At 42.2% G+C, this 244,306-nt stretch overlaps 9 protein-coding genes and 59 non-coding genes across 75 annotated transcripts; 65 read left to right on the top strand and 3 right to left on the bottom strand.

The window, feature by feature from the left end:
- Window positions 1-13,566: 13,566 nt before the first annotated feature.
- trnaf-gaa (transfer RNA phenylalanine (anticodon GAA)) lies at window positions 13,567-13,639 on the top strand. The gene has a single exon. It is a non-coding gene; the product is annotated as a tRNA-Phe (tRNA).
- A 12,053-nt stretch (window positions 13,640-25,692) lies between these two features.
- On the top strand, window positions 25,693-25,765 carry trnaf-gaa (transfer RNA phenylalanine (anticodon GAA)). Its single transcript has one exon. It is a non-coding gene; the product is annotated as a tRNA-Phe (tRNA).
- Window positions 25,766-26,787: 1,022 nt separating this feature from the next.
- Window positions 26,788-26,860, top strand: trnaf-gaa (transfer RNA phenylalanine (anticodon GAA)). Its single transcript has one exon. It is a non-coding gene; the product is annotated as a tRNA-Phe (tRNA).
- A 1,022-nt stretch (window positions 26,861-27,882) lies between these two features.
- Window positions 27,883-27,955, top strand: trnaf-gaa (transfer RNA phenylalanine (anticodon GAA)). The gene has a single exon. It is a non-coding gene; the product is annotated as a tRNA-Phe (tRNA).
- Window positions 27,956-30,072: 2,117 nt separating this feature from the next.
- Window positions 30,073-30,145, top strand: trnaf-gaa (transfer RNA phenylalanine (anticodon GAA)). Its single transcript has one exon. It is a non-coding gene; the product is annotated as a tRNA-Phe (tRNA).
- Window positions 30,146-31,167: 1,022 nt separating this feature from the next.
- trnaf-gaa (transfer RNA phenylalanine (anticodon GAA)) lies at window positions 31,168-31,240 on the top strand. The gene has a single exon. It is a non-coding gene; the product is annotated as a tRNA-Phe (tRNA).
- Window positions 31,241-32,262: 1,022 nt separating this feature from the next.
- trnaf-gaa (transfer RNA phenylalanine (anticodon GAA)) lies at window positions 32,263-32,335 on the top strand. Its single transcript has one exon. It is a non-coding gene; the product is annotated as a tRNA-Phe (tRNA).
- A 1,022-nt stretch (window positions 32,336-33,357) lies between these two features.
- trnaf-gaa (transfer RNA phenylalanine (anticodon GAA)) lies at window positions 33,358-33,430 on the top strand. The gene has a single exon. It is a non-coding gene; the product is annotated as a tRNA-Phe (tRNA).
- Window positions 33,431-34,452: 1,022 nt separating this feature from the next.
- Window positions 34,453-34,525, top strand: trnaf-gaa (transfer RNA phenylalanine (anticodon GAA)). The gene has a single exon. It is a non-coding gene; the product is annotated as a tRNA-Phe (tRNA).
- A 1,022-nt stretch (window positions 34,526-35,547) lies between these two features.
- trnaf-gaa (transfer RNA phenylalanine (anticodon GAA)) lies at window positions 35,548-35,620 on the top strand. Its single transcript has one exon. It is a non-coding gene; the product is annotated as a tRNA-Phe (tRNA).
- A 1,022-nt stretch (window positions 35,621-36,642) lies between these two features.
- trnaf-gaa (transfer RNA phenylalanine (anticodon GAA)) lies at window positions 36,643-36,715 on the top strand. The gene has a single exon. It is a non-coding gene; the product is annotated as a tRNA-Phe (tRNA).
- Window positions 36,716-37,737: 1,022 nt separating this feature from the next.
- trnaf-gaa (transfer RNA phenylalanine (anticodon GAA)) lies at window positions 37,738-37,810 on the top strand. Its single transcript has one exon. It is a non-coding gene; the product is annotated as a tRNA-Phe (tRNA).
- Window positions 37,811-38,832: 1,022 nt separating this feature from the next.
- On the top strand, window positions 38,833-38,905 carry trnaf-gaa (transfer RNA phenylalanine (anticodon GAA)). Its single transcript has one exon. It is a non-coding gene; the product is annotated as a tRNA-Phe (tRNA).
- A 1,022-nt stretch (window positions 38,906-39,927) lies between these two features.
- Window positions 39,928-40,000, top strand: trnaf-gaa (transfer RNA phenylalanine (anticodon GAA)). The gene has a single exon. It is a non-coding gene; the product is annotated as a tRNA-Phe (tRNA).
- Window positions 40,001-42,117: 2,117 nt separating this feature from the next.
- On the top strand, window positions 42,118-42,190 carry trnaf-gaa (transfer RNA phenylalanine (anticodon GAA)). The gene has a single exon. It is a non-coding gene; the product is annotated as a tRNA-Phe (tRNA).
- A 1,022-nt stretch (window positions 42,191-43,212) lies between these two features.
- trnaf-gaa (transfer RNA phenylalanine (anticodon GAA)) lies at window positions 43,213-43,285 on the top strand. Its single transcript has one exon. It is a non-coding gene; the product is annotated as a tRNA-Phe (tRNA).
- A 1,022-nt stretch (window positions 43,286-44,307) lies between these two features.
- Window positions 44,308-44,380, top strand: trnaf-gaa (transfer RNA phenylalanine (anticodon GAA)). The gene has a single exon. It is a non-coding gene; the product is annotated as a tRNA-Phe (tRNA).
- A 1,022-nt stretch (window positions 44,381-45,402) lies between these two features.
- trnaf-gaa (transfer RNA phenylalanine (anticodon GAA)) lies at window positions 45,403-45,475 on the top strand. The gene has a single exon. It is a non-coding gene; the product is annotated as a tRNA-Phe (tRNA).
- A 427-nt stretch (window positions 45,476-45,902) lies between these two features.
- Window positions 45,903-45,975, top strand: trnak-uuu (transfer RNA lysine (anticodon UUU)). Its single transcript has one exon. It is a non-coding gene; the product is annotated as a tRNA-Lys (tRNA).
- Window positions 45,976-46,497: 522 nt separating this feature from the next.
- On the top strand, window positions 46,498-46,570 carry trnaf-gaa (transfer RNA phenylalanine (anticodon GAA)). The gene has a single exon. It is a non-coding gene; the product is annotated as a tRNA-Phe (tRNA).
- A 427-nt stretch (window positions 46,571-46,997) lies between these two features.
- trnak-uuu (transfer RNA lysine (anticodon UUU)) lies at window positions 46,998-47,070 on the top strand. Its single transcript has one exon. It is a non-coding gene; the product is annotated as a tRNA-Lys (tRNA).
- Window positions 47,071-47,592: 522 nt separating this feature from the next.
- Window positions 47,593-47,665, top strand: trnaf-gaa (transfer RNA phenylalanine (anticodon GAA)). The gene has a single exon. It is a non-coding gene; the product is annotated as a tRNA-Phe (tRNA).
- Window positions 47,666-48,092: 427 nt separating this feature from the next.
- On the top strand, window positions 48,093-48,165 carry trnak-uuu (transfer RNA lysine (anticodon UUU)). Its single transcript has one exon. It is a non-coding gene; the product is annotated as a tRNA-Lys (tRNA).
- A 522-nt stretch (window positions 48,166-48,687) lies between these two features.
- trnaf-gaa (transfer RNA phenylalanine (anticodon GAA)) lies at window positions 48,688-48,760 on the top strand. Its single transcript has one exon. It is a non-coding gene; the product is annotated as a tRNA-Phe (tRNA).
- A 427-nt stretch (window positions 48,761-49,187) lies between these two features.
- trnak-uuu (transfer RNA lysine (anticodon UUU)) lies at window positions 49,188-49,260 on the top strand. Its single transcript has one exon. It is a non-coding gene; the product is annotated as a tRNA-Lys (tRNA).
- A 1,022-nt stretch (window positions 49,261-50,282) lies between these two features.
- Window positions 50,283-50,355, top strand: trnak-uuu (transfer RNA lysine (anticodon UUU)). The gene has a single exon. It is a non-coding gene; the product is annotated as a tRNA-Lys (tRNA).
- A 522-nt stretch (window positions 50,356-50,877) lies between these two features.
- Window positions 50,878-50,950, top strand: trnaf-gaa (transfer RNA phenylalanine (anticodon GAA)). Its single transcript has one exon. It is a non-coding gene; the product is annotated as a tRNA-Phe (tRNA).
- A 427-nt stretch (window positions 50,951-51,377) lies between these two features.
- Window positions 51,378-51,450, top strand: trnak-uuu (transfer RNA lysine (anticodon UUU)). The gene has a single exon. It is a non-coding gene; the product is annotated as a tRNA-Lys (tRNA).
- Window positions 51,451-51,972: 522 nt separating this feature from the next.
- trnaf-gaa (transfer RNA phenylalanine (anticodon GAA)) lies at window positions 51,973-52,045 on the top strand. The gene has a single exon. It is a non-coding gene; the product is annotated as a tRNA-Phe (tRNA).
- Window positions 52,046-52,472: 427 nt separating this feature from the next.
- trnak-uuu (transfer RNA lysine (anticodon UUU)) lies at window positions 52,473-52,545 on the top strand. The gene has a single exon. It is a non-coding gene; the product is annotated as a tRNA-Lys (tRNA).
- A 522-nt stretch (window positions 52,546-53,067) lies between these two features.
- trnaf-gaa (transfer RNA phenylalanine (anticodon GAA)) lies at window positions 53,068-53,140 on the top strand. The gene has a single exon. It is a non-coding gene; the product is annotated as a tRNA-Phe (tRNA).
- A 427-nt stretch (window positions 53,141-53,567) lies between these two features.
- trnak-uuu (transfer RNA lysine (anticodon UUU)) lies at window positions 53,568-53,640 on the top strand. Its single transcript has one exon. It is a non-coding gene; the product is annotated as a tRNA-Lys (tRNA).
- A 522-nt stretch (window positions 53,641-54,162) lies between these two features.
- On the top strand, window positions 54,163-54,235 carry trnaf-gaa (transfer RNA phenylalanine (anticodon GAA)). The gene has a single exon. It is a non-coding gene; the product is annotated as a tRNA-Phe (tRNA).
- Window positions 54,236-54,662: 427 nt separating this feature from the next.
- On the top strand, window positions 54,663-54,735 carry trnak-uuu (transfer RNA lysine (anticodon UUU)). Its single transcript has one exon. It is a non-coding gene; the product is annotated as a tRNA-Lys (tRNA).
- Window positions 54,736-55,757: 1,022 nt separating this feature from the next.
- Window positions 55,758-55,830, top strand: trnak-uuu (transfer RNA lysine (anticodon UUU)). Its single transcript has one exon. It is a non-coding gene; the product is annotated as a tRNA-Lys (tRNA).
- A 522-nt stretch (window positions 55,831-56,352) lies between these two features.
- Window positions 56,353-56,425, top strand: trnaf-gaa (transfer RNA phenylalanine (anticodon GAA)). The gene has a single exon. It is a non-coding gene; the product is annotated as a tRNA-Phe (tRNA).
- Window positions 56,426-56,852: 427 nt separating this feature from the next.
- On the top strand, window positions 56,853-56,925 carry trnak-uuu (transfer RNA lysine (anticodon UUU)). The gene has a single exon. It is a non-coding gene; the product is annotated as a tRNA-Lys (tRNA).
- A 522-nt stretch (window positions 56,926-57,447) lies between these two features.
- On the top strand, window positions 57,448-57,520 carry trnaf-gaa (transfer RNA phenylalanine (anticodon GAA)). Its single transcript has one exon. It is a non-coding gene; the product is annotated as a tRNA-Phe (tRNA).
- A 427-nt stretch (window positions 57,521-57,947) lies between these two features.
- On the top strand, window positions 57,948-58,020 carry trnak-uuu (transfer RNA lysine (anticodon UUU)). The gene has a single exon. It is a non-coding gene; the product is annotated as a tRNA-Lys (tRNA).
- Window positions 58,021-58,542: 522 nt separating this feature from the next.
- trnaf-gaa (transfer RNA phenylalanine (anticodon GAA)) lies at window positions 58,543-58,615 on the top strand. Its single transcript has one exon. It is a non-coding gene; the product is annotated as a tRNA-Phe (tRNA).
- Window positions 58,616-59,042: 427 nt separating this feature from the next.
- Window positions 59,043-59,115, top strand: trnak-uuu (transfer RNA lysine (anticodon UUU)). Its single transcript has one exon. It is a non-coding gene; the product is annotated as a tRNA-Lys (tRNA).
- A 522-nt stretch (window positions 59,116-59,637) lies between these two features.
- trnaf-gaa (transfer RNA phenylalanine (anticodon GAA)) lies at window positions 59,638-59,710 on the top strand. The gene has a single exon. It is a non-coding gene; the product is annotated as a tRNA-Phe (tRNA).
- A 427-nt stretch (window positions 59,711-60,137) lies between these two features.
- On the top strand, window positions 60,138-60,210 carry trnak-uuu (transfer RNA lysine (anticodon UUU)). Its single transcript has one exon. It is a non-coding gene; the product is annotated as a tRNA-Lys (tRNA).
- Window positions 60,211-61,232: 1,022 nt separating this feature from the next.
- trnak-uuu (transfer RNA lysine (anticodon UUU)) lies at window positions 61,233-61,305 on the top strand. Its single transcript has one exon. It is a non-coding gene; the product is annotated as a tRNA-Lys (tRNA).
- A 1,022-nt stretch (window positions 61,306-62,327) lies between these two features.
- On the top strand, window positions 62,328-62,400 carry trnak-uuu (transfer RNA lysine (anticodon UUU)). Its single transcript has one exon. It is a non-coding gene; the product is annotated as a tRNA-Lys (tRNA).
- A 522-nt stretch (window positions 62,401-62,922) lies between these two features.
- Window positions 62,923-62,995, top strand: trnaf-gaa (transfer RNA phenylalanine (anticodon GAA)). Its single transcript has one exon. It is a non-coding gene; the product is annotated as a tRNA-Phe (tRNA).
- A 427-nt stretch (window positions 62,996-63,422) lies between these two features.
- trnak-uuu (transfer RNA lysine (anticodon UUU)) lies at window positions 63,423-63,495 on the top strand. The gene has a single exon. It is a non-coding gene; the product is annotated as a tRNA-Lys (tRNA).
- A 1,022-nt stretch (window positions 63,496-64,517) lies between these two features.
- Window positions 64,518-64,590, top strand: trnak-uuu (transfer RNA lysine (anticodon UUU)). The gene has a single exon. It is a non-coding gene; the product is annotated as a tRNA-Lys (tRNA).
- Window positions 64,591-65,112: 522 nt separating this feature from the next.
- trnaf-gaa (transfer RNA phenylalanine (anticodon GAA)) lies at window positions 65,113-65,185 on the top strand. The gene has a single exon. It is a non-coding gene; the product is annotated as a tRNA-Phe (tRNA).
- Window positions 65,186-65,612: 427 nt separating this feature from the next.
- trnak-uuu (transfer RNA lysine (anticodon UUU)) lies at window positions 65,613-65,685 on the top strand. Its single transcript has one exon. It is a non-coding gene; the product is annotated as a tRNA-Lys (tRNA).
- Window positions 65,686-66,207: 522 nt separating this feature from the next.
- Window positions 66,208-66,280, top strand: trnaf-gaa (transfer RNA phenylalanine (anticodon GAA)). The gene has a single exon. It is a non-coding gene; the product is annotated as a tRNA-Phe (tRNA).
- A 427-nt stretch (window positions 66,281-66,707) lies between these two features.
- On the top strand, window positions 66,708-66,780 carry trnak-uuu (transfer RNA lysine (anticodon UUU)). Its single transcript has one exon. It is a non-coding gene; the product is annotated as a tRNA-Lys (tRNA).
- A 1,022-nt stretch (window positions 66,781-67,802) lies between these two features.
- trnak-uuu (transfer RNA lysine (anticodon UUU)) lies at window positions 67,803-67,875 on the top strand. Its single transcript has one exon. It is a non-coding gene; the product is annotated as a tRNA-Lys (tRNA).
- A 522-nt stretch (window positions 67,876-68,397) lies between these two features.
- Window positions 68,398-68,470, top strand: trnaf-gaa (transfer RNA phenylalanine (anticodon GAA)). Its single transcript has one exon. It is a non-coding gene; the product is annotated as a tRNA-Phe (tRNA).
- A 427-nt stretch (window positions 68,471-68,897) lies between these two features.
- On the top strand, window positions 68,898-68,970 carry trnak-uuu (transfer RNA lysine (anticodon UUU)). Its single transcript has one exon. It is a non-coding gene; the product is annotated as a tRNA-Lys (tRNA).
- Window positions 68,971-69,492: 522 nt separating this feature from the next.
- trnaf-gaa (transfer RNA phenylalanine (anticodon GAA)) lies at window positions 69,493-69,565 on the top strand. The gene has a single exon. It is a non-coding gene; the product is annotated as a tRNA-Phe (tRNA).
- Window positions 69,566-71,815: 2,250 nt separating this feature from the next.
- On the top strand, window positions 71,816-71,888 carry trnak-uuu (transfer RNA lysine (anticodon UUU)). The gene has a single exon. It is a non-coding gene; the product is annotated as a tRNA-Lys (tRNA).
- A 523-nt stretch (window positions 71,889-72,411) lies between these two features.
- trnaf-gaa (transfer RNA phenylalanine (anticodon GAA)) lies at window positions 72,412-72,484 on the top strand. Its single transcript has one exon. It is a non-coding gene; the product is annotated as a tRNA-Phe (tRNA).
- A 5,385-nt stretch (window positions 72,485-77,869) lies between these two features.
- On the top strand, window positions 77,870-86,948 carry vamp3 (vesicle-associated membrane protein 3 (cellubrevin)). Its single transcript, XM_063474390.1, has 5 exons — window positions 77,870-77,961; window positions 83,321-83,399; window positions 84,694-84,852; window positions 85,109-85,160; window positions 85,665-86,948. Coding segments are annotated over exons 1-5 (309 nt in total). The 5' UTR covers window positions 77,870-77,959; the 3' UTR covers window positions 85,682-86,948.
- Window positions 86,949-88,654: 1,706 nt separating this feature from the next.
- On the top strand, window positions 88,655-109,343 carry per3 (period circadian clock 3). 3 transcript variants are annotated; one of them, XM_063474387.1, is made up of 22 exons: window positions 88,655-88,813; window positions 96,866-97,293; window positions 97,724-97,884; window positions 97,988-98,106; window positions 98,402-98,600; window positions 98,778-98,829; window positions 99,561-99,709; window positions 99,883-99,961; window positions 100,049-100,155; window positions 101,730-101,886; window positions 102,059-102,167; window positions 102,557-102,685; window positions 102,815-102,923; window positions 103,018-103,129; window positions 103,240-103,379; window positions 103,502-103,663; window positions 103,831-104,082; window positions 104,200-105,062; window positions 105,164-105,350; window positions 105,605-105,791; window positions 107,275-107,425; window positions 107,509-109,343. In XM_063474387.1, exons 2-22 carry the CDS (start codon window positions 97,007-97,009, stop codon window positions 107,629-107,631), a joined length of 3,834 nt encoding a protein of 1,277 aa, XP_063330457.1. In that variant the 5' UTR covers window positions 88,655-88,813; window positions 96,866-97,006; the 3' UTR covers window positions 107,632-109,343. The 3 variants fall into 3 exon arrangements, with proteins under 3 accessions (XP_063330457.1, XP_063330455.1, XP_063330456.1); XM_063474385.1 differs by having other exon boundaries at window positions 103,499-103,663; XM_063474386.1 differs by having other exon boundaries at window positions 96,837-97,293; window positions 103,499-103,663.
- Window positions 109,344-109,639: 296 nt separating this feature from the next.
- On the bottom strand, window positions 109,640-121,962 carry LOC134627911 (matrix remodeling-associated protein 8-like). The gene is made up of 12 exons (XM_063474388.1): window positions 121,717-121,962; window positions 121,123-121,149; window positions 120,733-121,038; window positions 119,865-119,966; window positions 119,640-119,773; window positions 117,894-118,073; window positions 115,052-115,193; window positions 112,644-112,802; window positions 112,524-112,548; window positions 112,346-112,431; window positions 112,187-112,258; window positions 109,640-112,105 (listed from the first exon to the last, which is right to left on the bottom strand). Exons 1-12 carry the CDS (start codon window positions 121,766-121,768, stop codon window positions 112,083-112,085), a joined length of 1,308 nt encoding a protein of 435 aa, XP_063330458.1. The 5' UTR covers window positions 121,769-121,962; the 3' UTR covers window positions 109,640-112,082.
- Window positions 121,963-122,544: 582 nt separating this feature from the next.
- Window positions 122,545-122,616, bottom strand: trnae-uuc (transfer RNA glutamic acid (anticodon UUC)). The gene has a single exon. It is a non-coding gene; the product is annotated as a tRNA-Glu (tRNA).
- A 421-nt stretch (window positions 122,617-123,037) lies between these two features.
- On the top strand, window positions 123,038-127,405 carry psma5 (proteasome 20S subunit alpha 5). Its single transcript, XM_063474389.1, has 10 exons — window positions 123,038-123,116; window positions 123,430-123,480; window positions 123,874-123,940; window positions 124,044-124,170; window positions 125,276-125,343; window positions 125,429-125,536; window positions 125,639-125,697; window positions 125,795-125,897; window positions 126,828-126,914; window positions 127,066-127,405. Exons 2-10 carry the CDS (start codon window positions 123,452-123,454, stop codon window positions 127,141-127,143), a joined length of 726 nt encoding a protein of 241 aa, XP_063330459.1. The 5' UTR covers window positions 123,038-123,116; window positions 123,430-123,451; the 3' UTR covers window positions 127,144-127,405.
- Window positions 127,406-129,076: 1,671 nt separating this feature from the next.
- On the top strand, window positions 129,077-149,460 carry LOC134627909 (sortilin-like). Its single transcript, XM_063474384.1, has 20 exons — window positions 129,077-129,385; window positions 137,277-137,339; window positions 137,419-137,492; window positions 137,593-137,695; window positions 137,956-138,117; window positions 138,265-138,338; window positions 139,292-139,341; window positions 139,832-139,959; window positions 140,972-141,116; window positions 141,206-141,361; window positions 141,437-141,549; window positions 141,706-141,808; window positions 141,893-142,061; window positions 142,161-142,345; window positions 142,434-142,623; window positions 143,740-143,856; window positions 145,156-145,264; window positions 146,268-146,380; window positions 146,485-146,611; window positions 146,702-149,460. Exons 1-20 carry the CDS (start codon window positions 129,149-129,151, stop codon window positions 146,714-146,716), a joined length of 2,433 nt encoding a protein of 810 aa, XP_063330454.1. The 5' UTR covers window positions 129,077-129,148; the 3' UTR covers window positions 146,717-149,460.
- Window positions 149,461-150,783: 1,323 nt separating this feature from the next.
- mdm4 (MDM4 regulator of p53) lies at window positions 150,784-156,527 on the top strand. 2 transcript variants are annotated; one of them, XM_063474383.1, is made up of 11 exons: window positions 150,784-150,954; window positions 151,467-151,554; window positions 151,638-151,712; window positions 151,827-151,960; window positions 152,082-152,131; window positions 152,581-152,645; window positions 154,188-154,284; window positions 154,358-154,518; window positions 154,691-154,873; window positions 154,995-155,063; window positions 155,151-156,527. In XM_063474383.1, exons 2-11 carry the CDS (start codon window positions 151,483-151,485, stop codon window positions 155,718-155,720), a joined length of 1,476 nt encoding a protein of 491 aa, XP_063330453.1. In that variant the 5' UTR covers window positions 150,784-150,954; window positions 151,467-151,482; the 3' UTR covers window positions 155,721-156,527. The 2 variants fall into 2 exon arrangements, with proteins under 2 accessions (XP_063330453.1, XP_063330452.1); XM_063474382.1 differs by having other exon boundaries at window positions 154,676-154,873.
- Window positions 156,528-165,559: 9,032 nt separating this feature from the next.
- myog (myogenin) lies at window positions 165,560-167,029 on the top strand. The gene is made up of 3 exons (XM_063474380.1): window positions 165,560-166,127; window positions 166,723-166,822; window positions 166,911-167,029. The coding sequence occupies exons 1-3, from the start codon at window positions 165,594-165,596 to the stop codon at window positions 167,027-167,029; spliced, it is 753 nt and encodes a 250-aa protein (XP_063330450.1). The 5' UTR covers window positions 165,560-165,593.
- Window positions 167,030-167,845: 816 nt separating this feature from the next.
- Window positions 167,846-232,017, bottom strand: ppfia4 (PTPRF interacting protein alpha 4). 4 transcript variants are annotated; one of them, XM_063474377.1, is made up of 31 exons: window positions 231,585-232,017; window positions 231,152-231,452; window positions 188,325-188,426; window positions 188,021-188,185; window positions 187,524-187,598; window positions 186,574-186,645; window positions 184,665-184,886; window positions 182,535-182,669; window positions 181,675-181,809; window positions 181,406-181,489; window positions 180,548-180,679; window positions 180,311-180,373; window positions 179,308-179,399; window positions 179,059-179,188; window positions 178,358-178,554; window positions 176,585-176,813; window positions 176,447-176,482; window positions 176,217-176,338; window positions 175,898-176,010; window positions 175,523-175,604; window positions 175,337-175,418; window positions 174,934-175,134; window positions 174,291-174,353; window positions 173,899-173,925; window positions 172,408-172,583; window positions 172,170-172,267; window positions 171,212-171,387; window positions 170,665-170,733; window positions 170,394-170,580; window positions 170,157-170,254; window positions 167,846-169,376 (listed from the first exon to the last, which is right to left on the bottom strand). In XM_063474377.1, exons 2-30 carry the CDS (start codon window positions 231,407-231,409, stop codon window positions 170,196-170,198), a joined length of 3,582 nt encoding a protein of 1,193 aa, XP_063330447.1. In that variant the 5' UTR covers window positions 231,410-231,452; window positions 231,585-232,017; the 3' UTR covers window positions 167,846-169,376; window positions 170,157-170,195. The 4 variants fall into 4 exon arrangements, with proteins under 4 accessions (XP_063330447.1, XP_063330446.1, XP_063330448.1 ...); XM_063474376.1 differs by having other exon boundaries at window positions 231,657-232,017; XM_063474378.1 differs by having other exon boundaries at window positions 178,358-178,533; window positions 231,657-232,017.
- Window positions 232,018-235,470: 3,453 nt separating this feature from the next.
- tmem183a (transmembrane protein 183A) lies at window positions 235,471-241,773 on the top strand. Of its 2 annotated transcripts, none has more exons than XM_063473108.1 (8): window positions 235,471-235,662; window positions 235,932-236,021; window positions 236,096-236,266; window positions 237,490-237,649; window positions 238,059-238,239; window positions 238,646-238,726; window positions 239,477-239,629; window positions 240,394-241,773. In XM_063473108.1, the coding sequence occupies exons 1-8, from the start codon at window positions 235,599-235,601 to the stop codon at window positions 240,577-240,579; spliced, it is 1,086 nt and encodes a 361-aa protein (XP_063329178.1). In that variant the 5' UTR covers window positions 235,471-235,598; the 3' UTR covers window positions 240,580-241,773. The 2 variants fall into 2 exon arrangements, with proteins under 2 accessions (XP_063329178.1, XP_063329177.1); XM_063473107.1 differs by having other exon boundaries at window positions 239,474-239,629.
- Window positions 241,774-244,306: the final 2,533 nt, after the last annotated feature.

Here is a 244,306-nt window from a genome sequence, read left to right as displayed (position 1 = left end):
TCTGCAAACAAAGCTACTACTTTTTTTTCCTTTGGATAACTTGAAGTGTTTGAGAATATTTTATAACTCTTAAACCTTTCCGAGTATAGCTCTGATGTGCTCCCTCGCACAGTTCTTCCTTCCCTGTCGCTCTGTGCAAATCCATCAAATTCTTGTTGTCCCTGTGGGATTACTGCAGGGGATGGTGGTGGGCGTGGGTATTTCTCAGGTAACAAACACAAAGTAGCAGCACCTGAAAGGGGGCACAGTATTCCAGCGTATGACAGAGGAGTTCAGTCTGCAAGAGGACATGGCGGTAAAGCTGCTGATTGTGATGCTCACGGTCAACTACATCTGTGACGGAGGTGAAATGTTTTTATGATAGGACAGAATATATACATCTAGAGGAAATTCGGTGTTAAATTAATGTATCTGCCTCACCTGTTTGTGTGGCAGCACTGTTGAGAAAATCAACAGCGTCTGACTTTTTGCAAAAAACAAGAGAGGAGGAACCATCAAGGTGTTTCCCTGGAGGCTGCAGCAGCACCGAGCTCAGTGAGGCTGAAGAGCTGATAGACGTGAACGCAGGAAATGTAAGTAAGGAGGAAAGTGCCACAGTTTTACGCCCACACTTGTAGCTTATGTTTACTTTGATTTTAACAACTGCTTCTCTGATAGTAGACAATACAGACTATTTTGGAACTCTTAGCACGAAACGAGTGAAACATCTTCACGTGCTAAAATGTTATTGTTAGAAAATGAGCTGAATAACCAGCACATTTGAGATAAGGGAGTTTAAGGGAGATAAGGGAATTTATGCGGACACATTCTGTACTAATTACTGATGCATTTCCTTTTCATTGTTTCGTTTTAAACTGCATGTAGAGTGTATGTCATCTACAGATCTTTCACGCCACAATCCTCTCTGCAGTCCTCAAAAAAAAAACCCAACCAAAAAACAAGTGTAAATGTCAGTAACTGCAGACACTGTGAAGAGAAATATTTTAGGTAAAAGTAGGCCATGTCCCCATTTGGCCAGAGGGACTTGAGATTCTATCCACACGAAAATAAACCTAAAGAACAAAGACAATGCCCAGAAACTGGACTCCTGAGTTGAGAAGCACTCCTCTGTTTAACCGGCATAATGTGTAACTTAGTCAAGCAAGGCACTGAGACATGTATCATTACCGTGTTCCTACATACCAGGCCTGGAATCTGAAGACACGGCGAAGCCCATTAACACTGACTTTGTTACTTAGTGCATTTGCTACACGTATCAGATAACCAGCGTGAAAGCCAGCAGAGAGGTGGAATGTGATTAAGTGGGCTGTCTGTCATGTTGTACACTTGGGTATTTGTTGTGTTGCTTTGCATAAATCTAACCCATACAGCATTATTATTATTATTAACAGAGACCTCTGCTAAAGAGAGCTCATGAATATAACAACTCATTTACAGGAGGAGAGTTCCAGCCTGCGGTATAATGGAGATGCTTCCCAGAAGGACATAAACTATGTAAGCTGTAATTACTTGAAGTTGAATCCTGCATTTATTATGCTATTAAAAAGAGCAAAAAACTTTTACAATTCACAAGAGGTTTGTGAGTAGAGCCTGGCTGAAATACTGTTGTCCTGTAGCAGAGCCCTGGGAAGGAAACTGTGGTGGATGAAGGATCTGGGATGTAGCGAAGAGAGAGCAGAGAGCACAAGATGACCGTGTTGTTATTGGACAAAAGGAAGCTTGGGTTTGATTGATGATGTTTGATTACACCAACAAAAAAATATACAAAAATGATTACAGCAGAATATTATCAGTAGTCTTTAATGAAATACAGCATAGAGGCATGACATATTTGACTAATTTTGCATGTTATACCAGATACAGATATGTGTGCACTATTGAAAGTCAAGTCTTCAAACCAATAATCATCTTTCACGCCACCTTTGTGTTGTGTTTCTCAGCTCACGTAATTTTTCAGTGTTGTTTTATTCCCTCATAAACTGAGATCTACAACTGTGGTCAGAAGTTTACATATACTCATCATGGGCTTAAATGTTATGGTAATTTGGTGCTTTTAATGTATTCTTTAAATTCTTTTATTCTTATTCTTTTGTTTTCAAAGTGTTTAATTGTAAAGGTGTAGCTGAAGAATGTGGAGGGAGCCCTCAGCCTGATTTGCAAAATCAAATAAAGCGTGCACATATTAAGCAGCAGCTTCAGTTTACCTCAGTTTTAAAAATAACACACTGACACACTGCAAAGTTTTAGGATTTGAAATAAAGAAGAGAGCTTCTTTCCACATTGAACAAAGGATCCACGAAAGAAGTTTCAGGGGTTTAAATGTACTTAATGAACTGATTCTGATGCCTGGCACTAGAAATGATTTATCCCAAGACTGAAAGTCAAACATCTGCTGTGTACCAACCAACCAACCACCCTCAGTGAGATGGCTGGGCTTAGGCTGGGCTGTTTGGCTCAGGAAGGAGTAAATCTGGAGTCCAATTAATGGAACAAGACCTCAGGTGTGGTATACAGACACTTTCTATTTAGAAAATCTGTCTATAAATGGGAGATGATTTACTACTGTGGCTACCTTTGACAAAACTGGGACCCAGTTAAGATGATTCAACTGCAACACAAGACATATTATTCTCTAAGGTTAAAAAAAGAAAGAAAAAGGAAGGGTTGGATAAGGGCTTGAAGTATCAGGAGAGCTGCTTTTACAAGAAATAGAGTAGATGTAGAGATACATACACCTGAGTACCGAATGGACTCAGGTGCAGACCAAGGTTTCCTTTCAAAATACAAGGCAGTAGTTTTTTTTTGTTGTTGTTGTTGTTTTTTTTACAGAAAACGTGTGATATATACAAAGAGCAGGGCTCCAGGGATCTGTGGGGGAAGAAAGGGAGAAGTCCACATACGAATGCTCCTTCTCTGTTTCTCCACACTCCTCGTCAGACACTCATACTTTTGGCTCCACACGCACTTCGCCACTCAGCCGCTCTCACACAATCCGAAACAGGAACAGTTCCAGGGTTACGCAATGATCCGGCGACGAGAAGCACAGAATCGCCATCTTAAATAGTGGCCAGGTAATCAGGCAGATCATCGGTAGGTGTGTAATCAGGCCAGGTGCGTGGGCCAGAGGCGGGAACTCCGCCCAGGCAGACAGAAGACAGAGGAGAGGGAGAGAGAGCACAACAATGACAAGAACATTTGGCCTGACATAGAGCCAGCTAGGGAGGCACGGGGACCATGACAGTAACAAACACATTTCCATATCATTTTGTGGTTCAAAATAGGTGTGCCCTCTGGTGGACAACCTGTGCAACAGCAAAAGTTTAAGACCATTTGAAAAATGGCAGAACTGTTGTCCATTTTGTAAACTTCTCTTGCCATCCATCCCCAAAGGTTATCAATTGGATCAGGGGAACACACAGGATCCAAAAGAGTGATGCTATTCTCCTGGAAAAAGTCCCTTGTCCTGTGGGCATTGTGTATTGTAGCGTTGTCCTGTTGAAAAACCCAGTCGTTACCACACAGACAAGGGCTCTCAGTCATGAGGGATGCTCTCTGCAACATCTGGACATGGCCAACGGCCGTTTGACGCTCCAGCACCTCCTGAGGCTCCGTTGTTCCACTGAAAGAAAAAGCACCCCAGACCATTATGGTGCCCCCTCCACTGTGGCGCGTAATAAATATCTCAGGTGGGATCTGCTGGTCATGCCAATAAACGTTGGAAAACATCAAGGTTACATTTTTTCTCATCAGAGATTAAAACTTTCTTCAACCTTTCAATGTCCCATGTTTGGTGCTCTCTTGCAAAATGCAAACGGTCAATTCTGTGGCATTCAGGGTTGGGAGATCAGATATCAAGACATTTCTCTCCCCCCCCCCCCCCAAATTCAAATAGGTTCTTAGCCTCAAGACATTATTTTGAATATATTTTAGAAGTGTTGCTGGGGGTTAAATATGATTAACATCACCTAATGTTGCCTATTCTTGTTTTCAGTAAACCTGCATTACAGAGTTGAAATATTGATCATTTCTAAATACATCAAATATTAACATATAAGTGAATGTGCAGAACACAAACATAATTTAATGATAATGAACACATCATTTATTGATAAAGGTAGACAGGAACCCACAGGCCTCATAGTATTACTGCACAGTAAATATGATATGAACTAATTATAGATGCAAAACAATACAGTTAAGTTTTTAGTTTGTCTCCTCCCAACACTCATGATTTATTGCAGTTGAGCACACAAGGCCTGTCGCACCAAACCCCTACAGTGATCATTGGGGTCAGTCTAGAAACAAATTCAAAAAAGTTGTCATGATGTGTAAAATTTAAATAATGATCTGCAAGGCTCATAAACCCGTGTTTGATTCAGAGTGGAAAATGGAAAACACATTAAATATTTAAACTGAGAAAGTGTGGCGTTTTAAAGTTAGGGTTCAGGCGACCTGATGACAGAATAATCAATCCTGGCTTTGCACACAGAGATTTGTCCAGATTCTTTGATACTACGTAGAGGAGATGATTAATTATTCAATTTATTTACTTTTTTTACACAACATTATTTTGAAATTGGTCTATAATTTAGTAGATGCGAATTAAGCCTAGCTGTTTCTTCTAGCAACACCTTATTTTCCTGCCTTTCCTGGAAATTCACTTGAGATGTAATGCTGCCATTAAATTGAAAATGAAGTCATATTTTTCATGAAACAGTAAAATTTCTTCTTCTAAATTCTAATATTGGTATTGTTTTCTGTGTTCTAATGTGAATAAAATATGGATGTATAGTGTTTGCAAATGTTTTTATAAACATTTTACAAAGAGTCACAAATGTTTTGATTTGGTGTGTGTGCGCATGTAATATAAATAATGAGTCAGAATCCGCTTTACAAATATTTTGTATGACAGAAGTAAGTTAAGTAAATTTATGGATTTTACATTTTACATTACACCCATACATCAATAGTACTTACACAATACATTACTGTAAACAAACCACGGCAGACCCGTCCACATTTTTATGCTCTTCAGCATATACTTCACGCTTCACCAACAAAAACTGACAAAGGCAGCACACAACTTTTTATGACCTTGACATTTGAAGCAAAGTCCAGCAGCTTGCAAACATCCACCTTGGGTTTCTCGACACGTCACACTTTAACTTTTTATCTATCGTACTTTGGGTGGGACAACATTTTAGACTGAAGATCTACAGGACCCTATTTCGATCCTGGGTTTCGGCTATTTTGGTCACCATCTAGGGCTTGGTAGGTTTGTTGGTAGGACTTCATTATACGTCCTACAACTACGTGGATCATTCCCATCAAATGAGAAAACAAACACAGATGGTCCAGGGTTCAAGTCCCTGTCCAGGTGTCTCCTTTGGATCCTTGCCCTTCCATGGCTTTACCTAACAAGCTCAGTTGTTCTTGATAGTTCTGTGACCTCATTGTCATCTGTAGCAAAGTCCATAGACTGCAGGCGGGATGACGATGTGGGATTTGTCGATCTCAGGGACAGAGGCCTCTTTCAGATAATCCCAGCGTACAAGCTCTGTAAAGAATCTTTCCCTGCCCCTCGGTCCAACTCACCGCCAGTTGGTTCTCAGCTCAGCTCCTTTGCGAAACCCGGTGTCCAAGACATGCCAATCTCACCAATTACCAAATCCGCCTTGGGTTTCTCGACACGTTACACTTTCACTTTTTTTCTATCTTACTTTGGGTGGGACAACATTTAAGAGAGCAAAGTTCATCACAGTTCACTTTTTAATCCAAAGCTTAAAAGTTCACTTCACATTGATTCACTGTCTCAGAAGGTCAGCTGTAGTGCAGTGTGGCCAGCTGTAGACCTGAATGGTCATTACAATGCAATTTTTGAGCACTTTCTGTTGCAAAATGTGCCGAAATAGCTCAGCTGGGAGAGCGTTAGACTGAAGATCTAAAGGACCCTAGTTCGATCCTGGGTTTCGGCAAAGCTATTTTGGTCACCATCTAGGGCTCGGTAGGTTTGTTGGTAGGACTTCATTATACCGCCTACAACTACGTGCATCATTCCCATCAAATGAGAAAACAAACACAGATGGTGCAGCTTGCAAACGTCCATCAAGTGGAGGTGGAATTTGAAGAAGGTCCTCCTCCAGAAGCTCCCAAGCCTCACCCATTATACCATTGACTTACCTAGGGCTTGGTAGGTTGGGTGATCACACGTCATAATACAGCCTAGCCATGTTTCCCCTAGAATGAAATCCTTCCCTTGGCTCTTGTCTGAAATGACGATTTAATAATATCTAACTGCAAATCCTCACCAGTACCTACAGTAAAATGAGAGTATAAGAGATCACGTTTTTACAGAAAAGAAAGACAATATGTGGCCCAGAGGACAAACACGTGACTCTTGTTACCTGGGTAGTTCAGATGGAAGAGCATCAGACTTTTAATCTGAGGGTCCAGGGTTCAAGTCCCTGTCCAGGTGTCTCCTTTGGATCCTTGCCCTTCCATGGCTTTACCTAACAAGCTCAGTTGTTCTTGATAGTTCTGTGACCTCATTGTCATCTGTAGCAAAGTCCATAGACTGCAGGCGGGATGACGATGTGGGATTTGTCGATCTCAGGGACAGAGGCCTCTTTCAGATAATCCCAGCGTACAAGCTCTGTAATGAATCTTTCCCTGCCCCTCGGTCCAACTCACCGCCAGTTGGTTCTCAGCTCAGCTCCTTTGCGAAACCCGGTGTCCAAGACATGCCAATCTCACCAATTACCAAATCCGCCTTGGGTTGCTCGACACGTTACACTTTCACTTTTTTTCTATCTTACTTTGGGTGGGACAACATTTAAGAGAGCAAAGTTCATCACAGTTCACTTTTTAATCCAAAGCTTAAAAGTTCACTTCACATTGATTCACTGTCTCAGAAGGTCAGCTGTAGTGCAGTGTGGCCAGCTGTAGACCTGACTGGTCATTACAATGCAATTTTTGAGCACTTTCCATTACAAAATGTGCCGAAATAACTCAGCTGGGAGAGCGTTAGACTGAAGATCTAAAGGACCCTAGTTCGATCCTGGGTTTCGGCAAAGCTATTTTGGTCACCATCTAGGGCTCGGTAGGTTTGTTGGTAGGACTTCATTATACGGCCTACAACTACGTGGATCATTCCCATCAAATGAGAAAACAAACACAGATGGTGCAGCTTGCAAACGTCCATCAAGTGGAGGTGGAATTTGAAGAAGGTCCTCCTCCAGAAGTTCCCAAGCCTCACCCATTATACCATTGACTTACCTAGGGCTTGGTAGGTTGGGTGATCACGCGTCATAATACAGCCTAGCCATGTTTCCCCTAGAATGAAATCCTTCCCTTGGCTCTTGTCTGAAATGACGATTTAAAAATATCTAACTGCAAATCCTCACCAGTACCTACAGTAAAATGAGAGGATAAGAGATCACGTTTTTACAGAAAAGAAAGACAATATGTGGCCCAGAGGACAAACATGTGACTCTTGTTGCCTGGGTAGCTCAGATGGAAGAGCATCAGACTTTTAATCTGAGGGTCCAGGGTTCAAGTCCCTGTCCAGGTGTCTCCTTTGGATCCTTGCCCTTCCATGGCTTTACCTAACAAGCTCAGTTCTTCTTGATAGTTCTGTGACCTCATTGTCATCTGTAGCAAAATCCATAGACTGCAGGCGGGATGACGATGTGGGATTTGTCGATCTCAGGGACAGAGGCCTCTTTCAGATAATCCCAGCGTACAAGCTCTGTAAAGAATCTTTCCCTGCCCCTCGGTCCAACTCACCGCCAGTTGGTTCTCAGCTCAGCTCCGTTGCGAAACCCGGTGTCCAAGACATGCCAATCTCACCAATTACCAAATCCGCCTTGGGTTACTCGACACGTTACACTTTCACTTTTTTTCTATCTTACTTTGGGTGGGACAACATTTAAGAGAGCAAAGTTCATCACAGTTCACTTTTAATCCAAAGCTTAAAAGTTCACTTCACATTGATCCACTGTCTCAGAAGGTCAGCTGTAGTGCAGTGTGGCCAGCTGTAGACCTGACTGGTCATTAGAATGCAATTTCTGGAGACTTTCCATTCCAAAATGTGCCGAAATAGCTCAGCTGGGAGAGCGTTAGACTGAAGATCTAAAGGACCCTAGTTCGATCCTGGGTTTCGGCAAAGCTATTTTGGTCACCATCTAGGGCTCGGTAGGTTTGTTGGTAGGACTTCATTATACGGCCTACAACTACGTGGATCATTCCCATCAAATGAGAAAACAAACACAGATGGTGCAGCTTGCAAACGTCCATCAAGTGGAGGTGGAATTTGAAGAAGGTCCTCCTCCAGAAGTTCCCAAGCCTCACCCATTATACCATTGACTTACCTAGGGCTTGGTAGGTTGGGTGATCACACGTCATAATACAGCCTAGCCATGTTTCCCCTAGAATGAAATCCTTCCCTTGGCTCTTGTCTGAAATGACGATTTAATAATATCTAACTGCAAATCCTCACCAGTACCTACAGTAAAATGAGAGGATAAGAGATCACGTTTTTACAGAAAAGAAAGACAATATGTGGCCCAGAGGACAAACACGTGACTCTTGTTGCCTGGGTAGCTCAGATGGAAGAGCATCAGACTTTTAATCTGAGGGTCCAGGGTTCAAGTCCCTGTCCAGGTGTCTCCTTTGGATCCTTGCCCTTCCATGGCTTTACCTAACAAGCTCAGTTGTTCTTCATAGTTCTGTGACCTCATTGTCATCTGTAGCAAAGTCCATAGACTGCAGGCGGGGTGACGATGTGGGATTTGTCGATCTCAGGGACAGAGGCCTCTTTCAGATAATCCCAGCATACAAGCTCTGTAAAGAATCTTTCCCTGCCCCTCGGTCCAACTCACCGCCAGTTGGTTCTCAGCTCAGCTCCTTTGCGAAACCCGGTGTCCAAGACATGCCAATCTCACCAATTACCAAATCCGCCTTGGGTTGCTCGACACGTTACACTTTCACTTTTTTTCTATCTTACTTTGGGTGGGACAACATTTAAGAGAGCAAAGTTCATCACAGTTCACTTTTTAATCCAAAGCTTAAAAGTTCACTTCACATTGATTCACTGTCTCAGAAGGTCAGCTGTAGTGCAGTGTGGCCAGCTGTAGACCTGAATGGTCATTACAATGCAAATTTTGAGCACTTTCTGTTGCAAAATGTGCCGAAATAGCTCAGCTGGGAGAGCGTTAGACTGAAGATCTAAAGGACCCTAGTTCGATCCTGGGTTTCGGCAAAGCTATTTTGGTCACCATCTAGGGCTCGGTAGGTTTGTTGGTAGGACTTCATTATACCGCCTACAACTACGTGCATCATTCCCATCAAATGAGAAAAGAAACACAGATGGTGCAGCTTGCAAACGTCCATCAAGTGGAGGTGGAATTTGAAGAAGGTCCTCCTCCAAAAGCTCCCAAGCCTCACCCATTATACCATTGACTTACCTAGGGCTTGGTAGGTTGGGTGATCACACGTCATAATACAGCCTAGCCATGTTTCCCCTAGAATGAAATCCTTCCCTTGGCTCTTGTCTGAAATGACGATTTAATAATATCTAACTGCAAATCCTCACCAGTACCTACAGTAAAATGAGAGTATAAGAGATCACGTTTTTACAGAAAAGAAAGACAATATGTGGCCCAGAGGACAAACACGTGACTCTTGTTACCTGGGTAGCTCAGATGGAAGAGCATCAGACTTTTAATCTGAGGGTCCAGGGTTCAAGTCCCTGTCCAGGTGTCTCCTTTGGATCCTTGCCCTTCCATGGCTTTACCTAACAAGCTCAGTTGTTCTTGATAGTTCTGTGACCTCATTGTCATCTGTAGCAAAGTCCATAGACTGCAGGCGGGATGACGATGTGGGATTTGTCGATCTCAGGGACAGAGGCCTCTTTCAGATAATCCCAGCGTACAAGCTCTGTAATGAATCTTTCCCTGCCCCTCGGTCCAACTCACCGCCAGTTGGTTCTCAGCTCAGCTCCTTTGCGAAACCCGGTGTCCAAGACATGCCAATCTCACCAATTACCAAATCCGCCTTGGGTTGCTCGACACGTTACACTTTCACTTTTTTTCTATCTTACTTTGGGTGGGACAACATTTAAGAGAGCAAAGTTCATCACAGTTCACTTTTTAATCCAAAGCTTAAAAGTTCACTTCACATTGATTCACTGTCTCAGAAGGTCAGCTGTAGTGCAGTGTGGCCAGCTGTAGACCTGACTGGTCATTACAATGCAATTTTTGAGCACTTTCCATTACAAAATGTGCCGAAATAACTCAGCTGGGAGAGCGTTAGACTGAAGATCTAAAGGACCCTAGTTCGATCCTGGGTTTCGGCAAAGCTATTTTGGTCACCATCTAGGGCTCGGTAGGTTTGTTGGTAGGACTTCATTATACGGCCTACAACTACGTGGATCATTCCCATCAAATGAGAAAACAAACACAGATGGTGCAGCTTGCAAACGTCCATCAAGTGGAGGTGGAATTTGAAGAAGGTCCTCCTCCAGAAGTTCCCAAGCCTCACCCATTATACCATTGACTTACCTAGGGCTTGGTAGGTTGGGTGATCACGCGTCATAATACAGCCTAGCCATGTTTCCCCTAGAATGAAATCCTTCCCTTGGCTCTTGTCTGAAATGACGATTTAATAATATCTAACTGCAAATCCTCACCAGTACCTACAGTAAAATGAGAGGATAAGAGATCACGTTTTTACAGAAAAGAAAGACAATATGTGGCCCAGAGGACAAACACGTGACTCTTGTTGCCTGGGTAGCTCAGATGGAAGAGCATCAGACTTTTAATCTGAGGGTCCAGGGTTCAAGTCCCTGTCCAGGTGTCTCCTTTGGATCCTTGCCCTTCCATGGCTTTACCTAACAAGCTCAGTTCTTCTTGATAGTTCTGTGACCTCATTGTCATCTGTAGCAAAATCCATAGACTGCAGGCGGGATGACTATGTGGGATTTGTCGATCTCAGGCACAGAGGCCTCTTTCAGATAATCCCAGCGTACAAGCTCTGTAAAGAATCTTTCCCTGCCCCTCGGTCCAACTCACCGCCAGTTGGTTCTCAGCTCAGCTCCTTTGCGAAACCCGGTGTCCAAGACATGCCAATCTCACCAATTACCAAATCCGCCTTGGGTTGCTCGACACGTTACACTTTCACTTTTTTTCTATCTTACTTTGGGTGGGACAACATTTAAGAGAGCAAAGTTCATCACAGTTCACTTTTTAATCCAAAGCTTAAAAGTTCACTTCACATTGATTCACTGTCTCAGAAGGTCAGCTGTAGTGCAGTGTGGCCAGCTGGAGACCTGAATGGTCATTACAATGCAAATTTTGAGCACTTTCCGTTGCAAAATGTGCCGAAATAGCTCAGCTGGGAGAGCGTTAGACTGAAGATCTAAAGGACCCTAGTTCGATCCTGGGTTTCGGCAAAGCTATTTTGGTCACCATCTAGGGCTCGGTAGGTTTGTTGGTAGGACTTCATTATACGGCCTACAACTACGTGGATCATTCCCATCAAATGAGAAAACAAACACAGATGGTGCAGCTTGCAAACGTCCATCAAGTGGAGGTGGAATTTGAAGAAGGTCCTCCTCCAGAAGCTCCCAGGCCTCACCCATTATACCATTGACTTACCTAGGGCTTGGTAGGTTGGGTGATCACACGTCATAATACAGCCTAGCCATGTTTCCCCTAGAATGAAATCCTTCCCTTGGCTCTTGTCTGAAATGACGATTTAATAATATCTAACTGCAAATCCTCACCAGTACCTACAGTAAAATGAGAGGATAAGAGATCACGTTTTTACAGAAAAGAAAGACAATATGTGGCCCAGAGGACAAACACGTGACTCTTGTTGCCTGGGTAGCTCAGATGGAAGAGCATCAGACTTTTAATCTGAGGGTCCAGGGTTCAAGTCCCTGTCCAGGTGTCTCCTTTGGATCCTTGCCCTTCCATGGCTTTACCTAACAAGCTCAGTTGTTCTTGATAGTTCTGTGACCTCATTGTCATCTGTAGCAAAATCCATAGACTGCAGGCGGGATGACGATGTGGGATTTGTCGATCTCAGGGACAGAGGCCTCTTTCAGATAATCCCAGCGTACAAGCTCTGTAAAGAATCTTTCCCTGCCCCTCGGTCCAACTCACCGCCAGTTGGTTCTCAGCTCAGCTCCTTTGCGAAACCCGGTGTCCAAGACATGCCAATCTCACCAATTACCAAATCCGCCTTGGGTTGCTCGACACGTTACACTTTCACTTTTTTTCTATCTTACTTTGGGTGGGACAACATTTAAGAGAGCAAAGTTCATCACAGTTCACTTTTTAATCCAAAGCTTAAAAGTTCACTTCACATTGATTCACTGTCTCAGAAGGTCAGCTGTAGTGCAGTGTGGCCAGCTGCAGACCTGGCTGGTCATTACAATGCAATTTTTGAGCACTTTCCGTTGCAAAATGTGCCGAAATAGCTCAGCTGGGAGAGCGTTAGACTGAAGATCTAAAGGACCCTAGTTCGATCCTGGGTTTCGGCAAAGCTATTTTGGTCACCATCTAGGGCTCGGTAGGTTTGTTGGTAGGACTTCATTATACGGCCTACAACTACGTGCATCATTCCCATCAAATGAGAAAAGAAACACAGATGGTGCAGCTTGCAAACGTCCATCAAGTGGAGGTGGAATTTGAAGAAGGTCCTCCTCCAGAAGCTCCCAGGCCTCACCCATTATACCATTGACTTACCTAGGGCTTGGTAGGTTGGGTGATCACACGTCATAATACAGCCTAGCCATGTTTCCCCTAGAATGAAATCCTTCCCTTGGCTCTTGTCTGAAATGACGATTTAATAATATCTAACTGCAAATCCTCACCAGTACCTACAGTAAAATGAGAGGATAAGAGATCACGTTTTTACAGAAAAGAAAGACAATATGTGGCCCAGAGGATAAACACGTGACTCTTGTTGCCTGGGTAGCTCAGATGGAAGAGCATCAGACTTTTAATCTGAGGGTCCAGGGTTCAAGTCCCTGTCCAGGTGTCTCCTTTGGATCCTTGCCCTTCCATGGCTTTACCTAACAAGCTCAGTTGTTCTTGATAGTTCTGTGACCTCATTGTCATCTGTAGCAAAGTCCATAGACTGCAGGCGGGGTGACGATGTGGGATTTGTCGATCTCAGGGACAGAGGCCTCTTTCAGATAATCCCAGCGTACAAGCTCTGTAAAGAATCTTTCCCTGCCCCTCGGTCCAACTCACCGCCAGTTGGTTCTCAGCTCAGCTCCTTTGCGAAACCCGGTGTCCAAGACATGCCAATCTCACCAATTACCAAATCCGCCTTGGGTTGCTCGACACGTTACACTTTCACTTTTTTTCTATCTTACTTTGGGTGGGACAACATTTAAGAGAGCAAAGTTCATCACAGTTCACTTTTTAATCCAAAGCTTAAAAGTTCCCTTCACATTGATTCACTGTCTCAGAAGGTCAGCTGTAGTGCAGTGTGGCCAGCTGCAGACCTGGCTGGTCATTACAATGCAATTTTTGAGCACTTTCCGTTGCAAAATGTGCCGAAATAGCTCAGCTGGGAGAGCGTTAGACTGAAGATCTAAAGGACCCTAGTTCGATTCTGGGTTTCGGCAAAGCTATTTTGGTCACCATCTAGGGCTCGGTAGGTTTGTTGGTAGGACTTCATTATACGGCCTACAACTACGTGGATCATTCCCATCAAATGAGAAAACAAACACAGATGGTGCAGCTTGCAAACGTCCATCAAGTGGAGGTGGAATTTGAAGAAGGTCCTCCTCCAGAAGCTCCCAGGCCTCACCCATTATGCCATTGACTTACCTAGGGCTTGGTAGGTTGGGTGATCACGCGTCATAATACAGCCTAGCCATGTTTCCCCTAGAATGAAATCCTTCCCTTGGCTCTTGTCTGAAATGACGATTTAATAATATCTAACTGCAAATCCTCACCAGTACCTACAGTAAAATGAGAGGATAAGAGATCACGTTTTTACAGAAAAGAAAGACAATATGTGGCCCAGAGGACAAACACGTGACTCTTGTTGCCTGGGTAGCTCAGATGGAAGAGCATCAGACTTTTAATCTGAGGGTCCAGGGTTCAAGTCCCTGTCCAGGTGTCTCCTTTGGATCCTTGCCCTTCCATGGCTTTACCTAACAAGCTCAGTTGTTCTTGATAGTTCTGTGACCTCATTGTCATCTGTAGCAAAGTCCATAGACTGCAGGCGGGATGACGATGTGGGATTTGTCGATCTCAGGGACAGAGGCCTCTTTCAGATAATCCCAGCGTACAAGCTCTGTAAAGAATCTTTCCCTGCCCCTCGGTCCAACTCACCGCCAGTTGGTTCTCAGCTCAGCTCCTTTGCGAAACCCGGTGTCCAAGACATGCCAATCTCACCAATTACCAAATCCGCCTTGGGTTGCTCGACACGTTACACTTTCACTTTTTTTCTATCTATCTATCTTGTAGTACCAAGATGGCGCCGAGTATGGCAGCCTCGTCGCGAGCTCCCCCAAGCAACAGCTGTTTTTTGTGTTTAATTTTACTTTTTCTTTATTTTTTCACGAGTAGCACATGTCTCCTTGTGTACGACCGACAAACCTTACTGGACATAAAAGATGGACTTTCTCATCACTTTCCGGAGTTCAAGTTTTGCAACACGGACCCTCCGTTTGCAGACCCCCCATTCATCTCACCTGAGACGCCTTTGTTCTGGGCCCGTGGAGGCCGCAAACGCCGACGCAGAGGGAGAAGATCTGGCGTTCTGGTTCGACTGAGACGGCGCACTAACAGACCACCGTTACCCAGTTTATTACTGGCTAATGTGCAGTCTCTGGAGAACAAGCTGTGCGAGCTTCGGGCACGGATCTCATTCCAGCGAGAGATGCGGGACTGCTGCGTGATCTGCCTCACAGAAACCTGGCTATCGGACAAGGTACCGGACTCCGCAATACAACTACCGGGGTTCTCTGTGCACCGCGCGGACAGGTCACAGGAGCTTACTGGGAAAAGCAGAGGCGGTGGTGTATGTTTCATGATCAACAACAGCTGGTGTGATTATGCGAACGTGCACCCGGTCAAATCTTTCTGCTCACCGGACCTGGAGTACCTGATGATTAAGTGCCGGCCATTCTGGCTACCGAGGGAATTCACAGCAGTGATTATTACGGCTGTTTACATTCCCCCACAAGCCGACACTGACCGAGCACTCAGGGAACTGTACAGCGCGATCAGCAGTGAGGAAACCGCACACCCAGAGGCGGCGTTTATCACGACCGGGGACTTTAATAAGGGTAACCTGAAGAAAGTCTCACAAAAACTCCACCAACACATCCATTTCAGCACTCGTGGAGACCGGCTTCTTGACCACTGCTACACCTCTTTCCGGGATGCATACAAAGCCCTCCCCCGCGCCCCATTCGGCCAATCAGATCACCGCTCCATCCTGCTCCTGCCCGCCTACAGGCAGAAGCTGAAACAGGAAGCTCCAACCCTGAGGGCGGTGCACCGGTGGTCGGACCAATCGGAGTCTACGCTGCGGGACTGTTTTGATCACGCGGACTGGGAAATGTTTCACGTGGCTGCTAAAGACATTGATGAGTACACAGACTCAGTCTGCGGATTCATCAGAAAATGCGTGGAAGATGTCGTCCCATCCAGAACAGTTAAATCCTTCCCAAATCAAAAACCCTGGATTAACAGAGATGTTCGCACAGCACTGGCGGCACGGAGCACCGCTTTTGCCTCCGCGAACACATCGGACTACAAACACGCACATCACCAACTCCGGAAGACGATCAAAGCAGCCAAACGTGAGTACAGGGACAAGGTGGAGCAACAGTTTGACAACCCTCGGAGTATGTGGCAGGGACTAAACACGATCACAGACTTTAGAGGGAAAACCAGCACACCGCAGACCACGGCCTCTCTGTGTGAGGATCTAAACGTATTCTACGCTAGATTCGACACAGCGAACACCACGAGACCGGACAGTGTGCGCACCGCGGATGACGTCAGTGCGCACACTGTGTCTGAGGAGGATGTGCGGAAGTGCTTCAGGAGGGTGAACGCACGCAAAGCTACTGGTCCGGACGGGATTCCCGGCCGCGTCCTCAAGTCATGCGCGGCTCAGCTGGCTGGAGTGTTTACACACATCTTCAACCTTTCCCTCTCTCTGTCTGTAGTCCCAGCCTGCTTCAAAATGGCCACCATCGTCCCTGTACCCAAATCCTCCACCATCTCCTCATTGAATGACTGGCGACCCGTAGCCCTGACCCCCATCGTGAGCAAATGCTTCGAGAAGCTGGTCAGGGACTTCGTTTGCTCTGCACTACCCGACTCACTGGACCCTCTACAGTTCGCATACCGCCACAACAGGTCCACTGATGATGCCATAGCCCTGACACTCCATGCTGCCCTGTCACACCTGGAGAAGAGAGACACGTATGTGAGAATGCTGTTTGTAGATTACAGCTCAGCATTCAACACCATCGTTCCCTCGAAGCTGGACAGGAAACTGCAGGATCTAGGACTGAGCAGCTCCCTCTGCAGCTGGATCCTTAACTTCCTGTCTGACAGACGCCAAGTGGTCAGACTGGGCAGCACCACCTCATCCCCCATCACACTGAACACTGGTGCTCCACAGGGGTGTGTACTGAGCCCTCTCCTGTACTCACTCTACACCTACGACTGCACGGCCACTAGAAACTCCAACATCATTGTGAAGTTTGCGGACGACACTACAGTGGTGGGTCTTATTACCAACGGTGATGAGACGGCCTACAGGGAGGAGGTCAGCGCCCTGACCCACTGGTGTCAAGACAACCATCTCACCCTCAACGTCGCAAAGACAAAGGAGTTGATAGTGGACTTCCGGAGGTGCAGAGGAGTACACACCCCCATCACCATCAACGGCGCTGCTGTGGAGAGAGTGAGCAGCTTCCGCTTCCTTGGTGTACATCTGGCTGAGGATCTTACGTGGTCAGTACACATAAACAAAACAGTGAAGAAGGCGCAGCAGCGCCTCTTCTTTCTCAGGAGACTGAAGAGATTCGGCATGAGCCCCCGCATCCTCAGGACCTTCTATCGCTGTGCCATTGAGAGCATCCTCACTGGATGCATCACCACCTGGTACGGCAACAGCACCGCTCACAACCGCAAAGCTCTCCAGAGAGTAGTGCGGTGCTCTGAACGGATAATTGGAGGTGAGCTTCCCTCCCTCCAAGACATCTACAGGAAGCGGTGCCTGAGGAAAGCGGAGAGGATCATCAAGGACTCCAGTCACCCCAGCCATAAACTGTTCAGACTACTTCCATCAGGAAGGAGGTTCTGCAGCATCCGGTCCCGTACCAGCAGACTGAGAGACAGCTTTTTCCATCAGGCCATCAGACTGCTGAACACGTCATAGACACCTCACCCTCACTACTGGAACTTCAACATTATGCACTCCATACTGTATATAAATACCACTGTTTTGCACATACCAACCTCTGTATATTTTATATATCTTATTTTATTGTTTACTTTATTTCATTTGTAAAACATGTATATACATACTATATACACACTCAAACACACACACGTAGAAAAACATATTTAGTACACACATTCAGTAATGTATATACCTTTACATATTGTACATATATTTATTACTTTTTAGATTAGCCATTTTTATATTTTGCTTGTTTTACGTTATTGTATTTTGCACAACTCTGTTGCTTGTGAAGCTCGCACACAAGAATTTCACTCACATGTACTGTACCAGTGTACCTGCACATGTGATGTGACAATAAAAGTGATTTGATTTGATTTTGATTTTATCTTACTTTGGGTGGGACAACATTTAAGAGAGCAAAGTTCATCACAGTTCACTTTTTAATCCAAAGCTTAAAAGTTCACTTCACATTGATTCACTGTCTCAGAAGGTCAGCTGTAGTGCAGTGTGGCCAGCTGTAGACCTGACTGGTCATTACAATGCAATTTTTGAGCACTTTCCATTACAAAATGTGCCGAAATAACTCAGCTGGGAGAGCGTTAGACTGAAGATCTAAAGGACCCTAGTTCGATCCTGGGTTTCGGCAAAGCTATTTTGGTCACCATCTAGGGCTCGGTAGGTTTGTTGGTAGGACTTCATTATACGGCCTACAACTACGTGGATCATTCCCATCAAATGAGAAAACAAACACAGATGGTGCAGCTTGCAAACGTCCATCAAGTGGAGGTGGAATTTGAAGAAGGTCCTCCTCCAGAAGTTCCCAAGCCTCACCCATTATACCATTGACTTACCTAGGGCTTGGTAGGTTGGGTGATCACGCGTCATAATACAGCCTAGCCATGTTTCCCCTAGAATGAAATCCTTCCCTTGGCTCTTGTCTGAAATGACGATTTAATAATATCTAACTGCAAATCCTCACCAGTACCTACAGTAAAATGAGAGGATAAGAGATCACGTTTTTACAGAAAAGAAAGACAATATGTGGCCCAGAGGACAAACACGTGACTCTTGTTGCCTGGGTAGCTCAGATGGAAGAGCATCAGACTTTTAATCTGAGGGTCCAGGGTTCAAGTCCCTGTCCAGGTGTCTCCTTTGGATCCTTGCCCTTCCATGGCTTTACCTAACAAGCTCAGTTGTTCTTGATAGTTCTGTGACCTCATTGTCATCTGTAGCAAAGTCCATAGACTGCAGGCGGGATGACGATGTGGGATTTGTCGATCTCAGGGACAGAGGCCTCTTTCAGATAATCCCAGCGTACAAGCTCTGTAAAGAATCTTTCCCTGCCCCTCGGTCCAACTCACCGCCAGTTGGTTCTCAGCTCAGCTCCTTTGCGAAACCCGGTGTCCAAGACATGCCAATCTCACCAATTACCAAATCCGCCTTGGGTTGCTCGACACGTTACACTTTCACTTTTTTTCTATCTTACTTTGGGTGGGACAACATTTAAGAGAGCAAAGTTCATCACAGTTCACTTTTTAATCCAAAGCTTAAAAGTTCACTTCACATTGATTCACTGTCTCAGAAGGTCAGCTGTAGTGCAGTGTGGCCAGCTGTAGACCTGACTGGTCATTAGAATGCAATTTTTGAGCACTTTCCATTGCAAAACGTGCCGAAATAGCTCAGCTGGGAGAGCGTTAGACTGAAGATCTAAAGGACCCTAGTTCGATCCTGGGTTTCGGCAAAGCTGTTTTGGTCACCATCTAGGGCTCGGTAGGTTTGTTGGTAGGACTTCATTATACGGCCTACAACTACGTGGATCATTCCCATCAAATGAGAAAACAAACACAGATGGTGCAGCTTGCAAACGTCCATCAAGTGGAGGTGGAATTTGAAGAAGGTCCTCCTCCAGAAGATCCCAGGCCTCACCCATTATGCCATTGACTTACCTAGGGCTTGGTAGGTTGGGTGATCACACGTCATAATACAGCCTAGCCATGTTTCCCCTAGAATGAAATCCTTCCCTTGGCTCTTGTCTGAAATGACGATTTAATAATATCTAACTGCAAATCCTCACCAGTACCTACAGTAAAATGAGAGGATAAGAGATCACGTTTTTACAGAAAAGAAAGACAATATGTGGCCCAGAGGACAAACACGTGACTCTTGTTGCCTGGGTAGCTCAGATGGAAGAGCATCAGACTTTTAATCTGAGGGTCCAGGGTTCAAGTCCCTGTCCAGGTGTCTCCTTTGGATCCTTGCCCTTCCATGGCTTTACCTAACAAGCTCAGTTCTTCTTGATAGTTCTGTGACCTCATTGTCATCTGTAGCAAAGTCCATAGACTGCAGGCGGGATGACGATGTGGGATTTGTCGATCTCAGGGACAGAGGCCTCTTTCAGATAATCCCAGCGTACAAGCTCTGTAAAGAATCTTTCCCTGCCCCTCGGTCCAACTCACCGCCAGTTGGTTCTCAGCTCAGCTCCTTTGCGAAACCCGGTGTCCAAGACATGCCAATCTCACCAATTACCAAATCCGCCTTGGGTTGCTCGACACGTTACACTTTCACTTTTTTTCTATCTTACTTTGGGTGGGACAACATTTAAGAGAGCAAAGTTCATCACAGTTCACTTTTTAATCCAAAGCTTAAAAGTTCACTTCACATTGATTCACTGTCTCAGAAGGTCAGCTGTAGTGCAGTGTGGCCAGCTGTAGACCTGACTGGTCATTACAATGCAATTTTTGAGCACTTTCCATTGCAAAACGTGCCGAAATAGCTCAGCTGGGAGAGCGTTAGACTGAAGATCTAAAGGACCCTAGTTCGATCCTGGGTTTCGGCAAAGCTATTTTGGTCACCATCTAGGGCTCGGTAGGTTTGTTGGTAGGACTTCATTATACGGCCTACAACTACGTGGATCATTCCCATCAAATGAGAAAACAAACACAGATGGTGCAGCTTGCAAACGTCCATCAAGTGGAGGTGGAATTTGAAGAAGGTCCTCCTCCAGAAGCTCCCAGGCCTCACCCATTATGCCATTGACTTACCTAGGGCTTGGTAGGTTGGGTGATCACACGTCATAATACAGCCTAGCCATGTTTCCCCTAGAATGAAATCCTTCCCTTGGCTCTTGTCTGAAATGACGATTTAATAATATCTAACTGCAAATCCTCACCAGTACCTACAGTAAAATGAGAGGATAAGAGATCACGTTTTTACAGAAAAGAAAGACAATATGTGGCCCAGAGGACAAACACGTGACTCTTGTTGCCTGGGTAGCTCAGATGGAAGAGCATCAGACTTTTAATCTGAGGGTCCAGGGTTCAAGTCCCTGTCCAGGTGTCTCCTTTGGATCCTTGCCCTTCCATGGCTTTACCTAACAAGCTCAGTTCTTCTTGATAGTTCTGTGACCTCATTGTCATCTGTAGCAAAGTCCATAGACTGCAGGCGGGATGACGATGTGGGATTTGTCGATCTCAGGGACAGAGGCCTCTTTCAGATAATCCCAGCGTACAAGCTCTGTAAAGAATCTTTCCCTGCCCCTCGGTCCAACTCACCGCCAGTTGGTTCTCAGCTCAGCTCCTTTGCGAAACCCGGTGTCCAAGACATGCCAATCTCACCAATTACCAAATCCGCCTTGGGTTCCTCGACACGTTACACTTTCACTTTTTTTCTATCTTACTTTGGGTGGGACAACATTTAAGAGAGCAAAGTTCATCACAGTTCACTTTTTAATCCAAAGCTTAAAAGTTCACTTCACATTGATTCACTGTCTCAGAAGGTCAGCTGTAGTGCAGTGTGGCCAGCTGTAGACCTGGCTGGTCATTACAATGCAATTTTTGAGCACTTTCCGTTGCAAAATGTGCCGAAATAGCTCAGCTGGGAGAGCGTTAGACTGAAGATCTAAAGGACCCTAGTTCGATCCTGGGTTTCGGCAAAGCTATTTTGGTCACCATCTAGGGCTCGGTAGGTTTGTTGGTAGGACTTCATTATACGGCTTACAACTACGTGGATCATTCCCATCAAATGAGAAAACAAACACAGATGGTGCAGCTTGCAAACGTCCATCAAGTGGAGGTGGAATTTGAAGAAGGTCCTCCTCCAGAAGCTCCCAGGCCTCACCCATTATGCCATTGACTTACCTAGGGCTTGGTAGGTTGGGTGATCACACGTCATAATACAGCCTAGCCATGTTTCCCCTAGAATGAAATCCTTCCCTTGGCTCTTGTCTGAAATGACGATTTAATAATATCTAACTGCAAATCCTCACCAGTACCTACAGTAAAATGAGAGGATAAGAGATCACGTTTTTACAGAAAAGAAAGACAATATGTGGCCCAGAGGACAAACAGGTGACTCTTGTTGCCTGGGTAGCTCAGATGGAAGAGCATCAGACTTTTAATCTGAGGGTCCAGGGTTCAAGTCCCTGTCCAGGTGTCTCCTTTAGATCCTTGCCCTTCCATGGCTTTACCTAACAAGCTCAGTTGTTCTTGATAGTTCTGTGACCTCATTGTCATCTGTAGCAAAGTCCATAGACTGCAGCCGGGGTGACGATGTGGGATTTGTCGATCTCAGGGACAGAGGCCTCTTTCAGATAATCCCAGCGTACAAGCTCTGTAAAGAATCTTTCCCTGCCCCTCGGTCCAACTCACCGCCAGTTGGTTCTCAGCTCAGCTCCTTTGCGAAACCCGGTGTCCAAGACATGCCAATCTCACCAATTACCAAATCCGCCTTGGGTTGCTCGACACGTTACACTTTCACTTTTTTTCTATCTTACTTTGGGTGGGACAACATTTAAGAGAGCAAAGTTCATCACAGTTCACTTTTTAATCCAAAGCTTAAAAGTTCACTTCACATTGATTCACTGTCTCAGAAGGTCAGCTGTAGTGCAGTGTGGCCAGCTGTAGACCTGACTGGTCATTAGAATGCAATTTTTGAGCACTTTCCATTGCAAAATGTGCCGAAATAGCTCAGCTGGGAGAGCGTTAGACTGAAGATCTAAAGGACCCTAGTTCGATCCTGGGTTTCGGCAAAGCTATTTTGGTCACCATCTAGGGCTCGGTAGGTTTGTTGGTAGGACTTCATTATACGGCCTACAACTACGTGGATCATTCCCATCAAATGAGAAAACAAACACAGATGGTGCAGCTTGCAAACGTCCATCAAGTGGAGGTGGAATTTGAAGAAGGTCCTCCTCCAGAAGCTCCCAGGCCTCACCCATTAGGCCATTGACTTACCTAGGGCTTGGTAGGTTGGGTGATCACACGTCATAATACAGCCTAGCCATGTTTCCCCTAGAATGAAATCCTTCCCTTGGCTCTTGTCTGAAATGACGATTTAATAATATCTAACTGCAAATCCTCACCAGTACCTACAGTAAAATGAGAGGATAAGAGATCACGTTTTTACAGAAAAGAAAGACAATATGTGGCCCAGAGGACAAACACGTGACTCTTGTTGCCTGGGTAGCTCAGATGGAAGAGCATCAGACTTTTAATCTGAGGGTCCAGGGTTCAAGTCCCTGTCCAGGTGTCTCCTTTGGATCCTTGCCCTTCCATGGCTTTACCTAACAAGCTCAGTTGTTCTTGATAGTTCTGTGACCTCATTGTCATCTGTAGCAAAGTCCATAGACTGCAGGCGGGATGACGATGTGGGATTTGTCGATCTCAGGGACAGAGGCCTCTTTCAGATAATCCCAGCGTACAAGCTCTGTAAAGAATCTTTCCCTGCCCCTCGGTCCAACTCACCGCCAGTTGGTTCTCAGCTCAGCTCCTTTGCGAAACCCGGTGTCCAAGACATGCCAATCTCACCAATTACCAAATCCGCCTTGGGTTGCTCGACACGTTACACTTTCACTTTTTTTCTATCTTACTTTGGGTGGGACAACATTTAAGAGAGCAAAGTTCATCACAGTTCACTTTTTAATCCAAAGCTTAAAAGTTCACTTCACATTGATTCACTGTCTCAGAAGGTCAGCTGTAGTGCAGTGTGGCCAGCTGTAGACCTGACTGGTCATTACAATGCAATTTTTGAGCACTTTCCATTGCAAAACGTGCCGAAATAGCTCAGCTGGGAGAGCGTTAGACTGAAGATCTAAAGGACCCTAGTTCGATCCTGGGTTTCGGCAAAGCTATTTTGGTCACCATCTAGGGCTCGGTAGGTTTGTTGGTAGGACTTCATTATACGGCCTACAACTACGTGGATCATTCCCATCAAATGAGAAAACAAACACAGATGGTGCAGCTTGCAAACGTCCATCAAGTGGAGGTGGAATTTGAAGAAGGTCCTCCTCCAGAAGCTCCCAGGCCTCACCCATTAGGCCATTGACTTACCTAGGGCTTGGTAGGTTGGGTGATCACACGTCATAATACAGCCTAGCCATGTTTCCCCTAGAATGAAATCCTTCCCTTGGCTCTTGTCTGAAATGACGATTTAATAATATCTAACTGCAAATCCTCACCAGTACCTACAGTAAAATGAGAGGATAAGAGATCACGTTTTTACAGAAAAGAAAGACAATATGTGGCCCAGAGGACAAACACGTGACTCTTGTTGCCTGGGTAGCTCAGATGGAAGAGCATCAGACTTTTAATCTGAGGGTCCAGGGTTCAAGTCCCTGTCCAGGTGTCTCCTTTGGATCCTTGCCCTTCCATGGCTTTACCTAACAAGCTCAGTTCTTCTTGATAGTTCTGTGACCTCATTGTCATCTGTAGCAAAGTCCATAGACTGCAGGCGGGATGACGATGTGGGATTTGTCGATCTCAGGGACAGAGGCCTCTTTCAGATAATCCCAGCGTACAAGCTCTGTAAAGAATCTTTCCCTGCCCCTCGGTCCAACTCACCGCCAGTTGGTTCTCAGCTCAGCTCCTTTGCGAAACCCGGTGTCCAAGACATGCCAATCTCACCAATTACCAAATCCGCCTTGGGTTCCTCGACACGTTACACTTTCACTTTTTTTCTATCTTACTTTGGGTGGGACAACATTTAAGAGAGCAAAGTTCATCACAGTTCACTTTTTAATCCAAAGCTTAAAAGTTCACTTCACATTGATTCACTGTCTCAGAAGGTCAGCTGTAGTGCAGTGTGGCCAGCTGTAGACCTGGCTGGTCATTACAATGCAATTTTTGAGCACTTTCCGTTGCAAAATGTGCCGAAATAGCTCAGCTGGGAGAGCGTTAGACTGAAGATCTAAAGGACCCTAGTTCGATCCTGGGTTTCGGCAAAGCTATTTTGGTCACCATCTAGGGCTCGGTAGGTTTGTTGGTAGGACTTCATTATACGGCCTACAACTACGTGGATCATTCCCATCAAATGAGAAAACAAACACAGATGGTGCAGCTTGCAAACGTCCATCAAGTGGAGGTGGAATTTGAAGAAGGTCCTCCTCCAGAAGCTCCCAGGCCTCACCCATTATGCCATTGACTTACCTAGGGCTTGGTAGGTTGGGTGATCACACGTCATAATACAGCCTAGCCATGTTTCCCCTAGAATGAAATCCTTCCCTTGGCTCTTGTCTGAAATGACGATTTAATAATATCTAACTGCAAATCCTCACCAGTACCTACAGTAAAATGAGAGGATAAGAGATCACGTTTTTACAGAAAAGAAAGACAATATGTGGCCCAGAGGACAAACAGGTGACTCTTGTTGCCTGGGTAGCTCAGATGGAAGAGCATCAGACTTTTAATCTGAGGGTCCAGGGTTCAAGTCCCTGTCCAGGTGTCTCCTTTAGATCCTTGCCCTTCCATGGCTTTACCTAACAAGCTCAGTTGTTCTTGATAGTTCTGTGACCTCATTGTCATCTGTAGCAAAGTCCATAGACTGCAGCCGGGGTGACGATGTGGGATTTGTCGATCTCAGGGACAGAGGCCTCTTTCAGATAATCCCAGCGTACAAGCTCTGTAAAGAATCTTTCCCTGCCCCTCGGTCCAACTCACCGCCAGTTGGTTCTCAGCTCAGCTCCTTTGCGAAACCCGGTGTCCAAGACATGCCAATCTCACCAATTACCAAATCCGCCTTGGGTTGCTCGACACGTTACACTTTCACTTTTTTTCTATCTTACTTTGGGTGGGACAACATTTAAGAGAGCAAAGTTCATCACAGTTCACTTTTTAATCCAAAGCTTAAAAGTTCACTTCACATTGATTCACTGTCTCAGAAGGTCAGCTGTAGTGCAGTGTGGCCAGCTGTAGACCTGACTGGTCATTACAATGCAATTTTTGAGCACTTTCCATTGCAAAATGTGCCGAAATAGCTCAGCTGGGAGAGCGTTAGACTGAAGATCTAAAGGACCCTAGTTCGATCCTGGGTTTCGGCAAAGCTATTTTGGTCACCATCTAGGGCTCGGTAGGTTTGTTGGTAGGACTTCATTATACGGCCTACAACTACGTGGATCATTCCCATCAAATGAGAAAACAAACACAGATGGTGCAGCTTGCAAACGTCCATCAAGTGGAGGTGGAATTTGAAGAAGGTCCTCCTCCAGAAGCTCCCAGGCCTCACCCATTAGGCCATTGACTTACCTAGGGCTTGGTAGGTTGGGTGATCACACGTCATAATACAGCCTAGCCATGTTTCCCCTAGAATGAAATCCTTCCCTTGGCTCTTGTCTGAAATGACGATTTAATAATATCTAACTGCAAATCCTCACCAGTACCTACAGTAAAATGAGAGGATAAGAGATCACGTTTTTACAGAAAAGAAAGACAATATGTGGCCCAGAGGACAAACACGTGACTCTTGTTGCCTGGGTAGCTCAGATGGAAGAGCATCAGACTTTTAATCTGAGGGTCCAGGGTTCAAGTCCCTGTCCAGGTGTCTCCTTTGGATCCTTGCCCTTCCATGGCTTTACCTAACAAGCTCAGTTCTTCTTGATAGTTCTGTGACCTCATTGTCATCTGTAGCAAAGTCCATAGACTGCAGGCGGGATGACGATGTGGGATTTGTCGATCTCAGGGACAGAGGCCTCTTTCAGATAATCCCAGCGTACAAGCTCTGTAAAGAATCTTTCCCTGCCCCTCGGTCCAACTCACCGCCAGTTGGTTCTCAGCTCAGCTCCTTTGCGAAACCCGGTGTCCAAGACATGCCAATCTCACCAATTACCAAATCCGCCTTGGGTTGCTCGACACGTTACACTTTCACTTTTTTTCTATCTTACTTTGGGTGGGACAACATTTAAGAGAGCAAAGTTCATCACAGTTCACTTTTTAATCCAAAGCTTAAAAGTTCACTTCACATTGATTCACTGTCTCAGAAGGTCAGCTGTAGTGCAGTGTGGCCAGCTGTAGACCTGACTGGTCATTACAATGCAATTTTTGAGCACTTTCCATTGCAAAACGTGCCGAAATAGCTCAGCTGGGAGAGCGTTAGACTGAAGATCTAAAGGACCCTAGTTCGATCCTGGGTTTCGGCAAAGCTATTTTGGTCACCATCTAGGGCTCGGTAGGTTTGTTGGTAGGACTTCATTATACGGCCTACAACTACGTGGATCATTCCCATCAAATGAGAAAACAAACACAGATGGTGCAGCTTGCAAACGTCCATCAAGTGGAGGTGGAATTTGAAGAAGGTCCTCCTCCAGAAGCTCCCAGGCCTCACCCATTAGGCCATTGACTTACCTAGGGCTTGGTAGGTTGGGTGATCACACGTCATAATACAGCCTAGCCATGTTTCCCCTAGAATGAAATCCTTCCCTTGGCTCTTGTCTGAAATGACGATTTAATAATATCTAACTGCAAATCCTCACCAGTACCTACAGTAAAATGAGAGGATAAGAGATCACGTTTTTACAGAAAAGAAAGACAATATGTGGCCCAGAGGACAAACACGTGACTCTTGTTGCCTGGGTAGCTCAGATGGAAGAGCATCAGACTTTTAATCTGAGGGTCCAGGGTTCAAGTCCCTGTCCAGGTGTCTCCTTTGGATCCTTGCCCTTCCATGGCTTTACCTAACAAGCTCAGTTCTTCTTGATAGTTCTGTGACCTCATTGTCATCTGTAGCAAAGTCCATAGACTGCAGGCGGGATGACGATGTGGGATTTGTCGATCTCAGGGACAGAGGCCTCTTTCAGATAATCCCAGCGTACAAGCTCTGTAAAGAATCTTTCCCTGCCCCTCGGTCCAACTCACCGCCAGTTGGTTCTCAGCTCAGCTCCTTTGCGAAACCCGGTGTCCAAGACATGCCAATCTCACCAATTACCAAATCCGCCTTGGGTTCCTCGACACGTTACACTTTCACTTTTTTTCTATCTTACTTTGGGTGGGACAACATTTAAGAGAGCAAAGTTCATCACAGTTCACTTTTTAATCCAAAGCTTAAAAGTTCACTTCACATTGATTCACTGTCTCAGAAGGTCAGCTGTAGTGCAGTGTGGCCAGCTGTAGACCTGGCTGGTCATTACAATGCAATTTTTGAGCACTTTCCGTTGCAAAATGTGCCGAAATAGCTCAGCTGGGAGAGCGTTAGACTGAAGATCTAAAGGACCCTAGTTCGATCCTGGGTTTCGGCAAAGCTATTTTGGTCACCATCTAGGGCTCGGTAGGTTTGTTGGTAGGACTTCATTATACGGCCTACAACTACGTGGATCATTCCCATCAAATGAGAAAACAAACACAGATGGTGCAGCTTGCAAACGTCCATCAAGTGGAGGTGGAATTTGAAGAAGGTCCTCCTCCAGAAGCTCCCAGGCCTCACCCATTATGCCATTGACTTACCTAGGGCTTGGTAGGTTGGGTGATCACACGTCATAATACAGCCTAGCCATGTTTCCCCTAGAATGAAATCCTTCCCTTGGCTCTTGTCTGAAATGACGATTTAATAATATCTAACTGCAAATCCTCACCAGTACCTACAGTAAAATGAGAGGATAAGAGATCACGTTTTTACAGAAAAGAAAGACAATATGTGGCCCAGAGGACAAACAGGTGACTCTTGTTGCCTGGGTAGCTCAGATGGAAGAGCATCAGACTTTTAATCTGAGGGTCCAGGGTTCAAGTCCCTGTCCAGGTGTCTCCTTTAGATCCTTGCCCTTCCATGGCTTTACCTAACAAGCTCAGTTGTTCTTGATAGTTCTGTGACCTCATTGTCATCTGTAGCAAAGTCCATAGACTGCAGCCGGGGTGACGATGTGGGATTTGTCGATCTCAGGGACAGAGGCCTCTTTCAGATAATCCCAGCGTACAAGCTCTGTAAAGAATCTTTCCCTGCCCCTCGGTCCAACTCACCGCCAGTTGGTTCTCAGCTCAGCTCCTTTGCGAAACCCGGTGTCCAAGACATGCCAATCTCACCAATTACCAAATCCGCCTTGGGTTGCTCGACACGTTACACTTTCACTTTTTTTCTATCTTACTTTGGGTGGGACAACATTTAAGAGAGCAAAGTTCATCACAGTTCACTTTTTAATCCAAAGCTTAAAAGTTCACTTCACATTGATTCACTGTCTCAGAAGGTCAGCTGTAGTGCAGTGTGGCCAGCTGTAGACCTGACTGGTCATTAGAATGCAATTTTTGAGCACTTTCCATTGCAAAATGTGCCGAAATAGCGCAGCTGGGAGAGCGTTAGACTGAAGATCTAAAGGACCCTAGTTCGATCCTGGGTTTCGGCAAAGCTATTTTGGTCACCATCTAGGGCTCGGTAGGTTTGTTGGTAGGACTTCATTATACGGCCTACAACTACGTGGATCATTCCCATCAAATGAGAAAACAAACACAGATGGTGCAGCTTGCAAACGTCCATCAAGTGGAGGTGGAATTTGAAGAAGGTCCTCCTCCAGAAGCTCCCAGGCCTCACCCATTATGCCATTGACTTACCTAGGGCTTGGTAGGTTGGGTGATCACACGTCATAATACAGCCTAGCCATGTTTCCCCTAGAATGAAATCCTTCCCTTGGCTCTTGTCTGAAATGACGATTTAATAATATCTAACTGCAAATCCTCACCAGTACCTACAGTAAAATGAGAGGATAAGAGATCACGTTTTTACAGAAAAGAAAGACAATATGTGGCCCAGAGGACAAACACGTGACTCTTGTTGCCTGGGTAGCTCAGATGGAAGAGCATCAGACTTTTAATCTGAGGGTCCAGGGTTCAAGTCCCTGTCCAGGTGTCTCCTTTGGATCCTTGCCCTTCCATGGCTTTACCTAACAAGCTCAGTTCTTCTTGATAGTTCTGTGACCTCATTGTCATCTGTAGCAAAGTCCATAGACTGCAGGCGGGATGACGATGTGGGATTTGTCGATCTCAGGGACAGAGGCCTCTTTCAGATAATCCCAGCGTACAAGCTCTGTAAAGAATCTTTCCCTGCCCCTCGGTCCAACTCACCGCCAGTTGGTTCTCAGCTCAGCTCCTTTGCGAAACCCGGTGTCCAAGACATGCCAATCTCACCAATTACCAAATCCGCCTTGGGTTCCTCGACACGTTACACTTTCACTTTTTTTCTATCTTACTTTGGGTGGGACAACATTTAAGAGAGCAAAGTTCATCACAGTTCACTTTTTAATCCAAAGCTTAAAAGTTCACTTCACATTGATTCACTGTCTCAGAAGGTCAGCTGTAGTGCAGTGTGGCCAGCTGTAGACCTGGCTGGTCATTACAATGCAATTTTTGAGCACTTTCCGTTGCAAAATGTGCCGAAATAGCTCAGCTGGGAGAGCGTTAGACTGAAGATCTAAAGGACCCTAGTTCGATCCTGGGTTTCGGCAAAGCTATTTTGGTCACCATCTAGGGCTCGGTAGGTTTGTTGGTAGGACTTCATTATACGGCCTACAACTACGTGGATCATTCCCATCAAATGAGAAAACAAACACAGATGGTGCAGCTTGCAAACGTCCATCAAGTGGAGGTGGAATTTGAAGAAGGTCCTCCTCCAGAAGCTCCCAGGCCTCACCCATTATGCCATTGACTTACCTAGGGCTTGGTAGGTTGGGTGATCACACGTCATAATACAGCCTAGCCATGTTTCCCCTAGAATGAAATCCTTCCCTTGGCTCTTGTCTGAAATGACGATTTAATAATATCTAACTGCAAATCCTCACCAGTACCTACAGTAAAATGAGAGGATAAGAGATCACGTTTTTACAGAAAAGAAAGACAATATGTGGCCCAGAGGACAAACAGGTGACTCTTGTTGCCTGGGTAGCTCAGATGGAAGAGCATCAGACTTTTAATCTGAGGGTCCAGGGTTCAAGTCCCTGTCCAGGTGTCTCCTTTAGATCCTTGCCCTTCCATGGCTTTACCTAACAAGCTCAGTTGTTCTTGATAGTTCTGTGACCTCATTGTCATCTGTAGCAAAGTCCATAGACTGCAGCCGGGGTGACGATGTGGGATTTGTCGATCTCAGGGACAGAGGCCTCTTTCAGATAATCCCAGCGTACAAGCTCTGTAAAGAATCTTTCCCTGCCCCTCGGTCCAACTCACCGCCAGTTGGTTCTCAGCTCAGCTCCTTTGCGAAACCCGGTGTCCAAGACATGCCAATCTCACCAATTACCAAATCCGCCTTGGGTTGCTCGACACGTTACACTTTCACTTTTTTTCTATCTTACTTTGGGTGGGACAACATTTAAGAGAGCAAAGTTCATCACAGTTCACTTTTTAATCCAAAGCTTAAAAGTTCACTTCACATTGATTCACTGTCTCAGAAGGTCAGCTGTAGTGCAGTGTGGCCAGCTGTAGACCTGACTGGTCATTACAATGCAATTTTTGAGCACTTTCCATTGCAAAATGTGCCGAAATAGCTCAGCTGGGAGAGCGTTAGACTGAAGATCTAAAGGACCCTAGTTCGATCCTGGGTTTCGGCAAAGCTATTTTGGTCACCATCTAGGGCTCGGTAGGTTTGTTGGTAGGACTTCATTATACGGCCTACAACTACGTGGATCATTCCCATCAAATGAGAAAACAAACACAGATGGTGCAGCTTGCAAACGTCCATCAAGTGGAGGTGGAATTTGAAGAAGGTCCTCCTCCAGAAGCTCCCAGGCCTCACCCATTAGGCCATTGACTTACCTAGGGCTTGGTAGGTTGGGTGATCACACGTCATAATACAGCCTAGCCATGTTTCCCCTAGAATGAAATCCTTCCCTTGGCTCTTGTCTGAAATGACGATTTAATAATATCTAACTGCAAATCCTCACCAGTACCTACAGTAAAATGAGAGGATAAGAGATCACGTTTTTACAGAAAAGAAAGACAATATGTGGCCCAGAGGACAAACACGTGACTCTTGTTGCCTGGGTAGCTCAGATGGAAGAGCATCAGACTTTTAATCTGAGGGTCCAGGGTTCAAGTCCCTGTCCAGGTGTCTCCTTTAGATCCTTGCCCTTCCATGGCTTTACCTAACAAGCTCAGTTGTTCTTGATAGTTCTGTGACCTCATTGTCATCTGTAGCAAAGTCCATAGACTGCAGCCGGGGTGACGATGTGGGATTTGTCGATCTCAGGGACAGAGGCCTCTTTCAGATAATCCCAGCGTACAAGCTCTGTAAAGAATCTTTCCCTGCCCCTCGGTCCAACTCACCGCCAGTTGGTTCTCAGCTCAGCTCCTTTGCGAAACCCGGTGTCCAAGACATGCCAATCTCACCAATTACCAAATCCGCCTTGGGTTGCTCGACACGTTACACTTTCACTTTTTTTCTATCTTACTTTGGGTGGGACAACATTTAAGAGAGCAAAGTTCATCACAGTTCACTTTTTAATCCAAAGCTTAAAAGTTCACTTCACATTGATTCACTGTCTCAGAAGGTCAGCTGTAGTGCAGTGTGGCCAGCTGTAGACCTGACTGGTCATTACAATGCAATTTTTGAGCACTTTCCATTGCAAAACGTGCCGAAATAGCTCAGCTGGGAGAGCGTTAGACTGAAGATCTAAAGGACCCTAGTTCGATCCTGGGTTTCGGCAAAGCTATTTTGGTCACCATCTAGGGCTCGGTAGGTTTGTTGGTAGGACTTCATTATACGGCCTACAACTACGTGGATCATTCCCATCAAATGAGAAAACAAACACAGATGGTGCAGCTTGCAAACGTCCATCAAGTGGAGGTGGAATTTGAAGAAGGTCCTCCTCCAGAAGCTCCCAGGCCTCACCCATTAGGCCATTGACTTACCTAGGGCTTGGTAGGTTGGGTGATCACACGTCATAATACAGCCTAGCCATGTTTCCCCTAGAATGAAATCCTTCCCTTGGCTCTTGTCTGAAATGACGATTTAATAATATCTAACTGCAAATCCTCACCAGTACCTACAGTAAAATGAGAGGATAAGAGATCACGTTTTTACAGAAAAGAAAGACAATATGTGGCCCAGAGGACAAACACGTGACTCTTGTTGCCTGGGTAGCTCAGATGGAAGAGCATCAGACTTTTAATCTGAGGGTCCAGGGTTCAAGTCCCTGTCCAGGTGTCTCCTTTGGATCCTTGCCCTTCCATGGCTTTACCTAACAAGCTCAGTTCTTCTTGATAGTTCTGTGACCTCATTGTCATCTGTAGCAAAGTCCATAGACTGCAGGCGGGATGACGATGTGGGATTTGTCGATCTCAGGGACAGAGGCCTCTTTCAGATAATCCCAGCGTACAAGCTCTGTAAAGAATCTTTCCCTGCCCCTCGGTCCAACTCACCGCCAGTTGGTTCTCAGCTCAGCTCCTTTGCGAAACCCGGTGTCCAAGACATGCCAATCTCACCAATTACCAAATCCGCCTTGGGTTCCTCGACACGTTACACTTTCACTTTTTTTCTATCTTACTTTGGGTGGGACAACATTTAAGAGAGCAAAGTTCATCACAGTTCACTTTTTAATCCAAAGCTTAAAAGTTCACTTCACATTGATTCACTGTCTCAGAAGGTCAGCTGTAGTGCAGTGTGGCCAGCTGTAGACCTGGCTGGTCATTACAATGCAATTTTTGAGCACTTTCCGTTGCAAAATGTGCCGAAATAGCTCAGCTGGGAGAGCGTTAGACTGAAGATCTAAAGGACCCTAGTTCGATCCTGGGTTTCGGCAAAGCTATTTTGGTCACCATCTAGGGCTCGGTAGGTTTGTTGGTAGGACTTCATTATACGGCCTACAACTACGTGGATCATTCCCATCAAATGAGAAAACAAACACAGATGGTGCAGCTTGCAAACGTCCATCAAGTGGAGGTGGAATTTGAAGAAGGTCCTCCTCCAGAAGCTCCCAGGCCTCACCCATTATGCCATTGACTTACCTAGGGCTTGGTAGGTTGGGAGATCACACGTCATAATACAGCCTAGCCATGTTTCCCCTAGAATGAAATCCTTCCCTTGGCTCTTGTCTGAAATGACGATTTAATAATATCTAACTGCAAATCCTCACCAGTACCTACAGTAAAATGAGAGGATAAGAGATCACGTTTTTACAGAAAAGAAAGACAATATGTGGCCCAGAGGACAAACAGGTGACTCTTGTTGCCTGGGTAGCTCAGATGGAAGAGCATCAGACTTTTAATCTGAGGGTCCAGGGTTCAAGTCCCTGTCCAGGTGTCTCCTTTAGATCCTTGCCCTTCCATGGCTTTACCTAACAAGCTCAGTTGTTCTTGATAGTTCTGTGACCTCATTGTCATCTGTAGCAAAGTCCATAGACTGCAGCCGGGGTGACGATGTGGGATTTGTCGATCTCAGGGACAGAGGCCTCTTTCAGATAATCCCAGCGTACAAGCTCTGTAAAGAATCTTTCCCTGCCCCTCGGTCCAACTCACCGCCAGTTGGTTCTCAGCTCAGCTCCTTTGCGAAACCCGGTGTCCAAGACATGCCAATCTCACCAATTACCAAATCCGCCTTGGGTTGCTCGACACGTTACACTTTCACTTTTTTTCTATCTTACTTTGGGTGGGACAACATTTAAGAGAGCAAAGTTCATCACAGTTCACTTTTTAATCCAAAGCTTAAAAGTTCACTTCACATTGATTCACTGTCTCAGAAGGTCAGCTGTAGTGCAGTGTGGCCAGCTGTAGACCTGACTGGTCATTAGAATGCAATTTTTGAGCACTTTCCATTGCAAAATGTGCCGAAATAGCTCAGCTGGGAGAGCGTTAGACTGAAGATCTAAAGGACCCTAGTTCGATCCTGGGTTTCGGCAAAGCTATTTTGGTCACCATCTAGGGCTCGGTAGGTTTGTTGGTAGGACTTCATTATACGGCCTACAACTACGTGGATCATTCCCATCAAATGAGAAAACAAACACAGATGGTGCAGCTTGCAAACGTCCATCAAGTGGAGGTGGAATTTGAAGAAGGTCCTCCTCCAGAAGCTCCCAGGCCTCACCCATTATGCCATTGACTTACCTAGGGCTTGGTAGGTTGGGTGATCACACGTCATAATACAGCCTAGCCATGTTTCCCCTAGAATGAAATCCTTCCCTTGGCTCTTGTCTGAAATGACGATTTAATAATATCTAACTGCAAATCCTCACCAGTACCTACAGTAAAATGAGAGGATAAGAGATCACGTTTTTACAGAAAAGAAAGACAATATGTGGCCCAGAGGACAAACACGTGACTCTTGTTGCCTGGGTAGCTCAGATGGAAGAGCATCAGACTTTTAATCTGAGGGTCCAGGGTTCAAGTCCCTGTCCAGGTGTCTCCTTTGGATCCTTGCCCTTCCATGGCTTTACCTAACAAGCTCAGTTGTTCTTGATAGTTCTGTGACCTCATTGTCATCTGTAGCAAAGTCCATAGACTGCAGGCGGGATGACGATGTGGGATTTGTCGATCTCAGGGACAGAGGCCTCTTTCAGATAATCCCAGCGTACAAGCTCTGTAAAGAATCTTTCCCTGCCCCTCGGTCCAACTCACCGCCAGTTGGTTCTCAGCTCAGCTCCTTTGCGAAACCCGGTGTCCAAGACATGCCAATCTCACCAATTACCAAATCCGCCTTGGGTTGCTCGACACGTTACACTTTCACTTTTTTTCTATCTTACTTTGGGTGGGACAACATTTAAGAGAGCAAAGTTCATCACAGTTCACTTTTTAATCCAAAGCTTAAAAGTTCACTTCACATTGATTCACTGTCTCAGAAGGTCAGCTGTAGTGCAGTGTGGCCAGCTGTAGACCTGGCTGGTCATTACAATGCAATTTTTGAGCACTTTCCATTGCAAAATGTGCCGAAATAGCTCAGCTGGGAGAGCGTTAGACTGAAGATCTAAAGGACCCTAGTTCGATCCTGGGTTTCGGCAAAGCTATTTTGGTCACCATCTAGGGCTCGGTAGGTTTGTTGGTAGGACTTCATTATACGGCCTACAACTACGTGGATCATTCCCATCAAATGAGAAAACAAACACAGATGGTGCAGCTTGCAAACGTCCATCAAGTGGAGGTGGAATTTGAAGAAGGTCCTCCTCCAGAAGCTCCCAGGCCTCACCCATTATGCCATTGACTTACCTAGGGCTTGGTAGGTTGGGTGATCACACGTCATAATACAGCCTAGCCATGTTTCCCCTAGAATGAAATCCTTCCCTTGGCTCTTGTCTGAAATGACGATTTAATAATATCTAACTGCAAATCCTCACCAGTACCTACAGTAAAATGAGAGGATAAGAGATCACGTTTTTACAGAAAAGAAAGACAATATGTGGCCCAGAGGACAAACAGGTGACTCTTGTTGCCTGGGTAGCTCAGATGGAAGAGCATCAGACTTTTAATCTGAGGGTCCAGGGTTCAAGTCCCTGTCCAGGTGTCTCCTTTAGATCCTTGCCCTTCCATGGCTTTACCTAACAAGCTCAGTTGTTCTTGATAGTTCTGTGACCTCATTGTCATCTGTAGCAAAGTCCATAGACTGCAGCCGGGGTGACGATGTGGGATTTGTCGATCTCAGGGACAGAGGCCTCTTTCAGATAATCCCAGCGTACAAGCTCTGTAAAGAATCTTTCCCTGCCCCTCGGTCCAACTCACCGCCAGTTGGTTCTCAGCTCAGCTCCTTTGCGAAACCCGGTGTCCAAGACATGCCAATCTCACCAATTACCAAATCCGCCTTGGGTTGCTCGACACGTTACACTTTCACTTTTTTTCTATCTTACTTTGGGTGGGACAACATTTAAGAGAGCAAAGTTCATCACAGTTCACTTTTTAATCCAAAGCTTAAAAGTTCACTTCACATTGATTCACTGTCTCAGAAGGTCAGCTGTAGTGCAGTGTGGCCAGCTGTAGACCTGACTGGTCATTAGAATGCAATTTTTGAGCACTTTCCATTGCAAAATGTGCCGAAATAGCTCAGCTGGGAGAGCGTTAGACTGAAGATCTAAAGGACCCTAGTTCGATCCTGGGTTTCGGCAAAGCTATTTTGGTCACCATCTAGGGCTCGGTAGGTTTGTTGGTAGGACTTCATTATACGGCCTACAACTACGTGGATCATTCCCATCAAATGAGAAAACAAACACAGATGGTGCAGCTTGCAAACGTCCATCAAGTGGAGGTGGAATTTGAAGAAGGTCCTCCTCCAGAAGCTCCCAGGCCTCACCCATTAGGCCATTGACTTACCTAGGGCTTGGTAGGTTGGGTGATCACACGTCATAATACAGCCTAGCCATGTTTCCCCTAGAATGAAATCCTTCCCTTGGCTCTTGTCTGAAATGACGATTTAATAATATCTAACTGCAAATCCTCACCAGTACCTACAGTAAAATGAGAGGATAAGAGATCACGTTTTTACAGAAAAGAAAGACAATATGTGGCCCAGAGGACAAACACGTGACTCTTGTTGCCTGGGTAGCTCAGATGGAAGAGCATCAGACTTTTAATCTGAGGGTCCAGGGTTCAAGTCCCTGTCCAGGTGTCTCCTTTGGATCCTTGCCCTTCCATGGCTTTACCTAACAAGCTCAGTTGTTCTTGATAGTTCTGTGACCTCATTGTCATCTGTAGCAAAGTCCATAGACTGCAGGCGGGATGACGATGTGGGATTTGTCGATCTCAGGGACAGAGGCCTCTTTCAGATAATCCCAGCGTACAAGCTCTGTAAAGAATCTTTCCCTGCCCCTCGGTCCAACTCACCGCCAGTTGGTTCTCAGCTCAGCTCCTTTGCGAAACCCGGTGTCCAAGACATGCCAATCTCACCAATTACCAAATCCGCCTTGGGTTGCTCGACACGTTACACTTTCACTTTTTTTCTATCTTACTTTGGGTGGGACAACATTTAAGAGAGCAAAGTTCATCACAGTTCACTTTTTAATCCAAAGCTTAAAAGTTCACTTCACATTGATTCACTGTCTCAGAAGGTCAGCTGTAGTGCAGTGTGGCCAGCTGTAGACCTGACTGGTCATTACAATGCAATTTTTGAGCACTTTCCATTGCAAAACGTGCCGAAATAGCTCAGCTGGGAGAGCGTTAGACTGAAGATCTAAAGGACCCTAGTTCGATCCTGGGTTTCGGCAAAGCTATTTTGGTCACCATCTAGGGCTCGGTAGGTTTGTTGGTAGGACTTCATTATACGGCCTACAACTACGTGGATCATTCCCATCAAATGAGAAAACAAACACAGATGGTGCAGCTTGCAAACGTCCATCAAGTGGAGGTGGAATTTGAAGAAGGTCCTCCTCCAGAAGCTCCCAGGCCTCACCCATTATGCCATTGACTTACCTAGGGCTTGGTAGGTTGGGTGATCACACGTCATAATACAGCCTAGCCATGTTTCCCCTAGAATGAAATCCTTCCCTTGGCTCTTGTCTGAAATGACGATTTAATAATATCTAACTGCAAATCCTCACCAGTACCTACAGTAAAATGAGAGGATAAGAGATCACGTTTTTACAGAAAAGAAAGACAATATGTGGCCCAGAGGACAAACACGTGACTCTTGTTGCCTGGGTAGCTCAGATGGAAGAGCATCAGACTTTTAATCTGAGGGTCCAGGGTTCAAGTCCCTGTCCAGGTGTCTCCTTTGGATCCTTGCCCTTCCATGGCTTTACCTAACAAGCTCAGTTGTTCTTGATAGTTCTGTGACCTCATTGTCATCTGTAGCAAAGTCCATAGACTGCAGGCGGGATGACGATGTGGGATTTGTCGATCTCAGGGACAGAGGCCTCTTTCAGATAATCCCAGCGTACAAGCTCTGTAAAGAATCTTTCCCTGCCCCTCGGTCCAACTCACCGCCAGTTGGTTCTCAGCTCAGCTCCTTTGCGAAACCCGGTGTCCAAGACATGCCAATCTCACCAATTACCAAATCCGCCTTGGGTTCCTCGACACGTTACACTTTCACTTTTTTTCTATCTTACTTTGGGTGGGACAACATTTAAGAGAGCAAAGTTCATCACAGTTCACTTTTTAATCCAAAGCTTAAAAGTTCACTTCACATTGATTCACTGTCTCAGAAGGTCAGCTGTAGTGCAGTGTGGCCAGCTGTAGACCTGGCTGGTCATTACAATGCAATTTTTGAGCACTTTCCGTTGCAAAATGTGCCGAAATAGCTCAGCTGGGAGAGCGTTAGACTGAAGATCTAAAGGACCCTAGTTCGATCCTGGGTTTCGGCAAAGCTATTTTGGTCACCATCTAGGGCTCGGTAGGTTTGTTGGTAGGACTTCATTATACCGCCTACAACTACGTGGATCATTCCCATCAAATGAGAAAACAAACACAGATGGTGCAGCTTGCAAACGTCCATCAAGTGGAGGTGGAATTTGAAGAAGGTCCTCCTCCAGAAGCTCCCAGGCCTCACCCATTATGCCATTGACTTACCTAGGGCTTGGTAGGTTGGGTGATCACACGTCATAATACAGCCTAGCCATGTTTCCCCTAGAATGAAATCCTTCCCTTGGCTCTTGTCTGAAATGACGATTTAATAATATCTAACTGCAAATCCTCACCAGTACCTACAGTAAAATGAGAGGATAAGAGATCACGTTTTTACAGAAAAGAAAGACAATATGTGGCCCAGAGGACAAACAGGTGACTCTTGTTGCCTGGGTAGCTCAGATGGAAGAGCATCAGACTTTTAATCTGAGGGTCCAGGGTTCAAGTCCCTGTCCAGGTGTCTCCTTTAGATCCTTGCCCTTCCATGGCTTTACCTAACAAGCTCAGTTCTTCTTGATAGTTCTGTGACCTCATTGTCATCTGTAGCAAAGTCCATAGACTGCAGGCGGGATGACGATGTGGGATTTGTCGATCTCAGGGACAGAGGCCTCTTTCAGATAATCCCAGCGTACAAGCTCTGTAAAGAATCTTTCCCTGCCCCTCGGTCCAACTCACCGCCAGTTGGTTCTCAGCTCAGCTCCTTTGCGAAACCCGGTGTCCAAGACATGCCAATCTCACCAATTACCAAATCCGCCTTGGGTTGCTCGACACGTTACACTTTCACTTTTTTTCTATCTTACTTTGGGTGGGACAACATTTAAGAGAGCAAAGTTCATCACAGTTCACTTTTTAATCCAAAGCTTAAAAGTTCACTTCACATTGATTCACTGTCTCAGAAGGTCAGCTGTAGTGCAGTGTGGCCAGCTGTAGACCTGACTGGTCATTAGAATGCAATTTTTGAGCACTTTCCATTGCAAAATGTGCCGAAATAGCTCAGCTGGGAGAGCGTTAGACTGAAGATCTAAAGGACCCTAGTTCGATCCTGGGTTTCGGCAAAGCTATTTTGGTCACCATCTAGGGCTCGGTAGGTTTGTTGGTAGGACTTCATTATACGGCCTACAACTACGTGGATCATTCCCATCAAATGAGAAAACAAACACAGATGGTGCAGCTTGCAAACGTCCATCAAGTGGAGGTGGAATTTGAAGAAGGTCCTCCTCCAGAAGCTCCCAGGCCTCACCCATTATGCCATTGACTTACCTAGGGCTTGGTAGGTTGGGTGATCACACGTCATAATACAGCCTAGCCATGTTTCCCCTAGAATGAAATCCTTCCCTTGGCTCTTGTCTGAAATGACGATTTAATAATATCTAACTGCAAATCCTCACCAGTACCTACAGTAAAATGAGAGGATAAGAGATCACGTTTTTACAGAAAAGAAAGACAATATGTGGCCCAGAGGACAAACAGGTGACTCTTGTTGCCTGGGTAGCTCAGATGGAAGAGCATCAGACTTTTAATCTGAGGGTCCAGGGTTCAAGTCCCTGTCCAGGTGTCTCCTTTAGATCCTTGCCCTTCCATGGCTTTACCTAACAAGCTCAGTTCTTCTTGATAGTTCTGTGACCTCATTGTCATCTGTAGCAAAGTCCATAGACTGCAGGCGGGGTGACGATGTGGGATTTGTCGATCTCAGGGACAGAGGCCTCTTTCAGATAATCCCAGCGTACAAGCTCTGTAAAGAATCTTTCCCTGCCCCTCGGTCCAACTCACCGCCAGTTGGTTCTCAGCTCAGCTCCTTTGCGAAACCCGGTGTCCAAGACATGCCAATCTCACCAATTACCAAATCCGCCTTGGGTTGCTCGACACGTTACACTTTCACTTTTTTTCTATCTTACTTTGGGTGGGACAACATTTAAGAGAGCAAAGTTCATCACAGTTCACTTTTTAATCCAAAGCTTAAAAGTTCACTTCACATTGATTCACTGTCTCAGAAGGTCAGCTGTAGTGCAGTGTGGCCAGCTGTAGACCTGACTGGTCATTAGAATGCAATTTTTGAGCACTTTCCATTGCAAAACGTGCCGAAATAACTCAGCTGGGAGAGCGTTAGACTGAAGATCTAAAGGACCCTAGTTCGATCCTGGGTTTCGGCAAAGCTGTTTTGGTCACCATCTAGGGCTCGGTAGGTTTGTTGGTAGGACTTCATTATACGGCCTACAACTACGTGGATCATTCCCATCAAATGAGAAAACAAACACAGATGGTGCAGCTTGCAAACGTCCATCAAGTGGAGGTGGAATTTGAAGAAGGTCCTCCTCCAGAAGCTCCCAGGCCTCACCCATTAGGCCATTGACTTACCTAGGGCTTGGTAGGTTGGGTGATCACACGTCATAATACAGCCTAGCCATGTTTCCCCTAGAATGAAATCCTTCCCTTGGCTCTTGTCTGAAATGACGATTTAATAATATCTAACTGCAAATCCTCACCAGTACCTACAGTAAAATGAGAGGATAAGAGATCACGTTTTTACAGAAAAGAAAGACAATATGTGGCCCAGAGGACAAACACGTGACTCTTGTTGCCTGGGTAGCTCAGATGGAAGAGCATCAGACTTTTAATCTGAGGGTCCAGGGTTCAAGTCCCTGTCCAGGTGTCTCCTTTGGATCCTTGCCCTTCCATGGCTTTACCTAACAAGCTCAGTTGTTCTTGATAGTTCTGTGACCTCATTGTCATCTGTAGCAAAGTCCATAGACTGCAGGCGGGATGACGATGTGGGATTTGTCGATCTCAGGGACAGAGGCCTCTTTCAGATAATCCCAGCGTACAAGCTCTGTAAAGAATCTTTCCCTGCCCCTCGGTCCAACTCACCGCCAGTTGGTTCTCAGCTCAGCTCCTTTGCGAAACCCGGTGTCCAAGACATGCCAATCTCACCAATTACCAAATCCGCCTTGGGTTGCTCGACACGTTACACTTTCACTTTTTTTCTATCTTACTTTGGGTGGGACAACATTTAAGAGAGCAAAGTTCATCACAGTTCACTTTTTAATCCAAAGCTTAAAAGTTCACTTCACATTGATTCACTGTCTCAGAAGGTCAGCTGTAGTGCAGTGTGGCCAGCTGTAGACCTGACTGGTCATTACAATGCAATTTTTGAGCACTTTCCATTGCAAAACGTGCCGAAATAGCTCAGCTGGGAGAGCGTTAGACTGAAGATCTAAAGGACCCTAGTTCGATCCTGGGTTTCGGCAAAGCTGTTTTGGTCACCATCTAGGGCTCGGTAGGTTTGTTGGTAGGACTTCATTATACGGCCTACAACTACGTGGATCATTCCCATCAAATGAGAAAACAAACACAGATGGTGCAGCTTGCAAACGTCCATCAAGTGGAGGTGGAATTTGAAGAAGGTCCTCCTCCAGAAGATCCCAGGCCTCACCCATTATGCCATTGACTTACCTAGGGCTTGGTAGGTTGGGTGATCACACGTCATAATACAGCCTAGCCATGTTTCCCCTAGAATGAAATCCTTCCCTTGGCTCTTGTCTGAAATGACGATTTAATAATATCTAACTGCAAATCCTCACCAGTACCTACAGTAAAATGAGAGGATAAGAGATCACGTTTTTACAGAAAAGAAAGACAATATGTGGCCCAGAGGACAAACACGTGACTCTTGTTGCCTGGGTAGCTCAGATGGAAGAGCATCAGACTTTTAATCTGAGGGTCCAGGGTTCAAGTCCCTGTCCAGGTGTCTCCTTTGGATCCTTGCCCTTCCATGGCTTTACCTAACAAGCTCAGTTCTTCTTGATAGTTCTGTGACCTCATTGTCATCTGTAGCAAAGTCCATAGACTGCAGGCGGGATGACGATGTGGGATTTGTCGATCTCAGGGACAGAGGCCTCTTTCAGATAATCCCAGCGTACAAGCTCTGTAAAGAATCTTTCCCTGCCCCTCGGTCCAACTCACCGCCAGTTGGTTCTCAGCTCAGCTCCTTTGCGAAACCCGGTGTCCAAGACATGCCAATCTCACCAATTACCAAATCCGCCTTGGGTTGCTCGACACGTTACACTTTCACTTTTTTTCTATCTTACTTTGGGTGGGACAACATTTAAGAGAGCAAAGTTCATCACAGTTCACTTTTTAATCCAAAGCTTAAAAGTTCACTTCACATTGATTCACTGTCTCAGAAGGTCAGCTGTAGTGCAGTGTGGCCAGCTGTAGACCTGACTGGTCATTACAATGCAATTTTTGAGCACTTTCCATTGCAAAATGTGCCGAAATAGCTCAGCTGGGAGAGCGTTAGACTGAAGATCTAAAGGACCCTAGTTCGATCCTGGGTTTCGGCAAAGCTATTTTGGTCACCATCTAGGGCTCGGTAGGTTTGTTGGTAGGACTTCATTATACGGCCTACAACTACGTGGATCATTCCCATCAAATGAGAAAACAAACACAGATGGTGCAGCTTGCAAACGTCCATCAAGTGGAGGTGGAATTTGAAGAAGGTCCTCCTCCAGAAGCTCCCAGGCCTCACCCATTATGCCATTGACTTACCTAGGGCTTGGTAGGTTGGGTGATCACACGTCATAATACAGCCTAGCCATGTTTCCCCTAGAATGAAATCCTTCCCTTGGCTCTTGTCTGAAATGACGATTTAATAATATCTAACTGCAAATCCTCACCAGTACCTACAGTAAAATGAGAGGATAAGAGATCACGTTTTTACAGAAAAGAAAGACAATATGTGGCCCAGAGGACAAACACGTGACTCTTGTTGCCTGGGTAGCTCAGATGGAAGAGCATCAGACTTTTAATCTGAGGGTCCAGGGTTCAAGTCCCTGTCCAGGTGTCTCCTTTGGATCCTTGCCCTTCCATGGCTTTACCTAACAAGCTCAGTTGTTCTTGATAGTTCTGTGACCTCATTGTCATCTGTAGCAAAGTCCATAGACTGCAGGCGGGATGACGATGTGGGATTTGTCGATCTCAGGGACAGAGGCCTCTTTCAGATAATCCCAGCGTACAAGCTCTGTAAAGAATCTTTCCCTGCCCCTCGGTCCAACTCACCGCCAGTTGGTTCTCAGCTCAGCTCCTTTGCGAAACCCGGTGTCCAAGACATGCCAATCTCACCAATTACCAAATCCGCCTTGGGTTGCTCGACACGTTACACTTTCACTTTTTTTCTATCTTACTTTGGGTGGGACAACATTTAAGAGAGCAAAGTTCATCACAGTTCACTTTTTAATCCAAAGCTTAAAAGTTCACTTCACATTGATTCACTGTCTCAGAAGGTCAGCTGTAGTGCAGTGTGGCCAGCTGTAGACCTGACTGGTCATTAGAATGCAATTTTTGAGCACTTTCCATTGCAAAACGTGCCGAAATAGCTCAGCTGGGAGAGCGTTAGACTGAAGATCTAAAGGACCCTAGTTCGATCCTGGGTTTCGGCAAAGCTGTTTTGGTCACCATCTAGGGCTCGGTAGGTTTGTTGGTAGGACTTCATTATACGGCCTACAACTACGTGGATCATTCCCATCAAATGAGAAAACAAACACAGATGGTGCAGCTTGCAAACGTCCATCAAGTGGAGGTGGAATTTGAAGAAGGTCCTCCTCCAGAAGCTCCCAGGCCTCACCCATTAGGCCATTGACTTACCTAGGGCTTGGTAGGTTGGGTGATCACACGTCATAATACAGCCTAGCCATGTTTCCCCTAGAATGAAATCCTTCCCTTGGCTCTTGTCTGAAATGACGATTTAATAATATCTAACTGCAAATCCTCACCAGTACCTACAGTAAAATGAGAGGATAAGAGATCACGTTTTTACAGAAAAGAAAGACAATATGTGGCCCAGAGGACAAACACGTGATTCTTGTTGCCTGGGTAGCTCAGATGGAAGAGCATCAGACTTTTAATCTGAGGGTCCAGGGTTCAAGTCCCTGTCCAGGTGTCTCCTTTGGATCCTTGCCCTTCCATGGCTTTACCTAACAAGCTCAGTTGTTCTTGATAGTTCTGTGACCTCATTGTCATCTGTAGCAAAGTCCATAGACTGCAGGCGGGATGACGATGTGGGATTTGTCGATCTCAGGGACAGAGGCCTCTTTCAGATAATCCCAGCGTACAAGCTCTGTAAAGAATCTTTCCCTGCCCCTCGGTCCAACTCACCGCCAGTTGGTTCTCAGCTCAGCTCCTTTGCGAAACCCGGTGTCCAAGACATGCCAATCTCACCAATTACCAAATCCGCCTTGGGTTGCTCGACACGTTACACTTTCACTTTTTTTCTATCTTACTTTGGGTGGGACAACATTTAAGAGAGCAAAGTTCATCACAGTTCACTTTTTAATCCAAAGCTTAAAAGTTCACTTCACATTGATTCACTGTCTCAGAAGGTCAGCTGTAGTGCAGTGTGGCCAGCTGTAGACCTGACTGGTCATTACAATGCAATTTTTGAGCACTTTCCATTGCAAAACGTGCCGAAATAGCTCAGCTGGGAGAGCGTTAGACTGAAGATCTAAAGGACCCTAGTTCGATCCTGGGTTTCGGCAAAGCTATTTTGGTCACCATCTAGGGCTCGGTAGGTTTGTTGGTAGGACTTCATTATACGGCCTACAACTACGTGGATCATTCCCATCAAATGAGAAAACAAACACAGATGGTGCAGCTTGCAAACGTCCATCAAGTGGAGGTGGAATTTGAAGAAGGTCCTCCTCCAGAAGCTCCCAGGCCTCACCCATTATGCCATTGACTTACCTAGGGCTTGGTAGGTTGGGTGATCACACGTCATAATACAGCCTAGCCATGTTTCCCCTAGAATGAAATCCTTCCCTTGGCTCTTGTCTGAAATGACGATTTAATAATATCTAACTGCAAATCCTCACCAGTACCTACAGTAAAATGAGAGGATAAGAGATCACGTTTTTACAGAAAAGAAAGACAATATGTGGCCCAGAGGACAAACACGTGACTCTTGTTGCCTGGGTAGCTCAGATGGAAGAGCATCAGACTTTTAATCTGAGGGTCCAGGGTTCAAGTCCCTGTCCAGGTGTCTCCTTTGGATCCTTGCCCTTCCATGGCTTTACCTAACAAGCTCAGTTCTTCTTGATAGTTCTGTGACCTCATTGTCATCTGTAGCAAAGTCCATAGACTGCAGGCGGGATGACGATGTGGGATTTGTCGATCTCAGGGACAGAGGCCTCTTTCAGATAATCCCAGCGTACAAGCTCTGTAAAGAATCTTTCCCTGCCCCTCGGTCCAACTCACCGCCAGTTGGTTCTCAGCTCAGCTCCTTTGCGAAACCCGGTGTCCAAGACATGCCAATCTCACCAATTACCAAATCCGCCTTGGGTTGCTCGACACGTTACACTTTCACTTTTTTTCTATCTTACTTTGGGTGGGACAACATTTAAGAGAGCAAAGTTCATCACAGTTCACTTTTTAATCCAAAGCTTAAAAGTTCACTTCACATTGATTCACTGTCTCAGAAGGTCAGCTGTAGTGCAGTGTGGCCAGCTGTAGACCTGACTGGTCATTACAATGCAATTTTTGAGCACTTTCCATTGCAAAACGTGCCGAAATAGCTCAGCTGGGAGAGCGTTAGACTGAAGATCTAAAGGACCCTAGTTCGATCCTGGGTTTCGGCAAAGCTATTTTGGTCACCATCTAGGGCTCGGTAGGTTTGTTGGTAGGACTTCATTATACGGCCTACAACTACGTGGATCATTCCCATCAAATGAGAAAACAAACACAGATGGTGCAGCTTGCAAACGTCCATCAAGTGGAGGTGGAATTTGAAGAAGGTCCTCCTCCAGAAGCTCCCAGGCCTCACCCATTATGCCATTGACTTACCTAGGGCTTGGTAGGTTGGGTGATCACACGTCATAATACAGCCTAGCCATGTTTCCCCTAGAATGAAATCCTTCCCTTGGCTCTTGTCTGAAATGACGATTTAATAATATCTAACTGCAAATCCTCACCAGTACCTACAGTAAAATGAGAGGATAAGAGATCACGTTTTTACAGAAAAGAAAGACAATATGTGGCCCAGAGGACAAACACGTGACTCTTGTTGCCTGGGTAGCTCAGATGGAAGAGCATCAGACTTTTAATCTGAGGGTCCAGGGTTCAAGTCCCTGTCCAGGTGTCTCCTTTGGATCCTTGCCCTTCCATGGCTTTACCTAACAAGCTCAGTTCTTCTTGATAGTTCTGTGACCTCATTGTCATCTGTAGCAAAGTCCATAGACTGCAGGCGGGATGACGATGTGGGATTTGTCGATCTCAGGGACAGAGGCCTCTTTCAGATAATCCCAGCGTACAAGCTCTGTAAAGAATCTTTCCCTGCCCCTCGGTCCAACTCACCGCCAGTTGGTTCTCAGCTCAGCTCCTTTGCGAAACCCGGTGTCCAAGACATGCCAATCTCACCAATTACCAAATCCGCCTTGGGTTGCTCGACACGTTACACTTTCACTTTTTTTCTATCTTACTTTGGGTGGGACAACATTTAAGAGAGCAAAGTTCATCACAGTTCACTTTTTAATCCAAAGCTTAAAAGTTCACTTCACATTGATTCACTGTCTCAGAAGGTCAGCTGTAGTGCAGTGTGGCCAGCTGTAGACCTGACTGGTCATTAGAATGCAATTTTTGAGCACTTTCCATTGCAAAACGTGCCGAAATAGCTCAGCTGGGAGAGCGTTAGACTGAAGATCTAAAGGACCCTAGTTCGATCCTGGGTTTCGGCAAAGCTGTTTTGGTCACCATCTAGGGCTCGGTAGGTTTGTTGGTAGGACTTCATTATACGGCCTACAACTACGTGGATCATTCCCATCAAATGAGAAAACAAACACAGATGGTGCAGCTTGCAAACGTCCATCAAGTGGAGGTGGAATTTGAAGAAGGTCCTCCTCCAGAAGATCCCAGGCCTCACCCATTATGCCATTGACTTACCTAGGGCTTGGTAGGTTGGGTGATCACACGTCATAATACAGCCTAGCCATGTTTCCCCTAGAATGAAATCCTTCCCTTGGCTCTTGTCTGAAATGACGATTTAATAATATCTAACTGCAAATCCTCACCAGTACCTACAGTAAAATGAGAGGATAAGAGATCACGTTTTTACAGAAAAGAAAGACAATATGTGGCCCAGAGGACAAACACGTGACTCTTGTTGCCTGGGTAGCTCAGATGGAAGAGCATCAGACTTTTAATCTGAGGGTCCAGGGTTCAAGTCCCTGTCCAGGTGTCTCCTTTGGATCCTTGCCCTTCCATGGCTTTACCTAACAAGCTCAGTTGTTCTTGATAGTTCTGTGACCTCATTGTCATCTGTAGCAAAGTCCATAGACTGCAGGCGGGATGACGATGTGGGATTTGTCGATCTCAGGGACAGAGGCCTCTTTCAGATAATCCCAGCGTACAAGCTCTGTAAAGAATCTTTCCCTGCCCCTCGGTCCAACTCACCGCCAGTTGGTTCTCAGCTCAGCTCCTTTGCGAAACCCGGTGTCCAAGACATGCCAATCTCACCAATTACCAAATCCGCCTTGGGTTGCTCGACACGTTACACTTTCACTTTTTTTCTATCTTACTTTGGGTGGGACAACATTTAAGAGAGCAAAGTTCATCACAGTTCACTTTTTAATCCAAAGCTTAAAAGTTCACTTCACATTGATTCACTGTCTCAGAAGGTCAGCTGTAGTGCAGTGTGGCCAGCTGTAGACCTGACTGGTCATTACAATGCAATTTTTGAGCACTTTCCATTGCAAAACGTGCCGAAATAGCTCAGCTGGGAGAGCGTTAGACTGAAGATCTAAAGGACCCTAGTTCGATCCTGGGTTTCGGCAAAGCTATTTTGGTCACCATCTAGGGCTCGGTAGGTTTGTTGGTAGGACTTCATTATACGGCCTACAACTACGTGGATCATTCCCATCAAATGAGAAAACAAACACAGATGGTGCAGCTTGCAAACGTCCATCAAGTGGAGGTGGAATTTGAAGAAGGTCCTCCTCCAGAAGCTCCCAGGCCTCACCCATTATGCCATTGACTTACCTAGGGCTTGGTAGGTTGGGTGATCACACGTCATAATACAGCCTAGCCATGTTTCCCCTAGAATGAAATCCTTCCCTTGGCTCTTGTCTGAAATGACGATTTAATAATATCTAACTGCAAATCCTCACCAGTACCTACAGTAAAATGAGAGGATAAGAGATCACGTTTTTACAGAAAAGAAAGACAATATGTGGCCCAGAGGACAAACACGTGACTCTTGTTGCCTGGGTAGCTCAGATGGAAGAGCATCAGACTTTTAATCTGAGGGTCCAGGGTTCAAGTCCCTGTCCAGGTGTCTCCTTTGGATCCTTGCCCTTCCATGGCTTTACCTAACAAGCTCAGTTCTTCTTGATAGTTCTGTGACCTCATTGTCATCTGTAGCAAAGTCCATAAACTGCAGGCGGGATGACGATGTGGGATTTGTCGATCTCAGGGACAGAGGCCTCTTTCAGATAATCCCAGCGTACAAGCTCTGTAAAGAATCTTTCCCTGCCCCTCGGTCCAACTCACCGCCAGTTGGTTCTCAGCTCAGCTCCTTTGCGAAACCCGGTGTCCAAGACATGCCAATCTCACCAATTACCAAATCCGCCTTGGGTTGCTCGACACGTTACACTTTCACTTTTTTTCTATCTTACTTTGGGTGGGACAACATTTAAGAGAGCAAAGTTCATCACAGTTCACTTTTTAATCCAAAGCTTAAAAGTTCACTTCACATTGATTCACTGTCTCAGAAGGTCAGCTGTAGTGCAGTGTGGCCAGCTGTAGACCTGACTGGTCATTACAATGCAATTTTTGAGCACTTTCCATTGCAAAACGTGCCGAAATAGCTCAGCTGGGAGAGCGTTAGACTGAAGATCTAAAGGACCCTAGTTCAATCCTGGGTTTCGGCAAAGCTATTTTGGTCACCATCTAGGGCTTGGTAGGTTTGTTGGTAGGACTTCATTATACGGCCTACAACTACGTGGATCATTCCCATCAAATGAGAAAACAAACACAGATGGTGCAGCTTGCAAACGTCCATCAAGTGGAGGTGGAATTTGAAGAAGGTCCTCCTCCAGAAGCTCCCAGGCCTCACCCATTATGCCATTGACTTACCTAGGGCTTGGTAGGTTGGGTGATCACACGTCATAATACAGCCTAGCCATGTTTCCCCTAGAATGAAATCCTTCCCTTGGCTCTTGTCTGAAATGACGATTTAATAATATCTAACTGCAAATCCTCACCAGTACCTACAGTAAAATGAGAGGATAAGAGATCACGTTTTTACAGAAAAGAAAGACAATATGTGGCCCAGAGGACAAACACGTGACTCTTGTTGCCTGGGTAGCTCAGATGGAAGAGCATCAGACTTTTAATCTGAGGGTCCAGGGTTCAAGTCCCTGTCCAGGTGTCTCCTTTGGATCCTTGCCCTTCCATGGCTTTACCTAACAAGCTCAGTTGTTCTTGATAGTTCTGTGACCTCATTGTCATCTGTAGCAAAGTCCATAGACTGCAGGCGGGATGACGATGTGGGATTTGTCGATCTCAGGGACAGAGGCCTCTTTCAGATAATCCCAGCGTACAAGCTCTGTAAAGAATCTTTCCCTGCCCCTCGGTCCAACTCACCGCCAGTTGGTTCTCAGCTCAGCTCCTTTGCGAAACCCGGTGTCCAAGACATGCCAATCTCACCAATTACCAAATCCGCCTTGGGTTGCTCGACACGTTACACTTTCACTTTCTTTCTATCTTACTTTGGGTGGGACAACATTTAAGAGAGCAAAGTTCATCACAGTTCACTTTTTAATCCAAAGCTTAAAAGTTCACTTCACATTGATTCACTGTCTCAGAAGGTCAGCTGTAGTGCAGTGTGGCCAGCTGTAGACCTGACTGGTCATTACAATGCAATTTTTGAGCACTTTCCATTGCAAAACGTGCCGAAATAGCTCAGCTGGGAGAGCGTTAGACTGAAGATCTAAAGGACCCTAGTTCGATCCTGGGTTTCGGCAAAGCTATTTTGGTCACCATCTAGGGCTCGGTAGGTTTGTTGGTAGGACTTCATTATACGGCCTACAACTACATGGATCATTCCCATCAAATGAGAAAACAAACACAGATGGTGCAGCTTGCAAACGTCCATCAAGTGGAGGTGGAATTTGAAGAAGGTCCTCCTCCAGAAGCTCCCAGGCCTCACCCATTATGCCATTGACTTACCTAGGGCTTGGTAGGTTGGGTGATCACACGTCATAATACAGCCTAGCCATGTTTCCCCTAGAATGAAATCCTTCCCTTGGCTCTTGTCTGAAATGACGATTTAATAATATCTAACTGCAAATCCTCACCAGTACCTACAGTAAAATGAGAGGATAAGAGATCACGTTTTTACAGAAAAGAAAGACAATATGTGGCCCAGAGGACAAACACGTGACTCTTGTTGCCTGGGTAGCTCAGATGGAAGAGCATCAGACTTTTAATCTGAGGGTCCAGGGTTCAAGTCCCTGTCCAGGTGTCTCCTTTGGATCCTTGCCCTTCCATGGCTTTACCTAACAAGCTCAGTTGTTCTTGATAGTTCTGTGACCTCATTGTCATCTGTAGCAAAGTCCATAGACTGCAGGCGGGATGACGATGTGGGATTTGTCGATCTCAGGGACAGAGGCCTCTTTCAGATAATCCCAGCGTACAAGCTCTGTAAAGAATCTTTCCCTGCCCCTCGGTCCAACTCACCGCCAGTTGGTTCTCAGCTCAGCTCCTTTGCGAAACCCGGTGTCCAAGACATGCCAATCTCACCAATTACCAAATCCGCCTTGGGTTGCTCGACACGTTACACTTTCACTTTTTTTCTATCTTACTTTGGGTGGGACAACATTTAAGAGAGCAAAGTTCATCACAGTTCACTTTTTAATCCAAAGCTTAAAAGTTCACTTCACATTGATTCACTGTCTCAGAAGGTCAGCTGTAGTGCAGTGTGGCCAGCTGTAGACCTGACTGGTCATTACAATGCAATTTTTGAGCACTTTCTGTTGCCAAATGTGCCGAAATAGCTCAGCTGGGAGAGCGTTAGACTGAAGATCTAAAGGACCCTAGTTCGATCCTGGGTTTCGGCAAAGCTATTTTGGTCACCATCTAGGGCTCGGTAGGTTTGTTGGTAGGACTTCATTATACCGCCTACAACTACGTGGATCATTCCCATCAAATGAGAAAACAAACACAGATGGTGCAGCTTGCAAACGTCCATCAAGTGGAGGTGGAATTTGAAGAAGGTCCTCCTCCAGAAGCTCCCAGGCCTCACCCATTATGCCATTGACTTACCTAGGGCTTGGTAGGTTGGGTGATCACACGTCATAATACAGCCTAGCCATGTTTCCCCTAGAATGAAATCCTTCCCTTGGCTCTTGTCTGAAATGACGATTTAATAATATCTAACTGCAAATCCTCACCAGTACCTACAGTAAAATGAGAGGATAAGAGATCACGTTTTTACAGAAAAGAAAGACAATATGTGGCCCAGAGGACAAACACGTGACTCTTGTTGCCTGGGTAGCTCAGATGGAAGAGCATCAGACTTTTAATCTGAGGGTCCAGGGTTCAAGTCCCTGTCCAGGTGTCTCCTTTGGATCCTTGCCCTTCCATGGCTTTACCTAACAAGCTCAGTTCTTCTTGATAGTTCTGTGACCTCATTGTCATCTGTAGCAAAGTCCATAGACTGCAGGCGGGATGACGATGTGGGATTTGTCGATCTCAGGGACAGAGGCCTCTTTCAGATAATCCCAGCGTACAAGCTCTGTAAAGAATCTTTCCCTGCCCCTCGGTCCAACTCACCGCCAGTTGGTTCTCAGCTCAGCTCCTTTGCGAAACCCGGTGTCCAAGACATGCCAATCTCACCAATTACCAAATCCGCCTTGGGTTGCTCGACACGTTACACTTTCACTTTTTTTCTATCTTACTTTGGGTGGGACAACATTTAAGAGAGCAAAGTTCATCACAGTTCACTTTTTAATCCAAAGCTTAAAAGTTCACTTCACATTGATTCACTGTCTCAGAAGGTCAGCTGTAGTGCAGTGTGGCCAGCTGTAGACCTGACTGGTCATTAGAATGCAATTTTTGAGCACTTTCCATTGCAAAACGTGCCGAAATAGCTCAGCTGGGAGAGCGTTAGACTGAAGATCTAAAGGACCCTAGTTCGATCCTGGGTTTCGGCAAAGCTGTTTTGGTCACCATCTAGGGCTCGGTAGGTTTGTTGGTAGGACTTCATTATACGGCCTACAACTACGTGGATCATTCCCATCAAATGAGAAAACAAACACAGATGGTGCAGCTTGCAAACGTCCATCAAGTGGAGGTGGAATTTGAAGAAGGTCCTCCTCCAGAAGATCCCAGGCCTCACCCATTATGCCATTGACTTACCTAGGGCTTGGTAGGTTGGGTGATCACACGTCATAATACAGCCTAGCCATGTTTCCCCTAGAATGAAATCCTTCCCTTGGCTCTTGTCTGAAATGACGATTTAATAATATCTAACTGCAAATCCTCACCAGTACCTACAGTAAAATGAGAGGATAAGAGATCACGTTTTTACAGAAAAGAAAGACAATATGTGGCCCAGAGGACAAACACGTGACTCTTGTTGCCTGGGTAGCTCAGATGGAAGAGCATCAGACTTTTAATCTGAGGGTCCAGGGTTCAAGTCCCTGTCCAGGTGTCTCCTTTGGATCCTTGCCCTTCCATGGCTTTACCTAACAAGCTCAGTTGTTCTTGATAGTTCTGTGACCTCATTGTCATCTGTAGCAAAGTCCATAGACTGCAGGCGGGATGACGATGTGGGATTTGTCGATCTCAGGGACAGAGGCCTCTTTCAGATAATCCCAGCGTACAAGCTCTGTAAAGAATCTTTCCCTGCCCCTCGGTCCAACTCACCGCCAGTTGGTTCTCAGCTCAGCTCCTTTGCGAAACCCGGTGTCCAAGACATGCCAATCTCACCAATTACCAAATCCGCCTTGGGTTGCTCGACACGTTACACTTTCACTTTTTTTCTATCTTACTTTGGGTGGGACAACATTTAAGAGAGCAAAGTTCATCACAGTTCACTTTTTAATCCAAAGCTTAAAAGTTCACTTCACATTGATTCACTGTCTCAGAAGGTCAGCTGTAGTGCAGTGTGGCCAGCTGTAGACCTGACTGGTCATTACAATGCAATTTTTGAGCACTTTCCATTGCAAAACGTGCCGAAATAGCTCAGCTGGGAGAGCGTTAGACTGAAGATCTAAAGGACCCTAGTTCGATCCTGGGTTTCGGCAAAGCTATTTTGGTCACCATCTAGGGCTCGGTAGGTTTGTTGGTAGGACTTCATTATACGGCCTACAACTACGTGGATCATTCCCATCAAATGAGAAAACAAACACAGATGGTGCAGCTTGCAAACGTCCATCAAGTGGAGGTGGAATTTGAAGAAGGTCCTCCTCCAGAAGCTCCCAGGCCTCACCCATTATGCCATTGACTTACCTAGGGCTTGGTAGGTTGGGTGATCACACGTCATAATACAGCCTAGCCATGTTTCCCCTAGAATGAAATCCTTCCCTTGGCTCTTGTCTGAAATGACGATTTAATAATATCTAACTGCAAATCCTCACCAGTACCTACAGTAAAATGAGAGGATAAGAGATCACGTTTTTACAGAAAAGAAAGACAATATGTGGCCCAGAGGACAAACACGTGACTCTTGTTGCCTGGGTAGCTCAGATGGAAGAGCATCAGACTTTTAATCTGAGGGTCCAGGGTTCAAGTCCCTGTCCAGGTGTCTCCTTTGGATCCTTGCCCTTCCATGGCTTTACCTAACAAGCTCAGTTGTTCTTGATAGTTCTGTGACCTCATTGTCATCTGTAGCAAAGTCCATAGACTGCAGGCGGGATGACGATGTGGGATTTGTCGATCTCAGGGACAGAGGCCTCTTTCAGATAATCCCAGCGTACAAGCTCTGTAAAGAATCTTTCCCTGCCTCTCGGTCCAACTCACCGCCAGTTGGTTCTCAGCTCAGCTCCTTTGCGAAACCCGGTGTCCAAGACATGCCAATCTCACCAATTACCAAATCCGCCTTGGGTTGCTCGACACGTTACACTTTCACTTTTTTTCTATCTTACTTTGGGTGGGACAACATTTAAGAGAGCAAAGTTCATCACAGTTCACTTTTTAATCCAAAGCTTAAAAGTTCACTTCACATTGATTCACTGTCTCAGAAGGTCAGCTGTAGTGCAGTGTGGCCAGCTGTAGACCTGACTGGTCATTAGAATGCAATTTTTGAGCACTTTCCATTGCAAAGCGTGTCGAAATAGCTCAGCTGGGAGAGCGTTAGACTGAAGATCTAAAGGACCCTAGTTCGATCCTGGGTTTCGGCAAAGCTGTTTTGGTCACCATCTAGGGCTCGGTAGGTTTGTTGGTAGGACTTCATTATACGGCCTACAACTACGTGGATCATTCCCATCAAATGAGAAAACAAACACAGATGGTGCAGCTTGCAAACGTCCATCAAGTGGAGGTGGAATTTGAAGAAGGTCCTCCTCCAGAAGCTCCCAGGCCTCACCCATTATGCCATTGACTTACCTAGGGCTTGGTAGGTTGGGTGATCACACGTCATAATACAGCCTAGCCATGTTTCCCCTAGAATGAAATCCTTCCCTTGGCTCTTGTCTGAAATGACGATTTAATAATATCTAACTGCAAATCCTCACCAGTACCTACAGTAAAATGAGAGGATAAGAGATCACGTTTTTACAGAAAAGAAAGACAATATGTGGCCCAGAGGACAAACACGTGACTCTTGTTGCCTGGGTAGCTCAGATGGAAGAGCATCAGACTTTTAATCTGAGGGTCCAGGGTTCAAGTCCCTGTCCAGGTGTCTCCTTTGGATCCTTGCCCTTCCATGGCTTTACCTAACAAGCTCAGTTCTTCTTGATAGTTCTGTGACCTCATTGTCATCTGTAGCAAAGTCCATAGACTGCAGGCGGGATGACGATGTGGGATTTGTCGATCTCAGGGACAGAGGCCTCTTTCAGATAATCCCAGCGTACAAGCTCTGTAAAGAATCTTTCCCTGCCCCTCGGTCCAACTCACCGCCAGTTGGTTCTCAGCTCAGCTCCTTTGCGAAACCCGGTGTCCAAGACATGCCAATCTCACCAATTACCAAATCCGCCTTGGGTTGCTCGACACGTTACACTTTCACTTTTTTTCTATCTTACTTTGGGTGGGACAACATTTAAGAGAGCAAAGTTCATCACAGTTCACTTTTTAATCCAAAGCTTAAAAGTTCACTTCACATTGATTCACTGTCTCAGAAGGTCAGCTGTAGTGCAGTGTGGCCAGCTGTAGACCTGACTGGTCATTACAATGCAATTTTTGAGCACTTTCCATTGCAAAACGTGCCGAAATAGCTCAGCTGGGAGAGCGTTAGACTGAAGATCTAAAGGACCCTAGTTCGATCCTGGGTTTCGGCAAAGCTATTTTGGTCACCATCTAGGGCTCGGTAGGTTTGTTGGTAGGACTTCATTATACGGCCTACAACTACGTGGATCATTCCCATCAAATGAGAAAACAAACACAGATGGTGCAGCTTGCAAACGTCCATCAAGTGGAGGTGGAATTTGAAGAAGGTCCTCCTCCAGAAGCTCCCAGGCCTCACCCATTATGCCATTGACTTACCTAGGGCTTGGTAGGTTGGGTGATCACACGTCATAATACAGCCTAGCCATGTTTCCCCTAGAATGAAATCCTTCCCTTGGCTCTTGTCTGAAATGACGATTTAATAATATCTAACTGCAAATCCTCACCAGTACCTACAGTAAAATGAGAGGATAAGAGATCACGTTTTTACAGAAAAGAAAGACAATATGTGGCCCAGAGGACAAACATGTGACTCTTGTTGCCTGGGTAGCTCAGATGGAAGAGCATCAGACTTTTAATCTGAGGGTCCAGGGTTCAAGTCCCTGTCCAGGTGTCTCCTTTGGATCCTTGCCCTTCCATGGCTTTACCTAACAAGCTCAGTTGTTCTTGATAGTTCTGTGACCTCATTGTCATCTGTAGCAAAGTCCATAGACTGCAGGCGGGATGACGATGTGGGATTTGTCGATCTCAGGGACAGAGGCCTCTTTCAGATAATCCCAGCGTACAAGCTCTGTAAAGAATCTTTCCCTGCCCCTCGGTCCAACTCACCGCCAGTTGGTTCTCAGCTCAGCTCCTTTGCGAAACCCGGTGTCCAAGACATGCCAATCTCACCAATTACCAAATCCGCCTTGGGTTGCTCGACACGTTACACTTTCACTTTTTTTCTATCTTACTTTGGGTGGGACAACATTTAAGAGAGCAAAGTTCATCACAGTTCACTTTTTAATCCAAAGCTTAAAAGTTCACTTCACATTGATTCACTGTCTCAGAAGGTCAGCTGTAGTGCAGTGTGGCCAGCTGTAGACCTGACTGGTCATTACAATGCAATTTTTGAGCACTTTCCATTGCAAAACGTGCCGAAATAGCTCAGCTGGGAGAGCGTTAGACTGAAGATCTAAAGGACCCTAGTTCGATCCTGGGTTTCGGCAAAGCTATTTTGGTCACCATCTAGGGCTCGGTAGGTTTGTTGGTAGGACTTCATTATACGGCCTACAACTACGTGGATCATTCCCATCAAATGAGAAAACAAACACAGATGGTGCAGCTTGCAAACGTCCATCAAGTGGAGGTGGAATTTGAAGAAGGTCCTCCTCCAGAAGCTCCCAGGCCTCACCCATTAGGCCATTGACTTACCTAGGGCTTGGTAGGTTGGGTGATCACACGTCATAATACAGCCTAGCCATGTTTCCCCTAGAATGAAATCCTTCCCTTGGCTCTTGTCTGAAATGACGATTTAATAATATCTAACTGCAAATCCTCACCAGTACCTACAGTAAAATGAGAGGATAAGAGATCACGTTTTTACAGAAAAGAAAGACAATATGTGGCCCAGAGGACAAACACGTGACTCTTGTTGCCTGGGTAGCTCAGATGGAAGAGCATCAGACTTTTAATCTGAGGGTCCAGGGTTCAAGTCCCTGTCCAGGTGTCTCCTTTGGATCCTTGCCCTTCCATGGCTTTACCTAACAAGCTCAGTTGTTCTTGATAGTTCTGTGACCTCATTGTCATCTGTAGCAAAGTCCATAGACTGCAGGCGGGATGACGATGTGGGATTTGTCGATCTCAGGGACAGAGGCCTCTTTCAGATAATCCCAGCGTACAAGCTCTGTAAAGAATCTTTCCCTGCCCCTCGGTCCAACTCACCGCCAGTTGGTTCTCAGCTCAGCTCCTTTGCGAAACCCGGTGTCCAAGACATGCCAATCTCACCAATTACCAAATCCGCCTTGGGTTGCTCGACACGTTACACTTTCACTTTTTTTCTATCTTACTTTGGGTGGGACAACATTTAAGAGAGCAAAGTTCATCACAGTTCACTTTTTAATCCAAAGCTTAAAAGTTCACTTCACATTGATTCACTGTCTCAGAAGGTCAGCTGTAGTGCAGTGTGGCCAGCTGTAGACCTGACTGGTCATTACAATGCAATTTTTGAGCACTTTCCATTGCAAAACGTGCCGAAATAGCTCAGCTGGGAGAGCGTTAGACTGAAGATCTAAAGGACCCTAGTTCGATCCTGGGTTTCGGCAAAGCTATTTTGGTCACCATCTAGGGCTCGGTAGGTTTGTTGGTAGGACTTCATTATACGGCCTACAACTACGTGGATCATTCCCATCAAATGAGAAAACAAACACAGATGGTGCAGCTTGCAAACGTCCATCAAGTGGAGGTGGAATTTGAAGAAGGTCCTCCTCCAGAAGCTCCCAGGCCTCACCCATTATGCCATTGACTTACCTAGGGCTTGGTAGGTTGGGTGATCACACGTCATAATACAGCCTAGCCATGTTTCCCCTAGAATGAAATCCTTCCCTTGGCTCTTGTCTGAAATGACGATTTAATAATATCTAACTGCAAATCCTCACCAGTACCTACAGTAAAATGAGAGGATAAGAGATCACGTTTTTACAGAAAAGAAAGACAATATGTGGCCCAGAGGACAAACATGTGACTCTTGTTGCCTGGGTAGCTCAGATGGAAGAGCATCAGACTTTTAATCTGAGGGTCCAGGGTTCAAGTCCCTGTCCAGGTGTCTCCTTTGGATCCTTGCCCTTCCATGGCTTTACCTAACAAGCTCAGTTGTTCTTGATAGTTCTGTGACCTCATTGTCATCTGTAGCAAAGTCCATAGACTGCAGGCGGGATGACGATGTGGGATTTGTCGATCTCAGGGACAGAGGCCTCTTTCAGATAATCCCAGCGTACAAGCTCTGTAAAGAATCTTTCCCTGCCCCTCGGTCCAACTCACCGCCAGTTGGTTCTCAGCTCAGCTCCTTTGCGAAACCCGGTGTCCAAGACATGCCAATCTCACCAATTACCAAATCCGCCTTGGGTTGCTCGACACGTTACACTTTCACTTTTTTTCTATCTTACTTTGGGTGGGACAACATTTAAGAGAGCAAAGTTCATCACAGTTCACTTTTTAATCCAAAGCTTAAAAGTTCACTTCACATTGATTCACTGTCTCAGAAGGTCAGCTGTAGTGCAGTGTGGCCAGCTGTAGACCTGACTGGTCATTAGAATGCAATTTTTGAGCACTTTCCGTTGCAAAACGTGCCGAAATAGCTCAGCTGGGAGAGCGTTAGACTGAAGATCTAAAGGACCCTAGTTCGATCCTGGGTTTCGGCAAAGCTATTTTGGTCACCATCTAGGGCTCGGTAGGTTTGTTGGTAGGACTTCATTATACGGCCTACAACTACGTGGATCATTCCCATCAAATGAGAAAACAAACACAGATGGTGCAGCTTGCAAACGTCCATCAAGTGGAGGTGGAATTTGAAGAAGGTCCTCCTCCAGAAGCTCCCAGGCCTCACCCATTAGGCCATTGACTTACCTAGGGCTTGGTAGGTTGGGTGATCACACGTCATAATACAGCCTAGCCATGTTTCCCCTAGAATGAAATCCTTCCCTTGGCTCTTGTCTGAAATGACGATTTAATAATATCTAACTGCAAATCCTCACCAGTACCTACAGTAAAATGAGAGGATAAGAGATCACGTTTTTACAGAAAAGAAAGACAATATGTGGCCCAGAGGACAAACACGTGACTCTTGTTGCCTGGGTAGCTCAGATGGAAGAGCATCAGACTTTTAATCTGAGGGTCCAGGGTTCAAGTCCCTGTCCAGGTGTCTCCTTTGGATCCTTGCCCTTCCATGGCTTTACCTAACAAGCTCAGTTGTTCTTGATAGTTCTGTGACCTCATTGTCATCTGTAGCAAAGTCCATAGACTGCAGGCGGGATGACGATGTGGGATTTGTCGATCTCAGGGACAGAGGCCTCTTTCAGATAATCCCAGCGTACAAGCTCTGTAAAGAATCTTTCCCTGCCCCTCGGTCCAACTCACCGCCAGTTGGTTCTCAGCTCAGCTCCTTTGCGAAACCCGGTGTCCAAGACATGCCAATCTCACCAATTACCAAATCCGCCTTGGGTTGCTCGACACGTTACACTTTCACTTTTTTTCTATCTTACTTTGGGTGGGACAACATTTAAGAGAGCAAAGTTCATCACAGTTCACTTTTTAATCCAAAGCTTAAAAGTTCACTTCACATTGATTCACTGTCTCAGAAGGTCAGCTGTAGTGCAGTGTGGCCAGCTGTAGACCTGACTGGTCATTAGAATGCAATTTTTGAGCACTTTCCATTGCAAAACGTGCCGAAAGAGCTCAGCTGGGAGAGCGTTAGACTGAAGATCTAAAGGACCCTAGTTCGATCCTGGGTTTCGGCAAAGCTGTTTTGGTCACCATCTAGGGCTCGGTAGGTTTGTTGGTAGGACTTCATTATACGGCCTACAACTACGTGGATCATTCCCATCAAATGAGAAAACAAACACAGATGGTGCAGCTTGCAAACGTCCATCAAGTGGAGGTGGAATTTGAAGAAGGTCCTCCTCCAGAAGCTCCCAGGCCTCACCCATTAGGCCATTGACTTACCTAGGGCTTGGTAGGTTGGGTGATCACACGTCATAATACAGCCTAGCCATGTTTCCCCTAGAATGAAATCCTTCCCTTGGCTCTTGTCTGAAATGACGATTTAATAATATCTAACTGCAAATCCTCACCAGTACCTACAGTAAAATGAGAGGATAAGAGATCACGTTTTTACAGAAAAGAAAGACAATATGTGGCCCAGAGGACAAACACGTGACTCTTGTTGCCTGGGTAGCTCAGATGGAAGAGCATCAGACTTTTAATCTGAGGGTCCAGGGTTCAAGTCCCTGTCCAGGTGTCTCCTTTGGATCCTTGCCCTTCCATGGCTTTACCTAACAAGCTCAGTTCTTCTTGATAGTTCTGTGACCTCATTGTCATCTGTAGCAAAGTCCATAGACTGCAGGCGGGATGACGATGTGGGATTTGTCGATCTCAGGGACAGAGGCCTCTTTCAGATAATCCCAGCGTACAAGCTCTGTAAAGAATCTTTCCCTGCCCCTCGGTCCAACTCACCGCCAGTTGGTTCTCAGCTCAGCTCCTTTGCGAAACCCGGTGTCCAAGACATGCCAATCTCACCAATTACCAAATCCGCCTTGGGTTGCTCGACACGTTACACTTTCACTTTTTTTCTATCTTACTTTGGGTGGGACAACATTTAAGAGAGCAAAGTTCATCACAGTTCACTTTTTAATCCAAAGCTTAAAAGTTCACTTCACATTGATTCACTGTCTCAGAAGGTCAGCTGTAGTGCAGTGTGGCCAGCTGTAGACCTGACTGGTCATTACAATGCAATTTTTGAGCACTTTCCATTGCAAAACGTGCCGAAAGAGCTCAGCTGGGAGAGCGTTAGACTGAAGATCTAAAGGACCCTAGTTCGATCCTGGGTTTCGGCAAAGCTGTTTTGGTCACCATCTAGGGCTCGGTAGGTTTGTTGGTAGGACTTCATTATACGGCCTACAACTACGTGGATCATTCCCATCAAATGAGAAAACAAACACAGATGGTGCAGCTTGCAAACGTCCATCAAGTGGAGGTGGAATTTGAAGAAGGTCCTCCTCCAGAAGCTCCCAGGCCTCACCCATTATGCCATTGACTTACCTAGGGCTTGGTAGGTTGGGTGATCACACGTCATAATACAGCCTAGCCATGTTTCCCCTAGAATGAAATCCTTCCCTTGGCTCTTGTCTGAAATGACGATTTAATAATATCTAACTGCAAATCCTCACCAGTACCTACAGTAAAATGAGAGGATAAGAGATCACGTTTTTACAGAAAAGAAAGACAATATGTGGCCCAGAGGACAAACACGTGACTCTTGTTGCCTGGGTAGCTCAGATGGAAGAGCATCAGACTTTTAATCTGAGGGTCCAGGGTTCAAGTCCCTGTCCAGGTGTCTCCTTTGGATCCTTGCCCTTCCATGGCTTTACCTAACAAGCTCAGTTCTTCTTGATAGTTCTGTGACCTCATTGTCATCTGTAGCAAAGTCCATAGACTGCAGGCGGGATGACGATGTGGGATTTGTCGATCTCAGGGACAGAGGCCTCTTTCAGATAATCCCAGCGTACAAGCTCTGTAAAGAATCTTTCCCTGCCCCTCGGTCCAACTAACCGCCAGTTGGTTCTCAGCTCAGCTCCTTTGCGAAACCCGGTGTCCAAGACATGCCAATCTCACCAATTACCAAATCCGCCTTGGGTTGCTCGACACGTTACACTTTCACTTTTTTTCTATCTTACTTTGGGTGGGACAACATTTAAGAGAGCAAAGTTCATCACAGTTCACTTTTTAATCCAAAGCTTAAAAGTTCACTTCACATTGATTCACTGTCTCAGAAGGTCAGCTGTAGTGCAGTGTGGCCAGCTGTAGACCTGACTGGTCATTACAATGCAATTTTTGAGCACTTTCCATTGCAAAACGTGCCGAAATAGCTCAGCTGGGAGAGCGTTAGACTGAAGATCTAAAGGACCCTAGTTCGATCCTGGGTTTCGGCAAAGCTATTTTGGTCACCATCTAGGGCTCGGTAGGTTTGTTGGTAGGACTTCATTATACGGCCTACAACTACGTGGATCATTCCCATCAAATGAGAAAACAAACACAGATGGTGCAGCTTGCAAACGTCCATCAAGTGGAGGTGGAATTTGAAGAAGGTCCTCCTCCAGAAGCTCCCAGGCCTCACCCATTATGCCATTGACTTACCTAGGGCTTGGTAGGTTGGGTGATCACACGTCATAATACAGCCTAGCCATGTTTCCCCTAGAATGAAATCCTTCCCTTGGCTCTTGTCTGAAATGACGATTTAATAATATCTAACTGCAAATCCTCACCAGTACCTACAGTAAAATGAGAGGATAAGAGATCACGTTTTTACAGAAAAGAAAGACAATATGTGGCCCAGAGGACAAACACGTGACTCGTGTTGCCTGGGTAGCTCAGATGGAAGAGCATCAGACTTTTAATCTGAGGGTCCAGGGTTCAAGTCCCTGTCCAGGTGTCTCCTTTGGATCCTTGCCCTTCCATGGCTTTACCTAACAAGCTCAGTTGTTCTTGATAGTTCTGTGACCTCATTGTCATCTGTAGCAAAGTCCATAGACTGCAGGCGGGATGACGATGTGGGATTTGTCGATCTCAGGGACAGAGGCCTCTTTCAGATAATCCCAGCGTACAAGCTCTGTAAAGAATCTTTCCCTGCCCCTCGGTCCAACTCACCGCCAGTTGGTTCTCAGCTCAGCTCCTTTGCGAAACCCGGTGTCCAAGACATGCCAATCTCACCAATTACCAAATCCGCCTTGGGTTGCTCGACACGTTACACTTTCACTTTTTTTCTATCTTACTTTGGGTGGGACAACATTTAAGAGAGCAAAGTTCATCACAGTTCACTTTTTAATCCAAAGCTTAAAAGTTCACTTCACATTGATTCACTGTCTCAGAAGGTCAGCTGTAGTGCAGTGTGGCCAGCTGTAGACCTGACTGGTCATTAGAATGCAATTTTTGAGCACTTTCCATTGCAAAACGTGCCGAAATAGCTCAGCTGGGAGAGCGTTAGACTGAAGATCTAAAGGACCCTAGTTCAATCCTGGGTTTCGGCAAAGCTATTTTGGTCACCATCTAGGGCTTGGTAGGTTTGTTGGTAGGACTTCATTATACGGCCTACAACTACGTGGATCATTCCCATCAAATGAGAAAACAAACACAGATGGTGCAGCTTGCAAACGTCCATCAAGTGGAGGTGGAATTTGAAGAAGGTCCTCCTCCAGAAGCTCCCAGGCCTCACCCATTATGCCATTGACTTACCTAGGGCTTGGTAGGTTGGGTGATCACACGTCATAATACAGCCTAGCCATGTTTCCCCTAGAATGAAATCCTTCCCTTGGCTCTTGTCTGAAATGACGATTTAATAATATCTAACTGCAAATCCTCACCAGTACCTACAGTAAAATGAGAGGATAAGAGATCACGTTTTTACAGAAAAGAAAGACAATATGTGGCCCAGAGGACAAACACGTGACTCTTGTTGCCTGGGTAGCTCAGATGGAAGAGCATCAGACTTTTAATCTGAGGGTCCAGGGTTCAAGTCCCTGTCCAGGTGTCTCCTTTGGATCCTTGCCCTTCCATGGCTTTAACTAACAAGCTCAGTTGTTCTTGATAGTTCTGTGACCTCATTGTCATCTGTAGCAAAGTCCATAGACTGCAGGCGGGATGACGATGTGGGATTTGTCGATCTCAGGGACAGAGGCCTCTTTCAGATAATCCCAGCGTACAAGCTCTGTAAAGAATCTTTCCCTGCCCCTCGGTCCAACTCACCGCCAGTTGGTTCTCAGCTCAGCTCCTTTGCGAAACCCGGTGTCCAAGACATGCCAATCTCACCAATTACCAAATCCGCCTTGGGTTGCTCGACACGTTACACTTTCACTTTTTTTCTATCTTACTTTGGGTGGGACAACATTTAAGAGAGCAAAGTTCATCACAGTTCACTTTTTAATCCAAAGCTTAAAAGTTCACTTCACATTGATTCACTGTCTCAGAAGGTCAGCTGTAGTGCAGTGTGGCCAGCTGTAGACCTGACTGGTCATTAGAATGCAATTTTTGAGCACTTTCCATTGCAAAACGTGCCGAAATAGCTCAGCTGGGAGAGCGTTAGACTGAAGATCTAAAGGACCCTAGTTCGATCCTGGGTTTCGGCAAAGCTATTTTGGTCACCATCTAGGGCTCGGTAGGTTTGTTGGTAGGACTTCATTATACGGCCTACAACTACGTGGATCATTCCCATCAAATGAGAAAACAAACACAGATGGTGCAGCTTGCAAACGTCCATCAAGTGGAGGTGGAATTTGAAGAAGGTCCTCCTCCAGAAGCTCCCAGGCCTCACCCATTAGGCCATTGACTTACCTAGGGCTTGGTAGGTTGGGTGATCACACGTCATAATACAGCCTAGCCATGTTTCCCCTAGAATGAAATCCTTCCCTTGGCTCTTGTCTGAAATGACGATTTAATAATATCTAACTGCAAATCCTCACCAGTACCTACAGTAAAATGAGAGGATAAGAGATCACGTTTTTACAGAAAAGAAAGACAATATGTGGCCCAGAGGACAAACACGTGACTCGTGTTGCCTGGGTAGCTCAGATGGAAGAGCATCAGACTTTTAATCTGAGGGTCCAGGGTTCAAGTCCCTGTCCAGGTGTCTCCTTTGGATCCTTGCCCTTCCATGGCTTTACCTAACAAGCTCAGTTGTTCTTCATAGTTCTGTGACCTCATTGTCATCTGTAGCAAAGTCCATAGACTGCAGGCGGGATGACGATGTGGGATTTGTCGATCTCAGGGACAGAGGCCTCTTTCAGATAATCCCAGCGTACAAGCTCTGTAAAGAATCTTTCCCTGCCCCTCGGTCCAACTAACCGCCAGTTGGTTCTCAGCTCAGCTCCTTTGCGAAACCCGGTGTCCAAGACATGCCAATCTCACCAATTACCAAATCCGCCTTGGGTTGCTCGACACGTTACACTTTCACTTTTTTTCTATCTTACTTTGGGTGGGACAACATTTAAGAGAGCAAAGTTCATCACAGTTCACTTTTTAATCCAAAGCTTAAAAGTTCACTTCACATTGATTCACTGTCTCAGAAGGTCAGCTGTAGTGCAGTGTGGCCAGCTGTAGACCTGACTGGTCATTACAATGCAATTTTTGAGCACTTTCCATTGCAAAACGTGCCGAAATAGCTCAGCTGGGAGAGCGTTAGACTGAAGATCTAAAGGACCCTAGTTCGATCCTGGGTTTCGGCAAAGCTATTTTGGTCACCATCTAGGGCTCGGTAGGTTTGTTGGTAGGACTTCATTATACGGCCTACAACTACGTGGATCATTCCCATCAAATGAGAAAACAAACACAGATGGTGCAGCTTGCAAACGTCCATCAAGTGGAGGTGGAATTTGAAGAAGGTCCTCCTCCAGAAGCTCCCAGGCCTCACCCATTATGCCATTGACTTACCTAGGGCTTGGTAGGTTGGGTGATCACACGTCATAATACAGCCTAGCCATGTTTCCCCTAGAATGAAATCCTTCCCTTGGCTCTTGTCTGAAATGACGATTTAATAATATCTAACTGCAAATCCTCACCAGTACCTACAGTAAAATGAGAGGATAAGAGATCACGTTTTTACAGAAAAGAAAGACAATATGTGGCCCAGAGGACAAACACGTGACTCTTGTTGCCTGGGTAGCTCAGATGGAAGAGCATCAGACTTTTAATCTGAGGGTCCAGGGTTCAAGTCCCTGTCCAGGTGTCTCCTTTGGATCCTTGCCCTTCCATGGCTTTACCTAACAAGCTCAGTTCTTCTTGATAGTTCTGTGACCTCATTGTCATCTGTAGCAAAGTCCATAGACTGCAGGCGGGATGACGATGTGGGATTTGTCGATCTCAGGGACAGAGGCCTCTTTCAGATAATCCCAGCGTACAAGCTCTGTAAAGAATCTTTCCCTGCCCCTCGGTCCAACTCACCGCCAGTTGGTTCTCAGCTCAGCTCCTTTGCGAAACCCGGTGTCCAAGACATGCCAATCTCACCAATTACCAAATCCGCCTTGGGTTGCTCGACACGTTACACTTTCACTTTTTTTCTATCTTACTTTGGGTGGGACAACATTTAAGAGAGCAAAGTTCATCACAGTTCACTTTTTAATCCAAAGCTTAAAAGTTCACTTCACATTGATTCACTGTCTCAGAAGGTCAGCTGTAGTGCAGTGTGGCCAGCTGTAGACCTGACTGGTCATTACAATGCAATTTTTGAGCACTTTCCATTGCAAAACGTGCCGAAATAGCTCAGCTGGGAGAGCGTTAGACTGAAGATCTAAAGGACCCTAGTTCAATCCTGGGTTTCGGCAAAGCTATTTTGGTCACCATCTAGGGCTTGGTAGGTTTGTTGGTAGGACTTCATTATACGGCCTACAACTACGTGGATCATTCCCATCAAATGAGAAAACAAACACAGATGGTGCAGCTTGCAAACGTCCATCAAGTGGAGGTGGAATTTGAAGAAGGTCCTCCTCCAGAAGCTCCCAGGCCTCACCCATTATGCCATTGACTTACCTAGGGCTTGGTAGGTTGGGTGATCACACGTCATAATACAGCCTAGCCATGTTTCCCCTAGAATGAAATCCTTCCCTTGGCTCTTGTCTGAAATGACGATTTAATAATATCTAACTGCAAATCCTCACCAGTACCTACAGTAAAATGAGAGGATAAGAGATCACGTTTTTACAGAAAAGAAAGACAATATGTGGCCCAGAGGACAAACACGTGACTCTTGTTGCCTGGGTAGCTCAGATGGAAGAGCATCAGACTTTTAATCTGAGGGTCCAGGGTTCAAGTCCCTGTCCAGGTGTCTCCTTTGGATCCTTGCCCTTCCATGGCTTTACCTAACAAGCTCAGTTGTTCTTGATAGTTCTGTGACCTCATTGTCATCTGTAGCAAAGTCCATAGACTGCAGGCGGGATGACGATGTGGGATTTGTCGATCTCAGGGACAGAGGCCTCTTTCAGATAATCCCAGCGTACAAGCTCTGTAAAGAATCTTTCCCTGCCCCTCGGTCCAACTCACCGCCAGTTGGTTCTCAGCTCAGCTCCTTTGCGAAACCCGGTGTCCAAGACATGCCAATCTCACCAATTACCAAATCCGCCTTGGGTTGCTCGACACGTTACACTTTCACTTTTTTTCTATCTTACTTTGGGTGGGACAACATTTAAGAGAGCAAAGTTCATCACAGTTCACTTTTTAATCCAAAGCTTAAAAGTTCACTTCACATTGATTCACTGTCTCAGAAGGTCAGCTGTAGTGCAGTGTGGCCAGCTGTAGACCTGACTGGTCATTACAATGCAATTTTTGAGCACTTTCCATTGCAAAACGTGCCGAAATAGCTCAGCTGGGAGAGCGTTAGACTGAAGATCTAAAGGACCCTAGTTCGATCCTGGGTTTCGGCAAAGCTATTTTGGTCACCATCTAGGGCTCGGTAGGTTTGTTGGTAGGACTTCATTATACGGCCTACAACTACGTGGATCATTCCCATCAAATGAGAAAACAAACACAGATGGTGCAGCTTGCAAACGTCCATCAAGTGGAGGTGGAATTTGAAGAAGGTCCTCCTCCAGAAGCTCCCAGGCCTCACCCATTATGCCATTGACTTACCTAGGGCTTGGTAGGTTGGGTGATCACACGTCATAATACAGCCTAGCCATGTTTCCCCTAGAATGAAATCCTTCCCTTGGCTCTTGTCTGAAATGACGATTTAATAATATCTAACTGCAAATCCTCACCAGTACCTACAGTAAAATGAGAGGATAAGAGATCACGTTTTTACAGAAAAGAAAGACAATATGTGGCCCAGAGGACAAACACGTGACTCTTGTTGCCTGGGTAGCTCAGATGGAAGAGCATCAGACTTTTAATCTGAGGGTCCAGGGTTCAAGTCCCTGTCCAGGTGTCTCCTTTGGATCCTTGCCCTTCCATGGCTTTACCTAACAAGCTCAGTTGTTCTTGATAGTTCTGTGACCTCATTGTCATCTGTAGCAAAGTCCATAGACTGCAGGCGGGGTGACGATGTGGGATTTGTCGATCTCAGGGACAGAGGCCTCTTTCAGATAATCCCAGCGTACAAGCTCTGTAAAGAATCTTTCCCTGCCCCTCGGTCCAACTCACCGCCAGTTGGTTCTCAGCTCAGCTCCGTTGCGAAACCCGGTGTCCAAGACATGCCAATCTCACCAATTACCAAATCTGCCTTGGGTTGCTCGACACGTTACACTTTCACTTTTTTTCTATCTTACTTTGGGTGGGACAACATTTAAGAGAGCAAAGTTCATCACAGTTCACTTTTTAATCCAAAGCTTAAAAGTTCACTTCACATTGATTCACTGTCTCAGAAGGTCAGCTGTAGTGCAGTGTGGCCAGCTGTAGACCTGACTGGTCATTACAATGCAATTTTTGAGCACTTTCCATTGCAAAACGTGCCGAAATAGCTCAGCTGGGAGAGCGTTAGACTGAAGATCTAAAGGACCCTAGTTCGATCCTGGGTTTCGGCAAAGCTATTTTGGTCACCATCTAGGGCTCGGTAGGTTTGTTGGTAGGACTTCATTATACGGCCTACAACTACGTGGATCATTCCCATCAAATGAGAAAACAAACACAGATGGTGCAGCTTGCAAACGTCCATCAAGTGGAGGTGGAATTTGAAGAAGGTCCTCCTCCAGAAGCTCCCAGGCCTCACCCATTATGCCATTGACTTACCTAGGGCTTGGTAGGTTGGGTGATCACACGTCATAATACAGCCTAGCCATGTTTCCCCTAGAATGAAATCCTTCCCTTGGCTCTTGTCTGAAATGACAATTTAATAATATCTAACTGCAAATCCTCACCAGTACCTACAGTAAAATGAGAGGATAAGAGATCACGTTTTTACAGAAAAGAAAGACAATATAAGATAAGATAAGATAAGATAAGATAAGATAAGATAAGGTAACCTTTATTAGTCCCACACGTGGGAAATTTGTTTTGTCACAGCAGGAAGTGGACAGTGCAAAAGTTATGAAGGACAATTAGAATAAAATAAAATAAGAATAAATACAGTACACAACTGTACAGAATAGAATAAAAATAGAATACTATATACAGTAGAATAAAATAGAATAAAATATACAATAGGATAAAAATAGAATACAAATGCTATATACAACAGAGTGAAAAATACAACGGTGCCAGAAAGATTATTGCACATTTGTGTTATTGCACATTTGTGGATGTGTGTGTATGATCAGTTAAAGTCTTTGTTGTGGAGTCTGACAGCAGTGGGGAGGAAAGACCTGCGAAATCTCTCCGTCCCACACCGTGGGTGCCGCAGTCTCCCACTGAAGGAGCTGCTCAGTGCTGTCACAGTCTCATGCATGGGGTGGGAGATGTTGTCCAGCAGGGATGACAGCTTAGCCACCATTCTCCTGTCACTCACAACCTCCACTGGGTCCAGAGGGCATCCTAGAACAGAGCTGGCCCTTCGGATCAGCCTGTTCAGTCTCTTCCTGTCCCCAGCAGAGATGCTGCCACCCCAGCAGACCACACCATAAAAGATGGCTGAGGCCACCACAGAGTCATAGAAGGTCTTCAGGAGTGGGCCCTCCACTCCAAACGACCTGAGTCTCCGCAGCAGGTACAGCCTGCTCTGCCCTTTCCTGTAGAGGGCGTCTGAGTTATGAGTCCAGTCCAGTTTGCTGTTCAGATGAACACTAAGGTACCTGTAGCTGTCCACAGTCTCAATGTCCATACCTTGGATGTTCAGTGGTTGCAGTGGAGGATGTTTGTGCCTGCGGAAGTCTACCACCAGCTCCTTGGTTTTACTGGCATTGATCTGGAGGTAGTTCAGCTGGCACCAGTCCACAAAGTCCTGAGTCAGTCCTCTGTACTCCTTGTCGTCCCCATCAGTGATGAGGCCGACTATAGCAGAGTCATCAGAGAACTTCTGCAGGAAGCACTGGGTGGAGTTGTGGGAGAAGTCTGCAGTGTAGATGGTGAAGAGGAACGGAGCCAGAACCGTTCCCTGTGGGGCCCCCGTACTGCAGACGACCCTGTCCGACACACAGCCCTGAGTCCTCACATACTGTGGTCGGTCGGTGAGGTAGTCCAAAATCCAGGTAGTGAGGTGATGGTCCACTCCAGAGTTCTCCAGCTTGTCCTTCAGAACCGAGGGAAGAATAATGTTGAAGGCACTGGAGAAATCAAAGAACATGATTCTCACAGTGCTCCCAGCGGTCTCCAGGTGAGCGAGGGAGCGATGTAGGAGGTGAATGACGGCATCATCCGCTCCAATGCCAGGCTGGTAGGCAAACTGAAGTGGGTCCAGTGATGAGCTCACAAGGCGCCGAAGCTGAGCCAGGACCAGCCGCTCCAGGGTCTTCATCAGGTGGGATGTCAGAGCCACCGGCCTGTAGCTGTTGAGGTCCTTGGGGCGTGAAGTCTTTGGCACTGGTACAACACAGGAGGTTTTCCAGAGCTGTGGGACTCTTCCCAGCCTCAGGCTCAGGTTGAAGAGGTGCTCCATCACACCACACAGTTGGTCCGCGCAGGACCTGACGACCCTCGAGCTGATGCCATCTGGACCCGCTGCCTTCTTGCCATTAATCCTCCTCAGTTCCCTCCTAACCTGGGTGGTTGAGAGAGATAGTCTGGAGCCTTGTGTTGATTGTGTATTGGATGCTGTTGTTGGGGGTGGGGAGGAGTGAGCAGGGTGAATAGAGGAGGTGTGAAGTGTCTGTGGCCCAGAGGACAAACACGTGACTCTTGTTGCCTGGGTAGCTCAGATGGAAGAGCATCAGACTTTTAATCTGAGGGTCCAGGGTTCAAGTCCCTGTCCAGGTGTCTCCTTTAGATCCTTGCCCTTCCATGGCTTTACCTAACAAGCTCAGTTCTTCTTGATAGTTCTGTGACCTCATTGTCATCTGTAGCAAAGTCCATAGACTGCAGGCGGGATGACGATGTGGGATTTGTCGATCTCAGGGACAGAGGCCTCTTTCAGATAATCCCAGCGTACAAGCTCTGTAAAGAATCTTTCCCTGCCCCTCGGTCCAACTCACTGCCAGTTGGTTCTCAGCTCAGCTCCTTTGCGAAACCCGGTGTCCAAGACATGCCAGTCTCACCAATTACCAAATCCGCCTTGGGTTTCTCGACACGTTACACTTTCACTTTTTTTCTATCTTACTTTGGGTGGGACAACATTTAAGAGAGCAAAGTTCATCACAGTTCACTTTTTAATCCAAAGCTTAAAAGTTCACTTCACATTGATTCCACTGTCTCAGAAGGTCAGCTGTAGTGCAGTGTGGCCAGCTGTAGACCTGACTGGTCATTACAATGCAATTTTTGAGCACTTTCCGTTGCAAAACGTGCCGAAATAGCTCAGCTGGGAGAGCGTTAGACTGAAGATCTAAAGGACCCTAGTTCGATCCTGGGTTTCGGCAAAGCTATTTTGGTAACCATCTAGGGCTCGGTAGGTTTGTTGGTAGGACTTCATTATACGGCCTACAACTACGTGGATCATTCCCATCAAATGAGAAAACAAACACAGATGGTGCAGCTTGCAAACGTCCATCAAGTGGAGGTGGAATTTGAAGAAGGTCCTCCTCCAGAAGCTCCCATGCCTCACCCATTATACCATTGACTTACCTAGGGCTTGGTAGGTTGGCTGATCACGTGTCATAATACAGCTTAGCGATGTTTCCCCTAGAGTTAAATCTTTGCGTTGGCTCTTGTCTGAAATGATGATTCAACAGAATCACGGCAGATTCGAAAATGTTTGCATGCTTTTTAGCATAATCTTTATTCACTCACACTCGTTTGCTGTTCACAGTCACACGTCTGCAGCTTTCCAGCTCAGCCACACATATCACCAACAACAAGAGCAGACACAGACAATCACAGATCTCCTTGCTCAGCGTGTTTACGAGAAAGGTTTTTTCAGAGTGACACCTCACATGTCGGGCGCTGTGTGTTGTACTTAAGCGTCACATCGCAGATTTAACGGGAATCTCGGGTGTCTGCACCGTTCCTCTGGGATTCTGCCTGGGGATGATCGCTCCGTGTTGTTTTCGGAGTCCTTTTTGGAAACATTTATGGATGAACGAGAAGATTTCCCGAATGGGAAAATGTCGGATTTTGGTTCCTGGAGTCAGTTTAGAAAAAGCCCACCAAGGCTCACTGGCTGAACTCTGAGTCAGTGATGAGCACTTTCATTATTCCATTCACTTTTTGCAATACAGTATACCAACACCACTGGCATCAAAACAGCAACAGAGCATGATGCTACCACCACCATGTTTGACAAACATACCTCTTTTTGTCAGATAGTTTAATCTTTCTCTCATGTCACCATAAAACATTTTTTTCCAAATGATATTTGACTTGTCCATGTGGGCAACTACAAGTTTCAGACAAGGTTAAAGGTGTCAGTTTTGGTTAACATCCTCTCAGTTCATGGAGATGTAAAACTCACTTCACTGTGGACAGTAACGCTCGTGTTCGAGCAGTTTCCAATTCATCGCAGGGTTGAACCTTCATGATTCCTGGGTTCTTCAAAACATCCTAACCAATTTCCTTTCAACTGAGCGTGTGTCATGGCTCAGTGGCCCAGGAAGAGAGATGGACACAGGTGCAGAACTGAAGGGCAAGACAATCATGAGCACTATGAAGTCGCTGTGACTGTGGGGTGCGTGAACTGAGCCAGGGGAGACTATGGCTGACTATGGGCACTGGAATAAAAGGAGAATACAGTCAGAGTGGTTCAGAGGAAATTTGAATGAATTCCAAGAGTCAAAGTAAGACGCCTTACTTGCTTGCAGGTGGAGAAAGGCAGGAGGGGGCAGGGGCGAGTCTGAGATCTGGGTGAGCACGGAGCATGACGCTGGAACGCAGGGAGGCAGGCAGGTGAGAATGGCAATTAGACTGAGAGGTTTTACCAGCAGCTGGAGACCTGGATCCAGGTAAGCAAATATGGCAACGGGTGAAAAGTGAGCTCTGGGAACAGGCTATGAAACAGGTGAGGAAGGTAAGTATAGACACTACAGTTTAATCGAAAGAATGTGAGGCCACAGACTAACATTGGTTAGCAGATAATCTGGCGAGGACTAATTGAGTGTGTCAATCCTATATAGTGCTGGAGTAATTGCCCAAAGGTGGGCAGCCAGGGAGTAGCAACAAGTCTCTACCCAGAGGAGGAGAGCTGCTGCTGGAGAAAATACTGTGACTCACCCAGACCATGACAGTTTGGGTCATCTTCCAGACATCTTCCAGCCTGCATGCATACTTTTAACCATGTGTAGATTAGAGAAAAAACAAATCAAACATATGGACCCAGTTCTAGTTGTCTTAAAGTCAATAAAGATGTATTCTGTACAATCATTTCACCCTGGAGAAAGAACAGTTCAAAAAATCATTAGAAGCCCAAAATTACCAAGACACTTATTTATTAATTTCTGTGTGGATAACACCGTACCTACCAGGACTGTACGGTGTTTCTCCAACAACAAACCTTGGATTACCCCAGAAATTAAAGCCGTCCTCAAGCAGAAGAGGAGGGCCTTCAAATCCAAAGACAAAGAGGAGTTGAAAAGAGTGCAGAGAGAGCTGAGGGGACTGATAAGGAATGGGAAGGACAGCTACAGGCAGAAGATGGAGAACCAGCTTCAGCAAAATAACGTTGGTGAAGTCTGGAGAGGCCTCAGAACCACCTCAGGCCACAAACATCAGAACTCTCTGCCTGGGAGGGATGTGAGGTGGGCAAATGAACTGAATCATTTCTTCAACAGATTTGATTCAGCCATGAGGCAGTCTTCAACATCGGCTGCAGACTCACCCACCCCCACTGCTGCTGTTCCACCTCTGACACCTCAGACACTTCACACCTCCTCTATTCACCCTGCTCACTCCTCCCCACCCCCAACAACAGCATCCAATACACACTCAACACAAGGCTCCAGCCTGTCTCTCTCAACCACCCAGGTTAGGAGGGAACTGAGGAGGATTAAAGCCAAGAAGGTAGCGGGTCCAGATGGCATCAGGGTCGTCAGGTCCTGCGCGGACCAACTGTGTGGTGTGATGGAGCACCTCTTCAACCTGAGCCTGAGGCTGGGAAGAGTCCCACAGCTCTGGAAAACCTCCTGTGTTGTACCAGTGCCAAAGACTTCACGCCCCAAGGACCTCAACAGCTACAGGCCGGTGGCTCTGACATCCCACCTGATGAAGACCCTGGAGCGGCTGGTCCTGGCTCAGCTTCGGCGCCTTGTGAGCTCATCACTGGACCCACTTCAGTTTGCCTACCAGCCTGGCATTGGAGCGGATGATGCCGTCATTCACCTCCTACATCGTTCCCTCACTCACCTGGAGACCGCTGGAAGCACTGTGAGAATCATGTTCTTTGATTTCTCCAGTGCCTTCAACACTATTCTTCCCTCGGTTCTGAAGGACAAGCTGGAGAACTCTGGAGTGGACCATCACCTCACTACCTGGATTTTGGACTACCTCACCGACCGACCACAGTATGTGAGGACTCAGGGCTGTGTGTCGGACAGGGTCGTCTGCAGTACGGGGGTCCCACAGGGAACGGTTCTGGCTCCGTTCCTCTTCACCATCTACACTGCAGACTTCTCCCACAACTCCACCCAGTGCTTCCTGCAGAAGTTCTCTGATGACTCTGCTATAGTCGGCCTCATCACTGATGGGGACGACAAGGAGTACAGAGGACTGACTCAGGACTTTGTGGACTGGTGCCAGCTGAACTACCTCCAGATCAATGCCAGTAAAACCAAGGAGCTGGTGGTAGACTTCCGCAGGCACAAACATCCTCCACTGCAACCACTGAACATCCAAGGTATGGACATTGAGACTGTGGACAGCTACAGGTACCTTAGTGTTCATCTGAACAGCAAACTGGACTGGACTCATAACTCAGACGCCCTCTACAGGAAAGGGCAGAGCAGACTGTACCTGCTGCGGAGACTCAGGTCGTTTGGAGTGGAGGGCCCACTCCTGAAGACCTTCTATGACTCTGTGGTGGCCTCAGCCATCTTTTATGGTGTGGTCTGCTGGGGCGGCAGCATCTCTTCTGGGGACAGGAAGAGACTGAACAGGCTGATCCGCAGGGCCAGCTCTGTTCTAGGATGCCCTCTGGACCCAGTGGAGGTGGTGAGTGACAGGAGAATGGTTGTCATCCCTGTTGGACAACATCTCCCACCCCATGCATGAGACTGTGACAGCACTGAGCAGCTCCTTCAGTGGGAGACTGCGGCACCCACGGTGTGGGACGGAGAGATTTCGCAGGTCTTTCCTCCCCACTGCTTTCAGACTGCACAACAAAGACTCCAACTGATCAACACACACATCCACACATGTGCAATAACACTAATATGCAATAATCTTTTCTGGCACCGTTGTATTTTTACTGAGTTGTATATAGCACTTGTATTCTATTTTTATCTTATTGCATATTTTATTCTATTTTATTCTACTGTATATAGTATTTTATTTTATTCTATTCTGTACAGTTGTATACTGTATTTATTCTTATTTTATTTTATTCTAATTTTTGCTTCATAACTTTTGCACTGTCCACTTCCTGCTGTGACAAAACAAATTTCCCACGTGTGAGACTAATAAAGGTTATCTTATCTTATCTTATCTTATCTTATGCCCATGATGAGTGTATGTAAACTTCTGAACACAACTGTAATGGGATCATTTCTGTTGCTAAGTAAGTTACAGGCTATTGTTTCCTTCCTGTGGCCTTTGATTACCCCAAAACACATATCATTATGCGTTTTGATCACTTTGTAATGTAAATTTTTAATGCTGTTATCCTTCAAAAGTAAACTCAGTAAACTCTGTCATAAACTAAACTCGTGTAGGCCAATGTTGTGTTGTTGCAGAATTGTTTTTGCATTAGTTTTGTATGATATGAATCCATTAATAAAGCATTTTAGGGAATTAGCACCTGCTCTCTTAAACCACATAATACAACTCAGTGACTGACACAAAAACTCAGTTCATTCACTGTTGTCTTCAGACTGCATTCAGTTTTTACAGTTTAAGGAAGCACTTAAAGATTGATTTGTTCTAAATGTTTCATAAATCTACTATACTTGCATACACACACATATATACTCTCTTTAACAGTTTGAATGAATAAAGTTTCGCTAATCCTATTTTTTCAGTTGTTGGTGGTTAGTATTTGTTAATGACGTGTGGATAGGGATGAGTTTTTGTTCTCATAAGTCACATGCTGATCACGGGCTTGGGTGGTCGCCTGCTCCTTGCATGTCTACTGTAGCTTGCAAATAGAAATTAAATAAATAAAAGGTGAATAAGACTGATTTGAGGAGTTAACTCTTTAATGGTTATTGACGAAGGTGTGCGAAGTGTGCGTTGCTTTTCACATTTTGTGTTAATAATGGTAGGCATGTAGCAGCTATAAGCCACGATCTCTTTAACGTTGCCTTCACGTGCTCACCGAAAACTCATACTTTGACCAAATAAAGTAGTTACCAGATAGTATGATCCAATTTTGTAATTTATTTCTTTAAAATAATTTAGTACTGTAAAAGTTTATGTATTTACTGTAAGTTTGCAGTGAAAATTTTTTGATTTTTTTATTTAAATGCTAAATGTAGTCAACTAAAGGTTAGTCACCAGGCTAAATGGGTTATTATAATTTATTGTCACATATTATCGTATCGATATCGATTTGAAAAGAAATTTCTATGATTTCTGGTTTTATTAAAGTACGCATTTTCCTTGTGAAATTTAAATACGTGTGATAGTTCCTAATTCCGGCAACCTTGAAAGCGGCACAAAAACCGCTGGTACGGCTGGGACTGTTACGGCTTGACAGTGAGCTCCCAAGCAAGAATCAGCAGCGGTGTCGTTTGAGGAAATTTCGTTTTACAATGTAAGTCTATCCTATACCACAAACTTTTGTCAGTCAGATGTTGACGACCTCGCTTCCGTTTTTTTTTTGGTAATACTTCAAGACGCGGGCGCAAAAACAACGCCCAGAACTTTTGCTACTAGCCTGCAACAAGTGCTAGTGCTCGTCTTCGAGATGTGAGCTAGCTAAACTTAGCTTAGCCACAGCAGCAACGCTGCATTAAAGTTGTCTAACGTTGCTCACTCCTCATCATATCAACTTATCTTTGCTAGTTATGTAGGTAGTCAAGAAAGAGTGTACACAATCGGTTTGTATACAGGCCACAGCTGTTACTGTTACACGAATCTTACTGTTAGACAACGATATGTGCTAGCGTTTTAGTCCATGCTTAGAAACTACCGTTTCCTGTGTCGTTGGCCTATCTACAAACTACTGCTGTATACTTTTATTTAACAATCTTAAAATGTTTGTGTATGTCCCTTTGTGATTTCTAATTATTGTAGCTCTAATTTGGATATGACTAAAATAATATCAAGACACAAAGGCAACACAAAGTTGTAAACAGGAAATATATTTATGGCCGAAGTGTTTCTGTTTTTAATAGGTAGTAATCATGTTGATGACTGGGTAATTAAAATAAGTGTTAAACTATATCTAAGCTGAATACTTTCCACTCCAGTAATAACTTGCACCCCGTTGTCGGTAATCTAACGTTATTTCCATCCCATCAGCATCTACCGTTTTTTTTTGTTTTGTTTTTTTCTTTGTTGACACAGTTAGGGACTGTACTCTGTTATGTTTCTCGGTCAATATGTGTATTAGTAGGCGCTTTGAAGCTTAAGGGTAATGAAGAACAAGGTAAGAGACGTGTTTCGTGAGTGTTTACTTTCTGGGAAGGTATATTGCCTTAAAGCATCAAGAGAGGAAACTTTTATTTTCTTTTTAAACGAATTTATATATATATATATATACACACACACACACACATAAGGTACAAATGTGAGTCTCACTACATAAAAGTGGGCATGCGCTATATTATTGTATATTACTTCTCCTACTTGCTCTTTATACAGTGCACATAGAGGCACTGTACTCAGTGTTTTCGTAATGAATCACAGACAGATTTCCACAACTATTTTTGTCCATATTAAAAAATCCTTGACAGAGAATTTGCATGTCTTTCTGAAATTGAGTGATGATTTGATTAAACCATAAAAGTCTGTCTTTCATGATGTTATAGTCATTTCTGTTCATTTTTTTGTGTGTAGTCAAAATGTTTACAGTGCTCAGCTGTACATGATGGTAGTGGTTCAGTAGTATAGATACAACAGTGATGATAAAATAAACTTAGGTCCCGGAATGTATGGATAGTAGATTTACAATAGATTTGAAATAAAATAAATCTATTAATGCGCGAGGGTTAACAAGAATATTCAATTAACCACGATCACAGTTTCTGGACTCAGTCCTTTATTTGAAGTGGTTCAAATGTAACTGGAAAATTTACTCCAAAGTTGTTTTAAATTTTTCTCCATCACTTAATCAGCAGTTGGTAGTTGATTGCTTGCAACTGTAGCCTTTGCATTTGGAAACTGTGGCTGTGAATCCACAACATATGGTCAAATGGAAACTTAATTCAAATGAAGCAATAAAGCAAAAATAAAATTTATCTGCAATTTTTGTTCAGTGAGTTAAATTGAGGCTGAAAGGCGGGACTTAAATTGCATCTTGATTCCTTTCTTTTTATTTTAATGCAGTGGTGAGCCAGCTCTGCCTTGGTGCCTTTTGAGAACCGTTGCACATTACAACAGAACTGAGAACTTGTAGCTAGGGCTGCCACAAACGATTACTTTGATAGTCGACTAGTCACCGATTATTTTTGCGATTAGTCGACTAATGAGATCATGCATCCATTGGATGTAAAACGTACAGCTTATTGCACCAGCATGCATGTGCTCTTATATAACTATCATTAGCTTACAGCTTTAAGTGTTTAAGGTGCTAACTAAAAATAAAGACAAAATGATAGTTTATTAAATTTTAATGAAATTTGCAGATTGTTTCGGTGGAGTTTAATAAACTCAGCCGTCTGCTCCTTGCTATCTAAAATACCGAATTTCCTGGAGGAACCCACCCGAGGGATTAATAAAGTTTTATCTAATCTAATCTAATATAACAGGATACCGGAGTATATTCTTGAGCATCTCACACTTCTTCGTGGCCCACGAAGTATACACCCGACCCATCCTTCAAATCTGGGGAAATGAAGGCCGCGTTTGTCAGACGTATTTGTTGGAGTCTTCGAATTTGGACAGTCTTTGTCGTGTCGCTGTAACATAATCGGCCTACATATGCGGGCACAAGAGGATGCGGTTCCTGAATTTGGACACAGCTATGATACCGGACACTGCTTCTTCTTCTTCGAGGTTTAAAGGCAGCTGGCATCCTTGTGCATGCAGTGCTGCCATCTCCTGTTTCAGTCCATTATTACACTCTTAAATCCTACTACTTATTCCTGCGTCTTTTGGGATCTTACAAAGCTTCAAACGACGCGTCGACTATTAAATTAGTCGTCGCCGATTTTAGTAGTCGACGTAATCGTGGCAGCCCTACTTGTAGCCTCATTTATCTTAAATTGGTTTCATTGAAATGGAATGGAAAATCATAGTGGATGAAAGATCCTAGGCTGCATCTGGTTAATTTTTTTTAGGCACACCTTCAAAAGCCACTGTCATCACTTGTTCCCAATTTGGGACCAGCAAAGTGGTGACATGCGAGTGTCAGCTTTTTGGCCCTGGCACCTATATTTATTTCTGTGGTTGTAGATTAGGCACATGCACAGCATTAGTAGAAAAGAGGTGTGTGTAGACATGGTATCAGACCTACATAGCTCAACTAAAGAGTCTTCATGTGAACCCTGGCGTAAAAGAGAATCGGATATAGCAATGGCAAAGGTTGCTATCTTTGCACAAGTAATGCCTAAACACAAATGTGAAACTACATAAACCTACACATAGACACACCAATGCACATTGCTAAACTAATTAATTAATAAAAATCTATTATTGTTATTTACAGCTTTCCCCAAAAAGTCAAAGATAGAAACTCATAGAATTGAATACATAAAAATAATGAGTTTGATTAAAAGTATTGACCAAATTCTTTTTCTTTTCTTTTTTTTATAAACCTAACACATATTTAGTAATCCACTCTTTACCCACTTGCTCTTCACTAATACAAAGACCAAACAAAACAAAAGAGAAAAAGCGTTTACTGCATTTGTTTATTAAACCTACCTTCATTGTATCCTAGCTAGATGTCACTTTGTTTTTAACTGAGCCACACATTCCCCAAGGGATCCAGCATTTTTATTTTTTATTTTTTTTTCCAGTTGCATAAATTAGATGCGCTTTTTTTTTCTTCTTTTTTTTTTTTTTTTTAAATGGCGTCACAGCTCTTGCCATGACCCTCTTTGAGAAAAATGTGTTTTCATTTACAGGAAAGTGGGCTGTATGTAGATGGCAACCATCAATTTAAAATTATTATGAAACAGTCATATGCTCAATGGTACAAACACAATTGGCTCCGGTGAATATTACATGAATCTGAGGCAAATTTTATGTGATACTAGCAGCAGCTGCAGGAAATGTATATCTACAGTTTGTTTGTAATAGTTTGCTTGTTTGTTTTTTGTTTTAAAAAATATTTGTATCAAATTCATGCTATCAAAATTCAAAATATTTTATCTTTTTAAATATACGTGAATTAGACGTGGCTGTAAAGTTGTTATCTTGGGGGCATAGAGGAGAAGCATTTAATCCACCCATTTCACATAGACTTCCTTTTGGAATGACTTGCATCATTGATTGTTTTTTCCTCAGGAAACTGGGTACCTTTGGCTTCCAGACAGATGCTGTTTCTGTTGAGTTAACTGTGGTTTGTTCCTGTGTTTTGTTTTGGGGATTGTGTGGTGTTTTTTTGGGGTTTTTTTTTTTTTGGTTTTTGGTTTTTTTTTGTGTGTGTGGGTTATTGTTGTTTTTGTTTTTTTTAAATATAAACACATGTAGTTTGAGCAAGCTCTTGGCATCAACTATATTTTAGCAAACATAGGTGTGCCTGCTTATTAGGGCCAGACAGATGTAGGATATTTAAGACTGATATTGATATTTGTTGATTTAAATTAAAAAAAAACAAAAAAACCAACAAATATCAATACCAATGCGCCCTTGTGTTGACAAATCCTGTAACATTAACACTTATAACATATTTTAAGGGTGTTTCTCCCATCTGTTCTTTACTTATATTTTTAAAGACCGCTACAATACATTGGCAAATTAGTAATATCAGCCAGCAGACTGCTTATATCTGCCTAAACTGTTTTACATTGTAGTTTGGCCTGAGTCAGAATTTATGTCATTAATGGCCACACTTGACTTAGACTGAGTCATAATAATCTTTGTATAGCCCTGGTGTAAATAACAATCCAACTTTCAAGTTTCAGTGTTACGAGAAGCCATTGCAGAGCAATGCTCTTTCAGGTCAGGGGATGGCAGTAAATAACCACTGTTAAAAAGCTATTGGGACAATGAATGCATATCATATTTAGGAATCTAAATAAATAATTATTTAAATTAAAATAATGGGAACCAGAAGGAAACAACCTTTTGCTTTGTCTCCGGTTTATATTTTTGTTATTGTTTTTTAACAGTTTCTTCGAGTGTAAACAAAAAAAAAAAAAAAAAAAAAAAGAAGGGGGGGGGGGAAGATATGCATCAGATAATAATAAATGTGATGCTTGCTATTTAAGCAGGATTGTGTGGGACATAATCTTATTTGAATAACTTTTCATGCTATCTGATGTCAGCTTTTTAACTGTTAAGAATATACTTAAACCATTATTTTGGGCAAGCATTTACTTAAGCCACATCTCTGTCAAGTCTATTGTTGTATGAAAAATAATCTCCTGCCACTTATTGTCTATCCTCAGTTGATACAATGGAGCATGAGTTGAGAAACATCAGTGAGGTGTTTTTAATTAATTTTATATTTTTTTTGTGTGCGTGCATGGCTGGCTGTTGTGTACAATCAGAGACACTGAATTGTTCTGTTTTAGCTCACTATGAACTGTTACTCCTGTTGACCTTTAGCTATCCCACAGATTGGGTGCTATATCAAGCAATTTCCTCTGAGAGCCCAACTGTTTTTTTGGGGTTTTTTTCTTTCTTGTACCTAAAACAACTAAAACTGACTGGTTTCCTTTAAGGTTTTAGTTGGAGATTGTGTTGTTATGTAACAGACGTTTCTAAGACATTTCACAGGGGGCTAAGATTTACACTGTTTTTTTGTTTTTCTTTTTTTTTTTTTTTGTAAATTTCATCAGGTCAGCAGTTGGTCCAGAAGGTTCTGCCGCAGCAGCCGGCAATAAGCGCTTGCAGCAGACGCAGGCCCAGGTGGATGAGGTATGTGAAAACTGGCTTCTATTTAATTTCAGAATTTAATTCGAGGCCCACAGTTCTATTCTCTTATGGTTTATTGATAAGGATCCCCCAAATATGTTCAAATCTTAATTCATGAGTGCTTTAGTGTTACAAATGCGCCAGATCTTTTCCTCTTAAGAAATTTGAAACCACCTCTCCAAAGATGCCTGCCCTTAATGCTGCTTCATCTCCAATTTCAGGTTCATTTCTCAGTTATATGGTTATATGATGAAATGCTTATGTACCAGTCCAGCTGTAAACAAATAAAGGACAAGATACAAGTAGAGAAAGATTCAATCAACAAGTTGTATTTATTTATTTTTTAATAATGGCATAGTAGCACAGCCGTAATCCAGGAGTGAATAGTTAAATAATGAAAAGATAGTGGGTGGAGTCACAGTGTCAAATAATAAAAAATCTTTTCAAGCATTAAAAATCCTTAAATAACCTCATCTTGTCCAGTTTGCATCATTTCTCTCACCTAGCCCATGGCCTCGAACTCTACCCCTGTCTGTCTTCACTTGCTTTGTGTCACTCCCTCTTTTCCTTGATGTTGGTCTCACACAGAACCTTGCATAACTCTTGGCAGCAGTGTTACAATTCACCATAATGTGGAATAATTTGCTCTCTAATACTCCAAAAGACTGCCAAAGGACATTCAGTGAAAAGCAGTCCTCATCCAGTTTTGAGAAATAGCATTCAGAACCATGTCAGTGAGGCCACTAAGAAAATAGGCTGCCAAGTCTCACTCTTAATTCCCTTTACATCTTGCTCTCCCTCGCTCTCTCTCTCTCTCTCGGTTGTAGCCCCTCTCGGGATAAGCCACTCCTTCATAGATCTGTAACCTCAGCACGTCACACAAAGTGTCCAATTGGCTGCCAAACGTTTACATAATCACTGTCTCCATGGTTATGTAAGGCATGCACGGGCCTACACCCTCCCCTCCACCCTGCAGCTCTGTCTGAGAGGAGGGGCAGTAGTTGGGTTTGTGGATCAGTGGAACATACGGGTTACGTGTAATCTGTGTTTATGCACATGCATGTGTGTCTGACTATAAGTGGACTCAGTAAGCTAGAGTCTGTAGGAGTTATTTTACCCTGTTGATTTATTTATTTGGCATTTTTCTTCTTTCTCTTATGATTCTTTCCTATGCCCTCCAGAGAAAAACAAATTAGGGCAGATTTATTTACAGTGAGGGCTCAAGATTGCCTAACACCCATGTACATCAAGAAACAGATATTACAAAAAATGTATATTATGTTTATGTTTTGAGTAGGTGGTGGACATTATGCGTGTTAATGTGGACAAAGTGCTGGAACGTGATCAGAAGCTGTCTGAACTGGATGACCGAGCCGATGCACTCCAGGCTGGAGCCTCCCAGTTTGAGACCAGTGCAGCTAAGCTGAAAAGGAAGTACTGGTGGAAGAACTGCAAGGTGCTTAAACAAAGTTTGGTTCAAAAGTCACACACTTTCCACCACTTTAAATAACAATTACTCTAACTGATATGATGCACTCTATTTTTAAAGACTGAGGTTTACCAAATTAATTGTTTTTATTGAACTACACAACTTACAGTATATATTTGCATGACTTATGGTGAAGACTTCCTGTTTTTATTCAACAAAACGAGGAGGTATTACAGATATAGTTCTTGCGTAATAGCATAGAAATTTTCTTTAATTGTTTCAGATGTGGGCGATCCTGATAGCTGTCATTGTGATCATCATCGTCATCATTATTAGTGAGTATTAAGGATGTGCTCATCAACAGTGTTGTTACGGTTTGTGTTACTTCAAACATAAAACCAAGCATTAAGAACTCTCTACAGTGTTGTAGTTTCGCAAACTGTTAGGTGTACTGTTAAATTGGTGCTCTTTTAAGAGGTAAACACACATCAACTGTTCAAGATCATGTGATGTGTCATTTGATGGCTTATCTGTCAGTCTGATAGAAAAGAGTTTAAAAGTTTACGGACTTTGCCCCCAAACATTCAAAAAGCTTTATTTACTTAAAGTTTTACATCTACTATCCATACTATTCCCCCATCATTATTCATGCTAGTTCATGTTATGGGTGCAGTAAGCCAAGAAGAAGTACACCCAATTACATAATGCAGCCTCTGTCTTTTGCCTTTATGGAATTCCCCCACAGATCCTCATTCAAGGTTTCTTTAGTGTCATATCTCTCTTTTATAATGTGTCATATAAAACATTTGGTTTAAACAAACTTGTTAATTCATTCACAGTCTGGAATTACTCGTAAGTAAGCAACAGGAGGAGGAGGAGGAGGAGGGGTAGAAGACACGATAAAGAAGAGAAGTGGAGCCATGTGACTCGTGTCTCAGAGTAGCTCCACATTTTCCACCTCTACAGGGGTCTTCATTCTTTGTCCTGGATTGCCCTGTGTGTGCGTGTGTGATTGCTTATGTGCCTTAGTTACAGTTTTAACCTATAACATTACAAAATTCCAGACATTACTAGGATATACACATGCCAAAGAAAACCAAAACATATGTACAGAAATGTGTTTATAACTCGACTAAAGCCCAGTTATAAATATAAAGGGTCTAAATAGACTTTGGCAGAACACACACACACACACACACATACTCAAACCTTAAGACTAGAATTGAAGAACACTGTAAACTCTCCTCAACTTGTATTTTTATATTTTATTAACAGTTGTTTGATTGTGTGTGCCAGGCTAAGAGAAGTGCCTTTAAGGATTAGCTGTTCAGTGGTATAGTTTAGATTGTAACAGTAATCCTGCATATGGTGGAAGAGATGCCCCTTCCCAGATTTAAAATATTTCTGCTCTTGAGAGTGTAACACCAGTATTTTTTTTTTCCTCTCTCATGCTTTTTCTTATTTAATTGGTCAGCTTTGCAAATATTAGTTGACCAGTGAAATCTAATTACTCATTTTATTTCTGCACATGGTTAAGTGCTGATCAGGTCCAATGTTTAAGATGTTAATGTTAGATCTGAATGAAGAGGAAAGTCATTCTTACAACACAAAGCTTACTGGTAACTGGTAACGTACTGTTGAACCACCTCACTGTGTCCATTCCTGTTCATGTTATTTTCAGGCAGTAATTGGGATGCAGTAAAAGTATGCATGAGCTTGTGTTTAGATTAAGTGCTGGTCATGTTTACTATGAGTAGCATCCACATTGCCTGACAAATTTGCCATAAAATGTAAAAGGAAAAAAAAATTACACAGAAGTGCCATCATGAGGTATCAAGAGAGGAATTATCTCAATTAGTTGCTCTTAAGTGTGGCAGAAAAATGACCTTTATGTAATATTAATGATCAACAATTAAGAGGAAAGAAAATCTGCAGTTTAGCTTTAGACTTTAATAGGTGTCTCCAATGGAGAACAGCCAAAAATGCAGCCATACCTTCTGAACACATGTACCAGCCAGCCAGAGAACGAGTAGTGCCTTGTGAGCTCCCTGTCCAGCAGATACTGTGCAGCTAGCCTGTGCGATCAGTTGAATTTAACCTTTAATAAAGACCTTGTTTCTTCACACTGGCGTTGATCCATTCTTGTTGATGCACAATGCTTCTAACACAAAACAATTAAAAATTCTAACATGCTATATTTCTCATACAGTTATTTGCATTCTGTTAAATGTAGAGTTGATCATAGTTAGGCTATAGTACGTTTTTTGTGATGTTCAGGTCAGTACTGCTGAGCATCATGGGTGATTGAGAGTGGAAATATTTTGTTGGTCCATGGCATTGTGATACATATGACACTAACACTGGATTTGGGATTGCTTTGTATATTATTTTCACTCTGTTTGGTATTTAAAGCTCCTGTTTTAGGTTACAGTTTCAGGATTTTTTTTTCTTGACTTCTAGCAATCATTAGCTTTTTTTCCCCTCATACTTCTTGCGTGTTTCTGATAGAGAAATGAACACTAACACAAATATGTACTCACCCCCACCCCTTTTTTTGTTAAGCATGTAGATTTAATCAGACTGTAGCCACAACTAAAATTTGTAGGCATGGAAATGCTTTTATGGGCCAGCTTTTTATTAACCATACATGGAATTGTCAACCTCATCCTTCTTTTTTTTTTCTTTTTCTTTTTTGTCCACGGAATTTAAGATCTTATAACTTCCAAGCCTTGCTTCACTTTTGGGAATGTACGTGGAAATATGTGCAATTCTGCTCTGTGGGCCCTAAATTTATTTTTGCTTGAATAAAACTGATGTTAAATCAAAGTGTCCTCTGAGTTTTCTCATCTGTGACGTAACAAATGCCAGCTATTGCTTTTTCCAAAAGGAGCCATGATGGCAAAATCATTTTTATTGGAGTCATTTAAAGATAAATTCCTTCAGTGTGACACAGCTTTTACCCCAGTACTGTTGAGTTCTTTTTTTGTTTTCCCCCATGTTTCCTTCCTCTTTTTTTCCATCTCAGTTCCACTCACTTGTAGGTCTTTATGATAACCCCCATCAGTTGTAATGATTATATATTTTATTATTATTTTGTTTTGGTTTTACAGAATTGGGAATTTTTCAATTCAGGTTTAATTTAAAGGCAGATTTAACTGAAAAAGTCAAATTGCAATAAAGATGTGGTAAAAAGAATATATAACAGCTGCTCAAGTGTTTGTGCTTTCAAACAAAAGTCATTGTATCATAAAAAAAATCAACATGACAACTGACTATAATTAGATTGCATATTATTGTTGCAAAATTTTAAAATATAATGTAAAATAATATTATTTAAAATTAATGAATAAGGATATACAAGTATGTGGCATTCTTTGCCTTTTCATTTGCTTAATGACAAAATCTATTAAAATTACTGATAGCTCCCATTTTCTTGTGATTTTTTTATTTTATTTTTTTACTTAAGAGACTTTACTAAGATGATGTTCAATAACTGACAACAATTTAACCAAACAAAAATAAGTCAAATGTCCAAACTCCCTGCTGCGTGCATTGCAGCAGCTGGACCATGCAACGGCTCTGTTCATTCATTTAGCGGTAGGGGCGGGGACGCAGCGGGCTGGTAGTGTCAGTGCTCACGCAGTCTGCTTCAGGCTTGTTGTTTCTCGGTTGTGTAACATGGAAATCCACGTGAATCGCCAGCAAGCCGCTCAACAGACCTGCCGCGGCAGACACGCCCACATCTGGTTTGCTATCCAATCCAATAATACATGTAAAACCCACCTGCCCAATCATCGCTTAATGGGCGTGGTTATGCTATGCCGGGCTCACGTTGCACAAATGTGTCCACCGCTCTGGGATGGATGACGACTTAGCTACGTGACTGAGATATAACTGAAACAAAATACTTTCTGATGCGGTCCGGTGATCAATTAAGGAGACTCGTAACTTTTTAATCTTGAGCCAAGACACGCGTGGAGCGGGAAAGGTAAATATTCCACCAAAAGACGAAACATTTGGGGGCGTCATTGGTGAGTTAGCTTTCTCGATAAACTAGCTAACCACCTGACGCACGGCTTCAGCTAGACACAACAGTGGATGTAAACAAGTGAAATTGAATCATTGCCTTTTTTGTGTGCTATAAAGTCGTTGCGAATGTGTATTATGTGGTTTGGGCTTTTTGCTTCTCCAAGGAGTGAATGCTGATTTGACTGTAAGCAGTGGTGTAAGCAGTGTGTGTTGCTCATGTTAGCTGTATAACGTCTGCCGTAAGTCAGGGGGCTGGAGCTCACGGGTTGCGCTGTGTTGGCTGGCAAGTTGGTAACAAACTAAAGCTTTTGTTGCTCAGATTTGCATACGGTGCATTACTTAAAAACTAGCAACCTATTATACTTGCTAATACAGTAGCTAACAGGCTGTCAGTTTATTGCGTTATTGCGACCTTCGTATCCAGTTACTGTAGGGGGCGCTGTTTTCACCAAGCAACCCGAACTCTCACGGCGGTTAAAAGGTCTTAACACTAAACTACATTAAGTTTTAGCTTTTTCGCTTTGTCCAGATGTGCTTACACAGCAGGCATGATGAGGCATGGGTGCATATGATTATTGAGATTGGCATGATTACATGAGTGTGAGTTAATTGCCCTCACTAAATGCTGTGTTTGTATTTTACTGTCTGAACCTTTCTGATACTTCCATAGACAGTTAAGGTTTTATACACACTGCGGATATTGCCCCTGATAAATACCCAGTATATTACAGCAACCCAGCTAAACCTGGCACACAAAAAAACAAAAAAAAAAACAAACTGAAAATAAACTAATGGGAATTAATTGAAAAAGAACTAAATAAAAATAAAATAGAAATTTTAAAAATGTATATGAGAGGTCTTGATAGATAAAGCGCTATGTAATAACTCTGGGTAGGGGACTTCACTGAAACTAGAAGCTGCCCAGTGACAAGTCAGGTGTGGTGCTTTAGCTTCCACCGGAGTGGAGTTGCTGTCACTCCTTAAAGCATTGTGAGGTGGCCTCTGGACTTACTTGGGTCACTGGGTTCATATGGTGAGGGGGAGTAAGTTGTAGACTTCTGCTGAACGTTAACAATAAAAAAAAAAGCCTGTAAAACAGGTAATAATGTTGACTTTCAGTTTTGCTTGTGCAATAGCTTATCTTAGCTTTTTAGGTGACTTCTGGAAGCAGTCTGTGATGGTGTTGAGCTGTGTTGCAGTGTGCGTGCAGGTTCAAGTACAAAGCAACAGCCTAGGTCAAGTGTGTTGTTGTGCTGCATAAGTGAGAAAGGACCACAGCATCCTATGTATGCTACTACAATCACGCGTTGTGTGTTGTGCACGTCAGTACATGTATAATATCTCAATAGCATAATGTTTTATGCACTCTGAATTGAGCAAATCAGTTATGTAATCCTCCTATGAAGACCTGATGAATGATGCAGGGTATTTTCACTCCCTCCTGATTTTGCTTCTCAGTTTCTGTCCCTCTGTCTTTATTCTCAGTGTCTGGCCTCAGTGCCATATGGATGTGGTGGCAGCTGGAATTTGTTTAATTATACCAATACCATAGAGAAAAAACTCGCCCAAGATGGCTGGAAGACAAGTGATTTCCTCTGATGACTCTGATGAAAATATTGGATAAAACAGCCTATAGAATCACAGGGTTTGATTTTTTTTTTAAAAACCTGCATTTGCAGGGATTGCAAAAAATGTAAATGCATAATTAGTAACAGCTATTATGTAACCCAGTATCACATTATTATATCTGGCAGAGCCTTACCTGGTCTTGGCAGTATTGATGGATGAGATGTGCATAAATCGCGGATGCTGGGAGAGAGTCAGAAAGCAGTGAGTCAGTTTTATGGCCAGACAGCCGAGTAGTATTAAATAACATGGCAGATTGTGTTTGTTCACATTTGCACAGAACATTTTTACTTGTTTATGTTTGGCAATAACATGCTCGTACTTTCAAAAGAAGACAAGTGTTTGCTTCCGATTTTAAAGCCTTTGGCACATCACACATGCCCCAAGTTTAAAGTGGACATGTGGACATATTTCTAGCTCCATATTTTTATTCTAGGACTGTAGGCTAGTAGTAGTTTTCTAAAATTTGTAATTCACCATAATCCTCAGGCCCTCAGTTTATTCTCCTTGACTCATGCTGTTTTACCTCTCATTGGAGGAAACCCTCCCTTTAAAGCAACTTGCTTATGATTGGATGATCCTTGCAAGCAGAGGAATTGAATGTGAGGTGGATGGGGATTCCAACTGGGGATGGTTTTCTGCATATGCTGTTAATATCTTTGGAAAGACATTTTGCCACTTATTTGAGAAAAGGTTCACTGGCAAGATTCCCAACTTTCATGATTGCCAACCGTGAATTTTACCATGCTGAAGATTATCTGTTTCCTGGCCGCATTGGCCTTTAAGGTGTCATGCATGATCTGTCTGTAGGAGTATGAGCAGTTGCTTATTAGGTAGGTTGACTTAATGATTACCTACACAAGTGTTAAAGTTTTTCCAAAAAGTCACACTTTAACAAGAAGTGCTGTTGAAAGATGTAAGAGAAAAGATCTGTCACTGCACAGCACTTTATTAAAAAATATGTTTTCACTGGCTAAATCTGAAATGAAATACTAACACAAGGACGTGTTTGTGGGAGTAATGCAAGAACAGGATCCTCAGTGTCATTGGTGGTCAGAGACCAAGCCAGCTGAGATCTGCAACAATAACGCTTTAGTTTCGCTGTTTAAACATGAACGTTTTCAATTTGTAAGGTGTAAGATACAGTTTTAGAGTTGGCTCCTCATAAATGAGATTAGGTTTACTATAGTTTACTTAAACTAAGCTTCAAACTAAAACTAGATGTGGAAAAAAACATGTACCAAACATAGTTACCAAAAAAGAAAATAACAACAAGACTTTTAAAAATATAAAAAACTAAGTGAACTTGGAAAACTTATTAAAGTAAAAAAAATGCTGATATATATATATATATATATATATATATATATATATATATATATATATATATATATATATATATATATATATATATATATATATATATATATATATATATATATATATATATATATATATATATATATATATATATATATATTAGGGGTGCAACGATACTCGTATCGATATTGAACCGTTCGATACAGTGCTTTCGGTTCGGTACGCATGTGTATCGAACAATACAAAATTTTTAATTTATTTTATCAGCTTTTCTTCCGACGATGCTGTCTGTGTTGAGCGCTCAGTGGATCTGCGTTCGACTACTCCGCCTAGGCTGCACTGTCGAGCGCAGATCCACTGAGCGCAGCGCAAGCTAGCAAGACAGAAGCTAAACTTGTTGCAACAAAGCAAATTGAACCTCCCCCACCCTCACTCAGATCTGGCCATTGGAACTATTTTGGTCTTCATGTGAAGTATGACCCTGAAGGTAAGCGCGTCATAGACAAAAGTAAAACAGTATGTCGGATGTGCCCCTCAATGCTCAATTACATGGGTGGGAACTACTGCGTTAGCGCAGTTTGCTCGTTAACGTGTTGACACCGTCCAGCCCCACGCACGGGGTGATCCGCGGTAGCCCGTTAACGGAGATTTGCCGTGTTGTGGCGTTAACGTCATTTCAGATTAACGCTGACAGCACTAGTGGGAACACAATGAATATGACTGCACATTTACTCCGACACCATCCTAGTGCAAAGACAAGTGGAAGCATACAAAAACAACAAGCACGCATGCTACAAACTTTACCCGAGTCATTTAGACAGCCGTTAGCACATGATTCTCCTTATGGGGACCTGATATGTTTAATATGCTGCTGAGAGTATACCCCAGAAGAAGCGTATAGTATAGCTTTTATTTTGGAAAGAGCCATTTCTCTGTAATAAACTCTCTTTTCCAAAGATGAGGGATTTCTCGATCAGATATTTATTTTTTTATTACTTTGTCGTTTCAGCAACATTAAATTTAAAAACTGTACTTTTGAGTTAAAATATATATTTATAATTTTAATAAATGACAAATTAAAAAAGCATGAACATTTTTTTGTATCGAAAAAATATCGAACCGTGACACCAAAGTACCGAACCGTGAATTATGTGTATCGTTGCACCCCTAATAAATATATATATATATATATATATATATATATATATATATATATATATATATAGTAGGGGTGCAACGATACACAAAATTCACGGTTCGGTTCGATACTTTGGTGTCACGGTTCGATATTTTTTCGATACAAAAAAGTTCATGCTTTTTTTAATTTGTCATTTATTAAAATTATAAATATATATTTTAACTCAAAAGTACAGTTTTTAAATTTAATGTTGCTGAAACGACAAAGTAATAAAAAAAATAAATATCTCATGGAGAAATCCCTCATCTTTGGAAAAGAGAGTTTATTACAGAGAAATGGCTCTTTCCAAAATAAAAGCTATACTATACGCTTCTTCTGGGGTATACTCTCAGCAGCATATTAAACATATCAGGTCCCCATAAGGAGAATCATGTGCTAACGGCTGTCTAAATGACTCGGGTAAAGTCTGTAGCATGCGTGCTTGTTGCTTTTGTCTGCTTCCACTTGTCTTTGCACTAGGATGACGTTGGAGTAAATGTGCAGTCATATTCATTGTGTTCCCACTAGTGCTGTCAGCATTAATCTCGTTAAAATGACGTTAACGCCACAACACGGCAAATCTCCGTTAACGAGCTACCGCGGATCGCCCCGTGCATGGGGCTGGACAGCGTCAACACGTTAACGAGCAAACTGCGCTAACGCAGTAGTTCCCACCCATGTAATTGAGCATTGAGGGGCACATCCGACATACTGTTTTACTTTTGTCCATGACGCGCTTACCTTCAGGGTCATACTTCACATGAAGACCAAAATAGTTCCAAAGGCCAGATCTGAATGAGGGTGGGGGAGTTTCAATTTGCTTTGTTGCAACGAGCTTAGCTTCTGTCTTGCTAGCTTGCGCTGCGCTCAGTGGATCTGCGCTCGACAGTGCAGCCTAGGCGGAGTAGTCGAACGCAGATCCACTGAGCGCTCAACACAGACAGCATCCGTCAGAAGAAAAGTTGATAAAATAAATTAAAAATTTTGTATTGTTCGATACACATGCGTACCGAACCGAAAGCACTGTATCGAACGGTTCAATATCGATACGAGTATCGTTGCACCCCATATATATATATATATATATATATATATATATATATATATATATATATATATATATATATATATATATATATATATATATATATATATATATATATATATATATATATATATATATATATATATATATATATATATATATATATATATATATCTCTCACGATATAAGCCAAATAACTATATTTGTAAGATTTAAATGTGCCGTTGCTCACAAGTAAGATGTGAAATAATCTGCAGCTTGTTTTGATTTAAATATTTATTTCCCATAATAAGTTTAACAGGGTAGATGTACTTAAGGAACATGAGACTTCAGTTTCAGATAAATAAAGGCAAATATTGCAAACTACACAAAAGGCAGCCGCTAAAGCGTTTAAGTTTCAAAATAGAACAAACAAAACAGACTACTAAATTGTCAATTCCACTTAGAAACAAAATTTTAATTCTAAAAATAAATCTTAGTTTGTTTTACAGAAGAACAGACAAAATTGACTAACTTTTGTCAATATCAAATAAACTGAGAACTAAAAGGAAATTCTCAATCTCTCCTTGTTGTATAGCTTAGCTTTTCAAATAGTTTTAACAGTTACTTTAGTCTGACAAAAGCCGAATGACTAATTAGCGCTTTCAGTTAGAGATTGAGCATGCACCGGTTTATTGTATTTCCAGACTTGCTTTCGGCACAATTTACAGTGCGCGCTACTCTGTTTTTTGTCAGACTTGAAATAGCCGAAATACCTTCACACTACGGAACTTCTATGGCCCTTCCGTTCGACAATCTCTCCGGCATTGGAACCATCATCTGTTTTTTCTTCGGTAACCTTCGCTCACGCTCTCGGTTGATTTTTCTCTAGTCGGCAAACTCATTTCCTTCATTACCTGGGCAGCCCGGCTGCAAAAACAAATACACATGTGCGCCTTGGCACTTGTGCTGTACGTAACAAGTCACGTGACGTGACGCTGCGGCTGTGATTGGTTCGGCTCTGCGCTACTTAATTTGGATTGGCTGTTCTTTTTTTTTTTTAAAGAGGACACGATAGATGAGGCCTATCGCAATAGTTTAATTTTTCTATCGAGAAAAAGTTATTTCGCAATACATATCGTTATCGTTCTGTCGCCCAGCTCTAGGATACATACATACATATAGAGCTGGGCGATATAACCCAAAATTCATATCTCGATATTTTTTAGCTGGATGGCGATATACGATATATATCTCGATATTTTTTTTAAGCCATAAGGTAAGAACAAAAAGAGTTCTTAGTCGAAGCTGTGTCCTAGATGTCACACAGGCACTTTTATTAACATACAGCGTAGATGTACATGAAGAAATTACTCAAAAATAAATTATCAGCATTTATTAAATAATAATGCTCCATAAATAAAAGAAACACAATGTTGTTTTTGTGCATAACAAAAAGCTTACAATTGTGCAGTCAAAATGAAAACTAAAAGACGCTGAGCATAATAACAAAGACAGACAGATTTCACAGCTGCTCTATTCCCAAGTTCTACTGCGTTACTGACAGCCTTGAGTTTGAAATCCTCTTTGTAACCATGTCTCTTAACAGGTGCCATTTATGGTTCTTATACACACACAATACGGTAATATTACGTTGAAGCACAGTACCTATCACTCCGCGAGGCTCCACTACAGTAGCCGTAATGCTCCGACAATCCATCAAGCGGTGCGGCTCCGTAGCTTACCAAAGTCGTACTAAAACATTTTTTGACAGATTGCTGAGCGCCCTGTACCACACAAAAACGGTTCGCGGTCAGTAAGCACAACCAGAATTCATACATAAGGTGCACTGTCGATTTTTGAGAAAATGAAAGGATTTTAGGTCATGCAGCCCCTGTGGGCTGCATGTCGTTAGCGCGGTTAGCTCGTTAGCGCGGTTAGCTCGCTAACACGTTGACGCCGTCCAGCCCCACGCACGGGGCGATCCGCGGTAACTCGTTAACGGAGATTTGCCGTGTTCATCTTGTCGTTGTCTGCAGGTGAAGCTATGGGGGAGGGGGAGTTGTGTTCAGTGAAGGAGAGGCGAGGCCCAGTAACGCAGCGTAGAGACAAAAATGGACGAAAGAGAGGCAAACTTGCGGCTCCACAAGTATAATTATAACGTAACATATACTATATCGATATAAACGATATTGTCACATCTTATATCTCGTATGAAAATATATTGATATTTTTAAAAAACTCGATATATCGCCCAGCTCTACATACATGCATACATACATACATACATACGTACATGCATACATACATACATACATACGTACATACATACGTACATACGTACATACATACATACATACGTATGTATGTATCTTTTATTTTATTTTAGTTCGGGTCTTGATAGATAAAGCGCTATGTAATAACTCTGGGTAGGGGACTTCACTGAAAATAGAAGCTGCCCAGTGGCAAGTCAGGCGTGGTGCTTTAGCTTGCACCGGAGTGGAGTTGCTGTCACTCCTTTAAGCATTGTGAGGTGGCCTCTGGACTTACTCGGGTCATTGGGTTCATATGGTGAGGGGGAGTAAGTTGTAGGCTTCTGCTGAACGTTAACAAGGCAAGACGTTATCATGTCTTGCCTGATGAGACATCAATGGACGTGTTTATTGAGAGTCTACACGACTATGAGACAGCTGCTTTCATAAAGTTCAGTGTTTCTGTTGTAATACCTGTACTGATTTTCCTAAATCTTGCCTCTGGCATAACATAAAACTTGATTAATCCCACACGTGGGAAATTTGTTCCATATGCCCTCTATACAATACTAACTAAACTCAGGCTTTTTGTTTATTTTCTTCTGTTTGCAGTGGAAAAAACAGACCACTTCATCCAACATTCAGCACTGACTGAATGAAAGTCAATTCATTGTTACCACATGGAACCCATTCCCTTTGGTTGAACATATGAAGACCCTTACCGACTATTGTAACTGGAAAGAAAAATAATTGATGTGTGACCAAAGTGTGGTGATGCCAGGAGGTGACAGCGGACTACATGGGGAGGAGCCTGGATTGCCGTCAGCCACAGCGAACGGTGGAGAGGTGGAGCGGGAGTTGTCCGGGAAGCAGAACGGCAGGGAAACGTCCGAGCACCTCGGGGGTGAAGAAAGTGGAGTTTCAGGTGGAGAGGTGGGACAGGAAGATGAAGAAATGGCGAGTGGTTCACACGACCTGTGTTCATCAACCAATCACAGCCCTGGTAGTGCTTCGGGATCCACCTCAGTTTCAGCTAAGAGGTATTTAACTCCATGTGCTCTCACCATTTAGCCTTTTTTGGGGGCTTTCTATGGTGCCTTTCTGACCCTAATTTCTGCAAAAATCCACAACAGCATGTGAGAGCTTTTTATCTATTACTATTGCTACACTGTTAGCATGTGGCTCTGACAAGTGGAGTACAAGTGGAGCACACTGTGACAACAGCCAGGGTTTTAACTTTCTTGCAGCATTGCAAGAATTTTGGCATAGAAGAAAACAAGCCAAAGTTTCCCAAAATAAACTGGAAAGATGCTTTTTACCAGCTGGTCCTGAAGTTCTGCGTCTGTGCTATGATCTATTCATGGTATAATGGTGACAAAAATGCTAACTATGTCCGACAGAGTGAATCTTAACTACTTAAGTAACTGTGAGAAATACTTATCTTTTTATGCTGTTTCTGTGCGTATGTAGCAGCGAGCATGCAGAGGCTGGCAAAGGGCAGGACCACAGAGAGGTGATGAATGCAGTGGCTGAGATGAAAAAGAGGCTTCCATCAGACAAACGCAGCCGCAGCAAAGCCAGCACTGTGGAGGCCTTACATTACGCGCTCAACTGTGTCAAACAAGTGCAAGGTAACCTGACTAAATACAGAAGAGTCGATGTATCTTAAGAAAACACTATTTATTTTTCTCCAAATACTGATACTGTGTGTGTGCCTTGGTTTGTCACCTGTAGCTAATAGTGAATACTACAAACTGCTCATGCAAAATGGGCAGGACGAGCGGAGAAATGCCACTGTTTGCACCCTGGAAGAGCTGGAGAGAGTCACCTCAGAACACACCCTTAAAAATACGGTATGCACATCAAACTTAGATGCACAGGTCACAGGTTCTGATGTTATTGTCCCTTTTTTAATGCATCACTGAAGATGTCATAGGACCCACTAAGCATTTGTTTAGAGCTGTTCTGAAATCCTGTTTTGAGGCAGTCTTAAAGATGCAAATACACATGCATATGTACATTTATTTTGCCTCACTCCTGAGCGGGTGTGTGAGTGTATGTGTGTTTATTGCTTTTGTGTGTGTCTGTGACTTTGCTTGCTTGTGTGCATGTTTTTCTGGGTGCGTACATCTCTTTACCTGTTTGTAGGATTCCTTCGTGGTGGTTTTCTCCCTGGCCAGCGGCCGCGTCCTCTACGCGTCTGAGCAGGCTCCCAGCATCCTGTGCTGCAAGAGGAAGTTTCTGGAGTCCGCCAAATTTGTGGAGCTGCTCTTCCACCAAGATGTCAACGTCTTCTATTCACACACTGCGCAACCCCATTTGCCACCTTGGAGCAACTCCCACACAGGTGCCGTATTTTATTTATTTATTTAGATTAAATAAATAAAATACGGCACAGGGACGGCACAGTTTTGTTTTTGTTTTTGAAGTTACTTTGCACATGCTAGTGTCTCAGTGGGTATTTAACAGAAATAATGAAAGAGAATATGGCTAACTGACTTCTCTCGCTTCTTTTTCTCTGTAGCCGGCGTTTTGTTTGATTGTGCCCAGGTCAAGTCCTTCTTCTGCCGAATCAGGTCAGTACTTTTTTTTTTTCTTCATATCCCTTAATTCTTTAAACAATAATTATTTTTTTAATGCACATTTAATAAAATATATTAGCTCGATTCCATTAAACCCTACATCTGATGTTGCCCTTGTGTATCCAGACTATAAACTGCAGTAATTTCAGGGTTTTTAAATTATGATTGTTGTTTTTTATTATTATAATTGTGTAACTTCTACAAGCTTATGCAGCTGTTACAAAATTTCCTGCATGGTATAATGAAGTTTCATTCTGATTGCCAAGTCTTCCTCTAAGGAATTCCATCAATACATGCTTTTTAATGAATGTGTCTGTAGAAACTGTGCTCGCTCCATGGTGTAGTGGTTAACACATTCATTTTATGTGCAAGAGATTCCCAGTCTGAGACCAGGAGGAGGCACAAGCCTGGATAAATATGAGGGTTGTGTTAGGAGGGGCTTCTGGTGTAAAATGTGTGCCGAATCAAACATGATTATCCATCAGCTCTTGTGACTGAAAGTACCTCCATAGCCCTAGAAAATATTCATTTCACACATTCTTACAAGAATGAAATTAGCTGTCATCAACTTGTACCAATAGATATCATTGAAATTTGAAGTAATTGTTTTCATTTTTCATTAGATCTTTATTTTAGGGTTTGAAACTGGTGCAGGTAACATTTCCTGTTTCCATCTTTGATCACAATAAATTCGGATTTGATTTTTGTGTTTTGTGTGTTTTTAGGGGTGGGAAGGATCGTGAGGGTGAGATGCGTTACAACCCATTTCGGATAACACCCTACCAGCTGAAGGTGCAGGGATCTGGGAGCAGTGGGGAGGAGGAGGAGCCGTGCTGCCTGGCATTGGCTGAACGCATCATCTCTGGATATGAAGGTATGATACCGTGTTTGTCTTTGAACATGCAGCTTTGATACTCTGATAGGTCTATGCAATTTTATCTAACAACCCCAAACACTTTCTGAGAAACTCTTCTGGTATTTCTGATGAACTTATAACCACTGCTTATTCATGTTTTGCACTGGTGTTTATATGATTTGTGTATGCAGCACCTCGGATTCCCATGGACAAACGCATCTTTACCACAACACACTCCCCTGGTTGTGTGTTTCTGGAAGTTGATGACAGGTCAATACACACAAATTTCCAGTCCCAAGCTTTGAAAATTAATGGCAGTGTATGAAAAGAGCTGATTTTTATGGTGACTGTTCACAGGGCCGTGCCTTTGCTTGGATACCTTCCTCAGGATCTGATAGGCACGTCGTTGCTGACTTGCATTCACCCAGAGGACCGCCCCCTCATGTTGGCCATGCACCGGAAAAGTGAGTTTGTGGGGAGGATGAGTGCAAAAGTTTAGTCTGCTGATAAGAAAACTCTGCATTTCAATGAGCTGACTCAAATTGTATATTTAAATAGATAGATATTCTCTTTTTCATTATACTGTACAAAATGCCAGACAAATAATAAAATAGCTAGTAGATTAATCAACCAAAGCAAGGTGTTTATCCTAAGCATTTACACACGCTTTGAAATTATAAGATTTTACCTTTCATGACATAATAAAAATTAATTAATTAATTAGACAAAGATCAACCTGAGGTGATCAACAGCAAGTTAAATAATACACTACGTCATAATTAACAAAAATTAGGGAAAAGTGCTAAAGCAGTGTTTGAAAAACTAAGTGCTCTTACTTCTTCCATAGAACTGTAGTTGAGAGAATAAGTAGAAACCAGGGTGCTGCTCTTGATCAAGTGATCATCAGCAAATGTGAGCACCTCTATGAAAGCAGACATTTGGGCAGTTTGGTGGTCTGGAGTGTTAACATATCTGTTAACATGATGCAGAGGAGAAATGACATCAGCAGTGATCTTAAAGAAGGATTATGAGCCTTTTTCCAAGCAATTGGAATTCCATCATTCTGCAGTGTGAAATACTATTCACATTCAAGTGGAAAACATTCCAAACATTTGCCAGTCTTTCCAGGAGTGAACTTCCCAGACTCCACAGGCCTCAGTTAGCATTTTAAATGTTAAAGTTCATGACAGGACAATTGGAAAAAGACTGAACAAGTATGGCTTGTTTAGTTGGGTTGCCAGGAGAATGCTTCTTCCCTCTAAAAAGAACATGGTAGCACAGTTTAGGTTTGCAGAATAGAACAAACCACAGGACTCCTTGGGACAAATGAGACCAAAAATTGAGGTGTTTGGCCATAATGCACAACGCCATGTTTGGACAGCATGAACAGAGCAAATCAGCACAAACGCCTCATACAAACTGTAAAGCACGGTAATGGGGCCGGGTGGGGGTGATCACTTGAGCTTGTATTGCAGCCACAGGACCTGGACACTTTGCAGTCCATTAACTCCTCTGCATACCGATGTATTCTACAGTCATTTGTGAGGGCACGTGTAAGCAGAATAACTACAACAGCCTGTCTGAAAAAGAAAAGAATCAGTGTGTTGCAATTGTCCAGACCTCAACCTGCCTGAAATGCTTTCCCTTGGTTAAGAGTTATACATAAACAAATACCACAAACCTCAATGAAGTGAAGCAACACTGGAAAGAGGAGTGGGTCAGAATTCCTCCACAATGATTTGAGAGACTGATAAAGTTTCTCACATCATACAGAAAATTATTACTTCAAGTTATTGCTGCTAAAGGTGGCTCTAAAAGCTATTGAATCATGGGATATATTTAGTTTTTAACACACTGCTTCAGCGTTTTGGCTTATTTCAGTACTAAATAAATAATGAAACAGTTTAAATATCATAATATTTTTATTATTATGTCCTAATAGAAATCTTTAGAGTTGACAGTAATTTCTTTTTACCGTGACTGTATTTTTTTCATACATGGTATTTATTTATTTTTTATCTCTTCATGCCTTGCTTAGTCTTGAAGCATGCGGGCCAGCCTCCATTTGAACATTCTCCCGTGCGTCTGCGCTGTCAGAATGGAGACTACATCACCTTGGACACCAGCTGGTCCAGCTTCATCAACCCATGGAGCCGGAAGGTGGCCTTCATCATCGGGCGCCACAAAGTCAGGACGTAAGTTCCATAAGCATAAAATCTAAACCACAAGAAGACAAAAATGTGTGCTGAGGTGTAGAGTTTGGTGTCTGTTGTGTAATCCCCCTGGGTTTCTGTGAAGTGGTGTGCGATTACATGAATGACGCAGTAACAAAGATAACATCACTCTGTTTGCTGCCTTTGCCTACAGGAGTCCTCTGAATGAAGATGTGTTTGCTGCTAAAGCAAAGGAGTTTGTTCCAGTAACTCACGAGGAAATAAAAGATCTTCAGGCAAAGATCTATAAGCTTTTCCTACAGGTGAATATGTCATTGCTGAATAAATGAATTCCAGAAAGCACTCACTTTAAGTCCTTTGTTGCTGTAATGCAACAAAGGTGCTGGTATCATGCTGGTATCAGCGTAATAACATATAAAAGCTGATCATGTTTCAGTCCTGTCAGAAAAAGGAAAAAATAAAAAATGATTCATACTAAATGGGCTTTTTCTTTTTCTTTTTTTTTGTCACTCCAAAGTTCGTTTTTTTGTTTGTTTGTTTTTTTGTGTCCTTTTCTGTTGGCTGGCTAGTTGGAGTATGTGTGGTTTTTGCTTTTTGGTTGCTGTACACAGGCTGAAAAAGAAGCATTAATATCTGTTTAATTGTTAAACAGCAGCATTAATCTGTTCTTCTTTGTGTCTCTTCTTTACAGCCCGTTCACAACAATGGCTCCAGTGGTTACGGTAGTTTAGGCAGCAACGGCTCTCACGAGCACTACATCAGCGTTGCATCTTCGAGTGACAGCAATGGCAACATGTGGGAGGATTCACACCGGGAACCGGTAAGACATCACAGTGAGGTCATCATCCAGGAATTCACATGTCACGCAGTTACCTAACTATCTATTGCCATGGTTAATCATGCACTTTTTTTTGTGGGGGTGTTGTGTTCGTCTGTTTGTGTTTTCCAGATGACTTTACAGCAGATCTGTGCTGATGTAAACAGAGTGAAGAGTTGGGGCCAGCAGGCTTATCTGGATTCCAACCACAAAATTGCTTTCCTTGGAAAACGTGTCGCAGGTATCGCAGTTTCACATCCACTGAGTACAAAACAGTTAAAATGTGTTTTTTAAAACTGGCAGATATTTTAAATGTTGGCTGTTTATTTTGCCAGCTCCTCTACCCCCTGCAGCCTCCAATGCTGAGGTCAGAGAGCACGAAGCGAGCAGGAAGCAAACACACATTCCCTCCTATCAGCAAATCAACTGTGTGGATAACATCATCAGGTGTGTGGCGATTAACATGACATTTTTTTTTTCTGCAGCACTCAGTCCTTGTCATAATATTGACTCCTTCTTTTCCTGTTGGTTTGCGCACGTTTCTTGTGTGTAACCAGATATTTAGAGAGCTGTACAGGTCCAGCCCTCAAGCGGAAGAGTGAATCTCATTCCTTGGTTACCTCTTCTTCCTCATCCTCTACCTCAGAAGATGACAAGCCTGCAGGAGCCACTGACACAGCTCAGGAGAGTTCAGATGGTATAAACCCACATACAGCACATGGCTTAGCATTCTATTACTTTTAGGGTGAACGTCTCCAATGTTTCTGTCATATAAACTCGTTTTGCTCCTGGCATTTGTTTTTTCCCGCTTTTCAGCAGTTGTGGTGGAGACTGAGGTGTCAGTGAGCCCTCCAACTCCAGCTGTAGTCGGGGCACCTCTGACAGACATCACCATGTCTACTAAAGCCATGAGTGTTGTCTCGGTCACCAGCCAGTGTTCATACAGCAGTACCATAGTGCACGTGCCACAGCCTGAGTCAGGTATATAAACATAGTCTTATATCATGAGTGAGACCTGCTCAGATGCTTTTTTTTTTTTTTTTCTCTTAATGGTAAAATTTCTAAATTCTCTCAGGAGTTTTGCACTCAAAGAAACATTTAGTACTTTCTTTTGACACTGACCCCCCCACCCCCACGTTTTCTGTCAGAAGCCACAGCACTGGAGGATGCCCCGATGGGCAGTGAGCCTGCTGATCCTGCCCCAACCCCTATCCGTCCAGCTCCGAGCCCTGCCGCAGAGGAAAGAAGGTTTGTTGGTCTCACCAAGGAGGTGCTGTCAGCTCACACCCAGAAGGAGGAGCAAGAATATGTGGATCGATTCCGCCATCGCATCCTTCAGAGCCCTTACAGCTCATATCTGCAGCTGGACAACAGCTCTTTGGCTCACTCCCACCACCCAGGTTTGTTGAATATTTCTTTAGCAACGCAGTTGATGTTTTGAAATCTGACAGAAAGTTTTTGGGCAAATTTTTGTGCAACTTTAATTAGATTCTATGATCTCTATACATTCACTGCAGGAGACTACCTGCGTCCACTGAGTGCCGGATGTTGGAATCGTTCTCGAAAAGGGAAGCCAAGACACAAGCGTCCCAAACCCCAGGGTTCCTCAGACAGCTATGCCTCCCCTCCTGAACCCGCTCGCCGTGTCCCTGACTCCTCATGGCCCTCCTCAGAGTCCTCCCAGCCCCAGGTGGGAGCACCCTACAGCCAAACATCTCCAGTCCAGGTGCCATTCTTTCCTGTAATGGGGAAGCCTGGCCCGGAGCAATCACCCAGGACACAACAGCTGCCTGGAGCAGCTCCTGCGGGGCTCCAGCCTCCTGACCAGCTCAGCTACAACTTCAACATAATGCAACCTACTCAGAGCCTGCCAGGCATGCAGCAAATCCAAATGGAGACCATTCAGAATGTTCAGAATACCCAAAACTTTCACAACCTGCAACCCATAGCTCCAACACAGACCTTCAACCCTTCTTTCATGGCTCCAGTCATGGCTGTCATCCTGCCCAACTACCCCACTTTTACCCCAGGCTACCCATCTATTTATCCACAGTCAGCTCAGTCTATACTTCCCCAAATACCCATCACTATGACAGGGTATGCCCCTGTCAGTGCACCTTTCCCTCAGCCTCAGTTCCAGGCCCAGCCTGGTCCCCATTCTCAAACATCCCCAGGCCTTTTACTTTGCTCACCCAGAGCGAGTTCATCTGTCGGCGAAGAAGAGGAAGCGGCTGGGCCTAGAGCTTTGTTCTCTAGTTCTCGCTCAAGTTCTCCACTGCAGCTCAATCTTCTGCAGGAAGAACTCCCCAAACCGAGTGAAGGGCAGAGCAGCACCGGGCACAACCACGCCGAGAGCCTCCATGAACAACATGCCAATCAGGTGAGTCAATCAACCATCTTTTATAACAGGTATGGGTTGAGTCTGATAGTTTTCCCACTCTAAATTGCTGACTGATTTCTGACCATCTTTTTTATGATTAGCGTGATGTCCCAGGAGAGTCTGGCAACCATGATGCCCAGTCAACATCCAGCGAGCTCCTTGACTTACTGCTTCAGGAGGACGCCAGGTCAGGGACTGGCTCCAATGCCTCAGGGTCTGGATCAGGGGAGTCTGGAGGCTCACTGGGGTCTGGATCTGGCTCCAATGGAACCTCTACTTCACACACTGGTAAGAAAGGCAATATGCATCCATGCAATTCATGCAAAGACAGACTTTTTTTGTACCATATTTGTAAAGCATAAGTCTAGTTGTTATAGTTTTGTTGACTTTCAATTTCCAATGTCCGTGTACACCAAGCTTCTAAATGTTGCTGCATGATGCAAACAAGTAAAAGAATGCCGTGTAAATGCAAAACAGAGGAACAACATTTTCATTTAAGAGTAGGATGGAAGGATGTGAATGAATTTCTCCCTGGGTTACAGGCAGCAGCAACAGCAGTAAATACTTTGCCAGCAACGATTCATCGGACACGTCACGCAAAGCTCGTAAGAGCCAGGAGACCCTGGCAGAGCACAAACACACCTTTGAGAATCAGTCGGAAAACTCCCTGTGGAGCATGATCCAGCACACGCCCGAGCGTGTCATGATGACATACCAGATCCACACCAGGTACACCAATACACTTAATTAATAATGGATAAAAGGGAAACGCATTCTTGAGAAACGGTATTTTGGCATTACAGATTTGTGTGTGATATTACTTTTGTGTCTTTCTTGTCATTTTCAGAGCGAACTCTGAACACCGCGCTCAGTTTTTTTTTTTAAAACAATTTTTAATGCAAGATGACTTTCTGATGAAAATGTAAATCCAGTTCCAGTTTAAGGATAACAGAAACGTGTATTTGTTTAACCCATTACCCATCTCGTTTATAAACTGTAGATATTTCCAAGCTGTCCCCCCGATCGCGTCTGGCCAACAGAGACGTGTCGTACATCTTTCACCGTGGGTCCCGCCTACTTTTCAAACAAGTTTCTAAGCTTTAGGATTCGCAAATCACATTTTAGAGCCACATTTGAAGTCAGTGTAATCCATTTGCGATCGAGCTCTCAAGTTTGATTTACAATTGCAAACGCGTTCTGTTTTATAGCAACAGAGGCACAAAAGTAACTAATGCAAGCATGGCCAGAAATAATGTCAGCCTGTTCAGTGTATATCAGCATTGCTTTTTTTCCCCCCCTGTGACACTTTCACAGTGGCCTTTGAAACCTGGTGCTTTGTACTAGAAATCATTTATCTTCAATATAAAGCGAGGATTATACTCACTAGTTGACTGAGTAAGCGCAGTAAGGTTAAAGGTGAGGCTTTTGAGGCTCATAACGTCAAAACATGTGCAAGTGTTGTTTCTTTTGTTCTTTTTAGCAGTCATTTTCATGATTCTCAAACACTGTCATCTTATCTAAATGTCTCACCTTGTTTAATGTGGCAAAGTATTTAGTCTTTTTGTCTGATGGCTTCGCTTATTCAAAGCCAAATGGTACAGCAAGGGCTACCTGCTGATTTGATTATGTAATGATATTATCTAATCCGGGAGTACAATAAACACCAAAGCCGTCTTCACAGTACTGTGCTTATTTATATTTATACCAGTTAGATGGACTTCTTATGCCTTATACATGTTTTCTTTATTATTATTTAACTTTTTTACAAAAGCACAAACAAGAAGACAAGCAATGGGTGAAAAGATGTAAACCAAAAGCATACCACAGAGCAGCATGAATCAGCCTCAGAGACTATGAACCGCCTTTTCTACACTGAATCCCTTCAGTTTAGCGGGAAGTGGTATCTCATTAATCCACCTTTAAAAGCAGAAGGATCATGTTGGTTTCCATTCTGATAAACTTAGGTCACTTCTTTGCATTCCCTCAAAGCCCATTTTGATTGGACAGGAGCAGCCAAATTATGTCCAGGTTACAGTTCAGGTGTGTCGACGTGCCATACTGTTTAGAAACCCAAACAAATATGCCCCTCACAGGTGTGAGAATCACCCCTGTGCAATACCACTTTTGTCACACATGGGGGAGACAGTTCATCTTCATGCCCTTTACCTTTTCTTCATCATCTTTTATCATCTCATGCTTTCTCTCCCCGCAGGGACCAGAACAAGGTTTTGGCGGAGGACAGGGAGAAGCTTCGAGTGCTTCAGCCCCTCCAGCCCTGGTTCAGCCAAGAGCAGAGAGAGGAGCTGGCTGAAGTCCATCCATGGATCAAACAGCACGCCATCCCACAGGAAATAGACACACAGGTATCGCCAGGAATCACTCACTGTGAACATTTTTGTTTTCGTTTCCTGTGACCGTGCCTTTAATGCGTTGCTGTCTCTCTCAGGGTTGTGTGAGCTGCAGCTCAGGTGCAGGCATGTCCCACCCCACTCACCCGGCTGCACCTGACAGTTCCTCACCTCTGGAGAGCCCTCAGCACGACCCGATCGGACCCGTGGTTGACACTTGAGAAACTCTGACCAGAAATCACCCACCATCAGGTTTACAGTGTGCCAGCCCTGTCAGGAACCTCAACAACTCTCACCGTGCATCTCTTTTGACCAGTCTGAAGGAGTGGATCCCTGTGCTTTAGTGTAAAATCTAATATGTTTAATAAAGGTAGCAGAGGCTGGACCAGGTCCTAAGGAACAGAGGAGGCGAGAGATGGGCATTTTCTTTCAGTCTGCTTAATGTGGCTGTTCTTATTGGACCATGAATATTACATTTTTCCTTTTATGTGTTAATAGAGCCCCCAAGGAGGGGGTTTAGGCTGTATTTAAGACTGTTCAGATCTATGAACCATATATGAAAAGTGCCCTGGGATAAACATGAGCACTGTGTGTACACCTGGTCTGTAGAACAGGAGTGACTGGCTGGGAAGATGAAGACTGTGCTGGCCCAGAGTATCAGAACATACGTCAAACTCTTCTCCAGTAACACTGAGTCCAGGATGTACAGTTTGTGTACTACATCAGCTCCTTCGGTGACATAATTAACACATTGTGATTTTTTTTTTTTTTTTTTTTTTTTTTTTTTTTTTTAAATTAATTCCCCCCCCCACCGAGGGACACTAAGATAAAAACAAATTTGCTGCTTTTCTGTTTTAGGACACCCAGATTTGAATATGGTGTTGTTACTGGAATTTACACTCTTGTTCCGTAGGCTTGTTTCCTTCAAAGCGTTCTCATCCCAGGGTATCATATACTGTCGTTCTGGCAATGCGGACATAAACACAAGGTGTTCTTTGTGTAACTTGTACAGAGTAATAATATCTGCTTTAGAAGGCTGTGGTTTGTGTCCTATTTGAAAGCTTTGGAAACCAAAAAGTTCTTGGTTAAGTTTAGGTAAAGATTGTGCTTTTGGGTTCTCAGCGTTAGCCCTACATTGCCATCAAGCAAACAGTACAAGCAACCGTATTTGCTGAGCTGTGAGTGAAATATCCTTCTTACTTTTACCTGGTGAACCACAGCACAGACAGTAAAGGGCACCTTGTTGTATCTGTGAGACACCAGCCGCTTTGACAGAACTCCAATGTATGACGTCCTGGGAATAAGAATGGGCCGTTTTCCTGTTCAGAGCATCAGCTTCAGCATTTTGATCATTTCAAATTGAACTTGGTGCTAGAAGACACATCTAGCCCGTTACTCAAAACTTCCTGTAGCAAGTCCTTTCTCCACCCACCTATCCTGCCTGGTCATCGCCCTGTAATACCTGTAGCTTACCTCTTAATTGTAAACAAACACAGTGTGGCCCCAAATTTCCGCTCATCTTGTGTTTACTAAGTAAATGAATTTCCTTCTATACCCTGCAGCTGTCTGCCTGATTGGATGTATGTTTGTATGAAAGGGAGACCGGGAAGAACTAACCAGCCTGTTGTAGTTCTGTGAATGTTTCTTTTCTTCTTCCTGTACTGAATTTAAATCACAGGCGAGCTTGTGGATGTGTAAAAGTGTGCGTGCCGGCCGACTGCGAGCTGCTTCTTTCGATACACTTGTCCAACAGTGCAAGCCAGACCGTGGTTTTCTACCGTTTTTAGATTGAAAGTATATAACAGTATCATGTATTTTATAGGAAATGTACACAAAATGAACTTCACAAAGTGTATAAAAAGCCATTTGTCTTGAATTCAGGGACTGTTTGTGACACAAAGGAATGAATAAATGAGATAAAACCTAAATTGCAGTTCGACATGAGTGTCAGTCAAGTTTTTACGTAACATTAAACTCATGCTTCTGGATTTTATTTTATTTTTTTTGACTAAAGAAGACCTTCCTCCTAAATTTCATGTTTGAATTTTTAAAGTTGAATTTGATATTTTGTCATTTGAGGAGACTCCTGGGCAGAGCAGGAAATGCTGGAGAGATCATATCTGCTGGCTTAGAAATGCCGCCTTACCCCCCCCCACTGGAGCTGGAGATTATGTTATAGGTAAAACAAACTAATGAAACTACACAGCAACACACAGTCTGTCTTTTGTTTTTCATTTTTACTGGATTAGCAGTACAGTACAACACAACAATAGGTAGTTAAATTAGTATCAAGCATGGCAAACTGAGTAACTGAGAAAAGCAAAAGCCACAGCAGATGTAACAGCAATCTTTTTTTTCTTTAAGAGTGGAGTGTTATTCACACCCAGTACTGCAAGTAGGATGGCGTCCTCCTTTATGTCTTAGACACTGTAATGCTGGGATTTTACTTTGTAGTAGTTAATGCAGACATTCCCAAGCTAGGGGGCGCACAACACACGAGAGAAATAAAGTTGATGCCGTCAAATACAAATACAGCAAGCAACATCAGAATATTACAATAATAATAATAATAAAACCGGGGTACAAGATCTGCTCAGATGAGTGAAAGCAGAAACCCAGGAGTTTTTAAATGCCTAAGAACTTCTGCTCTCTAACTTCCTTTTCCATAATGGGCACTACTTGTGGGATGAACGAAGATGAAGCCCAAAAATAGAAAGTGAGGTAAACATTCTCACACAGCGTGGAAACAATAAAATTTCACCTTCCAGATTTTTTTGTGGTTTTAACTAATAAAAACGCCTGCCTGTAAGTACCAGGAGCCACTTGGCTGAATGCAATATTTTGATTTCACACAGTAACAGAGCAGCAGCGACAGCAGAGAATTTACAACAGCGTTGTTCAACCAGCTGGTTTGTATTTTGATTTAACTGCGCTGTTTGAAGTTTTGTGAGACAGTTGCTATACTGGTTATAACATGACTAAATCTTCATTAACTAGTCCAACAAAGGGTAAGAGAAACTGCTGTGAAACATGCCTCCTACATTCACAGAGGAAAAAAGAAGCAGGGTGATGTCCACTAAGCAAGTGTACAATAAAAAATATCTGCATCAGAACGTTTCACATATTCTGCTTGGTGGTGAGTGAGCATACAGTTAGTCAGCGGCTACTGGACGCAGTGCAGAGTTATGGTAACACTTCAGTGGCGCTTTTGGGAGGAAAGAAGAAGAGCAAAGTCAGCATAAAAACTTTCTAACTAAAGGAATTATGATTCAGGCTGGAACTTTATCTTCACCAACTCAGAAGTGAGTCAGTTCTCTGCAATCTGTGCACACATTTCTCCTTCCTTTCGCAGTCAGGTCAATCTTAGTGCAGTGAAAAAGAATTCCCTCTTCCTCATTTCTTAGGGTTTTTTTTTTTTGCATTTTTGTCACACCTATATGTTTCCGATCATCAAACAAAGATAAAATCATCATTTGAAAATTCAGGTTATTTATTAAGGGGGAAAAGTGATCCAAACCCACCTGGCCCTGTGTGAAAAAGTATTCACCCTCATAGTGGCACAACCAGTTATTAGCCAATCAAGTTTCACAATCAAGTGTTTGTGATCGTTGAAGATGAATCTTTGACACCAGTGTGGAGGAATTTTGGCCCACGCATCTCAATCCGATTTAAGTCCCGACTTTGACTAGGCCACCCCAAAACACTTTTTTAAACCATTCAGAGGTGGCCTTGCTGGTGTGTTTTGGACCATTGTCCTGTTGCGAAAACATAAACTGACGGTCAGACAGGATTTTTAGGTAGAGAGCAGAATTAATGGTTCCATCGATTACAGCAAGTCATCCAGGTCCTGAAGGAGCAAAGAAGCCAACACTGCCACCACATTCTCTTTATGAAATGCTGTTTTAGTTTTACACAACATGTAAGGGGACTGAAACCTTCCAAAAAGTTCAGCTTTTGTCTCATTAGTCCACAGAATATTTTCCAAATGTGAGATGAGACTTTGTGTTGTGTTCAGTCAGCTGTGGTTTTCTCCTTGGAGCTCTCCCATGGATGCCATTTTTGCTCAGTCTTATTATTTTTTTTCTCAATTGTTGAATCATGAACTCTGACCTTAACTAAGGAAAGTGAGGTCTGCAGCTCTTTAAATGTTGTTCTGGGTTCTTTTGTGAACTCCTGGAGTTGCCCTGAGTTGTCGATGTGCTCTTGGAGCAATTTTAGTGGGCCAGCCACTCCTTAAGGTTCAGCACTGGTCCAAGTTTTCTCCGTTTGTGGATAATGGCTCTCACTCTGGCTCACTGGAATCCCAGAGCATTTTTTGATATATTTTTAAACCAGTTAATAAATGAAATCACCATGTGAAAACTGGTTATCTTTGTCTAATAGTAAAAATTTGTTTGATGACCTAAAACATGTAAGTGTGACAAATACACAAACAAACTAAGAAATGAGGAAGGGGGCATATACATTTCACAGCCCTGTTTGTATCTAATATCTACAATTTGGCAACACAAAACCTCAGTGTTCTTTTTCTGAATGTCACAACATAGATTTTTGCAACACTGCGTTTCTCTTTGCGGCATCTCTCCTGACAGGACAGAAGACAGTATGGAGGTGTTTAGGTTGGAGCGCAGCCTCTGGACCAGCCAGTGACTCCAGTTCCACTTCTTTTATTTCACTTAGAGAACTTCTGCATCTCTGCAAGAAAGAAAGATGGATTGAGTTTGAGGAAGAGAGTGTCAGGTGATTCATGATAGATGTTCGCATGTGTCTGCGTACCTTTGTCGAGATCAATGACTTTTGGCTGAGTTTTCACGTGGGCTTTTTCTTTCAGCAGGTTGTTCTTGTAGTCTAAACACAGAAAGTCCACATATAATCCCATCTGAGAGATGAACCAATATTTTTTTACACTCCACTCTTTTCTTTCTCTTAACTCACCGAATCTTCTTTCCTCTGGGCTGCACACATTCACCTCAGTAACGTCCATCTCAAACTCATCTGAGCAGCTCTGACTTCTGCTGGACCTATCACAGTGAGGAGGACACACGTGGGTTTGTCCTAAAGGTGAAGAAAGTGGTTATATGTGTGTGTGTCTGTGTGTATTGTCAGCACTCACCCCATATACGACCGAGGATACATTTCTGCAAACACAAGAACATTTAATGAGATTCAAACGAAGGGGGGAAAAAAAGCAGATTTTGAGTGATTCATCTGAAATCAGTCGTCAGCTTCACACCTTTGGTCGTGCGTCGTCGTACGATGACGACGATGATGAGGACAACGAACGCCAGGAGCAGGAAGGAGGTGAGGACGTAGCCCAGAGGCAGGAGAAAGTGGTGCCTTTGCTCGGGCAGGATGACGGTGATGACTCGCGGTGATTCAGCCTTAGCTGTCTCTGAGCAACAGAAGAGTGACAGCAGTCAGCATTTCTTTTTCATCTGTTCTTCATCTTTTCCCTCACAAACAAACCGGTGTGTCATTATGTGGTTTACAGATGTAGTAAACAAGACCGGAGCTTCCATTAGAACTGACATTACTCCTGTCGTGAGTGTCACATTGTTTTTCGTTTTGGCCAGTGTACCGGCTAAAGACTTGGAGGAAAAAGAAAAAAAAACCCCCACAGATTTCTGCTGAGACTCATCTTGTTGTTAGTATTTTGTGTTTACACCATAAAGACACGCTCTCCTTGCTGGTACATCTGGTGGCATTGCTCACATGAGACCTCCTTTTTTTTCTTTTTTCTTTTTTCTACACGTTGTACTAGATTTCCTGCTGTACGACATGCAAAACACGTTATGGAAGTGAGAAATAATTAGTCGTCTTTTTTCGATCTCAGCGCGGTTCTGCTGAGTGTTCACAAAGAGAGGATCAAGGCGAGTCTGGTTTCATTTAGTTTCATGAGGAAAAAAAAAAAAAGAGTTAAAAAAGTGCAAGGCAAGAGGCAGCTGCGGACCTCAGACTCAACATATTAAAGCCAAAATGAGATCCAGACTGTCATGCTCTGATTTACTTTTCCTGGCAGTAAAACACAGAAAAGCGACGAGCGCGAGAGAAGTGAAGGAAGCAGTGAGAGCCGAGGGAGAGGAAGGAGACGATGAGATGTTTCTCCAGAGGTATGCCTCACAGAATAAAGCTAGAAAAGATTTCTAGCAGACATCCCAAACACAGCACATGGCCACAAAAAAGAAAACATAAAAACAAAACACATCGACGTTATAAATCCTCTGATTGTTTTATAAAGACTTTTTTCCTCCCCTGACATGAGAACATGTGTGTTTGTATTCAAACTGGCCGCAATGACGGTGCTAAAACTCCACGGATAAATAATTCTAATGGGAGGGAGGGAGGGAAAGGGTGACCTACATCTCATCGACCCCATTTCATCAACAAATTCCTCGCTCCCTTCTTGTTCTTCTTTCCTCTCTTGCTCTTTCTCCCTCTGTCTACCTTTCAGTTTGACTTTCTTCTTGTGTGACCAGCTGTTTTGCAGATGAGGCACGCTTCCTATTCTTGTCCAAAAGCTGCAGAAAATGGCTCCTTTCTTTATATGTGAAGGGAAAAAGTCAGGCGAGCTCATCAAAGCAGAAAAATAAGAAGGACCCGGCAGAAGGCAAACAAAAGTGGGGTAAGGAGTGAGACAAATTCTTGCTGAATGCGTGGAGAGAGCCAAAGTCAACACGGCAGCAGACAGCCAGCAGGGGCGAAACAAGAGAGATAAGAAGACATAATACTGCAGCAGACTACTGTAATGTCTGAGAGTGCAGAGGAGCAGGCAACAAAACAGATAAACCAGCACCATTCCCGTGGATAAAATCCTACTTTATTATTACAGCTCTGGGAGCAAAGGATTAATTGAGTGGGCAGATCTGGACTTCAGTCCTGTGACTGTATGCAAGAGATTCCACTGAAATGAGATCGGTCTTCTTGGCATGAACTTTAGGCACACACACACACACATTTACACACACAGATGGACTCAGCCACAGGCATTTCTAAAGCCGTCTCAATGATTTTCCCACATTGATACATGTGCCATTAGCAACTTTGCTTCAGTTACCTTCTGGAAAAACAAACCCGTGCACCAGAAACTCTCTCATTATTGAAGAATTTGAGGTAGGCTGCTGGCAAGCCATCATGCCAAACACCCCTCCTCCTCCTCTCCACTGTGTCTTTTCTCCTTTACTGATGTCCACCCAACGAAAGAACTTTTCAGACCAGGCAAAGAGTTGAGAAATTTGTGTGGACAAAGCAATCCCTACAAACCTTAAATGTGCAACTACACACATACGTGAAATTTAGACAAAGGTGAAAAGTGGCGAGGGTGAGGCTTAGAGGGTTTTGGCGGAGGTTAAAAGGCCTGGCATCAAAGAAGCTGACAGTGCAAGAAAGAAGAGGGTCTCTTCACCCACACCCTTTCTTTTTTTCTTCCTCTGCTGCTACTTCTTTTGTAGAGTGTGAGTCAGTGAATGAGGACAAAACAAGACGGGATGAGTGAAGGAAAGAGCAGATGTGTATGTTTCCCCTTCTCCTAATCGTACACATGATAGTTCAAATCCACCAGGTCATAAAATTATCTCTGCTAAGATACTCATGCTGACAAGAGCAGGAAGAAAGAGACTGTGTGTTTGTGTGTTTGTGCGTTACCCTTGTCTTCGCTGGGCAGTGCTTTAGCCGGCATTGTTGGCTTAACCAGCGAAGGCTCCACTGTGACCTGAAATACTCTTCTCTCATGGAGACCGCAGTAATGATGGTGGAGGTGGCAGGAATACAGTCCCTGGTCTGCTGGCTGTCAGAACACAAATACACATTAAACTATATGAAAGTCAAAACACTAAAATGGGTTGTTGTTAGCAGACAGACAAATGGAAGAAAATAAAAATGAGGTTAACTCGAAGAAGAGTGAAAAATAGGTCCGAGATTGTACAAAGGGCAGCAGTGCAAACTGCATTAATATTAACAATATGAACTATACAAATATAATTAATCTAATAGAAATTAAATCCAAGTTTATTAAAAGACTGAATTCTCTTTAAAGATTTTTTTCACATCAATATTTTATTTTCACTGTATAATGAATCGTGGCTAGGAAATAAGCCCGGGATCAAATGTAGCTAGATTGTTTTATAACAGCCACCCCACCTAAGCCCATCCCAGTGGCTGACCTGATCTAAAAAAAAGATTTTGGTCTTAGATTGTGAGATTAAATGTGTTTTAGCTATCTTCTGTACTCAACAAGAGATTGATACAGGCTCAAAAATGCTGGAAAAAAATATTACATGACTTACAAGCTACAAATCCTCAATCTGGCAGTGAAATTTTGCGTGGGATCATTAACGCTAGTAAAATTACAGTAGAAAAGAAATCAGCTGGTTCTGAAAAGATTAGGTAGGAGGTCCTCACTCATTTTTCATGGAATGACCCTTTAGATTTTTTTACAACAAGACAGAGTAAAGCTCTGTGATTATACAGTACTGTGCAAAAGTCTTAAGCAACCCCTCATTTCTTCTTATTTTGCTAGGAAAATGTGAAATAGGTCCATGGGTTATTATAAATAGAGATAGAGTATATAAGACAAAAACAGTTTGTACAGTTCTAATAAGCTTGAAAGTCAATATTTAGTATGACCACCATTATTCTTCAACACAGCCTGAACTCTCTAAAGAAAGCTTTTTTGGGGGGTCATTTTTTAAAGTAGTCTTCAGGAATAGCTCTCCAGAATTTTGTTCTATTCTCGGCCACAATGATCCAACACTGCTTCAATAATATTGAGGTCTGGGCCATGACTGATAGTGTTGCATTGGGCGTTTTTCTCTCCAGGTATGTTTTTACTGCATTGTCAGTGTGTTTAGGATAATTGTCATGCTTTCCAGATGTACTGCATCATGGATCCGTCCAATAACATCTGTGGGTCTTTGACAAGATTCCCAACACCACTGGCTGAAATGCAGCAGGAAACCATGACAGAGGCTCTACCATGTTTTACAGATGGCTGTAGATACTCACTGTTGTGCCCCTCTCCTGACCCTGTTCTTTTGTAATTTGGCATACCTTAGCCTTTTCTCCCTGCGCCACCTCCTTAAAAATTGTTTCCTGACACAAATTTGGCCATGAATTAAAAGCGTCACCTGACAATGATCATGACGGTCATTACATTAGATCCAAAGTGCAATCGAAACACTGGGGTAGTCAGCTAAGGATCTTTGGGCTGTATAATGGTGAGAATAACAGCTGAACCATGTTACTAACTACAAATCACCAGAAAGGGAAAAAAAATGTATGACATAATCATAACTGTGGATGTTCTTATTAATATCCATCAATTCCTTGGGTCCCACATGTGCAAGACTAAAAAAACCCAATATTGCTCAATAGACTAACAGGCAAACCTGTTTACTTTCACCACAGAGTTGAACAGCAGAATTTAGCAGCATCTGGGATTTGTCAAAAATACATTTGTGCAAGAGTCAGCAGTGAATTGTTGATACTAATTTTTTCAAACACCCCCTCAGTTCATGCTCTGTATGAAACAAACTGTTTTAGCTCCTTTAAGGGCACTCTGTGAATTCAAGAAAATCCCACATAAATTTAAACTTGTGCATCAAAATCTTCTTTTTTTAAAAGTTATTGAAGATTTTACATGTTGTACAATCATTCAATGCTGGAAACAAAGGACAGTTTAAAGAAAGCATTCACAAGTGTATGTAAACGTCTGACCACTACGGAAGCGTAGAGCTGCCACCCAGGCAAAAGAAAAGTAGAAGTATATCACGTTATAACGTGAAAAGTTTATTGTTCTAACAAGATACTTTTCATGTTTGTACAATATACTATCATGTTTGTACAATATACATAATTATCACATTCATACAATATAATATTTATATTGTACGAACGTGACAAGATCACGAACGTGATCTACGCTTCCGTAGACCACAGCTGTATGTAAGACAGAAAAAAGAAAGAAATTAGGCCCATGTTAAACACATCTGTTTTCATGCATCAGAGAAGTTGTGCCGTTACACACAACTGATATCTGAGGGAAAAAAATGGTGTTAATTTTGAAAATATCTGCCTATTGTTTTCTGTAGCTGACCAGAAAACGGCTCCCTAAAGCTTCCCGAGCCTGTATATAAATGAAATTTTATGATTTATGAGATCTGCTTGCTATTATAACAAATGGCAATAACTGTTGCTGTTGGGGGTTTTTTAACTGCATTGGTTGCCCAACATATTGTGGTTTAAAACCTCATTTTCCCCAATGGAGCAATAAAGTTTGACATGAAAAGAGATGCATTACTAATGAAAGTTTCATCTGTTCTGGAAACACTGTTTACATGTATACACACAAATACACGCTTTTGCAGACGCTTTTATGCCAAGAGCATTGGACCACAGATTTGTTAAAGCACAGATGAACCTCATGAGAAGTGAGACTATACCTCTTTTGTTTAAGTAGCTCTCTTTTAAAAAGCTCACACATACGCACCTGCAGGTCAGATATGGTGAGTGAGAAGTCTCCTTCAGAGAAGGCGTGATTGCTGATGTTCATCTTCCTCTGAAGGAACAGAGGTCCATAGCTCCGCTGCTCCCCAGAGGCGTACAGGTCCACAAGTCGGTCAGCTCGGTCATGGGAAATTCCTGGAGCCTGACGGTCCCAGTGAACCACCTGAAGAGCCAGATATATCAGTTAATGTACAGTTGTAGTCAGACGTTTACACATACTAATTATGAGCATGAATGTGATCATAATTTTGGACTTTTAATGATTTCTTTTCCAGGGTGGAATGATTGTACAGCATACATCTTTAATGATTTAAAAAAAAAACACAAAAAAACCCCAACAAGAACAGGGTGCACAAGTTCTGAATTGATTTAGGATTTTCTCAAATCCTTGAGTCAACACACACTTAATTCAATCTTTTAATAAGTAGTGCTGAAAGTTCTACAATGTCTTTTAACAATGCCAAGGCCTATTAACCCCTTGTTTAACTTTTTGTTTGCGATCATGATTGATGACAACTGATAGTTTATCTTTGGCAACATAAAAAGGATTTGTTTGGCAGCATCCATTGGACTGACCAATACTCAGAACAACAGGAAACTCCAAGGAACTCAGTGAAAATCTAACAAGGAGAACTGTAGATTCACACAAGTAAGGTCTCTTGGAGCCATTTCTAAAACAACTGCTTAATCCAAAATCATCACTTAAAACAACTTTATGTATGTACAAGTTATTTGGATGCATTATTAATTTGCATTATTAATTTGCCAAGATGTGGGCAAAGACCCAAACTGTCTTGGCAAAGGCAGTTTGGGTCTTTGCCAAGACAGTTGGCAAAGACCCAAACTTTGGGTCAGTTTTCTCTGATGAGAGGAAATTGGTGAGGATGTTCTGGAACAACCCACGAATCACCAAGCATCAAGCCTGACATTAACTGGAAACTGCTGGAAGACCAGCATCACTGTCCACAGTGAAGTGAGTTTTAAATCACCATGTACAGAGAGGGTGCCGACCAAGAAGGAAGCTCCTGCTCCAAAATAAACTCTTTTTTGCAGCTGTCCATATGGACTAGCCAAATGCCTTCTGGAGAAAAATAAGACGGTCAGATGAGACAAACATTAAACTCTTTGGATATAATGAGAAGCGGGATGGTTGAAGAGTTAAAGGTAAGGCTTTCAAGCCTAAGAACATTGTACCAACTGTCAAGCACGGTGGTGGCCATCATGCTCTGGGGCTGTGCTGCTGCTAGTGGTACTGGTACATTGTACAAAGTAGATGGAATGAGAAAGAAGGAGGATTGCCTCCAAATTCACCTCAAATCATCAGCTAAATGGTTGAAACTTAGACGCAGTTCGGTGTTTCAACAGGAAAATGATCCCAAACACGTCAAAACTGGTTTTGGAATAAATAAAGTAGATTAACATTAAGCAACTGGAATGGCCTTCCCAAATTCCCGAACTCACCTTATTGAAATTTGAGGACTATGCTTAAAGATTGTCTCAATCAACCAATTAAATAACCTCTACCATTTCTGCCAAAAAGAGTGGTTTTGCACTCAGTTCTTGTTTTTTTTTTAAGTCATTAAACATCTATGCTGTACAATCGTTACACCCTGGAAAAACAGTTCAAAGAAATAATCCAAAGCAGATTAACCAGGACATGTACATGTCAATTGTAATGTTAAAAGCAAATCTTAGCTCTTGATCTGTCTCAGGAAACAAGTAGAAACACCTGCTGATCCTCCTCCTCGTCGCTCCAGTCTGTCCACACACTACGTCGGTTGATGCACGGCAGCACCGCAGTGCTCCCGAGCAGCACCACGTACACGGCCTTATGCCCATCCCAGTATCGCTGTTCTTTACGGCCTTTGTGGCAAAAACAAGTCAAAGGGGTTTGTGGATTAATACTAATGTACTTCAGCTCACATGCTGGTAGCTGGTAGAGTGTGATACATACGTGATTTAGTGACATTGAGCTGGACTCTGACTGTCTCGTAGAGGTTGCAGTAGAGGTGGTGGAGGTTGCAGGAGTACAGACCTCGGTCATTCATCGTCACATCTGTCATCACATGTAGAAGAACAGCAAATCAAGCATGGCCACTTAGGAAACAGAAGTGCAAACTTCATATTAAAACAAACCTTTTTCCAAAACCTTTTACATTTAATGGCATTTTTTTTCATTATCAAGTAATGTAGTTTATAGAGGCTTCAGATTTATTCCTTTGTGTGGCATTTAGGTATTTGTGAAACCCTCGTTGACTCTGTGTTTGGGATTTGGTGTTGGATGGTAATCTATGTAAACTGGGCATTTTAGTTTTTGTTAATGGGGTGGCAATGGGGACCAGTTACGCACTGACGGGAAATCAGAGACAAATACTGAACTAAATCACTTGAAGAAATTCCACACAGAGCTTTAATGATTTTAATGATTTTAATCATAGCCAGACAAACTGCCTCTATTAGAAGACATGGTTGCCCTGTAACGGTATAGTGGTCACACTGATGCAATTTAGCCATACCTCTGCATGGAAGAGAGGTGATAAGGGGATGATATCTGATTGTGAGGGGAGTGTGTCAGGATGCATTTGGCTTTCTATCTGTGTTAAACAAATATCTAGATGGTCTTTGATTGTAACTGCATTTCAATGGCAATGATTCACCTTTCTTTTAAAATGTTTGTCTACATACTCTATGTGTGATCTGAAATATTTGTTGTAAGAACATAATAAGCAAAGCCACTGTGAGACACACCAACAAAGTAATGTTGGCCAGTTAGAGTTACACATGAAAGACAAAAACAGAATGTGTCTGTATGTGTGTGTGACCTTTGATAACCAGGGAGAAGTTTCCATCTTTGAAGGCTGTCGGGTTGAGACCAACCCTGCCCAGATTGTAGGAGTTGTACATCCTCTGTTCTCCTGCCGAGAACATATCCACCACCCTCTCCATGGCGTAGTCCGGATAAGCCCGGTACATATCCCAGTGGATCACCCTCTGCCTGTCTCTCACCCTGTCCCTGGTCCACACCATCCGGCTGCTCACACACTGCAGCACTAGCTTCGAACCAGCACGGGAGCTCACATTATAACCTGCCACAACCACGCTGCTGCTGCTCTCAGCCTGACATGACACTGACAAAGGACAGACAGGGTGTAGCATTTTTAGTACTCATGGACACACAGATCACATGTGCACGCACACAAGGAGAAACCTACCTGCAGTGAAAAAGCAGGCCACAGGGACTGAAAAAACAAAACAAAAAAACAGTAGAAATAAGCAAACGGGTTAATCACTTAAACAGGTATTCAGACCAAATCTGTAGCTCCCTGCATCTGAAAATGTGTGTGTGTGTGTGTGTGTGTGTGTGTGTGTGTGTGTGTGTGTGTGTAGGCAATTTACTGCCGGTGTAAACTAATATATATTGCTATCTGGAAACCCTCTTGGACTTTGTTTTTGTACTGTGCAGTTAGGCCTGATTGAGATTGGCCCTCACTCAGTGTTTCTCATCTCTGAAGAATGTATCTGCGTTGTAAGTGTGGACGGAAGTCTGGTTTTAAAAATTTTCAAATACATCAATCTACCTTAACGACACTAGAAACAAACAAATCTTTAACAAATCTTTAAAACGTTCTTTCACCTCAGGAAAAAAAGGAAAAAAGAGGAAAAGTTACTTAGTAAAATATATTTTTAATTTCTTTAGAGTGTTCTCCACTGCTGAGTCCAACTTCTAAAATACTTTAACTCACGAATGCAAAGTCTATCCACACTTGCAACAAAAGCAAAACAGTGCTTCACTCCAGCCTACTTACTGTGGATCAAGAGGAGAGTCTGAAAAATGATGTCGTCCCTCTTGGTTTTCATCTTTTCAGTTTTAAGCCGATAAGTCAGTGTTCTGCACCTGGCAGTCCGCCCTGAGCATGAGAAAATACGTCCAGCCTGTCTGTTCGCAACAACAACCCGTCAAGGTTAGTCACATTTCAGAGTTTGGAGAGATCTTCGCTGCCACAGCATCAAGTTAGAGCTCCAACACAGAACCAAAACAGAACCGAGCGGAACTGAATCCAGCCGGGAAATGAAACCCGACACCGCCAAGTAAACCTCCTTTCACAAACCCCCCGACTAATTAGCCTACAATAAAAAATCTCAAGAGAGACATTTGTTTTTACACTTAAAGATTTCATTCTCTTACTTTTCCACTAAGTTGTGTTAATAGCTGTACATCATTACTTTTGCAGTGGTGGCATATTGGTATTCGTATTAGAGCACATTTCAAAAGCCACACTGCTTAAATTCCGTTTACTTTCGGAATTTTTCCAGTAGCACTCAGCATAGTAAGCCAAACAATCATTCCCAAGAGCATAGCAGATAACTTAACGACGACTAATCTCGATACGTGCAAAATAGTTTATATTTTGGGGTATTTAACCGTATGAAGAAATCAGACACATCAACAGGTCATCATCTCTTCTAATTCAGCTCAATGACGACACCCAGCGGTTGGTTCCCCTCTCAAGCGGCCACAATAATTTGGTAAATTATACCATGTTTTGGAGACCGATGTGCCTTTTTGTCACTACGAAGGCCAAGTTCGACATTCACGTGAATGACATTAAAATCCCATCGTCACAAAAGAGTCGTTCCCATACCGGGAGTCGAACCCGGGCCGCCTGGGTGAAAACCAGGAATCCTAACCGCTAGACCATATGGGACATCGCGCTCATGCAACGTGTAATGTTGCATAATACATGTACGTAAAAGCATGGAACCCAACAATGATTACCTTTGTCTGTTTTTGTTAAGTTGTATTCTTGTTATTCTGACTTGCACGAATTGGAACTATTATTTGTCTTCAGTAGGTTTCATTAACAATTTGTCTTCAGACAAAAAGAAAAATTATGATTGTAGGAAACAACATCGTGTTTTCAGGCAACATTACCCAGCTTTATTTTTCCTCATTTCTCACAAATACCAGTATTATAATGTGCTTTCTTGTTTTTGAATTTTACAAGTAAAAACAAATAATAACAACCACAAAATCAAAAGCTTTTTATTTCAGAGTACATAAATAAAGTTAATTTAATGAAGTATATTTTGACTTGGAGACGCGGAACGTTGGTTAGGGAATTGCTAACAACCGGCGCGTTTGGATGTAACACACCAAACGCTTCCTCTGAAACAAGCGAACTCATTGAAGGGTTTTTGGCTGAAGGTAAACGAGCCGAGCAAGTGAAGTTATTTTGAATAATACCGGGAAATTGTACACATATATTTCCCCGGACATTGTTAAACTGATGGAATTTTGATGTTTGATGTATATTTGTGTCTAATATGCAGTTAATTGTGTAATTGGTTGCGCTGTTAGCTAGCACGCCTGCTCGGTATCACCGCTAACTGCAGCTAGCAGATAACCCGGTGTCACAGCAAATTTGAAATCAAAAACTAGAATCAGCTCTCAATATTTGCTTTAACTTGTTGGTACTGTACAGAAATCTTACACAAATAACGCATCTATCTTTTTCTAGGTCCTGCGTTTAACGTTATAAGATGTTTTTGACCAGATCGGAATATGACAGGTAGGTGCAGCACAAACTGCTTTGTCATTTATTGAGCGCTTAACAGAGGGAAATGAACAAACGAACGAGAGCACACAGGTATTTTATTGTCTACCCGAGAAAGAAAGCCCGGTTAAACGCCGAAAGAAAATACAGAAAATACTGATTTCGTTAAACCCTTATTGTAACGGTGTCTCTACAGCTTGTATCAGCTAGCAGCTAATAATCAATGTTAGGAAAAAGTTGGTTTGCTTTCACTTTCGGTATGCCATCTTTTTCAAGCTGAGCGTTTATTTACTTTACTGTTATGAGGGAATAGAGGTGCAAATAATAATAGTGAAAAATAACGTTTACAGCTATCTTGAATATATTAATCGTTGTTAAAATTTCTAAACATTAATTTCTGTTTTCCAGAGGTGTGAACACATTTTCTCCTGAGGGAAGATTGTTCCAGGTTGAATATGCCATAGAGGCAATAAAAGTGAGTACTTCACAGGAATCTTTAACCATTTCTACACAGTTATTAAACAAACTGATTATATTCAAGCTCATCTATTTTCTTTGGCCTGGCTTTGCTCTTCTAGTTGGGCTCCACAGCCATCGGTATCCAGACATCAGAAGGGGTATGTCTGGCTGTGGAGAAGAGGATCACCTCTCCCCTGATGGAGCCCAACAGCATTGAGAAGATCGTGGAGATTGATAGTCACATTGGTAAGTGGAAATGGACCGTGACAAAGGATTCAGGCTTTTGTTGACATAATATTACTGGCTGTTTTTTGTAATGAGATAAGATATCCAGTCAGCTAAACCAGTTAATTGATTCTTCGATTAAAATTGGACTTGAAATGCATGTTATTGTTTTTGTTTTTTACATAGAAATCCAGTGCAATATTGTTAAAGAAAAAGAAAAGCAAAAATATGTATTATTTTCTTTTTAGCCCAGAAAATATTATTATTAATTTAATGTACACTTCAATTTTCAAAAAACTTTATTCCCTTACAAAAAGAGAAACATGGACAAAAGCAACTGAAACCATCTAGATCAATAGATTGAAACAACCTAAAGAGTCATTCCATGTGAATTCATTAAATCTTAAAAAAGATTCCAGCCAGACTCTCTCTGATTTACTTCAGAGCACTGATTTTAAATATTTCTGCAATTAAATCAGAGCCATTTAAACCAAGCATTGCTTAAACCAAATATTATTAGATTTAGTTTTTTGGCTGATATAGTTTGTGTGACAACATAGACCAAATTAAAGCTGTTAATGAAATTATTTTTGAAAGCATTATCAAAAACCATTAATAGTACTTTAAACCAGAGAATATCACTGGGCTACTCCATGTAAAGATTGGTGAAAATATCTTAAAGTTCTCTTCTTTTTTTTTTTCCAAATATTTTGTGACTGTGTGTGTGTTGTTTTTTTGTTTTGTTTTGTTTTGGGGTTTTTTTGCAGCCCTCTGTTTAAGGGAGAGTATTCATCTTTAAAAAAAACACCTCGAGAAATGATTCTCTTTCCTTTGCTTCAGTAAAAACTCTTTGGTATAAGTGGCTTAAATTAGTCAGAACATTGTCACGCAAAGCTAAGCAAATCAAGTCCTCGACTTTAATTTTCACACTGTTGTTGTAGCTGTTTCAGACAAATTTTAATCAGCGCATTGGTCACATCCACATTCTTGCGCAGTAAAGCTTTCCTTTGGATTACACAAAATTTCATCACGTTTGTCTCACTTTGATGGTGAAGAGTCTTGCTTTAGGCCACAGCTTGTGAAAGATATATGCAGGTTTTTAGTTTTCTTTCTTTTCACATCTTAGGCTGTGCCATGAGCGGCTTGATAGCTGATGCCAAGACTCTTATCGACAAAGCAAGAGTGGAAACACAGGTATGATCTCAGAGCACAGGGCTGTATAAGGCGTATTTAGAGTGCTGTGTTTATCTGCGGTTAACCTGTATGTGCTCTGTTTCAGAACCACTGGTTCACTTACAATGAGACGATGACAGTGGAGAGTGTGACTCAGGCTGTGTCCAACCTGGCGCTGCAGTTTGGTGAGGAAGATGCAGACCCTGGTGCCATGGTGAGTCACTCAGCCAGTGTTTGTGCTTTCATTTTGAAATGCACACCTAAAAAAAAGTTGGATGTTTAACTTCTATTTGTGTCTTTGCTTTGTTTTAAACAGAGTCGACCTTTCGGTGTAGCGCTTCTGTTTGGGGGAGTTGATGAAAAAGGACCTCAGCTGTATGTCAAGATAATTGTTTATTATTTTAAAATTTAAGCGATATTTGCTTGCTTTGCTTGAACAAATGTATCGTTTTTTTGTGTGTGTGTAATACAGGTATCACATGGACCCATCAGGAACTTTTGTGCAGTGTGATGCTCGGGCCATCGGTTCTGCATCTGAGGGAGCACAGAGCTCTCTGCAAGAGGTCTACCACAAGGTAATAACAGCCATGGTACCATAGCATGGTACCAACCATATGCCTGCATTACACGCTGTGTAATTCACTCATGTTATCCAGTTAACTACGGTACTCCTGTGCTTTCCTCACACTCCCATGTCATGCTAAAACACAGCCTGCTTCAGTGGTCAGATTAAGTCCACTTAGCTGGTACAAGACAAGTTACAGCTGATGAGGATATTTCATATCAGTGTCTCAACTTCCATCACTCTGTTGCTACAAACATATAAATAGTTTTCTTGGACAAATGTCCAAAAAAGGAGAAAACAGAAGTTCTTTAAAAAAAAAAAAGCACACTCTTAAGCTGCTTTGGCCACAGCACCCAAGAAATGTAGAAAAAAAAACCCTGTCTCAGCTTCCCAAAGCTTCAGCTGAAACATTTAAAACAAAATTTCTGGAGATGCCACATCTGTCTGTCTGCGCTCGTCCACTAAACAGTGATGCATTTCCTGGTTTGTGGAATAACCATAAACTTGTGGCTGGGATGAATGATCGCTGTGCTGACTAATTTAGGTTTTGGTTAAGCGACGTTTAAGGAACATGAAATAAATCAGTCAGCACAGAGAAATACTGAAAAACCTTGACAGACATATTTTAGACATTTATGTCTGGTATTAAATGGTCATAAATGGCAAGAACATAGATTTTTTGTTTTCTACTTTTTTATACTACTTTCACAGGCATTTATAATTTAATATATGGCTTTGCTGGCAAGGGACAGTTTAAAAAATGGCCCACACCATAAAGAGTTACAGGGAAGGTTTGACTCAGATCATTTAGCATTTTGAATATAGGCAGAATTTCTCCATGATGGATGGGTGTATGTTGTCAAAACTATGGACACGCAAATTTGCAAATTTGAATAGTTTTGGTTTTTTTTGTCTTTCCCTGTCTCTGGAAATCTGACAGTCCATGACATTAAAAGAAGCCATCAAGTCATCTCTCACCATTCTGAAGCAGGTGATGGAGGAGAAGCTCAACGCCACCAACATTGAGGTTTGTCCCACTCTGATACTTGATGCCAGTAGGTTGTATCTGTCCATTTGCAACCAAATCAGCTGTGTTATTTGGACTTAAGTTGCAAAGACCTGCTGGTGTCTAAATGTTTGGTTTTTACACAGACTTTCTTAATCTGTCTCCTCTACAGCTGGCAACAGTAGAGCCTGGTAAGACCTTCCACATGTATTCCAAAGAGGAGCTGGAGGAGGTAATCAAGGACATCTAGAGCAGGAAAGACTTGGTCTCGGTTTCAGTTCTGGGCACGAGGGAAGAGGGTGTGAAAGCACACCTGGGCCGAATGTCACAAAGCAGCCACAACTTTCTATCCGTACATTCTCATTATTTGCTGCATTCAAAATTTTTGGATTGCAGAAGCAGTTTCTATATACGATCCAATAATTTTTCTTTACGTCTCTCAGTATCTGTACGTTTCTGTACAGGAGTCTGACCGGGACTTATAACTGAGTGGCAAGGGGGAAAATGTGGGGGAGGAGTGGGAGGGGTATTTTTGTTACGAATCAGTACAATTAAACTGTTGTATTCAGAAAGTTGCCGACTCTTTGCAGTTTTTGTTTTTCTTGTCTTTCAACTATGGTATTTCAATGATATCTAATTAGTATTAGTAAACCGTATTGCAAACGCAGCGTAACTGGTGTAGTTTTGTGCTCATGATACCGTACACATGTTAGCAAAAACTAAATTGAAGGTGTCATCCTTTGTCAAAAAGGCCTGTTTATATACACAGTCTCCTATTTTCAGAGGCTCAGAATTAACTAAACAATTGACAAGCGCTTTCATGACCAGGTTAGGCCTGCTCCCTTATTTGATGAGAAGTAATGCAGATGTAATGTCTTAAATTTATTCAAAGTATTGAATTTGTGTTTAATAACTTTTCACTAATATAAGTGAAAACCCTTGGAGCAGCCAAATTGGCAATCTGTTTCATTATTTAGAAGAAGGAATCCACTGATCAGTTCAGCAGGAACAGAAGGATTGAAAGACCACAGGAGACAGCTAAAGTGGATAATTATAGAATTATTTCCATTGTTAAAGAAAAATAACTTTACGAGTGAAGGACAGGCGGATCACTGTCAAGATCTGCAATCATGTCTATATGATTGGAGAAAGAGTTTACAACAAGATGCAAAATGCTGATTATAAAAACAGGAAGGCTGGAGAAGACTTTTCTAGAAAGAGCCTGCACAGTTCTGGAAAAAAAAAGTCTTTGGACAGATGATTTTACCAGAATAATGGAAAGAGAAAAGTATGGAGGAGAGAAACGGGTCATTATTTGAAGCATGCTACATTATCTGCCAAACATGGTGGAGGCAGTATTATGGCTTGGGTATGTGTGGCTGCTAATGGAAGCAGACTGCTGATGGAAGCAGCAGGATGAATTCTCAAGTATATAGGCCTATACACTCTGCTTATACTCAACCAAATGTTGAAAAACTGATCGAACGGTGCTTCACAACTGCAAAAAAGAAAGGTGGCTGATGTAAAAGCCTGCAGCGCATCTCGACCAGGAAGATACATTTGGTGATGTCCATGGTTTCAAGACTTTACACAGTCACTGACTGCAAAAGATTTCATTCAAAACATCGAAACAATCTTTGTGTATTGTAATTATCTTAGTTTGGCTAATTAATTTTAAACCTCAGAAACAGGGTCTAAGTATAAAAATGGCTGTAATTCCTCAACTGTTGATGCAAAATTTTTGTCAACTAATACGAAAAAGAAACCAAACAAATTTAAAGTATATCTTTTGTATTAAAAAAACATAAGTTTTATTTTCAGGGATCTGTATGTAGAACCTTCACTAGCTGTTTCACAAAAAGTGAAACTACCGCTGCTGTGCAAAAAAAAAAGAGAGAGGGAGAGAGAAGGAAGCCGTGCTGCAGATTATTTGTTCTACTTTTCTATTTGCTTCTTGGAATCCCAAACAAATTCAGAGAAAATAATTCAACAACACTCAAAAGCGCTAGTAAGTTTTGCGCGGTCCTTCCACCAGGGGGCAGTTCAACCCCAGAAAAGGTGTGACACTCAGTCGAGAAAGATCGGCGCCGTCCAATGAGATCACAGGTTATTCTGGTCCCGACCAATCCGGCGCCGCGGTGGATGGGCCGCTGTGGAAGATGCTTTGGGTGATGAGGGGGGCATGTGCGGCCAACTGGTGGTGGGACAGTGAAGTTTCTCGCAGGAGTCTCGAGTTGGACACCGCTGGTTTCATAATGATCTCCGCATCTTGCATTTTGGCGCTCGGGCTGTTTTCGTCTGCGCTGGGCAGACATCAGTACGAAGGGGGAAAGTTTTCACATTTGAGGAGGCTGCAGGGGGAGTTGGGTGGTGATGAGGAGCGACTTATTCCAGAGAGGAAGGAGCTGCCGAAGCGCAGCGCAGGACTGAATGAACAGACATGTACAGCTTTGCCCGGAGTAGAGTCAGCCCTGCTGAACGACACCAGCACTGTAAGTGACTTCACACCCACAGTGACAGGATTACATGTGAGCTTATTCCTCACATGATGGAGTTGCTCGTAACATTTCCAAACATTTTCCTAACAGATGCAAACAAGGAAAGATGTGAATCCTGCAGATTAAACTGCTTCTAATTACTAAAGGGTTTTGTAGATTAGTCGATCAACCGATAGAAAGAAATTTTGATAGTCATTCAGTCAAATAAAATTAACTCAATACGTTTAACTAACTCAAATGCTCATTAATTAATGTTGAGTATGTGAGTTCAGGACAGTTTGGGATAAAAAGAAAAAAAAAGACTAATACGATTTATTTAAAGATTTATTTAATAGAAAAACAAATAAAAATAGAGGGCCATTATATTTTTTCTGTTATTAGTTAATCTGATATTGTTTAATTAATTATTATTTAATTTATAGATGTTTTTAAAGGGATCTCCAGTTTGTTTGCTTTGAGCACCTGTATAAAACTTTAAGATGTACTTTTTACTGGCACACGGGACAGAGGAAAGTTACAAATCAGTCCTTAAAAATATTCCAAAGACTTACTGAATATCAAAAATTGATATTTTGTATAATATTTATTTGTAACTAGTCGATAAACAAACACAGAAAACGTGGAGAAGGTGAAAGTGGAAGTTATTTAGTTAAGTAATCTGCCAGTTTCAGCCAGTTCTCTTATTTTTCTAGTTCTTTCTGTTGCAACCTTTTTTTAATTGATCTGGATTAATGTAGGTCAGCGCTCCACATGTGTGGTGCCTGCTGACTCTGTGTTTTCATGCTCTGATGGACTAATGGTGCTGGGTGAATGGAGAATGTAACAGCATACAGTCATACATATTTGACTGTGTTCCTCGTGTCTGGAGGGAACTTGGAAGAGCTCACTGATAACATACCTTTACTACCTCTTTGGGATCGGCATGAGATAGTGGAATGGTGGTAGGCATGAAGTACAGTTTTTCTCGTTTTTTATTCTCAGACAAACAACAACTGAGCATCCAACCAGAAGCACAATAAAAACAAACTCATAAGAAGTTACAACAAAGCTCCACAGGATCATTTTCATGTTGTGTGTGTGTGTGTGTGTCTTAGTTGTGCATGCATTACTAATGCTGTGGGGTTTTGAATCTCTTTATACATTGCGGGGACTTATCTTCCTTATGGGGACAAAAACATATCCATAATGTCAGCCACATGTTTTAAAGTTAGGGGTAGGTTGTAAACCAGTGTATTGTCCTCTGAAATCATGGATACACCACTTTGGTGTGTGTGAAGGTAATAGGTGGTGTTACATCATTTCACTGAATGAAACACCTGGTCTTCTATCGACCGTGAAAATAATTCAGCGTGTTTTCAGAGAGCAGACTCCTCCCTTCTCCTCCGGGCCTTTCTCCCTGACAAACATTCCCCACGTTCTTCTGCTAAACTTCATCTGATCTCCACTGTGGGCTGATGTTTGAGTTATCAGACCTGCATGCTAGATCAGGAGCGGAAAAAGGATTTAGATCCGTATTATGCGCTCCTTATTTTCCAGATGGCTGTGTAAATTATCAGATCAGACACAGCTGACCTCCTTCTCTCTGTGCTCCTTTTTGTGGTTTTTGTAGACCTGGTAGACTACACAGGATGTGTTCTGTCAGCCAGCCCAAGCCTTAACGTATTTTCCCCGTTTGTGTGAGGTTCATTTAGCTGACTCAGGTTAACAAACTAGCTTGTTTTGTTTTTCTTTTCTTTTTTTCTCCCCCTTCTTCAGACTCTATCCTGTCTCCCGTTCCCTCAGGCCAAAAAAGAACAAAACAAACAGGAAAAAAGTGCTCTGTTCTCAGGGTAGCTGGGGTGCAGCCAGCTGCTGGAGCACCAAGGAAAGCAGCAGAGCTGGTGTACCACATGGTGTGTGTCAGAAAGAAATCTGGCCTTGTTGATACACAGGGAACATACAGTAAGAACGACAAAGTATAAATGAAGGAGGCACTGGTAGAATCCATGACCAACTTGCACTACTTCAGTGGAAAGATTAGCCTGCTGCATCTAATAACATCAAACATACTGAATATGTATTTAACATAGCAGATATGTACTGATATGAAAACTTTCCTTACAGAGGGTGGTGCAGGCAAAGATGCTTGATTCCCGTGTTTACCATCCTCTCTGCACAGCCTGCAGCACATGTAGCAGAGTCCAGCTGTGTCTTCACATTTTTTTATTAGTCCTTTATTTATTTATCCAGGTAAAAAATCTCATTGAGTTTAAAAATCTCATTTTCAAAAAAGACCTGGCATCATGGCAACAAAAGTCAAAATACACATACCACATAAGTATATAACATTTAAAACAAATACAATATCCCATACCAACATGTGTAAAATATACAATAACAGATCAAATTAAGAGTACATTAAAAACAATCACACTGAGTAAAAGAGTTATTCTCTCGTTCCTTTAAGACAGACTTAAACTCTCCCAAGGTAACCAATTCTGATAATTTCAGTTCCTTCTGCAGATTATTCCAGGAAGCAGGGGCAGCGTATTTAAAAGCCTTTTTCCCCAATTCTGTTCTGATTTTTGGGACAATCAATTATATGATATTGTGAGAACGAAGGCTGTATTGGTTGTGGTTTTTAGACATATAAACACATAAATAAGATGGAACCAGCCCAAGGAGAGATTTATAGATAAAGATCAACCAATGGGAGAGTCTGCAAATATGCAAAGATGGACATTTAGCAGCAGCATGCAAAGAACAATGATGTACACGATTTCCATAGCCAGTAATAAAACATAAAGCACAATGGTACACAGTATCCAAACTCTTTAGGTAGTGGGCAGGTGCATTCATAAAAAGCAGGTCACCATAATCCAATAAAGGTAAAAAAGTTGCATGAATCAAGTGTTTTCTCACTTGGAGGAAGAAACAGGATTGATTTCTAAAAAAGTAACCTAGTTTTAGTTTTAACTTCGACACAAGCCTTTGAATGTGAGTTTTAAATGACAAATTCTGATCTATAATGATCCCTAGATACTTGTAAGATGTGACCATTTCAATTTCAGTTCCTTGAATTGTTTTAATCTTAGGAGACGTAGCTAACAACTCTTTGCCATTTGAGAATAACATGAACTTGGATTTCTCTGGATTTAACACCAACTTAAGTTGAGTTAAATGGGACTGAACTACATCAAAGGCAGATTGCAGAAATTGCAGGGTTTGTGCTACTGAAGGGGATGAACAATAAATAATTGTATCATCTGCATAAAGATGAAATGCTGCATTTGACAAATTATCACAAAGGTTGTTTATGTAAAGAGAAAATAGCAATGACCCTAATATGGAGCCTTGCGGAACTCCTTTGGATACTGGGAGAAAAGAGGAAGAAGACCCAGCAGCATGGACATATTGTTGGATTGGACATATTTCCTGCTGACAAGTAATTTGAAAACCAACTTACAGCATTTACAGATAGACCAATATAGTTTAGTCTATTTAATAAAATACCATGGTCAACTGTATCAAAAGCCTTTGACAAGTCAAGAAAAAGAGCAGCTCAGTATTTTTTGCAGTCCATTGAATCAACGATGTCATTAATCACTTTAATAGCAGCAGTTATTGTGCTGTGTTGTTTTCTGAATCCTGACTGATGTTGGGAAAGAAAGGAATTTTTGTCCAAGAAGTCTTTCAGTTGTTCACTAATGGATTTTTCTAGAACTTTTGCTAGAACACACAATTTAGATATGGGCCTGTAGTTATTAACATCTGAAGGATCACCTCCTTTCAGCAAAGGGAGAACATAGGCAGATTTCCATATTACAGGGATCACACTGTTCGAGAGGCTAAGATTAAAAATGTAAGTTATCGGTTCTGCTATAAAATCTGCAGCCAACTTAAGAAAATAGGGATCAAGTTGATCTGGTCCTGCAGATTTATTTAGATCCAACAGATTTAAAGCCCTGTGGACCTCAAAAACATTTAGCGGAGAAAAACTGAAGGGTTGGACCACAGATTCAGTTTGAGCGGTTGCAGAGAGAGCCTCCTGTTGATTAAGCTGTTTTAAATCTGGATATAAAGATTCAAATAGAGATCCTGAAGAAACAAAATGCTCATTAAAGCAGTTTAGAATGTCACATTTCTCTGTTAAAGTGCAGGAGTTATGTCCCCATAAGAAGATTGTATTATTTTCCAGAATTTTTTAGGATCGTTCAAATGTTGAGTAGTTTTTGAAAGATAGAATTCTGATTTGGCCTTTTCAATTAAGGAAGTTGAACGGTTTCTGAGCTAAAAATCAGCCAATCCACTTCGGATTTAGTTTTTCTGGCCTTCTGGCCTTAGCCAGAAAAACTAAAGCCAGTTATTCAGTGAACTACGTTGTTAATGTAACAATGAAACTTATGCTACTTTATGTATATACTATATACAGTAAGCCCTTATTTAAAGACAGATATGTCAATATCTTATAGTTTTTACTTCCTTTGTTTTTACCAGTAAAAATGTGAAGGTTTAGCTGGATTTGGGCAGTTGATTAGAGATTTTCATTATTCAGTTTATTATGGATACATAAATTGTCAGAAGATCTAACAGTCTAGTCCACTGCTATCTATTTCATAGATCAGTCTGCCGTATCCATTTAAAGCCCAAATGATGAAATAATTGCCAGAAAATTGTAATTTCTTTTGAGAAAAAAAAAAAAAGACTCTTTGAACCTTTTGTACAGAAAAAAAACCCATTAATTTGACTATATGAACTTCAGTTTGCATTTTATTTGCCATATCCAGCATTTTTTATTTTATTTTTATTTTGTTTTAATTCTGCAGTTTAGGTTTTTTGGTGAGGAAAACAAACACTGGTGATGCAGAAGTCTCAAAAACTCAAGTATCAAATATGATAGGATAGGTCTTCAATTTTTTTTTAGCATGCTAACATTTACTGTTGGAGCCAACAGATGACAGATTGGCATTGCCATCTGATGAGCCATGCTGCTAGCCTGGAGAGAAAAGCATGAAAAAGACCAAACAAAAAGATTTTGCTGTGCCGTTCTCGCCCAAGCAGCTAATTATTTGAGAGATTAAAATTTCGCTCATAGACTTAGAATGGACAGTAATCATGATTTTTTTAATCACTTTGTAAATGTATTAGTTAAAAATTAATTAGCATTAATTTTCCTTTTTTCTTCTTTTCTGGTATTCTTGGAGAATAAGAATCTAGCAAACAGCTTGGAACTCAAATCGTAGTCGAACAGCAGAGGCTTGCATTGCTGCTTCATGTGTGAGATCAGAGCTTCAGCATTTGACCTCCTCCTTCTGAAGTTTTATGCGCATAAACATTGCTGAAGCAGAGAGAATAAGGAGCTCATTGTGTTGCCTTTTCTGTGAGAGGACTTTACTGTGCTCCCACCCACAGACTGTGTGTTATTGAGTCTGCTTGTATAGATGTTTGTATGTGTCTATTTGTGATGCACACTCCAGAAGTTTTGTTGTTTATGACTGAACTAAATGCCAGATTCGGGAGGTTAGAGAAGCCTTTACAGAGCAGCTCTGGACCCTTAAATCCAGCATGAGACACAGCATGAGGTCATGTCTGGTATGTGAGGCCATGTCCAACTGGGTCAGGCTTATCTTCATTTTTACATACATGATGTTAATTTACATTCCTACATTTAGATGTCTATCTTGGCCCATGATAATCTTATAGAGGGGATTATAAATCTGAGGAGTTTTTACTTCCTGGTTAAATACTAGGTAAAAAACAAAAAAAGACAACCTATGATATAAATGCAATGTTTGATCGTTTAGGTTTGTGTCCTGCAGCTGGGCAAGTCAGCTTTTGTCCATATAGAGTTTCAGAGAAACCGATGTGGAAAATGTCCCACTGGTTTAAATTTAACACAGGTGTGATAGCAACTGGCAGAAACATTTGCAAAGACTTAATATTAGGACAAGACATGACTTAAATTTCATATTGTTTAGTTTGAAATTATCATAATATTTTACATTTTATGATATGACTCCTCTGCTTACCTTGTATTCTCATGCTCTGCTGTGATTGTACTTGTACAGTCATTTATGTCCTCCTCAGGATGAATTATATTAACTTTGTTGATTTTAGTATTGGTAGTCATCCCGCATTTCAGTTTCTACGATTATGTTGATTTTGAGCATATACCAGCACAGCTAATGACATTCCCATCAGCCTCAGCTCTACTTGTTTTTGCATGGTTTGAAAACTGCTTGTTATTAGTGGCATTGCTGGCATTTTTAGCATGTTCACACAAGCATTTATCTCAAAGCATTACTTCGCTATAAGCTCCTGTAGCCTCTTCAGTAGTTTTCACATGACTCAGTGCAGTGATAAGTCCAACCTTACTGCTTCCACAGGAATTAAGAGGGTAAGTAGCAGTAGCCAGGTGCTGCTAATCCAGTGCCCTTGATTAGATGATCATCAGCAAGTGTGAACACCTCTATAAAAACACAAGTTTTTGCAGCTTATTGGTCTGGAGCATGCAAGTGTGTATTAAAGCAACCCCACAGTCTTCACAGGAGTGGACTTCCAAGTAAATTCAGACTCTCCACGTTATGATCCATGAACTACTCTTTATACCAGAGTATTCTAGAGTGAAACGTGAGGCCATCTGTCCAACAGCTTGGTCGAAACTGGGTCATGCAACAGGACAATTATCCAAGGCACAGAGGCGAATGTACAACCAAATGGCTGAAAAAGAAAAGAATCAAGGTGTTGCAATGGTCCAGTCAAAGTCCTTAAGAGAGCTGTGCTTCAGTTCAAACCTCAATAAACTGAAGCAACACTATAACGAAGACTCGGAAGTAGGAGGAGTACTTTTCATAGAGTCCTCTGAAAACTTTGCCTTGGTTGTCTGGGAAAATTTAAGTATGTGTGTGTACTGTATATGTACATATTTATATTCATATCTGCTTATTTAATCCTTATTCACATTATCTAATAGTATCATAAATTGTGTTAAGGTGATTAAAAAAACTAAAGATATACTTAGAATGCTAATACTTGTAGCTGTGTAGTCTCATTAAAACATGTCTAGTGGAGCATATGCTAATAGTTTTGCTTTCTTATATCTTGTAAAAATCTTTAAAGTCTTGACATTTAACCTGTATGTTCAAGCTAGAGAGTGAGTTTTGGGGAGGACAGCACATATGACTTTTTAAAAAAACTGACCAATAGGATGAAAAGAGGATTGCAAACGGGGTTGAAGTTGTAAAATAGTTATACGATCAAAATAGGAACACATGGATGCAGGAGGCATACGGCAGACGTGACCATCTTCTGTAGCTTTATGGACACAGACGCTTTTGGGCTGTACTCACCTTGAAAACATCTTTGCCCCTCCAGCTAAAGAGAGGAGGGGAGTAACCTGCTCCCTCAGACTCCAAACATTGTGGGCTGTGGCTAGAGACCAAACACTTGAGCTTCAGTCGGGATGAATGAAGAGGAATGTTGTTTTTCTGTCAGAGTTGGGAAATAGTAGTTCTGCTCCCTCCGTGCCTCTAATATTATGTCACACCTGTTTCTTTTATTTTGAACTTTGAGTCTTTCGGGGCTTGAGGAATGTATTAGTAAGTGACTGTTAAGGTAAACACCGGAAAAATTGGCTACATTCAGCCTTAATGTCTGTCATGTGTTTGAAAGAGTGTTCTTGCTGCATTCGGGACATTAGCAAAGTGTGTTGTTCTCTGGCTTCGTCTTTGTGATTTACACAGGAATGTAGGTCACACACGCAGAGTGCATCCAAATGACCGAGCTGCTTTGGACAGTATGGAAAATTCAAGCTGTCCTCTCCGTTCATGTGTCTAGTTTTTAGTAAATGGCAGTGTTTTCTGTATTTTCACTAAAATGTCTTCTTTTTTTTTCTCCTCCATTTCAGTTCACATTCAAGGTGCAGACCTTGGGTTCGCTGTCTTTAGCCTGGGTGGGCGATGGATCAGGGGTGAGTTCATGTGTATGACAATATATAACTCCAAGATGATGCTTGATTTCTGTGTAACTCCATTCATCTCTCACCCCAGGTGCTGCTGGTGTTGACAACCTTTCAGGTGCCTTTGTTCATGATCCGCTTCGGCCAGTCTAACCTCTACAGGAGGTGAGAAGTGCCTCGCTGCTGGTTTGGTTTAGTGGCTTTATTAAACTTTTACTAATTACAGTGGTCTGAGGGTCTAACTGCAACCTTGTCTGTGTGTCAGTGAAGACTATGGGAAGACGTTCAAAGACGTGACTCATCTGATTAACCACACCTTCATCCAGACAGAGTTCGGCATCGCTATCAGTCCAGACCACTCAGGGAAGGTGAGTGAATCTTTAAAAGAGTCAGTACATGCAGTGCAACACGATGAAATATCCTCAAAGGTTTCTGCAGTTGTGGATCATTTCTCATCTACTTGTGTTTTCAGTAAAACGGCACAATTTCCTCAGATTCCTCAAATTAAGAAAGGCGATGAATCCCCACCTGAATAATGTTCAGTGTTTTGGTTTGATTTAAATGTGTTTTCTCTCTCATCAGCTATGTGACCGATTGATTTAACTCTGGCTCTTTTGTTTGACTTCAGGTGATCCTGAGCGGTGATGTGTCCGACGTCGGGGGTTTTCGGCTGTTTCGCTCGCAGGACTTCGGACTGACCTTTGTTTCCACCGACCTGCCATTTGAGCCCCTCATTCAGATCCTGTACAACCCCGGGGACTGCAACAAACTTCTGACACTCAGTATCATGGTATATAGTCAGGGATTTGGAGTTTCAGTAAAAGAAAACCTCTCTTCTCCTGAAGTGAACGATTTCCTAATTTCTCAATTAGGAATGGGTAAATACTAAAAATAAACATGTACTCCCTTTTTACTGACAAAGCTTTTTTCTTTTAAGATGGACCTGTGGTTGTCTGAGGACTTTGGTGCCACCTGGAGGAAGATCCACGACAGTGTGTGTTTGGTCAGATGGTAAGAACTGACCTCCCCATCAGATTGATGTTAAAGTATAATTAAGGACAGGGGAGACAATCAGGACAGGTGAGGGGTGTGAACCTTATGTTTGGCCTTTTTTTTTCTTAGAGACTTTCCCTCAACTTTAATGAAAGTGACATATAAACATAAAGCAGTGCGTGCTTCCTTTAGACGGGATTCCTGCTCTCTGTTTCTGAGCCAAGAGTGAATTTCGGACCCAGGTTAAAGGCCACTGGTGTTTACACATAAAATAAATGTTTCTCATAAAACACAAGTTTCCATCACTGACAGGCACATTTGTCCGTGTGGGTTTACAAACAGTCAACATGTAAGTCTTTGCTTTTGGTAAAAATAGGAGTGTGTGTGTTCTTTGTCCATTGTTGTTTTTCCAGCTGCTTTCCTCACCACAGTCTGTATCCCCCGTCCTGACTCTGGTTTTATTTGAACACCAGAGTTCACATGAGGTTGCGGTGTCAGCCTGCGGTTGTTAGCGCTGCATTGTGGGAACATTGTGATAGCTCTGTGCGACCACAGCTGTCATTTAGGCCTCAACCCAAATTGACTGCAGAGCCAGGGAGCTGAGGTTGCTGTCAGACTGAATCATGAGTCAGCAGTGGCATTCTTATTCAGCCCGCAGTCCTTGAACCAGAATCTGTGCAGTGTGAAAACCTTCATCTTGTTTGGCAGCGAACAAAACCCGACAGAACTTGTGGGGGGTGTCTGTGTGTATGTGTGTGTGTGTGGGGGGGGGGGGTAACCAAGGTAACCAGGGTTGATGTCTGCCTTGCTCACACCAGCACTTTAAAACCATAACCATAATCTGCAATTTCTACAAATTCCAAAAGTGGATCTACATTTGATTTACAGATGTTAAACAATGTTAGCGCAATTAGATCTTTCCCTCCGCCGTCTGATTCTACCCAATTATGGTTTGTTTTTCTCACACACAGGGGTCCAAAGAATAGCATCTACTTTACCACAAACACCAACGGATCATGCAGTAAGTGAAGATAACACCATCCCTCCACAGAAGCCCTTTCAGACATGCACTCCTTTTATGAATCCACACCACCTGAATGTGTCGTATCCGAACGCGGACCCAGGTTTATCGTTCCTTAAAAGTTGTGCCTTGTTGTTGACAGTCATGAGTTACTTTCAACTTGGCAGTCTAAACCAAATGGATTCTTACACACGAATAGATCCACACAGTATTAAAAGTTTCTCGTGCGCCTTGGCCCGTGGCTGAGCTGACTAGAGCGTGCATTAAACAGCCGGAATGTATTTTGTCTTAACTCTGCTGCTGATTTGCAGTAGACGTTCTCCCATGATTTATTTCCAATCAAGAAATTCCATCTATGTGCAACTCAATCCATTCCTTTAACAGACTTATTAAAGCAGCAGAGATATGTATCCCCACTTTATGTGGGTAAAGTGCTATATTAACACGTTCAATGATACTTCCACTAACTTCACCTTTTTTTTTCTGTCAGATGACAAAGGCATGTTACATCTACGAAAGACATTCGACTACGGTAAAAGTTTCCACACCATTGCAACGAGAGTTTACTCGTTTGTACTTGGAGGAAGATTTGTTTTCGCTTCCATCATGACTGGCACGGTACGTCTGTGTGTGTGTGTGTGTGTGTGTGTGTGTGCGCGCGCCTTTGTACCTTTATTCTTTAAGAGCAGAGTGTGTTTGTTTTGTGAACAGGCATTGCATTTTTGCAGTCTGTGTATTTAGTGGCATTGGGTGTACTTGTTTATTTATACACCCATTTTCTTCTTCTTCTTCTTCTTCTTTCTATGCTTTCTTTACTCAGTTTGCAAAACAAAAATAGATCTTCTCACTTAAAGCATTCAAATAGTTTGTGACATCTGGCATTAATGTTCAGTCTGTATCTGGATATCCTATCTGGGTAACTAAACACAGATACAGGAAATCTTTCATACCTCATGCAATAACTATTTGTTATACAATACATCTGTCTGGCAAAGAGTCATCTGCTCTTTAATTTTATGACTTTATTGCCTTTTAAAACTATCTTTTTCCTGTATGGATATTAAAATATTTGATTTTACTTGCTATATATTATTATTAGTTGTCTTATGAATATTATTTATAGCTTGTCTCTACTCAAAATCGCATGCTTGTAGTGTAAATGCTTGCATTGTGACTGGAATGCAGTTTGTTTGGTGTGACTGTATCTGGAGTTGGCCTGGCCCACATTCATAAGATAATGATCTGCTCACACAAAGTTGAAAGGCCATCTACATCTTCCTCTTGGCTTAGCTTTCAAGATAAAAGCACAGATTTATAAATGTATTACCAACAATGCTCTCCTTGACTGGGAATCCAGTATAAGCCATGCATGTAGAGGAATTTACTCACACTCCTTGAACTCACATAATTCATGAGGCATGTAGAATTTAATGTTTTAATGTCTGGTGTAAAGGCAAATAAAAGAGACAGACTGGGTGTCTTTAATAATACGGGGTGTAGGCGATGAGCATATACTGTAAAACCAACAGTGTCATACAGGTGCCTGGATTTTGGTGTAATGATTCCCACTAAAAGTAGCATAAATACACCTTCTGTGTAGTAACTGTGTCTGTGCATGTGTGTGTGTCAGAGTACAGAGCGTATGATCCACGTCTCAGTAGATGGAGGCGAGACGTGGAACATGGCTCAGCTTCCTACAGTCACCCACGAGCAGTTTTACTCCATCCTGGCAGCCAATCAGGACGTGATCTTCATGCACGTGGATGACCCTGGTGGTAAGAACTGGTGCTGATGATGATTTCTCTTCTGCTATCAGTTAACATATCCAAGTGTATAATCCAGACATGTGTTCTGTTCGGAGCAGACTCTGGTGTTGGAACCATCTATGTGTCAGATGACAGAGGAACTGTGTTCTCCAAGTCTCTGGAGCGCCACCTCTACACAACCACAGGAAGTGACACTGACTTCACTGTCATCCATTCACTCAGGGGCGTCTACATGACCAGTGTGCTCGCAGACGGTCAGTAGTAAACGTGAAAATAATCTTCTGCTAGGAATTTAAGTGAATTTTGAATCCGTCATGTTTGTTTTGCAGATGGCACAGTGGAGACTGTAATCACCTATGACCAAGGAGCAAAGTGGCAGAGGCTGCGCAGACCAGAGAACAGCCACTGTAACACTGACACCTTTACCAACAGACCTAACAGAGTGAGACACACAGACACAAGTATTGGAGTATATTTTTATTAGGATGTGGTCGCATGTGACCTCTTGTAACGCCCCAAAATGAACTCTTTCAAACAGATTTAATTTCTCAGTACGAGCCAGTGTGTAAACATTGTTTTCATCACTGTGTCTTCACAGTGCAGGCTACACATCCACGCCTCCTACAGCACCACTATGAAGATGAACGTCCCCATGCTTCCTCTCTCACAGCCCAGTGCAGTGGGCCTCATTCTGGCCCACGGTAAGACGCACAAAGCCACAAAATTCTTTCAGTGCAATCAGTTTTACTGAATGTTTCTTGATAGTCTCCCTCCCTTTTCTCCAGGCAGTGTTGAAGATGCAGAGTCAGTTCTCTTCCCTGATGTGTATGTGTCTGATGATGGGGGCTACTCGTGGATGTTGGCCCTCAAGGGACCCCATCATTATGCTATACTGGACTCAGGAGGCCTGCTGGTGGCTGTGGAGCACACTAACTTACCTGTCAGCCAGATAAAGTGCGAACAACTGTTAAACACTGTCTAGCATTTTGTGACATATATGTAAGTGTGTGTGTGTCACTTTTGCAGCTAATGTTTTTTTTAACCACCCGTCAGGTTTTCCACAGATGAAGGACAGTGCTGGCATACATATAACTTCACCAATGACCCACTTCACTTCAGTGGCATGGACAGTGAGCCTGGCTCTCGCTCCATGAACGTCAGCCTGTGGGGCTACAGGAAGGATTTCAGTAAATGGGTGGTGATCACTATAGACTTCAGGAAGCTCCTCACCAGAGACTGTGAGTAAGGCACAGAGGATGGCGATGTTTGTGCAGTATTACAGCAAGTGTGTTTTCACTATGATAATGTGTGTGTTTGCTTTTGCAGGCACAGAAGGAGACTACGTGCAGTGGCTGGCTCACTCTTCAGACACCACTGGTTCTAATGATGGCTGTTTGCTGGGCTATAAAGAGACCTTCTTACGCCTGAGGAAAGGCTCTGTTTGCTGGAACGGGAGGGACTATGCAGTCACCAAGAGGCTGTCCCCCTGTCCGTGTACACTGGATGATTATCACTGGTATCTCCTTGTTCACTTCATCTCCTTTTGTGCAAGTGATTGGTGTAATAGATGAACTTGTGACTTTATTATGGTATTCTTGAAACTGGGTTTTGATTTTTACATAAGAAGATTGTGGGGTATACATTATATTTGTAGAAATGCTCTTTATGCATGACTTTTTCTTTCAACATATTATTTATTCTGCTATTCTCTACTAGTTCAAAATACACTGTGTGGACAAAAGTATTGGAACACGTACACATCAAACCCACAGGAACCTTTATGACATCCATTTCTAAATCCAAAGGCATTAATATGAAGCTGGACTATAGCTATAACAGCTTCCACTCTTCTGGGAAGGCTTTCTACAGCATTTTTGGAATGTGTGTGGGAATTTTTGCCCATTCATCCAGAATGGCATTTATAAGCTCAGATGTTGGTAAAGAGGACCTGGCTTTTAATCTCTTTTCTAGTTCAACCCAAAGGTGGTGTTCAATGGGTTTGAGGTCAGGGCTCAGTCTGGACCAGTCAAATTCTTCCACACCAAACTCATCCAGCCATGTCTTTATGGACCTTGCTTTGTGCACGGGCGCGCAGTCATCCTGGAAAGAAGGGGGTTTTCCATAACTCTGTTCCCACAAAGCTGTAAGGAGAGAATTTTCAAAAATATCTTGGTAAGCTGAAGCATTTAGATTTACCTTCACTGAACATGTTTCTACTGATCCAGTGTCCAGTGACAACGTGCTCCATCCAGTGCTTTGGATTGCTCCTGGGGATGTAAAGCTTGCATGTAGCTGCTGATCAGCTGCCATGAAGCTCCCAGCGCACAGCTTTTGTGCTGATGTTACTGACAGAAGAGGTTTGGACCTGTGCAGTTATTTAGTCAGTAGAACACTGGTGACGTTTACACCTCAACATCCAGTCTAGCATGGCTAGGTGTTTGATTTTCTACACCAGTGGGACTGAATAAAATACTGGAATACAGTGATAAACAAGTGTGACCCAATATTTTTGTCCATATAGTCTAAATTTGATCTATCTTATCTTATTTGAATATTTCACAGTTCAATGAATCTTCAGCTTTTTGCATTCAACAGTGCATTAGTGTAGAAATGACACAGCTTTGTGTTGCAGTGATTTTGGGTATTACCGACGAGAGAACAGCTCAGAGTGTGTGGAGCAGGAAGAGTTGAAGGACCGTCCTTTGGAGTTCTGTTTAAATGGGACCACTGAACAGCTGCAGACCAGTGGGTGAGGACATTTGACATTTTTACCAAAAACCTCCCAAAAAACAAAACCTCTTACTAACCAAGATACACTATGCATTATAATTATAATACACATTTTGCATATTACACATACTATCCCTGTGCCTGAGATGCACAAACCATTTTTACACATCCACAACACCCCTGAACTTTTCTTGGACTCACCTGGCATGTGTGAAATGCAATGTCCAAGGCAATCAGATCATTTTTGGGGGGGTTAGGCTATGTACTGATATTTTTGTTTTTGTGGTACAGCTTGTGATCTTTGCTCAATCCAGCATGAAAGTTAAAAGAAAATAGCATTTTCTTCATTTCTGTGATTATGAATTTAACGTTAAAAAGTATTGTGTTTTATTTTAGCGATGGGGAGGAATATAATTATATACCGTATTTACTATTCAGAAACACACACTCTCGATTATATACTCCCTTGGTTCTGCTTTTTTGTCTGTCTGTGAGCAGTCTAGCATCCACTTTTCAAGATATCATGTTTTTTGTGATGCCAGATAGAAATAAGAGCTTGAGCTTATTTAATTTAAATAATTTAAAATTTAAAATTAAAATAAAAGTCAAAGCTTAACTGGTGAGAAAAATGTCAGGAAACCATATCAAGTGATATATCAGATGAAAGGGCATGGAGAGAGCTGTACAACACACTTGTTGTAATAAAAACATCATAAAACATCAGTTTTCAGAATAGCCAACTGTCTCTGATTCAGTCTGCTAGAAAAATGGAATGAAAGTGGGTCAATGGGCCTGCAAATCTTAGATGGAGAAGCAGAAAATATTCTAAATATTTGATGATTTGAGTTGTTGAAAACACATATTTAACTAAATTATTTTCTGAGTTATTAGTTGTTGTTTTTTTAGACAGGACAATCTATCTATCTAATATCTTAAAGCAGCATGAAAACGCAATTTTCTTCATTTCTGTGTTCAGATATCCTCACTAGGTGTCATTTGCAACTTGAAGTTTTTTTATTAATGTGTCAGAAAGGACAGCTGGGAAAAAAATCCAGACCTCGTTCTTCCAGAATTGTAACAAAGTTTTTGTGCAAAAGCAGGTACATTTACAAACAGACACTTCAGGAACTGTTGGTGTCCATGCTTCAAGACAGGATTTTCTAAATGGCCATTCTTTTTCCCACTTTTTTTGTGTTTGTTAATCTCCCTCCACTGTTGTCAGGAATAATATTTTGAGTTGTTCTGCTGTAACTGATGTCCTTTTCTTTGAATTTTGTCTTGCCTTACATATATCTTATATCTCTCCCTCCTTTTCAAGCTACCGGAAGATTCCCAGCAGCCAGTGCGAGGGAGGTTTCCAACCAGTTAGGAAGGAGACGGACTTGAGGAGGATGTGCACCAGCAACGCTCTTCTTCCTTATTCCCTTGTGAGTTCTGCTTATTCTGAAATACAGGCTGTGCAGGTTAGTATATAGACTTATTGGGACAAAATGAAACTTGAGGAAGGGTCTGATCTTCAGCATGGTCAGCACTGGAGGTGTGAAATGGCTAATCACGTAGCAGCTTGTCATGAGTCGAGCTTTTGATCAAATGTAGTAAAAATGTGAAAATTTCAACATCTGTTAACAGAAAGTGTAAATTGATGTTTCTCTTCACTATTGAAACACACATATTTAGAGTTTAGAGGTAAATGGAGATACAGACTGATGAAGAGCAGAACATTTTTTGATGAGACGTAACAGCCATAAACTTTACCACTTCCCCCAAAAGTCTGTTTAATCTTTTATTAGTACATGCAAGCATTCTAAAGTGATTCCTCTGCCAGTTTGACCTACAAGAGTCACTTTTTCATGCTTTCTTTTGGTGACTCTTATCGAATGAATGGCATTAAACTACAGGCTTGTTAACTAACTGAAAGGAAAGAAGGGGAAAAACAGCACAGGGGAAAAAAAGTTAAGTCTTGTGGTATCACAGAATCATTTTTGCAAACAGTGCATCATGATGGCATTGTAAAATGACTTACTCAGTGATTTCCGACTCCAGTGTTGGTGTCATTTCCAAAGCAAGATGTCGTCAAGCCAGTGTAACAGAAAATGAGGCGGTGCAGTGGGCAAAATCATTTGTGTTTGCTTTTTGAATGAGTTTAAGGAGCATTATTGCTCATCATTGTTCTACACAGATCTAAAATTGAGTTTAAATTACATGCTTTGTGAATGTTTTGAATATATAAAACGGATGTGTGTATTTTCCTTTTTTGTTTTGATCCATTTTGTTTACTTTTTAAAATTTCATTTAGATATATTTAATGCATAAATTGCAAATTAAAATGCATGAAAAGACACTTCTGAAGCCCAAATAACATATAAACTGTTGGCCGAGGAACCTAGTGCACTGCGTTGCATATTTAAACTTTTCCCGTCTCTTGAACAGATTGAAAACAGTTCAACGAATACTGCTCTCATAGTCATGGTCGTCATAGCGATCCTCCTGACAAGCGCTGTCGCAGGTGTTTGGCTGGTTAAGAAATATGTCTGTGGAGGACGGTGGGTTACTTTCTTTTCTTTTTTCACCCTTTGCAGCCGCAGTAATAAATGCTGCACTCACATCTCTTCGGTTTCTTCCTAATATGGACTTTTGTCCTCATCAGGTTCCTTGTGCACCGTTACTCTGTTATGAGGGAACATGCTGAAGCTAACAAAATAGAAGGAGTGGATGATGTGGACCCCCATTACATGGAGACAGGAAAAGCACAGTACAATGAGGACTCGGATCAGGTAGCTGTTGGTAGCCTTATATTTATTAGTTTTACCTAAAACGCTGTGATTATCTATAAACACTGTTATACTGTTTGTGTCTCCCCATAGGACCTTTTAGAATAAGATTTCTTCCCACTCAAAGGCTCTTCAGACTAAATCTAAAGCAGTCTTTCATGATGCCTGGCATTCCTGTTGCTCCCACATGCTGATTAACATCTGCTTCTCACTTCTCGCTATCCCCTGGAGGCCGGAGGACTCAACAGCAGCGGGGCGACTTCCTATATTGCTTCCTTGTACCGGCTGAGACTCCCAGCAAATAGGCGCACTGGTGATTTTGGGAGGGGAGGGAAGGGGAGGGGACAGAAGAAAGCCTCTGGGATCCCCGGAGAGCTTTTGTTCTCTCTGTCACAGAAAATTCTGTAAAGACCTTTGAGTGTGAAAATGTGCTCCATTGTGCTCTGTATGTTTCCTTTCATGATGACCTGAGAAGAGACCGCGTTGCACTGCACAAGCACCATGCAGCTGCTACAGCTTGGACATGTGGGTGCACAGAATGTTTTATTAAGAGCTGGGAAACATGGGAGAAACAGGACACAGAAAATAATCAGTATTTTAGCTCAGAGTTTTCATCTGCTGTCAGTTAAGTAGTTTTTGTACTCTGTACATTTAAAACTTTAGGATCCAGTCCTTGTGTTCATGGTGGGCCACTTTATCTGTTTCACTAATCGCTAAAATGAAGCAATAACATCATGTTTTGTTCCTCATTTGGTCACAGGTTTTGGGAAATTGGGGTTTTCTATTTGATACTAACTCCTGTGAACAGTGGTACCTCTTTTTAATAGTCTTTTTCTTTCAACCATACTGTCTGGATCTTTGAAGGTAAAAACTGGCCAGAATCGATTAATGCACTAGAAATTGTAAGACTCAAATTGGTGATTGGAATTGGCTTTTTTTAAGGAGAACCTTTCATCTTTTGTTAGGTACCAGATAATGTGTCGAAGTTAATGTAGTTCTTGCTTTCAAAACATGTTCTCCTAGTTCAGTGTGCAAATAATGGATATTAAAAATCAGAAGCTGCTGTGCTACTGGGAATTTACTGCACAACCATCCCTTTACAGAGAATGGTCTGAAAAAGAGACAATATGCAGTTAGTAAGTTTTCTGGGTGGAGATTTCTTGTTGATTTCAGAGGAGCTTTGAGCTGACAGGATTCCAACAGTAACTCAAATAACCATTCGTTACAACCAAGGTATGCGGAAGAGCATCTCTGAATGTACCACCCACCACACAGCAGATGGGCTACAGCAGCGGAAGACCAGACTGCTGTCAGCTAAGAACAGGAAGTGGAGGGTATATCTGCATAGGCTCATGGGTATTAGACAACAGCAGATTGTTGCAGACCAGGCATCAACAATCTGCTGTTGCCTGGACTGATGAGTCTCAGTTTCTGTTGTGACAATCAGATAGGGTCAGAAACAACGGGAAACCATGGATCCATCCTGCCTTTTATCATCAGTTTGGGATGGTGGTGGTGTAATGGTGTGGTGGATGTTTTTCTTGGCACACTTGTTCACCACACCACAGTGCATTCTTCCCATGGCTGCTTCCAGCTCGATAACATCATGTTACAAAGCTCAAATCTTCCCAAACTGGTTTCTTGAACACGAGAAAGAGTCCACTGTACTCAAATGGCCTCCACAGACACTAGATTACAATCCAATAGAGCACCTCTTACACAATTTAAACAATCTATTACGTATATAAACTGTAGTAAACAAGAGTAAACGATGTTAGTCCTTCATTTTTAGTGCCTAGTGAAACCCAGCCCAACACAGTCATTATTTTTCACTCTCCTGCGAGTGTGGTGAAAATGAGAGACTTGAATTATTGCCAAAGCACTTTTAATGGTTATTTTTCAAACGTTAGCCCAGCATTATAAAAACTTATGCTCATCCAAACCCTTTACTTGAACTTCTATGATATTCTTGTTTAACAGGATGCGCCAGTACATTGCTGTTTGTTTGTATTTCACTGACATTTCTGTTTCTGTTTCAGTTTTATTTGTCATATGCAAGTTAGCACAGGGTCAACATTGCAATGACCCAGGCATAATCAGCAAATAAATAACGATAAACGAATAAATAACGAATAACGAATAAATAACGATAGTGGTTTTAAAAAGAAGTGCAAACATTTCTATAATCATCTGATATAAGCGCAACACAAAACATAACCTCACTTTTTGTTCACAATAACAGTGTATTAAGATTAATGGTGCCTGGTGACCGTAAGGAGCGCTTGCTTTATAAAATTAACTACACCTGTGTCCCAGTACGCATGTCTGTGTAATATCAAGTGTTTTAGCTGGAAAGTTGGCTGGCTGCCATTTTTATTATCTGCGGTGTAAGAAGTATAACATTTGACACACATATAGGGCTTATGGCTAATGCTTGTATTCTCCAGCAGATGCAATACCACCCCAGCAAATAAGCTATTGCAATAAGCTGGCCTAATACTGAGGCATAACTCAAGGATCGTTAGGTGGACTTTGTCAGATATGAAAGCAGGTTTTTAATGCTTGATCCTTCTTGATTTACTTAACTGTCAGTAAGAACAAGCCCAGCTGTCTCCTGCATTTAATGATTTATTATTGCACTACGTCTACAGATGTGCGATGTTGCGTGTGTTCTAGTCCTTGTGTGTTTTGTAAAATATCAGGGGCCAAGATGGGTGACATTCTTTCCATCTCGTTTTCTCCGCTGTCTGTTTGCTGGGATGAGTAACTCTGGATTCAATATTCTGTCAAGCAGATGTTTTTATAACAATGTTTGCATTTATAGACTGAAATAATACTCTCTTTTACATCTGTGCTCTTGTGCTGGAGTTTTCTTCAACACAACACAAAGTACATAGAAAAAATTACAGTACTTTAGCAGCAATTATTTTAATAGTATTTTTGTGTCAAAATACACCCTAAAAGGAACATAAAGTCAGTTTTTTCCTTTTTGAGGAGATTAGTTTTTACTGTTATCTATATCAGTTTACTTTACTGCTCAGTATACAACAAAATATATTGTAATATTGAAGGGGACATATCAACGACCTCTATCAACTGTTCTTGTAAGTTACTGAAAGCACTTAAAATAAGGTGCTGTTTTATAAGTGGTTCATTCATAAAGTTAATATTTTATGAATAAGTAACGTCATATAGAAACAAACCAGTTAAAGTGGTGTTTTTATGCAAAGTGGTCTAAACTGAGTTTCAAATTTCATGATATGACATGTAGCATTACTCACGCAGACAGATACTTTTTATTTTAAATATAGGAGAAAAGGTAATATCTCCACTGGAGTTTATTAAGAAGAAATGCTGGATTTTATAATGTGTAGGTAAATGAAAGCTACACTTACTTAGCTGTGCTTTTTGTTGAGTGCCAGCTGCCTGCTACCTGTGAAAGAAGGACAGCGCTCAAAAAGAATTAAGGGGTTGCTCAGTCATCACAGCATAACACAAAGTCCTTTAAACTTCAGAGCTATGAGCCTGTGCAGTTAGGAAGCAGAAAACTTGTGCAGGGTGAGTAGCGTCTTTCAAGCATCTGCTGGTGTAGCTGTGGCAGTGATGATGCTGCCAACAGTCCTCTTTGCAGATTTCAATACACTCAACAGAGCCTTCTTCTTCTAAGGCAGGGGTGAGGGGGAACTCCAGGCCTCAAGGGCCAGTGTCCTGCAGGTTTTGTGTCCCTGATCCAACACAGCTGATTTAAATGGCTGTTTAAATCAGTTAGCTATATGGCTCGATATGTCTTGAAGGTCTCCAGAGGTCTGATAATGAACTAATCATTTGATTCAGGTGTGTTGACCCAGGGTGATATTTAAAACCTGCGGCCTGGAGTCTCTCTCCCCCCCTTCTAAGGGATAAGGAGAGAGGTCTGTGGCCACAGCCAGCAAAACCATTACTTTCTTGGGATGTCGTGTTGTCACCGTTCGAAAGCAAGTGGACTCAGTGGTTTATGCTTCATAAACGCTTCCTAAACTGGACAGGGCATTTTCACTGAATCATTGTATTTTATAACATGCTTTTAATCTGAAAAGACTATTTTAAAAAGGGCAAAATACCTCTGTAAGTAATATTTTTAAAAAGTAGGGGGAGCCATATTCTGGCTTCTCATGCGGAAGTTGAGTAGCCACAGTCATCATTTTGAATCTGTAGTTCAGCTAACTGTCTCCTGATTGCTAGCGTTAGCTAGTGTTTAAAAGCCAGCATTTCAGTGTTCCGTACGTCTTTACGATGCGGACCAGCTGTTAAGCCAATACTGCGCCCGGAGCAATGTAGTGGCTGTGAAGTAATGTCAGCTCCTCACGGTGAGTTAATATTAGGAGCGAATTGTTGAGTAACTGGCTAGCTTCCAAAGTTAGCCATCGTTAGCGCTGCTGCTATGTTAGCTAACACGTTTGCCTGTAGCGATAGCAGCCTTGCCACCTGCTAGAGATGTCTAGAGAGGCTGCAGCTCACATGTGTGTGTGCACAGTAATACCTATACTTTTACATTTTTGTGCCGTATGTTCGGCGTTGGCTCGCCTGGTTTAGTTTTGCTGTGTGAGGGCGCCAAAGGGAAAGTAATAGTGTGAGAAGTGACAGGCCATGACGGTTTCAGATTGGGAAGTTAACTCGGCCTAGTTGGCACTGAATATAAACGTTGTCAGAGTTTTTCAGTCTGTCAATAACTTGACATTGTTAAGCTGCGTTTGGCGCCGTAGGCGCTGGTGTTGCGTGGGATGTGCAAAGTCAGTGACTATAGCAAGCTGTGGAATGCTGCTGAATGGGTGAGTGTGGTGAGTCGTTTATAATGCCTGTTGTAATTTTTGGTTTGCAGACTTCGTTCGTTTACTATGAGCTCCCTACCAGCCCAGACTCCGGCATCAAGCTCGTCATGCAGGACGCTACCGGGAGAAGGGAATCAGGTGCAGTCAAAACGAAACTACAAGCATTCAGTTACCTCATATATAACATGTGATGCTAAGCGGCGGTGCTGTTGTCCATTTAGGTGCAACCAAAAGCCCCTCTCCTGCAAATACTGCGTGTGGCTGGAGCCCAGGAGGATGTCTTCACGCTCAAAGAGGTGAGCTGTCTAGTATGACTTTGAAAAAGACCTGTGACAAAGAGCTATTGGTCACGTGGTCATTCCAAAGGTACAAATGTAGCCTGTACATATGAAATCTTCTGCTTTGTGTAGGTGATGCACTACTTGGGCCAATACATCATGGGGAAGCAACTGTATGACAAACAGAGGCAGCACATAGTCCACTGCCAGGATGATCCTTTGGGAGAGCTGCTGGAAGTGGAGAGCTTCTCTGTTAAAAACCCGAGGTAATTACCTTAACCAAAACCTGTGCTCACTGTTGGTTCTGCTTTGCGTATCTGGACTTTATAAATTTTAAGAAAAAGAAGAAAAATCTTAATTTTAAATGCTTGTATTCCCATTTTACAGCCCAGTGTATGAAATGCTGAAGAAGTATTTGGTTGTTATTGACTGTGCTGGTAAGTGATTCTTTCATTTATTGATTTAAGTCCTTTGCACATTTTTTTTTTTTTTTGTGAAATTATATTTTTGTTAGGTGGAATCAACAAAAAAAAAACAATCTGTGGATTCATTTGTGGGTGTCTGAAGTCAAAGTATGTCTCTTCCTGTGCTCTTTATTTAATTCACTGTTATTTGCATCATATTATGGCTTTTTTAAATTACATGAGAAGATATGTGGGTATACCAACATTACATGTATATTCAAAGACCATCTTGTTGACTATATTATGAGTGATTGTGAAAGGCCGTCCATCGCTTGGAGGATGTGGGGATCCTGCACAGTCCCAGATGGACACCTTTCCCCTGCTTAAACTTCATATCTGAAGGGCCTTAGTGAGAGTGTGCAATGCTATAATTAAAGGGGGGGATGTCCTTTTTCTGTTACTGTGTCTCATTTGAAATGCAGACGCTGCAGAGAATCTTTCTGTGGGCCGTGAATGTGTAGATGGCGGAGTGGAGGATCGTGGTCAGGTAAAGCTGAAGCATGGTGCTCAGAAGAAACAGAGACCCTTACCTGCTTTCGCCTCACTACACACAACTTTTTGTTACAGATGTCACAAACTAAGTGCACAGCCACTCAGATAATGCCTTTTAAATGGAGCCCGACTGATATATCAGACAATTTTAGCTACTTATAAATGCCAATATCAATATGTATAACTGCAGATGAATTAAAAAGTAAAGAGGAGACGGAGAAGTGCGCTTCAACCATGTCATGAGTGTTGATGTTCCATAGTTTGTCCACCAGAGGGCACTCTGCAACTTCCCTGCTGGCAGCAAACACAACTAGCTGGTCTGAGCAGTTATGCAGAGCATGAACTGGTACTTCATGACTTATTGTCATAATAAAACAAGATTATTTTTCAACAGTTTGCTTTTTCACAAATAACTACACATAACAAGTTGTCTTTTTTCCTGACAATAACAACTTATTTATGAGAGGTTAAATCCCCAAGTATCTGTCTTAGTCTTAAAAATCTTATTTTGGCTGGGCTCTGTTTTAAAGTGCTTTGCCTACAGTATAAGTTTCGTTTCTACTGGGTTGTGTGTTCTGGGGAAGGTGGTGTAAGGGCTGCTGTCTTCGTTGGTGTGCAGTTGTACAGAGTGGCACCGTCTCTGTACAACCCCATTCTTGGTTTGGTCTGGTGGCTTTTCATCACTGTTTTATGACCCACCAGTTCCACCCATTGGATGGGGGGGCAGAGTCACTGTCTCTGTCTGTATCAGAGTTCTCTTCTCTGCTCCGAACTGGAGGATCACAGCTCCTGATCACCCACAGGTCTGATGGACTGCCCTAAACCTTTTCACCTAATCCCACGTTCCTGCACCCTTCTTTCCAATCCCTCCCCAAATCCTCTTTGATCTTACTTCGTGGCTTGTATATAATTTGGTTTGCCGCAACATTGAGCTATAGTAAGATATTTGTCCTTTTTATGAAATGAAAGGTTGCTGCATGTGCCACAACCATCTCAGAATGCTATCAAATCAAATTTCAGATGATAATTTAAGTGTTGAATTTGCATATTTCCTCTAGTTACATTTTAGTGATTAAAATAATAGATCTGTCTGGTAGATGTTACTTCAGACTTCTGTGTGCGTCTGTTTCTTTGCTTTGACAAATGTGCCAAATTGTTCATTTAAGAAAAAAAAATTGATGAGACAACAGTACATACCTTGGAATAAATGTATTAAATCCAACGAATTTAGAGTTGCGGTGGATTGTGTGATCATGCTCTTGTTTATTCACCTGTCTGTTAGTATACTGGCTTTCCTTGCCTTTGCTTTCTGCTTTGTTTACCCAGCACTCAACATTTCAGTTTGCAGTTATATCCTAAATTATTTTGAACTCCCTCCCCCCTGGCCCTTACCCAAATTGCCCAGCCCTTTGTCCCTTGTGCTGTCCCACCCCACCTGTAAACAGAGGCCATGTTGAAAAGGAGCTGCGAGTCCTCCAAGTACCCAGTCACGGCTCTGTGTTCTAATTTCTTGCATTTGCATTTTCTTCCTTTACAGATGTGTGGAGGTGTGGTCAAAGCAGGTTTGGAGGCTGGTAGTGATGGGCCTCTCCTGCAGACCCCCTCCCAGAGACGACCTCGGGAGCCAGATGATGGTAATCAAATAGTCCATTGCACACTTAACAGCCTCGTTACAAAACACTGTTTAAATGTTCAAAACCTCCTTAGACTCTCTTGAAGGTTTGCAACGCTCAGCCTGCAAGCGACCCAAGCTGGATGTTACTCTGGATGAGTGGGACCTCTCTGGCTTGCCCTGGTGGTTTCTGGGCAATCTCCGTAATAACTACAGCCGCAGGAGCAATGGCTCCACTGACATCCACACAAACCAAGTAAGACACCTCACGTGCTGCTAGAAAGTCCACCCAGTATCATTTAAAATGGGCAATAAGGTTCATTTTAGAGGTTTCAAGCTTAGGAAAACTAACAGACATGTTGACAAATGGCAAAAATCAGATCATAACAGTGGTGGTCTGACTGATGTGTCAGCTGTCTCTTGCACAGGAAGAGGATACGGCCATTGTGTCGGACACCACTGACGACCTCTGGTTCCTCACCGAGGGCGAGAGTGAACAGGTGAGTGTGGAGATGAAAGAGGCTGCTCTGGAAGAAGGCAGCAGAGGAGAAGGAGAGCCTCCACTGGAGGATGATGATGGGGGAATGAAGGAGGACAAAGCAGATAGAGAGGTATGTCTTTTTTTTTGTTTTTTGTTTTTTTTGTTTTAAATTTTGTAATATTTCTTTCCTGCCAAAATGTTTTTCACTTAGAAATGTGGAGAGGTGATGTGATCTGATGTATATTTATTAGATGCAGGAGGAGCCAGATGAAGACTCTCAGTGTCTGAGTGATGATACTGATACAGAGATCTCCACACAGGTCAGTATCTCTGAGCCCCCGTTTATTCATTTACAGCCATTGTTTAAAACTGTATCAGCCTTGTGAATGCTGTGTGTTATATCTTAGGATGCATGGCAGTGCACAGAGTGCCGAAAATACAACATACCTCTCCAGAGGTACTGTGTTCGGTGCTGGGCTCTAAGGAAGAACTGGTATAAAGATGTCCCTCGGCTTGCCCATTCCCTTTCTGTTCCTGACATCCCAGCATGCAGCTCACTCGTTACCCACGATGAGGAAGATGACAGCGACACGGGCATTGATGTCCCAGATTGCAGCAGGACGGTTTCTGATCCTGTCATCCTCCCTTCACATTCCACCGCCGATCGACCGTTGCCAACAATGGTAACGGGAAAAGGCAAAGGGCCGAGGCCCTCTGGCTTCCACAAAGATGAGCAGCTCTCTGAAGGAGAGAGTCAAGAGAATCTGGGCATGGAGGTTGAGGACGTTAGGCCTGAGGCGCTGCTGGAGCCTTGCAAGCTCTGTCGAGTGCGGCCACGTAACGGAAATATTATACACGGACGTACTGCTCACCTGCTTACCTGTTTTCCATGTGCAAGGAGGCTACATAAGTTCCAGGCTCCTTGTCCAGGATGTGGGAAGATAATCCAGAAGGTTATTAAAATATTCATCCTGTGAAGGGCACACAACCCATCTGTAAAGTCCTGGGGACCTGACCAAAAAATCACAATACAAACTTTTCAACAACATTCAACCATACAGCTGCATGGCTCCTAGTACCAGTCTTTGCTTGTGGACTCATAAAATCTCTGCACCTTACTGTCAAATTTATAAAGAGACAAAATATAGCACTTGGTGAATCTTGCTCTGTTGCATGGTTTATTTGAGTCACACTGCCTCTGAAGTATTGTTAGACGAAACCTCAGTCTTAACAGTTCACTATACGAAATGCTTGTTTTGGTGCCACATTTAAATAAGGGACATACAAATCCAGAAGTATTTATTTATTTATTAAAATGATCACATAGGCACACACAGTTTGAGTTTTTATTTGATGTTATGAAGGGTTTCTTTTCTTTGTGTGGTTTTGTGGTTTGTTTGGGTTTTTTGTTGTTGTTGTTTTGGGGTTTTTTTTCTCCTCTAAAAGTTTATGGCTTTTTTTTCTCTTCATTATTTCTTGTAATTATTCATAGTGCAGTTTTTGGGTGCTGATTTTTATTTCTGGAAATTTTTAGGATGTGCTTCCTGAAGTTTTTCATTAATTTACTTTGTCCATCTGGACAGAAACAGAATAGAATAATAATTGCAGGTATGCAAGTACAGGTCTCTTTGAGCTGTCCCTTTTATTTGTCGTTTCTTCTTTTTTTTTTTTTTTTTTTTTCTTTTTTTTTTTCTTTTTTTTTTTTTTTTGTCTTAAGCCCTCGCTTCTCTTTACATAACACAGCTCTAAAATGTAAGTTTTAAAGCAGCTGAAGGAAGAAACAAAGTCTATAAATCCTTTTTTTTTTTTTTTTTTTTTTTTTTTTTTTTAAGATGTTTCAGGCTTAAAGTTTCCTCCCGAAATCAATGTACTCTCAGCACATGTGAATGTATTGTGAAATACAAAGGTGACTTAAGTCTAGTTTCTTGCAGCCAGAAATGTAAACGTAGACAGTAATGCACAGCTGAAGTATTAACCGTAATTGTTAAACCTTGATAATTTGATGTTAATGTGTTCAGTATGTACAATTGTCAAACCTCTGACAGCTATGCCTGCAGTAAGTTATGTCATAATGTTGTTGGTTCGTGTTTAAATATTATAATTCGGAGTACTTTAGATTCTTTTCTGGAACCTGTTTTAAATGAACATTTTTATGTAGATTTTGTATTTAATTTATTTATTCTGTTTTACGTGTGGTCAGCTCCTAGCAAACAGAAAATGGTGCACTTGTTAAAAAAATCTAATTTGCATTTGTAATTTACTTTAAGAATAGAGAGAAGAAACCAGCTGAGTTACCAGGTGTACCCTCAGTGAAAATGGCTGCATAGGGGTTATTTTAAGCGTTACACTGCCATGTAATGACTTTACACAGAAATGTGTGTATTATAGATTTTATTTGGATTGTTCAGCTTTATTTGAAGATTGTGGACCACATAGATGCTACTTTTTGAGTGTGTGTGAACGGTCTTGAATAAATACATTGTTCCTTATTATTCAGTGACTTTTAGGCATTTAACTTTGGCTCTGCGTAACACAGTGTGTATATTAAATGTTTGAGCTGATGTTTACTCGTGCTTAGTCTTTCCGCCAGGAGGTGGAGAGAGGTTTCAGTCTTGTAACCGTTGCCTACAGAAACTGTACAGTCCCTGTAATAACATGTAATAGATATATAGAGCATGCCTCTTAATCAGATCCAGCGCCAAGCTGGTGTCAGAGCTATATTAGTAATGTAAATGCAATAAAAGATGAATTATAGATTGTAACAAGTATTAGCATTGTACATCAAGGGGAAAAAGGCTCCCATTAAATACAGACCTCATGTAAATGAAACACTTAATACCAGTGATACTGGTTGATTAACACATCCCAATTCGTGACATTAAGACCATAATGTTCTAAAACATGGTACAGTTATAGGGTTTTTTTTTTTTTTTCTCTGTTATGGAATAAACATGTTTTGTTAAGCGAGAAAGAGTTGGGAATTGTCTGCTTTGTTCACTACTTCACCAGAGAGACAGTTGGTGTACGGTACCCACTGGTGAACTGTGTGTGTGTGTGTGTGTGTTTTAGTTGAATAAGTCATTGTGTATGACAGGCCAGCTGTCATGTATCCTCTCCTCCTTGACTGGGCTCCAGCACCTGCGACTCTCCTCTGCTTGCTCACTGTTCGTCTCCTGCTTACTCGTGCTTGCCTTATTTTTGTCCTGTTCTTGAGAATTGGGGCATACGCCCTGCCTTCGACTGTGTATGCCTCTGTAACACCACTGCTATCCAACTTCTGTATAAACACTGCAGCTACTTTACACCTGGGTTATTTACCAGTTACTCATTGGGGTGTATTTCCTGCTTATGGAAAGTCCCCTGTTAAACTGTTCTCCACCTGACATCAAACACAAGTCCCAAATATGCAGTCATAACGCAACAGCTTGTTATTCAAATTATAAGTTATTTGTTAACTTTCAGATTCTTCATTATTACATTATTGTTTATCTATATATGTAAGCAACCTTTAATTCTTATATTGAACAAACTGTTGGTAATAATTATCAAAGTATTTCCACTTGGAATGGCTATGTTTCTTTTTTTTTTATCCACATAATTGTTGTAAAAAAAAAATGTAACTAAAAGGTGGCTTACGTCTATCTTCTGGTGCCTTATCCTCAGAATATTTCTGAATCTCGGTAGCAGCGGTTTACATGGATGTGCAGTACTTGGGAAAAGTCTTTATATAAGACTATATAAGTTATTAGGAAAATGGAAAATAGGTGCAGCAATATACTGAAACATACATAAAGCAAAAACAATTTGTAGAATTGCAGTGAGCTTGAAAATCAGTATTTGGTATCACCACCTTTATTCTGCAACAACTCTGAACTCTCTTAGGGAAAATCTCTCGTCATTTTTAAAGCAGTCTTCAGGAATAGTTCTCTGGGCTTTTTGGAGAGCATTCAAAGCTCCCACACTGCCTCAATAATGTTGAGGTCCAGGCTCTGGGGAGGCCAATCCATGACTGTCCAGGTCTTGTGTAATTTGGTATTCCTCAGTCTTTTCTCCCTGTTTCCCTTCATTAAGAATGTCTTCTTGGCAGCCACCCACAGTAGATGGATCAACTGAAGAGCCAAATATGTTTCTCAGATCTTTGCTGTAATTTTTTCTGTTTCTTAAGAATATTGAGATACTGCTGTAGATAGTTTTTAGGAATGTCACTTCTTCTTTGGTCCTCCACTTGTCCAGTTTCCTAAAATGTTTTAAGGACACACTGCACACCATACTGAGATGTCACCTCAATGGTGCAAAAATGCTATTTGATGCCTGTTAAACTATTTTCTTTGGCATTTTTGTAAATTCAGCTAACAAAAAACTGTCTAAAGATACAATTAAAATGTTCTTCCTTGCTTGTTTGTCTCTTATATGTAGATCCAACACTGATTCATCCCTTTAGTTACTCATAAATGGCTTCTTGGATAGCAAAGGTTACCAACCTCTGCTTTAAACTGTAGTGGGGTAAAACAAAAAAGAAATACAACAATACTCACGGACATTTTTTTTTCTCCAATTTCCACTCATGCGCTTTATTTAAAGAATTTATTTTCCAGTGGTTTACCACTGAAGACCTCACATGCGAGCTGGTAGGTAGGTGTTGATGTTTTGTGAAATGCTTCCCTTTACTGTGTAGCTAATTCAAGAACGGTCTAGGCCTGCTGCTTTGTATGTGGCATCTGGTGCGTCACCGAGCGTAGAGACGAAGAATGGCATAACACCCCTGGTGACATGGCACCCGGAGCTTGGCAGCTCTAGAATGACAAGACCCAGGGAGTGGTGAAGGATCTGCATGTTTCCATGGCGACAGCGCTCCCATCTCAACATCCCAGAATAACTTAACACATTCTTTCTTTATCCTCGGTGGCGTATGCAATAATTCCTGAAGGGAAAATAGTTATTGCTTCCATTCTTATGCCTATTTTTATTGTTTTATTGCAGTCACTGCCATTAATCGGTTTATTTGTTGATGTCATAAATGCAAAACTCATTTTAAGATATAGATTTTTGTGATACCTCCCTCTGGTGTCCTTTGTCTCATACCCCGAGGATAGTACATGTCTGGATATCTATAACTGTATCTGTGGGGCCAGGGCCTTTCTTTCATTTCTAATTTCCATGCAGATATACAAACACACACAAATACACACATTCCCTCTGTTGTGTCCGACTATTTGGTCGCTCCAGAAACTAGGCCGCTAAATTTGTCCCTCTGCTGACATGGGAGAAGGTCACTGGAGCCAGAGAAAAACAAAGACAGGAATACGGAAGAAGGCCTGAAGATAGTGTAGATTAAAAATAAGGATATAGATGGGGAGCGAGGGGCATGATTGAAATGTAGCAGAGTAAGATAACAGAGCTGGACTGAAAAACTGGAAATAGTTTAAAACATAGCCATCCTCAACAGTATATACTATATACATACCTGGCTTCAGAGGGATTCAGAATTTCCCAGAGGAACTATGCTAATGGTGCTTTATACTTGGAAAGTGTCAGGGTGTAAATGTCACTTTGTTTTCCTGCCTGTGATACCTGCTTTGATTATCATAAGTCCTCTGAATATATGTCATTGAAATAATCTGGTTGTTTGTAGCAATGGGGCACAAGTTATTTACAGGGAATAACTTTTGGGCTGCCATGTGCTGCAAAGTATGTTAGTGGGAAGTGGGTAATGCACATAGGCATGAGTATGTATGTGTATTTGTCTCTGTGTGCTGGAGCCTTTCAGTGAGTGGGATGCCAGCGAAGGGAAGGGCAGCGGATGGTGCAGGGGCTCAGTCCATTCCTGTGATTTAACATGACACCACTTGCACTAAGACTGTGACAGCTGCGTATGCACATGCCGGCCATTCTGTTTGTTGTAGGGGATTACTCTGCGATAAAAGCCCCAGTGACCAGCAGCACGGCTGGGCTACAGAACTACTGTCCCCCCTACCCTGACTTAGAAGGCTTCCTCCAGGCCTCCAGAGCCCTGTGCAAACACAGGTGGGGCACTTCATTCTGAGTATAAATGAATGGGAGTATTCTCCTGATGATTAGCCAGGCCATAGTAGTGTCACATCACCTTTGGGGGGGTCGTCAAACTGTATCGCTTATGTAAGGGTCATTACTCAACAGAAATAGTGGGACACAGCAGGGCAGTAATCAGATCTGACCGTGAATATTTTAATTTGCTCTCATTGTGTTTTATGCACTGATGATTGTCGAGGAGGAGTCGGCTGCTTTGTCACATCTCCATATAATGATCCTATACAACATTAATGTTCTATAGTAAGTATAACCTCATCGTAATCTGGAAGAGAAGCTCTGATATCAAAGAGTTTAGGAATGGATGTGCAGTTTTCATGGCGACAGTCTCTGAGACGACAGACTTGGACATGTGTTGCTGTCACTATGGTGACAATGCTCTCTCCCAAAGGCGTGAAACTAGTACATAATAATGCTGCATGAGTCTGTATTTCAGACAGAATATTGCTTTCCAGGAGTACAGAAAGGCCAGGAATGAGACTTTATTTTTTGCATGTGGAAAACAATAATTAATAATTTCCTGTGTCTTTTTCCTTTAAAATGTTAAACTTTCTGACTCGTTCTGAATGATCTAAATAAATATTTAGACATCCGAGCAGGTCACCAGATTTTTTACACAAATCCTAAAAGTGTAAAACACAGAACTCAGTTATTCAAGCAGAACATAACTGTTATTTATAGAGTGAGAAAAATACACCACCAAGTCTATGAACATATTGAGGATTAGAAGTTAATTAAAAAAAAAAAAAGTCATCTGTCTTCAGTCCTTTTTATTTAAAGAAAGAAAAATCCATTGTCATGTTTGAGGGACTGTATCTTACCATGCACAAATGAGATTTCTAAAGTCCTTTAGAAAAAAGGCTTATTGAAGCCCACCAGGCTGGAAAAGGTTACAGAACTATTGCTACACTTTCTACTCCAACAATAGAAAGTCAGACAGATAGCGTAAATGGAGAAAAATTGAAGATCATTGTTACACTGCCCAGGAGTGCTTGATCAAAAAAAAAAAAAGATCTCTCCAGTAGCAAGAGGGGTCATAGCCTGGCAGGTAACAAAGAAGCCAAAAAAGGTCGTTTCTAAAGTGTTCACAAAATTTCAAGCAAAAGTCAAAATTGAATGATTCTGCTTCCTTCTGATTCTCAGTATCTACTAGTCAAAATAATAGGTTAGCGCTCATGCTGGATACTAAAGCACATAAAGCTGTTAGAATACAAATAAACTCATGGGAATTATTATGAGTTTTATGAGTTTAACATCCAAATAAAGTAGAAACAAAAGCATGTATTTTATTTGTTTAAACAACTTGTGTATCCTGTTTTGCGTCTTATATCGTAATGTATCTCACTGGATGGAAGACCTGGTTTAGCCACCTCTAATAAACAGTTCCTCGCTGTTGTTATGTTATTCTCCTCTTACATATCTGAGATTTCCCGACTGCACTCAGATGACAGCTCTCCAGGTCACTGGAAAACTTGAGGCTAACCTGGGGTGAGGAGGACTGATCCCTCCCTCCTCCCCCAGAGCTCAGCTGTCCCACAATGTGCTGTTGCTTGTCACTGAGGAGAAGTGGAACAGTGTTGCCAGTGACAGGGCAACCCCCCCCCCCTCCCCCGCTGCACACAAGGGGACCCTTACACACTCTGTAAGAAATACATTATTATGTTATATTATTAATATTTATTTAGTAATTTAATCAATAGCTCTGATACTTAGAATAAATCCAAACGTCACAATAGGTATTAATTTGTATACTTTTTGCATTATTTCTTACATGGGGCCAATCAATCATAATTAAATTAAAGCCAGCCTATTTTTCACTGGTTTAGCCTATTTTAAGATGGAAAATAAAGTACAGTATTAGCAAACCACAGGTAAACAAACTGTTCTGTATCTTAAGTGTTCACTTCAAATACTGAGGGACACACACACACACACACACACACACACACACACACACACACACACACACACACACACACACACATCTCTAGTTCTGCTGACAATGGGTTAAGATGACAGAGGGTTATGAGTGATTCTGACACACTGCAAACCCCCTCCTTGCTGTACCCCTGAGTCCAACACAGGCTTCTTTGTACTCACTCCACCATCAGTGACGATCCATCACAGACTAACCTGACAGCCGACCCAGCCCCGTGCCAAGCTAAGACTGTGCACTCTGCCTCAAACCGAGGCCCAAACCCCAGGAGGATACCACAAGCCACCAGACGGGCCTGCCAAACCTCTGCCTGGCACCTAATCCCAGGACTGAAATCTCCCTGTAGATAATTCACTGACTTGTAAGATTTTTTTCGATTTAATTGTGTCTAACTGAAACTTTGTGTTTGTTACCTTCAAAATGATATAAAACACAGGTAAAGAATAAACAGTAAGAAATAAGAGGCTCTGTTCCATTGTGTGTCATTAAACCTTCGAACCAGCACAACCCTGGAACGCTTAAATGGAAATCAGCTATCATTGGTTGCACCTGTGCTTTCTCTTACACGAAATATCAAAATATCTGCCACGAACCAGGCCTATAAATATGTTCTTTTAAACAAGCTGCTGTTTAGGCAATGTTGATCCACAATAAAAATAAATAGATAGAGGCTTTAAGGGGCAGTTATAATGAGGAAATTGCAACATCTTAAGTTCTCTCATCCGAAATCCGGTCTGTGTGAGCTTGTCGCTGCTTGTGGAAAAAAGTCAGGAATAAAAAATTAATCTGAGCAATAAAAATATGTATTTTTTAATGTAGATTTTCATCTGGGTGAAAAGGCCTTGTTGACACCAGACGTTAGAGGAGAATAGGCAGACTGGTTTGAGCTGATAGGAACACAACAGAAACTTAAATAACTACTTGTTGCAACCAAGGTATGCAGGAGAGCATCTCATCAAACCTTATAATATGCAAGGGCTCCCCAAAATTGGACAATAGAAAACTGGAAAATTGTTGCCTAGTCTCAGTTTCAACAACAACATCTGGATGGTAGAGGTCTAGAGAGAGAACTAAATTCCATAATAGTGTTAACTTGCAAGCTAACATGTAAGAAGGTTTTACAATGCTGTAGTTTAAATATTAAAAGCAGCTTTAGGGTGCTAGTTGGAAAGACTCCCTGGTATGTCGAACTTTCAAAATTTTCACATAAGACAGGAATTAATAATGTGTTCTTTAATTTTATAAGCAGGGACTCCAGCAACACTTAAAAGTAAAGAGGAACAACTTTATTAAATGACCAACGCGTTTTGGCTTGTGGTCTTCATCAGTAGGTGAAGTTGTGCCAGAATTTTTGCTGTTCTTTGATTTTATAAGCAGGAAAAGCATAAAACCTAGCTTTTCACATCTTATCGTGACACTATAAAGTCCTTAGTTCTTCTTTATTTTCTCTATTTTAAATATTGAACTCATGGTATCCACTGATATAGTATTGTTTACTTTTGTTTCAAAAAACTTGTATTTACTCTTTCATTGGTTGGAGAATAACTTAAAGGGTCATTGGCAGTGGTATTCACCAGACCTTGCAACCCTCTAAGTTTAATGAACTGTGGTTACTAGGAAACTGCTAGCAATTTGTCTCTTCCAAAACATCTCCTGAGAGGTAGTGTATTACTGTGATAAACTTATTGTAAAGAAATAGAGTACAGACTCATGTAACACTCCTCATGATTTGCCTGTCACTCCAGGCCACTTCTCTGCTGACAGAAGTGTGTGTTTTGGCTGTGCTGCAATGTTAGCGGAAGCTAGTCAGAATTAGCTGATGAGCTACGAGGTGAGACATGTCCTGGAAGGATTAACACCCAGTGGCTAGGCTAATGCTATGACTTGCTGGAAGAGGTCAGGACAACCAAGGCCATTCCCTCTGTGTGGCTGACTCATTACTGTCCCTTAAATTCTGGGAGTAATGTGAGCCAGTGTCAGCCTAGCAGCTCACTCTGCTGATGGTTCCTGCACAGACCTGCCTGGTTCTGAGGCTAGTATAACTCAGAAGGTCACTTGCATCACATAGTGCAATCATCTCAGGATGAAAGTCAGTGGATATGAATGCAGTTACATAAACCACAGGAACAATGTCACCTAAGCTTTTTTTGGTATTGACCAAGTTGATCGCATTATGAGTCTGACAGTGCTTCACAGCAGTCCAGAGTAAGCAACAGTCTCTTGCCTCATTGACTTCCCATCAAAAACCTGAAGTCAAACAATGTATTGTCACTGTGTGCCACTGGCTCCCAGCAGAAGTGACAGCTGTTTCCAGAATGTCCCTTCTGCCTTCCCACTTAATGATGGAACTCTTCATGTTCAGAAGGGGACGCAAGTCTGGGATTAACTTACTAAGATGGACACCTTTGATCTGAGGCTGTCTCTCCCATTTCAACCTGATCATGTCCTGGCCTCTTAAGAAATACATGAGCACACAAACCCACAGAAAAACACGCACACGTACAACTGGGCCTTAAAGCCCTAGAGAGCAGGGCCAAACAGAGATGTGATGTGTAGATGTGCAGCAACAGCTAAACGTCGTGTCAGGTTTCTGGGGGCTCGTGCTAAATTTAACCCTGTGATCCAGCAGAAGGCAGAGGGGTTTAAATGCCAGTCTACAGTTGCTCCACACCAGTTGCTCTCTACACGTCTTCCACTCATCACAAACTCAGGCCGGGAAGAAGATAGGCGCACACACGTACACTCCAACGCAAACTCCAGACACAGGACAGAAGAGCGCATACTGAAGACTAGTTCCTAGGGAAGCTTGGATCTTTGTTCCCTTGTATCCAGACCACAACTGTCCAGTATGGAGCTTTTTGAGACCAACCCTTATTTCTTCCCTGACCAGCGCTTCTATGAAGGAGGGGACAGCTACTTCCCCTCTCGCCTGCCCGGGGCGTATGACCAAGCTGGCTACCAGGACAGGAACTCCATGATGGGCTTGTGTGGGAACCTGTCTGGGGGTGTCGGAGTTGGAGTGACAGGTACCGAGGACAAAGCCTCTCCATCCAGCATGTCGCCTCACTCCGAGCCCCACTGCCCAGGTCAGTGTCTTCCCTGGGCCTGTAAGCTGTGTAAAAGGAAGACAGTGACCATGGACCGCCGGCGAGCAGCCACACTGAGGGAGAAGAGACGCCTAAAGAAGGTGAACGAGGCCTTCGATGCTTTGAAGAGGAGCACGCTGATGAACCCCAACCAGAGGCTGCCCAAGGTTGAGATCTTGCGGAGCGCCATCCAGTATATTGAAAGGCTCCAAGCCCTGGTGTCCTCCCTCAACCAGCAGGACACTGAGACAGGACAGCAGGGTTTGCTCTACCGGCCCAGCCCAACTCAACCCAGAGTAAGTAGGACAGAGACAGGATGACGGAAGGGAGAAATTCAAAATAACAGAGAAAACAGCCAAGAGGGAAACAGAGTTGGGAACAGCACTAGTTGGAAAGTGGCAGAAGATATGGGAGAAAAATGAGCGGTACAGTAAAGAGAAAGATAAATACTACATTAAAAAATGACTGGGGTAAAATGTCAAATCAAAAATGTGTAAATTTGAGTATCTGGTCATGTTCCTTTTGATTTATTCATTCTGGATAAGGTTTGAGGTTATTGTGAGGGAAATATGTCAGCATATGTATTCAGCCATATAATGAGCAAAAATGTTGTGTTTTAAAAGGTTTTTAAAAACATGATCCAGTGTAGCTCATTAGTGTTTTTAAAGACACTGACAAGAACTCCAGTGACAGGCGTCATAGTAATGGAAAGTCTTTTTCATTGTGTACATTTGCCTCTGAGTGGGGTCACGGGATGCATTAACTATATGTGCATTCATGGTAGTACACTGCACTTTAGTGTGTTGTTTTTCTGTGTGGGGTGGTATGGCGTGCTGTATCATAACAGAGTGACTGACAGCAACTTGTGTGTGTGCATCTCCATGGCAACAGGTGTCGTCGTCAAGCGAGCCCAGTTCAGGCAGCACCTGCTGCAGCAGCCCGGAGTGGAGCAGCACTCCAGAGCAGTGCACGCAGAGCTACAGCAGCGAGGGTAAGCACAGTTCACTTAGTCCCATTAAACTAGGTAGACTAGGTAGCACCTTCACAGGTACTCAGTGTGTAACTGGGTCTTTTTGCAGATCTCCTGAGCGTTGCAGACTCTCCAGAGCAGGGGAACATGCGGGCCTTGACCTCCATTGTGGACAGCATCTCTGCAGCTGATGGACCTGTGGCCTTTCCTGTGGACATTCCCAAATAGACCCTTAGACCAGCCGGCCAGTAGGTGCACAGCGAGCCTCAAACAAAAAGCAGTGACCTTTAATCCTAAATTATGTCTATTTTGTGTGTCTGCTGATTAAATTATTTTGTCTTATGCCAAATTAAAAAATGTTTCCATTTGACGAGTATTGCAGCTCTGTTGATCCACGGGCCAGCTAGCCAAACTGACTTTTCCTGTTCACATTGAGGCTTTGTTCCCTTTTTTTCCTGCCTTATGCGATGTTCCAGACCTGTTTGTCAAAGCTACAGGAGATTCAAAGACTTTGCTGCATGAACCCAACACATATTTACTACACGTGATCCCTGTTAGGCTTGCCTCCAGATTTATAGAGCCACAGAGGAATGACAGATCCAGTTTTCTTTCCTTACTTAATTTAAGATTTCCTCTTCAAAAGCTTTCCCTAATCTTTCATTCATTTTTTTGTGTGTGTGAGTTTTAATGCTTAAAAAACAAGAGTTTATTCGTGGGGCCAATATGTACCATGGCAGTTTTGACCAAGATCTGCTTAATTTAAACTGATTATGAATGCTAGTGATGTAAATACGTTCCCTTTTTCTACAGAGTGGATTTGCCATTTTTATTTTTTATTTTTTTTTGCTAACTTATTTTGGACTTTTATAACTAAGATTGTTGTGTATTTGTAGATGTTCTGAAAAGTGATATTTTCTGTTTAATTCTTACAATAAAGACCATTTTCAATACGCTGTCCAGTGTTGTTTTTAGCCTATAATACAATACGCTGGCACATATAACTTAACAAGGAACACAGGATACCAAATCTTTAAAAAACAGCTTTACTTATGTCTATATAGTGTCATAAATACATTACACTTCTTTTTTAAATAGCCAAATAATAAAATCTTGATTTGTCAGCATTGTTTCACACCTGGAATAAAGACACAGTACTCATAGCTGCCACATAGCACGTTACACCTTTTAGACACCTTGGAAAAACTTTCAAAAAAAAAAGAAAAGAAAAAGATTGTACACCCATCCAGCACTTCACTGGTTCATTTGCTGTGTTCTTATTGGATGAGGAGTTGGTGAGCCAAGAGTACTGACTGCTCAATCAGAGCAAGATTAGACAAGTCTGTCACGTGGAGCAGTTTCATGTGGATTTCATTGGCTGATGTTGAGCAGCAGTTTACAGTTTGATTTTGAGAGAATGTAAGGAATCAACAGAGAAGAGCTACAGTGGTCACACTACCATCCACAGAGAAAGTCATGGTCGCATGGCTGGGGCTGGCCTTTTCACACGAAATCTACTAGTCTCAAGCACAGAGACTCATTTAGTCATACACTCTCACACTCTCTCTCTCACACACACTTCATATTAAAGGATTCTCTCTATTCTAGGCTACATAGTGTCATACAGAAGGCGAGAGAGGCAGAGAAAGGAGAGGCAACAGCTACATTGTGTTAAAAGAGAAGGAAGAGAAGGAAAAAAGAAGGAATGGGAGAAGAGGCAAAGAGAGAAGTCTGATATTGGACCCATGAACCTGTGAAGAGTCCTTGTGGAAACACACACCTCCCTTAGTGAGTCCCTCCCACCAACGATTCACACACGTACAGCATACAGCAAAAGACACACGAAGGTCCGACACAGAGAGAAAGAGAAAGAAAGAGAAAGAGAGAGAGAACAGTCACTATTGAATACAGGGCATTGGGTTTCATACAGCAATATTATATTGTTTTCCATATATATTCCCAATATATATATATTTATATATATATATTTATATATAATATTTCTATAAAAAACATAAGTCATCCATTTTATGTACAGAGATAAATGAGTAATACCTTGCATAACCGGTAGAGGGGTAACGTGTGGTGGGATCTGCCATTTATACAAGTATTCATCATTCTCAAATCCAAACCAACACCTGCTCACCATCTCCTTTAATCTTTTTGACGCTGTTTTCTTGTAAAGGACATGATGACGCAGGAAGATTGGTTTGGGCTTGGCCATGTTGAGACTATTACAACCAGGAAAAAAATCCACAGCTGAGATCAGGGGAGCAGGAGCACAACAACCACAACAACAAGGCTACTGGGAGCACGGGGGTAAACTCGGAGAGACCAGGATGAGCCTCCATTACAGCAGCGAGCGCAGCCAATGTGCACTCTCAAGAGTTCAAAGGTCAGAGTTGGCCTCTGTATTGCACGTGTCCGAAGAAGAGGTGAGAGGTGAAAGTTGGAAGGTGAGGCTGGGCAACAAAGGGACAAAGCCTTCCCTGTGAGGTACCCAGATCTCCCTCTCCAGATTTGGCATATCACTCTCAAAAGGCCGCAAGCATATGTCCATATAGGTAATGAGAATGCACTAGAAGAGAGAAAAGAAGATGAGGAAAGTGGAATAGAAAAAAAAAGAAAAATTAAGTTGCACCTGCTTCTTGATTCATCAAAGTTATTAAAAATAAGTTATTAAAAATACTGGCGGTTGCCAGAGCTACCCCTCAGTCTCCAACTATGGCATCAATTTCAAAATCCCAGATGACATCTTACTTGATTTATTGTGTTCAAAGATTTTCAGAAAACCTAACTTCTGACCTTGACCTTGAGTTCAAGGTCACTAAGATTCACTCATCCAAGATTTTTGGTAACTGCAACTATGGTATGAATTAGAAAATCCTACTTTCTCGAGCCGTCGTATTTCTCTACTTGGGTGTTAATGCCACCCACCAGCTCAGGTAGGTGATGACAACATGCTGTCAGTCTTTAGCTCTCTTCCACAGTATTTCTTTTGTCCTGTCTCCCTGAGCCTGGTTCTGCAGGAGGGTTCTTCCTATTAAAAGGGAGTTTTTCCTTCCCACTATCGCCAAGTGCTTGCTCATAGAAGGCATCTTTACCTTAGAATATACAGCGCCTTGAGGCAACTCTTATTGTGATTTAGCTCTCTCTCTATATAAAAAAGAACTGAATTGAATGATGATGATTAAAATTTTGGATACAGCTTCTGCTTTGATTGATCTATTGTATATGCAGTAGTAAACTCTCAGGCTTAGCCTGCACACCTTTTGTTAATTGCCTCTTGAAAGTTAGAGTCACAGTCCTACAATGCTAGCTGTGACCACAGTATCCTGTCCAGCTTCTGTTCGCTTACCTGTCAGCATTAACGCTCCTGTTAGTAAGTAGAGAGTAGTTAACATGAATAGGTCCGCACAGCCGAGGGATCAAGTCTCGGGGTTGCTGAGGGAGGAGCTTGAGAGCATTGCACACAATTGATTTTGAGCACAGCAAGACAGAGAGGACACGACATGCAGTTAGTCAAGGCAACCACAGTGAGGCTCATAGCTACATACAGAAAATGAACTAGGTATTGCTTAGTATTGTAACATACCTTCAGGTTGAAGCTGTTTCTTGGATGCCAAATTCATAGAAGGCGGCATGGACATGGACGGCATGCGGAAGCCAGCTGGCAGCGTTTCCATGGAGCCTGCCATCATCCCCAGCCCAGTCCCTCCCTCACGTGCCCGAAACCTCTTGCGCCATGATGGAGAGCGTCGAAAGGACTTGTCATCTCCACTCTTCAAAGACAGAAAAGCAAGGTGAGGAAATTTGCCTTCTTCAAACAACACTGTATTTGGTTTATATAGCAGCTTGAGAGGTACCTCCTCGAGTCTGCGGTCAGTCCCTAAAGCTAACAGGTTGTTGAATTCCCTCTCCAGAACCTGTCGCGCCTGAAAAACAAAAACCCGTTGAATACAGTAAAACAACCTCTAAATGTAAAGAAACATTTTTTGGTTGAACATCCATCAATCAGTACATCCCTTTTCTTCTGCGTATCCAACTCAGGGACTCAGGCAGGCTGGAGCCTATGATCCACAAACAGCCAATTTTAAATATAGACAACTGGGCCAGATTGCTAATCTGTACTGAAACCTGGCCAGAAAATAGTTGAATTCTGGGTAACGATACCTGTTCACTATACAAAAAGCGAATGGGTAAAATGTGTGAGATATTGCAATTTGAAATTAAACACAACTTACTGGTTTTATTTTAGGTTTAGGTTCAATATATATCCTTATAAAATGGAAAAAAAAACCTGTACTTTAAATTTTGTTATACAAAAATCCAACTTTTCTTCCCCTAAAAATCAGTTCAGTCATTCCATGATGAGTGTAAGGAGTCATTAAATCTATTTTCTTTTATAACCACCTGTGTGTTCTGCATAGGAATCTGCAGGATGAGTGCTAGGCTGCTGTAGTCGAAAGTCTCATCCAGAGCGACGAGCGCTCCATGAACGCCACTCTCCAACAAGTTGCCGCTATACTCCCTTAGACCAATGGACTGGACCCAGTGGATCACCTGCTCATTGGTCCACACCAAAACATCTACAATAAAGGGAGAGTAAATCAGATACATGGTACATACCAATGCTGACAGACTTTCAACATTAATCTGTCCCAAAAAAGCTGTGACACTGTGTAAAATTTTAAGTATTATTAACATTATTATATATACTAGAAAATTGCACAAAAATGTTAAATGTTGAGACTGATAAATGTTGTTACTTTTTAATATACTGTATATGATTACTATGAATGATTAATATATCCAAACTTTTTTTTAAACAGACCACCCTGAAGTAAAATAAATGTCATTTGTAGAAAAATTCAGAGAAAGCAATAGAGAGATAATGTGCAGGTCCACATAGTGTCAACTCACGGGCACACTCCCTTTGTTCATTTAAAGCACAGCTGTCAGCCAGCTTTCGAAGTTGGAACAGGCGGGGTGTGTGCATGTGTGTGTGTGTTTATGCGTGTGTAAACAGGGCAGGATTCTGATCTGACACGACAGCTGAGTCAAGTTCATGCGCTGAACTCAAGGTCAGAAGAGCGAGAGGTCTGGCTAGATCTAAGTGTGTGCATGTGTCTGTGTGTGTGGAGCACTTTTGGCAAGTGAGGTTTTAGATCATAAGATTGGCTTTTTGACAGTTGAAGGAGCAGCTGTTTGAATGCTCAGTCCAACCTGACGCTATCAGATAAAACCACTAGGTGGTACTCTGGCCTGACGAGACTCTCGATGTGTCGATGTGTGCATGCTTATGAATCTGTGTTATTTTTTAATTTTTTTTTTATCACTATGTGTGTATCAGGGTGTGTGTAAACTCTACCTTTCATGTCATGTTGGCTATCCTCTCTCCGCCGCTCTAGGTCTTTCCTGTCATAATTGAGTCTTTTCAAGCACATAATCCCATACTGCAGACTAGCCCTAATACACAGACCGACACAAACACAGAGCAGCACATATACACCATTAGCCTTCTCATCTCCATTGCTAATGCACCCAGTTAGCAGATGAAAGAGAAAACGGATCAAACAGAAGCTAAGCTAATGGCCACAGCTACAGACCTGTGGAAGCTGTCCACCATTTTGAGGTGGCTCCTTAGGTCCTTCTTGGTCAGATGGTCCAGCATTCTTGCGTCCACCAGACACTCCATGAAGTAGGAGCGGTACTGAGGCAGACCAAGGCTGGGCAGCCATTCATTTCCTATCCACTCATGATTCATGTCTCCATATGCCAAAGTCTGTAAGGGAGAACAGCATCCAATGATGTGTGTAACAGAAAGATGAAAGACTAGAAAAACTGCCTGAGATATTTTTCACAGGGAATAATTTGGACTGAACAATATTTATGGCTCCATTTTACATATCTATTACTTCTATATATCACGTGTATATATTATTGCTTCCACTGCATTTTATGTACATATTAAAAAAAAAACTGTCTTCTAGTGTATTTTACTTTATACGTTACCACTTTTACATAGTACAAATCTATCTTTCTCTATCTATCTTAGTGGTACACTGAGACAAATAAGTAGCACTCATGTTTTTCTTAGCCAGAAATGTTTTCAGTGCTTTTTATACCCCTGTTAACAGACGCAAGAATGCTAACAACAGACTGGGGGAAAATTAATATTTTGTTTACAGTCAACAACAGCTGCTGGTTAAGCTATATAACCCATCTATTAATAGGTAGAAAATAATTATCACTTTATATTATTGTTATATATTTATGTCATACACTATTATTTTATATATATAATCTGAAAACAAAGTTGACTTAAAGGTACAGTCATTCATTTTTGAGTGTTTATTTTATTTATATGTACACACTGATAATTACATCTTCAAACAAACTGATGGATCCTCATAAACTTAGAATTACTCCATTAACAAATACATAGAAATAACTGCTGGTTTGTGTTACCCCTCCATCTTGTATACAAAGGCAGAGATGGAGATTTTTCCTAATTGAGTTTTATGCATGTGGCCAGAGACCGGCCACAGACGCAGAATGCCAGTTTTATATCCTCCATCAGAATGAATAGATATGGACACCTGGCATATCGACAGCTACAAATCGCCTACAGATGATCGGCAGCCAGAGTTTTTTGTCCTATAGCAGCCACCGTAACTGAAGCGGAAGGGTGAGTGCAATTTTCTATCTACTGATATCTATTGGTGATATTTTACACACTGTAACTTGAATTGTAACTTTAAGTGTGTACCTGTCCAGCTATCTACATGGGGACCACTTTGAGTTTTTCATCATCAAAGCGAGGACATATCAAACAGTGAGGACCCGAATGCTAGTCCTTAGAGTCCTCACACCCTTTCACACCAAGGCCTGTTTGAGGTTTATAACCTTTTTAGGTTTAATATCAGATAACAGATAACAATAGCACTGAGAAAGTGATAAGGAAGGGGCAAAAAGAATGCATTATGTTGTTGCATGTCCTCACAAGAGTAGCCACACATTTGTGGCAATATCTGTGCGTGAGCCTGAGTACACTTTCACTCTGTATGTAGACAGATTTTTGCAGATCAGCACCTCACCTGTGCCCAGCTGCCTTCCTCATTCTCCTGAGTAGCAGCATGGTAAAGATAATGTATGAGTTAGAGAGACAGCAGCTAATCAAGCAAACACATACTAAACATTCAGAAACATACGCACGCAAGTTCTTTGCAGTAATTACATATCAGCACTCATAGTATTAATTGACCTTTGCATGAAGACGCAGATCACATGACCACAGTTTACATCAGTTAGCATCCAATCCACATACAAATACCAGCAGAAGCATTAATGCATATTAGTGTATGGTTTAGTGGACATTTGAAAGGGGTCTTCCAGGAGAGGACATATGTGTGTCACGGTGGGGACAGTGTGAGCGTGAGAGGGTGTCAGGTGGGGGTAATGGGGAAGGGAGCACCCAGATGGTACTAACCGCTTTAGTGGAGGAAGCCAGGTTCTCCATCTCTTCATGAGTCACCCACACATTTCCGGAGGACTGCTCAGAGGACGAGAACACACCCAAACACACACACACAGACATGAAAAAAAAATCATGCATACACGCAGGCGCACACAAACACACCCAAGAATGCACTCATGTATATTTTCACACATTTCAACCCCCACGCACCCACACACACAGACAAAAAGACACACACACACAGAGACAAACATTGTGTTGAGTGATGCCAAGGGAGGGAGTGTATTTCAGGCAGGTAGCTTGTAGCTTTATCTGGCACTAGTTGTGTGTTGTTTCCCCACGGTAACCCATGCAATTTATGGCAGCTGAAAAGGACAAGTCAGCCTAGTTGAAGGCATGAATCAAGCCTCTACTGCAGTCTGAACAGAAGCACAAAAAAAGTGTGAGGAGGCATCACTTGAGAGTGCAGAGTGAAGCTTAAGACGAAAAGTGGATCAGCTTTTGAAAAACTGTTCATGTCACATTCCTGGATTTTTTTTTTCTTTGCTCGAGGAGCTTATTTACTCATGTATTAAGTATTTATGTTTGCATAATTACGTGCCTGTAAGAAACATTTAGTTGTGTTACCTGAGGTGCAGTGGGTGTGTTTGTTTACCGTTCTGGAAGTGAGCGGCGCAGAGGGGCTGGTGAGAGAGACCATCTCCTGGATGGCCAAGCGGAGTTTGAGCCGGTGCAGAGGGTTGCTGATGCCAATCTCCCGCTGGATCTCTGTGTCTGACAGAGCTGACATGATGGCTCCGCTCTTCACGTTGGCACGACAAGCTGCCACATACCAGGCTGGCATACCCACCCACAGCTGGTGAGAGTCATCAAGACATTCAACGTCATTACCACTCTCCCCATAAATGGTCATAATTATAGAAGAAGTTAGTGCAGATCAGGCCACGTGTCAGTTCGGTAATTGATAATACTGCATTCCCCTCCTACAGATGGCAGCCTGGCATAAATAGAGGTCACTTTTATGGAAACTGGGGAGGGTTGGCAGATTAGTGGAATACCTCTAGCCATGAGACAACAGTAGGCCCATCCCACTGAGCAAATGGCAGGCCTTTTTTTCTTGCATCTTCCAGAAGTTCATGCCTAAGGAGGGTATTAAAAGTAAAGGCAGACGTGTAAGTCAGTAATAAAAAAAGATGGCTTTCTAAATCATTTTAGCAACAACTGAAAAACAAATTGGTCATTACTTTTTCTTCAGTCTTCGATCCCTCTCAGCCTGCGTGCCCAGTTTTCCCAGAGTCATAGTGTCACCGATGCCCATCTCAAAGTCTGAAATATGACACCCTCAAAATATTGATTCTTCATACTTGATAAACATAAAGCACAGATTTTGAGTAAAATGCAACTGAAACATATAAAATCAAAGATTTATTTATCAATCAAATAATTAATCATTCATTTAACATTTTATATGGTACTTGTGTAACAAAATGGCATGGAAGATTTACATGTAATTAAATTAGTTTAAATAAGTATATGTGTCTCCTTCTCTGTAAATGCACAATCACTCATACAGTGTGGATGAACGTGGGCAGTTATGTGGTTTGTAGTCTGCAATGTACCTGATAAAGCTGGTAGAGGCTGTCCTTCCCTGCTAACAGTTTGGTCCATTCGTCCCTTCTCTTTTTTTCCAAACAATCGCCCGATAGATGATTTGATTCCTTTCTTCTGTTTGCTGCAGCAAAGAGTAGCCAAAATAGTATTAATATGGCATTTACATTACCATCAACAATAATTTGGTGCCCACAGAGGACATAGTAGTATGTTTTTGTTAAATCTGGTACTTAGACCTTTGCCTTTGTCCTCTCTAGTGTGGCACAGTTTGTCTTCATTTACTCGCTGTGTTACTGTTAGTGTGAGCGTGTGAATGTGTGTATTTACCCTCGTCCATCCTCCAAACTGCCAGTGAACTGGGCAAAATTGGTTTCCAGCCGTAAACTGCGGGGGGAAGAAGGAGGTGATGTCTCACACTTGATAGTTGCTTTGTCCACTTCCACTGGGGACTGAAAAAAACAAAGGTAACTCAGCTTAGATGGAAAAATAGACAGTGAGACAAAAACAACAGTCAAAAAACCCAGACTGTTGGATATAAGATACAGTTGCAAACTTACTGCTACTTTCCTTCTGTGTTTTCTCAAGTCGCTTGGCTAAAAGAAACAAAACAGCACATGGTAAGATCACTTTTGTTAACTTCCACATTCTGCTGTCTGTGTGTATATGACAGGCTTAGCGCGTGTGTGCTTCCTGACCAAAGTCATTATGCCTAGATGGTGGCTGGTATTGCGCCCGTGATGTTTGGGTGTAGAGTGGCCGCTGGTGGGTGGGGAGGAGGATGATGCCAGGGACTGAGCAGTGGCGGAAGTGGGCAGGGCCCGTGGTCGTAGCGTCACATTGAGTCCGTCCATGCTGCCGCTGTTCACGCGAGACTCAATCTCGTCGGAGCGCAGGTCTGCAGACTCCCTCTCTACCTGAATCATCCTGGACACACGAACACGCACAGATACCCGGTAAAGTCGAGCACTTGGCCTGCTGTCTCTTAACTAACTCGTACGTTACAGATAATATATTTGTAGTAATCGATAAAGTAATTTAAAATCCATAATAATTACTTTTCTATTTACTTTGAATTTTTTTTTCATCTTTAGTTCTTGTTCTGCACGCAGTGATAAAATGTTTCTTGTTTTCAGTAAATCTAGGAAAAACGGTAATATATGATATTAAATAAACTGGTTAAAGTGTGATGAAAAAGAGCAATAATCCCAAAATAATGGATATAAAATACCATTAGTGTAACTACGATTTTATTGCTTTGAGGGAGTGTGGCTCTTTTGCAGTATAATCAGCAGCTACTTTGCAATTTCTTTCCTGCAGCATATTGTGAGGTGTCAAAAAGAGGACCTTGTTTAGTATAAACTGCAAAAAAAAAAAAAGAAAAAGAAAAAGAAAATAGCATCCTGTTTCAGCAGGAAAAATAAGTAAAAGGTTCTATCAACCTGAAATCATCTCTGTGTCTATTTTTTGTATACAGTAATTGCATTTTGTTTCTGCCTTCCACCTTGATGATTTACTCACAACTATACTTCTCACTTTTTTCTTTTTTAAATTTATCCGTTGACTCTTTAAAAGCTCTTTTAATCAGGAAGTTGAATTGACAAAGTCCTGAATGATCAGGTTTCATCGCATCTTAAAAGCCTCACAGTACCATATTATTACAATAGAGCAGCCTTACTTGTGGTTCATAGAGGTTCCAAAAGTAGAGGCCGAGCCTTCAGCTATCCTCTTGCATGGAACCAGTGCCCAGACCTTTTTTTTTTCAGAGCTAAACCTTCCCCAATGCTTTTAATATTAAGATTAAAAGACGTCTTTTTGATAAAACTTTCCATTATGTGTGTATTAGATGACCTTGAAACACCAGTCAGTTATGCTGCTATGGAGTCAGCCTTCTGGACACCTCGCATGATACACTGAGCACCTCCTCTCCTCTGCTTTCCTCTCTTTCAGTGTCAATGCATTTATTATACGCCAGTAGCTTTGTGCCTTCTCCCTGGTGTAGTTTCTGCTTTGTCCTTTATTCTTTTTTGTTATCTTTTTGTGCCCTCCTTTCTCTCTTTGGTTACTCGTCTACACAACTGGTCACAGCAGACGGCCTCTATTCCTGAGCCTGGAGGTGTCTTTTTGTTATAATGAAGTTTTTTTGTTTCCACTACTGCTTGCCCATAGGGGATCAGTGGATCATTAGTTTTCTATCTGTATTATTACAGGGTCTTTACGTTACAGTATGGGGACCTTGAGATGACTCTAAATAAAATGTCTCTATCGGTCATGGTGCATTCTGTCTGACTCCGGCCCTTTTTTTTTTCAGCACCTTTATTTAGTTGCACAGTCGTCATCATGTTCCTTTTCATGTAGCTGGTTTGGTATTGTGAACTTTTCCTATCTGTATCTTTTTTCTTGGTGTTGCACTGATCCCAACTTCCCCACGGGGACTGAAGCTGCAATGTAATGTGCCTGTAATACGCCACCTTATCTCTTCATTGATAGCATCAAGCTGCTCCTGCAGCATGAGGGCCAGAGTCTGAGCATCTGATTGACCGCTGGGGGAAAGCAGGGCTGAGCTAACATCATCATCCAGGTCTGACTCTGCTTCGATGTCGCTGCCAAGGAGGTGGCTGACGCTCCCACGCAGAGATGGGTAGTCCTGTTCAAACACCGCACACACCTAAAGAGAGCATATACACATTGGCATACGCACACCAACAATGGTTATTTTTAATACAACACAAATACAACGCATAATGAAAAAAACACATATAAATATACATAAAGAACGTGTTGCATGGATGAGTCCTGATTAAATGCAATACACTTAAAAATCACTATATGACACTTGTGGCCAGCTATGAGAATAAATGGATGAACAGGAAACTTACATCACACAGCATGTCCATGGCAGCAAGTGAGAGAGACAGGAAGACACAGAGGTTAGTAGAAAATGGGAAGTTAGGCATGAGGATCATCACACATCAGCCAAGCACTGACACTTACTAGCAAAGCAGATATGAACCTGGATTAAGCACCCGTAAGCAGCTGCATGTGGTTAGAAGAGCAGTTGAAATGAGATCTCGATCTCTGCAATCATGTTTGTGTGTGTATGCAAGGAGCTGTGGGATTTCTTTGGGGACATGAAAAAAAAAAACAAAAAAACAAAAAACACAATAACCACCTTGTTTGGGTCGTCTCGCAGCGCTGAAAGTCTGCCCTTTTGTGCCCGCCTGATCACAGTTGTGCTGTAGTGGCCATCCTGGCCCTCAACCACGGAGAAGCGAAGATCGCTGGAGCTACCCAAGTGAGATCTGCAATTTTATACGTAGAACAGATCAGAAAAAATGACAGATAGTACGGTAAAGTATAAATGGTGGTATGAGGGAGGACAGAGGAACGAGGAGGAACGCAGAGGAACAGCTATATGTACCGAGGGTGAGTTCCATCTCCAAAAGCCCCACTGCGGCGTTTCAAATGGTCAATCTCATTTCTTAGCTTGTCAATCTCTCCAATCAGCCGTTCCTAAAGGAAAAATGGAGGCATTATGGACAATAGATTTTTTTTCTTAAGCAAAAAAATAGCAAGACTAAGGCTAAGTAAAAGTCCAAGTAAAAAGTCTAGGCAAGGCAAGGCAAGGCAAGTTTATTTATATAGCACAATTCAACAACAAGGTGATTCAAAGTGCTTTACAGAGACATTAAAAACAAAAACAAATAAAAAGCATGATTTGAAATTGATTAAGACAAGCAAACAAGCAAACAAACAAACAAACAAAACAGTATATAAAATCAAAAATCAAAACAGTAGATAAAATCAGGACAGTAGATAAAATCAGTAGTTAATATGTAAGTTTTAAAATTTAAGCTTAAAAGTGTGGATTTGGTGCTTTATTCAAAAGCAGCTGAGAAGCTAGACTTGTCTAGCTTACAAGTCTAGCTTAAAATTTTTTTTTATCAAGGATGAATATTCTATTAAGTATTAAAGAAAAATGTGTGCTTAGCCTTAGAACAACTAAAGTACTAAATGGATATTGGTTGTTTGTGCACTAAGTATAAGAAAAATAGAGACATATTGACCTGACTCTGTGTGAAAGTAACAAAATCTTCCAGGTCACTGTGCCATGCCAAAATTAGCCTTGCTTATAGCAAATATTCCCAATAGGTTTGACTAACTCTTGAAGGTGGTTAGCTAGTTTTTAACGTGGAGGTCATTTCAGCTACTTTTTGTATGGTTGTGGGAAATTTAATCCATAACATGACTTGATTCATATCACCTCCTAAAATTTGTATGAAATTAAAAGACTCAAGACACATGGACAAGAAAACTGTATTTTTGTAAAAAGTCACCGGTTATTATGAGGCAGGAATGTTGAAAGCAAGAAGACAATTGTGTTTTTTAATGGTTTTTAGGTGATTCACCAAAGCCATACTAACCCTGGTGTGGTGAAATTCTTCAAGTTGTTTCTGGCAGTTCTCGAGGTCCTGAATGAGAGCGTTCTGAGAAAAAACAAAACAAAACAAAAAAAACCAGACATGACCCGGCATCTGAACAGATCTGTCCTCTAAGAAAAACATGTCTTGTACTGCGCATTAATTTGGTTTGTGAACCATAAACAACAACAATATGAGATGATGCTGTTGCTTTGATGAGCGTGTGTGCACAGGCCTTGCCTTGTCCTCCAGGGCAGCCATGCGTTCTTTCAAATGTAGCTGCAGCCTTTCATTGGACTCGGTGAGCAGACGATCCACAGTGTCAGATAAACGCTTGTTGTGCTCCTCGTTCATTTTCTCCCTCTGACGAGCCTGATGAGCAGAGACGGAGAAACCAGACGAGGGGAATGACATCATCAAATTTTCTCTTTGATACAGACTCAACGTGGGTGTATTTATGCAGCTAATCAGGCATCTCTACATGGATTAAAGGATGAAGTGTGTATTTAGCCCTAGATCACCAGCTGCCAGATATAGGTCTTCTTGGCCAACAATGGATCTAACAGTCTGAATGATTTAATTACAGTCATTTACATCATGATAAAAAAAGGGGGGTTAAATGGCTTCTCTTAAACGTGAAGCGCTCTGCTTAATATGTGCTCTGCAGTAATTTAATTCACCTAAATTGACATGGGGAAACACAAACACCCATCTGCATCCTCAGAAAGCTCTTTTTACTAAATATAGTCATGAGATCGCACGGAGAGAGAGAGAAATTAGCCTTGCGTGAATTATTCAGAGTCTAAAGATAGCAGCCAATCAGTCTTATAGGGGAGAGGGGGGTGTGTGCATGTGTTGCAGCAAGATATGTGAATTTGGTTTGAATTCATGCAACAGTGCACCGGGAAAATAAAGAACTCTTCTTGAATGTGTGTTTCCTGTGTGTCTGCGTATGTACATGTATGCATGAGGGAGCACAGAGCCAAGAGTCAAGGCATCCAGCTAATGTGGGGCATCAGCCCGCACGTGCACGCATTATCGTGAGAGGTCAGAGAGAACCTGCAGGGCTGCTGCACACATACACACAGGCACACACACCCTTCCTAGCTCCTGGTTCTTCTCCTCCAGTTGTGACTCCAGCTGTCTGAGCCGCTCCTCCACGTTGCCATGGCGCTCCTCGGCCTGCAGGGGGAGACACGCACATGTCTGTACAACTGCCTCAAGAAGAACACTGCTCTCCTGCATGCTTATCTATGTTTTTTATTTGTAAGCCATGTGAATCTTGTTATATCAGTAACATTTGCAAAAGCTTCTACAGCTTTGTGTGGGTGTGTGTGTGTGTGTGTGTGTGTGTGTGTGTGTGTTACCTTGGAGAGCGCTGCCACTCTCTGTGCCAGTTCAGCCTCTACCTCTGGCAGTGTCTCAGCCTTCCTCATGGTCTGAGCCAGCCTCTGCTCTGCCATCTCCAGCATCTCCTGCAGCTGGCGCACCTTCTCCTCACTCTGACGGACAGACAGACAGACAGACAGACAGACAGACAGACAGACACACACACACACACACACACGCACACACGAGTGATATTATTGCAATCACAAGAGAGGTGTAATCAGTCTAGTGCAGCCAGCGAGTAGCAAGGACATAACATATGGTCATTCACAGAGGATGTTGCTGGTGTTTCCCATGTGGAGCTGAACTTAGATTCACCCTGAACTACACATGAACCTCGGAGCAGCGTGTTTCGATTGCTCACTCACTGACGATAATACTCTCCCAAACTTTAAATGTATTTTTGCAGATGGTCGAGGCATGAAATATTAAAATGTTTCAGGAGAAAAAAGAAATAAAGACAGCACACATAAGCCTGGATGCACAATTAATACACTTATGTCACAGTGTATCAAAATAAATGTGATATTTCTGGTATCCCTTAACAACACATTAACATTATAAAACAGTCAAGGATGCCTGAAAACAGCAGAGGAATGAAAACATTCTTAAAAACGGACTGAATGGCTGTTTATGACAGAAATGCGTACCTTGTTTGTTTCGGAAGGTGACATTAAGCAGGTCAACCATCATCTATTTCCACTTAACTTTTGTTTTAAAAACAATTATCTACAAATGCATGTTTCTGAAAGACAATTATGCACTCAGCCTGTAATAAAGCTCATTATGCAGACTGTTGGCTTTTTAACAGTGTGTGGCTAATGCTGCCGAGTGTTACCTGTCGGTGCAGGGAGTCCTTGGTGGCCAGTTCGTTTTCCAACTTGTCGTTGAGGTCGTGGATGTGTGTCGTCTCTCGCTGAGCAGCCAGATAGCGTTTCTCCAATGTCGTTATCCTCTCCTCCATATCTTCTCTCTGCAGGTGGAGAAACACAACATTAACAATCAAGTCATATAGTAACAGTCGATCATGTCTACTACACATGCAGGGAGCAAATGTTTTTAGCTAAGCTTTAGTTTTTATCCATCTCCAGGTTTTCATCAGTGCGTTTTTAAACATTCAAGCAAATTTAAACTGTACACTGATCAAAATGCCTACGCTGCTACGGTGGACCAAGATGGAAGTGACTGCTAAGTGATCCTTGTTTACTGCTTATACTGTACTTCTCCCCTGTGTATAACCAGATAGATAGTATACCGATTTATTTTTCAGTATTCAGTTAATGTTTGCCACGGTTCCTAAATTAAAGGAACACACTTTATCCAGATGTATGGGAACTCTGTCAGTCATTTTAAAGAAAAAAGACTCCATCGCTGGATTCATCATCTCTGGGAATGAGGAAAACTCATTCATGTATGTCCAACACTTAGTTGGAATATCGGCTGACAACAAACGCTACCTTTTCTCCTGAATCACAGACGGGAAGTTAGCAACTGCTCCATCCTCCTGTCACAGCCCTGCCCTGAGCAAAGCTTGTGGCAAACTGTGTGCTATAACTGCCTGTTGTGTCTGATTAGCTTTAAGTTGTTTCCAGTCGTTTCTGGTCCCTGTACAGCTGCAGCGAGAGCTTGGGTCGCATTGCCAGTGGTAAGTCACACTGAGCAGGCAGGCCTGCACTTTGTCACTGATTCTGTTCATAATATTTATGGACAGAATTTCTAGGGGCAGCCGGAGGTGGAGGGTGGAGGGTTTAGTGGTCTTTGAATATTGTCTCTGCTTTTTGCAGATGATGTGGTTCTGGTAGCTTCATCAGACAGTGACCTCCGGCTTGCACTGTGGCTGTTTGCAGCTGAGTGTGAAACATTGGATGAGAAGTAACACCTTTGACTATTAGGTCATGACTCTCAGATGGATAAGGGCGGTGCGCACACTCCAGGTCTAGCATGAGTTGCTACACCATATGGAAGAATTTAAGCACCTTAGGGTCCTGTTCACGTGATGGTGGAGTGGAAGACCAACAGGCAGGTTGGTGCTGTTGTCAATTTATAGGTCAATTGTGTTTACATTCCACCTTCACCTATGGTCATGGGTGACTAAAATAATAAGACCAGGGATACAACTGGGAGAAATGAAGGCTGAGGAGGTTGGTTATTTCAGCGGGACTCAGACTAAAGCCACTACTCCACACTAATAGGAGACAATTTAGTTGGTTTGGGCATCTGATCAGGATGCCTCCGGGATGTGTCTCGGTGAGTGGTTGTGGTACGGGACATGCTGAAGAAGACTGGCTGGTTATTGGTTTCAATATGACCCAGACCCAGAGTTTTTTCATATATACAAGTACAACACAAGCAATGTTTACTCGAAATTACTGAAAATGAACGGATACTAGAGTCAAAGGAAGCTTTAAAATAATAGTATGGATTACACTTGGAATAAAAGTTTTATTAGAGAAAAGTTTTTTGTTTTGCATAATATGCTAACTAATAGTAACTTTGCAATAATTATAATATTTTTTTCTTGGTATTAATATTAATTGCATAACTAATGTTGCTTTGAAAAGAAATCTATTAACTATTAGAGAAGTATATTAAATATATTGGTGGAATAAGGGTCACTAATATTATATATATTATATATACATATTTTATATATATTTTCCCAAAATGTAATGAACTTTAAAAAGTTCCTTCTAATTAATTACTTGAAATAGCTACATCCACAATACACAAATCTATCTGCCTTTATGCAATGTGGTCTTTTTGAAGGACTGAGACCTCAATGGCATAAGAAAAATCTTGTTATTTTGTGAAATAACAAGATAGGGAGTAATATAGGTCCACGACATTTCCTCATAAATCAGCAAAAAGTTATTTAAATTTTTCTTCCTTGCAAAGTTGAACATTTTTGCTGCCCACTGCTTGCTCCCAGAACCAAAGCACATTTTTTGACTCCATCCTTTACTGTCACCTCTCTCTGTTCCCTCTGTTGTTTGATTGACAGCTCCTCGCTGCGGCTCAGTTCTCTGCGTGCATTCGCAAGCTCTGCCTCGAGCTCAGTGACGCGGGCGTTAAGAGTGGCACAGTGCTCGCGGCTTTGAGCCAGCTCTTTATTGGTCCGATCCAGCAGCTCCTGAAGCTCAGACGCCCTGCTGCCGTCATCGTGGGCATCTATAGAGCCATTGGGAAGTCTCTGTAAGGTAGACACATACAATTAGCAGATCCATCATTATATACACTTTTCACATAAAATGCATCTCATGTGTTACACAGATGCAAATCTACATGCTGTGTTTGGAGGGTATCTGATAAAGTTCTTGTTTTAGAGTTTTAGAGCTGATAAAGTTCTTGAGTGACCTAGATAAGAGTGGTGGGTTTTATGCATACAGGGTTGGGTTATGTGAGGGTAGGCTGCTATGTTGTTGTTTTGATGTTGTTTCTCTTCTTTCCAAAGCTCAGAGTGCAGTTAATTCCAGGCTCTTAATTAAACAAATCTTCAGGGACACATTCAGACAGCAACGCAGTGGGCAGCCAAAGTTAGTAGGACCCCCTCTGCTCCGTTGTGTTTCCATTTTGCCTGCGCATGACTTCCTTACAGAAATGTAAAGATTCACACAAATGCCCGGGGAAATAGGGCTAAATACTGTGAAACTGTGTAATATGGCACACCTGGGGATCCATGAGTGGCTCCCTGTGACTGTAAAACAGTGTGGTACGAGCTCACGAACTGAGAGTGTGTCACTATCACTGTGTAGGACCCTGTAATGTTCTTGGATAGAGTAAATGCTGAAAACAGCATTTTAATTTTGCGCTGCCTTGAATAAAAATATTCCTCACTGAGGGCTGGTTGCAACATCAGTCCGTTCTCACTCTCAACTTGTCAGGACTCGTCGGCTTCGCACTTTAGCGGCGTTTTTCACAGTGCAGGGTGGGCTAGCAGAGGTTACAATAAAGTCCCGGATGTGATAAGGCCAAAGGGATGTGGTGATGTTGTCATTGTCGGGGGACATGCAGTGATGACACTAGAAGCAGGTGCTTGACAGAAAAAGAGATTTTTGCCTTATATTGAATCTTTTATGTTGTGAAATGGCATATTTTAAAACTAAAATAAACCCAGTCACATAATCTAATGCCTAAACCTAACCAAAAAAAGGGTACAGAAATTAAAAAAAAAACTGTACCAGACACAGACTTTTCTGGTTTGTCATCAGTATGACTGGCTTTTGTTCTTCCTCATGTGGGAAATTGACACTATAGGTGGTCCTGTGCAATGGAAAACTCTCTCATGGGGGTACCCCTTGTGTAGCAAGAAATGGTTCCTGACAAAGCATCTGCATGTAATGAGTTGGGAGTGAGAACGTGCTGGCAACACTGCAGGGCAGTGGCTGTCAGCAGTGCAGCGGGTGTCATCGATAAATGTCCTAACAGAGTGTGTGTTTGCACAGTTCACACTCTGTGACATCTAAACGGCACTCACCCTACTAATGGCCACACTCTAGCCAGTTCTCTCTTCTTTTCTCCCCCACTCTCCATGCCTATCCTCCATGATTTTGTTTTTTCTTAATAAAAAGTTGATACATTTCTTTTTAGATGTAAATCTTTGGTTTTTCTATCTGATCCACTCGCAGTCCCACGTATTTGTTTCAGCCCCAGCCTCAAACCAGGCTTGAATGAGGGGCAAGAGTTAGTAATCCTTTTTCGCGATCAGAAAGGTAAAGGAAGATTTATGCTACCTTAGGCTCCTTTGTGTATAGATATGTGTGGGTCACTGTGTAGGAGGAAGACAGAAAGGAGATACAAAAGCAGACGGGCAGACAAATACTATCAGCAGGCACAAAATAAAACACATAGCAGAAAAACAATCACACAGCCAGGAAGACCTTCCATGTAGGTTTGGATCCATCTGTTCGCTCCACTGAGTCACCATCCTTCCTCTGTCTCACCATGTTCAACTGCAATGTAGATTAAAAAGACCAAAAAAAGAACACTGAATAAACGTACTTACTTTTCTTGTCACTTAGTCGATCCAAGAACAGAACCCAGCCTCCCAAAGGGAAGCATGGCTGCCAGACAACAAGATCTCTCATGTTTTACATATCTGCAAATATGAATAATGCTCAAAAAGAAAAAAGAAAAGAGGCGCGAAGGAGGATTCGCTTTAGTCAAATAAGACTCTTTGATCAGTGCAATTTACAGTAACAAGGTTTGATTTTGAATCAAATAAAGAATTTGTTCTTTGTTTACCTTTTAATGTATAAATCAGGAATGTCAAACCCATTTTACATCGGTGTAAAGACATTTAGCTACACATTTAATCCCCGATAAGTATTAATGAGGAAAATAAGTCCAATTTCAACGACATGTCTCAGTTTGTCTACATGATAAATGTGTAAAATTACATTAAAAGATCTGGTTGCTGAGGACAAAATTTTCAGTAGATATTTGTATAGTAGGTAGTGAAAAACAATGGGGGAGGTCTTTATCAATAGAAAAGGCTGGAAACGTATTAAAATAGAGTTAAAAGTTCTAAATCTATGCGCTCCTTCACCTTTCCCAAAGCCTAATTGGGCCGAATTGGAGTCTTTGCGAGGACAATTATTGCACCTGAGCCCTATGTTTCACACATCTATACATAGATGTTTTATGTATATGAACTGAGGATTGAGAAGACAGAGACTCTCACACAGCGTGATATGCAAATTGTATATTCGATCACACTCGAGGCATTAGCAGATGTCAACTAGGGATTGAGCAGATGTTTTACTTACCATCAACCACACACATAGACACATGCACATAAAAACTCTGCACATAGATACGCATTACTCACCTCTTGCGTGGTAGTTGCTAGCTGCCCCTCCAGGGTGGCAACCCTCTCCAGAGCCACCCGAAGCCTCTCTCGCACCTGCCAAACACACCGTCCACACGTTTAATCAGTTATTTTAACCTTTCAAGGCAAAGCAATCTAAACTACATGATTTTTAGTTTTCACTTTTATATTAATATAGAGTCAGATTATTTTTTCATCTGCATTTGCTGTCCACTTCTGCTGCCAGTGCTGTTTTCTCTTAATAAAGTCTCATGACTTCAGCCACTGTCTGTTTTTGTCCTAAACAAAGGTTCATCAATAACAAAGAAACAGTGAAAAAGGGCAAAAATTCTGTTAAAAGACACATTTGAAGCAAGAAACTGTTAAGATATTGTGTCCTCAAGTTTCTAAATTTGTCATTTACTTGTCAGAACTAACCCCAGTCATGCACTATGTGTGTGTGTGTGTGTGTGTGTGTGTGTGTGTGTGTGTGTGTGTGAACGAGCGAGAGAGTCCACCTTTTCATCCAGAGCCTTGTGGTGTTCAAAGAGCGACTTCAGAGCTTTGAGGACCTCCACCTCGCTGGAGACTCCAGATGGTGGGGGTGCCTGTCTTTTTACCACTGTCATTCTCAGACTACGTTCGTGACGAGACACCAGACACTCCAGGTGCTCCAACAGCAGCTACAGCACGAACACACACACACCAATGTATGCATGACCAAAGAGAATACTAATTCCAGAAACATTGTTTGTTTTCATCAGCGTCAAACACACGCACGCCCTCAAAGACACACACACGCACACACATAGATACACATACCCTGGTGTTGTTCCTTTCCGCTTTCAGCTCAGATATTTCCTCCTCTTTCTCCAGCAGCTGCTCGCGGCATATGTTCAGCTCCTTTGTGAGGGTGGCAAACTCCTACACAACAAATACACACACAACACCCATACAGAGGTTAATACTGTATCGCTGATCGAGGTAATGGCTGAGTGCGTTTGTTTAACTGAGCACGAATCCAGCTGCAGTCTCGTAGTTAAAGAGTGTATGCATGTGGCCGAGCTGTTTGGTGGCCAGACACGAGCACAAACAAGAGGAACACATTATCAGCAGGGGATGTCAGGGCACACTTAAATAATGGGCAGTCTAGGGTGGCTTCTCCAAAAAGAAAAGTGTTCTTGCGTGAGAGATGATGTCTGGGAAATTTTTTTCTGTGCATCTGCGATAAGAGGTTGTCTAAGAGGCTGGAAATTCCATGACACACTAGGTACAAAAACAGCACTATCTGAGCTGAATAAACAAAATGTGAGCTGTGCCACTCTGCCTACCTCAGTGTCTGGGTAATTTTCTGGCCCTTACATTGCTGTACTGTTGGTGGGGTCACATCAGTGCTACTACAGATAAGATTACGAACTTCTCATGAAACAACAAGTTTGTTCCACGGTGAAAAAGTCTCTCAGTTCTTGCAAGTGTCATTTCTATAAATGATAGAACTGACAATGATGAGAACACCTCCAGCTGTCATTTATAATACACCAACCTCAGTTACTGACAGAAGGCTATACACTTCACGGAAGCTTTTACGCACTTGCAAGCACTGAATGTCCTTTAATGCTGCATTTGAAAACCTTGAACAATGAGTGCCTTGATGCTTGGTTTCTGGGCGATCCACTCAGTTTCTTTAAGACTTCTTATATTCAGCCATTTTGTACATTTAGGCCGCTTGTACTATGTGTAACATAGCACAGACAATAACACAGTTGCTATGAGGAGGAGTGATGCATAAAATAGGCTGAAACATAGTTTCGAACAATCATTAGGAATTTTGGGAAACATGCTTTTCATTTCTTGTCAAGCAAAGCCTGATATGATAGCTTTAAAAAGTTACAGCTAACAGTCATAGAGGAAGAAGGCCGTAGCGATAGATGTAGCTTCTTCCTGTATCAGGAAGAAGGAACACAAGAAGCTCAAGAATGACCAAGGGCTGGGAGTGGCTCCAGCAGATCCAAGGACTGACATCTGAAATCTCCAGAAGAGCGGAGTCCAAGGAACAGCAAAGATACTATACAGGACCCTCAAGCTAGCAGGCCACTGGTAGAGGACCCGAGCATAAAGGATAAAGATTTTAATTTTTAAAAAATGTTTTATTGCTCTTAATTTTGGATAGATCATGGCTTTTTAAAACAATTTTCCGTCTTTATTGTTCAGCTAAGCTAACTGGCTAAGCTAACTGGCTTGTTAACATGTTAGCGTGTGTATGCACATTTGAAAGTTAAAATTTTAATACAAAAAGTGTTCTTCTCTGTTCCTACTGCCACAGACGTCTCCAAATCTACTAGAGATATCAGCGCTCCCTTTCTAAGCAACCGCAAATGTCCCACACGTTATAAATTTGATGGGCATTTTATGCTCTTTTGGCGCTGTAAATAGATGGCTCCATTACCTTTAATAGTTTGGGAGATGGCTGTCATAGAACTGCGGTTTTCTGCCGTAAGTTTGATTCTTTTATAGTACATAAACTTTAATGGAGTTTCACCTGACCATACAATGCTTCATTTTGGGGGCAAACTAGTGCTTTAAATGAAAGCAGTAAAAAGGTTTGTGTTGGGTCTTAACTCAGACCCCGCTGTATCCAGGACTTATTCCCATGAAAGAAAAACAAGGCAACAGTGTTCGATTGATTACTTGCGCAAGGGAGGCCTCTCATCTGTGTCCAGCAAGACAATGAAACCCCATGATAGCCTCCTCTCGCTGCCTTTTATTGACAAACTTCAAACAATAGTTTACAAAACACCTCCCCTTGCAACCCCATTTGGTTACAAAGACAAGGCACTGTATGTAAATGTATACACAAGAGTGTGTGTGTGTGTGTGTGTGTGTGTGTGTGTGTGTGTGTGTGTGTGTGTGTGTGTTCCTGCTGATCAAAGGGTCATAAAACCTAAAAGCAGGGGGAACATCCTTGGTCATAAAGAGGGTAGTCTCCCCCACACCCAATGTATGGTTTACCATAGGTAACACAGTGAAACCATACAAAGGGCAGGAAGCTCTACCAAACCTCAAACAGACCTCCACAAGGATGTTCCCTGTGATAAAACACTTCAGCCTCACAGTTAAACAATGTAGAAATGGATGGCAAGCATAAAAATGACAAACATTTAAGAATCCACTCTAACAGTTTGTGTAGACGTTACACAAAAGTAGTTGTTGGCCTATCTGTACCTTACAATGTACTTTACGAGTATATGAATCTGAATATGAGTTAACACAATGCAGCTCATCCTACCTCCTTACAACCATAATACATAATAATAACATATACATAATACATAAAACATCCATGCTAATTCTGATACTGTCACATCTTCACATGCAGTGGTTTGAGAGATAATGGTCCACATCCTGTTAAACTCAGATAAATCAAGAAAGGCTTTAACAGGTTCTCACTGTAATCTCTTTTGATCAGTGGAAGGAAAGGTGATATGTCACCACATGGCTTTTTATGCACTAGTGGTAAATGGTAATGGACTGGTTCTTATATAATGCTTTTCTACTCTAACTGGGCACTCAAAGCACTTTACACAACTTGCCTCATTCACACAAGCATTTATTTCTATGTTCTATGTAAATGCTTCTATCTACCATTCACAGACATTTCATTCACACAGACCAATCTTCTGATTAGTAGCTGACCTGCTCTACCATTTGAGCTATAGCCACCCACCCCACTAGTGTTATTAATGGTTAATGTAACCTATGTGAAGTCAATCCTTATGTCAGAGGGTGCTTCCTGGTCTCACAGCCCCACATCTAATCCACTTTCCTATGTGATTTTCTGTTATTCTGTCTGCAATCGATTAGATGTACTCGATTAGATGAGGTACTAAGAGTGCTGCTGCTACACTCTACATCAGAGAACCAGTCGGTGGCACACACATCTCCTGCTGGAAGTTGATTTTTAATATTTTTTCCCGATCGATCACACTGGAACAAAAATTGGATAGCTGTTTGTTCACCGAAGTCTGTGCATCTGTGTGTGCACGAGTGTGTGTGCGTTTGTTTTGTCCATGTTGTCTGAATGTCACTTGGTGCTTTGTTGGCATTTCCTGTGAGCTCGGCTGTAGTCCAAACCAATACCCAGCGGCTTACGGTCTCTCTACTTGTCCAACACACACACATCCACTTGCAAACATATGCTTTTTAAAGTCCTGATGCTTGCTGCAGCTACGACACCGCACTCCTGGTCTCACGTTTTGCACAGATGACCTAAACACCAGCCCTGACTAAGAGATGTGTTTTTTAAAGTTAGAATGGAAATGTTCCACAACTGCAGCCCTACATGAAACTGGCACCACAGTGGCAATACACTGACACTGACAGGTGTGAAAATATGTTCCAAGACATGCCCCATTTGCACTGGCCTTCACCAGCAAAGCAGATGTGCTGATAAATTATCACTACTGAAGAATCTCTAGAGACCCTCTGCAATATTATACTAGCATTATAAGATAAAAATGCACATTTATATGAGAGAGGATGAACTACTAAATATAAATAAAGATATCATGCATTGCATTTTCAACAATGTTTGATATCTTGTAAAAACCATAAAATCTCGGTGTGAACAACTTACACGCAGCCCTGCACGTTCTTGCAGCCTTTTCACAGAGAAATATAATAGGGATAAAAAATTACGTTATGCCCACTAATGTGCATGATGGATGGACTGTTTCTCCTGTAAGTTTGATTTCAATTTTAATCAAGAGGTTAATGCATCTTAGTGGGGAAGTGAAATTTTATCCGAGCTCTGTTACTGTAAACTTTGAAGAGGCTAATGATGTCAGTAGCTGATGTAGGGGGATGACCCACACTGCTCTCATTACTTTTAATTAGCCCCACATTTCAGTCTTACCTTTAGCTTTACACTAATGATGCTGCTCTTTCTGCCAGTGTCTACCACTGTGCCACACGTTTGTGATATTTAACACATGTCTGCATGGATTAGTAATTTGAATGTCATGAGAAAAAAAAAGATATGCGTCTCTTAATTTTGCTTGGTGCTTTTAACCCTGGAGAACCCATGGGGTCAAATTTGACCCCATGGTTTCCCTAGAAAACCAATGGGGTCGGCTCTGACCCCATGGGTTCTCCAGGGTTAATATTTATTCTATCATCTGACTCCAGCATACAGATGAGATATAAAAACTTTTTTTAAAATAAAAAAACAACATTACATCCAGCAGGAAAGGCAGATTCTCTTCCATAATGACCCAGCTGAGTTGCAAATGATTATTTAAATAATACATTAAAACAAACCCACACACCATATATAAATAAACATATTGATCTCTGCATTTCTATTTATCCTGTCTGGTGTGCTGCAAGCAAAAAAATATATAAAAAAATTATAATAATAATAAAAAAACGACTTTGGAGCAGAGGGGAGCGAATGAATAGGATCGAGAGAGGAAACGAGTGACTAGAGGAAAGGGGAAAATGGGTCAGCTTGTTCATTTTACTTTCCCTTATTCCACAGGGTCCACAGGGGTGCATCAATAGACATGTGCTCGGCCCAAATCCGCCAACAGATGTTAGAGCTCGCTCTCTCTTTCAATCATGACAAAAAAGGCTCAACAGGCAACCTCTTGCGTTTTCTAGTTCATCTCTTCATCCCTTCATCTCTCTCCCAATCTCAACATGTAAAAAAGACAACAGAAAACACACACACACAGAAAATGCAAATGGGAGAAACATGCACCGACAAACAACATGAAGGAAAGATACGGATGCATGATTTGGAGTATTTATAAAGTATATAAAAAACACCTGGTATATGTAACGTATAACACATTATCTGCTGAATGACTTCCTTTTAACTGCCGTTACTGCCTTTGACTTTGTGCTCTTTTTCAAAACCAAATGCACTATATAACCTTCACCACTCAAAACCCAAAGAAAAAAGAAAAGGTTAACGTTTCCGAAACAACGACACAATACATGCTGACGAAAACTTTGACATCTGTCAGGGTGCATATTGTACAGAGCCGGGAGAGAAGACTCTGGGTGTCTGGAGGAACACGGCTGCCTCCAACCACAATGTGAGATAGCAAGTGGTTACCAAACACTGCTGAGCCCAGACATTGTAAAGGGATTTCTCCCTTTCCCTTCCTTAAGCAGTTTGGGATTAAAGGATGAAAAAAATGCTGTGTGTATATGAGTGTGTGTGTGTGCAGAGAAGGAGACGGCAAAAGATTGGAGTGGAGTCAGACAAAAAAAAAGGGCTAAAAGAGCCCCCACCACACACACACACACACACACACGCACACATACAATTCAAAAAAGCTGTATAAGATTTATTGTGGCTGCGGTTATCCTTTTCTACTTGTGTGTGAGTGTATTTTTGTGTTTTCGTTGTACGTGTGCAGCGTGCATAGAGATCGGTACTATGGGGACTCGACCTACACCACACACCTGAACCGTATCTGAGGCCGCCCCCTCAGCTGCTCATTCACATCACTCTCATCCATGATAACAGATATGGAGGATACAGTCAATGTCAAAATAAAAGTAGAGCTCACTTTACTGGATGGTCATTGTCTCAGCATCAAAGGTAAAGCATTGTGGGATTGTGGAATTTATTGGTGAATAATGTGTGTGTGTGTGTGTGTGTGTGTGGGGGGGGGGGGGGGGGGGGGGGAGGGGGTTTAGGAGGTGGTCATCAGAACTGACGTGGTGATATTTCACCTTGCCAGTTATTTTCTGTTGCGTGACTCTGAGTTCAGAGGACCTGATCATGACAGATACTGGCCCTTCACACCTTAACACCTTGTCAACACTACATCACACTACTCTTCATTCCAGATGCAGCAGTAGAAAGAGCCCTTCCTTCTTCTTTTGTTCTTTAATTCCTCTAAATGTATCCCAGTGAACTATGCAGTATTTCATGTCTGCTCTTAAAGTTAAAAGTACTGCTCATCAGACCAAATCCCAGCACTGACTATAACTCTTAATACACTCAACACCATGGGAATACTGCTTTCTAGTATTCTGCACCACATAAAGGGAATCCAAGACTTTCTCCACTGGCTGATCTTTGGCTTTTAAATTTCCCAGTTACTTGTATAAGAGATTGGAAAGTAATGAAGTAGACCTTTTAATTTCTATTCTTATTGATGTAATCACTGTGAAAATACCCAGCGTGGCACCTTCTCTGACTGTGATCCTTAATAAATTAATACATCAATCATATTCAATCCATCCATCTGTCCATTTTCTTATGCTTATCCAATTAAGGGTCGCAGAGGGCCTGGAGCAAATCCCAGCTGTCAAAGGGAAAGAGGCAGGGTACAGCCTGTCACAGGGCTAACACAGAAAACCACTCACACCTACGGCCAATTCAGAATCAGCAATTAAGTTAACATGCATGTCTTTGGACTTTGGGAGGAAGCCAGAGTGTCTAAAGGGAACCCTAGAAGAGACAGGGAAAACATGCAAACACCACACAGAGAGGCTCCAGTCAGACAGTGGATTCAGACCTCGGACCTTTTTGCTGTGAGATGACAGTGCACCATCATGTACCACACTATCATACTGCCACAGTCAATCATAGTCAAAGAAAACACAGAATTTCCTCTTAATCTGCTTTGACAGTGTTATGTCCTTATATAACTTCATCCAAGATTTAAGAGATTTAAATTGAAGTTATACATCTTAGAATCTACTGAAACAGTATCAACATGTCCTGGACTACAGTAGGAGTCATTTATCTTCTGGTAATATCACTTAACAGTATACTTGTTGATATAGGAGCCCACAAACATAAATGAACCAGGATGACGCTAACAGTGAAAATCTGGCAATTTGGCACTAACCCACTACACTTTGACTTTTCCAACTCTTTTTTTACATGCAGAAATTCTCATCAGTGTCTCCACAGCTCGTTGGCAAACTCGGATTTGTTAACGAGAGTCAAAAATTCACAGAAGTGTAAACTATCTCACTTGATCGCCAGGTAACTCCTGGACGTTGTGTCCTTAGAATGAATTTATAAACTGATCAGTTGTACTTCTAAAATGTGTGACAGGATTTACAAGACAGGAGAGTGAAGCCAAAGCAAACATGAATGGACGCTTGCCAGAGCTTAAACGCGCTGAGGTCAAGCAGTTCCTCTCTGAGCATCAGCAGGTGGAAGGAAAGGAAACAAGGGACACTTGTGACTAAGCAAGACAGGAAAGCGAGTGAAGCTGTAAGCATTCGCACATCACATCATATTCACATGATTCACAGGACAGGGCTGTGTTACATGATATCATTTATGCTAATTTATGATCTCGCACATCAGCAGCTTGAATATATTTTACATCTCTACAAAACAGATACACATTCTAAACATCAACTTGGACACTGATGTCATTAGGTTTTATGGTGATGTTTATTGTACTCATCAGGGCATCTTATATGAAAAAGTTGCATGGTCTCTGTGGCCAAGGGATTTGACAGACATATGCTACGGTTTCTATATAACCTCATTGGAGAACTGCCAATGTACATCACTTCTATGCTACACTAGTGCTATGGGTAATATTAAACTTGGTCCAGTGCGTTTTACTGCACGTTCATACTGCACTTGGATGACTGGTGTTTAGTTTTTCTTTTTCTCCAACCACCCCGATTTCTACACAGTGCACCCTAACAATGAATTCCTCGATAAATCCATTTTTGCAAATTATTTAGCTTCTGTTTTAAATTGCTTTAATTAATTTGCTTCTTGTATCTTCTTTAATCTTGAATCCTAAATTAATTGTATTTTTATGTTGTTTTTCATATTTTATTTTATTTTATTGTTTGCAACCTTTTAAAATGGTATGATGTAAGCTGATCAGCTATATCAAGAAGAGTTGTTAAAGCTAGGGTAAAGACAAAAGCGACAATAAGTGAGCAGCAGTATTCAGCTCTCTGTCACCATTATGACTATAAATAGTTTTGGTTTACCCACTTTTCTGTCTGTGGATGAGCAATAGCAGTGAAAAAGTTCAGTTCTGCCTATAGAGTTCACTAAAGTCTAGCTGAACAGCTGTTGCAAATACACCAAGATATCAAGTGTTTTTTCTGCATAAAGTTATACAATGCACACTCGTGATAATGCACTGGTGAGGCTAAATCTTTTCAGATTTAAACCACAGAACTGTTCATTTGCTGTGGAGAGGCAAAGAAAAGCAAGCTACAATACAATATCAGAGATTATGTCTACTGACTAAATTCCTTTCACATGCACACATCGAAAGACACTACACCAACTGTGATGTAAATCTTGGTAATTCACCAAGGGATGCCACAGCAAAGATGAATGCAGGGTCAGAGACTGGAGAATGAGTGAGTCCCTGGAGAGATTCAGATATCACAGCTCTGTAACTCTTCACCACTGCAGAGAGAGGAAGAGCGAGGTGGCAAACAGCCGAAAGGTGGACTCGACCTTCCTCTGGCAAATCTTAATCAGCACGCACACACACAGAGACACACACAGACACACATATAGACACAAAAGCGCGAACCTACACAAGAGCCATGACGAAACAACACCTAGCTGGGGTGTTGGCCCTGTGAGTAATGTAGCCAGTGAGTAATCTGTTGCCATGACGCCACCTCTCACACTGCTGCCAATGCCATGGCAACAGCTCATTAGGAAAGTGTTGGAGCAGCAGACAAACTTTGCATACAACGTTTCATCAAATGAATGCAGATACATTCTGTTGCACACACTACAACACAAACATGCACAAAGCTGCTGAGAGGTTTTCCTTCTGTATGATGGCGTGACAGCACTTGAGACTGGGGAAGGATGCAGCTGCAGCAGCTGACTGCAGCACTTGACAGATCCCAGCTCAGACTGATGCTCTGGAGGCACGAGTATAACCAAAAACTTTTCCGAAAGTTTTCTTACAGAAGGCACAGTGTGGAAACTAAACAACAATACGAACCTTGATGGCTGGGACAGATGTGTTTTAATACATCTGTCCCAGCCATGTATTAAAATACATCTGTCCCACTGCACCAGCGTAGGCTGAATTGCTCATAATTCAGCCTACACTGTTTTCCCTGTTAAAGTACTGGCGGATAAGTTTGACAAAGTTAAATTGTTGTTTTACAGTTTCTAACGCTAAGGAATGAACGAATGAATTAATGTCTGGCTCTCTTCCACATTGTGTCTTTGGTCCTGTCTTCCTCTGAACACCCCCCAACCAGTCACGGCAGATGGCTGCTCCTCCCTGAGCCTGGTTCTGAGCCGGAGGTTTCTTCGTGTTAAAAGGGAGTTTTTTCTCTCATTATCGGCAAGTGCTTGGTCAAAGGGGGTCTTTTGACTGTTGGGGTTTTCTCTCTATTATTGTAGAATACAAGCTTTGAAGCTTAATACTGTTAACTGTTTGGCTGCCATCACACTATTTTAATGCTCTGATGGTGATCTAGATAATGAGCTTATTAGTTTATGCTACTGTCTATGTATTTGTAGTTGAATTGTACAATTACAGAAATGTTGTAGTTTTTTTCCCACCATATTAAATCTAGCCAGAGGTCTACAGGAGTCTTGGTCCTTTTCGTTGACCAGTATTAAACCTTAGTATAAGTTGCCAGATTCCATATTACACGTCCACTCCAATCAAAGTTTAATGAACTGAAATAACAAAAACTTCTAAATTAACATTTTGATCTTAAACATTTACATTCCCATAAGTCCTTGCACCTACCTAGCTTTCTGTTGATATTATTGTCTTCAAAGGCATCACCATTTACACCATTTATAGTATTCAGGACTACTCTTAAAGAATTCATGTACAAGCTTACCTGGATTTTTACAGAAATATGTTAAAGTGCAGGCGAAGCACCTTAGAAATAAAAGGACAAAACTTCCCCAGATTTGTAGTTTTCTAAAACACTGATAAAAATCAAAGTGAAAATAGTTTAAATTATTTTTTAAGGTTTTTAAATAAAACCTGGGAGAAAGTCTGCTGTAAAAATATGCATATCAAAAGTTTTAAAACAGCCAGATTTCAGAGCACAAAAATGGCACGGTGTATTGTATTGCACAAGATGGCATAGCTGGCACGTCGGGCATGTCTCCGTGTTTCAGAATATCACATTCAGCGTGCAAATAGGTGTCAAATCCCTCCAAGTTTCCCAACTTTCTCTCCTCCTCCTCCTCCGTGCCATTGAAGGCCTAAACCCAGAATAGCATCCATTCATGTATCAGAGTTTTCTTCATCAAAGCAAAACAAAACCTGTGCCAGAAAAGGGGACAAAAGAAAGAGAGGAAGGATGAGAGGGGAATACTTCCTCTGCTCGGTTGAAAGGAGAAGCACAAAGAGTTTTTGTTGCGCATCAGTAGAGTCTGTCTCTTGCACGCGTGCCGTAACAAGCATACGGCAAGTCAAGCATGCACAGCAGTCACAGAAAAAGAGAGAGTTCCTAATCAGTGTATGACAGATATCTATCTCTATTATATTCACAAACAATGAAAGTTGAAAACGTGCTACTAACCACATGAACCAGTGAAAAGCTCTGTTGGTGACGGTGTACCCACATTTCTAAACGAATATGCAATTTGCTTTACTGCGAGGCATTAATCATTCTTTGCAGAGTGATTGAGGCATAGTGGTGAAAAGGAAGGAGGAGGAGGGAGGAAGAGGAGGTGGAGAGAAGGCCATATCTCAGACCTAGAAAAGAGCCATCAGCACTGAAATCAATACTCGGGCAAGGACATGTGGAGACCGCAGAGTGAGCTATTTGAGCTGAAGGCAATCCTTCACTGGAAATATCCAAACACTGCATGAACGCCGAGTCCCTACCTGGTACATGTAGGTGTTAAAGTGGGTCCCATTCTGAAGGTGGATCTTGACTGTAGGGTTCATGGTGAATGCTAAACATATCAGAGCCTTCAAATGGACACCCCTTAAAATGAGAGACAGGAAGAGGATGAGTAGTAGGTAAAGGGGGTGAGGATGGTGGAAAGGAGGGATAATTCCTCAGAATCCTGGTCCACAAAGAGTGCAGCAGGGCTAGATAAAACTCCTGTACTGCTCCCTCTGCCAGTCGCTCGGACAACAGCACTCCACTAGTCAGTCTGATATTATTACAGCCTGGGATGAGACACGGCAGGAAAGAAGAATACAAAAACAGGGAGCGGGAGAGCAATAGAAAAAGTGAGGGCAGAGAGATGGATAAACAGGGGCAGGCTGAGGAAAAGAAAGTATGATATTTGGTCAGCGATAAAGACAGAATGAGACAAGAACGATGAGGATGAAGGAGGGAGGAGAGAGAGCAGCTCGTAGCGCATCAGCTGACAGAGGAGGGAAGGGGCAGGGTTTAGACGAGGACTTGGGGCTCTGACCACCTGTTCTGTGTTGCTTACTCACACACATATACACATGCACACAGACATGAAAGTTCTGGCACTTAGTGCAGAGGGAGTTTTTAAATCACATTTGGCTGTAATGCTGAGAATTAGCATGAAATTAAACGCTCTATTTCCTCCTAATAAAAAAACCTCCAGTCACTGCTTACTCAACACAAATTCAACAGACCCATTTTCCTCCAGCGTGACATTGCGTGTGCCGAATCCTTCTATTTATAAATGATAGCCTGCTTTGTCCCTTCTCTCCCGGTATAATAGCACAGTGCATGCACTTGGCTGGTCTGAAAGCCCCTCTGGTGATTTATACAGATTGTTAAATCTGCTTTATGATCACAAAGCTAGTTTGTTTTTATTTTTCTGTGGATAAACTGAGTCGTGATTATAATTTTACAATTTCAATAATCACTAAAACTTACCAAATTAAACAGACCCCTAATTAGTGGAGCCACATGATTCTTGGCAGTTGAACACAGCTAACAGCTTGGGGCGCTATGGTTACGACTATACCACTATTACTGGAAATGTTCACAGTGCCAATATGAAGATGTCATGTCAAAACACAATTCACTGTGTAGAAAACATAGACATAACCAGCATCAATTGGTTTGTAAAGACCAGTTTTGAAGCATAGCTGCAGCAAGGTTAGGAAATACTATTATGTAATTTATTTATACGTAATTCCTAAACTCATTTCCCTCCTTTATTACTGCTTGAGGGTCTCTCTGCTTTCAGTTTTGTATTTAATAGATGAAACGCACGCTGTAATGGCTTGAGATCAGGGGACTGACCTTGACACTGAGGATTTAAAAGCTACAATACAACTGATCTCCAGTCGGTTTTGCAGCATTTTGAGGGATATGTCATTCACACTTTCTGCCATATTATCAATAACAGTGCCACTGCCATGTTTGACAGATGATGTGAGTGTAACCAGTGGTTTGCGCCTTCTTTTTTTAAAGTCCTCTGTATTTCCGTTCATGAACACATGACAATAGCATACAATAGTATGGCTACCTCCTCAAGAGTATTCTTGACTTGGTCTGATATTGTGAAGTTTTTCTTATGCATGGAAATAATTCATGCACTCTTCTGTGGTCTTTCAGGGCTTTTGTTGTGAATTTCTTCTTCATAAGAATGAACCAGTCTGTTGATTGGGCAATGTTGGTGGTTTTAAGTGTAATGGTCTTACTCATTTGCACTGACATCTAACCCTGAAATGTTATAAAATACATAATCAAGGCTTTGAATCAACTTATTACATCTGCTTCATTTGTCATTAAATACCAAGGAAACAGGCCTCACCTGGCCATGAAACTGCTTGTTAGTCAACTCTCCGATTATTTTTTGAGCCTCTGGAAATGGTGGATTGTGTATGAAAGTAGATGTAATTCTTACAAAACTTATTCAAAACTTGTGTAAAACTCACTGAATTAAAGCTAAAGACAAATCAAGTATTGATTTGAAATCCCTGTGGAGGTGTACTGGAGAAGTTTCTTGATTCCACCTGGAAAGAGAAATCCCTTTTGTTGCATCAGGAGGGGCATCCAGTGTAAAACTCTGACAAAGCAAACATACAGAGCAACACACTGTGGAAAGTCCTAGTGACAAGGGAGCAGGCAAAAGCAGCTTCTTTTTTACCTAAATGTTGGATATTTAAGACTTTATGTGTTAGGAAAAGTTGCGTCACAGACTGTACAACCAAAGAAATACAAACTTGTATTTTACAGTTTACACTGTGCAAAATTGTACAGTGGATGAAAATTTATATAACTCTTACCTTCAAAAAGTTAAAGTTAATATAACTTTGACAGGAGAGCGCCAAACGATCGCTGACACAGCTGATAGCTGCTAGCTGTCTGCTAACTGCCACCTGAGCTAGTTTGAGTCATTCTATAAACTCTTTACCATTTTTGTGCCTTTTGAAGATTTTTTTATGATATTTTTAGACAAATAATATGGCTTACAATACTAAGACTGTCCCCATTGCCTCCTTAGTTTTATTTTAGGGGTGAGTGAAATCTTAGTATTGTTTCAGTGCTAGTAGTGTGTCTGTAATGCAGACCTTCGGTCCTTGGCTTCACCTCGCTAACCAAGGTAGTTCAGGTTAGCTGATAGTAGTGCTGGGCGATATGACGATATATATCGTGTGGACGATAGAAAAGTGTCTATCGTGCCATTTGTCTTCTATCGTTTATATCGTACTAACCCAAATTTTATAAATTATTACATAAAATATATAATTAACCCTTTACAACCGGTCGGAGCAGGCACACTCCGTTTTACCTAACTATTTTTAAACCCCTGTAGAACTGGAACCACGTAAGGTAGCGCAATATTTTTTTTTTTTGCATGTGAAACCGGAGGAGTTGTACTTACATCTTATTCCATTAGCTTGTCCAAGGTCACGGTTTCCTTCCACATATAACTTTGCAAAAATTGCATAAGAAGCACTTGCAGCAACAAAAACATAATATTCCAAACTTGCAGCAACAAAAACATAATATTCCAGAAACACGCTTTGCCGACGTTCATAAGACTTCCTACGTTGGCATACACGTCAGCACGAACTATCGCACGTCCGACATTACCTGCCCGAAACCGGAAGTGACGTCATTTTCGCGAAAGGGCTTATAAGCCTATGTTGGTGTTTTTAAAAGACATGTTTGACTTTATGCTTTTCTGTATCGTTTCTGGGATGCTTAGAACTCAAATTACACTGTTGGAAATAGTTTATTTTGATGCATTATAATATTTATTTTCATTTTTCCTGTAGTATACAAAAATTAGTGTATCTCAAAAATAAAACTATGAAGACACTCAAAATAAATTTCTCGTGGTTGGAAACTTTTGTATTTACAGTTTTGAGGGATACACCTCTTAAATTTTTTTTTAACTAGAAATATATGTAAAAAACAAAACAAAAACGATTTTCAATTTTTTTGTAGTTTATTGCACTACAAGTTTTTGCAATTTATGTAGTTACTATGGACTTAATGCATACATATTATTAAAATTTAGGCTATAACGGTTGTATTGATATATGGAAACTTGAAATACTCCCACAAGTGGCACTACAGCATGTAAAAACATAAAGATAAGCTCTGGCGGACTTGGTTCTATGGTAGGTCTTAAAGGGTTAAATAGCCTGTGGCAAATATATTAGTGTTGTCTTCTCACTATACATGCTCTTAACTTTATGCAAGAAAAAATAAAGTATAAAAAAAAGATATTTTTCGCAAAGAAACTCCGTCTCGTGGTTTGCGAGCTGGTGCTGCTGTACGTGCACCCGGATTTGCGACATACTTTACGGTAACTCAAAACAAAGACTGCACCCTCGGCACTCGCTGTTTACAGACTGCGTACTTTCTAGATGACCACAGGTCAGGTCGTATATCGTGATATATATCGTTATCGTGATATAAAATAATTCATATCGTGATAAATATTTTTTCCATATCGCCCAGCACTAGCTGATAGCACTCCACACTCTTCTGACCGTCACTTCTGACTCCACAAAACGAACCTAGAGCCGTAACTCCAAACTTAGGCCTTCAGTACAGATGTCCACAAGCCAACAGGTGACATCACAGCAGCTACCTCCAAATTCTTTCTTTATCTCTTGTCAGTTATACAACTTTGCTAAAGTTGTTTAGAATTAACTGACTAGCATAAAACCTAGCAGGCAAGGTTTTATAAAACTCAGTCTTACATTTTATCTACAGTGTTCTCAGATAACACATAACGTGTCAGTTCTCCCCAAATGCTTGATTGCAGTTCTTGCTACAAAGTGCAGCCCAACCAGTTATTAGGTTTAGGGGGTAAATACTTTTTCACATAGAGCTAGCTAGAGTTTTCAGGATAGTTTTTTTTCTCATTGATAAATGAAATTATCATTTAAAAACTGCATTTCTGTATTTACTTGGGTTGTCTGATGATTTAAAAAAAAGAAGAAATCAGGAACTGGGTAAATACTTTTTTCACAGAACTGTATGTGCATTAAGCATCTGTGAATAATGTTTTTTTTTCTTTTTTCTTCTTTAGCTTTTATTATGACAGTTAATTCTGGAGAGGAAAGGTGGAAGAGTGAGCAAGAGGAAGGCATGCAGCAAATGGCCCTGAGCTGTAATAACCCTGCAGCACATGGGTTGCCCGCTCAACCCAGCGAGCTATAACAGCGCCCCAGAGTAACATGTTTAAGCTTATCGAACCATTAAATTCATATCTTAACCTTTATGTATGCATCTGTATTGCTTTGTAAACAGGTAAGCTACAAGCATATTCACTGCTACTGTGGACTGGAGTCAGTTTCTTTGTATATAGAAAAATAAACTGCCCACTTAAGGTAATTCTGTTTCAAATTATACAGTCATTCACACAAGCATTACAGTTGAGTGGTACTATGGTTACGTTGTATGTAATGACTATTTAGTTACAACTCCTGTTGCTATTTTCATTTAAATTTCATTACACTTTGTGTGCTCATTAATTCTCATCTTCTCCTCTTGTTCTTCATCTCTCACATTCATGTTTAGTCACTAAAAATGTATAATAAAACTCATTTAAAATCCCAATCCCTGGGAGTGGCATCGCATAAATGTAGAAGAAGATGTGAAAATGGTTCCTGTCTACAGGTCTACTTGCTTGCACCTGGTTGTCAAGGAAACAGGGGTTTGCAGAAGAGAAAGAGAGAACAGAAGATGACTCAGTGAGACAGACAAGTCTCCACACATCAAAACATCCTTTAATGATTTTTGGTGACTTCCGACGGTAACTGACAAGAGCTTACTGCAGGCTTTTGCCTCAGCCTCTTTGAGTAGCCAAACGCAGCGGACGCCACTGGTGGCCGGGTGAGTGACGTGGAGAGGCAGAGACCCCTACTGGCATCACAAGGTATTCAGACAAACTAGTAGCAAACCAAACACGTACAAACTTTCACACAGAAACAGGTCAAATGGGTATTTGAGGATTCCATAAACAGCTTTGGAGCAGCCAAAAGTTTTCAAAGAGGGAAAAAAAAGTTACCATGTGCACATGTAGTTCTTTTGCAGAAGTGAGAAAAAGGAGATACAGGAAAACAAGAGTTCCAACAACCAGTAAAATCTGCTGCATGTTGATAACTACTCCTTGACATCAGTGGGAGCCAGTATTGGCAGAACCTGGGATTTATTGTCAGAGAAAAAACACAGAAACAACTCAACACACAAACATCAGCAAGCAGCACAGTCAAAAACACTCGAAACCCGACACATTTGAAAGCATATTTTCTGCAGCAGAATCCACAGAAGTGCTAGACCTCTGACTTTTTTTTTATCTGACAGCCTCTCACAGCTTTTTCTCTCCTTCGTTTCTTCTCCTTCACCCTTTCTCGTTTTGCGGCTGCCTAACTGCACCTGATTGCTTCTTTCACACTCAATCCACTCTAGCTTCTCTCTGCACGGGATCTCATCCTCTTTTTTTTCTTCTGCACTTCTTCTCTCTTTCTCTCCTCTTTCCAGTCTTCCCTGTTTTTTCCCCCCTCAACCGTAGCTAATCTCAGCTGAAACTTCCCTCGATGGAGAGCGGCCATTTTACACCCTAACATTCAGTAACATGGAGCAGAAGGCACCACCTCTATGCACAATCATGAATAACAAATGAACACATGTATTATCTATACAAAGGTTATGGGTTTGGTGTGTAGGGTGGATTTAAGCCTTCCCAGTGTATACAGACACCAAACAAAGAACATTACAATGATAGTTGTTGTTTCGTCCACAAGTCTAACAAAACAATGGTAAATGCAGACTTAGCCTTTATTTTGTTACTGCAATCAATTCCAATTAAAATTTCAATTTATACCACTAATAAAGCACATGATAACAAAGCATTAACAAACACATGGAAAGACTTGTGCAAACCAAGCAAAGCATTAAACATAATATAATACAACTGTGTTCTGGTGCCTAGCAAAATATACTTGTTTGTTGACAGTTAAATGACATGATCACTACCACTCTCATACTGGTTTATGCCAGCAGCTGGCACATTTAGCTTGCCCTACAAACAGGAAAACAATAACGTTTCCTGGGCAATGCTCAAAACAATTAAAGGAACACTTTGTAATCAGAGTATTGCAATCAAGTCAGTTCAACTTCTGCGATATTGCTCTGGTTAGTTAAGTAGCAGATGGGGTTGTTTATCAGTTTCAGCTGCTTTGGTGTTAATTAAATTAACTAGAGGGGCAACAATGAGAAAACCACCAAAACAGGAATGGTTTTACAAGTGGAGGCCACTGACATTTCCCCCCCATCATCTTTTCTGACTGTTTATTTTCTCTAGTTTTGTATTTGGTTAAGCAAAGTGTCACTGCTGATAGCAAAAGGCAATACCTGGACCCTACAGAGGTTGCACAGGTAGTCCAAGTCCTCCAGGATGGCACATCAGTACATGCCATTGCCAGAAGATTTGCTGATTCTCCCAGCACGATCTCAAGCACATGGAGGAGTTTCCAGCAAACAGGCAGTTACTCTAGCAGAGCTGGACAGGGCCGTGGAAGTTCCTTAATCCATCAGTAGGACCTTTGTGCAAGGACAAACAGGATGAGGTTTGCCAGAGCACTGCAAAATGACCTCCAGCAGGTCACTGACGTGAATGTCTCTAGCAAAACAATCAAGAACAGGGCTCCTGGGCACTGTGGAGCCCAACTGGAATTTGCCATAGAATACCAAATTTGTCATGTCCAGCACTAGCTCTCTGTGATTTTCACAGATGAGAGCAGGTTCACCCTGAGCACATGTGAAAAGGGTCTGGAGAAGCCGTGGACAACGTTCAGCTGCCTATTACATTGTGCAGCCCGATCAGTTTGGTGATGGGTCAGTGGGTGATGGGTCATCTCTTCAACAGGCTATGCAACGGCACCCTGACTGCCATTAGTTATTAGTATGAAATCCTTGGACTCATTGTCAGACCCTATGCTGGTCCTGTGAGAGCATGCAGGCATTTCCTGGAGGATGAAGGAATTGATACCATTGATTGGCCCCCACGATCATCTGACCTAAATCTGCAACATTATATTTTGGTCCATTTGACGCCACCAAGTTGGACCTCAGACTGTTCAGGAGCTGGTCCCGCAGAACACCATCCATCATCTGTTTAGTACAAACTACACAGTACCATTTTGTGTTGCTGCAATAAAATCTTGGCAAAATGAACTAGGCTGCTGCATCATTGGTTTTTGAGTTGTCTTTGAATTCAGCCTTCTGCAGGGTGATCGTTTTAATTTCCACCAAATGATGCAGTGCCCTTTTGTTCCTAACACATTACCCGGTCCACATCAGTACAGATATCCAGCATGATGTTTTTTTTCCATTGAGAGCTGATGTGTTTTCTACGTGTTCCTTTAAATTTTTGAGCAATATGTAAAAATGTGAGCTTTCTGTTTTTAACCAAAAAAGCACCAATCCTATATGATCAGTTGGATATCTGTCCAACAAACTGAAACAATCAGATGGAGTAACCCTGTCTGTCTCCTGGAGAAAATACATTTGTACACAGTAAACTTGAAACAGCAAACATTTTTCTGGGTTATAAGAGCTTAACACAGGATGCTGTTATATCATTTCACGCAGAAATTAAGCACTTGTATTCACACTGCTCTTCCTCATTTGTTATACAGATATCAGACACAAAGTCACTCTGGGAAGATTCATCCATCCTGTTTCATCACCACCTTTCTCATCACCTCATTCTCTTCCTCCTCCTCTTCCTATCCTCATTTTTTCTGCCACCTCCTCTCTTCTGCCTCTGTTTAAAGCACTTGTGTCAGCTCTGTCTCGCTCTCCTGCTGTCCTCATCATTCAGTCATAGTGCGTGGCTTGAGTCTTTCCATCTTCACCTTCACCCTGCCCCCCCTTAAGCTCTTCGCCTGCCCAGAAGGAAGCCTCTTACTTACACAATGCACAATATCACTGCAAACAACGGACACGGGTTGTAAATACATCTACATAGATTCTGCATAGAGTACATTACTTACCAGTCTGTCCCGCAAAGGGAAAGGACAATTTACATCACAATTTTATCACATTTATAAAACGAAAATTAACATTAACCCTATTTTTTTAAATTCAAATTCTAAAGAAAGTAATTCCTAACCAGCCAGTGCGTTACACTAAGACTGACTGATTATTTTTATGTATGCACTCCTACTATACACTGAGTCTTTTCCTGAAAAACACACAAACTAGCACACTGATACTCCAGAGACCACACACACGCACACGCACACACACACACACACACACACACACACACACACACACACACACACACACACACACACACACACACAATCTGTCCCAGCTGCTCTGTTTTTGCAGATGAAAGTGTACAACGGTTCTAGAGGAAAGCATCAAACACAGCTGTATTAATATTAATCTTCATACTCAGAGTAAATAAACTGCTCCAGAGGAGTGTCCGGCATAATTTTAAATAATCTGTGCTCTTCCCAGTGGTTCATGTAGTTAAAAATCTCAAGGAGTAATGAGTAGTGTGTGTGTTTGTGCATGTTTGTGGAGGTCACGAAGGCTGCTCTTGCCCTTCACAGAGTGCAAACTGCAGTGGCAGGATGTAACTCTACACCGGTGAGAGAATGTGTGTGTGTGTGTGTGCGCATTTGTGTGTGTGAATTTACGATAACTGTAACTATAATGACAGAGCCACAACAAGCACCTCTCATGGTGCCTGAAAGTGAGGCATCACACTGCTGTCCCGTCCTTCTCACACAGCCTCCGTCCTTGAAAGCACATGGATGGGAGCATAGACTGTGGGGCTCGTGTTGGCAACGAGCCGGCATTATGGCTGTAAAATCACACTGCAACATTTTTCATGTTCTTTCGAATTTTAGTGACATTTATGCAAACTAGCTTGTTGCTTTGTTTGCATATTTAAAATGTAACAATTTCAAGCAGCGCGTAATCCACACAATAATTGCTTTAATGTCAAGCGGAATTTCATGGTGACAGCTTTATCCCGAAAATTGTGTTTTACATTAAGAGAGTTTGCAGTTTTACAATACAGTATATTTAAGGGCAGTTTGGCTTACAGCAGTTTGTCTGCTATAAGGCTTCAACCAACATTTCCACATTATAATATGTATCTATATTATCTGTATTTATACTTTATTTAAAGTATATTTTTACTGTGAGTTTTGTTCATTCATCAGAGCCTATTAATTCAAACATTTTATTCCAAAAGACATGGTGAAAAGAAAATCTCTTTCTGAGTGTCGTCAGAATTTTATGATTTATGGTTTGATGACAAGATCATGTTAAGTGAGGGCTTAAAATGAAGAAGTATTGTCCAACAATGGCTCTAGTGTAATCCACTAATGACATGTAAGAATAAAGAGACACATAGCTGCAAGATAGGTGGTACTATACTACATCTGGCCATTTATTTCTTCATTTTGTGCATTTTGCCTGACTGATAAATAGATCTGTCAGACCGATACCAATATTTAGTGATTTAAGAATCGGACATTCCAATATCTTGGTACTTTCTCTTTCACACACGTGAAACATAAATAATTTTTGCTAACATTTGTTATAGTTGTTGTCTTTGTTCCAAACACCTTGAGGGAAGCTGCAGTGTGCCCTCTGGAGGATAAACTATGCAACATCAACACGCATAACATTGTTTCATCATTTTTAATTGTCATTGTCTTCCATTATGAATGCTGATAAATCAGAAAATAGCTCATATCCAAGGATGATATTAGCCTGCTAACAAATTGGTAGGACTTGAGTTTGCAAATATCTGTGTGGGTATCTTATAAGCATCCAGTATAACACTGTTTGATATTAAAGTGTGCTCCGGCTAAATTGTATGTTAGAGACTGAATTCCTCAGAGGATGTTATTCCTGGTTCACAGAGCTCTGGACTGCAGGACATGAAAGGCTCTGCCACCAGCTTAGGAATGTGAACACACACACACACACACACACACACACACACACACACACACACACACACACACACACACACACACACACGCACACACACACACACACACACACACAGACAGACAGCTCTTTAAAAAATGATTCGTCTCTAATCTGGTCTGTACTATGATGGCCATGGTATGAAGCATTACAGAATTGTGCGTATGTGTGCGTATGTGTGTGTTTGTGCGCACATCTATCACAAGGCTCTGGATGATTTATTTATAAAATGTGATTTTTCTTTCTGGAGCTCTTCAGCCTTGTAACTCAAGCTCACGCGCTCATTCACTCAGTCACTTACTCAAACACACACGCATGCATGGACACACATGCACACACGCATGTATGCACGCACACACAGAGTGGTCACTCTCAATCATACTTTACTGTTACATTGATCTACAGTATTTGCGCTACCAAAAAATGATTGTTTATTTTGGGATATGAGGATTTAAATCCTGTGTGTGTGTGTGTGTAATATTTAGTGTGTTTCTTCCTGCATTTGTGCCTATATTGTGTTTATGTCTGAAGTTACTATAACAGTTTCATTTTCGCCCGCTGGTTTAATCCCACACAAAGTACCATTCCCTTTCCTTATGACTCACACTGTGACAGCTCATTCCCACTGAACAGCCGGATGCTTTTTATGTCACAGTGTGTGTGTGTGTGTGTGTGTGTGTATTCAGATATTTTAAATTAACAGTTATACTGAATTGCATCAGAGTCCTTAAAACTTTAGTTGAATAATTTTTTTAATTATGTATTGCGATGCCTTTTTGGTTGTAGCTCTATGAAAGAGAGTCTTCAAAAGTGGTGGGTGGAAAAATGGAGGAGAAAGAAGAAAATATTCATGGGAGTGGGTGTGGCACAGATTGCGTGAGTAACTTCTCCGCCACTTCTTTGCTCTCTCTGTGTGTATGTGTGTGAAGTGAAGCCAGTCACACTGAGTGACTGAGTGAGCTCATCTGTTCTGGGGGCCTATAAATATTGTAGATGCCATGCGCCTGCAGTAGACCTTCTCGGCAAGCTACTGTATGATGTCATCCTGGCACACCTCTAACTAACACACACACACACACACACACACACACACATACATGTCTGGTTTGCTATCCTCGTGGGGACATCCCATTGACATAATGCTTTCCCTAGCCCCTTACCCTAACCCTAACCATTAAAAATGAATGCCTAACCCTAACCCTTACCCTAAACCTAACCATAACCTAATTGTAACCCTGACAGTAAAACCGCATTTTGAGTGTGAAAATTGCTTTCAACCCCGAGGGGACCTGGATTTTGGTCCCCACGGTGCAGAAAGTCCCCACCAGGATAGTAAAAGTCAGATTTTGGTCCCCACCAGGATAGTACGAACCCGTACACACACACACACACACACACACACACACACACACACACACACACACAGCTGTGCTGCCAAGTCCTAACATCCATGGCAAAGCTAGGGTGTGGTACGTAGGTAGATAGGGATGCAGAGCCCATGGATGTTTAATAAATCAAAGAAAGCTTAAACTATAGCCTTTCTTTGCTCGTTTTTCATCTTTCATCTTCAGTTAAAGTTAATATTAGTTTTATTCATATAGCACCATTTCAGAACCACTCGTCTGCAGAGACTCTACAGTATTAAAGAGAAAGAGTCCCAGTGATCACGTGAAGCTCCAATGAGCAATCACTTGGCAATGGTGAGAGGGATGAATTCTCTTTAAAAAAGAAGACACCTCCAGCAGTACCAGGCTAATTGGTTAACTTGTGTACCCACCATCACTTTCTGATCTGTACTAACTAATCCAGCCAGTGTTGATTTCTTTTGAAATTGCCCCATGCACAGAAGGCAATAATTGTTTGTGTAAGCTGTGCATGAGTGTGATGTCACTAGACTGGCAAGTGTGGATTCTGTGAGGGCAGTTCATCACTAACACCATCTTCTTATACAAGCTTCCAATATTTGTAGTTGTATATACTCACTTAACATCTGACTGAGTACTTCTACACAAAGAACTGGCCACATTTTAAAGGTACAGTGTTTAAAATCTCACCACTAGATATTTTTTTTTATTAATCAAAATGAGTGGGTGTAAAACTTTGTGAAAGAGTCCAATATGGGTCGATGAGTCAGTGAAGCTCACTTCTGTTCGACGACAGCGATACAGAGGTGAGTTCATGAGGATATCCTGAACTTCTCTGTCAGTAAGTGCTGCTGTTGGCTAGTGTTAGCTGCTGTTAGCTGCTGTTAATGAAGTGTTTGAAATGGACCTAGCATTGCTGGACTCAGACACTTAGCAAACAAACTCATACAATGTGAGAATGTCCAAACATAAGCTGGCATAATGTTAGCTTATAACCAACTGTTCTTGTTGTTAGCCTTCTCATTGTCAACTGTCTAGCAACGGGAAGATGGCATGTCTAATCTGCTGACTATAAGTAATTGCGACAATATTGAGAATAAATAAATAAGTATGTTTATGCACATTTGCATGTGTTAGAGCCCTGACTTCAGTTCAGGAGATGAAGCTTGAGGTGAGGAGGAAGAGGATGACATTTTATCCAGATGCCGGTCATGTTGTCTCCTTAGCGTTTTTTGCTTCTTTGTGAAGAGAAATCCTTCTATACAGGTATGATCCTTTATATTTTGAGTCTGAAGGTGCAGACATTAATTAAAATTTGCCTTGAGCACAGTCTGAGTGAATACCCATTAGGTGATTACTGTGTGCAAGTTTAAGTCTGACCAATCCTGTGTCAAGTTTGGCGATTCTTAGAGCTTCATTGCATCTCTTTCCATACTGTATATGAGATAAAGTATCTACAATCGGTTCTTCCCGGTTGTTCTTCCCTGGCCAAGCATTTACCTTCCTTTCCCAGTGAACAGAGGATTCCCCCACACAGTCCTTCAGCCAAACCCACTAACACACTGAGCTACTCTGCTTTGGCAGTCGATCATCGGCAGCAATCAAGGTTTAGGCTACACACGCCAGAGAATAAACATGCACACACACACATACACACAAAAAACCTTCACACATTAAAGACACAGACACAACAGATTGTTGGTCTTGTGCAGGAGGAATTCTGTTTGTACATCATACCAATCAGATGAGAAAATATGCACGCATACACATACAGTGCAGCTGATAGCTCATGCCCTATGGGATGGAGGGTGTGAGGAAGTAAACACCCTCCTCCGTATTTCCCCGGAGATTGAATTTGCAGGGCTTTGAGAGATGAGGAGGAAAAAGAAAAACCCTGAGCCTGCACGTGAACATAAGCACCCAAAGTACTGCATGTAGAGTCCAACTGACCTGACAACTGACAGATAGAGATGTTCATGGGGCACAAGGACAGAAAGCAAGACTGAAGCCTCTATATCAGGAATGCTATATTGTACGTGTAGCAGTATGTGGGTGACTGTGGGACTCTTTGGCGCCGTGTCGTTAGGGTGAGGGGAAAACTGGAGGGACGGACGTATATTCCGTTGGGTCAGCATTAAACAAGTGCCAGCTAGATGTGGTGTATTCCCACTGGGTAGTTGTGCGGAGTCTATATGTTTGCGTATGTGTGTAAATGTGCATACGTGAACATATGTGTGTGATAACAGTGATGCACTGCAGGGGTGAAATGCCATTTATATCAGGAAGGGAAGGAGAAGGGATTTTTTTCACTGCCAAAAATGACAGGAATAAAAATAACTTGAACAAGATGACTAGGATAAAATAAACATGCTGACCTGGAGCACACACACTCACACACATTTAGCTGATCCTGCAGTTTTAACAAATGCCCGGCTACAGTATCAGTCAACTCAAAAGGTTTTTCCACTTGTATTATTTGCAAATTCCTGGCTACAAGTAGTAATGATTAGCTATAAATAAAGAATAATGCCACAGCCTTAAAAAGAATTCCCTAGAGTGTGCTGGGTCAAATTCTCTAAATCTAACAGCCTGGAAGAATTAACAAATTAATAAAAAAAAATAAAAGCGGGAATATTACATAAATTGAACAGAAGAATTAAAATGGTAAAATGCCTTGAACTCTTATAGAGTAACTTTAAGAGTAGGAACTATAGAAGCTACGGAAATGGTATAAAGAGATGATGAAAAAATGTTTCTGAAGACATACAGCAGGGAAAAAACTACTGCGAAAAAAGAATGTTTTCTTTTTCTTTTTCCTTACGCTGTGTGGGAATGCTACGATGCACCCACTGCCCTGGCAGAAAGTCTACAGTCAATCTGGACCAATTAGAGCACAGATATGTGGGTGCGAGAGTGTGTGTGTCTGTGTTTGAGTGTGTTCGCCCTCCAGGGTGCTCCAACCCCCCATAACACAGCTCACGCAAGATAACAGAGAGAAGAGAAGAGAAGAGAAGAGAAGAGAAGAGAAGAGAAGATTTTGCCATTCGGGACACAAGATGCTGGCTGAGAGAGAGCAGAGAGAATAAGATACAGAGAGAGGAAACACAGGATCAGATGGAGAAGGCAAAAAATGAACCGGTCACAATGACAAAAGGATGTGACTGAAACTGGAGAAGTAGAAGGGTGGAGAGGAATATCCAAGGATAGCAGCAGAAGTGGAGGGGGGGTGGCATTGCCTAATGCAGGCTACAGAGCTTTACATGATCTTTATGTAACTCAGCTACAGGCACTTCCTCTCTGTCTCAGTGTTTCTCCACCTCTCATTCACACTTGCCCTCATTGCCATGCTCTCTGTCTCAATTACAAGAGGACTGCTTCAAAATTTAAACGCCTTTCCGTGGAGTGATTTTAGTCACCTTCACTAAACTTGAGCTGAGCAGATGAGTGTGTACGCCTACTCCACTCACTACAGCACCATTTTACACAGGGCTTGCAATTAAAATTGGAAATTATATTCTTACGGTACCCCTGCGATGATGTAAAGGGTATTAGCTCACCCTTTTACACCTGGAAATTGCAAGATTATAAAGTCATAATGTTTTTCTAAGGTAATGCTATCAGTGTTTGTAATGCTGCACTTGTCCACCTAATTCCAGAAATAACATGCTGTTCTGGTGTCATATTACGGATGGCAACTGTCCCCATTACATACTGTAGACTGCAAGCTAAAAGTGAACATATGAATCATTCTAAACTGCTAGAAGTGTAGGGGGATAACGATTAATGGTAGGTGACTGTTTTAGGAGTGACTTATAGATTTGTGAGGTAGGAGGATTTACCACTGAAGTTAACTAAGGACAGCGCAGTTCTAGTCAAATAAGATTTCAGTTTTGCATACATTTGGAAAAATGTGACTGGGATTTTTTGTTTTTAAAACAACAAAGCATTCTGACTCTGCTAAAGCTCTGACTGACTTCTTATCCTTGAGAAACAGCAGCTAGGGCTTAGAGGTATCAGAAGCATCCAACTGCACCAAAGTGACAGGAAGAAAAACAGAGAAAGTTGAAATAAACAAACTAAACAGACCACTTGACACGTCGAATTAATCAGGAACTTCTGGGTTTCTCTGTTAAGGAACGGTGATGACAATACGCATACCAGAATAATCAAGGAAAGCTCCTCCTACCTTAAAAACCTTTTGGAAAATTGGACAGTAGCAACTTGTAGTGGACACTTTCTCTTCTAATACTGTTACTGTGAGTCGAGCCTATCCTTGATCAATTTAAGTCTGATTGCGTTAGGGACAGACTGAGAGTCAGTGTGAGTGAATGAAAAGTGCTACTGACATGTGGAATTTAGGGCAAGAAGAGACGTTGTGAGGCATATGGTGGAGAAAAGAGAGGAAGGCAGCTAAGTGTGAATGATGCTTTTCTTGCACTGGGGCAGACCACGTCACAGGCCTCATTATTATAATGGGGCACCACAATGCTTACTGACCTTCATCATCAACAGATAAAGTTGGCCACGGAGAAAAAGTGTCTGTGTGTTCTTCTGTCAGTTATTCAGGCAATTACAATATGAGGGGGAAGATGGTCTAGGCTATTAGCATTGTAATTAAATGTACCACAGGGGCTTTACAATGCATTTAGCAAACAAAAGATACCATACAGGCAATCTTAATAAATGGACACACACATACACCCATAATGTAATGATTTCAGGCTCAATGGACTTCCTGGTTTGGGTCAAGTCAGTGCACACATGCACTTCAACTTGCATGTTAATAAAACCCTCATAAAAAAAGCAAAATTGTGACTTTTATCTAGTTTTGCTTTATCACGGTAACACGAGATGGTAAAATCAATCGCACGCTCGGTCCAGAAACACTGTGCGAGGAGAGTGTGGAGGTTTGTGCCGAAGTACAACATCCTAGCAGCAGTGCTCCCATCTAGTGCTCTCAGAGCAAAGCTGTAAGTACAGTGAGCTAGCTGAGAGATATGAAGAATTATGTGGCAGAGCGATAGCTAACTAATAGACCTCTCAGCGCACACACTTAAAGCCATCACAACTGATAAGACAGAAGAGTGAGGGAGCGAAGGAGAACCATTCCTTGAAGAGAGAACAGATCAGTCTTTTACTAATGTGTTAATACGGGTATTGAATTTTCACTGACTCATAAGTATTCATAGATTTCTGGTTTCATACAATGTGTGCATTATGGAAAACAAGCAGACACAAAAAACAATTTAACCGAAGATGATGACGAGAGGTGCTGGAACAAGTTCGGCTCAAAGAAACAGCGACAGAACTTGTATTTGTGCGTGCACGCGCGCGTGTTTGTGTGTGTGTGTGTACATAAAACTCCGCACAGTGTCTGAGTTGAGTGTCTACACCAACCCACGTGTCTGTGAATGGAGCTGGAAGTAAATGAATAACAGACTGCAGCTGAGAACTGAGGCATGTTGTAGGTGGTGCTGAATAACTGGCTCTTGATTTAATACAGAGACTAGATGATCTAAAGAGCTATCTGTGAATGTACATGCACCAAAAATATCTTATTAGTTCCTCCAGTATGTACTCCGTGAACTCCTGCTGTTTAAATCAGCCTTGCGCTGTGTCTGTTCTGCACAGAAAATTCAATGTACTGTGGGTGTCATCATGTGTACTTTGATGTCTGGCCAGACATGATGGTGCTCTGAGCTGTTTAACATCTCACATCAGTACATACATCTTAGTGTGAAACACTGTAACTGTTTATACACTGATGTCTGTGTAGCTGTGCATGAGTGTGATGTATCAGCCCAGTTGGACACTTACGTACTAGGAACTGCTGACTGTGTACAGGCAATTCATCACTGGAACCGTTTTCTTATGCAAGATTTCAGTACGTAGTTATATGTTTGTGGCCACTTTATAGAATAGAATAGAATAGAATAGAACAGCCCTTTACTGTCACTGTACATGTACAACAAAATTGTAGAAGGATCATGCAAATTAAATACACCATTCAACTGCTTGTTAATGCAAATGTCATATAAGTCAATCGCATGCATTAGCTATTTAGATCTGGTCATGATGCCCTGCTGAACTTAACAGTGAGCTTAAAAATGTGGAAGAAAGACAATTTAAGTGACTCTGAATGTGGCATGGTTGTTGGTGCCAGATGGGCTAGCATTTCATAAACTGCTGATCTGCTGGGATTCTCCCACACAAACATCTCTAGAGTTTACAGAGAATGGTTTGAAAAAGAGAAAAAAGAGAAATCCAGTGAGCTGCAGTTCTCTGATAGAAAATGAGTCTTCGATGCCAGAAGTCAGAGAAGAGCGGTTAGACTGCTTCGAGCTGATGGGAAAGAAACAGTAACTGAAATAATCGGTTATTATAAACAAGGTATGAGGAAGAGCATATCTGAACACACAACACATCAAACCTTAAAGCAGATGGTTATGAAGCAGCAGAAACCCACGCTGAGTGCCACTCCTGTCAACTAAGAACAGGAAAATCGAGACTACAATTCCTACCGGCTTAACAAAATTGGCTAACAGAGGATTTGAAAAACATTGCATTTTCGGATCAGTCTTGGTTTCTGCTGCAAAATTCGAATGGTAGGGTCAGAATTTGGTCTAAACAACATGAAAGCACATATTTGTTCTGCCTTGTAGCAGTAATTCAAGTTGTGATGGTGGTGTGATGATGTGGGAGATATTTTCTTGGAACATTATGAGTCTCTTAGTGCCAAATTGTTTCTGACCATGTTTACAGTGTACCCATCTTCTGATGGCTGTTTCCAGCAGGATAATGTGCTCACAAAGCTCAAATCATCACATCAAGTGGGTTTTTTGAAAATGACAATACCTTGACTGTACTAAAATAGCCTCCAAAGTCAGGAGATTTCAATTTAATAGAGCACCTTTGTGATCTAGTAGAACCAGAGAGTTACATCATGGACGTGCAGCCAACAAGTCTGCAGCAACTGTGTGATGCTATCACATCAATATGGACTAAAACCTCTGAGAAATGTTTCCAGCACCTTGTTGGATCTGTGCAAAAAGGGGTGTCCAGCCCAGTACTAGGAAGATCTATCCTGTTAGGTTGACTAATTTCAAGGTTCAAGGTTCAAGGTTCTTTATTTGTCACATGCATAGTTATACAAGTATAACACACAGTGAAATGTATCCTGACACGCTCCTCAACATGTGCAAAAAAAAAAAAGGGGGGGGGGGGGGGTAGAGGAATAACATTATAAATATATATATATATAGTATATACATTGGGTGAATGTGCAGTAGTAGCAGCAAGCAGGTGAATTCTGTACATTAATATGAATAGACATCTGACTATTTTACAGAATGGACAATATAAACATATTTAAAGTTAAAGGAATTGAGTGTCTGGAGGAGAGTCTCAGTCAATTATAGATGATGTGAGAGGGCGGGTGTGTGTGTGTGTGGGGGGGTTTAGGGTCCGGATGGCTTGAGGATAGAAGCTCCTCTTGAGTCTCTCTGTCCTTGCCCGGATGATGCGGAACCTTCTACCAGATTGTAGAAGTTGGAACAGTTTGTTGCCAGGATGGGACGGGTCCTTCAGTATCTGCATTGCTCTAGTCCGGCATCTCCTGGTGTAGGTGTCCTGAAGCGGGGGGAGAGCAATCCTGCAGCAGCGTTCCGCTGTACGGATCACTCTCTGGAGAGCTTTTTGGTCCTTCACACAGCTGTTTCCAAACCACGATGTCATGTTCTGTGTGAGGATGCTCTCCACAGCGCCTGTATAGAAGATCCTGAGGGTCTTTGGAGAGACCCTGAACTTCCTCAGTTGTCGTAGGTGATACAGGCGCTGCCTAGCCTTTTTGGTCTGGGCCTGAATGTGGGCAGCCCATGTCAGGTCTGAGGAGATGTGGACGCCAAGATACTTAAAGGACTGCACCCTCTCTACTGGAGCTCCATTAATGATAATGGGCTTGTAGTCTCTGTGCTGACTCCTTCTGAAGTCCACCACCAGCTCCTTGGTCTTGCCGACGTTCAGCTGGAGGTGGTTGTCCTGGCACCATGATGCCAGATTCTTCACTTCGTCCATGTAAGCCGCCTCATCGCTGTTGGAGATGGCACCCAACACCACTGTGTCGTCAGCAAACTTCACAATGGTGTTGGAGCCGTGGGTGGCCACACAGTCTGAAGTGTAGAGGGAGTAGAGCAGTGACGAGAGGACACACCCCTGTGGTGCTCCTGTGTTGATGGTGATGCTGTCGGAGACACACCTACCCACCCTCACCACCTGAGTTCTGCCAGTGAGGAAGTCCAACACCCACAGACGGCTGTTGAGTCCCAGATCCCTCAGCTTTGTGAACAGTCTGCAGGGCACTATTGTGTTAAACGCTGAACTGTAATCAACAAACAGCATTCTCACATAGTTACCCTGTTTCTTGTCCACGTGGCTGAGGGTGGTGTGCAGGACGTGGGCGATGGCGTCCTCAGTGGATCTGTTGGGTCGGTAGGCGAACTGGAGCAGATCTGTGGTGTCTGGGATGGAGGAGGAGATGATGTTCTTCAGCAGCCTCTCAAACACCTTCATTACTACCGAGGTCAGCGCAACTGGCCGGTAATCGTTCAGGGATGAGGGTTTGCTGTTCTTGGGCACCGGGATGATGGTGGATCTTTTGAAGCATGTGGGGACCACAGACTTCGCCAGGGACTCGTTGAAGATGTAAGTGAACACACCTGCTAGCTGGTCAGCACAGCAGCGCAGCAGACGGCCGGTGATGCCGTCTGGCCCCGCCGCTTTCCTTGTGTTCACTCTCCTCAATGCCGCTCGTACGTCATGCTCCGCGATGCTGGTCACCGGTCTCTCGCTGATGACGTCACTGTCCTCGGTAGTCAGGCGGTAGATGGCATTAGCCGCCTGGCTAACCTCGAAACGTTTTTATTTTGTAAAATACAAATAAAAACTCATATTTTATTTTATTTTTCACAGCTCTTGCCCCTTTTTAGGTATGAAGTAAATAAATGGAAGCAAAAAACAAAGCAGAGAAGTTTTTGTGTACATATACATTTAAAAACTCCCAGTATTACTTAAACAAGCTCATGGTTTTATGTTTGTTAAGCATTTTACTCCCTTATAAATATTTTTTTAAAACTGTTAACGAGCTAGTTCATTAGTGCTGGGACATTAGGTAGCAAGTGCAACGCCCATTCCATTTCAAGCAATCAAGATAAAAGATGGAGACACAAGACCTAAAATTTACAGACTGATGGATCTCACTCTCGACAAAATCACGTTTAGCTAAATCTGAAGAAGATAGAACAGACTAATTTAACTTCAAGCGCAATAAAGCCATGTTTTCAAAAATAATTTTCTAGATTCAGCATTTACACATTTATATATTAACAACTGGTCAATTAAATAATGAGTAATTCTAGAAAATTTAGCTAGTTGTTTTAGCTTTATGCTAAGCAACAGTCAAATCTGTTGATTATCTATTCACTTGACTATGCCTTTTGCAGTGTCTATAATGTTCGACCAATATGATTACAAGTAGAAAACAAAGTCTAGTATCCAGTATTTGTCTTGGCCTGTTTATATTATATCAATGTTTTCCACAGAAAGGCCTATTTAGAGTGAAGTTTGTCCTAGCAGTGTCAGAGAGTGGGCGTCTAATGCCAGAAGCATTAGAGTCGGCAATCGCTCGTACCTGTCCAGGACCAGACAGAAACACGATCAATTAATGCTAATGCTGATCTGATAAATGTGCAAAGAGGCAAAGGTTTGCAGAGATGTTAGCCACAGCAACTTTGATGTTATCACGAGTGTCACTAAGCTAAACTTCGCTCTGTTACTCAGCAGCTTTCATGTCACTCAAATTACTTAATAACTCCAGTTCATGAAGTCCAATGATATTTTCATTTTTCAGGGGTAAATCTCACTAATACGTGCTCATTTATAATCCTGAAATTGATGCAACATAAATAATTAAACAAGTACAAATAAACACATGTTAATGTATGCCTGTGGCCAGTTCATTTCATACAAATGCATGAAATACTTCAAATAAGCCATTAGCTATTTACAGCAACATTTGCCTTACTGTGTCCTCATCCCAAATCCTGCTTTTCACTTACACTGCTATGCTCTTGCAGATCTATGTGTGTGTGTGTGTGTGTGTGTGTGTGTGTGTGTGTGTGTGTGTATGTGTGTGTTGGTGAGTGTGCGTGGTATTGACAGCCAACAGTGGGGGGTGGGTGCTATGTTGTGAGACACTGACAAGCTCTATTTCATGGAGGCAAAGATGCATTTTGAAGTTCTTTAAATCCTTTTAAGGGTCCAGCAGGAGACTTAGCTTCTGAAGCCTCTGCCGCCTTTGCTGCTGTTTATGTCTCTTGCTGGGGAAAAGAAGACGTCCCGAACCCAATATGTGTGTATGTGCCCATACAAACACATTTTCAGAAAAGTTTTTATGTACATTTGGGAAATGTACATAAAAACTAACCACAATATTGAAACCATTTTAACCCTATATCTTACCTACATTATGTATTATTTGGAGATGCAAGAACAATGCATCTGTTTTTGGAAATTAAAACATGCCAGTAACCAAGTAGGTTTTAGTGCCTTAATGTATCCAGCAGGTAAAAAGTGAGAGTAAACTGCAACAACTTATCAAAAAGTACAAAATAAAAATGTTCCAATCGGATGTAAACTGAACTATCTTTGCTGACAAACTGGCAACCAATGCCACCAGCACCAATCCAACCTCCTCATGAAGCCTTTGTAGGACTCTAAAATAGGACTTTTGAGAAAAATGCATTATATATTGCCCTGGGATAACAAATCCACAGAGTCTTCCTGATATGATGGAGGTGTCCACCACTCTATGTGGTCTAGACTAAGCTTCTTTCAGCGATTCCCTTACTCACAATGGGTCGCCACAGCAGATAAATATACATATTTGATACTGCACAGACTTTCACACCGGATGCACTTTCTGACACAACCCTCCCCCAACATTTGTGTCTCCTCCTGGTCTCATTCACATGTTAGCCAAATGTGTTAACCACCACACTATGGAGCCACTACTACTCTGTTCAAGACTGTGGAGAGGACTGGTTAATAATCAAAGGATGATGTTTTTCAAAATAAAACTGTAAGGAATTTCAGGATTTTGGCTACAGTAGATATTATCAAAAGATATTGTAGGTAACAATAGACAGTCCTATATGGACAAAAGTATGGGTCTACTTACTTATACAGGAGCTTCTGGTTCTGAAAGGTGGTGCAAGTGCAAGTGTCATAAACCTGCATTCTTTATAGAAGCCACCAGATTTGGTATAGGTTGCAAAAAGACTTCCGGTTCTATAGAACTCCATGGGAAAATGGCCCTCCACAGCAACCTCTCTCCTGTCTCCTTTGCTGATTTTGGCTCATACTGTATAAAACATTGAGTCACTTTCATACGTTTTAACAATTCTAGCTGTCAGAGAAGAAGATAACTCACATTGGCTACTGACTGGTGATTGTCCAGTTGGTAGCCAATGAGAGGGACCATCTGATTAGCTTTGTTGTCCTTATACATTTTTCAGTTATAGACTTATAGATTAAAGATTATTTGCAAAATTGCATGCTGTTTTCATACAGTGTCCCAGGATTTTTTGGAAACGGGATTGTTAGTGCAGTTGGGTGTTTTTTAAAAATGTCTTTGGGAGCAGAGTTGATGCATGTGTTTTTCTCTCCCGTATCTCTGAACATGTGGGTGCATACAGATGTAGAGGATACATGATAACCTTGAAGTGTATAACCTTGGGTTACTCCAACATTTCTTTTAAATATACTTACTTTCCGACTTCCACATCCCAATAGTACAATATTAACACCTCTCCCCACCCACTGATGTCTTATCTTCTATTCTGAGGGAGTAGCTGTAGAGAAAGTGAACTGACAGAGTTCCAATAGTGTAGTTGTTATACATGGCAGGGCCACTGTGGGCTTAACTGCTGGCTGGAAAACTTCATCTCACATCCCCCTGCTCTTCCTCCCTTTCTCTCATTCTGTCCTTTCCTGCCTCCCTCCTTCATTACTCTCGCCTTCCCCCTCTGGTGGTCCTGCAACTCCAATCACTCTGCTCTTATTACCAGAGAGAAGGAACTTACACACACTCATAGACACACAGTGGCTTTCCGTTCTTCCTATTACCAGAGCATGTCCCTTGCTGCTGGGAACTGTCAGGTATGTTTGATTCAGCTTTTTTCCTGACTTTCTGCCTCTCGTTGCTAAATCTTACACTGTCTTTGTAATTGCGACTCTCTTTACCACCTTGCTTCCTCCTTACCTCACCTTCCTTTGCTAACCCAGGCAGCCAGGGGAACAAATTGGCGCCCGGCTGAGCTAAATGTGCCTGGTGCTGAGAGCCAGATGGTACTGGCACGGAGAAGGAGGGAGCAAAGGATGGCTCCTTCTGAGAGATGGAGCGTCTAAGCCATGGCACGGCAGAGCAGCATGGGGGAGCTAGCTTTGCACACTAATAATCTATTAGTGTTCAGGGTCCCCAAAAGCTGTGCAAAGGCCCTTGCCAGGGTCCACTGTGACCCGCTCACAGCTTTGGTGAATAGGAGGCTTAAATGAAGACTGGACAACATACAGGAGGGAGGATTATGGAATAACATGCTGAGGAGTGGAAGGAGAGAAGAACGGAGGATAAGAAAGAGGCTCAGAATGAGAGGTGTGATGTCAGCTGCTAGAAGATGAATATGTTGTTAGTCTCACTTCTGATTTCTCGTTTGTGTCTCTTTGTCTGTCTCAAAATTAAAAATGCAACCACAGTAATGAACACAGCAGTAGTCAGATGATAGCCATGTCTTAAAAAGAGCCAAAGACAATCAAAAGAAACAGACTTTTTTAGATTTCAGTGAATAGTTATAATGTAGATGGGATATCCATCTTAGTTGAGTCTGTAAGAACTTTGCCCTCTCTTTCAGTGTCATACCTTCTCTCTCAAAATCTCCCTCACTCTCTTATTTGTTCCTCTTTCAGGGTTTCTTGGCAAATTTCAGCTGCTCACTTCATGCTCCACTTTCCCCTACATCAACCCAAATTCCTCTATTTTGCGCTTACATAACACATAGCATAGGATTTGGGCTTCGATAGCAGACCAATCAGATGCAATAATTTTTCATCTGACTTTGGCCTATCCTCCTCAATATTCTCCTATCGTGGCACACAAAGCCGCCTAGGCCATCCATGCATAAGCAACACTATCCGCAGGCATATTCGTTCACACGTACCGATGCACAGACTCAAGTCGACATGCAGACTGTGCATGCTGACATTTAAGGAAATACAGACGGTGTGTGCATCATTGTTCGTCTGTGGGTGGTGCAAATCAGAATGGCTAAAATAAATGATTATTCTTGTCACTGATTCATCTTTGGGTCGTTTTCTCAGTTAATAAGCGGATTGGTTAGTGTGTAAAACATCTAAGATGTCACTCTCAATAGAACTCGGGGTACTGTCTTCAGATGTATTGTTTAATTTTTCCAACACTCCATGGATGAAACACAACCATCACATTTTTTTTCCTGTAAAATTACTTATTAAACCAATGATCAAAACACTTGACCTTTTTTATTCGGATTAACTCATCGATTAATTCGTCTATAAATATGAAGTTGTGTGTTTATGCCTTGCTGAAAGGTTGCTTGTCTTGTGATAAGGTCAGGCCATCTCCAAATACTGTGCAAGAGCACCTCAGAGCACTCCTTGTTTCTTATGCGATCTAATGTATATTAACTCTGACACTCCTTCCCACTCACACCTACAAGTAAAATACTAGTACAGTAAAAGTGGCTGAGTACCAAGCCTGTGAGGCTTAGCTCTGTTGGCCTTGGTTCAAGTAGTGTGGAATAACTCTATCTGTGTTAGCCAGCACAACACTTACCCCAGCACTAAGGATATATGTTTATTCACTGCAACACAGACATTAATTAAAGCTGATTAGCTTCTTTCTCCTTTCCTTTGCCCACATTGATACATAAATAGTGGAAAAATCATTTTCCAGGCTGTCGTTTTCAAAAAGTTAGTAAACTGTATTTCTAGGCAATATTAGAATTAAGCTATCTTAAAGATTAAAGTGATTTATATGCTGGTGATTTATATGCAGCACCAGCGAGCTATAATAGAAACAAATAAAATGCAGGGACTGTTTTTTCCTTTTGTGTCTCTACTCTTTGTTGCGCTCCTTTTTTAAATCATTATTATTTTATGGAGCCAAATATTGTTTTAAAAAGTTTTTCTGCTTCTTTGTACATTCCCTCACATACCAGGAATTTGCTAACATCCGTGAGTCCTTATACTGAGGTGATGATTGTTATTCTCTCACTGATCCATTTAGAAACAGTCACATAAAAGTGTTCAGAAATGCACAGGAGTAACTGATGGTACTGAGCAGGCCAATCACAGTGCTCAGTGCTCAGAAATGAATGAACACTCTGTGGGGTCACTGCTTAAACATTATAAATTAAACTGTTGTGTGACAACAAAAGCAATATGTCAGCTGATGTTACGTTTTTGATGTATCTTCGTACAAAAATATTCAGAGGAGTCATGTTCTCCATAGAACATATTATTTGACACATATACAGTCTAAATTTATCTGAATGTAGAAAGATTTAAGAAGAGTACAAATTTAAGAAAGCATTCAGAGGCTGCTTTGAGTGCTTGGCAGTTTTCAGGGCAACCCCCCCCCCCCCCCCCCCAAAAAAAACCCAAACAAACAAACAAACCAAAAAAAACAAACAAGCTTTGAAGTCAAGGAACCCTCTGCAGATCACGGCAAGGGTATAAAACAATTTCAGAGTTTTGAGTGTCCTTCATGAGCACAGTGGACTCTGTAACTTTGAAACTGAATAAATTTGAAAGCACCAGGATTCCTCTAGAGTTTAGCCAAACTAAATAACCAGGTAAAAACGGATAAGATTAGGGAGGTAAAAACCCCCAACAAACACCGCCAATCTTCAGTGATCTGCAGTGTTATAAGAAGCTGAGAGGTGGACTACCATATTATCAGTACTCTGTCTGTCAGGCTTTTAGAAAACCACTGTTGGGTAAAAGATATACAACAACCTGTTTGGAGATGGAAAATATCAGGCACTGCAGGTCACCTGGTTAATACCATTGCCACAATCAAGCATGGGAGTGGCAGGATTATTCTGTGGGGATGTTTTTAGCTGCAGGGACAAGGAGGCCAGTCAGAGCAGGCTGGAGTATAAATACAGCCAAATACAGAGAGGACCTTGAGACTTAGAGGAAATATACTTGGAGTGCATGAGACCAGGGTAAAGGTTCATCTTTCAGCATAACAATGACAGGAAGCATATTGTGAATGTCCCGGAGTAGCCTAGAAAAGCCGAGGTTGTCTCTACAGAACATCTGTAGAGACATCTAAAGACCCTTCATGTGTAGATTTCCACACACACAAAAATACATGAGAAATTAAGAGTTTCAATACTATTAGAATGGGAGCTTTACATTTTGAGTTTGATAAATTAATAAAGAAATCTAAAAGCATGCATTCTCTTTGTCGAGGGTTATTGGGGGTAGATATGGAACGTGTCCTTTTCACACAAAAACTTAATTTTCAAAATTAAAACATGTAAAAAGTAAAAGTGCCTGAACACTTTGTGAGTTGCCATACAGAAGCAGCGTGGTTTGAAAAGCACACCTCTGCCTCATCTCCCCTCTGATAATAGACTGTGTTGAGCTATGGACAAAGGTCATTTGCAAGAGTAGGAGGAGACAAAAACTGTCTGAGGGAGCAGTTAATGGACTAGTGGGTTATTGAGGAGTCAGATCAACACAGAAAATGTGAAAAAGAGAGGGAAACGGGACAAGAGAATGAACCAAAAACTAAAGCCAGATATGTGCAGTTAAAAAAAAAAGATGCACCAAAGTCAGCTGTTTTCAAATCTAGCCTTCGGAGAAGACACATCAACCCCGAAACAGTAATACCTGAAGCAAGGCAAGGTTGGAGACATATGCAAAAAAGTCAGATTGCATATGGTTTTTCATGGAGACACAAGGCTATGTGTGTTTATGAGTCTGAACAAGAGTAAGGCAGCAATCATTGCTGTGAGAAGTCAAAGGAAAGGTCATTAATGTGTGTGAGCTCAAGTAAACAACAAAAATACTTGTGTATATGCGTGCACGGAGGTGCATATCAGTGGGGACGGGGAGGGTGGAAATAGAGACAGTTGTTTTGGAAGGGCAATGAGATCCGTGTCTGTGTCCGTGTCTGTCTGTGTGTGTGTGTTTGTGTCCCTTCATCTCTGTGTACTTGTATGCTGGCAAAAATAGACAGTGTTGTGTCTGACTGAAACAGGTGTCCAAACATCACAACACACACTCTCACAAACACACAGACTATGAAACTCACGTGCCTGAATAAAGAGACATCCCGCTCTTTATTCATCAAAAAGTTTTCAAAATGATGTCAACCAGTTACATTTTAGAAACAATGATTAATCATGAAATAATCATTTGATTCTTTGAACTTCATAAACTTGTGGAGCTCTCCAAAAAGCTGGATTGTGCTTCTCAAGCACGTAATGCTTTGAGCTCTGCAGGGTTGACATTTGGTGACTAAACACCACTTTCTTTACTCTGTAAATAGTTCTTGCATGTTTGGACCTGCCCGTTGGGTCAGTGTCCTGTTGTATAAGGAAAATGGTTCCAATCGAACCCCTATATACAGGGTGTGGCATAGACTGATAGTGTTCCTTGTTGTAGATCACTTTCATCCTGAACCAGTTTTCCACCTTCTAAACTAAACTGTCAAATTTCTTCACCATGCTTGGAAGATGGTATCAATCAATACTCCAAGCATCTTTTAATTTTTATGCCTTGTTTCACAAATCTTTCTGAAACAGCCCAGATAGTTCTCAAGACTTTTTTTCCCCCCAATCTTCTACTGAAAAAAAAAAAAAGTCTGTTCTCTTAGCTTCTCCTTTCACTGGCCAGTCTAGGTTTTGTCTTTGTCTTTGCAACTCTGCTCAGACAGAACAACATAAACAGTTGTTCTCTGTACAGCTGATAATGACAGTGGCATTTCGTGGTTACCATTTAGATGTGAAGCACCTGTCTCCCAGATCTGAGACTTTTAACATGATAAAACTTGTACAAGGTAAGAGCTATGGCTACTGAAAATGCCTCTATTGGTATTCTATTAGAAATCCATTAATCAATTTTTTAATAAAATGTGCTTTTCCATCACAAAGAAGGAGATTTCCAAGGGACCTGCAACTTTTGAGTGACTACCCTCTACGTTAAACACACATGTATACATATGCAGCATATAGAGAAAGCAGGCATATGATATGCCTGCTTTTTCCTCTAAAGGTCGGAACTGTTTTCTTCACTCAGTAAAGTAACTGTATGTGTGTGTGTGTGTGTGTGTGTGTGTGTGTGTGTGTGTGTGTGTGTGTGTGTGTGTGTGTATAACATGAGCGTTTGTGTGCATGCAAGCATGCTTGTGTGTTTAAAACCTAATTTGTCTATGGGCAAACCCATCTCTGAGGGCTGTATTAGAGGCATTATGCACTGTAATGGGCTGACATGTTAATCTGAAACTCTATTCTCTGTAGCTAATGAACATATCCATCCTAGTCTGTGTGTGTGTCTGTGTGACTGTGTATGTGTGGCAAAATGGCAACGTCCCACTTTTATGATGCTAGCGAGGCAAACACAAATGCCAAGGCGATGGAGGTTTGTGTCTTTTGAACAATGACAACGCTGAAGAGCGCTGAATTTTGAATTGCTCCAACAGTGTATTTTTACATGTGTGCATGTTTGAGTGTGCATCTTTGGAGGAGAGACATAGATCTGACAGATTTGGGTCAAACCAGTCCCGTGGATTCAGGAAACCTACAGAAGACATAACAAAACACTACACACAAATGCACATGCCTAGTAGGTTAAGATAACAAATGTTTTTTAGGCAAAAGGACAAAAAGAGTGCTCAGATTTGGGAAAAAAGACTGTATTGCCATGCCAATGCATATACATCAGAGGAGTAAACGCACACATACAGAGAAAACCTGACATACCACACACATGTAGGCACTCATAACTAGAGGGCTACACAGCAGAGGCGGCAAGCGCAAATGCAAAACTGTCACATTGTAATGTAGTTGAGGGCATAAACACACCAGCTTTGGTCATTTTGAGAGCAGCAGCAAATCACCCTAATTACCACCAACACATATAGGAAAGTGGGGTCAGGATCATTGCCAACTGCTACAACATTGCTCTTACGCACAGTATTCATCACACCCAAACCTGAGATTTCAGAAGCCATATGTTATTCTTTTTCCTCACACTTCCCCCTCATCATTGCAAAATGCACTCTGCAATTTCCAATAATGCATAGAGGCCAGACAATCCTCATTCCTCAGCTGTGCAGAACAAAGCTGAGTCAAAATCAATTGCAACTGAGACTTTTTTTTGGGGGGGTTTCTCCGTCTCACTGCCTGCACTGTCCGTTGCATCATCTCTCCATTCTGTGGATGCTGTGGAAATGACCACAGGTGTGTTTGCCATGCACAAGTTGAGCGTGGTGCTTTGAGAGAGAAAGCGAGAGACAGCTTATGCATGTGCTCGCCAGCCATAATGTCTGCATAATGTCCCCGAGGTCTCTGACTGTATAACTAATACTTGTATTATTGCTAGAATAAAACATTACGCTGAACCCAGCAGGATTAGAAAACAAGCATGACAGCCTCTACCCACTCTCTCCCTCACTGACACACACACACACACAAACACACATATATGCATGCATGTGTAGAAGCAAGCAGCCCAGGGCCATGTACACTAGCAAGCAGCCATGTTTCTTTCACAAGAGGCTGCAGCGAGCTTGTCATCGTCAGCATGATTCTCTCTCTCGCTCTCTCTGTCTGATACACACACATGCACACCATACTGTGACATCGTGCCACGCATTTAGACCGGGGGGGGGAGGAGGTCAGAGGCTAACATAGCTTTATGTGCTGAGGCTTCATTGTCGTCATGCTCTGTGACTTTAACAGCCCTTATTCAGCTCTCCTTTCTCTTAAAGACACACATAAGGGTGACAGATGTCAAAGATAGCCCACAATACAATCAAGTCCTTTCGCTCCAATTGCCACTGACAGGCCGGTCACCACATGCAGAGGTGTTTCCACTCAGTTAATTACTGTTAGGCTCTGCCCTCCCTTCTCACAGGGAGGGCTCTCAACGCCAGGCTCAGACCTCTACACGCAGAGTCAAGAATCTCTTAGTGAGTCAAAATCTTCCATTTATTTTTGACCCACCTTTCAACCCACTACATTACCTTTCTGCCTACTAGACATTTAGATCTTCCTTTCTGGCATGCTGCCACTTATGAGCTTTTGATGTGATATGGGCCTGCATATCCCCATCATCTTCACAGATATCCCAGGACGTGAAGGAGTGTTAGATGGGATCCCCAGAAGATATAGTCTATAAATATTAAATTACATTTTAACAGGGGTGCTATCCCAGGGTCTCAAATTCTGGCAACAGAGCAAGATCTACCTTGCTCACTGAGCTATTACCACCAGACCTATGCCATTCATTCATTCACATTCTTATTTAAATCAGCACAACTCTCTTGATCGTAAGCCTCTATGTTTTTTGTGCCAAAGACTTTTGGGGCCCAGCATAGCTGACTCTGATTGGCTAGTGATCCCCATGACCAACCTATAACCTCTCATCACATAACTCGGCAAATCATAGCAACAAACCGAACAGGAAGGATGCTTCTCCCTCTTGGAAAATAAAACAAAAAACAAAAAACCCCAAAGCCATCTAATCCCACACCCAAACCTGACTCTCCCCCTCCTTCAAAGGCCGGCTGCTCCTCACCTGAGGCAGCGCGGCGTTGATCTGCCGCTGGAGCACGTCCCTCTCGTGCAGCGCCCCCTGCAGCTTGGTTTGAGACTGAATGAGGGTCTCCTGAGTCTCCCTGAGGGACTCCAGCAGCTTGTCCCTCTCGTCCAGCATGTTGACCATGAGTTGTTCGAAGTTGGCCTCCTGGTCCGAGCCGTTCGGGACGCCGCCGGTGCCTCTCGGAGGACCAGCCGAGTCTCCTTCGCTGATGGTCGGCATCACCTCACACATCATCTTTCCTGCTCTGTGGTCTGGGCAACGCTATAAGACAGTGTCGCTGTCGGGATTAAGAAGGAATATGTGTATGCGTGGGGGTTATAACCCTGATAAACAGACTTACAGTAACTGATAAATAGGGCCCATTAACGCCCCGTAGCAACGCACATTCAAGGCAATCGCAGTTACGCACCTTACTCCCAGCACGCTGGAGCTCTATTTTTCATGCATCAAACGTGCAATCTTACGCTTTATATCGCCATACCTAATCAGAGTGACTGAAACGATGAGACGACCGCTGACGTTTCATCCATATTAACCGGCGTTTTTTCACCCAGTGAGCCGATCCGCCCTGCCCGGCGCGCCATGCACTCACATGTACAAATCCCGGCGTGATGCGATTGACAGCTCGGCTCAGAGATAGACGGGTACGTTTAGAGGGGTGGTGCCCGCGAGCGCGACGGAGATCATAGTAGGTACACTGACAGGGAAATTTTAAAAAAGCAGCAGAAAATATCGGGGAGGAGATCGGCGTCCTTATTCCCGTGGATAGTGAGAGCGACTCTTATCTGCATCCGCCTTCTCCGCTTCCATCTCTTCACACCGCCGCCGAACCGATGTTCACTCCTCCTCCCAGTCCCTCTGTCACAGAAACACACACACTCGCTGGCGCGCGCCCCCACAAACCCACGCGCACACATACACACACTGCAGTTGTCACCACCAGGCTATAGAGCTTTGGGAATACTGGGACCTAGTCCCCAGGATTACCCTATAAACGTCTGCGCCATGTGTGCATAATACAGGAGTGAAGTGATCATTTATGTCCCCTCGAATCAACATTCTACATTTAGACTACACAATACTGCAAGATATGGCTCAGAATTCAACCTTAATTGCTGAAGTGTAATTAACTTCTCACATCAGCACCACTAAGCACGTTGCTGACCTGACAGCTCCTGGGACTCCATGCCCATTCTAGTGGCATCAATTCAACCAAACTGAACACAGTGTATCTAGTGTGGAGCACACCCTGGAGGACTTGAAATGAACCCGAAGATTGCAAGCGTTAGGCAAATTGGAGATGTAAACTTGAAACAGAAATCACCGTGGGTATAGCATTTTAGCCGGTCTGTCATTTTTGATGTGCAATGTGCAACCATTGACCTATGTCAACTGCACACTGTGTCAGAGATCAACAGACTTTTAATGTTTATTTCTCGCGACTTTTTATGAGTCATTGTGGGTTTGATGTATTGCTTTGAGATTTCTTTTATAAATATATCATTCCAGACACATAAACAAGCACCAATTTCAAAAATATAAAAAAACACTCATCTTGATCTGTGTTCAAGTAGCAGTGGCAATGCTATTATAAATATCTTTAAAAACAGGAACTATATACAGTATTTCCAGGTTCTCCAGTGCAGCTCTCCATAACAGTCCCAGTTTCTCAGGTTCTGAGATGCAGCCCTCCACAGCAATCCCAATTTCAGTTGTGCAGCCCTCCACAATAGTCCCAGTTTCTGCAGTGCAGCTCTTCACAACAGTCCCAGTTTCTTGGGTGGCCCTTTAGGAAAATGAATTGTTGATTTAGATTGTTGTTTGAAGGCATTCTGTGGCATTCTTACTTTTAGTGGTTCTCTCAAAACTTGCAAATGCATTAAAACAATATGTAGCAACATTTTCTCATGTAACACACTAGAGCTCTCCCACATAACTAAGCCACTGCATTTCCAAAAATCAACTGTAATCGCTGTTATCATTTGGAAAAAAATAAACAAACTGTGAAACATGGTGAAAAAGCGACTTATATAAAAGTGATGAGCAAAGAGAAGACAGTTATGACTGATTATACCATGATCAGATCTGTAATGATATGTGCAGATGGGCCTTTGCGGCCAGTAAAGGCAAAACTGGATGTCACTGAGATATCGCATGTGAGAATGTATAAATTCTTCCAGAAAGACAGAGAAAAATTAATTGAAGCTGGAGATTTTTGAATGAGATGTGTGACAACGTCTGAATGATATGTCACAGCTCATGCCAACCAGATGTTGTAAGTTTTATAACCCCACAACCACTACTTCATTATATTTAGCTTTCATAGCCCTGAAAAGGGTGCTAATGTAATTTCAGGCACGCTCTATATGTATTAATGTTGGGTTGCTAAATAATAATTTTCAGTCTAAATAATATCACAACTGCAACTGTCCAAGCTTTTGAGTTTTTAGAAGCAGTGTTGGTTATTTAACACCACCACCTAGTGGTAGAACAGATTGTCTGCAGCAGTGCTTCAAACCAACATTTATAATGCTGACCTTGATGCGTTCTTTTCAACAGAAGCATGTTTAGTTTAAGTGAATGAAACTTTTTTTGAATTCGGCCTTTATTCCTCTCTCACAGAAAATTCAGCATGCTGCCTTGAGTGGCTGGCAATTTAAACTCCATGGCCAGAAGTTACTTTTTATTATGTATTTTAATAGTATTTTAAAGGTAATTTTTTTTTCTGTATTTATACAGTCTTTGTTTTAGTTCTAAATTGTTTTTTGAATGGTAGGTTATAATTATAATTATTATTGTTGTTATTATCAATATTACTGTTAATAATAATAATAATAATAATAATAATAATAATAATAATAATAATAATGAGAAGAAGAAGAAGAAGAAGAAGAAAAGAAGAATTTATTAATCGATTAGTTTATTTTTTTCATTACATTTCTCACTATCTACAAACATGTTATTTGGGGTGGGGATTTCAAATACTATTGTGTATTTACTAGGAACTATTTAACTCATGCTCAAAGATCACCCATCCCACTCAACTCCCAAATGACAAGGAGTACTTGTGGTACACATTGTGTCATGCTAGCTTTACTTCATTATTATTATTATTATTATTATTATTATTATTATTATTATTATTATTATTATTATTTATTAATTTATTAATTTATTAATTTATTAATTTATTAATTTATTAATTTATTTTTTTAAGTTTAGTCCAAGTTTTGAGCAATATTACTGTACGGATAAATGAGATTTTCCCAACCTTAATCATGAAGCAAGTGGTTGGCACTGTTGCTTTAAAGAAAGAGGGTTCTCAATGATACATTCTTGGTTGTCTAGGCTTTTCTGTGTGAGATTTGCATGTTCTTTGTGTGCAGATGACAATCTGGTAATCAGGGTGCACTTTAGAATTGATTTTATTATTGCTGTTGTTATCCCAGTTGTTTTCTTGTTAAATAAAGATGCTGTGTTGCAAAAAAGAAATCTCTTTTGAAATGAAGAGAGGTCGTAATGTGTTTGACAGCACTGCAGCTATGGATCTGAGACCTCTAAGGGGTTGATAACAGCTCTGACTGCAGTGAAGAAGTATATTATTTTATTCTTATCTCCTCTGACTCTGAGTCTAACGTCTGAGGAGATGAGAGAGATGCTTTGATGTTACTTAGTTGTTAAAGGGTAATTTGCAATGGCCAGATATTTGAGGACAACCTCTGCTTTTTGACCTCTAAAATGCAGCAGGACTTTCTGTGGAATAAAAAAAAAACATTGTCACAGTTTAACAACAGTGCTGCCTGGGAAAGTTTTGGTATGCTCAGGTTCTTTGTGACACTATTACAAAATCACTGAATACAGTACAGAATTCATAATGAACTCTTTCCCCTCTCCTACTAATGGTAAGTCTGCGTGGCTCAGTGACGTCTTGGCAGCTTTAATGGTACATTAGCGGCAGAATGACACAGTACCTCTTCTTTTATGTCATCAGTGTGATAACACTTCAGCCAGGCAGCACTCACTGGAGAATCAAGCAATCAAAAACGTGAGTAATCTGTCTGGCATTCATATTTACATGCAGTCTTCCTCAAAAAGTAAAAACATATATAATTCACCTTAAAGCTATTTTACAATAAAAAAAAAAACAATTAACAGGTTTTAAATGGCATACAAGCTGTGGTCCCGATAGACTGAAATCTTAACAAACGCCTACAGATGGCAGTAGTGCACGGCAAGGAAAAAAGTGAAAACGGTACTCTCGCGTTATTTGCAACGTCACGTCAGTCCATGATGGCTGAAGATCCTGGCGGAACATTTTTCAATTTCTCTGTGATTTTTCTTTCTTTCTCTTTACCTCAGCTTGCCATAGAGACATGGCAGGACTCACAGCCACGTTAAGCGTCCACAGATCTTTGGTATCGTCATGCCCAAGAAAGGGAACCGAAAACGGCTGAAATTTAAGGCCGGGGACGTTTGTTCGGAATCAGGTAGGATATGATTAGCCAGAAAGCTAGCCCGCCTTCTGCTCCCTTCTCACATTCTGCTGAAGTTTCTGTCATGTTTCCCCAACTTCATAAAGCCAAAAGGCATTCTGCGGTTTTACAGGTGACCAATGCGATTTGCAGTGTTTGTGTTATTCTTTTAAGACGGCAAGTTCATTTGAAATCACGTGACAGGTCAGCAGGGTGCGCCGGTAAGCTTCAAAACTGTGACACTGTGAAAAGTTAAGCTAATGATCTGCTGTTCTTTTCCTTAGTCACTGTAGCTGATTATGCTGATGCCGACCCAGCCGTTGTGAAGTCGGGGAGGGTGAAAAAGGCTGTTGTAAATGCGATTGAAAAAGAAGGTAACCTTTGATGACTGAAGTTATACTGTGGTTGATTCCTGTCCTGGTGCTTTACTTATAATCTTCTGTTTCAGTGAAATTACTCTGCGGCCTGGAAGCATCGCAGGGTGCTGTAGAGGAAGTCCTCTCCTCCGCAGTAAGCGTCAAAGCAGACGCTTTGGGCAGTAGCGACGAGCAGGACCCTGAAGAAGATGGAGAAAACGAAACTAAAGTGTCCCGCAAAAAGAAGAACAAGAGGAGAAAGGGTATCATTTCACTTTAGCATTAATGTTACACCATGACAGTTTACTAGCATTAAGAAAAAGTGAAATTTCCATTCAATAAAGATAAAAAAAAAAAACAAGTCTCACAACAGTCAACTCATTTTGGGGTAAGCTGTTGCTCATTCATCTAGCAACTAGAAGGTCAGTGGTTTGATCCCTCCCACCTCCAAAGCTTATAGACGGATTCTTAGCAAGATGCTGAATCCTGACTTACTCTGGTGGATCCAATGGAGTTTGATGGGGTGTGAACATTAGGATAAGGATGCACAGACAAAAGCACCTGTACACATGAATGTGTGTAAATGAGGTTTGTAGTGTGAAGCGCTTTAAGTGCTTAGATTGAGTAGAAAAGGACTATATACCAGTCCGTTTACCATTACTGTTAATACAACACCCAGTCTCAACAGCAGGTTGGGAACAGTTTTGCTCCACTTCAGAAAACACTGCAGTCAATCAAAAGCACACCAATTGAACAAACACCCTCTGAATTCCATACCCGATTAGTTTCATTGCAGCCCATGACAAACGTACGCATTCATACAAAAGCCTGTGCAGTCTGGCTGACTGGGGAGTGACCTGAGTGAAGTCAACTTGTATTGTAATGGGGAGGCAAGCAAATGCAGCCAAACAGTCATGAAAAAAAGAAACTAGTCCTGTAGCAATGGATCACTGGTACTCTGCCTAGAAACAAATTCTTACTTACTTACAAATTCTCAATATTAAAGCTTTATTAGAGAGACATTTCAAAGCATAGCACTACAGTATTAGTATTAAAATACCTGGTACATCAATCTATCCTCACTAACCAGCAGCTGCTTCCACTCTCAAAGGGGCCCAGGTTTAAAATATAAAAAACTAGATATGAAAAAAATTGCAAAAAAAATATACTTAAAACACTATAAAGCAATACAGTCATTCCTGCACTCTAATATTCTGTGACACCAACAGGGAGAGAGGTGTGCACTTTCCTCACTCCACTGGTCTGATAGCAACTCACAAAACATCTGTTCCACCTATAATTGATTTTATATACGCAACACAGCTAAGTAAGACGTGTGCCTTTTTTACTTCAATGCTAACGGCCACATTAAGTATATAAATATAATCACAAAAATTTGTGGACCATTGTGCAACATACATTTCGAAGCTAGTATGTTTAACTTGGTACTGATTTTGTTTTTTTTGTTTGTTTGTTTTCTTCACAGAAAACAGTGAGAGCAGTGATGGTGTAGATTATCCGGTGGACATTTGGTTGGTGCTCTCCTCCTATATTCGGCCTGAGGATGTGTGCAGATTTGCTCTAATTTGTAGGAATGCCTGGACGGTCACTTGCACTGCAGCTTTTTGGACTAGGCTCTACAGGAGGTGAGGTGGTTTTGTGATTACTTGCGTACTGGCACTGATAAAAATATTGACACAGAGTAGTCGAGTGTTTGTGATTTCCACTGTTGAAGGCACAGTATACGTTTATGATCTGCTGCTTAGCGGATTCATGCATTTGAATGGTGCTATGTGATTCACTTACAGCAGTAGTTCATGTGGAATACAAGGAAAGTGTACAGTTTTCATGCTCCCACCTCTGAGATTTGTATATATTGCCAGCATAGGGGGAAATTATTAAATGTGTCATCCTACAGATAATAGTCCTTGTTAAAACATAGTAGCACATCGTTAATGTTGTGATAGAAGCGGTGAATGCAGTGAAAACGGTGTAATTAGTCCTAGTTAACATCACCTCACATCATTCCTCCTTCTCTGCTCTCTCTTTTTAAAGACACTACAGGATTGATGTGGAGCTGCCACTTCGCCTCCAGCCTGTCTCTATTGAGAAGATGCGTTTCTTACGGGCTTGTGTGATTCGCTCCCTTTTCCATTTATATGAGCCGTTCACCTTGCGCGTGTCAAAGATTCCTCCACTGCCAGAATCCACACCCACTACCTTACTCAACTCCAAGGTAAAGCTCCTCAAAGACCTTTTTATTATAGTTGAGGTGGAGCTGTTTGATTTACCTGCAGTCATATGCAAGCAGATGGATCTATTTGCGTATGGCTGGTATTTGTGTGTGATCTCTGCTTTGTAGTTGGATAGAAAAAAAATTCAGTGTTTATCACGACTATTATCAACACTGATATGATTTTAGACTTGAGGATGCAAGTTAGTACTAGACCAAACTTTCTATCATGTGAAGGAATTTCAGTGTGGCTTTACTGAAAACTCTGATCTCAGTTTTTCCACATGCAAAATGCATATTTCTCAGTTTGCTTAACTTCCTTTCCAAGAAATAATTACGAACATCTGCAAAGAGGAGGACTCCCAGCTAGGATTTCATTGTGTAAATGTCTGCCTTTTTCCTTTTACAGTGTTTACTTTTCTGGGTCAAAAAGGTGTCGGGGACTCGATCTGAAACGTTGTGGGAGTTCAACTTTAAATTTTTAAAGCAGGTAACATCATTTGCCATCATTTTATTTGCGGTGGGCATTTCTAATACTATAATGTATTCTCTGGGAACTATTCGACTCATCTTTAAAAGATCACCCACCCACCTCTACTCACAAATGACAAGGCGTACTTGTGGTGCACCAGTGTCATGGCAGAGTTTGCACTGGAGCTCATTTTGGTTTAGTTTTCTGAACCTTCTCTCAGCTGTGGTAGTCATCGGCTTCACTTCTTTCTCCTGTTTGTGCATTGCTCCACACAATTTTCTTCTCCAAGCTGGAAACCCGTAGTTCTATTTTTGTTATTTAATGCTGGTTGGCAAACAACTTCAAGGTGCATTATTGCCACCATCTGGCTGTAGAGGTGCATTACATTCTGTGAAGCACTGGAAGAAGTAATTTTAAGAGACGTAGACAATAGAGAAACTTTTTTTGTATAATTAAACTAATATTTTAATAATTGAAAATAAATCATAACCATCCTTTTATATCTCCACATATATGTAGAGACTAAGATACCAGCGGTTGAGTTTGATGATGTATCTTATTAGCCTCAGATAAAAGGAAACTTCTTGAAAAAGCTGTTTCTTGAAAAAGCTGTTTCTCCATCCATTTAGGTTCACTGCTTAATGTAGACTGACTCATTCATCACTAGCAACATTTCTGACAAACACTCTGTTGACTCTGGCTTATTGTGAGTTCTGCTTTCATGTTTTCTGTTTTAAATGTGTCTCTCTGGTGTCTTTGTCTCAGCAGGGAAACGGTAGGAATGGTTGTGCCAAGTCCTTGCGTATGCCTAGACAGTACGAAGATGTTCACATGAATCCAGACTCTGACTGCTATGTGCTTCAGGTCACCACCCTCAACTTCATCTTCACCCCAGTAGTCATGGGCATGACGCTGAGCCTGGCAAGTAACTCACCTTGTTTTGTTTTGTTTTTTTTGCCTGCTTTAATGTTCCTTTGAGTACTGGCGTGTGTTATTCTGCACCTGATCTTTACAAGGTAGCAGTGTCAAGTGCTGCCTATAAAGTTTTTAAATGTATATAAAAAGAGTTTCAATTAGTGAAAGCAACTGTCTCGTGGCATACACAACCAATCAGTAGGTTGTTGTGGTAACTCTTGTTTGAATTGATTGATGCTTAAAATAAATGTAATGCTCCTCACTAGTATATTATTTTATTAGACAATTGACATTAAATAGCATTAAGATTAAAGAACAAAGATCTGGATGAAGATCGCAACTATTAATTCAGCTGATGTAACCCATTAGTATGCTTTACCAGTTAATTATTTTTACTGTGTTAAATGGCTTGAAATAAGTTAAAGTTAAAAAAGGAAATGTGATCAAAATGCAGTTCGGTGTCAGTGAAACTGCATCTGCAACTTTTGATCAATCACACAGGAAGGCTTCAGAGAGCTCTTATGTACTATTCTGTTGAGTTTTACTAAACACCAGCTTTAGTCTTAATGTCATTCATTGACGTACTTGGAAATACAAAATTTTAACCCTGTGTGTTGTTGATAATATAAGACATTTTTACTTTTCTTTTTCCAAAAATCTTCTGTTAAATAAAGTGACTGTATATGTTTCCTCACATGACAAAGGGTTGATTCTTCTTCTGAGCTACAGACTAGAAACTCATGGACTTTTCCTCTTGTTTTGCCTCCTAGTTCACAGTAAATATAAGCACAGACATGCGCCACCACCGCGTTCGGCTTGTGTTCCAAGACTCGCCACTCCAACGGGGGAAGAAAGGAGCGGATCAAGGTGGGACCCAGGTGGTGTTGGATCCTGTACACAGTGTGAAGCTCATGGACTGGTGGCATCCACAGTACCCCTCCTTAGTCTACTCATGAGTTTCTCTTCTCAGCCCCTACTACAGCAGGCATTGCATCAGGAACCTCATTATTATCTCGCTACACTCATAAAAGACGATACTTGATGATCTGTATATCATGTTCAGTGAAGGTTTTTTGCAAATACACATTTTGATTGTGATTGTTAGATGTTTAGTAAAAACCAACACTGAATTGAAGTGTGACAGTCTGGTCATAGACACATGGGAGAGGGGACCCTGTAGTATAATTGTTGTGATTTTTCACAGACTACATTGCTGCATGTTGAATGTACATGTATAACACATTTTCTACTCTGGATAAAAAAAATCAGAAAGCTCATAAAGGGATTAAAAGAGTGGGAAAATTGTACTTTGTTAGATATTTGATTTTACAGTCGCTTGACAATTCTTAAAATACTTTGGCATGTTACTGCAACAACCTTTCGATTGATTTTAGTTTGAAGCGTCCTCACTTAGTATTATGTGAAAAAGATTGAATCAGCTCTGCACTGAAGGGGCCAAAGAGATGATTTACCTCAGACATCATCTGCTGATGATGTGTTTTGTTTTCGCTTTTTCTTGGTTAATAAGATCTTGATTGCCTTGCTGACTCTGAGCTGTGTTCTGTACTGCCACCCTTGCAGTGTTTCCTCACCCTCAACTTTGAATGTGTTCAGTGTCTTCATGTGTGTTGAATGTGTGTACAGTTTTACCAGTCACATGATGATCGTGGGGGGAGCTACCACTCATACCGATTTATCTGTCCATGTGTTTGACAGAGTCATAGTAGACTTTTTTGTCCCCCCACAGCAGACAGTTTGACTTTGGGAACAGTTTGTGAAAGCACAGGTGGAGTTATTGATGATGTAATTTTGCTATGTTTCCCAGTAAGCTATTACAGCATTCAAAAGAGTAAGACCTCCCCCAGGTGGAACATAACAATCATTCATCAACCTGTGCTTTCCTTGCTGTGACAAATTAAAAAGTCTGTTTAACCTAAACTTATTTGCACATCTGTTTTGGGGTAAGAAGTCATTAGATTTAACCATATGCAGTTGCCATAATGTCTTTTTGGTGGCATTACCCAGTAGCAGAGGACGGCTGGTTTTTCTGGTTGGCAGCTGCTGATTGCTTTCGAGTCGGGGACTAGTTTTAACAAATGAGAGTTTCATTGATAAATCACTGTAGTGAAATAAAAACTGAAACTGCCCTATCAGAGTTCTCTGGGTTGCCTTTGAAATGTTGAACAATGTAATTTTTTTTTTTTTAATTTCCATCTTATAGTCATAGTAGGTATTAACAAAGACTTTATAAGGTACCATTTTACCAGTATAAAACCAGTCACAGATGATCCACATAACTGAGATGAGAATTTTCGGCTCCAACGTGCACCGGATAATCCTCCTTCACATCTCATATGTGTGAAGGTTTTCTCATGCTGCTTCTAGAATTAAAGTAAAAGAGTTTGTTCTGTATTGAGAAATATGACACTGGGATCCATTCAAAGTAAATATACTGCTCAAAAAACAAAACAAACGTCAGATCTCAGTGGGGGGAAAAATGCGGATCTTTTTACTGATATTTGTGATATCTGGAAATGTGTCGGGAACAAAAAGATGCCACATCGAGATTAAAATGATCAACCTACAGAGGGCTGAATTCAAAGTCTCCCTGAAAATCAAAGTGAATAAATGATGCAGCATGCAGTCCACTTTGCTGAAATGTAATTGCAGCCACTCAAAACAGTACTCGGTCGTTTGTATAGTCTCCATGACCTTGTATGCATGCCTGATGATGTTGGGGCATGCCTCTAATGAGATGACAGTGTCATGGGGGATTTCCCAGCTCTGGACATCAGTGAGCTCCTGGACAGTTTTAGGTGCAACCTTGCAGCATCACAGAGGTGTTTTGTTGGATTTAGGTCAGGTGAGTATGGGGGACAGTCGATGGTATTATTTCATTAATCCTCCAGGAACTTCCTGCATCCTGATACTTAATGGCAGTCAGGATAATGTTGCCTAGCCTGTAGAGGTATGTGGGTCCTTCCATTGATACGCCTCCTCAGACCATCACTGACCCAAAAGTATTCACGAGGCTTCACTTATTCAACATTTTGTCATGTTACAGCCTTATTCCAAAATGGATTAAATTTGTTTCACCTCAAAATTTTACACACATTACCCCCATAATGACAAAGTGAAGAAAAAAACTTCTTGCAAATGTATTAAAAATAAATAACATCCACATAGGTATTCACAGCCTTTGCCATGACACACAGGTACAACTGAGCTCAGCTGTGTCCTGTTTCCACTAATTGTCTGTCACACCTTTATACAACTTGATTGGAGTCCACCTGTGGTAAATTTAGTTGATTGGACATGATTTGGAAAGGCACGCACCTGTTTATATAAGGTCCCATAGCTGACCGATTATGTCACAGTACAAACCAAGCGATGAAGTCCAGGGAGATTTAACGAGGCACAGATCTGGGCCGCAATACAGAAGTGTTTTTACAGCATTGAAGGTTCCAGTTAGCATAGTAGCCTTCATCATCTGTAAATGGATGAAATTTGGAACCAGTAGGACTCTTCCTGGAGTTGGCAGCCTGGCCAATTTAAGTGATCTGGGTACAAGAACCTTAGTCAGGAAGGTTCACTCTGTCAGAGCTCTGGCATTGCTTTGAGGAGAGAGGAGACCCTTTAGAAGGACAACCATTTCCGCAGCATTCCGCCAATCAGGCCTGTATAATAGAGTGGCCAGATGGCAGATAACCCTCAGTAAAAGGCATATGACAGCACACCTGGAGTTTACCAAAAGAACTGATGAAACAAAGGCTTTCAAATATTGAAGACCTCTTTTTTTTTTTTTTTTTTTTAATCAAGATTGAAGTCTCTGGTTATGCCAAGTGTCATGTCTGGAGGGAACCAGGTACTACTCATCACTTGGCCAGTACCATCCCTACAGAGAATCATGGTGGTGGCAACATCATGCTGGGGATCTTTTTGGCAGCAGGAAATGGGAGGCTATTCAGGGTCAAGGGAAAGATGAATGCAGCAACGTAAAGAGACATCACTGATGATATCCTGCTCCAGAGTGCTCAGGACCTTTGGCCTGGGGTGACTATTCATCTTGCAGCAGGACAAAACCCCTAAGCACACAGCCAAGATGACAAAGGACTGACTTCAAGACAACTCTGTAAATGTCTTTGAGCGGCCCAGCCAGAACCCAGACTTGAACCTGATTGCACTTCTCTGGAGAGAAGTGAAAATTGCTGTACAGCAAAAAATTGCATTCAATCTGATGGAGCTTAAGAAGTTCAAAGTGCAAAGAAGAATAAGAGCCCCAAAACAGGTGTGCCAAGCTTGTAGTATCATGCTCAAAAAGACCTGAGACATTAATTGCACTTTGAATAAAGAATTGAGCAAAGGCTGTAAATACTTGCCTACTTCCCCCCCCCTTATGGGTTATTGTGTGGAGAATTTTGAGGTGAAAAATGAATTTGAATGTGTTTTGAATAAGGCTGTAACATGACAAAATGTGGAACATGAAGAAGATGGAATACTTTCTAGATACACTGCATCGCCTCGTGCTACCTGTAGTGACACTGACCCCAGCCACATGCAAAACTAGTTTAAATGAAAGGGCAAAAGATGGGGGGAGGGGCGGTGACCTCCACCTGGAAAAACCATTACTGTTGTGGGGGGTTCTCATAGTTGCCTTTTTAGTGCACCGGTGAATTCCATTAA

The sequence above is a fragment of the Pelmatolapia mariae genome, linkage group LG5, assembly GCF_036321145.2.
Source record: "Pelmatolapia mariae isolate MD_Pm_ZW linkage group LG5, Pm_UMD_F_2, whole genome shotgun sequence".
In the NCBI taxonomy this organism is placed as follows: domain Eukaryota; kingdom Metazoa; phylum Chordata; class Actinopteri; order Cichliformes; family Cichlidae; genus Pelmatolapia; species Pelmatolapia mariae.
Note: the sequence above shows the minus strand (reverse complement) of the source record. Positions and strands in the feature narration are given on the sequence as shown.

Coding starts and splice junctions, on each gene's coding strand:
- psma5 (XM_063474389.1), top strand. CDS start 123,452: ATGTTTTTGACCAGATCGGAATATGACAG. Junction 123,481..123,873: donor ACCAGATCGGAATATGACAG/GTAGGTGCAGCA, acceptor TCTGTTTTCCAG/AGGTGTGAACACATTTTCTC. Junction 126,915..127,065: donor TCAACGCCACCAACATTGAG/GTTTGTCCCACT, acceptor TCTCCTCTACAG/CTGGCAACAGTAGAGCCTGG.
- LOC134627911 (XM_063474388.1), bottom strand. CDS start 121,768: ATGAAAACCAAGAGGGACGACATCATTTTTCAGACTCTCCTCTTGATC. Junction 121,150..121,716: donor GACTCTCCTCTTGATCCACA/GTAAGTAGGCTG, acceptor TTGTTTTTTCAG/TCCCTGTGGCCTGCTTTTTC. Junction 115,194..117,893: donor TCACCATATCTGACCTGCAG/GTGCGTATGTGT, acceptor GTGTTCTGACAG/CCAGCAGACCAGGGACTGTA.
- mdm4 (XM_063474382.1), top strand. CDS start 151,483: ATGAGCTCCCTACCAGCCCAGACTCCGGCATCAAGCTCGTCATGCAGG. Junction 151,961..152,081: donor TTCTCTGTTAAAAACCCGAG/GTAATTACCTTA, acceptor CCCATTTTACAG/CCCAGTGTATGAAATGCTGA. Junction 154,285..154,357: donor ACCTCGGGAGCCAGATGATG/GTAATCAAATAG, acceptor AAACCTCCTTAG/ACTCTCTTGAAGGTTTGCAA.
- ppfia4 (XM_063474377.1), bottom strand. CDS start 231,409: ATGATGTGTGAGGTGATGCCGACCATCAGCGAAGGAGACTCGGCTGGT. Junction 181,810..182,534: donor AGGACTCCCTGCACCGACAG/GTAACACTCGGC, acceptor TCTGTCCGTCAG/AGTGAGGAGAAGGTGCGCCA. Junction 178,555..179,058: donor TGCGAGACGACCCAAACAAG/GTGGTTATTGTG, acceptor TGCTCTCTTTAG/GTGTGTGCGGTGTTTGAACA.
- vamp3 (XM_063474390.1), top strand. Junction 83,400..84,693: donor CGCAGGCCCAGGTGGATGAG/GTATGTGAAAAC, acceptor TGTTTTGAGTAG/GTGGTGGACATTATGCGTGT. Junction 84,853..85,108: donor ACTGGTGGAAGAACTGCAAG/GTGCTTAAACAA, acceptor TAATTGTTTCAG/ATGTGGGCGATCCTGATAGC.
- tmem183a (XM_063473107.1), top strand. CDS start 235,599: ATGCCCAAGAAAGGGAACCGAAAACGGCTGAAATTTAAGGCCGGGGAC. Junction 236,022..236,095: donor AAATGCGATTGAAAAAGAAG/GTAACCTTTGAT, acceptor CTTCTGTTTCAG/TGAAATTACTCTGCGGCCTG. Junction 239,630..240,393: donor TGGGCATGACGCTGAGCCTG/GCAAGTAACTCA, acceptor TTTGCCTCCTAG/TTCACAGTAAATATAAGCAC.
- myog (XM_063474380.1), top strand. CDS start 165,594: ATGGAGCTTTTTGAGACCAACCCTTATTTCTTCCCTGACCAGCGCTTC. Junction 166,128..166,722: donor CCAGCCCAACTCAACCCAGA/GTAAGTAGGACA, acceptor CCATGGCAACAG/GTGTCGTCGTCAAGCGAGCC. Junction 166,823..166,910: donor GCAGAGCTACAGCAGCGAGG/GTAAGCACAGTT, acceptor GTCTTTTTGCAG/ATCTCCTGAGCGTTGCAGAC.
- LOC134627909 (XM_063474384.1), top strand. CDS start 129,149: ATGATCTCCGCATCTTGCATTTTGGCGCTCGGGCTGTTTTCGTCTGCG. Junction 139,960..140,971: donor CTTCCATCATGACTGGCACG/GTACGTCTGTGT, acceptor TGTGTGTGTCAG/AGTACAGAGCGTATGATCCA. Junction 141,809..141,892: donor GGGCCTCATTCTGGCCCACG/GTAAGACGCACA, acceptor CCTTTTCTCCAG/GCAGTGTTGAAGATGCAGAG.
- per3 (XM_063474385.1), top strand. CDS start 97,007: ATGTGTGACCAAAGTGTGGTGATGCCAGGAGGTGACAGCGGACTACAT. Junction 102,924..103,017: donor CCTTGGAAAACGTGTCGCAG/GTATCGCAGTTT, acceptor TTATTTTGCCAG/CTCCTCTACCCCCTGCAGCC. Junction 103,664..103,830: donor CGTGCCACAGCCTGAGTCAG/GTATATAAACAT, acceptor GTTTTCTGTCAG/AAGCCACAGCACTGGAGGAT.